Source organism: Zalophus californianus, chromosome 8, assembly GCF_009762305.2.
Source record: "Zalophus californianus isolate mZalCal1 chromosome 8, mZalCal1.pri.v2, whole genome shotgun sequence".
Taxonomy (NCBI): Eukaryota; Metazoa; Chordata; class Mammalia; order Carnivora; family Otariidae; genus Zalophus; species Zalophus californianus.
This window is the reverse complement of record NC_045602.1, coordinates 117,835,111-118,109,899: the sequence shown is the minus strand read 5'-3', so window position 1 is coordinate 118,109,899 and position 274,789 is coordinate 117,835,111. Positions and strand designations below refer to the sequence as shown.

Genomic DNA, 274,789 nt, shown 5'->3' with positions numbered 1-274,789 from the left:
CAGAGAGAGCGCCCCACCTTGTGGGACCCCAAAATACCCTCAAGCCAAAATGCCCTCCCTAACCGCCCGCAGCCCACCCACCCTATTTACCCCAAATTCACCTCTTTCTCAATTACCGATGATGATGATGATGATGATGATGATGATGATAATATCAGCACTCATGAAACCCTCACTCTTTGCCAGGCACCATACTAATGGCTCACGTAGACTTTAGGATCTATTCCTAACAACACCTAGGCTGGACAGACTGATGATTATCACCATTTTACAGATGAAGAAACTGAGGCACAGAGAAGGAAGGTCCAAGGCCTTGGACCCTGGCCTTGACCTGAGATTCCCAAAGTAAGGACTGGGGCAGGAGGAACAGTGTGGGGAGGAGCAACATTTATTTTAATAGATATGTGTTCATTTTATTTTATTTTATTTATTTTTTAGATTTTATTTATTTGAGAGAGAGAGAGCATGAGCAGGGAGAAGGGGAGGAGCAGAGGGAGAGGGACAAGCAGACTCACCGCTGAGTGGGGAGCCAGATTCGGGACTCAATCCCAGGACCCTGAGATCATGACTGGAGCCGAAGTCAAATGCTTAGCCAGCTGAGCCACCCAGGCACCCCGATATGTGTTCATTTTAATGTGCATTTAAAAAACAAAACAGTAACTAAGGCAGCTCATCAGAAGTCATTGAGTTCTAGATATTCCTGCTTATGAGGGGGCTGAAGCCAGTATTTAGTGGCAATCACACTTCCAAGTAAATAAAGAGGCAAATTACATCTGGATGCAGGGGGCAAGGAGTTTAGCAGAGACAGGGGACAATAAGGAAACGCTGCTTTATGCCACAAAGGCTCCCTCAAACACTAGGCCAACAGTGTTACCCCCACCACCTCCCAGCCCATGCTCCAGAACTGCACCCCACCTTTGGCTCTTCACTTGTCCTCCAGGGATCATGGCATAGGGAAAGGTGGGTCTAAAACCAGCTTTAAATACCACCACCTGCTTCCTCTCTCCTTCTCTGAAAGTTCTGCCATTTCACAGATGGGAAACTAAGGCCCAGCCTGGTCCAACAGCACCAGGCCTAGGCTTCTCCTCCTGAGAGGAGCTGGGAGGCGAGCCCTAGAGTATAGGAGGCAAAGGCCTCAGAGCACAAGAGAGCCTCCAGGAGACCAGGAATGAGCAAGGCCTAGAGGCACCCCGATCTGGGTTCAAGCCCACCGACTTCCCCAGCGCCTCCCCTCGCCTGTAAAACAGAAGTGAACGTGGCGACAGAGGACTCCGGAGAAGGTCAGAACGGACAAGGGTGAAGGCGGCTGTGCTCAGCTAATGGTATCAGTTAATGGTAGCTCTTATGGTCGGTAAACTGAGGCCTGAGGGGGCAGCAGTGCCCTTGAAGTCCCATAGCAAGTCAGCGGCAGAGCCAGCCGCAGAAGCCAGCCTGGGCTGGTTGAATAGCTGTGCTTATTTGCGAGGCTGACTTAAAGATTAACTGCAGCTTCCGGGGATTCTGGGCGGGCCCTTGGCTGGAGGAGCAAGTTTCTCAGTTTCTCTTACTCGCTCCTGAAGGCCTTCACTGGCCACACTCAGCCGGAATAGGATAGTCACCCAGTGGGTGCTGGAACTGACTCTTACCATTTATAGGAGCTAATTGTGCTCATCTCTTTCCAACTCCAAGGTCAATGATGTCACGTTGGTAGCTTGATATTAGCCATAGTTGGTGGGAATAGTTACACCTTGGTAATAAGGTGGAGGGGGGGTTTCCTTCCAGTGTGCTAAATATTTACAAGCTCAGCACATTCATCCCTAGGAGTTCAATGGAAAATTCTGGGTTTCTTCTGGACTTGGAAGGACAGAGGGATTTAAAATCACAGACTTTGGATCCATGGATCTGGGTTCAAGTCCCAACTCTGCCACTTCTTGTATATGTGACCATTAGCATGCTGTTTCTCTAAGCCTCAGTGTGCCATTCTGCAATATGGGCTAAAGATCGTGCTTCTCTCAGAAGGCTCTCCTGAAGATGAAACAGGTGATCTACATTTAGTATGTGTGAGGCCCCCGGATTCATACCCCTACACGCTCTCTTGAAGGAGGTGGGGGCGACTGGGACAAGTCTTGGCTCTGTAAGCACAGATGCCGCCTTCCACCTGGAGTCACTACGGGTTTTGAGGGCTGGCTCAGAGGCTGAGGTTCTCAGGAGCCCCGCCATTCAGGAGGATGTGGCCAATACGATGGCTTCATTATTGAGCGGTGGAAGTGTTTTATTTTCAAACCAACCCCCTGGGCCTTTGCTCAGGCTGTAAGCCAGCCAGGAATGCTTGCCCCATATATCTAGCTTCCCAACCCCTCCCCCCCCGCCCCGCTCATCAAGGTCCTGAATAAATGCCACCCCTTCCAGGACAGGTTTCCTGACAAACCCCTGATGGAGGCACACTGCAAGTCTGTCCCCACCCTGAGGGCAGGGACTATGGTCTGACCCATGCCCAACACAGAGTAGAAACCGCCCAGTTGGCTGGAGAGATCACACAGACTAGGGACGTCCACATACAAAAGTTCAAATTCCAACTCCTCCAGTCATTGACTATATGACCCTGCCCTCTCTGAGCCTCCATTTACTCATCAGTGGAGTGGGGGCAACAACTGTACCAGCTTCCGTGATTATACAGATGCAAGAGTCCCTGGCCTGGTGGATAAGCAACCGTTTGTGCTTTATTCTGTTTAAAGCCTTGTTAGTAAAACAGCCACTCATTGCTTAATACCCACAAATTATTCATCGTCGTTAATGGACAACAAACATTTATGGACCACCAACAGGACACAAAGCCCTGGGCCAGGCCTGGAATACTATAAGGACAATCTCCGAACCCAAAGCACCCAGCAAATGACAGATAGTACTGATGTCAACACGTTATATCTCTGGAAACTTCCTCTTCCCTCTGACGCCCAACCTGGGTCAAAGCTACATGGAGGACAGGGTGTCAGGGAGGCCTGGACCCACACAAGGGGCAGGAGTCCCCTGGGGGAGAGCTTTCCCGTGACATGGGATCTGAGGCCCCATCTGTACTTCACTCAAGGCACGGGTGGCTCTGGTTCAATGGTGGCCTAGTGGCCACGCCCATCCGGTGCCCAGCTCACCCTTGAAGCAGCGACTAGGAAGCTGACCCATCACAGACTCTCAGCGGGAAATTCCAGACCAGCCCTGTCATTCCCCCAGAAGGTGGACTGCAAGTTGTCTGTTGGAAGCCACGGGGCTCAGGTTGAAAGAACAGGGTGGAAGAGAGGGCAGGCTCCGGCTTGAGGCTGTGGAAGGGGCGTGGCCCGTTCCGGGGGACTGCTCTTTACAGGTGACACAGAGATGCCCAGTTCTTCAGTGCATCAGCCTGATCTGGCCCTTGCCAACCACTCAGGCCTCCCACACGGGCCCTGATCACCCTCCCTCCTTGTCAAGCTGGTCTCTCTGCAGTCATTCCATCATAGCAGATCATTCCACCTGGAGGCCTTACACCTGCTGGGCCCTCTGCCTGCAAGGCTAAGCCTTACTCTTCCCTCCTCTGTCACAGGCAGAAAAGACCTGCCCATGTGAAGAGAAGGGAGACACCTTCCACCCCACCCCCCCCAGGTTCATGTGAAGGCCAAGAGCCAAGAAACTCAGCCGTTCATCATCCCACCGCTCCCTTCAGGCCACAGTAGAGGCCCAGAGAAGGACAGATACTCTCCCAAGGTCACGGGTCGGAGGGGGGGGGGGTCCTCTGGCAGACAGAGCCAGCCCCCCTCCAGCCCAGGCCTCCTTCCACCATGTCTCTGAATGTGAGGAAAGATGAAAGGAGCCAGGGCCCTTGATCCGCCTGGCCTGGTGGGAGGGCAGAGGGCAGGGCGGAAATCTGCAGCCAAAGCGGTGACCCCCCCCAGATCAGAGGGGGTTAGAAACCTGCTGAGCAGACAGGAGACAGCCAGCAACAGGAGGGCTTCAAAGAACACTTGTAAAAATAATCATCACAGCCCCAGCTCACGTTCACTGTGCACACCACTTCCTGGGCAGTGCCCCGTTCTGGGGCTCTGTGTGTAGTAGCTCGTGTTTCTCACAGCACTATGAAGTAGGAGCTATTGTTATCCCCATGGTACGGATGAGGAAACTGAGGCTCAGGGAGGTGACATGACACAGTGAGGGAGTGCAGGACCTCGAATTCAAACCCAGGCAGAATTCAAGTCCCTCTGAGAGTGATACTCTGGCGGTTCTATCCTGCCCAGACCTTCTATGAGCCTCGGCCTTCATGACCTTCACCTATTTCAAGTCCAAGAGGGAGAGGCAGGACCCACAGAGCCTGACCCAACCGCTGACCCCCACCCCACATCTCTCCCTGAGCCTCCACTTCCCCCTCATGAAATGTCTCCATTTCCACTGGTTCCCAGGCTCGGTTGGAAAGACGGACTGTAGCAATGTGCTGTGGGAGGGCTTTGAAAAGTAGATACTCAAGAAGAAAAAATGCTAGTACTCTACTCTGCCCTTGAGGAGGGGAGCATAACTCCTTAGTGACTTCTTTCCTTCCAAGGAGAACAGTGTGGAAGCAGGGGCAGGGAGGTAACTTTGCAGTGGAGAAACCTGACAAACACCAACTCGGCCAGGTGGTCAAGGTCGACATCAACAGGGGTAAGTCATGGTAATAATATGTGCCCTTGATATGATGTGATGAGAGCAGCACTTCACCTCTGTGGTCTTCCTCCCCAGAACCCGTAATCCCAATGTAATCATGAGAAAAACATCAGACAAATTCCAGTAGAGTGATATTCTACAAATATTAGCTGCAGTTCTCCTTAAAACTGCCAAGGTCGGGGCAGCTGGGTGGCTCTGCCAGTTAAGCGTCTGCCTTCAGCTCAGCTCATGATCCCAGGATCGAGCCCCACAGCGGGCTCCCTGCTCGGCGGGAAGCCTGCTTCTCCCTCTCCCACTCCCCCTGCTTCTGTTGCTGCCCTTGCTCTCTCTCTAATAAATAAATAAAATCTTTAAAAAAAAAAAATCATATACCAATATTGTTTCATTAGCTGTCATGAATGTACCATACTAATGCAAGATGTTACTCAGAGGGGAAACTGATTGTGGGGTATAGGCCACGATCAAAGCCTCTTGATATCACGAGAACATATTAAATGCCTCTCGTATACAAGGCACCAGGCTATGTCCTCGTCGTGGTGAAGGCAGGTTAAGAAGTTCAAAGATTCGTCCATGGCTCAACACCTCCTTTGGGCCAGGTGTCCAAGGACACAGACGCTTGGGGGCTCTCAAGCCAGAAGGGGAAAACAGATGCTGACGCATCCCAAGCTGGAGGGCCAGAAGCCATGAACTTCCCCATCAAAAGATCCAGCCCCACCATGTGCAGCCCGTGTGACCTTGCCCAGCCTCACTCTGCTGCCAGTGACATCAAGCACCTGGCGATTGTACCAACTACCGGTGATGCTGAGAGAGGATCCAATAAGGTGTCAAGGCCAAGAGGTAGCTAGCTAGCATGGTGCCTTATGCGCTGCACATACTCCATGAACAAGGTATTCTTTCCATAGACTTTTAAGGGCAGTCTGCCGGCTGGAGAGTCGGAGGAGGTAACCACTTCTCAGCATGCCTAGGTTTCTCCAGGAGCCGCCCAGATGAGGGTCATTCAGGTTGGGTCTTGAAGGACAGGAAAGGGTTTGCCAGGCAGGGAGGAAGTGGAAACAGCAGCCTAGGCCTCCGGAGTTCACTGTCTGCTCTGGCAGAGAAAGAGGCATCAGGCCTCTCTCCCGGGGCATTTCCACGTGACAGGACTTCCCCATTTCCTGGCCTTGATGCCTCCTTCCTGGCCTCCCTGGGCTATGGGGTTCACAACGGCCTGAGCCAAGGGCAGAGGCAGCAGGGGATGGGCCAGGGTGGGGGTGGGCACTAGAGCCAGTCCAGGCCTCAGTCTGGAAATGAAACCAAGCCGTGCCTCCCAGTCACCGGCTGAGGGTTGCTTCTACAACTTCCTCCTTCGGTTCCCGGTCAGGAATTACCCGGGTGGGCTCTGCGGTGGCTAGGGGATTGCCCCAAAGGCTGGGCCAGGGGCTTCTGGGTCTTCTCTGGCCCCTGAAAGACTCCCAGACCCTTCATCTGGTCATTGTCCTTGTCCCGTGCCTGCCTCCACACATCTGGCCGTGTAGTGTGGTCCGCCGTCTCCTCTCTCTCGGTTTGTCCAAACCCTACTGAGCCCCCCACCCCGGGCCCCTCCTGGAAGCCTTCCACAGACACCCCTCACAGTCCTGGCCTTGGTAACCGTTCACAGGTCGCCTATGGCAACTCTTGTGTCAGGGTTGGGGGCTGATGCCACAGGGATGGTCCTTTGGAGCTTGGGCCTCTAACGTCTATGTCCCCCTGCATCCCACATGCTTTGTCCACCCTCAGGGGAGAGAATCGGAAACCAGGACCCCAGTCCAGTGCAGTCTCTGCACAGTGTGGCCTTAGGCAAGTCCCTTTCGCTCTCGGGTCAGCGTTGTTTCCATAGCTGCTGAGGGAAGAGCTTCAGTGACACGTCCAGGGAACCTTAAGAGAATGGGCAGGAGGGACAGTGCCAACCCCAATATAAGGCTTCCCTCCAAGAGGAACTGGTGAAATGCATACAACAGGGCTCCAGTTCATCCAAATTTCTGGGTGGAAACAAATATAGGGGCCCAAGGAGGGGGACCCACCAGGCAGCCGAACATCATTGTCAAGAGCAGCTATGGAGGGGGCGCCTGGGTGGCTCAGCCAGTTGAGCCTCCGATTCTTGGTTTTGGTTCAGGCCATGATCTCATGGGTTATGGGATGGAGCCCCGTGTGGGGCTCCTCGCTCAGTGGGGAGTCTGCTTGAAGTTTCTCTCCCTCTTCCCCTCCCCCCCCGCAACTCTCTCTCTCTAAAATAAATCTTAAAAAAAAAAAAAAAAAAAAAAAAAGAGCAGCTACAGAGACCTGGCTTTGAATCCTGCCTCGATAGCCCGGTGGCCTTAAACCAGTCACTTGACTCCTCACACCCTCACTTCTCTCATCTATAAATTGGAGATAACAAGACATACTTCACATGGCTATTCAGTGACTAGCATGACACACGCAGGCTAGGTGCTCCATCAGTGGATATATTGTTGTGGTTACTATTATTTCTAGTGCAGCCAGCTTAAGATTCCATGAATAAAGTGGACATCGATGGCAGCCTTAAAATTAACAATGTAGATCTATATATTTTGCCATGGAGAGAGCTCATGCTATATTAGTAAATTAAAATGTTGTGTAACATTTTATTTATATTATATTATATCATATGAATATATTATATTAATAATATAATCCCGGGGTGCCTGGGTGGCTCAGTCAGTGAAGAATCCAACTCTTGATTTCAGCTCAGGTCATGATCTCAGGGTCATGAGATCAAGCCCCATGTCAAGCTCCACGCTCAGTGGGGAGTCCGCTTGAGATCCTCTCTCTCCCTCTTCCTCTGCCCCTCCCCCTGCTCGTGCTCTCTCTAAATAACTAAATAAATAAAACCTTTAAAAAAATAAGAAATAATATAATCCCATCTCCGTTTTAAAAAAAAGTGGGCATAGGAAAAAGATAAACGCTAGCATGTTTTTAGCGGTCGTCCTAGGAGTCGGGGAGCATAAATGAGCTGAATTATTTTTTTCCTTTGTGCTTGTCTTTCTTTTGCAGTTTTCTACCATAAGCTCATGTTACTGGGGCAATAGGAAGTAATATAGGTTATTTGTGACTCTGATCACTGTCTTTGCTCCCCGACTGATCTGAACGCCCAATACGAGGCCTGGTCCCAGAGCTCCACAGCTCAGGGCTCCTGGGAGTCAAAGTCCTCAAGAGTGAGCTGGTCATGCACTTGACCTCTCTCTACCTGATCTGGGCTGGCCCCTGGAGGTGCATCTGCCTGGGATCCTGATGCTCATTTCACTCCTGGCCCCATCTGATGAGGAAGACTGAAACTCCCAGGGGAAGTGCCCAGTTCTCTCCCTGATGTCCCAGGACCCTGCTCTTCTCCTTCCCCTCAGCCTTGGCTCACCCTGTTTACTTCCACAAACCCTCTACAGAGGCGGAAATGGCGGGGGTGGGGGCTCTTGGGCCCTGGGCCTGGGTTTAAGGCCAAGGACACAGCCCATGCTAGCCCAAGAGGAGCCCACAGTCCCATGGCTTCAACCAGACTTTATCTTAGGCCCTCCTGAAGCCAACCCTGAGACAAGTGTTCACTTGGGAAGGGATCCAAGAAGCTGCAGAGCCAGGGAAGGAGGGAAGCCAATAGAAGTGTTATCCAGGTCACTGGTATAGGCAACAGGAGCCCCAGTCCTCTGAGACCTCCAATAGGTTTCCACATGCCTTCCAGAAACATTTCCCCCCACACTTCCTAACCAAGCCTGCTCCCTGCCTCCAAGGAGCCGGAGGGAGATCTGAGAAGGAAGGGACAACCACCCAGCTTTAACAACCCCCCCCCCCCAGCAGCCCTAGCGTCTCCACTTGCCTGCCTCCCCACAGAGCTCTGCATGCATCCATCCGTCATCCCGCAGACCCTTCCCCAGGACAGTCCCCCAGTGCCCACCCTGGGCTCCAGGATATCCCTCTTTTCCTAAGCAGAACACATCCTCTGTTCCCTGAAACTGGACCCCTCCCAGGTCCCCCACTTAGGGACAGCTGCTCCATCCTCTCAGGCCCTTCGGCCAGAAACCAGGCATTCCAGCCTCCCACCCCCAACCCCACCCCCAAGACCTACTGCCTCTACCACCCTAACCACCCCTCCTCTGGTCCCTTGCACCCAGGTGGGGCCTGGCTCATCCAGACACCATCCTGCTGTCTGATCTCCCGTCCCCGATTCGTTCTGTAACAGCCCTCGTGTTCCTCTTTCTAAACCACAGCTCTGGTCCTTCAGTGACTCCCTGTGGCCTCCAACCAGACCCCGTACTTAGGAGGCCACACGGGGCCCTGAAAGCCCCTCCAGTCCCATCTTCATCTTGGTCACCCCCTTACCCATGCCACTGTCTCCCCTCTGGGCTTTTGCTCTCGCTTTCCCTCCACTTGGGATGTCCTTCTCCCTGCCTCTCCTCCCTGGTTAATCCTGTGCATTCTTGGTGCCTCCAGCCTAGGCCAAAGCTTCACAGACCCCATCGGCACTTCTCACAGGGAAGGCTCATTTTAACCCTTGCACTCCCCACCCCCACCCATAGACCAAGAGCTCCAGGGGTTAGAGGTTGGGTCTGGGTCATGCCCAGACCAGGGCTTGACCCTGAATAGGCCCCATGCTTGTTGGGACAGGAACCTCAGGCCTGGGTTGCCCAGGTCCCCTGGAGCAGTGCCAGGCCTATTCCAGCCCCTGCCTGAGGCTAGCACATTAGCTCAGGCTTCCAGACCAGGAACTGAGCCAGCCACCCTGCCCCAAGGCACGCCCTGAGTCTGGCCTCACCTTCTCCCCATGCCCATGCCAGCTCAGTGGGGTGGGGATCTCTTGAGGAGCCAGGAAGGATCCCAGCCCCCATCTTGGCTCAGGCCTCAGCTCCCTGGGGCCACAGTCCCTGGCTGAGACCTCTCCCATCCAGATGGTTGGATGGGGGAGGCCCAGAGTTGGCAGGGAGGCTTCTCCCCACAACACGAATTTGAACCAGGCCTCTTGCCGCTTGTGGTCTGTGTTCAACTTCCCACCACAGTTACCTCCCAATAATTAAACATATTTAATCATCCAATAGTTAAATTAGCTCCCTGTGTCTTGAACTAGCTCCCCCTTCCCATTCCTAGAGATGCCGGTATAGGTGTTTCCAGGGCCTTGGGGCAGGGCTATTTGATTTGATTCAACTCCGCAAACACAGAGTGCTCTCTGTGTCAACAGGAGGAAATGTGCCCTGGGAAATACACAGCAGGTGAAAGGGCCAGGCTCAGCAGCATTCCCCCCCAACCCTGCTGCACTTTGCACCATCACCAGCCGGACCCCTCTACCTGCCAGGCATTAGAAACTCAAGGCCCAGAGAGGGTGAGTAACTTCTCCAAGGTCCCAGAGCCCAGGTCTGGAGATCTGGCTGAGGCCTTAAGAGTTCATGAAATATTTCCTGTCTGGTGGCACCCTGGTTCATAAAACCCACACAGCGCCTGCCTTCAAATCACAGGGTGAGACCTTAAGAGAAATGAGAGGTGGTCAGTAAGCCAGAGAACAAACCTACTGATGCAGAAATCCAGGCTGTGCTACATGTTAGAGCGGGAGTCAGTGGGGAGCAGGAGGGCGGGAGGACAGGGAGGGCTTCTCAAAGGAGATGAATTTTAGCTAAAGCTTGAAGGATGAAAAGAATGGCCATATAAAGATTTGGGGGGTGAGCGTTCAGGCAAAGGCCCTGGGGTGGGTCTGGGTGGAGCAGTGAGGGCGAGGAGGGCAATGGGAGATGAGGCTGGAGCCCAGAGCCTCGTGGGCTGTGGGGAGGGACAAGGAGGGGATGAGCACATCAGCATATGTTTTTGGAAGATCCCGCTAGCAGCTGCATGGAGGGGGGCCGAGGGGGGCAGAGAGAGGCGGGCAGCCCTCTGGGAGGGGCTGAGGTGGCTCAGTCCTGGTAGGGAGGTAGCCAGAAGTGCCTGACTCAAGTGCACGGGGGAAGCACCCACGGTCCTCCCTCGGATCGGGAGTGTGGGCGCACAGAGAGACCGAATCGAGACCGATCCCCAGACTTCTAGTTTGGGTGGACGGAGTTGCCATTTACTGAGATGGGGAAGCCTGGGTAGGAGCCCGCTGAGGGGAAAAAGTCAAGAGTTCAGTTTTGGCCAAATTATGTTGGAGAAGCCCTTTAGGTATCCATGGAGATTTTGAAAAATCAGTAATGCTTCAGCCGACACTTATTGAACACACTGCATCAGGCACTAACTGCCTTATTCGTGTTAACTCATTTAATCCCTTCACCAACCCCTTGGAAAAGGTGCTTTGGTTATGCCCGTTTCTCTGACAAGGAAACTGAGGCTTGGGGTAGGACGTTATGTATAGGATGAGAAGAAAGCAGGCAGCATTCCAAGGAGCCCTCGTGTCTAAAAGCCTGCAAGAGGCCTCCGAAGGGGCTCTGGGCTTCCCAGAAGGGGCTTCTCCTGGGTCAGACGTTGCCCAGAGGCCACATGAGTGAAGACAGGAACACAGGGGGACTGAGCCACAGAGCAACTGTAGCTGCCCCCAGGCCTGCAGGGGCAGGGGAGTCGGGGGTCCAGAGGGAAAGGGAGGAAGGGTGGAGAGCAAGTGGGCCTCACACTTTCCAGGGGCTCAACCTGGCAGGGGTGAGACAGAGCAGCTGACAGGACTGAGGACCCCCGGACACTGCCCTGCCCACCTGGGGTCAGGGACTCCAGCAAGTTGCCAGAGGGATGGACACTTCTGAACAATAATTTCCCTTTTGATATCATCCAGCTGCTGTGCCTCTAAGCCCTTTGTCAGCCTAGAGAGCCCTCCCCCGCCTGCCCTGCAGCAATTCTCCAGGGGCCTGAGGACAGGGCTCGGGGTCAGGGGAGGGAAGGATGACTCACTCCCACCTCTCTCAGCTCAGGCCATTCCCACACCAACTGGGATTTACTTGGCCAGAGCTGAGAGGGTGGTAGGCGCCCCTGTGCTCTCAGAGGACTATGGGCCTAGGAGCCAAGGAGCGCCAGGCCTTGAATGCCAGGGTAAAGCGTCTCCTGGCTGCTGGACCAGGCACCCTCCAAGCTCAACAAAAATCATCGACACTTTCCCCACCTGAGCAGTCCAGAGTGGGGAGACCACGGCCATCCGCTGAGTTGGCTGTCTTCCATGAGTGTATTCTAGGGAGGCTTAGGCCCCAAGTGGGGAAGGGGCTTGCCCAAGTTCTCATTCCATCCCCTCCTTTCATCAATGCCACCTGATGCTAATCCTCTGTCACTTCCCCCCGGAAGCTTTCCTGAACTCTCCTACCAACTGAGTCAGGGTCTTCCTTTGCATTCCCAAAACCCCTCAGGAATGGTATCAGCAGGCTTGCCACAGTCTATTGTAATCATCTGTGTGTCCACCTGGCCCCACAAATTTTAGGCAGGGAGCCACGGCTAATCCACTTTGGTGTCCCCGGTGCCCAGGTCAGGGTCTGGAGAGAGCTGGGCCTTGGGTGTGTTTGTTGAACCATCCACCACTGAACTAAACCAGTTGGTGCCTTGTGGGGGGCCACAGGCCTTGATCCTTCTCTGGCTTAGGAGGCAGGTGCCATATATCAGGGTCAGCACTTCCACCAAGCGCCCATGGAGTTGCGGAGGGCCCCTGGGTGATAGAAAACTAAAAGGGGTATCAGCTTTCTGCCCTCATTTTCCAGAGGAGGAAGCTGAACCTCAAAGCAATGAAGTCCATGGGCCCACCAGCAGTGGGGATGAATCATATACTCAGACAGCCGGGGCGCTGCTCTGCCACTCCCCTTCCGTAAACGTGAAAGCCCAGGGTTCCTCGACTCCAAAAGCTCAGCTTCCTTCAGTCCTGTGAGCTCACAGGCCTCAGGCCCTGCAGTGAGGGGAGGAGAGATCATTCAAGAGGCTGTTTATCATCTTGTTGTACCCCCCCCCCCCGAGCTCTTGGAGCAAAACATTCCCAAGAAACAGGGTGATTCATTCACAGCACCATTTGCCAGTTCCAGAGAAACGGCAGACCATAAATACATTCTGCAACTTTTGAAGAGGAGACAAAGAAATCTCCAGACGAAGTTTCTTTTTAGTGGACACAGGCTGGGGGAACATATATATTTTACATATTTATGTATTATAAACATTTATATATTTCTATTATATGTTTTTCCTCTCAGAGAACCAAGTTCTGGGGAAAAGAAGCTGTCATGGTTTAAGCCAAATTGCCCCAAAATACAAGGTAGTGCCTTCTAAAAACACCAAAGACTGCATTGCTTTTAGAACAACTTGATGGGGGACGCCTGGGTGGCTCAGTTGCTTAAGCGTGTGCCTTCACTTCAGGTCATGATTCCAGAGTCCTGGGATCAAGCCCCACATTGGGCTCCTTGCTCAGTGGGGAGCCTGCCTCTCCCTCTGCCTGACCCTCCCCCTGCTTGTGCTCTCTCTCTCTCTCTCTCTGACAAATAAATAAATCTTTTTTTATGTGAGGTTTTTTTTATTATGTTATGTTAATCACCATACATCACATCATTAGTTTTTCATGTAGTGTTCCATGATTCATTGTTTGCGTATAACACCCAGTGCTCCACGCAGAACGTGCCCTCTTCAATACCCATCGCCAGGCTAACCCATCCCCCCACCCTCCTCCCCTCTAGAACCCTCAGTTTGTTTTTCAGAGTCCATCGTCTCTCATGGTTCGTCTCCCCCTCCGATTTCCCCCCTTCATTCTTCCCCTCCTGCTACCTTCTTCTTTTTTTTTTTCCTTAACATATATTGCATTATTTGTTTCAGAGGTACAGATTAGTGATTCAACAGTCTTGCACAATTCACAGCACTCACCGTAGCACATACGCTCCCCTATGTCTATCACCCAGCCACCCCATCCCTCCCACCCCCCACCGCTCCAGCAACCCTCAGTTTGTTTCCTGAGATTAAGAATTCCTCATATCAGTGAGGTCATATGACACATGTCTTTCTTTCTCTGATTGACCAAATAAATAAAATCTTTAAAAAAAAAAAACCTGATGGGCTCAACCCGACAACAACCACTCCTAATGTTGACTCATTGGATGTGAGTTAAAACCAAATTAGATGGGCTGTTTTTGTTGTTCTTGATGTTAATCCCTCTAGAACTCTGTCAACGAGCGGGTGAGGAACTCATGCATGTTCCTCTTAAGTAGAGGGAAGCTTGCTGAATGTGCTGGAGGCTTTGGACATCTTGAGAAAGACATGGAGGGAAGTAACAGGTGAGTCTGGTGTGTGTGGGGGAGGGACAGCGCTTGGGGGGTAACATGGCTTAATTTCGGGGAGAGCGAATGGTGAACCGCCACAACTCACAGAAAACCTTTGGAACTACTCTAGCAGTACAAAGACAGATGGAAAATTGAGTCTCTCATTTTGAAGTCTCAGTATCTATGCTCTAGGTTTGGGTCTCTTATCATATGAATGTTATACTCAACTCTTTAAAAATTGTACTTCTAGCTCCCAACCCTGAGCTGGGCAGAAGTAGGAGTGAGCTTGACTTCTTTGCCCAAGTGAAGACGTGTGATACAGAAGGAAAACTCCAGAGATCTGGGTTCTAGTTCAAGTCTGACTTCAAAGAGCAGAGGTGGCATTGAGCATATCTCTGGTGCTATTTGAGACACAATTTCCCCATCTGTAAAATCTTAGAAAAGAAAATGGGTTAGGGAGAAGAGAGAACCTTTGAGGCATGGGCTTTGGAGTCCTACTGCCTGAGTTCTAATCTAATTTTTCTAGCTGTGTGTCCCGAGGTAAGTTGCTTAACCTTTCTGAGCTTGTTTTTTTTTATTTGTAAAGCACAGACAATATCTACCTCATGGGATTTGCTGACAAGTTAAACGACATAATGTTTACAAAGCACATAGCTTAGTGCCTGGCCCACAGGAAGATTTTGTTTTGTTTTGTTTAAAGATTTTATTTATTTATTTGACAGAGAGAGAGAGACAGCAAGAGAGGGAACACAAGCAGGGGCAGTGGGAGAGAGAGAAGCAGGCTTCTTGTGGAGCAGGGAGCCCGATGTGGGACTCGATCCCAGGACCCTGGGATCACGACCGGAGCCGAAGGCAGCTGCCTAACAACTGAGCCACCCAGGTGCCCTAGGAAGATGTTTTATTAAGGTGTAATTGATACATAATGAAATGCTCTGATCTTAAGCATTCAATTTTGGCAACTGTGTATCAAGATACAGAACATTTCCATCAACCCAGAAAATTTTTGTCGTGCCCCTTCCTAGTCAATCCTTCTGGGAACGACCAATGATCTGATTTCTATCACCACAGTTTAGTCTACTTTAGAATTCCATATGAATACAGCCAGTGTTTATTGTATTTGTGTGTTTGTGAGTATATTTGGCTTCTTTCATTCTACATAATAGAGAGTCATTCATATTATTGCATGTATAGTAGATCATTTATTTATGGTGTGTAGTATTTTGCTGTATAATATGCTACGGTTTATCCAGTCTACAGAAGATGAGCATCTGGGTTATTTCCAGTCTTTGCCTTTTAGGAATAACGCGGCTATGAATATTCTAGCTAGGATTTAGTGCAAGACTTTCATGGACAAATATTTTCTTTTCTCTTGAGTAAACACCTAGGAGTGGAGTGCTGGGTCACAGAGTAGACGTATGTTGAACTTTTTAAGACACTCTCCGATGGTCTTCTAAAGTGGTTGTACTATAGGGCGCCTGGGTGGCTCAGCTGGTTAAGCGACTGTCTTCGGCTCAGGTCATGATCCTAGAGTCCCCGGATCGAGTCCCACATCGGGCTCCCTGCTCAGCAGGGAGTCGGCTTCTCCCTCTGACCCTCTTCCCTCTCGTGCTCTCTGTCTCTCACTCTCTCTCTCTCAAATAAATAAATAAAATCTTTAAAAAATAAATAAATAAAAAATAAAAAAAAAGTGGTTGTACTATTTGACATGTCCATCCGTGAGGTATGAGAGTTCCAGTCCCTCCATGTCCCCCCCCCAACATTCGGTGTGGTCAGTCTTTTCCGTTTTAGTCATTCTGGCATCACACTGTGGTCTTAATTTGCATTCCCCTGATGACTAATGAACTCCTTCTGTGTGCTTATTTAGAATTTCCTTAAAGGTAGCTCCTCCCCCCCTTCACTGCCTGGTGGCTTTCAACTTCCATTATTTGAAAAACTGTTGAATAAATGTGCAAGGGAAATACTGATAACAAAATCTACTAGAAATATAAAGAGCTCTGCCAGTACAAAAGCAAGCATGAACTCAACCTCAGAACCCCTCCCTTAACTTTCATTTCCCAGGACTGAGCAGCTAAGGACATCCTTGTCTTCCGAAGAAGCTAAGATCACAGCTGACCTGACATCAGAACGTTTGCCAGGGAAGGGGGAAAATATTTGTCTATTTATTTAAAGTAGGCCCCATGCATGATGTGGGACTCAAACTCACAACCCTGAGATCAAGAGTCTGAGTCAGCCAGGCACTCCAAGGTCAGAATGTTTTAATGATAAATTTATCTGGTTGAATAATCGTTTTCACTGCTACCATTTATAAACTAACCCACTATGCTTCCAGCACCTCATATACACAAAGCATGTCTAATTTTTTTTTTAAGATTTTTACTTTTAGGGGCGCCTGGGTGGCTCAGTCATTAAGCGTCTGCCTTAGGCTCAGGTCATGGTCCCAGGGTCCTGGGATCGAGCCCCACATCGGGCTCCCTGCTCCGCGGGAAGCCTGCTTCTCCCTCTCCCACTGCCCCTGCTTGTGTTCCCTCTCTTGCTGTGTCTCTCTCTGTCAAATAAATAAATAAAATCTTTAAAAAAGATTTTTATTTTTAAGTAATCTCTACGTCCAATGTGGAGCTCGAACTCACAACCCCGAGATCAAGAGTTGTATGCTCCACTGAGCCAGCCAGATGCCCCCAGTATGTCTATTTTTTTTTTTTTTTGAGAGAGAGAGAGAGAGCGTGTGCGCACGTACAAATTGGGGGGAGGGGCAGAGGGAGATGCGGACTCCCCACTGAGCAGGCAGCCCAATGTGGGGCTCGATGCCAGGACCCTGAGATCATGACCTGAGCCGAAGACAGATGTTTAACCGATTGAGCCACCCAGGCGCCCGGCATGTCTAATTTTTACAATTGCCCTGCAAGGTTATTGTATGATCTCCATTTGGTGGACTCTGAAAATCAGAGATGTAAATTCCTTTGATAACACCACACAGCTACATCTCCACATGCATGCACACAATGGGATAGCATTTAGCCCTAAAGAGGATGAATGCTACACTTTGCTACAACAGGGAAGAACCTCAGAAACTCATACTAAGAGAAAGAAGCCAGACATAAAAGGTCACATACTGTGTGGTTCCATTTGTATGAAATATCCAGAATGGGTACATCTACACCTACAGACAGATAGCAGACTGGTGGTTGCCAGGGGCTGGCGGAAACGTGAATGGGAAGAAACTGTTAAACGGGTATGAGGTTTTCTTTTGGGGTGACAAAAATGATTTGGAACTAGATGGAGGTGAGCGTTGCACATCATAAATTTATTCTTTTTCATTAAATTTTTTTTAAGATTTTATTTATTCATTTGAGAGAGAGCATGCGCGCACAAGCTCGAGCCAGGGAGGGGCAGAGAGAGAAGGACTAGAGCCTGACACTGGGCTCAATCTCAGGACCCAGAGATCATGACCTGAGCCGAAATCAAGAGTCGGATGCTTAACCGACTGAGCCATCCAGGTGCCATAGTAAATTTAATCAATGCCACTGAGTTGTACATTTTAAAATGGCTAACTTTATGTTGTGTGAATTTTACCTCAGTAAGATTAAAACAGCAACAACTCCACCCTAGAGTCTCTTCCTCATTGATGAGCATAATTTTGCCATTAGTGATTTAGTCCTTTGGATAGTGAAGCCTCCAGCACCTGGGCTCAATCTTTTCTCCCCCAGAGAAACCCCCATGAGAATTCCAGGGCAGAAAGGGAGGAAACAGCAACATGGCTCAGAGGGCAGGCACTGGAGTCAGGCTGCCTGAGTTCAATTCCAGGCACCTTCATACCCTCATCTGTAAAATGGGGATGATAATGTTACCAACCTCATGGGGTTGCTCTGAGGATAGGACAAAATCATTCATGTAAACCATCTGGGCAGGTGTCATGTTTATTCACTAAGCTGTATTGTTAGGGCAGGCCACCTTCCCCTACTATACTACACAGCCAATAAAGAAATATTTATTGAGCACCTACTATGCACCCAGCACTCTTCTAGGCCCTGGGGATTCAACTAGGAGCAAGAAAAACAATAAAGTTCCTTTCTTCTTGGTGCTCCCATTCCAATTGGGGTATAAGACCATAGACGAAGTATAATACCTAGTATGTTAGCTGGTAATATATAAGCTAAGGAAAGAAAAATAAGTGATGAGGGACAGCAAGTTTCGGGGAGAATTTGAAACTGGCTGGCTGGAGAAGGCTTCTCTCTGTGATGACCCAAGGGAAGTGAGGTGTATCCATTTCCTACTGCCGTTCTAACAAACCTCGTGGCTTACACAACCCAAATGTCATTCTTTACAGTTCTTGAGGTCAGGAGTCCAAAATGGGGCTCACCAGGCTGAAATCAAGGGGTTAGCAGAGCTGGGTTCCTTCTGGAGGCTCCAGGGGAGAATCCATCCCCTTGCCTTTTCTGGCTTCTAGAGGCCCCACCTTCCTTGGTTTGTGATCCCACATTATTCTACCTTCTTCTGTCATCACATAGCCTTCTGACTTTCCTCCCTCCCTCTTCTCCTTATAAGGATGTTTGTGATGACACAGGGCCCACCTCAACCATCCAGAATAATCTTCCCGTCTCAAGATCCTTAATCACATCTACAAAGTCACTTTGCCATAAAAGGTAACATGGTCACAGGTTCTGGGTATTAGGATATGGACATCTTTGGGCAGCCCATTATTTTGTCTACCATATGAGACATGGTACCTAGAAGAAGTGGGAATACCAAGTTCAAAGGCCCTGAGGCAGAGCTCTTCTGGCATGCCTGAGGAAGCTGGAGACCAGTGAGGATGCAGTGGAGTGGGCAAAGGCAGCATGACCTCTCACAAGGGCAGAAAGGTGAAGGAGGTGGAGTGGTTCTTGCAAGCCCTTGCAAGCACGTGGGTCCCAGCGGGGACTCTGACCTTTCCATGAGTGAGATGGGAGAATGTGAGGGACATGATCCTACAGGTTTTACCAGGACCCCTTGGGCAGCTGTGTGAACCAAGGACTACCCATGAAGAGGCTGCTGCAGCATCCATGTGAGAGGCTGGGGGCTGGGCTGAGGCAACAGAGGGAAGTGGATTTTGAAGGTCGAGTCAGCAAGGAATCACTTAAGGGTCAGAAGTGGAGAGGCGCTGCAAAAGGGGAATCAGGGATGAGTCCGAGGTTTTTGGCGGGAGCAACTGGGAAGAATCAAGATGCTCTTTAAGATGGGGACCACCACAAAAAGCTCAGACTTGGGACTGCTGATGAGAAATCAGGAATTTGCTCTGAGACGTGTGTTGGGAACCCAGAGAGAGGAGCAGGAAGTCGGATATGGGAGTCTGGAATTCAGGATGGGGGCCTGGAGGGATTTGTTTGGGAGATTTCAGCAGGTTATGTAGGTAGAATTTAAAGCCTGGATGACATAGATCTCTGAGGGATGTTTGCAGAGATAAGAGGACCGAGGACGGAGACCTGGGGCCCCTCTGATGAGGAGGAGCCAGTGATGCGGAAGGAAAAGCACATGAAGGTGGGGTCCTGGCAGTCAAGGGAGCCAAAGGCTGCAAACTCTGCCCACAGTAAGCATGGCATGAGGGGTTGGTGGAGCAGAGGATGACCCTCTTGCTTCTGAGGGTTGTTCTCTGGCGAACAGCCTCCAAGGGAGACAATTTAAGGGAGTTGGACCTACTGAGGCAGCCTTGTTCCTGTGAGCCAGAAGTTGTCTCCCCTGCAGGAGGCTGGAGTACGTCCACTCCAGAGGTCGCCACCCCCCCAACTCTCCCAGCATGATTTCCCTCTGGTCTCACCTCCAGCCAGGCTTTAAGACTCCATTCAGTCACCTCCCCTCTGCCAGGTGGCTCTGCTGACCACCCAGACGGAGCTGGGTATCCTTCTGCTCAGCCCCCACAGGATCTGCTGCTCCCCCATTGCACAACTCCAAGTTGTCCAACGTTGTCACCAAGTTGTGACACCAAGTTGTCCACCCCAAGTCTCCTTCTATGCCTGAGTCTCCCACTGGGCTAGGCAAGCTTCCCCCTTTCTCCATCCTGGGCACCTAGCAGGTGCGAGTCATCTAATGGGCTCTCAATAAACATCTGGCCACGCCTGGTCCTGCTCCACCGAAGCTCCAGCCCCTAGACTTCCCAGACCTTAGTGGGGCCCCTTACACACTGCGCCTACGGACACTCCCTGAGTATTTGTTAAATACCAAGGAAAGGGCAATGGACTTGGACCCAAGCCCGACTTCTGGCACTTTCAAGTACTTTGGACTTCAGTCTCCCATCTCTAAAATGGAAGTGATACAGTCTCCTCACTGGTTGTGACGATGTTTGGGAAAGTGTTTGGCAAACTGGAAAGCAGCCCGGCAAATCAGAGTTACCAGAGCTCGAGGCTTTTCCTTGGCAGCTGATGCAGGGCACGTGACTGGACCTGCATGACCCACCCCACGCCACGTGAAGCCTTCTAGTTGGTTTTTTTCAAGCTGCTTGGAAGACAAGCAGCGTCTTCCTCTGGCAATGGGAACTGGGGAATGAGTGGGGCCCAGCCCCGGTGGAAACTCTCACACACGCATGGACGTTCACGAGTGTTTCCAATGACTAAGGGCCACATGAAGCAGTTGGCTGGACCCTTCCTGAAACCTATCCCGGAATGGCTCGGCCTGCAGCGCTGCTCTGACCACCCTCAGCCCTACTCTCCCCCTTCTCTGGGGGTGAGCCCCTTCCCCGCACCCAGGGCAGGGCCCCAGGCTCCCCTTTTCCCTCAGCAGCAGGAAGCACACAGGAGGTTCAGCATGTGAGGCAGTTTATTGACATTTACTTGCCCAGATGAACTTTTCCTCACTGTTTTAGGGCTGAAGGAACTGGTGGGGAGAGGGGAGGTGTACGGACGGAAGCCAAAAGGCTGAATGTGTCATGGTGGGCTGAAAAGTGGTCGGTCTGAGATGGAGAAGCCCCCCATTTCAGAGGCTAAGAAAGTCTGGGCCCAAGAACATGCACTCATACAGCCAAATCCCTTCTATCTGCCACGGGAGAAGCAGGCATAACCCTGGCCGGCTTTCCCGCAGGCTCTCCCGTCAGCGTCAGGCCTGGCCGTTGTGCCTGAGGGACCACCTACAGCACAGTGGCCATGGCGTCTTGCCCTAAACACACAGGGCAGGCCTGGCCTGGCTCCATCCGTACAGCAGGGACAAAGGAGGCTGAGAGCAGATCTGCGGTGCTCGTCAGCCTGAGATCACGACTCTAACATGTAGTGTGAATCATTTTTTTCTTCTTTAAAGATTGTATTTATTTATTTGACACAGAGAGAGATCACAAGTAGGCAGAGTTGTAGGCAGAGGGAGAGGGAGAAGCAGGCTCCCTACCAAGCAAGGAGCCCGATGCAGGACTCGATCCCAGGACCCTGCGACATGATCTGAGCCGAAGGCAGACGCTTAATCAACTGAGCCACTCAGGCGCCCTAAAATGTAGTGTGAATCCACAAGTGGGGGCCTGAAGGCCAGACACAATGATGAAGTATGGAAATGTCATTCTGAGCTGACCCAACTTCTGAACCAACAGACTTCTTACCCAGCCTCTGCACACAGGGTGTCTTAGTCCCCTTGGCTCCGCACGGTCCCGGAAGCAGAAGGAAGAGGAAGTGGTGGGCTGCCCAGCTGGGGCCTGGGGACTGTCATGATTGTCCAGATCTCTGTGGTCAGAGAGCGGCCCAGCCACTTCAGCCCTGACCCTGGGACGACTGAGGGAACAGGACGTTGCCCCCAAAGGCCCCCGCCCGGCCGCCTGGCTCTGCAGGCCTCTTCTACCGCTTCTTCTTGGCCTCCTTCTTGGGCCTCTTGCTGGCAGAAAGAGCAACAGCCTTGGGTTTCCTCGTCACCTCCACACTTCTGGGCTCAGAGGGCTCTGCCTCCTGCATGGCAATAGAAAGGAAAGTCCTGTTTAGACGAGTCCAGCCTGACACCAGCAAGAAAGAGATTGTTGTCTGAAGGGGGCTTTGCAAACTAAAGCCCACGGAACCACCACTGCTGGGACCCGGGAGCCTTGGGTGGGCGAGGCTGCCCCCAGGGCAGTTCTCAGTGAAGAAGAGGCCCCAAGGGAGGAGGCAACCTTTGGAGCGGGTGGGAGGATGGATGGATGGGTGGATGTAGGCCTCTCCACATGCCAGCCAAGTGACCGGTGGGCAACTCACTTCCCCTTCCCACGTTTTGGTTTACCCACCTGTGAAACGGTAACAGTGATGTGCGCCGGGGCAAGTATGGCATGGAAAGTGCCCAGCGGCTGTGGCCGCACCCCGTGGCAGGCTGCTCGCCCTGAGCAGGTACGGGGCAGAGCGCGGGCGAGGAGCCGGCTGTGGGGCAGACCCACCATGGCTCGCTCCCCCTCTGGCCCTGCTGTCTTCTTTCTCCCATTCAACCCACAGCATGCCAGGGCTGGGAGGGGTGGAGAGCGCTGGCCCGCAGCTGGGCAACCACTGCCTTGTGTTCTGTGGGGCCCGGCGGAGGTGCCCCGTGGGGGAGGGTGGAGGGCAGCCTTGGGGCAGAACTCCAGACTTTCCCTACAACCTGGGCAGCCCTGGTTTTTCTATGTGTCCTGTTCCCTGTAAGATTTGGTTTATGTAAAGGCTCTGCTGTTTTAAAAAACAGGTTTAAAACCACAGCCCCAGGCTCACGTCAGAGAAGAATCTGGAGGGGACTCAGTCCGGTGAAGTGTTCCCTGACCCCGGGGAATAAGTCCCACCGTGCCTTGGTCAGGCAGGATGTTAGTGAGGCGTGACCGGCCTGGAGAACAATGACCACGGCCCCCGAGCCTCCTCCGGCCCTCAGGTGGACTTCACTTGGCCTAAAGTGTTTATTTTTAAAAATCTGAGCTAACTGGTAGCTTTCCCATTCAATGGAGACTCCCAGCTTTTCTTGAAAATGTGAAACGCCTGGCAACGGCAGCCCCTTTATTCAGGTGCCCACACTCCCACAGCCCCAGCACTAGGGTCAGGAAATGTGTCTCGGTACCTGTGTTTTTATTAAAAATGGGAAAATAAAAAGCAGACAAAGAATACTAAGAAGGAGCATACTTCTGGAAGAGAAAAACACTTCCTCGGTTGAACTGGCCGACTCCCAGCTTCCCGCTTGCTTTGCTCTCTCTCCTTCCCTGGCCCTGCACCTCAAGCCCTCGGGCTGGCAGGAGAGCTGTGACCCTGGGTGGGGAGGGGCAGTCCACACCTATGTGGGGCCTACTCCAGTTGTCTGTCAGCTCCCTCTTATCAGCCATCCTTCCCTCCACCCCCCCTGCCAGCCCGCCTGCTGAGACATCAGTAAAGACCCAGCCCAGTCCCAGGTACCCCTGTGTGAGCTTCCTAAGATAACAAGGGGGCTGGCCCCTCCCCTAGCCAGGTCTCTGATGGCAGCACTGGACTCCCCCAGCCTGTCAACTTGGGCCGACACTGTAATGTAACTTGGCCAAAAAAAAAAAAAAAGAAAGAAAGAAAGAAAGAAAGCCCATTAGAAAGACAAACAAACAAAACAGAACCTCAGAGGAGCCAGTGTGTCAAGTGCACAGGCTGAGCAGCCCCCCAACGCCACCCCGCACCCCCCCCGACAGAGCACAGCGGGCCAGGGCGGCGGGGGAAGGCTACTGTTTAAGGCAAACCCCACAGGGCACAGTCTCTGGAGACCTTGGAAGCTGGAAACTGTCCCCAGTCAGTGCCTACGAGGCCAGTGCAAACCGCTCAGTCCCTGAGTGCCTGAGACAAACAGGCCCTGACAAGATGAATGGTTTCTGCACAGGCAACATGCCAAGCCTGCCAGGATCTCTGGAGCTCCCGACCCTCTAAACTCAAAGCTGGGTGCCCCCTCCAGTTTCAGTGGGGCCCAGGTCAGAATCCACAGGGACGGTGACACCCGCCTGCCAGCCCCAGAGCCTCCCTCATCCCACAGACCCTCTCTTAGGTGCCTTATCCATTCTGGTACCTCCCCGACCTCTCTCCTGAGCAGACGTTTTCCTGACCCAACTATCTGTGTGATGGCTGGGACCGGCGCCGCCCCGCCCCCGGGGAACGTCCAACCGCACTGTCCCAGACCCAGCACAGCCCCTTCTCTAGCAGGCCAGGTCCTCCTCCCCGCCTGAAGGCAGAGCCACCACAGCCCCAGTGACCCCACCCGTCTCTCCTCCCAACGGGCCAATCAGTCACCGCGTCCTGGGGATTCAACCCTCTTTAACTCTCGACTTGGTCACGCTCTCCAGCACCGAAGTCCCTACGTCAGTTCCTCCACTGCTAACTGACCTCCCTGCTCTACGCCACGCCTTGTGCAGATCCCCCCACCTTAAACCTTCTAGGGGCTTTCCATCTCCCACAGCTTCATGCCCCACATTCAGGAAGGCACCTAAGGAGGCCACATCTCCAGCTTCTTCTGGGCTCTTCTCCAGACCCCACACTGGGTCAGCTGCCAGGGCTTCTGCTGGTCACCCCTAACAAGAGGAGCACCCTTCTTGGCCACGCGGCAAACCCCTCCCCTGTGGTCTGGCCCAGCTAAGAATGCACTCCTACTCACTGTCTAGTCTTCCTTCTCTGCTCCTCTACCTCCAGCAAGGCACATCCCTTCCTCCACCCCTACCCCCTGGTACTGAGGAACCACATGGTGCCACATTACACGTTACCACAGTTACACATTCTCCTGTTGGTTTTCCCTACTAGCTTGTGAACTCCTTGAGACAGCTTCAATTATGAATGAATGAATGAATGAATGAATGAATATGGAAGATCAGGCAAGATCTCCCATAACCATGGAAACTTCACTCTTGTTTATCATCATGGAAACAGAACACTTAAGGGCACCTGGCTGGCACAGTCGGTGGATCGTGTACTCTGATCTCGGGGTCATGAGTTCGAGCCCCACGATGGGTGGAGAGATGACTTAAATAAATATTTACAATATATATATAACACTTAGGACCAGGTCTCCCTTTTCCCATGGGCACAGAGGACGCAAGGAGATGTCAAACCCAATACACATTCCCTAAAGTACGGCTAGGCGTAGCCTACCAGAGCCACGACGCCTGTATTTACAACATACCAGGCCCTGGGCTATGTGGTGTGGACACGCCTTATTTTAGCCTCGCAAAGTGCCATGCTGAGTCCCACCAGAAAGACGAAAGAAGAAACACTCGGAGAGATGATGTGACTTGCCTAAGGTGTCCACAGTTGGTGAGCAGCAGCGCCAGGACGGGAACTGCAGCTCTTAATGGTCACAGGGTAGAGTCTGTCCCAGGTGTCCTGGGGACCTCAGGGCTGCAGACCGAGAACCCGAGTTAACTGTGAAACCCACCCTCTACTTAGCAGCACCTGGAACCACAGGCTGCACAGGTGATAGGGGAACAAGAAGAGCCCGTTCCGGATTCTGCCGATGGGTCATTAGGACCGCTTGTTTGTAACTGCAGTTCCGACGGGAGTCAGGGGAGCGGCTTAATGCTCCCCACGCTGGGCTTTGTTTTTTACAGTTCATATTACAGTCACCGAGTCATCTGAACATACTATCTTGTCTCCTCCTTACCCCAGACCTCCTCCTCCCTTCCCCACCTCAGTTTCTGGCCCCATCATCACTCACCCAGTTACCCAAGCTCGAAACCTCCAAGTCATTTTTGAGTTCTCGCCATTCCCTCGTGCCCCCATATCCAATGTGCCCCAGGTCCTGCGCATTCTCCTCTCCAAGGGGCTCTCAACTCCGCCTGGCCCCTCTGGACACACACTGCTGCACCAGGCCAGACCCCACAGCCCCCTGCCTGCCCCCTTGCTGGGTCAGCCTCCCCCACATTCTCCTCGCCACCTGCCCCAACGCTTTCAGTCTATTCTAAAACAACAGTCTGGACCATGTCTGTCTGCTGCTTTAAATGTGTTTCTGGTCCCCCCTTCGTAGGAGACAAATTTCTAAGAGCCTCCCTGTGGCCTTCAAGGCCACTCCACTCCGGCGCTGGCCCTGCCTCCTGGCTCGCCGCCCCCCATGCAGCCTACTGTCCTGCCCGGCTACCAGCCCGCCAACTACTGCCCACACGCTCTGTTCCCTTTCCTGCTCTGCTGAGGTTCCCAGCCCTCCCACCTATCTGTGTGCATGCAGGGGATGCAGTTCTGTGCCAGGTGCCACGGGGTAATGAAGAGAAGACACACTTAGCGATGTGCACCAAACATCCACTCACTGAGCCTGCATCACCCTAACAAGCCAGCCACTGTGAGCCCAATTTACAAGCAAGGAAACTGAGGCTCACTGAGTCTCAGTGACTGGTCCAACGGGGCACAGCCGAGTTTCCAAGCTACAGGGAAGCAAAAGCAGCTCTTATGCACATGATTCAGATGCTGGGGTCCTAGCCACGAAGAGCTGTAGCTCCAAATTCTTAGCCAGCAAGAACGACTCTGAATGAATGGCTGGCTTTTAATTTCTCCTCAAATGCGTGCTGCTGGGACAAGCTAGGCAGACTCCAAGCACTACAGCCCCACCTTCAAATCTGGGAACTCCGAGCCTCCTCTGAAGCAAGTTTTAAGTTTCCTCGGCAATCACGCTGTCGGGAGTAAAAGAAAACCTCCCCCGCCAGGTGGCTGCTGGCTCTGCGGAGGCACCAGTCCTCTGTGGACACAGGCCTCATCAATAATGAAGCAGTTCCACAGCTGCTTACGAGGCCAGAAAATTGCTGCTATTCATCAGATTCAAATAATCGAATCTGTGCCACAATGCAGCAAATCCCTTCCAGCAGGGAAAGCACTCACAATTTTATGATTTCCACTATACAGTTCAGTGTGGTTTCAGTCCGATAAATCAGAACAAAGCATCACTCCACACAGACCGAAAACCATTCTTTCCTCTCAAGCGGTCCAGGGAAAGAAAACCACTGTGCTACATGCGTGTATCCTCACGCACCCGCTCTCACTTGATCCCCAGGAACTCTGGGCTGGGAATGCACGCTGTCCCTCTAACAGCTCAGGACACAGGCTTAAGGACGTGAAGGGTGGGCCACACTCAGACCAGGTGTGCCCAGTGCTGATGCTCCCGCTCGTCCTACTGCGCAATCTTGGCCCAGGCCCTGGGCAGGGTGGGGGCTGAGAAGACCTTGCAGGGGTGGAGCCAGCAGTGCCCTTGAGAGGAGGCTAGGACTAACTGGAACAGGGAGTGGGGGAGGCCGCCCACAGGGGCTCAGCGAGGCGAACGAAGACACGGTGTCCAGGATGCGCCTGGCAGGCCAGGAGAACGGTGATTACAGAGAACAGCCTTGGAGCTTATTCCAGACACAATTCAGCACAACTGCAGGCCCTTCCCACTGGCTGGTCTGTGGCTCTTTGTGTGTCCAGCTGTCCCTCCCATGAGACGGTACACATCTCAAAACCATGTTTATACCGTCACCCTGCCCACCACGCAACAATCTCTCCAGAAGGGCTCGTTAAGTAAAAAACACCCTACCGCCCAATTCAGCTGCAAACTGCTCCTAAGCTTAAAAAAATACAGGGCAGAAACTGCAAAGTTAGTTCTCCGAGGCTGTCTCCTAAGGTGTTGAGAATAGGTATAATATACACTTGCCCGAGTTAATGACTTACTCTGGCAGCCTCAGACAGAACTTTTCAACAGGGTCCTGAACTTCTAGGCCACTGCCGGGAAGACTCCATCCTTTTCAGGGCTCCAAAACTACAGAGCTTTCTAGCTGACAGTGAAGGCATCACACTGAAAGGCCACCATTCTTGCTGTCAATTCTGGTGAGTTCTCCAGTGGATCACAATGCTGCACATCAGTTGTCTCTGTCTGCCCAACCCCCCTTTCCATGGCAGCTCTGCCCTTTCTCGATCCCCTGTGGTTCTAGGGGGCACTCTCAGTCCCTGTGGCCACAGGCGTGGCCAATTAACTGTGGCCTGGCCAGAAATGGTACCCACTGCCCCTTCCCACCTATGGGGCAAGGTGCAAGCAAGTGGCCAAGCCAGAGCCAAGGACAGACCTTCCATGAGACCTGGAAAGTGAGCACAAGCAGAGAGACGGCTTCTCTCACTTGTAAATAATGAGTGGTAAGGCAGCAGACGGGGGCGGCTGTGGCCATCTCCCAGCCACGTGGCGAGGGCCTACAAATGAGGCCAACACTCGCAGGAGAGCCAGGAGATAGAGACAGAGCCCTGAAGACCTTTGAAGCCTCTGAGCCCAGCTGAGCCTTGAAATTCCCAGTTCTAAGAACCAATACAGTCTCTTTCCAGAGAAAGTGCTGGAGGTGAGTTTCTGAGAACTTTCAACAGAAAGAGTCCCCGTCCCTGCAAGAAGAGACTGTGGCGGCCCACACAGAGACAGCAGAGTGCAAGCGAAGGTGCCGGCCTAGGGGCTGGCAGCAGCCGCGGAGATGTGACATATACATGTGAAGAGATGGGGACAGTCAGCACCCGAGCTCCAGGCGAGTCTATGAGTCACTGCCAGATGAACCACTACTATCTGCTTCGTGAGTCGCTGAACTAAAAGTCAACACCCACTTGGTTAGGGTTAACTGGATCAACCTTCTGTGTAGAAACATCCAAGAGGCTGGGAGTCAGCTCCAGCGAGCTTTTGGGAGATGGGGAGAGGGGCTCCCTACCTATATTTCCTCCTTACCCACTCCTTAAACTCCTGGAATTTGGCTCCCACCTCATTAAAGCACCACACCCCACTCTCAGAACAGCTATAGCCTATCTTCCCAGAAAGTACGCCTGAGCATAAAGACCACATTTTGTTCACAGTTTCGGGGAGCTTCTGGAGCCTATCCAGGGACCCCCTAAGGATCCAGGAACTCTATGGAAGCCAAACTCTGGAGGGGAGCAGCCTTTCCTCCGTTGCTCTGTAGCTCTTGCTGCCCCATGTCTGGGGGGACCGGGATGGACAGGTGCTCTCCTCGAACGACGGCGGTCTTCTGGGAGACCGCAGGCCCCTCTGCCCACTGCTCTGCCCTGTCTTCTGAGAGAGCCACCAGAATGGAGACCCCAGCTCCGTCTGCACAGCACTCCTGCTCCTTTGGGATGTGGCCTGCCCCTCCCACCACACGGACCCTAGCTGTCCCAAGCTGGGTCAGCTACAGTTCCTTTCCTGGGGATTCTGGAACTGGAACCAAGCAAGAAGGCAGCCTCCAGACACTGCAGCTGAAAGACATAAACTCTAGAGGCTGTCAGTGGCCATGTTCATCTCACCACAGGGACAGCGAGCAGAGGAAGCAGGGCCCTGGTGAGAGAAGTGAAAGACAGGAGACAGACAGGGAGGGAAGACCGAGGGGATGCAGATGGTGAATGACAGGGTCCTGGTTCCCACCCCTTCCCGAGGCCCAGCTGCAACCCTGCTCTGGGATGGCACCTGCATCTTTTCAGTATATCCACACTGCACAGAAACTACTTCAAGCAGGTCGGGAAAGCCCGAGGTTCAGGCCTTTCCTGAATCTTAATTTCCCTGAAAAAGCTCAGCAACTCACTCTTGAAACTCTAGGGTTTCAAGTAGTAATGCCATGTGGATAAAATACCCCCCAGGTCTCTATCCCAACTTCTCACTGGCTCTTTCTTTCCCACTTGGATGCCTTGCTAGTATTTCAAACTTAACACTTAACATGTAGAACTGAACACCTCCTACCCTCCCAAGATTGGTCTGTGCTTCAGGGAAAGAGTCTAAGACTAGACCAGTGGCTGCATAACAGAATCACCTGGGCACTTCAAGTAAATACTGATGTGGGCTACAGTGAACAACAGAATCAGAATCTCCATGGGTGCAGCCCAGGCCTTTGAAACCCCCCCCGGGCAGGTGCCGCTGGAGAATGGTGGACCAGCCCAAGGACTCCCTAGGCGCTTGCTCACAGCAGACATTAATGATCACTCACTTTACCTGGAGCCTAGAGGCAGGCCCAGAATCCATCCATGATGGCCACCCCACAATCCATCAGACTTGGCATGAGAGATGACATGCATGTGCCCTCTTGGACTAGAGAGAAATGGGGTAGGATCTACTCTCTTATTTTAGAATCCAGCCTATGAGAAAATGCTTAGAGTAAGTGCAGCCCAGGCCTCAATCAGGCTCACACAAATGTTTGTTTTCTCAGGTCTTGGTTTAATGAGGTGTCGACGAGAACACGTTCTCATTTGGCTTAAGACTGGAAGGACTTTAGTTTTGATTTAGCAAACTGGCTCTTGCTCGCACTACGGAAAGAAGGGGGTGGGGTGGGAAGCATTTGTATGTGTTCCTTTTTTCTTCCCTGATTACCCCCAAAAGAGCTTTCAAATAATCTGCTAAGTATTGAAGTACTGAAGTCATAAACTAGTCGCAAAAAATCGGCTTACTGGAACAACAGGAAAGACATTCTTTTGCTTTTCAAAGGCTTTCCCATCATCTAGAGCCAAAAATATTATCTTCTGACCCAAGAAGCCACTAATAAACCTTGTTTCTATAGGCCAAGCAAGAGGGATGATTTTGCCCTAAGCCAAAGGGCAAAGAGAGCAAGACTGTTCTCTGGGTCCTCCCACCCCCACTTCTACCCTCTCCCACCTCCTGGCACCCTCCACTCCCCTCCTGCCCTCGGGCTTCCCCGGGGTCCCCACCAGCTATCCCCACAGGCACTCTTCCTCCCTAAGAGCTCCCTGGCCCCAAGTAAAATCCCCTTCTTTTCTCCAGCCCCGTCCAAATTCCAAATCCCAGCTAGCTGCAGGCTCTACCTCTGAGCACCGTCTCAGCACTCACCCGCCCTTTGTGAGGCGGTTTGTGCACAGAGCACCGTGCTCCCTTCCATCTATTTGGGAGTGTGGGGGGTAAGAGGAGGCTGCCTTCTGGGGGTACACGGAGGAAAGCCTGCAGTAGAACCCCTGCATAACTGGGGGCCATCTGTTGGCCTGATGCACAGATAAAGTTTAATTACCAGTACTGTATTTTTTGTTACTGATCCACTGAAAAGCTTAAAAAAAAAAAAAAAGGCTAAAAACAGTAAGCTTCAGTTATGAAGACAATTCACTTATGTGAGCCTTAGTCCCGTAAACTGCAAGATAAATTAAAATGAGATGGTATGTACTATATTTATATTTCAAAAGACGAGGCTGTTGTCCCAAATTAACCTCTAAATGGTAGAGCGGGAGAGTGGGGGGAGCAGGCATACAGCTAAGCCCTTTGTCAACTCCCTGCCTCAACAGGCCTCAACCCACTGTGCCACTAAGAACCTCAAAGAGGGGCGCCTGGGTGGCTCAGTCGGTTAGGCGTCTGCCTTCAGTTCCAGTCATGGCCCCGGGGTCCTGGGATCGAGCCCCGCATCCTTCTTCTCCCCTGCTCATGCTCTCTCTCCACAAAAATAAATAAAATCTTAAAAAAAAAACCAACCTCAAAGAGATGAGTAAAAGGCACCCCCTCTTCCTTGTTTGCTAAACTGACCCAAGCCTCTGTGACCAGCTAGAAGGGTTAAGAACACTACAGGAGGTGAGGAGCAGCTCTCCAAAAGGCCACACACCTCTGACTCTACATCTCTGCCTGTAAAATAAAAACATTCATCACCTCCCTCCCTCGGGACTCCTAGCAGGCTTCATCGGTGGCCAATGGCAGTAAAAATGTTTGTTATTTATAATACCCAATAGCATGCCGTGTCTGGGAGGACAGAGCCCCAGAGCACAGGGATTACGTTTTTAGAGTGTGATACAATTGTGGGTGGAAAAACTCCAATCGTGACCTCCTTCTCAAAACACCAGAGTAAGAAACGGAGATGGACAGGACCCTCAGAGGCCATGAGTCCGTCCATGTTCACCAAGGCTTCCCATGCCCTCAGTGGCTGTGCCTTCCCCCCGCCCTGACCCCTAAATGCTGGAGCTCCTCGGGGCTGCAGCCCAGGTCCTCTGCTCATCTCAGCCCACGTTCTCGCCCTGAAGACCTAGTCCTTGCCTGGCTTCAATTACATCTCACCTCCCTCATGTTGATCAGCACTCAGCCCAGACCCTCCTCTTGCTAGAGACCTGTGGATCCAACTGCTTACTTGGCAGAACCACCTGGATATCTTAAAGGCACCCGTTAAAAACTGAACTCAGCACACTTCTTCCCCAGCCCCACCCCAAGCTGGTCCTTCGCCAGGGCTCTCCATTGCATCAGTAAACGGCCATGAGCCTCCCAGCCACATGAGCAGGATCTCTGGGACATAGTCATCTCCAAGAAAAATGGATCTCCAGAATATACCATATGTTGTTAAGGGAAAAAAGAAACAATGTGAAACTGCATTTAATAGTGTGCCATCTTTTATGTATCAAAGGGGAGAATATTTATATATAGACATATGTATGTGTATCCACACCACACACACATATGCATTTGCTTATGTTTTTTTTTTTAATTTTTTAAAAAATGTATTTATTTGACACACAGAGGGAGAGAGAGAGCACAATCAGGGAGAGCAGCAGAGAGGGACAGGGAGAAGCAATGTGGGGCTCGGTCCCAGCACCCCGGGATCATGACCTGAGCTGAAGGCAGACGCTTAACCGACTGAGCCACCCAGGCGCCCCTGCTTATGTTTTCAAAAAGAAACAAAAGAAGAATAAATCAAAAAAATAAAAATTATTACCTATGGAGGAAGGAAGGGAAGAGAGTGGAGAATATTGAGGTTAAAGGAGACTTTCAATTGTATCTTGTATCATTTTGACTTTGGGAGAAATACTGTACATAAACATTTAATGTAATTTTTTAATTAAATTAAAATGGGAAAAAAAATCCCTAAAATTCCAAAAAAAGTTGAAGCAAATTAGCCTAACTGTATATCACAATGAGAGTATAACTATATGAAGACAAGAATTACTAAACCCAGTACTCTGACCATACATCCCTACTGGGATATATTCTAAAGCCAGAAAGAACCCCAAAGAAATCTTATATTTCATTCTGAGTCTTAATGTTAGTAGTAAAAAACAAGGTAGTTATTTTTAAATTATAATAAATATATTGTAAGTGTGTGCAACAGAGTCAACATAAAGAAAACCTGCTGTCTTTAGAAAGCCTGGCTGGCACCTGGGAAATTGGATTTTGGGTGGTTTCCACAATTCCCAGAACTGGTAAGAGTGACTCACTGTACCTAAATCAAACAATATGGTTTATGCCGAATACCTACGTTCCTTCTGGAAGTCTGGAATTCTGGTCCATAAGCAGAGGGTGTTTATGTGACCCGTCTCCAAGAGAAGTCCTAGGCAATGAGTCTTAAATGAACTTCCCTGGTAACAATATTTCACACAATGTGATGAGGCTCCCCTTGAAACCATTTGAGCATAAAAAAACCTAAAAACTTATCAAATATATTAAAATGTATGTTCAAGGGGCGCCTGGGTGGCGCAGTCGGTTAAGCATCGCACTCTTGGTTTCAGCTCAGGTCATTATCTCAGGGTGGTGAGATCGAGCCCTGTGTCATGCTCTGTGTTCACGGTGGATTCTGCTTAAGACTCTCTCTCCCTCTGCCCCTCCCTCCCATCTCTCTCAAATAAATAAATCTTTAAAAATATATATATATATAAATAAAAATACAAATATAATGTTCAAAATGATGTGAAAATCAAAGCTTCATTGGCCGAGATTGGAGGTTGCTAGAGTCCAAACTCACTGCTCTGAAAATTAATAAAGGGAAAGAACCAAGCATTCATCCAGCCTTTACTATGATATGAAGAGCATTTCAGAATAACCATACAGGTAATGAGGAAAAGGTCTTCTTCATCGAAGAATTCCAGCCAATAAACGCACAAGGAAATAATGGAGCTCAGCAATGGATTCTGAAAACACTTAGGTGAAAGACTGGTGGGGATTTTTCAATAGAAGGATCAGCTAACACCACCTGAACGCACTGATCAATCGGAATCTCTAAATGTGTGACAGGCAAACACCACATGCTCATCGATGACATGTAACAGGAAGTCCACAGCACCAGCTAGGAGGTGTTCTCACCAAGTAACCTGATCTGAGTTCACTCAAGCATCTAGATTGAACTTCCTACTCATAGGAAATACAGGGAAGAGAGAAACGGGTTAAATGACACTGCACAGAGGCAATCAGCTAAATCCTGGAGGTGGATACTGTAGATGACAATGACCCGCTTTCTCCAACAAAACAGTGTCATGAGAAAAGGGAGGGTGGGGGAGAGAGGGTGGTGGAAGGAGGGAGTATGCTACAGAATAAAAAGACCTATAGAATAAAGTCAATACAACAAAAAGCCAATCTGATCCTGTCAGTGTCTTACTTAAAACCCTCCGGGCCCCACCCACGCCTCTCATCATGTCCCTCTGTGCACTGGCCACGGTCATCGTCGTTCAGTGACTTGAACTAGACTAGAGTCCTTGCAAATGCAATTCCCCTGCCCCAGGGAAGACCAGATCCTCCCCCTGGATATGCACCCTCACAGTGCTCTGGGCTTCTCATGGAAACATCCACAAGTGTCCTTTCTGCCCCTCTCTCAAGGACTAGAAGCTGCATGAGGACGGACACCACAAATTGCTGCAGACTGACATGTAGCAGGCAGTAAATAAAAATCTCCTTAACACGTGTGAAGAAATAAAGTACTGGTCACATGGTTCAAAGCCACTAGGCGGGAATCTGGCAGAGTCCTAACTGATTTTCTCTGCCATGGTATCTGTTTTTAAGACCTAGAACCCAGTCTGAGGAGAAGAGGCTCACAGGGAAGGACTCACCACCTCGTGGGACTTGGGAACAGGTAGGATGATGGCCAGCACACAGATGAGCTGGAACATGGCCCCCAGGAAGAGTCCGTACCGCAGCAGGTTCTCCAGGAAAGTAGGCTCAGGCACCTCGGGAGGTGAGAAGTCCAGGTCGGAGGCCATGGCCTCGGCCACCTGCTGCCTGTGGTCTCCTCTGAGTCACCACTCTCCAGAGCCAACTTCTAAACACAAAGGTTAAGTGTCACGTTTCTACAACTGACTTTTATCCACTGGCACAAACATATGCATACTCACGAGAATATATAAAGCGGTCACGGTGAGATGTTAGCAGCGCGTAAGCCTGAGCGGAAGATACATGGACAGTCACTGGACTATTCTTTCAACTTTTTTGAATATTTGAATTTTTTCCAAATACAAAGCTAGGGAAAATAAGTAAAGGCAAAGACTTCAACAAAAATCTCTAATCGACATACATTTGAAGGTCTGATACCTTTCAGGTTTTGTTCATTTATTCATCCAGTTATTCATTCAACACATACCTGCTGAACACCAAGCACTGGAGAGAGAGCAAAAGAGACAAACCCCTGCTCTCTTGGGGCCTACATCTCAGGGCAGAGGCCGACAGCACAGCCGGACGTGCTGTCCCAGCTGGTGACAACGGCGCTGAACAAAACTTGCGAAGGGCACTGTTTTATTTTGTACGGGGTGACAGACAGGAGGGGCTCGCTGAACTGAGTGGCAGAGATATGAAGTGTGAGAGTGAGCCACTGGAACATCCGAGCGAGGCATTTCCAGGCAGAGAGAAAAGCAAGCGTAGAGGCCTTGGGGCAGGGAAATGAGGCCAAAATGGCCAGAGGAGAGCGCTCAAGGAGGGAAGACCAGGGAGAAGTGCAGGCTGACCCCACTAGGACCCTGACATTTCTGGATTGACTGAAGCCACTGAGGATTTTGAGCAGAGGAGTGACATTATCTGATTTACATTTTGATTGGTGGGGAGAGGGGCTGCAGGGTAGAAAAGGGAGGCTGGTGAGGAGGCCACTGCCAGTAACCCAAGTAAGAGATGCTGGGGGCAGTGGTAGCCAGTGGTGGCAGGTCCAGCTTCAGCCAGCCTGTCCTTTCACCAGGGCCCCCACTCCTAATACCCTGGCCAAGCTGAAAGGACTGCCTGTAGTTCTCCAAGAGCATGGGCTCTTTCAAAATCCTGGGCCTCTGCCCAGGCTGCACACTCTGCCAAGAGTGCCCTTTTCCGTTCTGACCACTTGGTGAAGCCCCCATTCTACCTCCAAGGCTGAGCTCAAGTGTCACCTCCCCAACATGCCTTCCTTATTGCTGTCTCCTACCCTGGTATGACTGAACGACCTCCCTTCTACCACGGCACCCACAAGGGGCTTCCTTCCGCCCACCGCAGCAAGAACGGGGCAAACTGACTTTGGAATCAGGCCCACCTGACTCCAAAGCCCTCTGTGTTTTCAGAGATCTGCTCCACAATGCAATTTCTGGCTAAATCTGAGCTGTCCAATATGGTGGCCATGAGCCACTTGCGGTTCTCGAGAGGTTAAATACAGCTGGTCCAAACTGAGATGGCTGTTAAGTCAAATACACACTCAAGTTAGGACATAGCAGGAACATAAACATGTAAAGTATCCCATTAATGATGTTTTTATATCGATTACATGTTGAAATGATATGCTGGATTAAATTGTGTTATTAATTTCACCTGATCTTAAAAAAAAATTGGAGGATTTACTTTCTGATTTCAAAATTTACTAGAAAGCTACAGTAAGCAAAACAGTGTGGTACTGGGATAAGGATACAGATGAATGGAATAGAGCGCTCAGAAATAAATCCTCACATAGGTAGTCAACTGATTTTCAAACAAGGGTGCCAGCATCATTCAATGGGGGAAGAACAGTCTTTTCAACACATGGTGCTGGGAAAACCTGCAGATCTACGTGCAAAATAATGAGGCTGGAACCTCACACCACATACAAAAATGAACTCAAAAATGAATCAAAGCTCTAAACTGGAGAGACCACACTATAAAACTCCTAGAAGAAAACATAGGAGAAAATCTTCATGAAATTGGATTTGGCAATGATTTCTTAGACGTGACACCAAAAGCAAAGGCAACAAAGTAAAAAATAAATTGGACATCATCAGAATGAATTTAAAAATTGGGACATCAAAGACACTATCAAGGGAGTAAAAACACAAACCGGAAAACTGGTTGTTTCTCAAGAAGTTAAACACAGAATTACCATATGATCCAGCAACTGCACTCCTAGGATATACCCTAAATAACTAAAAGCAGAGGCTCGAACAGATACCTGTACACCAGTGTTCAGAGGTGCATTCACAGCAGTCAAAAAATGGCACCAACCAAGAGCCCATCAACAGATGAACAGATCAACAAGATGTGGTACATACGTACAAAGGAATACTATTCAGCTATTAAAAGGAGTGAAATTCTGACACCTGCTACAACATGGATGAACCTTGAAGACATGATGCTAAGCGAAATAAGCCAGACACAAAAGGGCAAATGTTGTATGCTGCCACTTGTAAGAGGTACCTCTATTAGTCAAATTTATAGAGCCAGAAACTTGATATAGGTTAGCAGGGGCTGGGGGAGGGGACTGGGGACTTAGTGTTTAATGGGGGACTTTCAGTTTGGGATGCTGAAAGACTTCTAGAAATAGACAGTAATGGTGGTTAGACACCACTGTGAACGCCACTGAACGACACACTTAAAAAATGGTTAAAATGAGGGCGCCCAGGGGTGCCTGGGTGGCTCAGTTGGTTGAGCGACTGCCTTCGGCTCAGGTCATGATCTCAGGGTCCTGGGATCGAACCCCGCATCGGGCTCCCTGCTCGGCGGGAAGGCTGCTTCTCCCTCTCCTACTCCCCCTGCTTGTGTTCCCTCTCTCGCTCTCTCTCTGTCAAATAGGTAAAATCTTTAAAAAAAAAAAAATAGTAACGTGATGAATAATTAAAAAAAAAAAAAAATGAGGGCGCCTGGGTGGCTCAGATGGTTAAGCGTCTGCCTTCAGCTCAGGTCATGATCCTGGAGTCCTGGGATGGAGTCCCGCATCAGGCTCCCTGCTCCTTGGGAGCCTGCTTCTCCCTCTGCTTCTCTCTCTCTCTCTCTCTCTTCCTGTCTCTCATGAATAAATACATAAAACCTTTAAAAAAAAATTGTTAAAATGAAAGGAAAAAAATGGTTAAAATGGTAAATTTTATGTTATGTATATTTTACAATTTAAAAAATTTCCCTTTTTCTTTTTACTTTTTATTTTTTTAAAGATTTTATTTATTTATTTGAGAGAGAGAGAGAGAGAGAGAGAGCACATGAGAGGGGGGAGGGTCAGAGGGAGAAGCAGATTCCCCGCTGAGCAGGGAGCCCGACGCAGGACTCGATCCAGGGACTCCAGGATCATGACCTGAGCCGAAGGCAGTCGCTCAACCAACTGAGCCACCCAGGCATCCTTCTTTTTACTTTTTAAATGTGGCTACTAGAGAATGTAAAATTACACACTTGGCCTGCATTGTATTCCTATGGCACAGGCTTGGGCCAAAGAGAATGTTCTAAGACCTTCCTCCACGGTGGCACTGCAGTTTCGTTGCTTTGCACCATCATCAGAAGAGGGACTAAAGGGTAGCAAAACAACCTTCTCAGTAAACAGAGTGGGACTTATGCAAAGGTGTACTGTGTCCCTTTTGACCTGGGCACTTGGGAAGGTCACACCCCTGTGCCAGCAGGGTGTCCACTTTCACATAGCTTCTGCTTTCTCTGGGAGCCACCTTCAAAGCCTGGGCCCCCTTTTGGAAAAAAAAAAAAAAAAAAAAAAAACCTCAGAGCTGGCAGATCTTCATCCTCCCAGGAAGGATTTGACTTCTGGAAAGAACCCAACATCCTCTGAATCCAAGTGTGGTGGATCAGGTGGGGCCACGAGCTCAGGAATACCATTTTTGGTCAAATACAAGGTATGACGACACTCAGGCACAGGCAGATTGTTTGGGGTGGCTCATGAACTGGCCCCGAAGTGAATTCCAGGACGGCCACGGGAACAGCTTTTCTGGAAGAAACGTGCCGTCCTGCCAGGGCACCAGCATGTGAACACCAAGGTGGAAGCAAGCGTTCTCAGTTCTTCACAGTGGCAGCTAACAAAGTATACATTTTTATTTATTTATTTATTTGCAGATTTTATTTGAGAGAGAGCATGAGCAGGCGAAGGAGCAGAGGGAGAGGCAGACTCCGCACCGAGTGCAGAGCCCAAGGTGGGGCTTGATCCCACGGCCCCAAGATCACTACCTGAGCCCAAATCAAGAGTCAGAGGCTTAACCGACTGAGCCACGCAGTCGCCCCTAAAGTCTACATTTTTAAAAATGCCCTTGGTCCCAAGCTTTATGCTTAAGACTGTAACAAGCCTACTGAACTTATCAATACTTAGATTAACTAGTGTTACCAATAGCAACACTGTTATGAATACTTGGAATACAATAAAAAGATGGGGCCTGAGGGTGGGGGGCAAAAAGCCTGACTCAGCAATTAGCTATACTTTGGGCCCATCTCTTGACCTCCTGGAGACTTGATGTTCTCATGAACCAAACAACAATAATATTTATTCAAAGCTATAATGCATTTAGGCTTTTTTTTTTAATGGCAATAAGGCCATATATAACAAGAGCCATAAAAGTGATTATATCCTTTGACTGAATAACTCACTTCCTAGAATTTACAGTAAGGAAACAATTCAAAACAAAAAAGGCTTCAGGTACAAAAAAGTTCACAGCAGCGCTATTCATGATACTGAAAAACAGGAAGCAACTAAAGTATCCAACAATAAAGAAGCAGTTGACCCAATTACGGCACATCGTGGCATATTCCCCCTTCACTAAAATGGCAAATATAAACAACGCATATCAGGTCAGTGGAAAGTCTTTGCAAAGTAACGTTCACTGAAAAGAGACAACAATTTGTATGAACACTGTGACTGCAACCATGTATAAACTTGATTTCATTGGCCGAAGAGCCAAACAGGCTAGGAAGATGTGAATTGTCACCGTAATCGTCACCGTTCAAGCGAGGACTCCCATACTGGACAGCACAGGTGTTACAGGGGAGTGGTTGGGAAAAGGTTCTGGAAAACACAAAATGCCCTACAAAGATTGCGTATGCTTTACGACTCTTACCTAGTTTTCTCTGCACCCCTGCGCTTGACTTCCCAGCCTTCCTGCCAGTGTTTCTGGGTCTTCAATTCCTGAGTACAGAAGTCACATGAGTCCTACTCATCCTTCAGATCTCAAGTAGGAGGCAGTTGCCCTCAGACTCCCTGTGCGAGGCTGCACCCCCCCACCCCCCACCATGGCTGCAGCAGCAGCAAGGAACAAATCATTTGCCAGATGTGCACCACACCTCACAGTGAGTATCTCATTCACTTCGCAACAACCTGGGGAGGCAGGTATTACTAATGAGGAGGAAGAAACTGAGGCTTGGAGAGGTTACGCGGCCTGCTCAGGGACTACATGGCTGATGAGAGGAAAAGACAGGCTTCAAACTGGCTGGCTCCTCCATAGCCTGAGCTCTTTCCCACTAGGTCAATGGTTTTCAAAGTGCAGGGCTGTGACCCATCAGTGAGCCATGGAAACCACTTAGGGGGCTGCAAGCAGCAGTTTTTCCTTTTAACTTCATTAGCCAACACTTGATTTAACTAAATAAATGACAATAGAAAATATTACATTAGTGGGGCACCTGGATGGCTCAGTCGGTTAAGCATCCGACTTTTGATTTCAGTTCAGGTCATGAGCTCAGGGAAGTGAGATGGAGCCCCACATCGGGCTCTGGGCTCTGAACGCAGAGCCTGCTTAAGGATTTTCTCTCCCCCTCTCTCTGCCCCTGCCCTCCCCCCCACCCACTTGCTCACAAGCTCACTCTCTCTCTTAAAAAAGAAAGAGAGGGAGGGAGGGAAGGAAAAGAAGGAAAGGAAGGAAGGAAAAATAATCACATTAGTAAGGGTCAGTATTGTATCCTGAAGCTTTTTTTCAGTTACATCCATTTACATCCAAGTATGTGTGTTCTGGGCCAAAATTCAAAACATATTTCTTATTATTTTGAGAAATAAGGAGTCTGGAGTCTAATGTTTTTTACTTGCTCCAATATAAGGCCCTGGACAGCAGGGGCCCTGGGCCCACCCTGAGTTTGTTCCAGGGCCTGACTCAAATATTTGGTGAATGATGAAGCCTATGCCTGTTTCCCACCTGGAAAGCAAGAGCAGATGCCTCAACCAACTGCCTCATTTAACAATGAGGGGGTAGGAGTGGAGAAGCACGGGGCTTGCTTAGGCTTTCCCAGTGAGTCAGGGCAGAGCTGACTGTCCTGCGGTGTCTCTAGCCCTGCGGTGCGCCAGACTTGCTTTAAGAACAGGAGCAGAGGGCGCCTGGGTGGCTCAGATGGTTAAGCGTCTGCCTTCGGCTCAGGTCATGATCCCAGGGTCCTGGGATCGAGTCCCGCATCGGGCTCCCTGCTCAGTGCAGAGCCTGCTTCTCCCTCTCCCTCTGCCATTCCCTCTGCTGTGCTCTTCTCTCTAACTCTCTTGTCAAATAAATAAATAAAACCTTTAAAAAAAAAAAAAAAGAACAGGAGCAGAGGTTTTTATATGTTGGGGAAATCTCATACCCCTACCAGAATTTAATAAAAACCACTTACTCATCTATTACCAAACATGACAAATAATTTCATAAGGTTACTAAAACCCCTGAGGCTCATCCCTGAATGCCAGACACTAGTGGTCTGAGACATTCATTCATGGGGCACATATTGAGCACCTACTGTGCGTCAAGTATTATTCTAACTCCCACCATGGAGTTTTCATTCAAATGGAGGCACTCACACATATACAAATGGAATATAATGTCAGAGCTGAGTATTATGAGAAAATATAAAGAGGGAGTACAATTTTATATGAGGTGGTGAGGGGAGGGCCTCTCTGAGAAGGTGACGTTTCAGCAGAGGCAAAACGAAAGGACAGGAACATCATTTAAATATAGGCTGGAGTACCCCAGGTTGGAGGAACGGCGGGGGTAAGGTCCTGAGGCAGGAATGAGCTTTATGATCAAGGAGAACAGGAGAGTGAGCAAGCTGTGTAGGGCCAGACTGGCCATTATAAGGCCTTTGGCTTCTCCCCTAAGTAAAAGGGGAGCCACTTAAAGGTACTTAGCAAAGATGGCAAGGTCTGACTCATTTTACAATGGTTCCTCTGGGGCGCCTGGGTGGCTCAGTCGTTAAGTGTCTGCCTTCCGCTCAGGTCATGGTCCCAGGGTCCTGGGATCGAGCCCCGCATCGGGCTCCCCGCTCAGCGGGAAGCCTGCTTCTCCCTCTGCCTGCCACTCCCCTTGCTTGTGCTCCCGCTCTCTCTTAAATAAATGAATAAAATCTTTAAAAAATAAAAATAAAATAGTCCCTCTGGCTGCCACTGTGTTGAGAACAGACTGCAGGGGGACAAGAGTGGGAACGCTGAGACCAGTCAGGAGGCTGCTGTGAAACAGTCCAGAAGACGTGCCTCCACTGGGGCAGCAGCAGTGGGGGTGATAAGCTCTGGGGTTATGGATATAGTTTGCAGAGAGAGCCAATGGCATTGCTGAGGTAAAATCTGAAAGAACTAAGTTAAAAATAATCCCTGAAGGGTGCCTGGGTGGCTCAGTTGGTTAAGCGACTGCCTTCGGCTCAGGTCATGATCCTGGAGTCCCGGGATCGAGTCCCGCATCGGGCTCCCTGCTCAGCGGGGAGTCTGCTTCTCCCTCTGACCCTCTTCCCTCTCATGCTCTCTATCTCTCATTCTCTCTCTCTCAAATAAATAAATAAAATCTTTAAAAAAAATAATAATAATCCCTGAAGGTGAAACTATTCTGTATGATACTGGAATGGTGAGTAACAAGACATTAAGGATTTGTTAAAACCCACAGAACTTCCCAGCACAAAGAGTAAACTTTAATGTATGCAAATGTTTTAAAAAAATCATTTAGGAGGTCAGGGTATCCCAGAATGGAACACAGAATGTGACATTCTGAATCTAAACGTATTACAAATGTATTAAAACAACTTTACTGCAAGGGTAGGGGGAATCAGGTGCAGACCTCAGTAACTTTGGAAATGAGTAGTCTGTAGGACTTAAGGTAAAAGGAACTGCATATGTACAGTATTCTCTAGTTGATAAAGTTACTTCCCACAGGCGGCAGACGTTAACAATTCTGAAACCACTATATACATATCCTGAAATTGAACAGCTGAGTAAATTGATGGTAGATGGTGGGAGCTAGATTAGTCACAGATGGAGTGGGAGGTTACAGATAAGCCAGAGGAGACTAGAAAGATCCATGTGGAACTGATGAGAGTTGCAGACACGAACTCAGATTTAGCTTAATATAGATACACGTAGCTACACAAAGAAATATTTATAGATATGTATGTATATATATAGATTAGTATACACACTTCTGTCTCTTACACTGAGGGTCTAGAAACATGGGCATCCCCGTAGCAATGATCACACCTAACAACCAGGTCTTGGCATTTAGTACATTCTCCAATAAAAGGAAGCAAGTCTCCATGGAGAAATGTTTAATTCTAGGACTGAGGCATGAAATATACAGGATGAGCCTGGAACAGAAAGTGTTAACACACACACACTCGCTGGGGCATGTCAAAGGGATAGAGGAGAGCCCAATGACCTAAGCTGGAGCACTTTTTTTTTTTTTTAAGATTTTTATTTATTTGACAGAGAGAGAGACAGCTAGAGAGGGAACACAAGCAGGGGGAGTGGGAGAGGGAGAAGCAGGCTTCCCGCTGAGCAGGGAGCCCGTTGTGGGGCTCGATCCCAGGACCCTGGGATCATGACCCGAGCTGAAGGCAGACGCTTAACCAACTGAGCCACCCAGGCGCCCCTAATCTGCAGCACTTTGAGCAATAAAATATAGAATTACTGGATTAAAACCCAAAGTATGAAAATAAAGATCTGAGCCCCTACTGATATAAATAATTGAATAGGTAAATAAATGGGGGAGAGTTAACAAATTTCCCATGGAGAATTCCACATAATTTATGCAGATACTCCGCCTTTAAATGTGAATGAAGCATGATTCCACACTCTTAAGTGTGGGCTGTATGTAATGACTTTATTCCAAGACTACAGTATGGAAAAGGGGAGGAAGGGAAGTAAGTTTACAGTGGAAAAGCTGGACTACTTCAAGCTAGTGATCCAAGTTAACATCAAGTGACAACTTATATTGATAGTATGTGCCCTTGATGTGATGTGATGTGATGTGATGTGATGGCACTTTACCTCTGTGGTTTTCCTCCCCCAAACCCCTAACTCCCATCTAATCATGCGAAAAAAAACATCAGACAAATCTCAGTTGAGGATCATTTTACAAAATATTGGACCAGTAATACTCAAAACTGTCAAGTTGATCTAACAAGGAAAGTCTGGGAAACTAGCAGACCCCAAAGCAACCTAAGGAGACATGACGACTAAATGTAATACAGTACCCTGGACAGGATCCTGGAACAGAAAAAGGGCACTGGGGGAAACTGAGCCAAATGCGAATAAAGCATGGACTTTGGCTAATATTATCGATATTGGTTCATTACGTAAAACACGCACGGTGCACTTAACTAAGCGCTTTGCATACACCATCTCATTTCATCCTTAGATCAAGCCTATGTACCCATTTTACAGAGGAGGAAACTGAGAACCAGGGAGGTAACCAGAGAAGGCCTACCCACGATTACACAGTACTATGGGCCCCACTCAGGAGTCGAACTCCGGCCGGAATGACCCCGGAGGCCGGGCTCCTCCTAACACTCCGCCGGTGGCAGGAAAAGGCCAGATCCCGACAGCGAGCGCAGGGTTCAGGCCCGGGCTCCGAGCGAACACACTGGACGACACCGGGGCGAGGCCCTCCACCTCCCAGGGACTCAAATTCCCCTCTGCAAGTAACTTCCTGACGAGCGCCTCGGGAAGTTATTCTCGTCCCGCGCAGGGCGTCCCCGGGGCCGGCCGAGCAGCGCCGCCCGGAGCAGCCGGGCCGCGGCGTCCGGGCCCAACCCCCTCTCCGTTCCCATCGCCCGGGCCACTCCGCCCCGCCCCGAAGCCCGAGCCTGGCCGCCGCGCCGCCGCACTCACCTCCCGCACCGCCCGGCCGCTCCCCCGGAAGTGGTTCCGCGTGGCGGGTCCCGGAAGTGACGCCCCGTGCAACCAGCGGGCTCCGCTCCGCCCACCTTGCTAGGGTTCCGGCCTTTGTCCCAACTCTGGGAGTTTGAGCCGGAGGAGGATCCCTGGGGAAGCGAGATCCAGACCTCCCCGGTTCCTCTAAGCCCCTTTGTCCCTCAGCTCATTTCAGCAGGCATTTATAGACGTCTATAGGCGCTTTAATTCTATGCTAGACCCTGAGCTAGGAACCTGCAAAGAGGGGAGAGGAACAAGAATTCTTAGCAAACAGAAGCACGTTATTAGAATTCTTTCAAAACTTTGACCGAGGGCCACCTGGCTGGCTCAGTCGGTAGAGCATGGGGCTCTTGATCTCGGGGTCATGAGTTGGAGCCCCACGTTGGGCATAGAATCTACTTGGAAAAAAAGAAAAAATTCACTGAGTACATCTTCTATCCCCTGTGCTGGTTACTGGAGATACAGTGAAATTGTGAAATAATAAATGTTACTGCTTTCAGCCCCTACTTTCAGTGTCATTTGTTATATAGCATAGATAACTATACATATACGATCAGGACCTAATCTTACCCTCAAGGAGCTCACTCTTAGAGGACACTAATTATAACTGAGGAGCACCTGGGTGGTTCAGTGGGTTCAGTGTTGGCCTTTGGCTCGGGTGGTGGTCCCGGGGTCCTGGGATCAGCCCCTCCTTGGGGTCCTAGGTTCCCTGCTCAGTGGGGAGTCTGTTTCTCCCTCTCCCTCTCCCTCTGCTCCTGCTCGTGATCTCTCTCTCTCTCAAATAAATAAAATCATTTTTAAAAATTAATTAAGTTTAATAATAGAATTCAGACAACATCCACTAACTCCATACTATGTGAGGTGGAATGGAGGATACAAGAATGTAGCATTCCTGTATTCCTTCAACAGATACTTATGGAGTTTCTGCCCTGGATTTCCATGTACTATGGAACTGGGAGGACAACAGCAGGTAGATGGGTCCCTACCCTCACTGTGCTCCCAGAGTAGGGGTTAATGTCTGGGGCCTCCATTAATCAATCACACAGAGAATGTATATGAACCCGGAGATGTGTTGGGAAGAAGGGGAAACCATGAGAGAATAAATAACATGGGAGATACAATCAAGACAGGGTGATCAGGGAAGGCCTCTCTGTGGAGGTAACACTTAAGCTAACAAATGAAGAATGAGTAGGATTTTGCAGGCAAAGAAAGGGAGGAAAGAGCATGGTGGGAGGTGGAAAGGCTGTGGGAAAGGTTTGGAGCATAAGAAGGGGGCAGAAGCTGAAGCCTGAAGGGCACAGGTATGTAGGACAAGAGTTGGTACTTGCCCTTAAAGGGGCTCACTGTGGGGTGTGGATGAGGAGGGTCATAGGAAACAGAGTTTGTTTGTTTTTTTTTAAGCTATATTTATTTATTTTGAGAGAGTGAGAATGAGAGAGAAAGAGAGAGAGCACATGAGAGGGAGGAGGGCCAGAGGGAGAAGCAGGCTCCTCGCTGAGCAAGGAGCCCGATGCAGGACTCGATCCTGGGACTCCAGGATCATGACCTGAGCCGAAGGCAGTCGCCTAACCAACTGAGCCATCCCGGTGCCCGGAAACAGAGATGTTTTATGTGTTGAATTGTGTCCCCTCCCAAAAAAGCTATGTTGGAGTCACAACCCCGAGTACCTCAGAATGTAATCATATGTGGAAGTAGGGTCTTTACAGAGGTAATCACATTAAAATGAGCTGATTAAGACAGGCACTAATCTAACAAGACTGGCGTCCTTATTTAAGGGGGAAATTTGGACACAGATCTACACCCAGGGAGCTTGCCATGTGAAAATAAAGGGAGAGATCAGGATGTTGCTTCTACAAGCCAAGGAATGACAAAGTTGCCAGCAAACCACTGGAAGTTAGGGGAAAGCCACGACACTGATACTTCCTCCCAGCCCTCAGCTTTGATTTCAGATTCCTAGCCTCCAGAGCTGTGAGAAAATAAATATCTGTTGTTTAAGCCCCCCAGTTTGTGGTACTTTTTTTATGGCAGCCTTAGCAAACTAATACAGATGTGCAGGTGCCTTGAAACCTGTTACTCTGTATCCAAAGGTAAAAGATCCCCAGTGTGGCTCCTGCAGGCATAATTATTGCTCCCTCTCTGGAAGCTCCTGGAAGGCTCCAGCTGAGTCTTGCTCATCTCTGTGCCCTGCATGGCTCCATTAGCACCACAGCAAGGGAAAGAGCTCTGGGCCATGCTTGCTCCGATCCATAATATCTATGCAAGTCACACTGCTTGCACCATGAAAGAAAACGTTGAAAACGATATGGTTTCTGCTCTGAAAAAAATTTCTAAACCAAATGAACACATGACAGTGTAAACTGGTTTGTAATTATTAATTATAGCTGCCATTTATTGCGTATTCACTAAGTGCCAAGCACTTGACATATATCAGTATTCTCCTGCCAGCCACCCTATAAGGCAGCTGTAATTATTCTCATTTACAAGGGAAGAGACCTAGGGCTGGAGAAGTTAAGCAATTTCCCAAAGCCTCACAGAGACTACGTACATAACCAGTGCACTACCCAGCCAACCTGTGTGAGCCAGATGGGCACCCCAGAAAGAGAGGAAGAATCCACAGGGACTGAGGTATCTGAAAAGGCTTCATGAAGGAAGCATCCCAGATCATGGGCTGGATTGAATATGGGAAAAGGAAAGTCGAGGTGCAAGACTTGCTTTTCTACCTCTGAGCCTTTGCCTTTGTTGGTCTCTTTGCCTGGAATGCTCTCCTCTCCTGGCTTTGCACAAACCAGGCTCATTCTCATCCCTCAGGGCTCAGCCCAAATACCACCTTTTCAGAAAGGGCTCTCCTGACCACCCTTTCTAGCCGGTTGTTTTTTCTAAAGATGGTTCCAGCGGTGCCCATACCATAGGATCTTCTGCCCATGACTGCTTTGACCAAGAGCGTACTGTGGAAGGGACTGTCAGCCTCAGGCATGGCACCTACCTGGCCTGGAAGTCAGCCAAGAAAGAAGGGTGACTGGCCTGAGGGGCGCCTGGGTGGCTCAGTCGGTTAAGTGTCTGCCTTCAACTCAGGTCATGATCTCGGGGTCCTGGGATGGAGACCCATGTCGGGCTCCCTGCTCAGCGGGGAAGCCTGCTTCTCCCTCTCCCTCTCCCCCTCCCCCTCCTTGTGCTCTCTCTCTCTCTCTCTCTCTTAAATAAATAAAATCTTAAAGAAGAAGAAGAAGAAGAAGAAGAAGAAGAAGAAGAAGAAGGGTGATTAGCCTGAAATCAGTGAGCTGTGAAAAGTCTAAGCCACATGGGAGGAAGAGAATCCAAGGAGCATCAGACACCAGATCAGGGAGTGAAGAAGCCATCTGGGAGAGGTGGAGAGATGGATAGATATGAGATCAAGCAATGATGGTAAAATGTTAAGTGTACAGTCTAGGTGGTAAGTAGAGTGCTGTTCAATCCTTTTGACTTTACATATTTGAATTTTTCACTACAAAAGTTTGGCCAAAAGAGAAACCATCTTGGAGGTGGATTCTCCAGCCCCCGACACTTCAGCTGACACCAACCACATGGAGCAGAGATGAAGCTCCCAGCCCAGCGTTTTCCAAATTCCTGGCCCACAGAATCATGAGCTAAATAAATGAGTACTTTAAGCCACTAATTTTGGAGGTATAGATAACAGAAACTCTCTAAGCAGACCTCTCTTACTTTCTATCACAGCTGCCTGCGCATTTCTTGTATGGCATTACCACAGTCTGCAATTGCCTTGTTTGCTTGCTTATTCATCATCAGTCTCTCCCCCAGTAGAGTGTAACTTCTGTTTCCTTTGCTCACTTCTCCCAGCACCTAGCACACTGCCTGGTCCATGGAGGTATAAGTGAATGTTTGTTGTGTGACTAACTGAGCCCAAGAGATGGAGCCCTCCTGAAGAGTAACGGGAGAGAATACAGAATTCGTGGAGTGGGGGGGAAGCTGGCATTTGTCAGTTGGGCTGCCCAACCTCCATTTGTCAGAATTTCAAGAAACAGGAAGAGGTAGCCCCCTCTCCCACTATGGCAGATGGAAGAGGTAAACACACCCTCACCTCAGTTCCTGCTAGAGCATAGAGGCTGGATGTACTCATGACCCGTCAGAATCCACCCCCCACCCCCTGCCCCACCCAGACTGAATCTGGAGGCAGAAATTCCAGCTGTGAAGGTCAGTCAGAGGCAGTGGTGAGTCCAGAGTTGGGGGCCTTGTTCAGAGCAGGCGGTTCTAGGGGCAGGATGTTAGCCACCTGGCTTTGGGGGGTTCTTGCCTGAGCCCAGTTCTGCAGTGTTCCATCACCCCCTTCTGCCTTAGGTTCAGCTCAGGTGTGAAACCAAGAAGCTAAATAAATGAATGCTAAGTGTGGCAGATCCTGATAAATCCAGGACACGGGACCGAAACAAGGGTCCTCTTTCCTCCAGGTGATCTGGGTATCTTCTATGTGCCAGAAAGGCCTGGGACATGTTTCCCTCAGAGGCAGCAGGGCCCAAACAGCAGTGGAGACTCATCACATCCTGGACTCTTTCTCTGGGCCTCCAGGGGCCTCATAACAGGTAACCAACTTTGATTGCCAAGACCTGTTCTTCTCTTGCTTTCTACAAAGTATGAACTCAGGACTAGATTCCACTCTCAGGTGCCCGAGTCCTGTTCCTGTGCTCTAGGATCTTCCAAGAGCAGGTCTGCTACAAGGAGGAGAGGCTCATATTACAATGCTGGGCTCATTAGAGAGGTCAGCAAAGAGAATTTCCATCAGAAGATAGATGACATGTCAACACCAACCTGGCCTTCCCAGGAAAATCCAAACACTCTCACCTGTTCTTGAGACCCAAGATCTCCCACAGTCTTGAAACCTGAAAAGTTTTATTCAGTAGACATTCATTGAGTGCCAAGTGTATGTCAGGTAGACACTGGGGACAAGATCTTAGGCTCCAGTGGGGGAGAGACATAGAAACAAACTAATACAATAGGATATTTTGAGTTCTACAAAAGAAGAACTAACCCAGGAGAAGCATCGGACTCCGCCTTTGGCATTCATGGAAGGCATCCCAGAGTAGGTGACATTCACTCTCCAGAAGGAGATTACAGCAGAAGCAAAGGTCCAGGCACTTCCAGTTCCCCCCAAGGAGGGAGTCCAGAACTTCTCATCTCTCTGAAATGCCTCAGTCATACAAGCAGCACAAACTTCACATGCATCTAGCATCTGCATGATATTAATTGCCTCCATGTTTATTAAGAGCCCCATTAAACTTGACTCTAACCAACAGCACAGTTGGCTCCCTGGGTTAAATCCACACTAAATATTCAATTACACACAGCACAAGCAGAATTGTATTTGGCAGGGATTAGTTCACTTGTCCTGTAAAGGCACTTTTTCCAGCTGAATAATGATGGTGTCTTTTAATTGTGTGGTATCTTCCTCTTGAGAGACTTTAAGCCAGAACATCTCCTCAGAGAGAGACAGAAACTGGGTGTCATCATCTCCATTTTGTAGTTGGATGAACTCAGTAAAGAGATCTGGCGCTCGCCACAGAAGCTGGAATCCTACTTCTATTTCAGGGCCCAGCTCAAATGCCCCCCTCTCTGAAGATTTTTCAGTTCCCACCTCACAATTTCCCCACAGGACATGACAGTGAAAGAAGGTGAGAGAAATGACAGAGTGCTCTCTATACACAGAGAACCCTGTGAGGGATGCTTGGCCTGTATTCACTCACTCGCTCTCCCCCAGCACACCCAAGGGAGTGTTTCCATTTCACAGCCGAGAAAACTGAGACGGAGAGAAGTTGAGGGATGGGTCTTGGATTGCGCAACTAATAAGTATCAGGGGCAGGATTCAAACCCAGGCCTCTGAGCCCATTGTCTTAACCACACACAATCCTGGCCCATTTGATCTTTCGTTCAACAAGTATTTATTGAGCACCTACTCTATACCCATGGCTTGCTAGGAATATAGTACTTGCTAGGGATGCAGTAGTGAGGAAAACATCGTCTGTCCCTGTATAGCAGGGAAGACAATTTTAAAATCCTTCCACAAACAATTAATTGATTACACATCAGTCATCAGGCAATGTTAGCAGAACGTAACTCAACTGGATAAGACACTTTGCAGGGTGAGAAAAGAAATCCGGTGCCTGCATGGCTCCTTCTTTTCTGTAATTCAGGGATCAATCAACTCTTCCTTTTTTTTTTTTTTCTTTTCAGATTCTGTAGCTGAGCGATGCCTACAGACGCCCACAGTTGCTTTGGGAATATCCACAAATCACTTCCCTTTCCGAATCACAGCTTTCCCAGCTGTAAAATGGGAATGAAAAGTAACAAACGACTGGAAGCAACCCAAATACCCATCAACAGGGGACTGTTTACATAAATGATGGGACATTTACACCATGAAATATACAGCTATTAAGAAGCATGAGACAACTGGAAATGCTAGAGATGGATCACTAAGACATCACTGAGTGAAAGAACAAGGTACAGGATGGTGGATTTGGAATGCTGCCAATTGTGTAAATAAAAAAGGAGATGAAGGAACATGCTTATTTGTGCATGGGCTATCCCAGCAAAGATGCACAAGAAACAGGTAATGGGACGCGCTCCCCCCTCTACCCGCCGGGCAGGGGACCTGGACACCACGGGTCATGGGGAGACTTCCTCTTAATGTGCACCATTTTTATCTTTTGAATTCTGCACTCTGCATGTAACTTCTCGAAAGCTAAATTAATCAATTTAAAAAAAATCAATACAACATTTCTTAAAAGATTTTATTTATTCATTTGAGACACAGAGATACAGAGAGAGAGAGAGAGCATGAGCAGGGGGAGAGGCAGTGAGAGAGGGAGAAGCAGGCTCCCCACTGAGCAGGGAGCCCGATGTGGGGCTCGATCTCAGGACCCTGGGATCATGACCTGAGCTGAAGGCAGACGCTTAACCATCTGAGCCACCCAGGCGCCCCTCAATACAACATTTTGATGGGAACGCAAACGCAGTCAAATAGCCCTGCTCACATCCGCCCACCTTGCGGTGCTATTGTCAGTGTCAAAGCCAAGGTCAGATTTGGCAGCCCTTGAAAGATCTAAAACAATTAGAACACATGTTGCTCCTAATGAGACCAGGTAGGAATAAGGGCCAAACAGAGAAGCAAAGAGGAGAATGAAGGAGGAAAAGAGGAGAGAAACAAAGAGGCCATGCCTAAAGAGAATGACCCCAGCAGAGAGAAACTCACAATTACTCTAGTGCCACTGAGACCCCAAGGCAGTCGTGCTACCTGCTTCTTTCTAGCTAGCTGCCAGGTTGCCATGGTAATGTAATAGCCTGTGAAAAGCTTATTTATGATTCTGAAAACATTAAAAAAAAAAACCACACACACAGCAGGCTGCAGATAGGCAGCAAGGCGCAGCGAAGGGTCCTGTGTGAAAGGAGGCATCAGGGTGACCTTCCCGGGGCTTGAGGTCCCCCCTTGAAAACTGGCGGGGTTGGCCTAGAGCTGAGGGTTGCAAACTGGAGCATGCATCCAAATCACCTGGAGGGCTAGTTAAAACACAGATTGCTGTGCCCATCCCCAGAGATTCTAATTCAATAGGTCTGGGGTAGGGCATTTCTAACAAGTTCCCAGGACGTGTGAATACTGTGGTTTGGGGACCATACTTACAGAATGACTGTCCTAAAAGATCTCTGAAGACCTTTCCAGGGGCGCCTGGGTGGCTCAGTTGGTTAAGCGTCTGCCTTCAGCTCAGGTCATGATCCCAGGGTCCTGGGATCGAGCCCCACATTGGGCTCCCTGCTCAGTGGGGAGTCTGCTTCTCCCTCTGCTCCTACCCCTGCTTGTGCTTTCTCTATATATATCAAATAATTAAAATAAAATCTTAAAAAAAAAAGACCTCTCCACCTCAGGATTCCAGGAGCTATGGGCTCCAGCTCCTGCTTACCCTGAGCACATCCGTCCCCTCCATCGGCTCCTCGGTTAACTAAGCGGCTACAACATCCCAAAGGATGGCCCAACACAGGTTGCAAGGTAGCTCAAAGCACCTAGTGGGCAAGAGCTTACAGGGCAGATTCCAAGGCAGAGGCCAACACCTCATACAAACAATTGCATGGAAAGATTGGCTGGCATTCCAGCTGTCTTTGCCAGAATTCTCTCGTGGGGCTAATTAACTGGGTGCGATAGCCAACAGGTGCTGCTGGGCCAGAGGAAAGGTGGCTGCCACTCAAGACAGAGGCTGAGTAAGGGCCAGGGCTGGTTGGAGAGGATTTGAAAATGACAGTAGCCAAATCTCCAGGGCACTATAATTTACCACAGTGGGATTCTGATTCCCCACAGAAATGGAGACAGGAAGACAAATCCAAACACCCAACCCCATCCAATACCCAGAGCATGCTGAGCAAGAAAGCTCATGGCTAGGAAAGAAGGCAGCATTGACAAGTCCTTCCCACTTCAGGATTTCTTATACATTCAACAAATATTTGTAGAGCACCAACAATGCGCCAGACACTATGCTAGGTGACCCACACACGGGCGGTGAGCCAGAGTAGCCCCTGACCTCATGGAGTCTACAGGTAAGTGAAAAGAGACAGACATTACTCAAAGAATCATCTGATTTAATTGTGCTGTGGTTGTGTAAGTGAATGATCTTGTTCTTAGGAAATAATCCTTAAATATTTAGCGGTAAAGGGCAAGATGTCTCAGCTTTTCCTCAAGTTGTTAAAAAATAACAATCATATATATAATATATGAGCTATACATGTAGTTTGTATATATAACCTGTATAATCTATCATACGCACAGAGAAAGAGAGAAAATAATAAAGCAAATGTGACAAAATGTTAACAATTGTTGACTCTGGACCAAGAGTATATGGGAGTTCTTTGTATTACTCCTGCAACTTTTCTGAAAGCATGAAGTTATTTCAAGAAATTTTAGAAAGGATCACAAAACTATTTGGAAATTGTACCAGTGATGAGTGCTATTGTTTTTTGTTTTTTTTTTTTTTAAGTACATAATGGTGGGGGCGCCTGAGTGGCTCAGTCTTTTGGGCATCTAGATGCCTTCGGCTCCGGTCATGATCTCGGGGTCCTGGGATCAAGCCCTGATTCAGGCTCCCTGCTCAGCAGGGAGCGCGCTTCTTCCTCTCCCTCTGAGGTCTTTCTTGCTCTCACTCTCTCAAATAAATCAATCTTAAAAAAAACAAATCTCTCAAAAATCTTTAAAATATATATATAAAGTACATAATCATGTAAGGACCTAAAAATGGAGTGGTTTGTCTTAGGTAGGGAGGTCAAGGAGGGCTTCATGAAAGCGTCAGGTTTGAGCTGCAGTCTGAGCAGAAGTTGACCAGGAGAAGAGAGCCGCCTTCCAGGCAGAGGACAGTGCTCCAGCAGGAAGCCTGTCATGGGAAAGAGAGAGCACCCTGGAGGAACGGAGAAAATGGGACGCAGCCCGCTGGAGCGGAGCGCTGCCGCACCCTCTCCTTCCCAGCACTGGCTCACGCTGGTGAGGAGCTGGGGCGGGAGGAAGGGGACAGCCTTTCAGAAAAGGGGCTGCTCTTCTGGCCCAGGGAGGACCCCTCCCCTACCCATTTGGTTTATGTTCCTGTGTGAGTCTTCCTCTGGCTCCCCTCCAACCCCGGCTCCCCAGGCCAAGGCCCAGAATGCCAGTAACATGTGGCTCCATGATCTGACAGCTTCTCACCACCGCTTGCCTTCAGCGCCATCTCGGCCCCCAATCCCTGGTTGCCATTCATCAGCCCCTTTACCTACCATAGAAAGAACACTGGGCTGTCCCTTAAACTTATTTCTACCATTTGCTTCTTGGGCCTCAGGCACCTGGCTCCATCTGCGGATGGCTCTGTATGGTTTCCATCTGTGCTTCACCCACCACTGGTTTCTGGAGAGCGCCCATGGAGCCACCTCTAGGATTTCCTTCCGGGGGGGGGTCAACCAATTGCAGCCCTGGGTGACTGGGAAGCACAGACCTGCATAATAAACGCGGGATGTCTCCATGGCATTGTTCAACTAAGTCATCCAAGCGTTTTGCTGCTACCGGGTAACATCACCCCAAATCCCAAACCCCAGGAGATGAGGGACATTTCATTAGGAGTTCGTTGGGTCAGAGAATTCAGAACTTGAAGGGAATGTTGAGATCTTGTGGTCTCACACCCTCACGTTCGGTGCAGAGCAGCTCAGAGAAGTGAAATAACTTGTCCAAGGTCACAGAGCAACTTTGTAGAGGAGCTAAACCCGGAATCCAGGTTTCCTGATGCCAAGCAGAAGGGCAGAGTCCAGTTAGTAAGCCAGTTAATAAACAATCTACAGGGCCTCCCAGGAGGCTAGCATTCTGAACCCAGCCGAGGAGTGGTCCTTAGCTCCGAAGCAAGTAGTCAGGAGAGCCTTGGTGGGAAGCGAACCCCAGAACTCTGTCTTGTTGCATTTAGCAACTACTCGTTGTGTTATTTTTAATCTGTTTGGTTTCACTTTAGACCCAGTTCCTATTTCACATTTATGACTAAAGGCCTTTGGGCGAGGAAAGGGGAAGTCAGAAAGAAGATTCTTTTCTTTTGTACTCTGCAAATCTTTCCAGACTTCCCCCCCCCCCCTTTATAACATTTCCTTCCCAGGGCCCTGACAAGCTTCTCAAATCTGCATTTCCAATCCCTTGTTCGCCTTCTCTGTAATTATCTTGGGAAAATTTAAATTCCTTATCATGGCTTTGTGACAATACCAGCTCAAGATAAGCAAGCCAGGCTTCTGTTCTGAGGTCTTGTCAAATTGCCCTCAGTAGGTTCACTTAATAGGAATTATTGTTAGTTTTTTTTTAAGTGTGATAATGGTATTGTGACTATGTTCAAGAAAGAGCCCTTATCTTTTTGAGATTACATACTTAAATATTTATGGGGGCAATGATAAGAGGTCTAGGATTTGCTTCAAAATATGCTAGTGGGGAAAGGTAAAGAAAAATACAGCGCCCTTAATATACTGTTTCCTACCACCTTTCTCTTGCAAGTTCTTTTTGCTGCGTCTTTCCCACCCTCCCACCCCCAATCTATGAATCCATTTATTTTGTCTCCAGGGATGTGCTTTTCTTCCTGGAGTCTCAGCAGAGAATACAGTATGGATGCTGGAGCCAAAGAGCCTTAGGTTCAAGGGCGCCTGGGTGGCTCAGTCGGTTAAGCGTCTGCCTTCGGCTCAGGTCATGGTCCTGGGATCGAGCCCCGCACTGGGCTCCTTGCTCAGCGGGGAGACTGCTTCTCCCTCTGCCCCTCCCCCCCAACTCGTGGTCTCTCTCTTTCTCGCTCTCAAAAATAAATAAAACCTTAAAAAAAAAAAAAACCAAAGAGGTTCAGGTTCAAAGTCCTGAGGCTCCACCCTGATGAGCACAGTGACCAAAGACAAGACATTTATGGGTCTCAGTCCTGGTTTCCCCATCCACAACACGGAAGTCGTAAATTGCCAACAGTGTCGTTTTCTCTTTTTTTAGAATTCTTATTTATTTGACAGAGAGAGACACAGCGAGAGAGGGAACACAAGCAGGGGGAGTGGGAGAGGGAGAAGCAGGCTTCCCGCTGAGCAGGGAGCCCGATGCAGGGCTCGATCCCAGGACCCTGAGATCATGACCTGAGCCGAAGGCAGACGCTTAACAACTGAGCCACCCAGGCGCCCCAACAGTGTCGTTTTCTAATTATTTTCTTGACCCCTGTTTCTGCTTCTGCGGCCACCTGCCCTGAAGCGTGCATCTCTCTAAGATCCCACCCATGCTCCACAACTTTGACTACCTCCTCTTCACTGGCCCCTGGCCCAGCTCCAAGCTCCAGCCTGTCACCTGCTTCCTTCTGGAGGTCCCTGGAGTCCTAAAACCTCACCGCATATAAATCAGAGCTCATTGCTCCTCCCCACAACCAGCTCCCCCAGAGTAGCCAGCCACCCCTCAGGCCCGCAGCGAGAAACAGCAGCTCATTCTCAACATCTCCCCCTCCTTCACCTCCTTTGTCCTTTCTGCCCCAGGCCCAGTGGTTCCATCTTCCAGAGCCCTCTCAAATCCAGCCCCATGAGCTCCCCACCACCTCCTTGGTGGGTCTTGGCTCAGGCCCTCAGAACTACAGGCCTGGACAGCTGTAAAAGCTTCCTAGCCAGGCTCCCTCCCTGTGGTCACTCAGCTTTTCAGTACCCCCTCCGGGCTGCTGGCTTGAAAGCCTCCCATGGGGCTCTCTCCACTGAGAAGAGAAAAGGCCCACATTCCTAAGCATGGCATTTGACACCCTGCGCAGCTGGGCCTTCACACATGGTTCCAGAATCATTTTCTGTATTTCCTGCCAATGAAGCTGTAGCCTGGGTTTCTCAGACTGTGGTCTGTCACACCTGCATCAGAATCACCTGGCGCCTTGGCTAAACATGCAGAATCCGTGGGGCCCCTGGGTGGCTCAGTCACTTAAGTGTCCTACTCTTGATCTCGGCTCAGGTCTTGAGCTCATGGTCGTGAATTCGAGCCCCGCGTTGGGCTCCGTGCTGGGTGTGCGTGGAGCCTACTTTAAAAAAAAAAAGCAGAACCCTGAGCCCTACCCCCAGACAACTGAATGTGGGGGTCCAAGTCCAATGTACGCAAAGGCCCGATGACCCTCCCTCTAGCCACACCAGACAACTTGTCACGCACTGATCATGCCTCCCGGCCTCCACTCATGCTGTGGTAAGGTTTCCTTCCCTTTGCTTCAAGGCCCAGCCTCAATGTCATCTCCTCTGCAGCCTTTGCTGTGCCCTAGCAGAGCCGATCCCCCACCCACTCTGCTCCTTTTGCACGTGGCACACCCCTCTGTTACAGACCGTAGGTACCTGCCTTCCTAGCTAGAATGAAATCTCCACCAGAGTGAGTCCACAGAACGCCTGGAGCCCCCAACGTGGTGAATGGCCCACAGCAAGCACTGGAGAAAATACCTATTGATTTGAATTGTATCTTACCTTTTCTTGGTTCCTGGCTACCAAACGTAATGCTTAGCACCCAGCGGGCATAATTGCATTGATGTCTGATGGATGAATTATCAAAGGATGGATGAAAGCCTGAATGAATGATGAAATATGCAAATAAGTTAATGATGGATTTTCCATCACTGATTAATATTCTGAAACGCTCGTGGCATGCCTGAGCCTATTTCTAACCTGAAGGATGTGTGAATTGGGTAAGATGTGAGTGAGCCTGTGACTTTTGGTTCCAAGCTCACTGGTGAAACCACCAAAGCTCTGATGTTAGTAAGAAATGTCACTATCCCCACGACAAGTGCGTGGGAAAAGTGCAATGCCACCTTTGTCATGGGCCATGGGAAATCCTCACTTATTACATTTATCACTCTCCCGCACAGGGTCCACAGAGACCCTACCGATACTGCTCAAAGGGAAATCTGATACCTGTTGTGAGGGGCTGGAAGAGATCAGCCTTAAGATGCTGAGGCTGAGGTGGGGGTAGCACTGCTCCAGCGCATGAGGGCCCCCGTCCCCCCCCCCCCATTTACTAGCTGAGTGAGATCGGAGAGTTACCCAATGTCTCCAACACTCAGCTTCTTCTACCATGAAATGCGGCCACTTCGTGCTCCTAACCCTTAAGGTTATCGAATGAGATCATGTATGTTACATGACTAGCACATGGTAAGCATCGAGAGCTATTACGGCTATACTGTCACAATCCAGGACAGCTGGATTCCTATAAGGGATCCGGTGGGGGTGAATGGGGCTGACCCGGGAGCTGGAGTGACAGGAGTTAGGCAGGAAGGCAGGCGTCGGCCATGGATTAGGGGTAGATTCTGGGGTTTAGAGGAGAGTTCCAGCTCCAAGGGTGGGGTTGGGTGTGGAAACTGATCCACATTCCGCCCCGTGGCCTCGGTGTTTAGGGACCAGATGACATGGGGTGGGGAAAGGTCAGGCGGACGTGGCCAGACTGGAAACTTCAACCCTGGAGAGAAACCAGTGGCTCTGCTCCCGATCTTTGGCCCTAACTCTGGAGCCCAGGTTTGCTGCATCCACAGCTCATGGAGCTCCGTTAGCTGCCCTATAACCACGGAGGCGGAGTGAGGCCATAACCTGGCCCTGACACTGGGCACCCAGTTCAGATAGGAAACTGGAAACTGGAGTCCCAGACAGGCTGTGGGTTTTTTCCTGTAGACAGTCAAATAATGGCAACAACCTCTGCTGTGTCTGCAGGCCGTATTGTCACTAAGATCCTCCAACTCTGATTCCAAAGGAGAAGGGCCCTCCCACCAGAGAGATGCCCCCTCCTCTGCCAGACCATGTTGTTGCCTGATGAGCCAGGCTGGAAGAAGCCTCCATATGGTGGGTTTTCTCCTCTGGGCTTTCTCCCGGGGATCCTGGGGCAGGGGCTGAGCTTGGCGGAACACACAGCCTCCCCTAACTGGAAACAATAGCTGAGAACCCAGGGCAGGAACTGGGCAGAGAAAGACTGGCGGCCCGGGTGGCTGAGGAGGGGATGGCCTGACAGACATAACTGACCCGGACCCCTCGGTGCTCCGGGATTTCACAGCAAACAAAACCCGGCATGGGGCGGGGGAGGGAGGGGGGCCTCTGGTGTTTGTTGGGAAACCTGACATCCCCAATGACTGGGGAACAGCGACACCTCCTGGCTGCCTGCGATCATGGCCCTCCTCCCTGTTCAGAGAACCACAGGGCCTTCAGAGACCATCTTAGGAGCCTGACGCCTTTAAAAGCCTGGAACAAAGAGGAGGATTTGGCCTCTGATTCAGTCAGTCTGGGGTGGAGCCCGAGTTTCTGCATCTCTAACAAGCTCCCGGGAGAGACTGATACTGCTGGTCTTAGGAACCGCACCTTGATGAGAAAGCTTTATATATTTCAGTTATATCTCAATAAAGCTGGGAAAAGAAAGCTTTAGGGGGCCCAAAAATTCATCAGGTCTGGTTGCAGACATCCAAGTGTCTCAGGAAAGGAGACACTTCCACGTATAAAATCCGTCGACCACAAGGCAAGGCTAGAAGGGAGGAGCAGGGTGTGGGAATGCTTCTTGGAGAGCTGGGATCCAATGAGGCCTTTAAAGGCTGGTCAGGGAGTGCCTGGGTGGCTCAGTTAATCGTCTGCTATCGGCTCAGGTCATGATTCTGGGGTCCTGGGATGGAGCCCCCACCATACTCTCCCAGATTGGGCTCCCTGCTCAGCGGGGAATCTGCTTCTCCCTCTCCCACTGCCCCTCCCCCTGCTTGTGCTCTCTCAAATAGATAAATAAAATCTTTAAAAAATAAAATAAAATAAAATAAAGGCTGGCCAGATCTCCACCAGGGAGAGCTTGCCTCCAGGATCAGCTGGGGACAGCCTTCCTGTGCCATCGTGCCTGACACCCACACCACATCTAGCAACCCAGAAAACCAACCTGGTTAACATTCATAACTGCCTTGGGGCAGGCCCAAAAATTCCAAGCAAGGTGAACATTGAAAATACTTAAGGGAGTGACATTTCCAAGCAACCCAGAATTGCTTAATTGATTTGCTAAATACAATCCACTTCACCTCTCTAAAAAAGCTCTCCTAATGACCTTCCCAAATGCAGACTTTTCTAGAAAGAGATGAACTTCTGATGGTTATTGGATCCCCAACCAATCACAGGCACTTCTGCTTGGGTAAGCTATGAAGCGGGAGAAAGGACCCCACTAGCCCCATTTTACAGAAGAGGAGACTGAGGCTCAGGGAAGTGAGGAGGCTTTGCCTGAGGCCACCCAACAAGGCCAGCCACTTGAACCCTGGTCTTTCACCCTGACATAGCACTCATAAACGCTCCTGTGACATCTGCTCTGCTGATTCCATAAAAACAGGCCTAGAAGGCACACTGGGTGGGGAGTGTCAAGGGAATCTGGGAGTCTGGGGTCCAGGCCTCCCCTTCCCTTCACACTGGCCTCAGGCTGGGAACACTGCCATCATCCAGGGAGGGCGATGAAAGCAGCTTTTACAAAGCAGGGCCTGAGGCCCTCAGACAGGCCCCCTTTGTCGACTTCCTCTGCCCTTCCGCCCCCAAGACGCCCCCCCTTCGCCCCCCCCTCCTGGGGCCCACTGCCTTTAGCATCACCCTCCTTGAATGGCTGGCTCCAACACACTGGAAATTTGCAACACAAATGCACGGCTTGTCTCTCTCCCGGTGGAGCCCCTCTGCCCTAGCCTTTTGGGGCCTTTTAGAGCCTGCCTTTCTCTGGGGCGCTTTCTTTCCACAGCTCAAGTCCCCAGCCCCTAGAACAGGCACGATCACTAATTAACTCTGGGTTAAATCCCGTCCTGGGAAGAAAGCCGGGCTGCGAGCAAGGCGTTCCCACCGCCTCTCAGGGGATAAGGACAAGGTGGCTGGCTGCAGGAGTTGGGGAGGGGGCTGGGCTCTCACTCTCAAGGCTCTTTCTGGCTTCCTCCCTCATCCTCTGCCTCAAGGGGCTTGAGAATACACTGCAAATGAAGCCCACCTCCCAGATGGCTCCCAGCTCTCCTCGCCACCACCCTGCGCAGCTTTCGGGGCTCTGATCCTTAAGAACTCCCGTAACAGCTTCCTCTTGCCACGTGCATCCAACACTTTACAAGCCTATTTCTGGATCCTCACAACAAGCTGTCCAGGTAGTTAGTGTCACCCCCATTGTACAGATGCGATAACCGAGGCCCAGAGAGATTAAACCCCTCGCCCAGAATCACACAATTTGCAAGTGGCAGAGCTGAGTTTCCAAGCCAAATCCATTTGCCTCCCAGGCTCATGCTTGTCTCTGCTTTAGGCTCTAGGCTTCTCTCTGCTCCCGTGTGATGCTCAGCCAGCTTTGCCGTGACTTTTCCCTTCTCTCCATTCTGGGAACATTTAACGGTGTGTCTGTCTCCGATCTCCCTGCCCGACGTAATTACTCAGCCCCTCACACGCCTGCCCCCTGCAGCTCTCGGAAGACCAGCGCACACCACTTTGCTCTGAGCATCCAAAAACAGGTCGTGCAGGGGGAAAGGCCCATCCCACTCCCCTGAGGTTACAAATAGGACCAGACCTCCAGAGATGGATGAACACCAAGCCCAGAGAGCTCTGTGGGGGCCTAATTCCGGTGCCTCAGAGGTGTTTGTGGGATAAAGAAATGCTCCTTTCAGAACCACCTGGGGAGCCCTCCATCGAAGGGTGCAGGAATATAAATGGCATGGCCACTTTGGGAAAGAGTTTGGCAGTTTCTTGAGCTAACCATTCACTTACCACATCACCCAGCAGTTCCACTCCTGGATAACCACCCAAGAGCAACAAAAGCACACGTTCGTACAAAGTCTTGCACCCGAGTGTTCATAGCGGCATTTTTTCATAATAGCCCCTGAATAAACGGAAATTGACCTAAACATCCATCACGGTGGATTCATAAACAAGCTGTCAGACTTCCGTACAACGGAATGCTACTCAGCCATAAAGTGGAACGGGCCGTGGACACTTGGATCAACACCAACAAATCTCAAAAACAAGAGGGTGAGTGGAAGAAGCCTGACACCAAAGAGTACATATTATGTGACACCACAATTCAGATGAACTTTCTAGCAAAGGAAAAACCTACAGAGGCAAAAAGCAGATCAGTGGTTGTCTGAGACTGGGGTTGGAGTCAGAACTGATAGCAAACAGGCTGAAGGGAACTTGTGGGGTGACAGAGGTATTCTAAACAGGGTTGTGTGATAGTGACATCATTTTACAAACTTACGAAAACTTGTCGAACCATAGATGTCAAACAAGTACCTTTCATGGTGTGTGAATTATACTTCAATAAAACTGTTAAAGTTCTTTTTTTAAAGAAAAGATTTTATTTATTTATTTGACAGAGAGAGACACAGCGAGAGAGGGAACACAAGCAGGGGGAGTGGGAGAGGGAGAAGCAGGCTTCCCGCGGAGCAGGGAGCCCGATGCGGGGCTCGATCCCAGGACCCTGGGATCATGACCTGAGCCGAAGGCAGACGCTTAATGACTGAGCCACCCAGGTGCCCCAAAACTGTTAAAGTTCTTTAAAAAAGAGTAGAAGAAGAAGTGGTAGGCCAAGGAAGGGCCTTAGGGGAACATTCGTCTGGTGCAGGGCACTGAATTTGGAAGTGAGAAACCTCTGTTCACATCCTGGCTCTCCCTCTGTCCAGTTGTGTGACCGTGGATAAGTGGGTCACCTCTCTGTGTCTCTGTTTTCTCACTTTGTTACCACTACAATAATAACAATGGTAAGAGCTCATTCTTGAGGCTTACTCTAGAGCAGGCCCCATACCTGATGCACCGGCACATTTAATCCTCACCCAAAAGCCTTATCAGTTGAGCCCTATCATTCTCCTGTTACAGATGAGAAAACTGAGAAAAGGCCTGCCTCCCTTAGCACAAAGCCTGGCAAGCAGAAGAGCTCCAGCTAAGGTTGAATTCTGATCCCCATGGCTTCTCCAGCCTACTCCCTGTGCCCAACATCTGCTCTCTGGCCTGGCGTCTATTCTAGGTACGTGCCACTCAGTCCCTGCTTCTATGGGAAATATCCTATGTGTGCTCTGTGCCAAGAACACGGCTCAGTGCAGGCTAAGAAGGATCACAAAAATCCTGCTAGGAGACTCCTTCAGAAACTACAGATTTCCCCCCAAGGGGCAGCCAAAAGTAGTCTTCACTTCCCCCTCTTCAACCAGAGCAGTCTCATGTTTTAAATCTGCTTTATATACTGCACTTCCACAGAGGATTTCCGAAAAGGGGCACCTGGGTGGCTCAGTGGGTCAAGCATCCGACTCTGGATTTCCGGTCAGGTCATGATCTCACGGTCCTGACTGTCTCCTTCTCCCTCTGCGCCTCCCCCCACTCGCATGCTGGAGCGCACACACTCACACACTCTCTCTCTCTCAAATAAATAAATCTTTTTTTTAAAGATTTTATTTATTTATTTATTTGACAGAGAGAGACACAGCGAGAGAGGGAACACAAGCAGGGGGAGTGGGAGGGGGAGAAGCAGGCTTCCCGCGGAGCAGGGAGCCCGATGCGGGCCTCGATCCCAGGACCCTGGGATCATTACCTGAGCCGAAGACAGACGCTTAATGACTAAGCCACCCAGGCGCCCCAATAAATAAATCTTTTTTAAAAAAGAAGAAGAGGGGCACCTGGGTGGCTCAGACTTGCCTTCGGCTCAGGTCATGATCCCAGGGTCCTGGGATCGAGTCCCGCATTGGGCTCCCTGCTCAGCGGGGAGCCTGCTTCTCCCTCTGCCTCTCTCTCTCTCTCTCTCTCTCTCTCTCTCTCTGTCTCTTATGAATAAATAAATAAAATATTAAAAAAAAGAAGAAGAAGATTTCTGAAGAAAGGTCTATGCCACTTTTTTTTTTTTTAAGTTTGAAAGCCGCTCTTCTCTAGCAGTCCTCGCGGTTCGGAGGCCTGGAGGGCAGAAGTAACTTGCTGCGGGTCAGAGAGGTCATGACTGACAGACCCAGGAGGAGCAGCGGGTGAAGCTTAGAGCTCCTTCCACTCAACAGTCGCGTGGGAGACCCGTGCCTCTGCCTTACGCTTTTATGCCATTCTTGAGGATTCTTTAGCTCCGGGCTCACAAAATCTGGAAACACAAGAACCCTCCCAAGGTTTGCCAACTCTTTCCTTCACACATTCTGAGGCAACTACCCATGATCAGCTGCCTTGACACATGACAACGGGTAGTCCCCGGGCTAGCTGCCTCTGCTGGGCAGTGGCCGCAGCAGGTGTAAATCGAATAGGGGGAAATCGTGCTCACTGGAAGAGAGAGAGCAAACAACGCTCCTCGCTAAGGAGAGAAAAACGCTTATCTGTAACGTTGACCACCCTAAAGTGAAATAAAGTTGCACGCAGACAAACAAAATTGTATCAACTTTTTTAAAAGGCACATTTAACTCAGAGAGTAAATGAACCCTTGGTGTTTCCCTGTTATGATTACTCCAATTACTAGAGAAGCAGTATTAAACTCTCCATTCACCTCAGAATAATATCATAACTTTGTGCTCTGTCCATTCCCTCCATGATAAAGGGAAAGTTCCATCCAAGCCTTCATTTGCAATGGGGAAAACCTCTTTCCCCTATTAGGGTTTGTCAGTGTGATGCTAAAAACGGTCCTTTGGTTGACTTGTGGGTAATTGATTCTCTGACGCTGACGTCGCTTAGGAAAATGAAGGTATAAATGATGGGAGCGCCACTCAGCCACCGAGCAAACGCCGATCCCGAGGTCCGGAGAGCTGGAGCAGCGCCTCATAGCGGAGGGACACCTGCCCCATCGGAGGTGAGAGAGGGTGGCCCTGGGGGCTGGGCTGGATGGGGCGAGAAGGTTGACCGTCTCACCAACTCAGAGACACCAAGTCAAAGAGGGCCACCACCATCCTCTTTGCCTGTGGACTAGTGAGCACCTTCAGCCCCATGGTTAGGGGCTCTGGAACATGCTTTTGATGAGAGGCGCCATGTTGAGGTTGTCTCGGATCCATGGCATCTCAACCATGGAGAAGTGGCTGGCAGGCAGACAGACAAGCTCCAGGTGTCTGTCAGGGGCGGATGAGGTCTCGGCTCCCCTTCACGGGTGTGCAGGCAGGCGTCTGGGGCAAGACATGAGCTGGCTAGAGTCGCCCGTCAACAATGGGGCTCTGCCATGGATCGGAAAGAAGCCAAGTGGCTGTGCAAATCAATACCGCCCATCTATCGCTCAAAACCCATTCAACATAATTGCCTGGAAATTGATAACATTTTGCTTTCTTGCTCAACTGCAGCTACGCTCCTTACTCAAGGTTTCAGATGCAATTACCTGCCCTTGGAGCGCTCCGTTACCCCCACACTTGTCTCTTGATCCATGCTTTGACCGTCCGATGTATTTGCGTCTTTCACCTAAAGCCGCTTCAAACCCTTTCTGGAAGGAGGTGGGGTGTCCCTCTTTTGAATGACAATTCAAGATGCTTCCTCATTAAAAACTTAGATCTCCTTCCGTTTGGAACACTATTGCTGAAACACTTTATAAACTGGATCAGGAGGTCAGTGCTTCAGCGTTCTTAAATTACAAAGCAGAATGTTTAGGAAAGGGAAAAGATTTTCTTCCTCAGTGTTCAAAAGTGGGCACTTGAGACCTGACCTCTGTCGTTGGCTGAAGATACATCTGCAGGATTCTCGTGGCATTCTTGGCATAGAGGCTGGCAAGAGGTGCCAACAAATGTAGGTCAAGTGCCCATTTATCCCGAATCCAGATGACCTCAAATAGATCTAACCACAGAATTCATTTGTAAACACTGTGGAAAGCTGATACTCATAATGATAGATGATAAACCTTAAAATGCCTTTGGAGCCATCAAGGAGTCATTGATCCTCTTGGATTTGTGCTACACTTAATTCCCTGGAATTCTATCTCTGTGGACTGCTTGTGTGGAATATGTCTGCCAATAGTTATTTTATCCTTGGTGATACAAGCTCTATTCTTATGGACCTATAAGAGAGGTAATTCTTGTTGTTTCCCAACTTTATCCAGTGGAATTTTGCAATGCTGTGGATTAGGTTCTCCTAGCCCCGAGGTTGCAATGGTGTCCTGACCCATCCCCTGGGGCATGCGGTTTGTAGCAAATGTTGTGCCTCTTGATTGTCCAGACTTTACGGTTGCTCAGCCGCATTCCGAATAAGCTGGGGGTTACAGAATTTACTATGACTTGCCCCCCAAAGTCTGCCTTCCTATCAGGTTATTTTCAACTCACTGAAACCCCTGGATGTGCATAGGAAAGGCATTGACCAAGCAGGTGTTCCTGTTTGTCTCCCTTTTTTCTTCCCTAGAGACCCAATGACAAAGAGCAAAAGCTTTCAGGTTTTGTTTTGTTTTTTTTCAGAACCACTTCCCATGTGCAGGTGATGAATTCTGAAGCGCCCGTGAATACGGAGCGCTGTGAATAGGGTATTGTATCTGGGAGGCTGCCTCCAGGAGCAGGAGGAAGCCTGCTGGCCTGGGAACTGTGAGGCCCATTCTGAAGTGCCCACTCTGAAACTAATTTGATGGAGGACCTTGGAAAAAGGCCCTTTTCCTCTCTGGGCTTGTTTCCTCGGCTGTAAAATGAAGATCGTGATACCTGCTCCAGAGGGCAAGTGTGAGGGTGAACCGTGTGGGCCAGGGGGCCCCTGGGGCTGGGGAGCACAGGAAAAGGTGCAGGAGGTGGGGAGGCCAAGGGAGAGCTTAGGCCAAGAGCGGAGGTTTGGTCTTTGCTCTGGAGGAAGTGGACAACCAAGGGCTTCTGAGCAGGGCAATGAAGTGATTAGGGGCCTGGATATGCCCAGGTCTTTAAAAGATCAGCAGCAAAGAAGTCAAGAAAGTCCAGGCTACAGCCGGGAGACAGAAAAAGTAGAGCTCTGGTCCTCCTCACCTCCAAAGATCTCCATGCTTAGGAAGAAAGTTCATTGCTAGAGAGGCAACCTGGACTAGGCCAGGAGAAGGGGGCCAAACGTGATATGGAATGATGAGGAGGACAGAAGACTGAGATCCTTCACCTGGGGAGCAAAGGCCTAAGTCAGATGCAAAACTCATCTAAAGGGCTCTGTCATGTGGATGAAGGTGCAGAAGCTGTGGGTGGCCCAGCAGGTGGATGTGGGCAAGGGGTGGGGGGCAGATGCCATGTTCTCATCCTTTCTCTAGCCCCAGTCCTTACCAGAAGAGTAGAAGCTTAACTCGTCTTTGCAAGACAAGGGGGTTTGCACTTGACACGATGAGAAAAACTTCCTAACAAGAAGAGCTGGCTGGGAATAGCACATCCTGGTTTGGAGGTAGTGAGCTCCCTGTCACTCACTAGCAGAGAGCATTTGAGCAGGAACTGGAGGATTGCTGGTGGCAGTAGGGAGTGGAGGGGGTGCCCACCCAGGAGATGCTGCTCCCTCCAGTTCTGGGTCTCAAGGCATGCCTGGGTTAGTCAAGACCCTGGTGTCTGGTAGAAGGGAGATGACGCTCTAGGAGGGCAGGCGAGCCCAGAAAAGGAAAGGTAATCCCGCCAGTACTGGCCCTGCTGGAAATCACTCTTCAACAGGACAGGAGAGAAAATGAAAGGCATGGGGTGATGTTGGGAAAGGAGGGGTTCCTGCCCCTCTCTGGGCTGGCTGGGCCCTTCCATGGGCCTGTGGATATCCTGCTGAGGAGGGGGCATGGTGAGTGGGGAGACCCAATTCCTAGGTAGCTGAGTCACCCCAACTTCCCTGCGGGCAGGGCTGAGTTGCCAGGGGAGCCTCGGTCCCCCACTGAGGCGGGTGCCTTCCCACGCTGCCTGTTCTCCCCCCAATTGCAAAGCACGGTGTCAGCAGGCCCCAATTAAGGGTAATTACATGATCTATTAGATGACTCTGCTGCACTGGTCCCCAGGCTCCTTGGTCTCTTCCAAGGCTAAATCCCCTTGGCGGAATCGAAACGTCTGGAGCAAGATGTATTGCTTTGCCTTCCCTCTGACTTCACACATAACAAAACAGGACAGGAGCCTGCCCCCTGAGTGGGTCTGATATGAGGTCATGGCTTCAAGTGTTTCAGAGAATTCCTTATGTGCCAGGCTACTCTCATCTCATCGAACCCTGACAAGGACCCTATGTAGTCAGTATTACAGACTCCATTTTATGGATAGGGCAACTGAGGCCCAAGGAGGAGAAGCCACTTGTCCTGGGACACACAGCTAGTGATGGTGGAACCCAGATATGAACTGATTTGTCGGACTCAGAGCCTGAGCTGTGGGCCCTGCTCACTGCTGTCAGCGCCACCGTGGGTGGGGATGGCTTAGGCGACCAGGGGAAGGTACCCCCTATCCCTTGCTGAGGCCTGAATTCCACATATAATGCCTTACAGCAAGGGGCAGTTTCCCTAATATCATTACTTTTCCATTCAACCCTATGGGGTCAGCAGGGTAACTTAACATGCCCATTTTACAGATGCAGAAAATGAGGTCAGAGCTTGTGACTGACAAAAACAGGACTTGAACCCAGGCCTGTCTGACTTCCAGAGTCTGGGTTCTTTTTCCTACCTCACAGCCTCTAAAGGACAAGGACTCGGGTTTGCATAGTGCCAAGCCCAGGGCTGGGCCCCACCAGCAAAGGGCATCCCTGTGGGCTATGGCTACACTTGATCTTCTCCTTCTGTCATTTTCCAGGAGCCGCCACAGGGGTGAAGGATGCTGCTCTGGGTGTTCTTCCTGGTGATCCTCACCCTCAGCAGTGGCTCTCACTCTTTCCCACCATCCCTGCCCCTCCGGTAAGTAGTCCTGCCACCAGGGCCTAGTTTCCCAATGTCCCCAAACCATCCCTGCAACCCAGTGGGGGATGAATTTGGGGGGGGTGCAGAAGAGAGCCCTAAGCTGGCCCCAGCCATCTCCTCAGCAACCCCCACTGCTCATTTCTGGGAGAGGGGTGGACTCTGAGCTCCAGAGAAGCCTCCCGGACTGGGTCCTACCGTCTCTGGGGATGAACAGGGCAACGGGCAGAAGGACCTTACAGGGACTTGAGTACAGCTCCCCATTTCCTCGCCTGACCCTGCCACCCCACCCTTTGACCTCTGACTCCTTCCATATAGAATCCCTCGGTATGCAGATGCCATCTTCACCAACAGCTACCGGAAGGTGCTGGGCCAGCTGTCTGCCCGCAAGCTACTGCAGGACATCATGAGCCGCCAGCAGGGGTAAGCTGAAGTCCTAGTGATTTTTTCCCACATTTCGATGCATCAGAGTGTGGAGGGACTTTTGGTCCCTCCCCTTGGACAGCATCTGTCACTTCCCGATTTGCCATAGTGGAAGGGCCCTAATGTGAAGACTTACCTCTAACTACGAAATGATCATTGAACACCAACTCTGTGCTTCTCCCCATGCGAGGCTCCAATAGTCATAATACCGATGGTAGTTACCATTAGATCATAATTCTGTGCTGGAAACAAAGGCTCTGCACTGGGATATTTCCATGCATGCAGGACAGTGCTGGACACACAAGTATTAGCCATTACTCTTAGTTTCCTACCTGTAACAATCCTATGAAGTAGGTGCTGTTTACTCTCATCTTGTAGCAAAGTTAATAGCTTCCAAAGGACACACACCAAATAGTGGCAGGGCTAGGATCCAAAGAGCCCGACATCACAGCCTGCACATTTTTTTATTTTGAAGAAGTTCCACACTTACAGAAAAGTTGCAGCAATAATACAGTGGACTTCCACATCCCCTCCCCCATCTTCAACAATTACTACTGTTTTATCATATTTGCTGCCACGCACACGCACACACACACAAACACGTGTGCACGTTGTTATTATTTTGCTGAACCATTTGAGAGTAAACTGCAGTCATCACAACCCTTTACCCTTAAATACTCCTGCATGGTGCCTCCTAACAGCTAACAAAAGGACATTCTCAGACATAATCACAGAATAATTAGCACTTAAGTGTGCATATACACATTTCACCAATTTTCCCAAAATGTACTTTGTAGAAATTTTTAATGTTCCTGGTCCAGGATCATGGGTTGCACATAATTGTCATGTCTCTTTAGTTTCTTTTACTCTGGACAGTTCTTCAGTCTTTCATGACATTGACATTTTTTTTATTAGTAAAGGCCAATTATTCTTTATAGAATAGAAGGTCCCTCGTGTTGAATTTGCCTGATGTTTCATCATGATTAGATTCAGGTTATGCATTCACAGCAGTGATATTGTGTCCTTCTTGGTGCCCCATATCAGGAGGCACATGATGTCCCATTATTGGTGATGGTACCTTTAGTGGCTTGGTTAACATGATGTCCGCCAGGTTTCTCCTCTGTAAAGTTAATATTTCCCCTTTATAATTAGTAAGAAATCTGTGGGGAGATGTTTTGCAAATATGTATTTCACAGCCTGTATTCTTCACTACCAAATGCCTTCCTCAGTGTTGCTGAATCTAATTCCATTGGGTGGAACAGTCCACACCAGACTTTGGAAAAGGTATAGGGACCCACCTGTGTTGCTTACTTTGCCCTGGCCTTTCCCAGGCTTCTCCACATCCTACCCGAATAGCAACCTCAACTGTTGCTCTTTTTCTAATGTACTAGAGTGAGAAACCGGGAGCAAGGAGCAGAGGTACGGCTTGGCCGTCAGGTGGACAGTATGTGGGCAGGCCAAAAGCAGACGGCACTGGAGAGCGTCCTGGCAGCCCTGTTGCAGAAGCACGGGTAGGAGTATGTGTGTGCTCACACGTGTATGTGGTTAGGGACCTCAGAGGCTTCCTTCCCCATGGGTTGCCAGGAAAAGGAAAGAATCTCCACCTCTCTAAAGGTCTGGGGCTCTGCCAAGCAAACTGGGAACAAGGTCTCTCCTTACATACGTCAAGTCCTGGAGGAAGGGAAGAAAATGCGTGCTGGAGACAGGATCTTATCTATTGCTGTATCTCCAGTGTGAAGCAAGAGGCCAGGCTCAGCGTCTGTGTGTGTTAGTTACTCAGTAGTTCTGGGATAGGACCCAGGAACCTGAATTTTAACAAATGACCCAGGGGATTCTGATGCCGATGATCTGAGAGGCACACCCTGGATCCCTTGGCAAGTTCCCAAAACTATAAAGCCAAGGAAAGGCCAGCCCCTTCCAATACCCTCAGGCAGACTAGCATGGGCAGCACTCAGGAGAGGGAAAGATGAAGATGGCGGACGACGGTCATTCCTCCTGTCACTGACCCTCATGTTCCCACTGGGTGTCAGGGAAGATCAGGAATGAGAGCTCTTGTTTTACAGAGGAGGGAAACTGAGGCAAAGAAGGGGCAGCAGCTGGCCCCAAGTCCCAAGACCCGTTTGCTTCCCTTCTTCACACGGAGCTCTACTTCACAAAGTTTCCCAGGTTTGACGTGACCATTTGTGGGGAAACTCTGGTATATTTTTGAGCCTGATTTTATTATTATTTTTTTTAAGATTTTTATTTATTTATTTAACAGAGAGAGAGAGACAGCGAGAGAGGGAACACAAGCAGGGGGAGTGGGAGAGGGAGAAGCAGGCTTCCCGCGGAGCAGGGAGCCCGATGCGGGGCTCGATCCCAGGACCCTGGGACCATGACCTGAGCCGAAGGCAGATGCTTAACGACTGAGCCACCCAGGCGCCCCGAGCCTGATTTTAAACTATGAGCACAAACATGTCCCAGCATGGCTCTGCCAGTCACTTCTGCACCAACCTATTAAGCAAATCCCGTTCCCAGCAGAGCTCTCCACGTGCTCCCTCACCTTCTTCCCAACCTAATTAGACACCAAGAGCCCAGAGATCTCACCAACTACAGTCCTGTGGAGATACAAGCAGCAGACAGATGGGCAGGCTGCAGGAGGGGCGAGAACCAGCCTGGGAGGCACACAGCAAGCCAGCTTCCTTGTTTCCCCCTTTGTGGAGGGACGAGGAGCTCGAATCACCTCTAAGGTCCCTAAGACTAGAATTCTAAGAATAACGCCTCCCCCCAGGCGCTCACGCTGGGATTAAGGTCATCATTCACCTGCTTTATGGCTCCTGCCAGGCCCCAGTGGGGTAGGGTGGGGTGGCCCCAGGGAGGACCAGGTTCTAAGAATGCAGGTTTTGTTCCTGCAGGTTAAAAGCCAGAGACTTCACAGAGCAGGCAGGAAGGGGCCCGGAGGCTGCTCCAGCCATTGTTCCCCCTCTAGCGTAAGGGCTGCAAATCCCAGGATCTCCTGGGGGGCCTAAGGAAACAATGGAAGAATGAGTTCTTATACCTTGATAGTCAGAGGAGAGTGATCTGGAAGATGGCACATTTGTACCCCCACCACACTTTGTGTCCACCTAATGGCCCTGTGAGGAAACTGAGCTTCAGAATGATCTGTCCTCCCCTCCCTGGAAAAGTCGGCCGATGGCTACTGCATGCCAGGCTCTTGGCTGAGGGTACGGCAGTGGCTAGGGGTCCCTGCTCTCATGGAATTCATTGCTGCACCACCACACTGAAGCAGGCAGAAATTAAGCAAGTACCTGAACAGTGGATTATTTAATCTGTGATAAATGGTAAAAGATGTGAGGGGTGTGGTTGAACGTATGTGCGGGAAGGAATAACCTAATCCAACCCTGGCTGGGGATCAGAGGTGGCCCAGACTGCTCGTCCTGACCCTGGAGTACCTATCACCCCAGTTCCAGGTGTCCTGGCCAAACGCACCCAGAGCGTCAGTCTCTCCAATTGAGTTTTATCTTTCTTTCTGCAGCAGGTATTCCCAAGGATGAAGACACCACCTGTGTTTTTTGCTACCTGCAGCCAAAACACAACCGGATCCAGTTAATCCTATTGAATCTCTGACCTACTTTTTCCATCATAAATACAATAAAATTCCCCCATACTGGTCTGCATCTCAATTTCCTTTTCTCTCCAGCCTAATTTTTTTTTTTTTATGTGTTTTACACAGAGTTACATTTCCCAAAGAGCTATTACAAGGTATACTACAAAACTAACTAACATTTACCAAATAAGTACTTGGAGTGGTGGCAGCTTGATGCATAGAATCTCAGAGGCTCCTCACACGGCCTGATGGGAGGTACTGGTATATTCACTTCACAGACAAAGCAATGAGGCACAGGAAATGTAACTGAAGTGCCAAGGTCACTGCTGACAAGTGAGAGAACTGGGCTTCAAACCCAGGCAGGCCAGCTCAGAACCAGGCTCTTTACCATATCCGTCTGCTCTGGGCCAAAGTCATCCTTCCTCCACTGGTGACTTGCTCATCTATGAGTGATATCATTTATTCATTCCGCAAATATTTATAGAGTACCCCCTACGTGCCAGGCACTGTTCTAGGCACTGGGAATACAACTGTGAGCAAAGAGGCAAAGCCCCTGATCTCATAGACCTTATATTCTAATGAGGGGGAAGAAAAATAAAAACAAGTAAGTATAGAATATGTTAGATGGTGGCGGTTGCCCAGGAGAGACATTTAAGGGACTGGAGCATGCCGGAGGGCAGTTTTGTAGCTATCATCCACACATGTGGTGTGCTGTGGTCAGGGAAAGCCTCAACGAGAGGGGGACATTTGACTAAAGGCCTGAAGGAAGAGAGGGGGTTGGCTATGTATCTGGGTAAAAAACATTCCAAGCAGAGTGAAAACCCAACATAAAGGCCCTGAGGCAAAAACACAAAAGGAGCAAGAGCAAGGAGGCCAATGTGGCTAGCTAGAACATTGTGAGGGTACAAGCAGAAGCTGGCTGAGGGGGAGCTGGAGGCCAGCTCGTGGGGATCCTCAGAGGCCATGGGTGAGGACTCGGGATCTTGCTCTTGGCAGGGCAGGAGCCGTCAGAGTTTTTTTTTTTTTAAAGATTTTATTTATTTATTAGAATGAGAGAGAGAGAGAGAGAGAGAGAGAGAGAGAGCACATGAGAGGGGGGATGGTCAGAGGGAGAAGCAGACTCCCCACCAAGCAGGGAGCCCGATGCGGGACTCGATCCCAGGACTCCAGGATCATGATGACCTGAGCCGAAGGCAATCGCTTAACCAACTGAGCCACCCAGGCGCCCCCGTCACAGAGTTTAAGTGGAAGAATGACATGAACTGATTTGCATTTTAAGTCACTCTTAGAAAGGGTCGAATTCTGGATACTTTCGTAGAGGAGAACTAATTTGCTGATGGATAGTATGTGGGGATTGGAGTGAAGTCAAGAATGATTCCAAAGTTTTTAGCCTGAGCAACTGGAAGGATGGAGTAGCCATTTAGGAGCTTTGGGGGAGGATAATTAGGAGTTGAGCGCAGAATTAGGGGTTTGGGTGTGGACCTATTGAGTCTGAGATGCCACTTAAGTGTCCAAGTGAGGATATTGTGGAGGCACCTGCGTATGTAAGTCTGGAGTCCGGAGGGAGATCCCGGCAGCCAGTTTGGCTCGGGAGCCACCAACCCTGAAAGTTGGGAGAGTAGGTTAGATCACCAAAGAAGAGAGGACATAGAGAAGCGGTCCAAGGACTTACCCCAGGGAATCCCTATATTTAAAGTTTTGCAGAAAGATGAGGAACCAGTGAGAGAGACTAAGAATGAGCAGGCAGTGAGATGACAGGGAAACTACAAAAGAGAGGAATTCCAGAAGCCAGCCGAAGACAGTGTTTCAAGAAGGAAGTGACCCAGTGTATCAAATGCTGCTGATTGGTCAAGACAGTTGAGAACTGACCAATGAAGTGACCATGGGAGCCCTGATGACCTGGCAAGAACAAACTGGGTACAGTGGTGGAGGCATAAGTCTGACTACAGTGGATTCAAGAGCAGATGATAGGAGAGGAACCAGAACTGGTAGGTATAGACCGGGCTGTCCAATATGGTGGCCACTAGCCACATGCAGCTATTGAACACTTGAAATATGTCTAGTACAAGCTGGCATGTGCTTTAAGTACAAAACAGACACTGATTTCAAAGACAGTATGAAAAAAGAATACAAAATACCGGTGTTTTTTATATTGATTATATATTAAAATAGATTTATTAGGTTAAATAAAAGACATGAAAATTAATTTCACCTTTTTATTTTTTTCTAAATGTCTTTCCTTTTTTAAATTTTTATTATTATTATTTTTAAGATTTTATTTATTTACTTGTCAGAGAGATAGAGCGAGCACAAGCAGGGGGAACGGCAGGCAGAGGGAGAAGCAGGCTCCCTGCTGAGCAAGGAGCCAGACATGGGACTCTATCCCAGGACCCTGGGATCATGACCTGAGCCGAAGACAGACACTTACCCAAGCGAGCCACCTAGGCGTCCCAAATATCTTTCTTTTTATTAAAAAAACAAAATTCAATAAACTATTTTCAAATTTTATTTAAGTAATCTCTACACCCAACATAGGGCTTGAACTCACAACCCTGAGATCAAGAGTCACATGCTCCACTGACTGAGTCAGGTGCCCCTCTTTTTTTTTACTTTTTTATGGTGGTTACTAGAAATTTTTTTATTTATCTTGAGAGAGAAAGAGAGCAGGGGGAGGGGCAGAGGCAGAGGGAGAGAGACTCCTTAAGCAGGCTCTGCACTCAGAGTGTGGAGCCCCACGTGGGGCTCCACCTCACTTTCCTGAGATCATGACCTAAGCTGAAATCAAGAGTCAGATGCTTAACAGACTGAGCCACCCAGGCGCCCCTGGTTACTAGAAAATTTAAAATCATCTGTGTGGCTTGCATTATATCTCTATGAGATAGTGCCGGTAGAGAATTCTTTTGAAGTTTCGCTGTAACGGGAAGCAGAGACCGGGAAGCCACTGACCACAAGATGCCTATGTCAGTGATTACTCAGCTTTTTCTATTCATGGACCATTTCACCTGGGCCAGATACCTCCGCACATCACCTACCCTACACACGCCTCTTAGAATCCATGAATGTTCGTGGGGGGGTGGGGTGGGGGGGAGATCAAATTGTTCTGTATTTTGCTTCGAGTAATAGTTACACCAGTGTCATGAGATATAAAAATTCATTGAGCCGTACACTTAAGATCTGTGCATTTTGCTATAACTAAATTAAAAAAACTAGGAAAAGTCTGGATGATGAGATGTCTGTTTTGATAAAAAGTACAGGATGAATCGCAGCATTCTAGAGTTGCTGAGGACTCGGAGACAGCAACCCCACCCCGGTCCTTCTGCAGCCAGGGACATTCGGCGCTGACCTCGGGCCTGGCAGGCAGGTCTCCCGTCTCCCTGCACCAGAGCTGTGAAGCCAGTTTGATTCTTCACAGGCCGTAGACCACCTGCTCTCTCTGGGAGCCCCCAGTGTACCCTCCAAGAAAGAATGTCAAGCGTGGGAAAGGCTCTACAGGGGACCATTGTGGCTGGCTCTGGCGAGGAGGCCATACCAACAATGGGGGACAAAAGCCCCCTCCAGAGGAGAAGGCTGGCCTTTGAGGGCTGGCAGTCCACTTCAACCAAGAGAGGCAGGCAGGCCGAGAACCTGCCGAGGAAGGAGCACAAAGGAGGAAGCTGCTGGATGGTGGACGGGCCACGGCCAGCCTCCCTCCCCCAGACCCACCTGCTCATCTCTTTCCTCCACTCCAACAAAAGCAAAAACTGAGGCCTCTCTCAATTTCCAATTAATTTTTCAAATGAAATAATGAACACTGGGCCCTACAGCTACATATGCTTTTCGAAGGGAATGCAATTATAAAGGAAAAAAACCACAGTGGCAACAATTCCTGCTCTTTATCACTGTTAACTACAACACCAATGGCGTCGTGAAAGACTTCACCCCTCCCCGTGGAGGGGCTGGGAGCTTCTTATTCCCGTGGGGGTTCTACTTAAGATCGAGTGCCATTTTTTTCCCCTAAAGAAATGCTCTAGTCAATGGGGGACTTGTCGCTTTTAATGATAATCCCTTATGTTTGTATTAACTTCAAGTTCACAAAGAGGCTTCCCATCCATTGCTTCATTTGCTCCCTCCCACAGCCCCCTGGAGAAAGGCAGGGGTGGGAGGTCAGGTACCCCGTGGAGTCCCACTGCCCGGAGGGAGCAAACCTGGGAACTGATTCCTGATTCCAGGGCAGTGCTCCGGCGTGGTTTCAAGACTCCAGGTCCCTCAGGAAATGCGAGCTGGGGAATCAGGTGAATTAAACAATCAAACAAACACATGGACTTGATGCAGACTGCTTACTTTGCTCCAACACACAGGAAAGAACAGTGATGGCCATATCTACGCTGATCAAACACTGAGTCAATGAGGAGGGTCGGGCACTTTGGTTTAAGTGTTTTGGGCATAACCTCATTTAATCCTTACAAAGCCCTTAGACATATTATTGCCATTTTACTGATGGGAAACCAAGGCCCTGAGGGACCAAGGAGGGGCACAGCGGCTAATCAAGCAGGTCAGCTGGGACTCTAAACCACCATGGTTAATAGTCCTTAGAGAAAGCCAGGCCCAGCACTCACTGTGGCGTCAAAGAAAAACCAGAGTCAAATGGTAGTTAAAGCAGTAAAAACAGGTTTCATTCAGGACTGCAATACGGGGAAAGAGACCTCAGCACAGAACCGGGCTCAATTCAGAACACAGCATGGGCAAGTGGGAATTTATAGCCAAGGGGCAGGGTGGGGATCAGTGGATGGAAGAAGGAGCTTCCGGCTGAATGGACCTAACAGGGTCCTTGCTGAAGACCGGCCAGGGTGATCAGACATCACCTGAGGGGCAGTAGAGGATGTCCAGCTAAGCTGGAAAGCAATCTGATTAAAATCATTTCCACCCCCCAATTCAGGAAATACTGTTAGAATTACCTGTATTTCAAAGGTTATCTGAATGTATTTATGTTTCAACTAATAGAATTAGAGGCGATGAGCGGGAGTAGGTGTACACAACGAGGGGCTAATTAGGGAAGGTGCCAAGCACTGCGCCAAGCACTTCAGATGCACGAAGCTCCTTTACTTATACGAAGTGGGCACAGTTATTATCTCTCTTCCACAGAACAGGAGGCTTAGAGAACTGCAGCCCCCGGCCCCATGTCCCTCGGCCTCAACCAACCTAACAAGCGGTGACAGTAGGCTTGCCTGACACCTGATCTATCCACTGGACCATACTATTCACTACAACTTTTCTACAAATATTATACACCCTCTGGGTGATGGTCGTTCCGGCACAACTTCAAAAGGCGCATCCCCGACATAGGTGTGAATGAGCCTAAGGATACTCATGTGGTCAGCCTCCTTTTAAGACAATCCCTCCCCTCCCCCACTACACACCAAGCCCAAACTGTCAAGGCAAAAGCAGAGGGGGCTTCAGATACCAACAGGGCTCCTTTGCAGACAGAAGGTGCCCACTGCTGGAGAAGAAAGGATGCTTGCTTTTCTAGGCAATTCTCAGTTCCGTTAGGCAAGAGGCAAGAAGGAGCAATGGAAAAAGGCCTGGAGAAAGACCATGGCCACTGTGTCAACAGTACTTCCCAATTAAGTCCTCCTGTTATGTGCCCTGGGGATCCCAGAAGCCTGAACAAACTTTCAGTCAGGCCTCTGTTCCTGTTATTCTCTTTATTCCAAAACAGATTAATTACAAATTTCAACTTTTCAAATGCAACACCTGGCAGCTAAGTTAGGAATATTCACAGCAGCTGGCTAGGGCACCGTGCCAAAGAAACGGAGTATCGGGGCTCACAGATATCCACTCTGTGTTGGGGAAACAGAAAAACAACAAGCAAAAGTATAACCACAATTTTGACTTTTTTCTGTTTAAATAAAGTTTCTTCATTCCTCTTTACAAACTGTGAATTGTTCTTGACTCCTTTTCTTGATACTCATTTCGGCTTTCTTCTTCCTTCTTCTGGCACTAGTGTGCTGTTCTGAAAGAAAATGGGGACAAACATAGAATTACTGAGGTTTCAATTCACTGTTACAGTTCCTAACTGGTGACAACGGAGGGACCAAGGTCCTCTGCCATTGATAAGATCCCACTGTATTTATTTATGGCCCATCTCATTTCACAAGAGGTTGTGAGACAGCTAGTTCTAACTATAGCTGATGACGATGTAAATAAAAAACAATGACACAAACCTGACAACTAAGAAAGCGGCATATGGAGCTCTGAGGTGAGGGAATTCCAGGCACACCTCTCACAGTGCAAGGCCAAAAAGACAGTGTAAATTTCAACTAGGGGGAAGAAAAAGGAAAGCTTGAAGAGTGTTCGTCTTCAATCTCCCAGACTCCGGATCTGCCAAGCAGCCCGGGGCCCTTAGGGAGCCTGGAAGACAATACTCTGGCCATTCAGTACAGAAACCTGCACCATAGTCCTGCCATGCAGGACTCCTGTCATGTTCCTGCCAATGGTCAGCCTCAGCATCTGAACCTAAGAATGAGTCTCAAAAATGGGACTCAGCTCACAGAAAAATTTTAAGAGGGGATAAAAACCTTTCAATCTCTTTATTCCTTCTTTCCACATGGCTGTCCTTCCCTAGACTCAAAGAACTGATGGGGAAACACAGGAATGAAAATGACAATCCAGATGGCCACTGTGCAACCAGGAGGGTGAAGCAGCAAATGAGTGTTTCAGCAGCTCCAGCAAGCAGAGAGCCGACACGCACGCCGTCCCGAGCGGGCGGTTATACCCAGTGGTGAGGGCTGACATGACGGAGCCGCAGTCTTATAGGATGGCAGGCCCCAAGCCAATTAATCAGTAGTTCTGGGGGACATACACAGGCACAGAACTAATCCTGAGGGCCGAAGGGAGTGCTCCTAATTCCCTGCCAACACCCAGGTACACTAAAATGTGTGTGCTCTGAAACGTCCGTGCAGAGAGGAGAGCATGAGTACGAAGGAAGGAGCGGAAAGGCTAGTGGCTCATAAGCCACCATCTTGGCTAAGAAGTTATACCCTCTATGAAGCCTCATCAAATCAATGTACGTCCTCAGATCAAAAGCACTTAGCTACCAGAGACTTTCCTTTAAAATACTAGGTCCCAACCTCTGGAAGTCCCAAATGTCCACATGATCAAGCATTTTTCCTTTCTCTCAAGCAGTGTGATTTGGGGGTAGCAGCAGCGTGAGGGTAGACTATCTACATAGCAAGAAAAAAAAATCAATCCAGAGTTATTTCAAAGAATTAAAGAGCTCAATAGTTAGCAGAAAGGACTAGTTCAAAAGTGAAATCCCAGAGCAACTCTAATTCAGGACAAAACCAATTGGGTATGTGAGGGAATGGGGGTGGGGACAAGGGACTGACTACACAGGGGAGCTTTCTCAAGTGTAGAAATAGTCTGTCTTGACTGAGGTGGTATTTACATGATCGGGTAAATCTGCCAAGATTCACAGATTGTACACAAAAATGGTGAATTTTACCAGATATAAATGATACCTCGATTAAACCCGAAAAAACCAAAACCAAGACAAATGCAGTCTTTCTGTTGAGGGTTAGAGGTACCAGCTTCTGCTTACACGTCAGTGAAAAGGTTCCACAGTCTATGCTTTTGACGACCTCTCTGATTTGCAGAGGATTAAACATTAGATGGCTCCGTTGCTTTGGCAGGGATCAGGGAACACAAATAAAAACTCAGATACCTCCCTCTTCTCTCTGTTGGCCTAGTACAGGTGTCAGCAAATGCCAAATCCAGCCCACCACCTGTTTTTGTAAATTAAAGTTGTAATGGGGGGGCGCCTGGGTGGCTCAGTCAGGTAAGCGTCGGACTCTTGGTTTCGGCTCAGGTCACGATCTCAGGGTCGTGGGATCGAGCCCCGCATCAGGCTCCCCACTCATCTTGGGGTTGCGTGTCCCTCTCCCTCCGCTTTTGCCCCTCTCCCAGCTTGTGTGCACGCACTCTCTCAAATAAAATCGTTTTAAAAAATAAAGTTTTATTGGAACACAGCCACGGTCATTTGTTTACAGTCTACTTCTGCTTTCACATAGCAGTGGCAGAGTTGAGCAGCTGCGACAGAGGCCATTCGGTCTGCAAAGCCTAAAATACTATCTTTCCGGAATACTTTTGCTGATCCCTAGTCTAGAGGAGTTGAATAATGAAGCAGACACTCCCTCTCCTTCCTTCCCTTCACCTTGCCTCCACTTCTGTCCTCATCCCAGGATTAATACCTAGAGAATGGGTGATCTTTCACGTGACATTTTAGCCACACAGGGAGCAGCCCTGAACTACACCCTTTGTTTTAGGAACCAGGGTTCTGATGCTGACTTTGAGCTATGGCCAATAGTCCTTCATAATTGCGTTTCACCAAACCATACTGCTTGACCCAAAGATTAGTGTTATAAAAAGGCCTAGAAACAGTGACAAGGTGTGCCAGGATTTGCCATGGGACCGTTTTGTGAATTTAGATGTTCTGAATGGGGTCCCCATTCAAGAAGTCCAAGGTTGCCTCTGTCTTCTCAACTCCACTCTCCTATAAACACAGAGAAAGGGGCTGCTATCTATAAAGTACCCCATGGACATAAGGGAGGATGGAGTCTAATGTAGTCAAAGCCAGATCAGAGTTACCCCATCAGTTGGGCTAACTCAGGGAGCTTTGATTTTTGCCCTGGTCCAGGAAGTGGGAACATGGCCCCAGAATTCAGCTTTGGCTTGGGGAAGGTGGGGAGGAATGAGTGGGCTGAAAATCAGATAAACAACTGACATGCACGAGGTGGGCAAGATGGGAAAGGGGCCCTGCTTCTGGGATGAGTCCACCCTTCATCTTTACCGTAGTGTCCTATATTTTGCCAATCTACTGCTCTGCTCTGCAGCGATCCTGCCAAAGGAAAGAGGGTTTGAGAATCAAGAAAGGACAGTGGGAAGAGAAATAAGCTTGAGAAAAGAAATGGCAGCAAACACCCAACCAGAGCTTCCGTTAGGGTCAATGATTTCCCCAGTGGCAGTTTGTTCTAGGACTCACAAAGACAGCAACAGAAGAGTGGGCTTTAACTTTCTGTATAAGGGGTGTGTGTGTGTATGTGTGTGCGTGCATGTGCAAGTGTGCGTGCGTGTGCTGGAGAGGGGATGAGAACCATGGTCTCTCTCCTCAGAAAATGTACACAGTTTTAGGATTCCAGATTAGGACCTCCTGCTAAGCAGGATCTAAATCTACCTCACCTTCCCCTTGATTTTGTTCATCTTGTGTGGGCAACTTCCAGAAAAGAGAGAACTCCACAGAGTGCAGCCCTTTGGCTCCCTGGGGCCTGGACTGGCTGCTGCCAGGGAACAGGGCCCTGCTTAGAAAAAACAGCTGAATCCCTGGCTCTTTCTCAGATGCAATGCACAGCTGCGAAGTGAAGGCTGCTGGAGGGGCAGAGAAATGAAGCAGCTGCTGCGGCCGGCGCTCAGAGACGCTCTGGCGGAACGTGGATTACTAAAGCGAAGTGAGGGAGCACGTCGGGACCAGTCTCCAAGGCGAGGCTCTCAGAAAGCTCACGATGGAGACTCGAGCAGGCTGAGACACGTAGCTCTCGCGCCTACCAACGGTCTCTGAGAAAGCCTCTGATCTGACCCAGTGAACTGGAGCCGTGCTGGAGGGCACACTCTTTAGTTCGATTCTTACAGCAAACGTCTTAGAGGAGAAAGCAGGGCACATCTGAAACTGTTAACTTAAGCAGGGCACATCTGAAACTGTTAACTTCCAAAGGTGAAAGCAACTCTGACCTTTTCTTATTGACCTTTACGCAGCTGAAATCACCCAAGTTCTCATAAAGTCAAATCAATGAGAAACACCTATGTGACATTTAAATGTGCCTCTCATCCAGGTTCGGAAGTCAAGCTGCCGCCGCCGCGCTGACATCTGACCACTTGTGCGAACCTAAGGTGGTCTGGTTGTCAGGGCCGTGGTGGAGGCTACTGAGCAGGGCTCCCTGTTGGGGGCCTCCTATAACCTGCAGCAATTTCGGAGTGGGGGAGGGGCTGGGAAGCGCACGGCCCTCAGGCTGAGGAGGAAAAGCTCCAGTGGGTCTGTCAGGGGTTACAGAGGAGGAATTCTCTGGGGCCCGGGTAGAGGGCAGCATAGGGTTCTCTGTGGCAGTAGTGAACATTTTTATACCAGCCAGCACATTACCAACAATCTTCGGCCACACGTATTCTAATCCATTTTAATCTTCATAAAGAAATTTTCTTCTCTTATTCTAATGTGTCAGGGCATAAATCACTGTGGTTTTAATACATTTAAAGCTGATCACCAAGGCCCTTTTCTGACTTAAAAGACTGGATTAAGGTGTCACACTTGCCCCCAAGGATCCGAATCATCCTACCACAAATTTGTTCAAAGAGCTGGGTGAGCAGAGCTGACAAAAATATTTCTAATCCCACGGTGAGTCCCTGGCCCATCCCCAAGCCTTACCTCTTGATTGCCTGCTGGGCCAGCATCCGATTGCCAGCCAGAAACGTCACACTGCCCAAGATGGCCAGGTACTTCAAGGTCTGGAACATGTTGAGCTGAGTCCAATAGACATACATGAGCCCCAGCATCGCTGCAGGAACAGATGTCATGACAGCCAATTAAGTGAAATAGTGACAATTGCCTCGGGCAGAGGACAGTTAGGAACAGTAACTGCTGGATTCTGAAGAAGTGTCTATTTCTACACCAGCTGGTTTTATTCCTTTTATCCGATGCCAGAAAATAAATAACTCAATATACCTACTTTGGCTACCAAAAAATCCAGAGGTAAAAATCAGACCTCAGCACCTCAGCTACTTTAACTATCTTGTTCCATGTTCCAGCTCACATCTGTTTTATTGTAGGTTTTATTTTTATTTTTTATTTTGTTGTTGTTTTTTAAACATGATTGTCCTATTATATTCAGGATTCATTTTTCAAATTCTGAACAAAAGCATGCAGATTAAATAAATGAATAATTTCCTTTCCATTACAAAAAATGATTAAGGGTATTTTGCCAGTGTGACTAGGAAGGAAGCAAGGAGCACTAGGGAGGAAGGGTTTGTGAAAAGGGCTCAGGTCTGGGCACTGGGAGCCCTGGGTTCTGGTCCAGGCTCTGCCCTTCCCAGCTACTTCCATTTCTCTGAGCCGCCATTCTCTCACTTGTCAAACAGGGATCATAATTCCTGCCCTGGGCACCCCCATCAGGGTTGTGATGAAAATCAAATGAGGGAATGTGCACAAAAAGCACTCTGGCAAGGAAAGTCATGGCTCTAAACAAATTTATATTCAGGTTTTGTTCTCAGCCTGACTCAGGAGGGCTATCACTCAAATCCAGTAACTGGGCTGGAGAGAAAGGTCATCTTGTCAATTTTGCCCAGAAGGATGACGGATGAACTACAGCAGGGGTTCTTAACCATTTCTGAGGTCATGGACCACTGTGAGAATCTGATCAAAGTTATGGACTCCCTCTTTCCCCAGAAAAACACAGACACACATTTGCCTAGAATTTCAAGTGATTCATCTGTGGAACCCCCCAGACTCCGCACACTATGGACACACAGAGGGTTACTCCTGAAAGAGTCAATGAAATCAGAAAAGACTACTGAAGTCTCACGGCACCGGGGTGGCTCAGTCGGTTAAGCTCTGCCTTTGGCTCAGGTCGTGATCCCAGGGTCCTGGGATCGAGCCCTGCGGTGGGCTCCCTGCTCAGCGGGAGAGTCTGCTGCTCCCTGTGCCCACTGCTCGTGTGCATTCTCTCTTTCTCTCACTCACTGTCTCTCTCAAATAAATAAATAAAATCTAAATAAATAAAATCTTAAAAAGAAAAAAAGAATACTGAAGTCTCAGTAAAATGCAAGGCACCACAGATCCAACAGGGTCAAACATCTCTGAAATGCTTAGCTGATTTGTGAATTTACTGTCTTGTTATGTTTAGGTACAGAGTTCTCAAGGGAACAATGCAGAACAGTGTGTCCAATTGTGGAAGAAACTGTTTTCTATTACTGTCCAGACACAGCCGCCAGCAAACGTGAAGATCGATAGACAGTGGGGAAAGATAACCTTTGGAAACTGCATTAACGCTCTTCATCCAGGAAGATGGCTCAGTGTAAAAATACGATAAGTGAGTAATCTCTGGAAATGAACAGGGCTTATTGAGTAGGGGTAAATGGCCAGCCACCAGGAGCCTAGCACACTGAAACGCAAAATAATGACAGCTGTTCTAAGCTGATGGACCAAACAGGTTTATCATCATATTCACTGTCCTAAAAGGCCGGGAGGAAGCGGGAAATGTTATGCTATTAAGTCATTATATAGTTAATAGGTTGTGGGTCTACTTAACAGGGCTTTTGCGTGGGCGGGCAAAATGTCAGAGGAGGTTAAATGGAATTAGCGGCCTGGGGTGCTTACCAGCATGTCCCAGGTGAAAGATGATCGTGCTTGGAGCAAAAGTGAAGTTGGAGACATTGGCACCAATCCGGATCCACTGAATGATGGGGAGAAATAAATTAAAAAGACATTAGAACTTGAAAGGGAAGACAACACATGCCACGTCGATGCTAATCCAATGAACAGCCCCAAGGGCTTAAAAGTTCATGCATACTTGAAGGACAGGAAATTTTTCCAAGTGACAACCACCCTATTATAAGTCCTCGGGGAAAAAAAATTGTTCCCTTTCCTCTTTAGAAAGGCATTCGGACATGTGCTTTCGAATGTGCTTGGGTAACTCAAACCTGAACATCCTTTTTAATGACAGCAAACTTTTCTATTTTAACGCAGGTGAAACCACGAAGCCGAAAGGTCAGAGACCGCAATTATGATGAAGTCACCGGCACTCAGCCTAATTCCTCTAAGTACGGGTAAGGTAAGCCCCCTGGCAGCCGGCAGGGTGCGCACTTTTGCTCCGGGTTCCGTGCCATTTGGAATTCTGATCACTCAAATATGAGAACAGGTGCACCTACTCAACACTGGGTTGCTGAAAGATCATGTCGTGCCTCCCAGATTTAGAATGACCAATAATTACTTCACTGAAATTAATGAACGAATTAGGAACACAGGCAACTAACCTCCCAAAAGTAAGAGCTACTGAGTTTTCCATGCAGTTCTCAAAATTCTCTGAACTTTGAGGATATGCATCTCATAATTTTTAAAGAGAGACAAAGAAAAAAATTGGTTAAAAAAATTCAAACAGTACATTAAAGTATAAAAATTTCCTTCCTTTGTATTGCCTAAAAGGTCCTCTCCTGGGAGGTGACCGACACTAACCAATAATGCCTTTTTAACGTTTTTACACAAGGAGGATCATACAAACTACTATCCTACCCCTGACCTGCTTCACTCAGTAAGACATCATGTTAATCTTGTCATATCAGCATATAAATCCATCCATTCTTTTCTTTTTTTTTTAAAGATTTTATTTATTTGACAGAGAGACACAGCAAGAGAGGGAACACAAGCAGGGGGAGTGGGAGAGGGAGAAGCAGGCTTCCCGCAAAGCAGGGAGCCCGATGCGGGGCTCAATCCCAGGACCCCGGGATCACGACCTGAGCCAAAGGCAGATGTTTAACGACTGAGCCACCCAGGCACCCCTATCCATTCTTTTAATAAACTTGCATATTATCCCATTATATGACGTACCATAATTTATTTAACACTAGCTTTTATGAGGACTTTGGGTTGTTTATAGTTTTAGGTTCCAAATGCTGAAATGCACTGCCTCTGTACCCTGCTTTTATAGAGCTATCAGCATTGGGCTTTGCTTTTTCCACACTTGACCTCATCTGAACACTCTTAGAGAGCATCCAAATCCATGTACTTTTATCATTTTTAGTGGCTGTTAGGGACTTTCTCATGCCCTTCATTAATGGATCAGTTTACTTGGCTGCTCCCTCGGAGTGGGGAATTTTAGTTATTCTAAAATTTTTTGACCATCGGTTAGGTCACAGCTGCTGGACCTCTTTGGAGCTGTGCTGAGGCTAGAGCACAAAGCCTCCTTTAGAACAGCTACATCTGCTGAGTCTGGTGCCAGACACACGCTGCCCATGCTAATTACAGCTACTCACCAGAGCAAAGAGCAGGAGCAAGGGCGAGAGGATCAGGGCAGTGAAGGTATTGGACACCACTGTGGGGGGTCTCTTCTCAGGCTCTCGGAACAGGTGCTGCCGAAAGAAGACATACCAACAGTGTTGAAGAATGTGCCCTTTCCAGCAGGGGCTGCCATGTATACCAGGGACCAAAATGCCAATGACAGTCAAGAAGAAATGCTTCCCAGAGGCTACACCCCCCTGGCAGAGAGTGGACACTTGGCCTTTTGCCTCCTCTCAATGCTGGCTTCTACTCGCAGAGGTCTTCTTCCGAAGACACCAGTGCCGGCTCACTACTTGGTCAACCCTCTTTTTCCCTCAAAGACTCACTGCCATTTAGAAGTTAGAAAATACAACCCATCCAATGGCATTTGCCTACTGTCAAAGAGGGTGTCTGTGGGGGACGGGGGTGGGGGGGGCCTGGGTGGCTCAGTTAAGCATTTGACTTCGGCTTAGGTCCTGATCGCAGGGTCCTGGGATCTAGCCCTGCACTGGGCTCCCCACTCAGCAGGGAGTCTGCTTGTCCCTCTGCCCTTCGCCGTACTCATCATCTCTCTCTCTTTCTCAAATAAATAAATAAAAATCTTAAAACAAAAAGAGGGTGTTCAAGTACATGGATGGTTTAGGTGACAGACATCCAAGGCAGGACTCTGAATTTCATAATGCTTCTGGGCTCCTAGGGTGGCACTATCATATGCTGCTGCCCGACTTAAGTTAGCTAACTGGGGTAACCTCACTCTCCTTTACAACTTAAAAAAGGCTCACTATGGATGGTTCCAACCATAACTTACCTCTTCTGCATCCAGCCCATGGCTCTAAGGAAGCCCTAAATAAACTTTCTCCCTTCCTTGTTCTGCCCAATTTCTGGAATTGAACCAGAAAGCTGGGCAAGCATTGCTTTGGTATTTCTTTGTTTTATTTGTTTTACTTTTTTTTCTGAGAAACTCTACATGAAGATCTTTGGGAAGCTCATCTAGATAGTGTCATCCAGGAAAAGCAGGGATGGATTGGGAGTCCAGAGACTTCTATCTGGGCCCAAGTAAAGGGGCAAGTTGCTTTACCAATCTTTGCCTCAATTTCTAGCTGGAAAGTTGGGGGTGGGAGGGCGATGACCATCCTATTAGACTTGTAAGGAGGCTGTAAGACCAAATGTGATAGGGCATCTGACTATGCTTTGTAAGCTCTGACACAAGCAAATTTAACTTTTTTTCAGACTTTCTTCCAATGCATAAACTTGTATCTGTCTTTCCTTGCCAATGTCCAGCCAACCCAGCTCCATGATGAGGCAGCCCCACCTGGGAGTCCTGTTCCCAAATTTTCGCCTCAGCTCGTCTTTGCTGCCGCTGCCATTAAGGGATCTCTAACACTGTCCCTGGCAGTTGCTGCCGCCTAGTCCACCCTACAACTCAGGCTGCACCCTTCATCACCACGGTCATACGTTCTACAATTTCACTGCATTTGACAATCTTAAACAATGCTATATCAACATTAAGAGGATTTCAAAAAGAATCCTACTACGACACCCTTTGGGCCCTTGTCTTTTTTTTTTTAGTGAAAAAGGAGTAAGTAGTCTGCCTGAAACATTTCAACATTAATTCATATGTGGTCTGAATAGTTTCCATGTTACTACAGTATGATTATTTCTCATGACTGCAAAATAGCCCCCTGAGTGCGTCCACCTCCATTTCCTTAACCAGTGGCTCAAACTGCTTAACGATTACTAGCTTTATTTCGTTTTGTTTATGTTTATTTTGTAAAATGTTTTAGAAACTTTTCAAAGTCTTTCTTTCCTTTTTGGTTACCTACTTTTTTTTCTTTTTTTCAAGATTTTATTTATTTATTTGACAGACACAGCGAGAGAGGGAACACAAGCAGGGGGAGTGGGAGAGGGAGAAGCAGGCTTTCCACAGGGCAGGGAGCCCGATGCGGGGCTCAATCCCAACCTGAGCCGAAGGCAGACACTTAACAACTGAGCCACCCAGACACCCGTGGTTACCTATTTTGATGCTCACTACAGTCTCATGAGCTGAGCTGGGCAGAGACTGCTAACTGTGTGCACAGAAGGTGAGTCTTTGGAGAGAGAATTGCCTGGGGGAGGAAAGCCCTGTCCTCCTGCCCAGGTGAGTTTTCCACCTAGAGGTCCCAACAGCCCTGATTTCTGCAGGAGCAGTGAGGAAGAAAGCCAAACCCACCCGTGCTGTAGCTCTCAAGCAGCCAGCTTAAGGCTGAATCTTCTGGATGCTTAGGAAAAATAGCCTCTTATTTTATGTCCAACTATCTACTTTCAGGAAGCTGAACACTGGGCTCTGAATCTGTTTCTTCAAGCTCTAGGATGGGACTGATATTTGTCCTAATTCACAGGGTGGCGAAGCCCACACTATGAACGGGCTGAAGAAGCAGCCAGAACTGCAGCCCAGGCGTTTACTGCCTGTTTCATGTTTCCCCTCCATGTTTAGTGCAGGAGCCCCTAGGCTTCTGATACCTGAATTTCCTGTTTGGGGGTGAAAAGGTTCTTGGACAGGACAGTCGAAGGAGCATCTTCTTCAGGGAACTTGATGACCACATCAGCCTAAAAAAATAAGGGCAGTTTTTAAAGGCAAGGGCAGAGAAGGGGTTGAAACTCGTCAGCAGGGTAGCCTCCTCTAACTCACATCCAGGACCATAACTGAAAATAGCTCCAAGCAGTCCAATCACTTCTGATCCATTAGCTGACAAACTGGGGCAGTAAAAATTTCAAGAACAAAACAAGTATTTGTTGAAAATGCTTTTTAAAGCAAGAGTTCCAATTTTCTACTGGCCTGGTGAGCCCCACAGAGCTGCTTAATACAAAAATCCCAGCTGGTATTCAGGCTGTTACAGCTGCAATCAGAAACTGCTTGGTGTCCCTGTGAAGTGTGATTTAGTCACAGAAAAAAAAAAAGAAAGAAAGAAAGGAAGGAAGAAAAGAAAATGTGCTCTTGTACAAAAAACAGCCCAAAGTCCAGGAGAAGAAAAAAAGCTTTGCCTACAACGCAAAGAAATACAGCTGCCCCTTTGTCTTGCAGAGGGAGCAACCACCGTTCAGGGCCTGCGCTTTGGCCTCTACTACCTTTCCAACCACCTCCTGCTCTGGACCAGTCTCAGGTACTCCAGCAAAATGGACCCATTTAGGTCTCACCAAAAGCACCTTCTGCAGGCTCTTCCCTAACGATCATTCCACAGCCCCCAGATATATACTCTGATAAACCTTGCAATTCTTCAACCCCTAGCTCGAATGTGATCTTTCAAGTTTGTCTTTCATCACACCAATCAAAGGTGAGATATGTAGGTGAGAAGCACTATGTAAACTATAACACAGTAGGCAAATGTTGGTTAATAGTTTATGAGCATCTTGCATTAGATTCTACAACTAACTATCCCAAACCATCCCGAATTATCACAATTCAACTCTTACCCTCTCCCACCCCACCCTGAGGCTGTACTGCATCTCAAAGACCGGGGCCTTTATCTCTTACATCTATGGATTCCCTATAGCATTTTGCTATAAAATGAAAACCTCCTTCAAGTGTAACTTTTCTAGAAATTCACTAGGAACCACGAGGGCAAATTTAGCCTCCATTCACTCATTCAATTACTACTGATCAAGCACTAGGTGCCAGGCCATGTGCATACTCCTAAGACTTCTAGTGGAAAAGAGCACAAGCCCTCACCTCACCAGGCCTATTTACTGCCCTGCACAGGCGAGGCTAGGGGGAAAAAAAAGCTGTCTCTGTGGGTGGCACAGCCACTCTTGCCTTGGTCAAGGCGCATCTGGGCACATACCACATTCCAAAGGATTGGGTTCTTCAAAGTAGCATCTCCGATGATCAGATAGAGAGTGTAGGTGCCGGATGCAGAGTCAAATTCGATCTTTCTCTCAGAGGTATCCAGTTCAAACTTGTACACATTCTTGCTGTCTGGCTCAGCAACAAACACCACTTCCTGGCCCGTCTTCTGGTTATGGAGTCGGACAAATGTCTGGATGGAACAGTACTACAATCTTTAATCTGATCATTTCAAAACTCCCTCTATGCCCAACACCAAATCAACAAGGCAACAGACTGTTGGCTCTTTTGTCAAGGAGTGGCCGTCCCACTCTCGGCACCAGCTCCGAGAGCAGGGCTCACTTTTTGTTAGTATAAGAAATTTAACTTAGGGGTCCAGCCAATTCTCAACTACTTGGAGGCTGAATGCCCAGTTTGGAGATGATTTAAGCTCTTTGCTGCCGCTGCAATTTCTTCTTCCTGCCAGCCTTTTGGCCACTTTGCTGCCCAATTAACTTCTTCACCAGAGGGTGGAAAGAAGGGAAATGAGGTGGAACTGTAAGAGGCCCATTTTCAATTTCCTAGTGCCTCCAGCTAAAGATTTAGTGGAAGAGGCTTGGGGATTGATAGCAAGGCAGAGTTCTAACTGAGCAGAGCAGCCTAGTGTCACAGAGAGAGCCTAGGCTCTGAAGACAGGCAGATTTGCATGTTACGTAACCTCCTCAGGCCTTGAGCCCTTCATCTTTACGAGAGAAAGATGGTGGTACATCTGTGTCCAGATTCACAATGATGAATGCAAAGCATTTAGTGCCGGGCCTGGTATAATGCTAGCCAGTCAACAAACAGTAGCTGAGATTCTCGTCAGCGCGATGGTCCAAGTCTAATCACTTTATCCTGGCCAGTGGCATGAGAAACTAAGGCTTCTGCATATTAGAATTGCAGCAAAATTTAACATCCATGCAGAGCTTTTCTCTCAGCTGTTTCGAAATAAAGGATTGAACAAGACAGGTAGACTGGTTCCATTTAACAGATCATAAGGCATGAGGATTAAATGAGTTGCCATGGTCACACAATTCAGCGCTGGATCCATGGGAAAAAATGTAAATCTCATTTGTTACTTTACACCTGGGCAACAAAGAACAACCATCAAAGTATTTAGGGAAAGGGCCCAAAGATGTGAAGCATCCTGCCTACGGCAGTCTTGGCCAAAAATGGGATTTAAGAGCCCGGATGCTGCCTGATCTTCCTCCTGCCATACCCAAGGGCAGGTGGCAGCCAGGCTCACCTGCAAAATGCAGGCCCTACCTGGGAGGTCTCTATGCCATGGTTCTGAAGCATAATCTTGGGTGAGACAAGTATTCAGTTAAAGTCACACTTCCTCACTAACTCTCCCTGTCCTAGCCCTAATCCCACCAATTTAGTCTCGTGATTTCTTCTCTTCACATTCTTTCCTCCCTTGTGCTGTTTTGCTGGCAAATGTCATTCTGAAAAGGAGGTGGGAAATGCTAACAGGTTGAAGTGCTTTGAGTCAGTGAGCCATGGCTAAGTGCCCTGACTGAGCTCTCTGGAGCTCTCTGGAGCTGGGGGTGGAGGGGAGAGCAGAGAAGTGCGAGGGTGGTGGTTCTGGGAGCAGCCACTCTGGGGCCTGGGCACATGTATAGCAGTTGGAGCTAGAAGAGACAGAAAGCAAAAGGTTTCCAAGTGAATCCACTCACCTCAGTCATCTGCTCTGAAGCTATCTCTCGGCACGAACTCAAGTCTGCTATAGCTCTTGCTCAAGTATCCCTACAAAGCACCTAAACCAAGGCCACCAGGTCCCATGCTCTTTCCCATCTTCCAGCAAAGTATTTACTTGAATTTCCCTTTATAGTACTGCCATGGATGGGGAAGGGCTGAAAGCAGTTATTCTCAGTCAAGGGGGATGACAGAGGTGTCTTCTGAGAAGACAAGGGGCCATATCAGATTCTCTGGGGAAAGGGTATGATTTGAAGATCTTTTAAATAATAATTATCATTATTTTATATATGGAAAACAAAAGTGAAAGCTGTTTCTTTTATAATACAAAGTAGGCACAAGTTAAAAAGGGCTATTCTTTCGATTCCCACAAACTCTGCTGTGGTCAGAACTAAACATTTTGGGCCTACTGCCTAAGTTTTCCTTTTTCAAATTATTTCAATCTGTTTTGTTTTTGTTTTTTTCCTCAGAAAGCAAAAAGCCTCAATTAAGTGCTAATCTGCCTTAAATATATCTTCTCCGTACCAGCTGATCTTTTAAAAAGAACTGTGTCTTCCACGTTCAGGGTTACCACCAGTACACGAGGGGACAGTGTCATGTGGGAGAATGTGATGGACCATCAGGGTCCAGAGTGAAGACCCAGAAGCAGGAATTAGGACTGTATACACCACACCAACAACCCTGGCGTGCGTTAATGTTGCAGACGAAGAGAAGCACCTGGGCTTTTTCCTGACCTGGTGAGGGGTGAGTTCAGCACCAGTGTTCACGTCTACCAGCTGGAAGAACAAAGCAAAGTTCTGGTGGCTGTCTGCGACGAATGTGCCCTTGGCTTTCGCTGGGTAGGTCACCCTGAAAGAGACATGTATACAGCAAGACTTCAGAGAGGATCTGCAGATCTCTGAGAACGGAATAAAAAAGACAAACGGCACTTCACTGCCTAATCCTCCCTCTCCCACTGGAACACTTTCCTGCTGTGGACAGACAGGAGGAGAGAAACTGTGGCCAGAGGGCAAACTGCACTGAGGGAGCCACGATGAGAAAAGTACAGAATAAACTCCTTGGGGTCTGGGGAAATGCTTCGTACAAACGCTCCAGGCTTTGGCTTTCGCTTCAAGGACCTAAGGGTAAGGATGTCAGCTCCACCAGGTCAGGCACCAGTGGGGTGCACGCACGCAGGTGGAGTGGAGAGCCGGGCGGGTGAGACCGCCAGGGGACATCATCATGGCGTTGATGTTGGCAGTTACGTGTGAGCGAGGGTGGGAGATGAGGGGGTAGGAGACACAAAGCAAAGAAGGGCACTCATCCCTTTTTCTTTTTTTTATGCTGTATTTTTTTTCCTGGACACAGTTTCAATGTATTTTTCTGCCTGAAATTGGGTTTTAAAGAGTCATTTTCTCAAAAGGCAGACTTGATGAAAAAACTGTTCTTTCCATAGCCATCTCCTGGGATGGAAGGGTGAGATGGCCAGGGGAAAAACCAAGCCAAATGGCTCTAGAGCCCACACCTGGCTATATTTTATACTTAGGCTTTATATTTACTTGTGAGTAATACCAACTCTTCATTTGTATAGAGGATTAAACTTTGCTAAGCATCCTCACAGACATTATTTCCGTGGATTCTCAACAGTGCTCTCATCTCCAATGTCAGTGAAGGTAACTAAGCCAGAGGCAGAAAGCCCAGCCCTTTCAGAGGACTTAAAAGGAGTGAATGCTTAGCTTCTCGGCTCTGGCTAACATCTTCTGTCTTTCATAATGGCCTTGAGCGTTCACCTTCCTTCTCTGGCAGCTAGAGCCACCTAGGTGAGTAAAGCTGGGGTCCGAACTATACCAGGGGTCTAGATGGGCTCCCCAAAAACAAGGATCTGGGAGAGGGCTGACAAATAGGCTTCACACAGTGCTCTGGCCCCCCTCTAATCAACTGCCAACAGTTATCTAGAAGTTGGTGTTAAAAAAAGATTTTGGTACAGCAGGAGCAAATGCTATGACTGACAAACCTGAGAAAGGAATTCACAGCCCCGGTACTAGGTATCTGCCATCTCAACTCTTAAGGACCTCTGAGGCCTCCAACCAATTTCAGACCCACTGTGGGCCAAAGAGAGTTGTCATGAGGCCACTAAAAGCAGATTCAGGACTATGAAGATAAAGAGATTATACCAAATATAAACACACTGCTTCCTTCATTGACAAAGTCTTGTCTTAAAAAAAAAAAAGAAAAAAGTCATCAGAACTAAATAATGTGCTTGGTAGCATAGCTGACTTGGACTCAGATGTTGCCTATTCCATTGTGGATGGACCGCCCGTATAGACAACCCCCAAACCTGCCGGGATGCTGCTTGGCGCGGTACCAGCAAAACTGGAACCTCTTTAATTGCGGGCGCAAGCTGGGTCGCTGCTGACACAGAAACGGGGCTCAGTGCCTGGGCGTGCTCCTCTCAGCGCAAGCCTGGGCTCACCCTGTGCCGAGAAACCAACCTACCGGGTGGTTTTGGGTGCAATGCTCTGATCCTTATCCACGGTGGAGAGATCAACATTCGTGATGCCAACTTCAGTGGAGATCTTGACTCGGAGCTAAAGTGAGACATACGAGAAAATCACCAGGGTCTGCCCATGGACGCTGCCGAGTACTAATCGTTAAAGTCTCCCCTCCCACCGCCGTCATGTCTAAGTCAGAGTCTCCCAAAGAGCCTGAACAGCTGCGGAAGCTCTTCATCGGAGGTTTGAGCTTTGAAACAACTGATGAGAGTCCGAGGAACTATTCTGAGCAATGGGGAATGCTTACGGACTGTGTGGTAATGAGAGATTCAAACACCAAGTGCTCCAGAGGCTTTGGGTTTGTCACGTATGCCACTGTGGAGGAGGTGGATGCAGCCAATGCAAGGCCACACAAGGTGGATGAAGAGCTGTGGAACCAGAGGGCTGTCTCAAGAGAAGATTCTCAAAGACCTGGTGCCCACTTAACTGTGAAAAAGATTTTTGTTGGTGGCATTAAAGAAGACACTGAAGAACATCACCTAAGAGATTATTTTGAACAGTATGGGAAAACTGAAGTGATCGAGATCATGACTGACCGAGGCAGTGGCAAAAAGAGAGGTTTTGCTTTTGTAACATTTGATGACCATGACTCTGTAGACAAATTGTCATTCAAAAGATACCATACTGTGAATGGCCACAAGTGTGAAGTAAGGAAAGCCCTATCTAAGCAAGAGATGGCTAGTGCTTCATCCAGCCAGAGAGGTCGAAGTGGTTCTGGAAACTTTGGTGGTGGTCGTGGAGGTGGTTTTGGTGGGAATGACAACTTTGGTCGTGGAGGGAACTTCGGTGGTGGAGGTGGCTTTGGTGGCGGTCGAGGTGGTGGTGGCTATGGTGGCAGTGGGGATGGCCATAACGGACTTGGTAATGACGGAAGCAACTCTGGAGGTGGCGGAAGCTATAATGACTTTGGCAATTACAACAACCAAACCTCAAATTTTTAGACCCATGAAAGAAGGAAATTTTGGAGGAAGAAGCTCTGGCCTCTATGGTGGTGAAGGCCAATACTTTGCCAAACCACGAAACCAAGGTGGCCATGGCGGTTCCAGCAGCAGCAGTAGCTACGGCAGCGGCAGAAGGTTCTAATTACTGCCAGGAAACAAGGCTTAGCAGGAGAGGAGAGCCAGAGAAGTGACAGGGAAGCTACAGGTTACAACAGATTTGTGAACTCGGCCAAGCACAGTGGTGGCAGGGCCGAGCTGCTACAGAGAAGACATGTTTTAGACAATACTCATGTGTATGGGCAAAAAACTCGAGGACTGTATTTGTGACTAATTGTATAACAGGTTATTTTAGTTTCTCTTCTGTGGAAAGTGTAAAGCATTCCAACAAAGGGTTTTAATGTAGATTTTTTTTTTTTGCACCCATGCTGTTGATTGCTAAATGTAATAATTTGATCATGACACTGAATAAATGTGTCTTTAAAAAAAAAAAAAAGAAAAGAAAATCACCAGGAATTAACAGGCATATCCAAATTTTCCTCACAAAGATGATCCCAGGATGGGAGTCTTCAATGATTTTTAGTAAAACTGACTCAGCCAGATAGGATGTCCACCTCTCCTATGAACAAGGCTTAAAAGCAACTCCTTGATTCTTATCCCTTCTTTGGCTTTGGTTGATGGTATATACTAAAAGAGGAAAACAAAATAGATGTTTTTCACGTGCCCTTTAAAATAAATAAGGGGGAAAGCCTGTGAGCAGTAACCTTCAAATAATTCAAATCAACAAGTACTCAATTCTAAGGACGGCTATTGTTTGCCACGTGAAAGACTTTACACAATGGACTTTATAACAACGATTTCATTTAATCCTCACAACTCTCTAAATTAATGCTAATTCAGATGAGGAAATTAAAGATTAAAAAGATAAAGCCAGGGGCGCCTGGGTGGCTCAGTCGGTTAAGCGACTGCCTTCGGCTCAGGTCATGATCCTGGAGTCCCGGGATCGAGTCCCACATCGGGCTCCCTGCTCTGCGGGGAGTCTGCTTCTCCCTCTGACCCTCTTCCCTCTCGTGCTCTCTGTCTCTCATTCTCTCTCTCTCAGATAAATAAATAAAATCTTAAAAAAAAAAAAAAAGATAAAGCCACTCGCTCAAGTTTAGCTGGCTAGTAAGCAACAGTGCCAGTATTCAAGCTCAGGTACTTTGACTCAGTGTCCATGCTCTCAGGCACCTTGCTATCCAGCTTCCCAGCAACACTTAACTCTATGCCAGGCAGTACTAGTACTGTAGGTCTGCCCTCGAAGACATGATGCCACGGCTATCATTTGCACCATTCACCAGGTACTTCTGGTTTTCCCTCTGAGCACAGTAGAGTTGTACTTCCAGGACCCCTGGAGTCAGGTGTGGCCACGTGACTTGCTTTGGCCAATGAAATGTGAGCCCCCTCAATGGAAGCTTTAAGAGTCAGTGTGTGATTCTCTCCTTTCCTCTGACATGGACATAAACAATGTGCAGAGAGAGGTTTGCTCCTTCAGTCTGGGTCCTGGAGTAAGGACAGCACGAAGCCGAGCCTCCAGCTGACACACTGAGATACCTAGCATGGGTAAAAAAGAAATTTCTGCTGTTCTAAGCTACTGAGACTTGGGGTTTGATAGAAGCACAGACCAGTCCATCCTGACTCTTAGTGTTTGAATTCTATGCGTGCCTTATAAATATTTTCACAAAGAGGAGCTAGCCAACACAATAAACAAGAACTTTTTAAAAATTAGATTAAAGTAAGTATAAAATTCCAAGAAGCAGAAAACATTCTGAAAGTCTATTCATGGGAAATTTTTAATCTAAAATCTAAGTTTTAATGTGCAAATTATTAAAACCCAACGCACTTCTTATGTGCAAACATATCCATAAGACTTCCAAATATTTGATAAGCTTGAATGTAATGCTTAAGGAAATCCTTGCCAAATCCACTGGTTTATAGTCTAAGTCAGGATCAAGGAATAGAGGGAAAGGGCTGGGCAAATAATTGAAGGACGGCTTTGGCATTTTGCTAAAATGCACTATCAAGGTGTGACAGCCTCAAATCAAGGGCAAAGAAGAAAAATTAAAAAGGGATAAAAATAGCTATCAAGTAATTTCTTTTAACAGCCTTCTCTCCCACCTCCATAATAACTATTTTGTGATAACGGCCTCAATTATCAGATTGAATTATTAGATTATATCTCAATATAATCTAATAATTACCTCAATTATTTATATATAATTATATATTATATATATAATTATATATATATATAATATAATATATAAATCTCAATTATATTAAGATAATATATAATCATCTCAATTATTTAGATTGAATAGGGGTATTCTGTTTTACTTAAAAAAACAACAACAAAAAACCTACAATGTAAAAATTTATTACCAGAGGCTGTAAGGATATTATTAGCCCCTACTTTTGAATATACAGCCACCTATTGGCAGAATTATGTTCAGCAGCACTGCCTGTCACCGAGTCTAGGCAACCAGGTGAATCATGGTGGTAGGGAAGGGAAATAGATGGTCTTCAAGTTGAATAGATCCCCAAGGAAAGAGCTGGGGGGGGGGCCCCTCTCCTTTGGCTCTTTGGGCTCTGTGCTGAGCAAACAGCTTCACAACTCATAGAAGGCTCAGAACCAGAGCAAACTCTGCTATATAAAACCCAATGTGGAGAGGCACTGACACCATTTGAAGAAAAACTAGAGTGGAAGGCTCAAGCAAAGAAGCAGTTGTGATTAAACTACTGATGTTTAGCAAGACACCCACTAAGATCACTTTCTCTATATCCCCCTTGAGCATCTGGAACACCCAGGTGTGCAGGGGATATACAGAGATGGTAAGATGTACTTCTCGTCCTACAGGGAAGCACAGGTGCAAAGCTAAATTTTAACAAACCAGGCTGCTGCTTTAATGGAGGGATGTTCCAAGTGCTACAAAAGCACAGGAGAAGGAACTGTGACCTAAGTCGGCCTGGGGGTAGCCCTTGGTCAGGGAATGAGAAATTTGTAGCAGGAAGGTTCAGCAGTCCTTCAGTCTGGGGAGAGGTAGGAGTTTAGCAATGTTCCATGCTATCGAAACAATCTGTCTTCACAGTAACTACTCTGCAATCTTCATCAACATTAACCAGATAATTCCTTCTTCACTTCTTTGACTCATTCTCTTAATGGCTCCCTCATTTAATTTGTAAATGTGATCTTAAAATCACTGCCTGCCTAAATGTCCATAAACAGGACACTAGTTACATGAATACGCTATGAATTACCATGGAATAATTTAAAAAGACAAGGTAGATGTCTATGGACAGATACAGAGATATTATCACCTACTTTTGAATATACAGCCACCCATGGACAGAATTATATTTAACAGCACTGTCATGGAGTCTAGGCGACTGGGTGAATTATGGCAGGGGAGTGGCAGAGGGTTGAGGTGGGGAGGCCATCAAGTTGAAAAGACCCCAGAGGGGAACGCTGGGAGCCTCTACTTTGTGACAAGAGCAAAGAATACAGCTGTTTATAGAATAATACCTTTTGTGTAAACAAGAAAGGATATGCATACATTCATTAATATACACATCCTTCTTTTTCTTAAAATGAACACAGTTAACTGTTAGATTCTTCTGAGGAGAGGAGCGGGACTGAAGGGACGAGAGAAGGTTCTTACATTTTATTACATACCTTTTTGCACTTTGAATTTTTTTAAACTACATGCATATTTTACTCCTTTTTTGAAAAAATAGGGATCATCTGAGCAATGAGACTGCATGCCATATACTTTCTTCTTTATAAACATTTTGTATTAAAAAGTACCACCCAGTAAATATGATTTGAAAAATAATACTCTTCCTTTCTGTAGATGGGTATATACAGACAGATGTTTAAAGATTTGTGTAAGGCTCCACAAGGTATCCTCATTATAATGACAGAAAAGCCATCAACTTTCTGGGTTTTTACTTAGAATCCTGAGTATAAACTTTCAACAATAACATAGTTGCGAAGGTCTGCTAATCAAGATTCAACTGTGTGTTTGTTCTAAAGACATCATAAGCATTCCCAGACAATACACGCACGGATGACAAAAGGGCAAACTGCAGTGAACTCAAGTCATTCTGGGCTTGCTCTCAGCACTAATTCTAAAAGGCTCCCTAAAGGTTTCTTTGCTGCGGAGAAACACTGTAGGGCTGTTCTTGAACAGCGAACAGTTTAAAAACAAGTCTTTCTGCTCCTAAAATCTTACTACAAATGGGTCTCTAGAAACACTGAAAAGAAAAGCATTTTTATGCTACTCTTTTAAAGCAAAGTGAGAAATAAAAATTATAGTAACTTTTTTCAAAGCCGCATTGTAAAGAATTCAGAGTAGGATCCCTGTGGGTTAGCTGCTTCTTCCTTCACACTAACACTTCAGGATTAGTTTTTATAATAGGAAAGGGACTTACTTAGCCACTTTAAATGCAGCTAAGCCTGCTTTATGCTGAATCATACTAGTCCTTTCTTTGCCTCTGCTGCATACCACATATACCTCAAAAAATGTTTTAACACCAGGAAATGCAGTCTTTCTGCTGAGAGTAATAACTGCCCTTGTTTAGCTCATTACTGTCAAAAATAATGGTGCATTAGGGGCAATTAATGCTAATGACAGCTTCAAAAACCCGTTTCCCCTGACAGCAAGTCCAATGTCAATGAGTGCTATTACAGGCCTTCCACACCAAACCACCGTTAATGCACTCTGACCAATGTCAAGCATCTCTCAGGAGAGTAAACAGGACCTGCTGACCCACTCTGAGGCTCTGAGTGTGACTATTACTGAAATTACAAAGTAAAGCTGCATATGTGACAGAGGTCAGAACACACACACGCGCGCGCATAAAGCCATAACACAATGAAGGAGAGATTTTGTAATGCTTACTTCATCACTGGGAAGAAGGACAGCAATGGCCTCAGTTGGGGCTTATTATCATTGCATGAATAACAGTTATTAGCCATTTCTGCTATTTGGCACTTAGATAATTTTTCCAACAATCACAGAAACACTTGAACAAACACCAGATTTGAAGTTACAAAAAGCCAAGCTGTTACAGTAACCAAGACAGCATAGCATTGGTATAAGGAAAAAATACAGACTAATGGAATAAAACTGCAAGCCTAGAAATTAACCCTTGCCTTTATGGTCAACTGATTTTTGATGCCAAGACAATTCAATAGGGAAAGAATGGTCTTCAACAAAAGGTGCTGGGATTTCCACATGCAACAACTGGATTTCCACATGCATAAGAAGGAAGTTGGACCCCTCCCTTACACCACATATAAAAACTAACTCAAAATGAATCAGAAACCTAAATGTTAGAGCTAAAGCTGTAAGAGGAGTAAATCTTCATAACCTTGGATTAGACAATGGTTTCTTAGACATGGCACTTAAAGCAGAAGCAATGAAAGAAAAATAAAGAAACTGAACCTCATCAAAATTAAACCCTTTGTGCTTCAAAAACCAACATCAACAAAGGGAAAAGACAATCTACAGACTGTGAAAAAATATATGCAAATCATGTATCTGGTAAGAGACTTGTATCCAGAATATATTAAGAACTTGTAAAACTCAATAACATAAAAAGACAAATAGCATAACAAAAAAAGGAAATAAGAGATAGACAGATTGGAAAGGAAGAAATAAAAAAATTTTAATGGGCAAAGGATCATCTGTATGGACATTTCTCCAAAGATAAACAAATAAGCACATGAAAAGATGCTCAATATCATTAGCCATCAGGGAAACGCAAATCAGAATCTCAGTGAGAGACCACTTCACACCCACTTAGGATGGCCAGAATGAAAAGACAGATAACAAGTGTTGGTTAGGATGTAGAGAAATTGGGCCCTTACATATTACTAGTAGAAATGTAAAATGGTGCAACTTCTTTGCAAAACAGTTTGTCAGTTCCTCAAAAAGTTTATAAATATAGAGTTTATCATATGACCCAGCATTCCATTCCTAGACATACACCTCATATAACCGAAAACAGATGTTCAAACAAAAATGTGTACATGAATGCTCACAGCATTATGTGTAATAGCCAAAAAAAGTGGAAAAACTCCAAATGTCCATCAACTGATGAACTGATAAACAAAATGTGGTATGTCCACACAATGGAATATTACTCAGCCATAAAAGGAATAAAGTACTCATACATGCTACAACATGAATTAACCTGAAAAATATGCTAATTAAAAAGGCCAGACACAAAATGCTACATATTATATAACCCCATTTTTATGAAATATCCCAAGTAGGCAAACCATAACAATAAAAAGTAGATTAGTAATTGTCAGTACTGGAAAGAGGATATATTCCTACAGAATAAAGGATGTTTACTACAGACACGGGACTGTTTTTCTGGGGTGATAGAAGTGTTCTGGAATTTGATAGCAGTGATGGTTGCAAAACTCTGTAAATATACTAAAAAAACACTAGGGCCCTGGTTGCTCAGTCATTTAAGTGGCCGACTCTTGGTTTCAGCTCAGGTCATGATCTCAGGGTGGTGGGATCAAGCTGCGCTTCGGGCTTGGCATTCAGCCGGGAGTCTGCTTGAGATTCTCTCTCCCATAACTTCTGCCCCTTATCTCGCGCGCATGCATGTACTCCTCTCCCTCTCTCTAAAATAAATAAATAAACCTTTAAAAAAATATATACTAAAAACACTGAATTATATATACTTTAATGGGTTTGTGAATTATATCCTCAATAAAGCTGTTATTTAAAAAAAAAAAAAAAGCCAAGATACTTTGTGTAGGATAAAAAGCTCACCCTTCAAAGATGAGTTACCATAGTTCTAACAGCCCAGGAATGTAGGGTAACATCTTTACACACTCCATCCTTTTCTTCTAAAATGGTCTGAGATGGAGACTAAGCACTGAAAAAATAAGGTTTGGTCTCTACTCACAGGGAGTTCCCAGTCCAATGAAAAAGCAACACATATAAGCAAACAATGGTAATACAATACAGTAAGAACAACTATCAACAGGATATAAAATACTATAGCAACAAAAGTAAACTTTAAGTATATTGAAGCCCTAAACATAAATATAGGGGGAAAAAAACCTTAAAAACCGTTAGAAGAAAATATTGGAGATTATCTTTATCACTCTGGAGTAGCATAGGACTTTTTAAAAACACAAAAAGCAAAAACAATCTAGGCAAAGACACTTTTTTGTGTGTGTATAAAGATTTTATTTATTTATTTAACAGAGAGAGACAGGGAGAGAGTGAACACAAGCAGGAGGAGTGGGAGAGGGAGAAGCAGGCTTCCTGAGCAAGAAGCCTGATGTGGGGCTTGATCCCAGGACCCTGGGATCATGACCTGAGCCGAAGGCAGACGCTTAACGACTGAGCCACCCAGGCACCCCAAGGCAAAGACACTTTTAAATTAGGCTTCACTGAAAATAACTTTTGTGCAACAAAAGATGCCATAAAGCAACACTGGGGGAAGATATCTGATGCTTATAACTAAGGGTTAGTTTCCAGAACATAAACAGCTCCTAAAATTCAATAATAAAAAGACTAACAAGCCAAAAGAAAAACAGACAAAAGAGACAACAATTCACAGAAAAGGAAAACTAAAAGGCCAATAAACAAGAAAAAATGCTCAATCTCACTAGGAAAAACATTAAAACAAGACATCATTTTGGAGCGCCCAGCTGGTTCAGTTTGTGGAATGTTGGACTCTTGATCACAGGGTCATGAGTTCAAGTCCCATACTGGGGGCAGACATTACTAAAAAAAATAAAACTTAAAAAGAAAAAATAGACACCACTTCATATCTGTCAAATTACCAAAAATTCTTAATACCACATACTGGTAAGAATATGAAGAGAAGAGCAATTTGGCAATACCTAATAAAGCTGGAAGCTAAGTGCAACCAATGATCTCACAACTTCACTCTAGATAAACAAGCAAAATATACACAAGGAAACATGTGCTAAGATGTTCACAGCTGCATTGTTTGTAATAGTGGAAATCAATGTCCACCAACAGGAAAACGAATTAATAAAAATCTGATTCATTCATAAAAGGAAGACAATTTCATGACAATTACCCATGGAATGCATATAGTTCTAGTTCTACAGACATAAATGGGACTGTCATAAAATTAATATTGAATGAGAACAAGCAAATTGCAAAAGGATGCATACAATATACAAATTTTAAGAAGATGCAAATCAATGCACTATATTGTTTAAAAATACGTGTATGTATAACAGAAATACAGAAATATCTTACCAAAAAAGGTGGGGTGGGGGTAGAACAAATACATCAAAATATTAGGGTATGAAGGAGTTGAATGGCTGGTAGGTACATGAGGATTCATTAAATTATTAAGTTCTTTTCTGTATATTTGAAATAGTCCATACTAAAAAAATAAAATAAAAATAAAGTTCTATGGGAGCACAGATGAAGGAGAAACATTTGAACTAGACCTTCCAGCATGAGTAGTTGAGTGTATGAGAAAGGGAGGGGAAGAGCCTTTCTTATGGAGGGAAGCAAGAGTTGAGATCCAAAGACATGTGCACATAAAGCGTATCTGAGAACCAGTATGCAGTCAAGAGCAGCTAGCACTGAGGGGATGGGGACAGACCCACACTGAAGCATGTGCACATGCCCTGTGGAGGACCTTCTAAACCATTCTCAGGCATGTAGACCTCACTCACAGGCAAAAGGAAACCAAAGAAATGTTTAACCTGGGGAACAATGTGATTTTATCACTCTAGCGGCACTTAGGGAAAATTAAATGGAAGGGGAAGAAATTGAAGACAATGGAGGGTGGGGAGTGCCGACTCCCACCCTGTGCAGCTGAAAATCCATGTATAACTTTTGACTCCCCCAAACCTTAACTACTAATAGCCTACTGTTGACCAGAAGCCTTACTGATAATGTAGTCGATAAACACTTATTTTGTACATTATACAGATCGTATACTATATTCTTACAATAAAGCTAGAGATAAGAAAATGTCATTAAGAAAACCATAAGAGGGGCGTCTGGGTGGCTTAGCTGGTTAAGCATCTGCCTTCGGCTCAGGTCATGATTCCAGGGTCCTGGGATGGAGCCCCGCATTGGACTCCCTGCTCAGCAGGGAGCCTGCTTCTCCCTCTCCCTCTGCTTGCGTGTGCTTTCTCTCTGTCAAATAAATAAATAAAATCTTAAAAAAAAAAAAGAAAGAAAACCATAAGGAAGAGAAAATACATTTACAGTACTCTACTGTATTTGTCAAAAAAAATCCGCATGTAAGTGGACCTATGCAGTTCAAACCCTTGTTGTTCAAGGGCCAGCTGTAGCTAGAAACTCCCTTACCAATCTTGATAGAGAATATAGGGCTCTCCCCAACCAGGAACACAGGGACTGAAGAATAAAGGGCTCATGCAAAAGCCATTCAAATGTGGAATCAACAGGACCTGGTGACTGACTGGGAGTCAGAAATGGAAAGAAAGAAGAGGTTAAGAACAACTGTGTCCTGGGGCGCCTGGGTGGCTCACTAGGTTAAGCGTCTGCCTTCAGCTCAGGTCACGATCCCAGTGTCCTGGGATGGAGCCCCGCATCAGGCACCTCGCTCACTGGGGAGCCTGCCTTTCTGTCTCCCTCTGCCCCAATCCCCCCACCCCCTGCTCATGCTCTAATAAATAAATAAAACCTTAAAAAAAAAAAAAAAACAACTGTGTCCTATGGGTATGGCACTTCAACTGGGTATGTTGTTATTCAGACTGTGAAGATAGAAGGAAGAAAAGGTTTCAGGCAAAAAAAAATTTTTTTTTTAAAGAGAGAAGGAAAGAAAGAAAAGTCTGCCTTTTACCGTGTTCGGTTGCAAATGAGGACCCTTAATGAGAGAAGCTAAACTTCAAAGGATCTAGATTTTAAAGGTTCAAGGTGCACACTACAATAGTTTCTATCCAAATTTTGTGTTAGTGAATGGACTAGGATCAGATGTCTCATGCCCAAAAAGGTCAGACATGAGGTAGAGAAAAGAGATGAGAGTTCCAGAAAATATCTGCCTTTCTGACAAACTTTAAATATAAGTGTTTAATCTACCTACGTTAAGTAATGCCCCACTTTTGAAAAGGTCAAACTTTCCAGCTGCCTTGTCCTTTCATTAAAAAAAAGTGAGTGTCATAGAAGCCAACTTGAGGAGCTTTCTAAAGGTCAAATCTGGGATGATGTGAGCAACAATATAAATGATGATAGGAAAGGATCATAACCTACAGAGTAAAATAAATTTCCATGAGCCCAAAGTGTTATAAATTGAGTAAATAAATAAATGAAGACAGGGTCGGGAGAGGGATAGCTTTTTCTTACAGTAGAATTCTATTATTCTAGTAGAATTCTAGTATCGCAAACAGTGTAAATTTCCTGGGTCTGATAATTATATAACAGTTATAAGACATTAACATTTGGGGAAGCTGGGTAAGGGGCATTCTTTATACTACTATACTTGTTAAGTCCATTCCCACAAAGCATCAGATAATGAGGTACAGTTTTCCATCTTAAAACCTAAAAACTTGGGGCGCCTTGTGGCTCAGTTGGTTAAGCCTCTGCCTTCGGCTCAGGTCATGGTCTCAGGGTCCTGGGATTGAGCCCCGTGTCGTGCTCTCTGCTCAGTGGGGAGTCTGCTTCTCCCTCTCCCTCTGTATGCTTGCTCTCTCTCTCTCTCTCTCTCAAAAATAAATAAATGAAAAATCTTAAAAAAAATTAAAAACATAAAAAAACTAAAAATTTCATTACTTTACATGGAAATTCTTCATACCATTTTTGCAACTTAAGATCAAAATTATTTCTAAATGAAAAAAATGAAACATTTTATTAAAAAAAGAAAAATGATGGTGCCTGGGTGGCTCAGTTGGTTAAGCATCTGCCTTCAGCTCAGGTCATGATCTCAGGGTCCTGGGATCGAGCCTCGCATCGGGCTCCCTGCTCAGTGGGAAGCCTGCTTCTCCCTCTCCCACTCCCCCTGCTTGTGTTCCCTCTCTCGCTGTGTCTCTGTCAAATAAATCAAATCTTATAAAAAAAAAAAAGAAAAACAATGGGCACCTGGCTGACTCAGTCGGTGGAGCATGTGACTCGATCTCAGGGTCATGAGTTTGAGTCCCATGTTGGGCATAGTTTGAGCCCCAGGTTGAGCACAGGATTTACTTAAAAAAATAAAGATTAAAATAAATTTTTAAAAAAGAAAAAAAGTGAGCGGAAAATGACACCTGAAAAGTGAAGAAAAGAGTTCCAGAAAATATTTTCCTCTGACAAACTTTAAATATTAGTGTTTAATCTACCTATGTTAAGTAATGCCCCACTTTTGAAACAGCATATTTTTATCTATTCAGGAAAGGCGCAGGACCACTCCAAGTCCCCCTCAACCAAGAGAAGGCACAATAATTAATTAAGTAGATACAGCCAAGACACGGTGGCAAAAGCACTGAGAAATGACAGCTGAAGGGAAGGCCAGCTAGTGCAGCTGCACACAGCTCTGCAGCCACTATGCAGGCTGTAAACTCTCCAGGGCACGCTGACTAAACTGATACTGGGCAGGGAATCCACCCAAGCACAGGCTGGATGACCTTGGACAAGTTACTCTACCCCTTTGAGCCTCTTCTGTGCAATGATCTGTGTGTGTCTTAGGGTTGTTGTAAGACAAAAATAATGTAAGCAAAAGCACACAGAACTAGGCTTCTTATGTCATAGGCCTTCAATAAAGGGTTCATACTGATGATGCTAATTCAGAATAAGAAGTGGTTAAACCATATCCATATCTTTTAACCAAACCATAAGTTTAAGAAAGTAGGAAAACATGTAATTCATCTTAAATAAACTTCTATGAAAAAGGTTAAAATGAAAGCCACGGTGACTGAAGGGGTATACTCCAATTAGCTGGGAAAACTAGCACTAATGTGTAATACTTCACTCCTCAAGCATCAGATAAATGAAGCATAGTTTGCCATCCTTAAAACCACTTTGGATCTTCAACACAACTAGAGTTAGCTAAACATGAAACAATTCATTATGAAACTTACTGATTTTCGGGTAACCCTCTCGGGTCCCCTCCCTCCTCGGGAGCTTTGTACTAGAACTCTGCTATCTCTCAATAAACTTTGCTTTGCTGCCCTCACCCCCGACACACAAAAAAAGAAAAGAAACTTACTGATTTTCTTTTGTACTTTACCCAGAGAGCCTCACTACGGTATGTCACTGGATGCTTTTCGTCACCTACTTAGTATCAGGCATTTTTCTAAATCTATCAAGACCTACCACACAAAACATCATAATAAGAATACTTATGTCTCAGTGAAATTATAGGTGATTTTTATTTTTTCTACTTCATAATTTTATATGAGATACTAATACTAAATCATAATAGAAAATGAATAATTTATAAATAAAACTCACTATGATCAAGTTCTTGGCGAAGCGTAGTTTAAACCTACGCTTCTCTTGGGTGCCTGGGTGGCTCAGTTGGTTAAGCAACTGCCTTTGGCTCAGGTCATGATCCTGGAGTCCCGGGATCAAGTCCCGGGAGGGAAGTCCCGCGTCGGGCTCCCTGCTCAGCAGGGAGTCTGCTTCTCCCTCTGACCCTCTCCCCTCTCATGCTCTCTCTATCTCATTCTCTCTCTCAAATAAATAAATAAAAATCTTTAAAAAAAAAAAAGCCTACGCTTCTCTTAACATATTTACATTAACTTGGTTGTAAAATGAAGGCAATATACCAGACGATTAATGCCATGTGCCTACTTGGTCATTTCTGTGGATTTAATGAGGATGACAAGAAAAGCACTTACCTCGACACTATTTGCAATATAACGGTTGTCACCTTCAACTTTGACAGAGAAGTCATAATAACCACTGGAAAATTTGACATTCATGAAGTTTAGTTCAAAAACATCCCTGTTAAGAATGACAGCAGGGTTAGCAAGAACTTACATAGCTAAGTCATGAATGTAACAAATGGGCTGTGTGTGGCCCTCCTTGAGACAAGCCAGGGCTACACCACATCTTCACCTTCCAGTTGGGCAACCTCCTGCTCAATCACAGATTATGGTGTGGGCAAAACTTCAGAGAGAGATCTAAAATGACCTCCTCTTTCAAGTCTCTAAAGTCTTCTTTCCTTTTGTTTTCTCCTCTCAGCCCCTAAAATCCCACCCCCCTTGGGTAGACTTCCACAATTAAATGCAAAACAGTCTACAGTATGATCCCTATTATGTTTTAAAAAAGAGAGAGAGTAGAAATGTTCAAAAAGGTTGGTGTAGGGCAGCATAATTGCAGGCAATTTTTTGTATTATTTCTACTTTCCTGTGTTTTGTGAATTTCCTAAAAATGACATATCTTACTTTTATGAAAGTATCAATAACTTATTTTAAAGGGGGGAAAAGGTAGAAAATTAACTCTAACTACATAGCAAAATCCCAAATGTCTTTTACCATTCCACTCAGCATTCCTAAAAATGATTGTGCTTTTCAATTTGACATATCATCTGTGTATCTTCATCATCGTCTAAGAAATGCATATTCTTGGTGGACCTGGCTGGCTCGGCCAGTAGAGCAGTAGAGCATGCGACACTTTTTTTTTTTTTAGCATGCGACTCTTGATCTCATGGTCTAGAGTTCAAGCCCCATGTTGCACCTAGAGCTTACTTTAAAAGAAAAAAAAAAAAGCATATTCTCTCTAAAATTCAGAGTTCCCAGTCTCATTAGCTTACCAATTTAACACTTACCAAAGTCTCATATAAAAACTGATCCTTAATTCTTTTAAAATTTCCATAACAACATATAACCATTAAAAATAAGACTGAAGGGGCACCTGGGTGGCTCAGTTGGTTAAGCGACTGCCTTCGGCTCAGGTCATGATCCTGGAGTCCCGGGACTGAGTCCCACATTGGGCTCCCTGCTCAGCAGGGAGTCATCTACTTCTCCCTCTGACGCTCTTCCCTCTTGTGCTTTCTATCTCTCATTCTCTCTCTCTCTCAAATAAATAAATAAAATCTTTAATAAAAAAAAATAAGACTGAAGGGGCATCTGGGTGGCTCAGTTGGTTAAGTGTCTGCCTTTTGCTCAGGTCATGATCCTGGGATCCTAAGATCAAGCCCCACGTCGGGCTCCCTCTTTGCCACCACCCCCCCACAACTCCCCCCTGCCCCGTCCCCGCCCGTTCTGGTCTCTCTCTCTCCCGTGTTCTCTCTCTCAAATAAATAAATAAAAATCTTAAAAAAAAAAAATAAGACTGAAGAAGATTTAATCCTATGGGGGAAATATGACACATTGTTATAGACAAAGCGTAATGTTATAAACAAAGCATAATCCTAATGCAATTAAAAATATATTTATTTGCATAGAAAAGGGGCTGACAAAAAAGGACAACAAAATGTGAACAGGAGTTATCTCCAGGTGGTAGAACTATGGGTGATCAGTATTTTATCTTTTGTGTTTTTCTGTATTTCTTCTACAATAAACATGTATTACTCATACATCAGAAAAAAACACTATTAAATTTAAAACTGGCTACTTACATCACAATGACAGAGACAACTAGAAATAGGGAAGGAAAGAGTAAAACTAAAACAAAATTCTTCTAGCTTAATTTTTTTAAGTTTATTTATTTTTTTTAGTAATCTCTACACCCAACATGGGCTTGAACTCACAACCCCGAAATTAAGATTCCCATGCTCTACCAACTACATCAGCCAGATGCCCCTCTTTTAGCTTTAAAAATCCTTTTCTTATATAACCATAGAATTTTGATATTAGTAAGTCAAATATATCTAACCAAAGTTTAGGTAAATTTGGTTTGGGGGTATTTCATAATATCCATATTAATTCAGGTTATATTGGCTACAGGCAAAACAAGTCTATTGGTACCCTTCAAAAATAAGCTCAAGACTTACCCTACAGGGGTAAAAGATGTCTTCTGGAGGACAATGGCTCTGGAAGCAACAGATTTAGCATGTTCTAGTTTAACAGTGGCCTGAGTCAGAGGCTGAGACAGAACATTGGTGACCTGCAACTAGAAATAAATTTTAAAATAATCTGTAGCAACAAAGGCCGAAGGAGTACAAAATTTTGTTTCTGGGGTGCTTTATCCACAGGGAGCCAGCTCTGCAGGGGAAGAAACACCTTATTTCAAGACTTCTTCACTGACTTTGGTCTACGTTCTATCAGAAATCAGACACAGAATACAAGGAAATTGGTAATGGGATAGATTAGAGAATGTTAGAGGTAGGGAGGATCTTAGAGATGATCTTGTCCAACACTCTCATTCTTCAGACAAGGATAGGCACGTTACACATGTGCTCCTTTATCAATCATCTGAGATAGATGAAGAAACTGAGGCTACGTGGCCAGTTTAGTTGGTCTAGGACTCGAACCCCAGCCTACCTAGCTACAAAGCCAATACTTCTACTTTGCTCTCTTGGCTGCCCCCTCCTGACTCATGGTGAACTATGTTAATCAGGTGATTTCTCACCCCAGCCTTTGCTGAGGGGGTGTGAGCGTAAGCAGGGAGAGGAGAGGCAATTTTGAAGGACAGGGCGCACTTCTTCAAGAGAACATGTGAAGAGGCCACCAAAGTAGAACAGATGGAACTCTCCTGTGTGGAACCCCAATGTTTAGACATAAATGAAATGCTAATTTCTTATGAAGATGTTAGCTTATCACTGATTTCCAAACAACAGCAACAAATGCCTCATTTGAGATGAAAACTCCAAGCGTATTCAAGATCTATGCATTTTCTCTGTTCAGAGAGTCGCCATAAAAAAGCAGTCTCTGCGGGGTGCCTGGGTGGCTCCGTTGTTAAGCCGCTGCCTTCCACTCAGGTCATGATCCCAGGGTCCTGGGATGGAGCCCCCATATCGGGCTCTCTGCTCCACGGGAAGCTGGCTTCTCCCTCTCCCACTCCCCCTGCTTGTGTTCCCTCTCTCGCTGTGTCTCTGTCAAATAAATAAATAAAATCTTTAAAAAAAAAAATTAAAAAAAAAAAGCAGTCTCTGCCTCCTACTGAGTGAGAGGGAGGGACAAGCTATGAAGAGGTAGAAAGACAAACTGCCAACAGCAGGAGGAAGAGACCTGGTGTTAACAACTGTAAGCACCAGAATTACCAGGGAGTTTAAAAAGCGGCCTTTAAATACCGTATTTAGAAAGTTCTGGTACTGGAAAATGTCTTTTAGAAGCAAGACTTCTCTATACATTTAGTGTTACGACACCGGAAATACAATTCTCTTGCATTTAATTTCTCGAAAGCCTGACTATAAAAAATCTTCCAGAAAAAAAAAAAAAAACCTTTTCTGGATTGATCTGAAGGGTTCTGTGACTAGTTCACCCAGGGGCCATATCCCCAATTCCAAGCTAAGGGAAATGAGCCTTGCTCTACATTTAATGGGTATGTCCTCGGTGGTGGTCGGGGAGGGGGTTTACAATCAGGTTTCCACCAGTCCTTAGATTTCTGAGAGCCTTCCACTGGAAACAGCTGTCAGGGCCACACAGTGTGGACACGGAAGTCATACCCGAAGGCTAGCCTGTTCGTGGGTGTCGGAAGGAGAGCCCTCGGGCACAACCACAACTGGCACGTGATAGCGATTCTGAGAGAGCGCAGAGGCCGCAGAGGCCACGCTGAAGGCTTCTGAGAGTGACTCAAAGTTCTTCTTGCTGAAGATGGCATTCATGAGTTGGATGACCTGATCCTGAAAGAAAAGGGAAACGCAGCTTGAGATCCTCCTCTGGCAGGAAGGCGGGAGAGCCACCCCTGGCTCCCCAATGGCTCAAGTCACTCCTTATCTGTTTCTAGGTGTTCGCATGGAGGATCTTTCCGCCATTAATCCAAATTGGTAGAGGGGGGTGGTAAGCAAATATTCTGCATTTAAGATTAAAACCTGGATCTGGTTGTTTTCTCCATTCTCTGGTTCAAACTGAAATTCACGCATTTATCTGTCAACTGTTTACTGAATGCTTCCTGTACAAATACAAGGTACCTCTGGAGAACTAAGGAGATATGAAAGAATATTCCAAAATATATATAACAGTAACTTGTGTTCCAGATTACTATATGTGCCACGTACCATGACAGGTGCTTTACATGCATGAACTCAAATCTTGACAAAAACCCTGAAAAGACTGATATTACCAATGTTTTCCAAATGAGGAAACTGAGGTTAAAAGGTTAACTCCTACAAGTTATAACAGGAAAAGAAAAAAAAAAAAGGCAAGATCAAAATTCACATGTAAGTCTATTTGTCTCCTTCCAGAATAAAATATATTCTTTCCTAATTCCTCTCACCCTCCCACCTAAGCTAACTTCCCTCCCAACACTCCTCTGAGCAGTACACTGGAGTTAAGTTTGAATTCACAAGACGAAACCTTATAGCCAAAATGTACATTATAAAGAAACTAAAATAACTTTCCATTAAGAACTAAGGGGCTGTTTAGAGAAGAAAACTAAAAGCAGTTTTTTGGTTTGTTTTTTTTTTTAAATGGAACCTAAAAGGCATTATTAAAATTCTGGAGGTTGTTTGCTTAAGAGGAAACATTTTCCACTTCAATCAGTTTTGTTTTTTAAAACCTCCAATCTAACAAAAGAGCTCCCTTGTTCCCGACAGTGTTATTCAGTCGACATGAAATAATTTTCTTTAATTGTACCAATTACATTTTTCCATCACTAGGCTGTTGACATGTTAAAATGGGTGACTGTTCACCAGAATGGTTATGTCAAAAGCAGTGACAGCAAAATTACTCCAGCCAAATACCTAGTTAGTAGAAGCTTGGGAATAAAGCAAGAAAAAGTTTAAGTTGTGTATGTAGAATATCACCAATTCATCTACTGTGCCGTGTATAGGCGATTTCCTAAATGATTTGTACTGTAAGACCCACATTCCTGCACTTCACCCATCATAGAAATTAAGAGAATATGGTATCTCCAGACCTTCTACACTTAGGATGAACCAAAGACAACAGAAGAATGCTAATACATGAATAAATTATTAGGTCATATCCTCCAGAGAAAATATAAAATCAATTCAAATTACCCAAGACAGATCATTAATTACTATTTACTTGAAGAAACTCAGCACAGAACTCAAAATGCGTAAAAGAAATCAAAGTTCTAACTTGGAACCCAAATCTCTCCTCCTAAAATTAAAACAACAGCAGCTTGTATTTTAAATCCTTTAGCTCAAGGGTTGGTAACCTTCTCACGCACAAGGGATACAAAGAGGGTCCAACTCAAAGAGACTTCCCACACACATTTCAACCAAAGGTTCTTTCAGGTTAACAAGCTCCTCTTGAGGGGGAAAAAAAAACACAAAGGAGAAAAGAAAAAAAGAATTAACTCTTGATAGATGTCTGGTAGACACACATGCCTCTCAGAGAACTATGTCAATCAGCGAAGAATTAAGATTTAGCCATTGCCAAGGATGAGGTGGAAGGGAGAACAGGGTACTTCTCAAGAGGAGGAGGGTTTGCCTGAGCCACCAACGTGGAAATCACTCGAGACAAGCGGTAAGGAGTACTAGGAAGAAGAGAGAGGTGACACTAGTGTAATACATGTGGCCTTCTTGTCACCACCTCATGACGTACCCTCCCCCATTTAAAGCAAATGTAACAAGGCTGGAGGTCTACTACACGCAAGAAGGAGAGAGCCTGCAGCATGGGGAGAACTGGTTTAGGGACATTGCTACCACCTATTATCTGTGTGTCCCCCAACACGTGTCGCACTGCCACTCTACAGAGCGACCAAGTCTGACTGAGCATATTACTCAGATTTCCTATGGCGATCAAATAAGCCACACAAAAGAATGCTTTATAAACTTTCAAGTGTTGTAAGACAAAAATGATAAAACACTAAAATAATGCAAATGTGACACTTTGTTTACCTGTCCATTCCACAGACAACCAGTTTCTTAAGGATAGGCATTACATCTGTTTCTCATTTTCAATGCCTAACCCAAGACACTGCGTGACTACACCCCAAGCCTAACTCAACACCCCCTTTGAAAAAAAGCTGTTCTTAGCAGATAAAGTCAACAACCCCTTTGGGGTTTCACGCCTGAGAATGGTTAGGTACCTCCTTAATGGATGGCTCAGTCCCCACGTGGTCCATGAGCTTGTAGGTGGCAGCCACAAATAAGGCTGTTGTTTCCAGTCCTTCTTCAAACTGGAGATATACACCTCCCAGTTCATCGAGGCGAGCAACAAGATCCTGTCACAACAAAATGGAAGCATGTTGGAAGTCAAGCGATAACAGAATGAGATACGCAAATCACCGTCACCCCATGCAGTTTTGAGAAATCTCACTCTAAATCTGGAGAACCCCTCAGACATTTAGTACTTTGTCAAATAAGATGCTGAGGCAGAAATAAAGTATACTTCAAAGGCATCCGAAGACAACAGTGTCTTCCGCAGCCCTGGGAGCACTCCTTCCCTGACCCCTGGTACTCAAGCCCAAGCGCCGGAGTCAGGGCACTGAAGACACCAGGCTGCAGGGCACCCAGGAAGCATCCGGACACAGATGGATTCCACGGCCATCCATCTGGATACAACCTACAGAGCAGAGCATTTCTCTTTCTTGTTCAATGCTCTAAAGGATGGAGAGAGACATGCTCCTCCCCTGGGCAACATGATAAGGCAGTGAACGTGCCTGTGGGGCACCCAGTGAGGACACTTGGGTGGACTGCCTGACATCACGGACTATGTAGTCCATGAGAGCAGTCTCTGAGCAGCAGGAGGTCCCAGGCAAAGGAAAGGATCAAGTCATAATAAAAACACAGTGACCACTTGCTGAGCACTTATTATGTACCAGGTACTTTAAAACCTCACTTGTTCCTACAACACCATTTAAGGAATTGAGGCTCAGACATTAAATAATTTGTCTTGAGATTACAAAGAAATAAGTAGCAAGAAAAAAATACCTGAATTTCAGGTTTGTTAGGCTCTAAAATCTGTGGACTATGAACCTATACCTACAAAAGGCTAGAAAAGTAATTTGTCGCCTGATAGTGTAACTATCCTACCCTAACGAATATCCCCCAGGACATACTGCTCTGATACAAAGAATGTAAGTGTGCTATGGATATGAAAAGAAATGTAACTGGGCAAAATAAGCCATGCATGTCTATCTGCAAGACTCTTCTAAAGGGTTTCAAAGACAGGAGCTGGGAAATTAATTTGGTGAAATAAATTCACACCTCAATCTCCTCCACGATGCTCCTCAAGTCAGCCTGCTGGGACAGGTGGGATGCCGTTTGCAGAGCCTGGACCGTTCTGGAAGATAAAGGGTAGAACCCCAGTGAATGTCAAGTCTCATCTCCTTTCATCTGCTCACTCCTTCCTATATTGGGACGCTTTTAGGAATATCCCTCTCCTGTTCTTTAGAAGTATGAGACAGCCTCAGCCATTAAAGAGCTTGATTACAATCCAGTTGGGAAAGGACGTTACAAAGATCCTAACACCAGGAGAAGGCAATCCAGGTAACATGACCTGAAGTAAGTACTGTGGGCACAGAGAAGGGACGGAGCACAACTTCACCCTCCTCTAGAAATCTGTTTTGTTCTTAGTGGCATCACATACAGAACACTGAGTAAGACTCACCTAGGTTTAGAAGAAAAAAGCTCTTCAGGAGAACAGAATGCGATTCAGCCCAGGGTATTTGGCATCCCCGTGTTGCACAATGCACCGTGCTAGGCAGAACTTAGCTGCCTATGAACTTTCTACTAGAGTGAGAAACTCTAGGACCAAAGAAGTATTACGGAATCTACATTTGTAGACTGTTGGGTAGAATTTGGAGCAACTTTTCTGAAACCAGATCCATGTGCTATGAACAGGAAGCTTTCAGTAAACACATGCTCACTGTTCAATACTCGTGCAATCCTCACGCTGCTGGGAGACCTGAAAGTCACTCACCCTTCAGACATTAAATAAGATAAAAAGAATTTGGTTCTGAAACCAGAATTTATTCTCCTTTTCTTTCCCTACCATTTATTTCTAATTATAAAAGCACATATTTGTCAAAAATTCAAGCAATACATTTTTTTTTATGATTTTATTTATTTGACAGCAAGAGAGGGAATACAAGCAGGGGGAGTGGGAGAGGGAGAAGCAGGCTTCCCATGGAGCAGGGAGCCTGACGCGGGGCTCGATCCCAAGACCCTGGGATCATGACCTGAGGTGAAGGCAGACGCTTAACGACTGAGCCACCCAGGCGCCCCTAAGCAATACATAATTAAAGAAGAAGGTTAAAATTCCTTTAACACCTACCCCTAAAAGATAATTGTTTTCTAACTTCCTAACTTAATAGCATAATGTATATGTCTTTCTGTATGAGTACATATAAACGTACTTCATGCTTAAGAACCATGACATAGTACTGTACTGCTTGGATGCACCACAATTTACTCACTGACTCTCCAGTTGATACACCTTTACGTTCTACTAGGTCATACAGTTCTGTTAACAGGCCTCATTCATAGCTCTATTTTTAAATTGAAATTTACATAAGAAAATTAACAATTTGAGAAATGAACAATTCAGTGATATGTAGTATATTATCTCACCACCTCTATGTAGTTCCAAAATGTTCCCATCAGTCCAAAAGAAAACCCTGTGGCCATTGAGTAACTTCTTCCCAGCTTAATGGGCACAGTCCCTGGAATCCCCAATCTGCATTTGTGTCTATGGATTTATCTACTCTGGATATCTCCTATAAATGGGATCATACACTATGCAACTTGTGTCTGGCTCCTTTCATTTTGCATCACGTTTTCAAGGCTCACTTATGTTGCAGTGTGTGTCAGTACCTCATTCTTTTTATGACTTGTTCATGTAGTTGCATCCACTGATGAATATTCTATAAGATAAACTTTGAGGGTAGAATGTGGTAGGTATGCGCACATATGATTTTTTTTATTAGATTCTATTCTCTTAGTTCAGATAACTTGGAAAATAGAAATGGTGTTTTTTCTGGATGGAATGGAGAAAGCAGAGGACCCCTGGTGGTTAAGCAACGGCTGCTCAACCCCAGAATGGTCCCCTATTTCCCAAGAGGTGACGGGGCCTTTGTGTAAAACGCACCACTTGTCCATCAAGTCAACATGTTGGGGAGTGCAGAGAGAATCTGTCTGCTTCCGTTGAGATCATAACCATTTAGATTCCCTCTGTGGAAAACTAATCCCATTAAGATGACAAGCTAGAAAACAGAGCAGTTACAGTTCATGGGCAGGGAAGCCCCAAGCATTCAAAGACTCCTAGGGGATGCTTGTTGTTAGAATGCACTAGAGAAAATGAAACCTGAACTTCCAAACAAGATAAAAATCCCACATCTGCCCGTGATAAATGCTGAGCCCAGAAAAGGCTGCTAAGATGGCCGAGAAAGAACTTTTCAATTAAGATATCATTTTTCTCTTTAGAACGAGTGAATGTCATGCTGGTAACAACTTCAGAAGTTTTTAAGAATGAAATTAATCCACTTAGCTTTTGAAAAGTTTTGTCACTGGCTTTAATTACTTACTCTCCAGTTGGCAGTTTCTTTCCCTCTGGAGTACTTTATTCAAACACTAAAAAGCTGATCTTGTCTCGCTAACATACAGCAGAGGCTTTAAAGAAATTGGGTTATGAGGGACCACAATGGCATCTTTTCAGATGGTTCATTCAAACCTAGAAATTTTTTTCTCCATTCTAGACAAGTTTATGAACATTCATATCCTAGAATGAATCCACTTAAATGTAGAAGGCCCATTTAGAAGTCCTAATTTATATCAGATTTCCTTAAACAGGGCAAGGGCAAGTTGGTAGTAATGTTATACAAGGCATCCTGCTAGTTTGATCTTCACAATAATCCTATGAGACAAATACCACTGTACCCGTTTTACACATGAATACACTGAGGTATAGAGGGATTAAATAGCTTGCTCGTGATCACAGAGGTATTAAGTAGAAGGGTCTGGATTTGAATACAGTTCTTTCTGATACCAAGCATGTGCTCTTTCTACTGGCAAGCTTTCTTCAAGAGAATAGAAACATCAAAGTATAGTTTCAGCCTTTATTAACTCTTTGTGGGGCACCTACCATGCATCAAACTGTGTGACCACCACAAACAAAGAAGCTTACAATCTAATATAGAAATGACTACAGTACAACCAAGGAAGTAACCAGCTTCCTAAGAAAGGGACCTAGGAAGGAAGTGCTCTAGAGGAGGAGGAGCTTTTGTTGCATGCCCACTAAGACCCAGACACTGCATTAGATTCTTCTCATGCACTATCTCATTTAATCCTGACATTTGTTCTATGATGTAAGGATTATCGGTCTCCTTTTATAGATGAGGCTCGGGGAGGTCAGTAATGACCCCAAAGTCACACAGCAAGAAAGGAATAAGGCTGGTGTTCAAACCCAAGTCTAACTCCAAAATGGATATGGATATACTTTCTTTGCACTCTTTCTTGTTCTGGGATTTTGAGGAAGGAGACTTTTTTTTTTTTTTTTTTTGCTTGGAGGGAAATGGAAAGATTCTGTTGTAGAAGGTGGCATCAGATTGAGGCACTGACAGTGATATCATGACATGAGACTAGGGATCTCACTGGGGATCCTTGGAGATCTCCCCCAAGAGATTATGAGAGGAGATCAAAATAATGTGATCTAAAACTGAAGGACAGCAGTACTTGACTAGGCAAAGTATATACAAAACATCAGCCCCAGGAAAGATAGCCCCAAAGTCACTGATGACTGACCATGTGAAAATGAGTAGGGTGTAAGTGACAGAGAGAATGTAACTGACTATGAGCCCTGCCCTTAACAAAGCTTCCAGTTTAGAAACATTTTGATCTTACTTAGCCAAAACAAAACAACACCCCCCCCAAAAAACAACTCTGGGAAACTGAACTATTCTGCAACAGGGAATTGGTGTCACCAACCTATTGCTAAACAATTAACAGGAGGCTAGGCACTCTACCCTCTTTCAGGGGTTGTAACTGAATGGGGGGGACACAAACAAAAAATATATATACCATTTTAAATGAGTTCCAGTGCTACAGAAAAAAAAACTACATATACTATCACTTTTAGTCAACGTCAAGTCAATTACAACATTTAAATTTATAACAAAGAGGAAAATTGCTCAGAGTTCCTTTCCTATAAGGTGCTTCTCCTTCACCTAAGCCTTTTGCAGAGTAGTAGAGTCCGATTGCTAGAATGCTCTCCCCTCTGAGCTTGCATTTCTCCTACCAGATGCCGTCTCTCACAACCTCAAGGGATGCCGTAAGCCCTCCTCCAGTGCAGAGCCCCCACCACCAACAGCTCACTGTGCCCTGGCCAATGCTCAACAAATGCACGCGGCTCGCTGGCCTCACTTTCCCTCGGTTATCTCCCAACCCTTGCTGCAGCCTCTCACCTCAAAAGCAATTCTGTCTTTATGGGGCAGTGTGTTTATGTTCGGACTTAGTGTCGTGAGGAACACGGTGTCCAAGTGAGCCCATCAGGACAGGGACCTTGCCTGCCTCGGTTGAATACTGCGGCTGCAGCGCCCAGAAAAGCACACAGCACAGAGCAGGTGCCCAGAAAAGATTTGCTGAACCAGTGGATGAACCCTCTTCAGGACAGTCTCTGCCACCGAAGAAGCCAGAGAAGCACTCGACACAATGACTTACGCTAACACAGTCTCCTCCTTGCTGAGGCGAGCGCTAAGGGCACCGAGTGCTTCTTGGGAAGCCAAGGGAAGGCCAAAGCCACTGAGGGCGGCCACGGCGTGGTAGATCTGGGTTACAGATGAGTCTTCGCTGACAGCTGCCAGGAGCAGATCTTTGGTCTCATTTGAAACAGAAATCTAAGAAAGGATTGGCAGACACAGAGTCTTAGAACAGGTGCTGGCAGTGGGTGGCCAACAACATGCAGAGCAACCGCCAAAGTCACACCACCCAGCGGCGCACCATCGTTGCCACTCAGCTCCTCAGACACCAGAATTCAGTGTCTGTAGGAACGCAGCACAACGCTTTTGAAAAGATTCTGGCAAGTCACGTGTCTGCTTATATGGCTCCCCTATGTTCAATAAAATGGATTTCCAGCAATCTGGTATGAGAGGCATTCTTCCTTTACTTTGAACACTTTTAAACGTTAAAGGGAGATGGAAAGAAAAAATCAAGGCTTCCCAGAAGAGAGGCAACTATAGGAAAAAGTTATTTAAAAGCCACGAAAAGTGAAAACTCGGGGGGAAAAATAAACTCCATTTTCTTAAGAAAAATAAAATCCTAAGAATGGAATTTCCACCCACACTAATGGATTCTCATTGTTTAAAAAAAAAAAATTAATCTGACACAACCCTCCCTCTTTAAAAAAAACACATTTTATAGTTCAAAAGTAAATATAAATGTAGAAGTTAGACTCACCTCACACCCTGAGAGGGCCTGGCTGGACTGGGCAGCATAGAAAAGGGAGTCCACATTGCCCGGATCAAGGTTTGACTTAATGAAGGTGCACGCTTTCTAAATAGGGGTGGAAAGTCAGTGATAAGTGGTGATATACACAGAGACTGGGAAAGTATACATGCTTTTTGATGACAAAATTCTAAGCAATCTATGATGGCTTAAAGTATGAGCTATACAAGATTTCACATTTTAAGCAGGTATTTTCCTTAGAACACCGTATTACACAAAATTGCTGAGTTCATGCCAAGAGCAACAAATCTCAAGTACTTTAGTCCTTCTGAACCCTAGAAAAAAAGGAAAGAAACCGCTTCCATTGACCACCTGCTCTGGCCATAACCTGTGCTGTTTATGATGCTCTTCCTCTTAATGAACATCTAAGGACCCTGTGGTAGATAATTATCATTCCCATTTAACAGAAAAAGAAACTGAGGCTTGGAGTCGTAAGTTACCTGGTAAAAGTGACAAAGCTAAGTGTCTCCTCTGATTCTAACTGTACTGGAGTCTCCACTTAGATGTCTCCAAAGCTAAGTCAGGTTCAGCACATCTAAAATGAACTTGAAACCTCCTGTTCCTTCACCTGGACTTTCTAGCTCGTGTATATGCATCACCACATACCCAACTACCTGAAGCAGAAACCTAGGAATCATTCTTGACTTTTCCCTTACCCTACAGGACTAGTGAACTTATCTCCCTTCTCGTTTTCCAAACCCAATCGCCATCCTCTGGCTTCTCTCACTGCCTTATTTCAGGCACTTGCCATTTCTCACCTAGATTGTTATAATCATCTCCTAACTGGTCTCAAGCCACGTAGTCCATTCTGCATACTGACTGCTCAAGGTGATCTTTAGAAAATACAAATGCAACCACGTATCAGAACCCTTGGGTAGTTCCTTACTATCCTCAGAACAAGATTCCAAGTTTCTGATACAGCACAAAATGCCCTCATGACTGACATTCACTTTCAGTGCCAGCTTCATCACCACACCACCTCCAACTCCCAAATCTTACCCTCCATCATACTCTGGCGACCCAAAGACACTCTGATCTCGCCTTGGTATGTATGTGACCCTGCTATTCCCGCCGCTGGGAGCACCTGTCCTTTGTTCCTCCTGTCTGCCAAACCAGATCCTAGCTTCAGCTCTGCTCAGGTGTCACCTCTTCCAAAAAACCTTCACTGACATTCATCCCAAGTTAGGCCAGGTGCCTTCCCCCCAGAGTGCTCCCCTAAAGCACTTACCATATGGTACTAACTACCTCCCTCCGTGACCAGTTACCTAAGAGCAAAGACTTGGGATGAACCCCAATCACAGGGCCTGCCACAAAGCAGGCACATTATAAAATCCATACTATTCTTATTGTATCAAACTCCAAGAAATATTATTTAATAGTTCTAGCACTAAATGTTTTGATTGAGGTAACATAAAAGTCACCTATTCATAATTAAATGGCAATCAAATAGTTAAAAGTGGGTGCTTCTGAGGAGCAGGACAGAGTGTAGGGCAAGGTGGGCCACATAACAGGTTGCTGCTTTCCACTAACAGCTGTGCTGTATTATCTGATGCTTTACCGTGTGCATGTGCTACTTTAACCAAAAATCTATTTTTTAATTTTATGAATAAAATTTAAATAGTCTCAAAACAAATGAGTTTCAACCAGAAGTTTGAAAGAAACCAAAGAAATACTTCACACTGCACAAATTAGGGATCTGAAGAGAACAATCTAGTTAAGGAATCCTTCAGCAGAGTGTAGGCAAGCTTAAGACACGTGCTTTGTCGCCATCTGGTGCTTTAACGGTAGAACAACAGCATCTGAGACCCCTAAACAAGGATGATGGTCATTGCTGCCATGATGTGTCAACACTGTTCTAAGTGCTTGATGTGCATTTCTCACTATGCATTAGGTTCTCCTATTATCTTACGTTTACAGACAAGAAAACTGAGGCATCAGAGAGGCAAAGTTACTTATCCAAGGTCACTCAGCTCTTAATGGAGAAGCTAGAATTCACACCCAGGCAGCCTGAGCTGTACCACCTCTGATTTGTCCTGGAAGAAAACCAGCAACATGCCAATTCTAATTCTTTGCCCAGACAAATCAAGGTAAACAGTATGAGCAGTCAGTGGCCTCAAAGCTCCCAGTGTCAACTAGGTTTTAACAGCAGCAGCAGAAGTGAGAGAAAAACCCAGGAGACACACCCTGGATGCTCAGTAAGCCCACCCACTGCTGACGCCTCAGCTGGCTACTTCCAGCAGTTTCTAACTCTGACTTCAGCTGTCCTTATTCCAGACTCATCTTCCCAACTGAAGCCTGCAAATCACCCCCTAAATGTCCATTCCCTATCTGCTCCTCTCCAACTTTCTGAGCCCTCTATTAATGCTCCAATTATCTAAACATCCTCCTGAGCGAAGAACATCAGTGCTTTTCTCAACCCATTCTTCCCTACAGTTCCCCGAACAGAATCAGGAGTCAAGAAAAGACAGCTAAATCTCTTTCATCTGCCCTTACCTCTCCCTTATTTCGTCCATCAACGTCTCCCAACTACTCTTAACCCCTCTCACACCACGCTCTGTAATCTCGCCAGACTTTTGTTGCCTTGTTGTGCTATGGAGGCATACCCAGGCAAGAGCCCCCGCACCAGATCCTTTGTAACCAGGCCCACCTTTCTCGTATGCATGTCTTACCACACTTCCCCCCATGCCTCTGCTCCAGCTGCCCTGGACAACCCACCCACTGCCCCCAACACCCAACAAGCACCTTTAAGCCTCCAGGCTTCGTACAGGCTCTTCTCTCCGTCGGGAAGCCCATCCACCTTGTCAGTTCAACTTCTCCCTCTCAACTGGTAACTCCTGACATATTAACAAAACTCAAGACTTCTTTAAAATTTTTATTTATTTATTTGACAGAAAGAAAGAGAGTGAGAAAGAGAGAACAAGCAGGGGGAGCGGCAGGCAGAGGGAGAAGCAGGCCCCCGGCTGAGCAGGGAGCCTGACATGGGACTCAATCCCAGGACCCCGGGATCATGACTGGAGCTGAAGGCAGACACTCAACCGATTGAGCTACCCAGACGTCCCTTCAAGACTTCTTTTAAAATAAACTTTCCTTGATCCTTCTACCTACACCCCCCCCCCCCCCGATCTGCTACCTTCTTTCTCTTTCTACCAGCAAATCTCCAATCAGAAAAGCCAAAGCATACTTCCCAGTACTCCCTCCCTCAACACTGGACAGAACTGGTCACTTCCCCATTCTGAAATATTCCCTCCCTCCCCTTCGAGGATTCCCCTGCACTCTCCTGGCTCTTCTACTCTCAGCTGCTCCTTAGTTTCATCCTCTTCTACCTGATCATTCAACAGTGGAGTTTTTCAACTCCTTGGCCCACTTCTCATCCATCCTTTCTCTCCCTAGGCAATCTCATTCATGCCCACAGCTTCATCCAGAACCTCTATGCAGACAGTCTCAGATTTGTACCCCCAGCCCAGACTTCTCTCAATGGTCACTTACATGACTCAAAGGCACTTCAAGCTCAACATGTTTAAGACCAAATTCATGGTCTTGCCCACACAAACCTAATTCTCTTTCCGTGTTCCCGTCTTACAAAATGGCCCAACCATCCACCTGTGCAGCAGAAGTTGGAAGTCTGGGTGTTATCTTTTGCACCCTTTCTGCATTCAGTCCTGCCCCATATTCCCCTGCCAAAGTCTGTCCTCTACAGAACAGGAGAGAAGCCTTTCCAAAATGAAAATGGATCCTGATACTTGCTGCTTAAAATCAACGGCTCTTTAGAGAAAAAGCAAACATTTTCCTGTGGCTACCAAGGCACTGAGACTTAGCCACTACCTTCCCCTCAGGCTCCACTCCTCTCTCTCCCATTATCCGGAGCTCCACATGTGGCCTCCTCTCAGTCTCTCAAATGTAACCTACTCCCTGCCTGCACAGGACTCTTGCATCTGCCATTCCCCCTGCCTGAAGTTCCTTCCCTCCCCAGTCTTCCAGTTAACTTCTACTTTCCCTTTAGAATTCAGATCAATCATCCCTTCCTTCACTTAGTAAACAGCGACTGAGTGCCTACCATATGCCAAGTGCTACTCTAGGCACTGGAGATGCACAACAAATAAAATGAACAAAGTCCCTGCGCTCAAGGAGCTGTAATTTAGGGGGCTACAGAGTGAGATTTAAGCTCAGAGATTTCCTTGGGAAAGCCTTCCCTGACCAAGTCAAAGTCCCCTATTTATAACAGCATATATCTCACCGTCATAAAACTTACCATTGTTACAAATATTCATATATCTACTTGATTATATGACCAATGCCTATCTCCACTATTAGAGTATACATTCCAAGAAGGCAGAGGCTCTCTCTCACTGTTCAATACTGAATCCCCAGAGCCTAGCACATAGCAGAAACTCACTAAGTAGCTGCTGAATGACTAAATTGTGCAGCAGCCCGTACAGATAGCAACCCCCCTGTACAAGGTCGGGGCTTATAGTAAGCTTTCCCAGCAGACAGGGTGAGCAAGCTGCTCCCTCTACTGGACTCTCACACTACCTGTGTCTGGGACCTTCCATACACTAGGAGTCCCTTTGCACTCAGCACCTGGTCTCGCTATCATGGTTCCTGTCTTTGACTAGATAATGAGCTGTTGTCTTCTCTGCACTTAGCATAATGCCTGGCACATAGCAGATGATGCGTAAATAAATTACTGCCCGTAGGAATGTCTGACTGCTCTCCCCAGCAATCAGCTGAGTATCTGGCCCTCAGCAAGTGCTCAGTACTTGTTGAACGGTACAAATATACCAACCTTCATAAGTGCTCACCATGTACCAGACAGTGAACTAAGCACTTTATACTTTATCATCTCATTTAATCCCCATAACAACCCTGTAAGATAGTTATCACCATCCCCTTTTACAGATAGGGAAAGTGTATGATTCACAACCTGTATACACTGCCTAATGTTCACTGATTTCAGTCACTCGAATACTACATCACAATTTTTGCCATAGTATATATCCTATTTACTTCATATTTTCAGTATAATGAATACAAAACTCCCACCACTGTTCTTAAATCTTATAGAAAGCTAAGCAATAATATCCATAAAATCATCATTCTCAGGTGCTTATGGTTTTTAAATATACATGTACTGCACCTATTAAAATGAAAGATGTTCACTCTTCATAACACCTAAAATCAACTCATTCCACACTCTGCTGTTCTAGAACTGCTTTCTATTCTCAACTTCTTAGTAAGCCCCATTCCTCTTGGTTTTGCTGCTAAAATCCCTTGTGACAAAATAACCAAAATCTCCCCTAAGGATCTATCTCTGAGAGCAATCAGTTCAATGCATCTAGCAGGACCGAAGGAGTTCTCTCTGCTCAGCCGAAAGCAACAATAATGGAGCAGGACACGTATCACCACATGGAAGTAGCAGTAATGGAGACTGTCCTCAATGGATTTATTTAGTGTGCACAACCAATAAGGCAATTCAATAGCCTGAAACTTGCATTCAACTCCCTTCCTTCCATTGTTGATAACGCACACATTACACAATCACCACAGCATCCTCCATAAGCGACTCGAAGAGTGAAGTATGTGAATAACCCATTTGTTTTCTGATCAACAGGCACATTTGAGAGCTTCCATTTCTAATAAGCTAACGTTTACAATTCATTCAACATTATTTGTTGCACAACCTGTGTGTATTAGACATCAAGCAATGGGGATGACAGTGGAGAAAAAATGTCGATCAATGTACATGAACACAACTACTATATAATAGAGCTAAGAGCTAATACTTAGTATGTACTCACCACATGCCAGCACCATGCTAACTTCCCTCACATCACCTGCAAGCTATTATTATTATTATTATCTCCATCTTACAGATGAGAAAACAGATTCTGAAAGGTTCAGTAAAGCTGCACGGGTCACTCGGCTGTAGAGCTCTGAAGTCAAGATCTTGAAACCAAGGAGTCTGACTTTAGAGTCTATTTTATAAACATAAAGCCATAGCTGGCCCAACCATGCAATTACCCCCAATCACACTGCACTGCAGCTGTCTGGAGAGCTTCAGCCTGTATCTTCAGCCCTGACCAACGTCCCTTCAAACTCAGGACATCAGCAGGGAACACCTCAAGGAGTATGTGTTCAACCTAAATCCAGGGAACACCTCAAGGAGTATGTGTTCAACCTAAATCCAGGAAACACCTCAAGAAGTATGTGTGCAGGACATCAGCAGGGAACACCTCAAGGAGTATGTGTTCAACCTAAATCCAGTATGTGGAACTCCCAATCATGAGACAGAGAAAAAGGCACTGCTCTAGCTAACGTGAGAGTGGCTCACTCCTCCATGATCCCCCCTAGACTGAATCCCAGAGTTCCACAGAAGTTTGAAAATGACCAGTAGAAACTGCTCTCCTGCATTCAAATCCACCAAAATTCAACCTTAACCTAATATTCCAATTTTATCTCCTATACCTCACAATACAAAACCTCTACGAGTCAAGACTGCTCCACTCTGTCTCCCAGTTTGCTCTCTCTCATCCCCAGGCGTCCCCCCTCTACAGACAGTGCAGCCTTCTGTACACTGAAGTATCTGCGCCAGGCATTGTCTGAACTCACCTGAATAGATTATAAATAGAAGCAAAACTTTTTAAATATTGATGATGATAATAATAATTACCACTTGAAGGGCCTTTTGTGGACCAATCACTTACTTGGCATAATATGATTTCACTTTATCTTTACAATGATCCAGTGAGGAAGGCATCATAACTCCCCTTTTATAGAGAGGTGGAACCAGAATCAAAAACTTGGGCAAGGGGCACCTGGGTGGTTCAGTTGGTTAAGCGTCTGCCTTCTGCTCAGGTCATGATTCCAGGGACCTGGGATCAAGCCCCATATCAGGCTCCCCGCTAAGCAGGGAGTCTGCTTCTCCCTCTCCCTATGACCCTCCCCCCGACTCGTGCTCTCTCTCTCTAGCTAGCTCACTCGCTCTGCACTCTCTCTCCCCAATAAATAAATAAAATATTAAAAAAAAACAAAAACAAAAAAAACCTGGGCTAACTAGCGCTGATGCCTGCACTCTTTCTTTGGAGAAAAACTAATTTGACTAAGGAGGTACATTCACCTACAGGATTTATAACAGGGCAAACACAAGGAAAAGTCTGTTTCCTTAAAACAGTCATGAATAGGAAAGAAATGCTAGGAAGAAACAAGAGACAGCTGTCAGGAAGAAACCTGAGTAAGTATGGACCTCATACAGCAGGGATTAACAAACTTTTTGCAAAGGACCACAGAGTAAATATTTTAGGCTTTTTGGGCCAGTCTCTTTAGTAACTACTCAACTCTATTGCTAAAGTGCAAAAGCAGCCACAGTCAATATATAAATGAGTGGGTGTGGCTGTGTTCCAATAAAACTTTATTTACAAAAAACAGGCTTCAAGCTGGATTTGACTCTGGGGGCCATAGTTCGTCAACAGTTCTGCCATATGGTATTAAGATGATGGCTGGCAGACATCGGCCAAATTACTTAACCTCTCTGAGCTTCCATTTCCTTCTCTATTACAGGATAATATTTCTGACCACTTAGAATTAAGACAATTAACTCAAGATAATATATCCACTGTACCCAGCATATACAAGGCATTCAATAAATCAATTACAATTACTGATGCTAGTCTGGAGCAGGAAATGTAAAAATAAGCCTAAGACATCAGAAACTGTCAGACTGCTGGATCACATAAAAACGAACAAAAAACACACAAAGACATTCTGAGCATCAAAAAGAATAACAACTATTATTGCATGTCAACTATACTTCAAAAAAGAAAAAGAAAAAAAAAAAAAAAGAATAACAACCGCCATGGATTGCAAAACATTAACTGGGACTACCAGTTCTGGCCATGGCAGAATTAAAGGTATTGAACTTACCCTCCTGCCATAAATAACTGTAGAACTGAAAAAATATATGAAGTTGAGACACTGGACAACAGGCAGTATAAGGCTGTGATACTTAAAAGAAAGTAAAAAGTGTGAAAATGATACCACAAATGATGGGAGTTTAAATAGAAATATGTTGTTATAAAGTTCTTTCACTATTCGTGACATAGCAAAATAATAATTCAAAGTAGACTGTGATAAGTTCAAATGCATATTACAATCTCTAGAGCAACTACTAAAAAAAATAAGTAGAGCTAAAAAACCAACAGAAGAGATCAAATGGAATAATCAAAATTTTATTCAATCTAAGACAGGAAAGAAGGAAGGAAAAAATAGCTAGACAAGTAAAAAACAAATATACAAGATGGTAAACTTAAACCCAACAGTATAGTTACATTAAATATAAACTGACTAAACTCCCCAACTAAAAGACAGAGATTGTCAGACTGGATTAAAACAACAACAACAGGGCGCCTGGGTGGCTCAGTTGGTTGAGCGACTGCCTTCGGCTCAGGTCATGATCCTGGAGTCCCGGGATCAAGTCCCATGTCGGGCTCCCTGCTCGGCGGGGAGTCTGCTTCTCCCTCTGACCCTCTCAGAGGGGAGAGGGCACCTGGGTGTATCTCATTCTCTCTCTCAAATAAATAAATAAAATCTTAAAAACAAAAACAAAAACAACAACAACAACAAAAAAGTCCCTACCATATACTGTTTACAAGAGATAGGTTAATCTGACAATACCCAAATCCACTGATGCAACTTTATCATAACTAAAAGTGAAACAACCAGATATTATGCACGAATGACAGGAAGTACATAGCACCACCTATGAAATATTTCTGCCAAGAAAACTGACCTGAATATAATTAAGCCTCAAGAGCTAACTATCTGCTTATAGGAATAAAAAATAGAGGAAGTAGGGCACCTGGGTGTGTCTCAGTTGTTAACCGTCTGCCTTCGGCTCAGGTCATGATCCCAGGGTCCTGGGATCGAGCCCCACATTGGGCTCCCTGCTCAGCAGGAAGCCTGCTTCTCCCTCTCCCACTGCCCCCGCTGTGTTCCCTCTCTCGCTGTGTTTCTCTCTGTCAAATAAATAAATAAAATCTTTAAAAAAAGATAGGAATTATGTTCAAAAACAGCATGAGGGAGCGCCTGGGTGGCTCAGTTGGCTAAGTGTCTGTCTTCAGCTCAGGTCATGATCCCAGGGTCCTGGGATGAGCGCCACATTGGGCTCCCTGCTCAGCGGGGAGTCTGCTTCTCCCTCTCCCTCTGCCCCTCCCCCCAGCTGATGCTCTTTCTCTCTCGCTCTTTCAAATAAATTTTTAAAAACCTTAAAAAAAAAAAAACACAAACAAACAGCATGAAGATGCTATTAATCAAAGGCAAAGTGTGGAAACTTCTCCAGGATAAGTGATCTGGCTTGTTCTACAAATAAAAGGTACTGGGGGAGGGGAAGACGGAAACTGTTATAGATGAAAAGGATCTTTAAAAGCAGAGTTCTCCGACTGGTAGCAGAAGAGGTCAGAGATTTGAAGAGTAAGAACTTAACATGTCATTACTGATTTAAATGGGGAGGGGATAACATAAGAAAAAACGTGGGTGGCCTTGAGGAACAGAGCGCAGCCTTTGGCTGATAGCCCACAGGAAAATGGAGATCTCAGACTTACAACCACAAGGAACTACATGCATTCTGTTAACCATCTGGAGGAGAGACTGAGCAGATTCTTCCCCAGAACCTGCAGATAAGAGCCCAGCCTGGCCAACACCATCATTTTGACCTTCTGAGATACTAACTAGAGAGCCCTGCCAAGCCTGCCTGGACTTCTGACCACAGAACTGTCAGCTAATAAATGAGTGCTATTTTAAATAACTAAATGTGTGGTCATTTGTTATGCAGCCATAGAAAACTAATACACAGGGGCACCTGGGTGGCTCAGTCAGTTAAGTGGCCAACTCCTGATTTTGGCTCAGGTTGTGATCTCAGGGTCGTGAGACTGAGCCATGCGACAGGCTCTGCGCTTAGTGGGAGTCTACTTGAGATTCTCTCCCTCTGCCCCTTCCCCAACTCGAGTTCTCTTTCTCTAAAATAAATAAATAAATCTTTAAAAAAAAGAAAACTAATACACAAGGCTTATATGACAAACGTGGTCTTAACCTCTTTGCCCTAGCTGTCCATGCTGCTGTAATGAATAAAATGTAAATTTACGGGGCGCCTGGGTGGCTCAGTCGTTAAGCGTCTGCCTTCGGCTCAGGTCATGGTCCCAGGGTCCTGGGATCGAGCCCCGCATCGGGGCGCCTGCTCCGTGGGAAGCCTGCTTCTCCCTCTCCCACTCCCCCTGCTTGTGTTCCCTCTCTCGTTATGTCTCTCTCTGTCAAATAAATAAATAAAATCTTCAAAATAAATAAAATAAAATAAAATGTAAACTCACTTAAGACTGAACATTTTCCCGGGCAGCACCTGGGTGGCTTAGTCGGTTAAAGTGTCTGCCTTCAGCTCAGGTCATGATCCTACGGTCCTGGGATCGAGCCCCACATCCCAGGGAGCCTGCTTCTCCCTCCCCCTCTGCCCCTCCTCCCTGCTTTTGTGTGCTCACACTCTTTCTCTCTCAAATAAATAGATAAAATCGCTAAAAAAAAAAAAAAAAGAAGAAAAGACTGAACCTCTTCCTAAATCCAGGAAGTTTTAGTTGTGATGCATTTTCCTCATCAAAGGTCCAAAAAGTATATCAAAAGTGCCTGATGCGGTGACTGGCAGTGTTTAATAAAAATGAATGCCCCCATCTTAAACTCCTTTATTTGTCACACATATAGGGCACTTAAGAAGTACATGTGGTACTATACAGTCTCACTCAGAACTAGAGCAATAGTTTCTAGAGGCAAAATTTAAGCTTAAAAATAAAAAGTAAAGTTTCTAAAACTTGCTCTTCTTTATATTCTACTAAAACACCTGGCATGGTCCTAAACATACATTAGGCATTAAAAGAAAAAAAATCTGTCAGATTGAAGTAAGTATTTATTATATTGGATTAGCCTTGGTCATCCTCAAAGGAGCAAGAGTTCTGAAGTACACACGAGGAACACAGTTAAGGGATGAGGCCAAGACAAAAGTAGCCTTACCTTTACATCTGGCACCTGGGCACCAAGGCTGCTGAGTCCCACGATGGAGTAGAAAGCAGATTCCAAACTTGTGAAAGGGCGGTCCAGTGAGGCTTTCAGTCTCTCAACATCCGGCTTGGTGAGGTAGTGAGTGGGCGTCAGAGCCTGGGTGCTGGCTATGATTGTCAGGGCCAACAGGAAGACAGTGCTTGAACCTTGGGGGGAAATGACTATTAAATACGATTCAAACAATTCCCAAGTTCTATATACAGTGCCAACGATGGTGTGCACCAAGGTCTGGGAACCAAATCATGTAAGGGGGAGGGAACTGGGAGAAGTCCTAGGAAAGTGGTGGGCACTGTCTTCATCCATCTGAAAGACTGTCCTCCCAGTAGCCTCTGTGTCGCTAAAGCACAGGACCCATCATGCCATTCGCATTTCAAGTACGTTTGTAACTCCTATGCCTCTAACACAGGCCCAATCCTGAATCCTCACCATGGCCTCGCCTGCCTCTCACCAGATCTCTTCCCTCATTCTTCTTTCCATCTGTGGCTCTCTGGACCCCTCTCTGTTCCTTTAACAAGTCATGTTCTACCCTACCCAGTACTTTTTCATGCTTTCCCTTACTTCAACTTTTTTTTATTCTCCGATTTCAGTTCAAGTATCTCTTCCTCAAGAAGTCTCCCCAACTGCCCTTCCTCAGGTTAGGTCCCCAGTACTATAAAACACTGAAGAATGTGACCTCTGAGGCCAGGTTTAAATCCTAGATTTGCCCATGTGCCCAGGTGGCTCAGTCAGTCAGTGAAGTGTCGACTCTTGGTTTTGAATCAGGTCATGATCTCAAGGCTGTGAGACTGAGCCCCCCCGTCACATTCTGCACTGGATATGGAACCTGCTTGGGATTCTCTCTCTCCCTCTCCCTCTGCCCCTCCCCTGCTTGTGCACTCTCTAATAAATACATACATACATACTTTGAAAATAAGTAAATAAATAAATCCTAGTTCTGCCATTTATTAGCAATATGGTTGTGGCACTTACAATGTAGCCAGTCCGTCCTCAGTTTCCTCAAGCGTAAAGTGGGATAATAACAGTACTGACATCAGGAGTGTAATGAGGATTACATGAGCTAACATAGAAAGATCTTATAACAGTGGCTTATAACACGAGCTACATAAATCTTCGCTACTTCTATTACCATCACTATTGTTATTGCTGTGTCCATGCATATAGCAACCTGCACTTCTTCTACGTAGTCTCTTTCACAATTAATAGGGTAATGTCTGATTCCTCTGCTAAACTATAAACTCCATGAGGATAGACAGTTTCTTCTGTACATCCCAGTATTTCCAAGTACTAAACACTGCTTGGCAGGTATTAGTACTGAATTAATATCTGCTAAATAAATGAAAAATTAATCCTTGTCTATTATGCTCCAGGAGACAGGAAGCAGTTATGAGTGGTCCATTCTATGGGCTGCTTCATGAATCGACTGCCATATAATTAACAGAACAGTATCCATCACCCCCCGCCCCACCACCAGCTAATCCATACTCTTCACCGTTTCAGTTACCCATGTTCAACCATGGTCCAGTATTGTCGGGTCAGTAGTAGCCTAATGCTACATCACAATGCCTATGTCAGTCACCTTCATCTCATCATGCAGACATTTTATCACGTAAGCATCTGTATCAAGAAGGGTGAGTACAGTACAAGATATTTTGAGAGACCATATTCACATGACTTTTGTTACAGTATATTGTTAATAATTGTTTTTATTGTTATCATTGTTAATCTTTCTGTGCCTAATTTATAAATTAAATTTTATCATAGGTATGCATGTATAGAAAAAAACACAGTATATATAAGGGTTCAGTACTATCTGCAGTTTTAGGCATCCACTGGGGATCTTGGATAGTAAGCCCTGCAGATAAGGGAGCTCTACTGTAATCACAAGGCTAATGGTAGTAGTCCTAAATCCTCTGCCCATAGTGTCAAATTTAGTTTGAACTAGAATCCCTTAAGAAAGGCATTATTAGGGGGCTCCTGGCTGGCTCAGTCAGTGGAGCCTGCGACTCTTCATCTTGGGGTGTGAATTCAAGCCCCACAAGGGGCAGAGAGATTACTTTAAAAAAAAAAAAAAGCATCATTATATCTATTTTACAAGTAAGAAAAGTGAGAATGAGAGTACCTTGCAGACGATCTTGGATTCACTCAAATCTAACAGTTTACACTCCGCTATTTTTGGGGGATTGTTGTAGAAACAATGCCTACATTAGCGGTAACTCAGAATTGTTCTTCTATGAGTGCTAGTTCTATTTAAATCCTTCTTTGTGTGTTAAATAATCTAAAGAATGTGGAAGTTCTTTTTAAAACACTAGAAAGGGGGGCACCTGGGTGGCTCAGTCGGTTGAGTGTCTGCCTTCAGGTCAGGTCATGATCCCAGGGTCCTGGGATCGAGCCCTGCATTGGGCTCCCTGCTCAGCGGGAAGCCTGCTTCTCCCTCTCCCACTCCCCCTGCTTGTGTTCCCTCTCTCGCTGTGTCTCTGTCAAATAAATAAAGAAAATCTTTTAAAAATAAATAAATAAATAAACAAAACACTATAGTGTTTATAGGGATCTATAGTGTGGAGTATTCAATTATAAAATATTTATTGAATGCTTACCAAGCACTATTTTTGGTATTAAAAATAAAGCAGGAAACAGAATTAAAAAAAAACCAAAAACCCAAACCTCATAAAGCCTACATTCTAGTCGGAAAAGAAAGATATCACACAACACAATTAAGAAACATTATTTATGGGGCGTCTGGGTGGCTCGGTCAGTTAGGCATCTGCCTTCAGCTCAGGTCATGATCTTGAGGTCCTGGGATCAAGCCCTGCATCGGGCTCCCTGTTCAGCAGGGGCCTGCTTCTCCCCTCTCCCTCTGCCCCTCATCCTCCTCATGCTATCTCTCTCGTGCTCTCAAATAAATAAAATCTTAAAAAAGAAAGAAAGAAAGAAAGAAAGAAAGAAAGAAAGAAAGAAAGAAAGAGAAAGAAAGAAAGAAAGAAAGAAAGAAAGAAAGAAAGAGAAAGAAAGAAAGAAAGAAAGAAAGAAAGAAAAGAAAAAATCACATTAGGTGAAAAGTGCTATGGAGAAAAATGAAGCACGGAAGAGATATCCGAGAAGAATTACAATTTTATTTTTATTTTTTTTAAGATTTTATTTATTTGACAGAGAGAACACACACAAGCAGGGGGAGCAGCAGAGGCAGAGGGAGAAGCAGGCTCTCCACCGAGCAGGGAGCCCAACATGGGGCTCAATCCCAGCACCCTGGGATCATGACCTAAGCAGAAGGCAGATGCCTAACCAACTGAGCCACCCAGGTGCCCCAGAGTTACGATTTTAAATATGGTAGTCTATGAAGATCTAACTAAGAAATAAAGCTATGTGTACAGACCTGAAGGAAAAGAAGGAGCATCACAAAGATATTTTGGGGTAAAATATCCCAAGAAGAAAAGCACGTGCAAAGACCCTGTATATGTGGTATTCGTTGACATTAAGAGAGGAAAGTATAGTTAGAGTGGCATAAGCAAAAGGTGAAAAGTATGGAAGATGTGAAAGAGGTAGCAGAGGCCAAACCTGAAGGACCTTTTAAACCTTTGTAGGGACTCTGGCTTATACTGAGAGATGGGAGCCACTAGAAAGTTTTGAGAAGAGGAATGATTTGACTTACAATTTAATAGGATCATTGTGTTGAGAATAAACAAAACTGTGTTGAGACTAGGTAGGAGAAAGAATCTAAAGAGGACACCAGTTAGTAATAATCCAAGTAAAAAGATGATGGTGGTCACAGCCAGGGTGACAGCAGTAGAGGTGAGAAGTGGTCAGAGTCCAGCTAGAATTCAAGGTCAAAGCCAGAACTGCTAAAGGATAGAAAAATGTAAGAAAAAGAGTCAAAAAGATACTGATGCTGAATCCCCAGTGCCTTATGTACATGCAATATATTCCATGCTTAATATAGCACTTAATATATTAAGATCTAGTAAATGACAACTGGCATTTTCCCAGCTAGACTATAAATTCCCCTAACACAGCATCTATGTCAGAATTCTAACCTTCCCACCTCGAATTAATAGTGACAACATTTTTGGCTAAAATTTGAGCACTTAACACGTGTGGGGTATGCCCATACTATGCTAAGTACTTGGCATGCATTGAGTCATTAAATCTTCACAACATCCAAGTGAGTGCGGTTTACAGATGAAGAAATTGAGACTCACTAGGCGTTACCTGCCCTAAGACACATAACTGAGAATCAAAATGCAGGCAGTTTGAATCCAAAGTTTGTTTTTTAACCACTCTAGTACCCTCAACTTTTCAAAAAATGGAGCAATGACCCACTGTCTTATTCACTGTTATCTTGGGCAAGTTACTTTTCTTCTCTGAAATTTTGTCTTCCTATCTGTCAAACGTACATAATAGTACACATTCCCCACGCCACCGTGAGACTACATGCTCTCATCGTGCACAGTGCCCGCCCAATAACTAGCAATGCAGTTAACTTTATTGATGCTTGCTGAGTGCCATGCACTATTCTAAACTATGCACGGGGCTCAGCTCACTTAATACAGCAATTTATGCGGCGGATAACGTGACTAACCTAGTTTACAGATCAGAAACTGAGGTGCAGAGGGGTTAAGGAACTTGGACTGGGTCACGTTAACGAATACTTGACAAACTACAAGTTTGCACCAGGAGAATCTAACTTCAGAATATACTCTAAGCTCCCAGAGAGATGAGTGATTTCCTTGCTCCTTTTTACTACAAAGGAAGCCACGGTCCAAAGGACGACTTGGCCAAAAGCTCACTCTTAGGCCGTCCGGCTCGGGAGCCGCCGCGAATCAAATGAATGAAGTCAGACCTAGGGTTAACCGCGGCCCCCGGCTGGGCCTCGGGGGCACCCGTAGCTCCGCGCCGCACCGGCACCCACCCCACCTCCATTCGCCCGCAGTCCACCAGCTCGCCAGCCCTTCGTCACACGCTCGACCCCAAAAGAGCCCGAGCCCGAGCCCGAGCCCATGCCCCTGACCCTGCCCCATAGGGGAAGAAGCTCCCGCGTGGCCGACTCCCGAGTGGCGAGCACTAGCCTCCCGCGGGCTACGGCCCACTCGCCAAGGCGTGCCGGCCGCGGGGCCCCGTCGTCGAGACATGCACAACACCTCACCCGGCGACGCCATTCCTCCGAGCAGGTCCCACCAGGGCCCGAGCCGGAGGCTGACTTCCGCTCGGGAAAGTGGCTCCAAGAGCGCGCCGGAGGGGACACCAGGGACTCGCGGCAGGCTGCGCGTGCCGGGATGGGATCTAGGCACAGGTCAGTCCCCGCCGTCCCGCTGGGTCGGCCCGGTCCCAGCAACCGCGGCCCAAATTCCAGTTGCCGCGCGCAAAGGGCGGCGCCGTCCTCGTGTACGGGCCGGCATCCCCCCCCGCGACCTGGGCCACTTGGAACCGGCCGCCTCGCAACGGTCCTAATCCGGGTGCTACCAGTACGCGGTTGGACGAAGCTTCGGGGTGGGCCCGAAACGGGGCCTCCGCTGATTGGCCGATCGCGTTGATTGGCCGATCGCGCCGTCACTCAGTCGTCTCTCTGCAGCCCGGCCGATTTTAAAGGAATGGGAAGGGTCCCGTGAGGAAGGGCAATTAGTGTTCCAGGGCTTGGGCTTTCCTTTTCTTTCGTTCTTTTTTTTTTTTCTTCTCTTTAGGAAATTATGGCAATTTCCTCCAAAGATTGTTTCGCTTGTCAATAACTGACCTAATGAGTGAGGTTTTCTTTGATTTGCAAAGTATTTCTGTGGACTTAGTACTCCTCGCAATAACTCTGAGGAGCATATTAGCCCAATTTTACAGAAGTAGCAGGTCTCTCTCAAATAAATAAATCTTAAAAAAAAAAAAACCTCAAACAACTCAATAATAAGACAACCACCGATGTGCTGAAGCCATTTCATACTGGCTTGCAAGAGTCACTTAAGAAATTTAGCAAGGGGGGACGCCTGGGTGGCTCAGTCGGTTGAGCATCTTGTTGTTGGCTCAGGTCATGATTTTGGGGTCGTGGTATCGATCCCCATGTAGGGCTCCAGGCTCAGAGTGGAGCCTGCTTGGGATTCTTTCCCCCTTCCTCTCGCTCCCCCTCTGCTCCTCCCCCTGCTCACACTCTCCCTCTCTAAAAATAAATAAAATTTTTAAATTTAGCAAGAATTTTGCAAATTGGTTGTTAAATACAGCTATTTAAAAAATTAAATTATACAAACTTAAATGAAATAAAGTCTATTGAAAACCACTCATCATTTCGTTATTACTACATTTTCCCATTTTGTATGCTTTTGTGGTTCCTTATTTCTATTGCATCTATATGGTGGAAATATTATATGGTGATGTGCACATCTTTTTCCAAAGTAACATCAGTAGCTTGATTTTGGCCACAATGGGAATATTTACACCATAGAATCAGCAAATGCTACACACCAGGGCGTGATTTTCTGCTTTGTTATGTCTGAACTTAATGATGGAGAAATGTTAATAGAGATTAAATTTAGAAGTGTGTCATGTCTATAGGCTTTACATTGCGAATAGCTCAAAAACTTGAGGGAGTATCATTCTAGTGTTTGAAAACTATTATCCAACTCAGAGAAGTCACTTCTGAAGTTTCAGTTACATTGTACTCATTAATGTAAATGAAAATATCAACCAGCATTCACTTAAAAACTACACTTAGAAAGTCTGTTTTAAACATTTACCAGCATACTACTGCAAGCAACCCGGTAAAAAACACAGGCAAAAGATTTGAATAGGCACTTCATTAAGATATACATAGAGCAGAGGGGCGTCTGGGTGGCTCAGTCGTTAAGCGTCTGCCTTGGGTTCAGGTGGTGATCCCAGGGTGCTGGGATGGGGCTCCCTGCTCAGCAGGAAGCCTGCTTCTCCCTCTCCCACTCCTCTTGCTTGTGTTCCTGCTCTCGCTATCTCTGTCAAATAAATAAATAAAATCTTAGGAAAAAAACGATATACATAGAGCAGATAAACAGATGAAAAGATAATCAGCATCATTACACATTGATTGCACCGTATATTAAGTCACCAGGAGATATTGCTATATATTTGTCGAAATAGTTAATATAAAAAAGACCAATAATACCAAATGCTGGCAAGGATGTGGAACAACTGGAACTTGCATATACTGCTGGTGGAAATGGAAAATGGTGCTATCATATTAGAAAACAGATTTGTAGCTTTTTAAAAAGCCAGTTATATGACCTACTGCATAACCCAGCCATTCTACTCTTAGAGGGTTTGTTTGTTATAAAGATTTTATTTATTTATTTATTTATTTGAGAGGCAGAGAGAGCATGAGCATGAGCGCGGGAGGGGCAGAGGGAGAAGCAGACTCCCTGCTGAACATGGAGCCTGATGCAAGGCCCCATCCCACACTCTGGGATCATGACCTGAGCTGAAGGCAGACGCTTAGTTGACTGAACCACCCAGGTGCCCTGGTTTGTTTGTTTTTAATTAACTGGTTTTTTTTAAATTATTAAATATAAGTACACAGGGAGAGGCTCAAACTTTATTGGTTTGGGTTTTTTCCCCAAAATTGTTTTATTTACGATTGACTAAATGAAAAAACAATATTTGTAAACATACATAAAGAAAAAAGAATGATACAGTGAAATTGTGTACTTGCCATCCCATTAAAAAACAGGGGCGCCTGGGTGGCTCAGTCAGTTAAGCATCCGACTTTTGATTTCAGCTCAGATCTTGCTCTCAGGATCGTGAGTTCAAGCCTCACGTTGGGCTCCACTCTGGGAGTAGAGCCTACTTAAAACAAATAAATAAATGACCATAACTTTTACACTTGATCTTAGCCAAAAGGCCGAGAAGTGATATAACCATAACTTTTAAGTTCTCTTTCTAGTCTTACCCATTCCATCCCCTTTCTCTCTGCTCAGAGATTCCCCTCCTGCAGGTTATAGGTTATATTGTTTCCTTGCTTTTCTTCACAGTTTTACTGTATATGTTTATAACTCCAAACAGTATTTGTTTACTTTTGCATATTTCTTAATTTTATACAAATGGAATTTACTATGTATTTTTTCTGTGACTTTCTTTTTTTTCTCAGTGTGGTAAGATTTATCTGCATTGCTGTGCATAGATAGAATTCATTCTAGTATATAGTACTTTATTGGATGAATTACCATAGTTTTTCTACTGTTGGTAGGCCATTGGGTGTCTCTAGTTTTTTGCTATGATGACTACTGCTGTGCAGATTCTTGCATGTATTCCTAATGCACATGGGTAAGAGTTTCATTGGAATACATTCCTAGGAGTGAAATAGTTTCATGGTATAGGCACATTTGCGACTTTACTAGATGATGCCAAATTATTTCCAAAATGGTTGTACCAATTTACACTGTAACTGTGACTTATGAGTTCTGTGCTCCACATCTTTGTCAATATATGCTATACATGCCAATGTAAAAAAAATTCAGGCAGTATAAAAGTTTAAAAACTAAATTTTTCTCTCAAAAATTCCACTCCACAGATGTTGGATTTGAATACCAAAAGTTTTTCTACACGTATCCCAACATTTGTGTGTGTCTAAGTGTCTGTATGTACACACACAGTTTACACAGATTGCTTGACAACTTGCTTTTTCATTCATTAATATATGCTAAACATCGGCAAATAGAGATTCACTCACTCGACCAATATTTATCGAGCATTACCATGTGCCAGGCATTTTAGTCTCTTAGAATACATTCATAAACAAAGTAGCCACAGATCTTTGCCTTCATGGAGCTTACATTTTAGCAGGAGGAAATAGATGATAAACAATTTCATAAATAGGTGAATGATATATTAGAAGGGATTGTGTGCTATAGGAACAGAAAAAGTAGGAAAAGGTAAGGGGAATTGGGGGAATTTGCCTTCATGGAGCTTACATTTTAGCAGGAAAAAATAGATGATAATATCATAAATAGATGAATAATATGTTAGGAGGGATTGTGTGCTATAAGAACAAGAAAAAGTAGGAAAGGGTATGGGGAATTGGGGGGTGTTCTAGTTTCTTTTAACAGCCGCATAGTATTTCTTACCTATCCATTCATGCCCCATGAGGCTGACAATATGCTAGGTGCTGGCAATTCAACCATGACCATGTAGACAAGGTTTCTCCCTTCATGGAGCCTATAGTCTGATGGGAGACAGTCAACAAACCCAAATGAACTTGATAATTGTAGGTAATGGTTAAATACTATGGGAAAAAATAAGAAAAGAACTGTGGGACTGGGGTGGGGAGAAGCTACCTAACCTAGACTGTGATCAGTAAATGCTTCTCTGAGAATGTGACATTTAAGCTTTCTCTCAAGTGATGAGACAGAAGCGATCCTAAAATACTAATATTTCTTGACAAACCATAAGAGACTCTTAACTATAGGAAACAAACTGAAGTTCGACAGAGGGGAGGTGGGTGGGGAGAAGCGGTAACTGGGTAATGGGCATTAAGGAGGGCACTTGACGTAATGAACACTGGGTGTTATATGCATCTGATGAATCACTAAATTCTACTTCTGAAACTAATAATATACTATATGTTAATTGATTTTAAATAAAATTAAATAAATAAATAAATAAATAAAATACTAATATTTCTGATCCCCTCTTCATTCCTAGGATCTGTAGTTGGGAAGAAGTAGTGATCCCCTGTGCTTCTGACAATGATTCAGGGAGTGTGGATTTGCAGCTGAGCAACTTAGAGAATATTAAAAAAGATCCAAGTAGCCTTGAACTTACAGGTAAAAGGGGGAAAAGTTTTTTTTTTTTTTTTTTGAAGGAAGGGAGGTGGAGAAAAGGGTTTCTCTGTTTGAGTCAAGCTGCTGGATGAGAGTCCTCAACTAGACTTTGACAATGAATTTGGTCCCTGAATTTAAGACCTTGGAAAATGGTTGGCACAATGAGATAAAATATATTAGTCTAGACATACAGGAAACTGAGATAGTTAATCCTACAGACTTGCACAGAGTCTAAGTGCTAGAAGGATTCTGAGAAGGGAAAGGTGGTTGGTTGTGGGTGGACCCTTGATTGGGCTATAAAATATATCTTTTCATTTATTCTACAAGCATTTACTGAGTACCGGTTGTTGAATATACAGCAATGAACAAGACCGACATGGTCCCTGCCCTCACAGAATTTGCTGAAAAGTACCAAAATAAGTAAACAGATATTAAATAAAGTAATTACAAATTGTAGTTAATACTATGAAAGAATTATACATGGGGCTGAGACAAAAAATAAGGGAGATGGGAACCTATTTTAAGCCATGGTTGTCAGAGAACACCTATCTAAGATGGTGCTGTTTAAACCTAAAGGAGGCCTCAAGGATATCAAAGAGCAACCCATGTGAGAAGTAGAGGAAAGAACATTCCAGATGGATATAATAGCATGTGTATGAGACAGGAAAGACTATTTGAGGAACACATTTCTCCATTTCTACACTCATTCAGCAAGCATTTATTGAAGTCCTACTATGCCGTAAACACAGATCTAGCTGCTGGAAATTTAGTAATGAACGGAGTAGACACAGTGTACTTGTAGATAAATGATTGGAACTCAGTTTAATATGGGTGATTGGGAGTGGGGGTAGGAAGCAAATATAAAGAGGTTTTTTAGCAGTTAGGTGGATACTTGGTCAAAATGAGCAAAGAGGAGATTCAAGAAAGGCATCCTGGAGCAGAGCCCTGAAGGATGAGTGGCAGTTAGTAGGCAAAGGAGGTAGGAGTAGGGAAGGTAGGGAAGAAGAAGGAGAATCATGTAGGGAGAAGCATGAGAGCTGAATGAGATAGGGCTTCTATTGCTTGAGAAGAATGTGACAGTGGGTGGCAGGAATTTGCAGAGGTTATAATTCAGGAGAGCAAAAAGTATACAGAAGTGGAGGGGTAGAAACCCTGATGATGGGTGTAAGAGGGATATAGTAAGACTGTTTCCCCAGTAGGAATAAAGAACTTGGTTTTGGAAAACAGAGGAGGTAAGGATGTAAAGCTATATGAAAGGGGAAATGATACCACCATAATCACTGTGACCAGCAAAGGAATAATATTTGCCACCACCTCCTTGGTGCTAGCTCTGTATCAACCAAACGAGGTAGGTTCTATTATCATCCCCATTTTGGAAATGAAGAAACAGACCCAGAAAAAGTAAGATCACACACAGTCACAATGCTAGAAAGAGGCAGAGCAAGGATCCAAGCCTAGGCAGACCAACTCCAGAGCCTATGCTCTTTTTTTTTTTTTTTTAAAGATTTATTTATTTGACAGTGAGAGACACAGCGAGGGAGGGGAACACAAGCAGGGGGGTTGGGAGAGGGAGAAGCAGGCCTCCCCGCGGAGCCGGGAGCCCAATGCAGGGCTTGATCCCAGGACCCTGGGATCATGACCTGAGCCGAAGGCAGACGCTTAACGACTGAGCCACCCAGGCGCCCCCAGAGCCTGTGCTCTTAATCAAAGTATATCCCAGGTCTGGAAGGAGGTCCCTCAAGCACCTACTGCAGCCTGGTCCAGTAGGAAGAGACCAGCAAGGGGCTTCTACTGTATTTTAAGCTCTTGTCACCACAGAGTCATAGTCATTTTGAATTTAATAATAATATCTACCATTAGGGCTTACTATGGATCACATACTTAGATAAGTCTTTTGTATTCATTACCTCACTTAATCCTTGTGATAACCCTGTTTTACAGGTGAAGAAACTAAGGTTCCAAGAGGCAAACTAACTTGATAAAGGTCATAAAACTTAATAAGGGGTAGAGCCAGGATTCAGATTAGTCTCAGACTGAGATGTAAAGTCCATGATCTTAACCACTCTGCTATAGCTCACTCTTAAAGGTTTTTGTAGCTTAGGAGGCCCGTAGAGAACACTGAATTTGTAATTGGGAAGACAGACTTGGAGAGTGGAAGAGACTTGGTCAAGGTTGCAGAGCAGATAGTAAGGGTGAGACCAGGTCACGTCTATCCTGACATCCAGTGGATCTCCCTGTTATGACTGTATAACTCTACGTAATACAGATATGTAATCTGCTGTGTTTCTTTCAGTATTAGACTCCAACATCTCTGACATCGCTGGACTCTCTCAGGAACCACTCACAGATAGCTTCAGATGCCTGACCCAAAAGGGCCCCCTCAGTGAGGCCATTGTTGAGAGGCTGATCCAATCTATCCAGGAGGTTTTTGATGGTGAGCTGCAGGTATGCACAAGCAATCATACTGAGTCATCCAACTTATTCCTCCATTTTAACAAATATTTTAAACATTTATGATTTCTTTATCATACAAATAATTGATATTATAGACTATAAAATATGTTTATATTTGTGTTTTTATAATAAACATTTATAAATTGTACTTATATTTATGCTTCTGTTTACAAAACTATAAAATCCCAATGAAAAGAAAGAAAAGGAGAAAAATGAGTCTTCCCTAATCCACTCTCCCAAGATAACTAATGTTAACATTTTTGTATATATATTTTCAGACTTTTTCTTCTGTACATACAAATGCATGTAATTATAGAAAAATAAACATCAGAGATGGTGGGAGGAAAGAAGTTTTCTAGGTAAATAGCTATGGATCTATATTACCCTGCTTAATACAGTATTCTGTTGTTTAGCAGAACATTCATTCATTCATTTATTCTGTGAGAGCACATGACAGAAGAATTTGTCTTAACCTGGGGGCAAGGGAAGGCATTTCTGAGGAAGGAACCCTGGAGATCAGATCTGAGAAATGAATAGGAGAAACTAAGAGAAGTTAGAATTGGAGGAAGTATTCCAGAAATAGGGCATCGTATGTGTAACAACCTTGAGGCAGAAAGGAGCAGAGCATGTTTGATGAACTCACAGAAGGCTGGTATGTTTAAATGATAGTGATGAAGGTGTTTGTCAACAGACACTTAGGTTATTTCCATATCTCCACTATTGTGAATAATGTTGCATTGAACTTGGGAGCGCAGAGATCTCTTTCAGATCCAGATTTCACTTCCTTTGACTATATATATATATATACACAGATGTTTCTAGTTTGGGAAAATTCATCAAACTTTACATTTTCTCTATGTATAATGCTAATAAAAAGTTTTTGGAAAAAAAGCACTTAAAGCCAGAATGTTGGTCTTCACTTTTGACTCAGACTTTTCTTTACACTTCATGTTAGCAGGGCTTTATAAAGCATTTCTTTGTAATTAATAAAGGGCTGGGATTGCTGCAGTGAATTGAAAGAAAAGAAAATCCATTCCCTGCCTTGACCTGAATCCACAACCAGGCGGGAAAATAGATGAATAAGACAAAATAAGTTTTGTCAGAGTATCACAAATGCCATGATAGCAATATATACATGAGTTTTATGGATACTCTTAGGAAGGGCACCCAATGCTGCTTCAGGAGAAAATGCATTTTTCTAGTCTTAAAGGATATACAGATTTTAGTAAGCAAAATAAGTGTAGAGAATTCAGAAGGCTCAAAGGCCCAGAACCAGAAAAGTGCAGCATAAAAGTTAATCTGTCTAAAGTTCAGAATGCTGCAGGGCAAGGAGGAGATGAATTTGAAGAGGTTAGCTGGGTTCACATTGGGAGGGCCTTGACCTCCATGGGTACTATTGAAAGATATTTTGATAGGGAGCTACCTGATCAAGTTTGCACTTAGTGAAGATGAATCTGGTGATAGCTAGGGGAATAGATTGGAGGGGAGCAAAACTGAAGCAGGGAAATTCAATGTTGATTGTTACACTAATGTAGATGAGAAAGAATTAGGCCATGAAGTCAGCTTCTGGCTGTATATATTGCTACTTGCTATCCAGAGAGCTTATACCAGTTTATACTATCTATAGGTTGTGAGGGAAAGATGAGAAGAAATTTTCCCAAGATTGTGGAATTATTGATGTCTTTTATTGTCTTCATACTTTTTTTTCAAAGTTTCTATGATAAATAGATAACTGCTTTTATAATGAGAAAAAGAATAATACAAAAGATTTTATTCTTCAAATAAGAACTTGCGTTTTAATAGGGAATCTTAAAGACTCAAAATAATCTTTAATGACATCAAGAGAGCTAGAAGTAACAGTCAAAGATAACCTTTAGGAAGTTTAATCAGACAGTAGTATATAGACAGGATGGGTAGGTGGGGAAGATAAAAGACTAAAGGTGGGGAGCACCATCATGGAGCAGTTAGTAATCTAGCATTTAATCTAGCTGAGAGGGAAAACAAAGTCCCAAACCCAGACAGAGCAAGTCGACAAGGAATTCCACATCTCTGTAATTTATTCATTCCTTATAATAAAAGACCTGAGACTAGATCGAATGAGATGTCAGATGTTTAGAACATTACAAGAAACTTCTCAAAAGCCCTCTACAATCATCAAATGAGATTATAATATATAGTTGTGCATTTATCATTTTTCTACAAATTCAGAGTGAACTTGAGAAGCTGACATTCCTACGATCTTTGTCTTCTCTCAGCCGAACTTTACCCTATGATGACACCACAGAATCATTCATTCACAGCCACATAGCAGATATTGTGTGTATCCTAAATGTAAGTATGGTGATCTTATCACAAATTATCAGGACCACACAAATTCAGTGACTTGACTAACAAATGTTTTAGTGGCTTCATATATATTACCAATTTCCTTGACCTCTTCTCATACCAGTATCTTTGCATGGAGGAGAAATACTCAGGAGTACTCCACAAATATAATTACCCTTGAAAACCAACTAAAAGATGAGTAGAGGGGTGCCTGGGTGGCTTAGCTGTTAAGCGTCTGCCTTTGGCTCCAGTCATGATCCCAGTGTGCTGGGATCGAGCCCCCGCGTCGGGCTCCCTGCTCGGTGGAAAGCCTGCTTCTCCCTCTCCCACTCCCCCTGCTGGTGTTCCCTTTCTCGCTGTGTCTCTCTCTGTCAAATAAATAAAAATCTTTAAAAAAATAAAAAAGATTATTAGAAATGAGACAGCATTTAAATTTCCCAGTAAGGACAATGCTGCATTCTCATTAATGAAGTCATAGTTATGAGGCAAACTCTATAATATTCAGTGCCCAGGTTCAGGTGCCAGTTCTGCCTCTTTTCAGCTGTTTGACTTTGGGAAGCTGTATAACTTAGTGCCGCAGCTTCCTCATCTACAGAATAAAAATAGCTGTATCTTTCACAGAGCTATTGAGAGTATTAAATAAGAAATAAACATAAGCCGGGGCGCCTGGGTGGCTCAGTCGGTTGAGTGACTGCCTTCGGCTCGGGTCGTGATCCTGGAGTCCCGGGATCGAGCCCCGCATCTGGCTTCCTGCTCAGCGGGGAGTCTGCTTCTCCCTCTGACCCTACCCCCTCTCATGTGCTCTCTCTCTCTCTCTCAAATGAATAAACAAATAAATCTTTAAAAAAAAAAAAGAAATAAACATAAGCCATGTAGTGTGATACCTAACACATAGTTTACATTTGATAAACATGGTTATATTCTTTTTATTGTATTTATACCCAACTCCAGCCGCAGTTTGCCGCTGTCTGATTCATTTATTGCCTTATTAGTGCCTGACCATTCCAGGCAGTGTCTGGGCTGCAAATTGAGGTTACAAAGATAAGACAGGATCCCTGTTCCTGAAGCCAAGCAAGGTGTAATCAAGTGTCACAGGGACTGTGACAAAAGTTTAAACAGTTATAGTAAGGGTACAGAGGAGTGAGTGAGAGGTTGATTCCATGTCAAAAGATCAGAAGGGCTTTACAAAGGAAGTGATGCACTTAAGCAAGTGTTTAACTTTTTGATGCTTTATTTTTCTTATCTGTGAAATGTCCCCTTCAGTTTCTCTGAAGCTTTAGAATTCTGAATCTGAGATTTCTTACACACCCCAGGAAAATGAGCAGTTTTTTTCCAACCCACAGATCTATAAGGCTGATTAGACCGATGATTAGTTTTCAGAATTGAAGGCTAACCAGCCAACAGGTTTGTTAAACAATAGACAATTATCAAGGATCTTCTATATCTAGAACACTGTGGTGCTTCAATAAAGAATGCAAATTTCCTGGAAGTGTTAATCCTTGCCCTCCAAGAGTTTACAGTCCATTTGGAAATGACCACCTCATAAATAGGTTGAAAACTATTCCAAATAATACATCAAAAAGAACAGAATGAGGGGTGCCTGGTTGGCTCAATCGGCTAAGCATCTGACTCTTGGTCTTGGCTCAGGTCATGATCTCAGGGTTGTGAGATCGAGCCCTGCGTCAGGCTCCGCTCTCAGTGAGGAGTCTGCTTGGGATTGTCTCTCTCCCTCTCCCTCTGACTCTCTCTCTCAAATAAGTCTTTAAAAAAAAATAACACTGCTTAAATCTAGCAAAAATTTTTTAAAAAGAAGAACAGAATGATATTTTGCCGATTTAAGGATGAATACAGCTCTCTACTTGGCTACACTCCACGGGAAGAAGGTTATAGGCAGCCATAGGAGCCGACCAAATGTCATGATTCCAAAATCTCACTTCCATAAGGATTGGCAGCAGTGAGCTGACACCTGGCTCAACCAGCCAGCTCAGAAGATCCACAAATGCAAGTCCCAAACAGCAAAAGTAAACTGAATTTCTCCATACTCTCCATCTAGATCTGCCCAACCATTAGTAAAATACCCACTTCAGGTATCAACCAAAATCTGAGCTAGCAGGTACAGCCTAGAGGTGTTAAAGTAGTTGGTGTCCGTGAGAGAATTGCATGGGTCATTGCATCGTTGGACAAGTCTACAAAGTCCCTGCAAGGTCATGTGCAGGGACTAAAAGAGTACAGCTTCCAACAGCCAGGAGGAGAGGCACTTCTGCTGAGTAATTGACAAGGAGTGGAAAGCCAGGGCCATTATAAAGAAGAATGGTAAGGCATTTGCCCGTCTTCTCATGACCCATGCCAATGCATGCCTCCTCAGTATCCAAATAAAAAAACCCAAAGAAGCTATGAACAGAATATGGAAAGGAAGGGGAAAAGATGTGTTATGACACTCCACCAAAGAAGATTTATAAATAAGCATATGCGAAGATGCTCCATCATTGTGATTAGGGAAAAGCAAATTAAAACCACAATGAGATCAAACTATACACCCACTAGAACACTTTCCATATGACCCTGCAATTCTACTCCTAGGTAAAATGAAGCATATGTAAAAAAAAAACATGTACACAAATGTCCATAGAAGCTCTATATGTAATAGCTAAACACTAGAAACAACCCAAATGTCCATCAACAGATGAATGGATAAATAAATTGTGGTATATCCTTATAATGGAATACTACCAAGCAGTAAAAAGGAATGAACACGGGTGCTTGGGTGGCTCAGTTGGTTAAGTGTCTGACTTGTTTCAGCTCAGGTCATGATCTCAGGGTCATGAGATCAAACCCTGCTGGGCTCTGCACTGATTGTGGAGCTTGCTTAAGATTCTCTCTCTCCCTCCGCCCCTCCACACTCCGACACTGCTTGCATGTACATACGCGCACCTGCACACTCTCTCTTTCTCTTAAAAAACAAACAAGGAATGAGCTATTGATACGTGCTACAACTTGAATGAATCTTAACATAATCATGCTGTGTGAAAGAAGCCAGACAAAGAAGATATAGATCATATGATTCTATTTAAATAAAATTACAGAAAATACAAACTTGTGTAAAGTGACATCAGATCAGTAGTTACCTGAAAATAGGAGTAGAATGGGGAGGAACAAGAATGAGAAATTACAAAATTTACACAAACAAACTTTTTGAAGTGATCCATATGTTTATTATCTTGTGGTGAATGCATACCTAAGTCAAAAATCTTCAAACTATACACTTTAAATATGTACGGTTTGTTGTGTGTCTTACCTCAAAGTCAAAAAAGCTATAAAAATTCTGTTGAGAACTTCAATAGAAAAGAAGAAATGCAATGGCAACTAGGATATGGAGTAAAGATGACAAGATTGGCATGAAATTAATCCAGATAGATCTCCTGATGTAAGCCTGGAAGGATGTGCTGGATTGGGTAGACAGAAGGGACCAGGGGGTAGGGGTTTGACTGGCAAATGACTACCTGGCTATGTCAAGGCAGAATGGCAGAGGAGGTGCTTTTTAGATGCTGTTGGTGCTCCACAGCAGACATGGGCACTAAGACCTGTGATTCTAGAATCTTAATGATGTCAGACTTGAGCTTGGGAGTCCACCCTAATTCTGCACCTGGGGTCCTCCACAAAATCCTACTACTACTGTGTTGTTTGGTAAATAAAGTTACACTCAGCATTGACCAGGCACTGGATCAGCTGAGCCATGAGGCAGGCAGTGGATGAGAATGACGTTTCAGGAAGACTCTTCAGTGTTATGGATAATAAATGCTGAAGGATTTCGGAGGATGGATAGTTCACAGTAGACTGAACTAACATGAGAAGACTGCCCATTTGTGTTGGTGAGAGTCTGAGCTCCCTGAAGCAGAACGGTGAGGAAGAAAGGGACTTATTTTAGGAATTAGAAGACACAGTTTCTAATTCCAGCGCTGTCAAGCACAACCTGTGTGATCTGAGACAAATCACTTAGCTTCTCTGAACCTCTAGCTCCACCTGGAAAATGGAGATAGTAATATCTGTCTGGCTTTCATTAAGGCCTTTGAGACAAAGTGTCTCATTTTGTTAAGATTGGTTAAGATTCAGAAGATGTGGTATATATACACAATGGAATATTATGCAGCCATCAAAAGGAATGAGATCTTGCCATTTGCAACGATGTGGATGGAACTGGAGAGTGTTATGCTGAGTGAAATAAGTCAATCAGAGAAAGACATGTATCATATGACCTCACTGATATGAGGAATTCTTAATCTCAGGAAAACAAACAGGGTTGCTGGAGTGGTAGGGAGGTGGGAGGGATGGGGTGGCTGGGTGATAGACATTAGGGAGGGTATGTGCTATGGTGAGCGCTGTGAATTGTGCAAGACTGTTGAATCACAGTTCTGTACCTCTGAAACAAATGCAATATATGTTAAGAAAAAAAAAGAAGATAGCAGGAGGGGAAGAATGAAGGGGAGTAAATCGGAGGGGGAGACGAACCATGAGAGACGATGGACTCTGAAAAACAAACTGAGGGTTCTAGAGGGGAGGGGGGTGGGGGGATGGGTTAGCCTGGTGATGGGTATTAAAGAGGGCACGTTCTGCGTGGAGCACTGGGTGTTATGCACAAACAATGAATCATGGAACACTACATCAAAAACTAATGGTGTAATGTATGGTGATTAACATAACAATAAAAAATTTAAAGATTAGTTAAGATTCTTCTTGGAGAGAGCAATAACAATCAACTCTGGCTCACTTAGTTAAAAAAAAAGAAAAAGCATGCTGGGATATCTCCCTTAGAATCTAAGCCTTTTAACAATCAAGCCTCCAGAAGAGTATATTCCAGGACAACTCCTGGGGTCTCAAAGGCGGGGTTGTTCTCCTATCACGATGACTCAGACCTTTAGCCGCTCCCAATCTGTGTCTGTTCCTCAAAAATTCTAGATTCTGGGAGAAAGAATCTGATTGGCCCAGACTGGGTCTCTTCTCCACTCCTTCATCAACTAGGCATGTTTGGGGGCAGCATCATATAGTAAGGGCGTGACTTCTGGGCATCCCTCTCTGTGTATTGGAAGCCATTCCCAAAGAAGGATGATTGCTGTAATCTGGATAGTCACCCCAAGAGGTTCCTACTACACAAATACTTGACAAACAAAAAATAGCCTCTCACTTCTGAATCTCCCATTGCAGTTAGCATAATTGTGATTAAATAATAAGCCTTTCATACCTAACTGATTGAAAAAAGGAATTGCAGGCCTGGTGGCTTAGCTAAGAGACACTGCCTTCATCCACATATGAGGTGAGTGGCTGTAGGGATGGAGAGTCCAGAACTGTGCAGCACAGACAGTGGCCATCATCATGATTGACTGGATGCGGGAAATGAATAAAGGAGAAAAGGAAATTGTAAGTCACCTCTTTTATGAGCCCTGGGAAAGAGCACCACTGACAGCAATTGAAGGCTGGGAAGGTGTGTCCTTTGGAGGAGGAAGATAATGAACTCACTTTTTAACACCAAATTGCCAGGATGTAGCCATGCTCTTAGTGGTGATGCCCGTGAGACAGCTAGATTTGGGGGAGTGGAGCCCTGAGAGGCTGAAGGCAGAGTCCTGTGCTTTGTCCCTTCCAGACTATAAAGCCACAAAATTAAGTGAGTTCCTTGAGGAAACAAGAAAGAGCATCAGGCCACCAGCAAGATCTGAGCAGAGTTGGAAAGTGAGAAAGAAAAGAGAAAAGTCAGGAAGGGGCAAGAGAGAGAACACAGTAATATTTATTGAGTGCCACCTCCTGGACACTAAGTTCCTGGTGAGTCTTTTTGGTAGCAGGAAAGAGGAAGCCACAAGAGGCTGCTGAAACACCAAAGGGGAGATTTGTTCTTAGGATAACTGAGCGTTCCCAGAATCTTGTAACCGGAAGAGCAACATGCTCCAAGAAGAGAATGAAGCCAGAAAAAAAAGCAAAAAACAAAAAAATCTGTCACATACTCAGAACTTTCTCTCCATCTCTCATCTTTGCTCCTTTGTATATACTTTGATTTCTCTCTCTCTCCCTCACCTCTCTTCCCAAAATTGGCTCTCTCTGTTACCTCGTCCACAGGGCACAGTGCTCCCAAATTTTAAATTTTCTCTTTTTAGTAGGCCAGCCGGAATAAGATCGAGGCTCTTGGTCTCAATTCCAGAGTGCTGAGAAAAAGAATCTACTCCTGTCTGGATAAGGTGTGGTTAGTGGGACAGAATGACTTAGCGGAAGCATGGCTGTGAGGTGCCCATTCTGTGACCCAGGGAATTATCCAGAGAGGCTGGGTAGACAGCCCAGGAAGGCTTCCACAACAACCATTTACATTTGCTCTTTATATTAACTCCCCGAGATTTATCTCTTTTCCCCCATACAGATCAGGAAACTCGGGCCCAGGGAAGTTAAATGCTACGTTCTGGGTCACAAGGGGAGAGAGAGGCACAGCCAGTGCCCAAACCCAGGTGCTGTCTAGCTCCAGAGCCTCTTTTTTCCTCTCTGTCACTCTACAGATTTTTCCAACAAAGCAAGGCAGCTTTCCAAACTCTGCCAATTTGGAATTTGGAAAGCTATTCCTTTTCTTGGACAAGTCACATACTAATATTAGACACTATAGTAGAGATTGCTGTTTGGTAGAAAGAGGAGTTAGGATGCCTAAACTGGAAATAATCACAAGTAGTAAAAATAATGAGTAACAGATGCTAAGAGTTCTCAAGGGCTACTAGGAATTATGAATTAGTTCATTAGTGTTCACAACCACCTTGGGATGGTAAACAGTACAGTTGCCTCACTTTACAAAGAGGAAACTGAGGTGCGGGGAGAGGGGCAGGGTAAATCACTTGTGTCTGCTCAAACAGCTAATAAGAGGCAGCGCCAGGCCTCAGGCTCTGGCTCCAGAGCATAAACTCCTGGCCTGACCACTGTTCTACTGTTGGTCCTGTGGAGCCAAGAGCAGGACCTAATGAAGTCCCTGCTGTGGTTCTTGCAGGCCATCTACATCTTTGATCGTCTAGCCCAAGGACTTGACACGTTCTCGACTCTGTTTTAAAGTTCTTGACCTCCGGGTGCCTGGGTGGCTCAGTCGTTGAAGCGTCTGCCTTCAGCTCAGGTCATGATCCCAGAGTCCTGGGATCGAGCCCCGCATCAGGCTCCCTGTTCCACGGGAAGCCTGCTTCTCCCTCTCCCACACCCCCTGCTGTGTTCCTTCTCTCACTGTGTCTCTCTCTGTCAAATAAATAAATAAAATCTTTAAAAATAATAATAAAGTTTTTGCCCCCTCATTGCAGATGCTGGTAGAAGAGGAGCCTGTGCATTCTCTCCTGAGCTCTGTGCGCCAGGAGGTCTTTGTTACCATCTCTGACCTCAGGTGACACCCACCTGCCCCCTGCCCCTTACACATGTCCTGCTTTCTCAGTCAGGGCCAAGACCAGAGCCAACTGACACGTTCCATACTTTTAACTTTTGCAAACTATATAGGGAAGGGGAAGCCAAATGCATATTTTCTGTGTAAGAAATTTGATTTCATATATGCCATCATCATATCTGAAAGACCTTATTGGAACCTCTTTGGAGTTCAGTTTTGTCCAAAGTATATTCAGTGGAAAGTTACTCTCGTGTGTGCTTCATGACAGTAGAGTTCCACAGTCCAAGAAATTTGGAAGGGCTGCCTGCTGTTTATCTTTCTTGGAGATTTGTATGGCACACTAACTTATTAAAGGCTCCAAGAAATCCTATTTAAAAGGATTTTTAACTTGGTTCCATCCACCATTCCTCTAACAAACATTCAGCAGAACATCCTTTGGAAAATCATGGTTTACATGTTAGACTATGGCAGGCTTTCCTCCGTGGTTAAACTGGAGGAAAGCCTGGAAGGATATCATTCCAGTACCCTCTTGGGAAGACAGGGAGGGACAGGGAACAAGGATGGAGGCTCTGAGCCGTGAAATTCTTCCTCCAGCCTTTTGTGAGATTTGTCTAAACAGGCTAACAAGCATGCCCTTTGTCTCTTCCACCAGAATTATACACCAACTAGTCCACTCATTCCCCCTGGGTTACTTCGACCCCTGCTTACCACTGTCAAATCAAAGTCTTCCCAGCTTACTATTCCTAAACTGTCTTTTCTTAGCTACCAAGGTGTCCACTTGCTATTTGGCTCTGAAGATCGAGCTGATTTATTCTGTCTTATTACAAAAAGTATAATCACTCTGCCCTCCGTAACGACTCTTATCCAGCTGCAGGAAATCATGCCAAGTGGGTCCTACAACACAGAGGTAACTCCTGCTTTGGTTTAATAACTTGCCATCCATAGGTCAGCTGATCATGGCCCTTTGAGAGTGCATTTGATTTTTTGGAACTAGCCAAGAATCATTTCAGCCAAGTCTGGTGAATAAAATAAGCAGTTAAATTAAATAGCTTTTCCCCCCTCTTTATTTTTTATTTTATTTTCTTCTTTTCTTTCCTTCTTTCCTTCCTTCCTTCCTTCCTTCCTTCCTTCCTTTCTTTTAGAGAGAGAGAGCACAAGAGGGAGAGGGAGAGAGAATCTCAAGCCGACTCTGCACTGAGCATGGAACCCAGTGTGGGGCTCAATCTCATGACCATGAGATCACAACCTGAGCTGAAACCAAGAGTCAGATGTCTAACCAACTGCACCACCCAGGCACCCCTCTCTCTTTATTTTTTTTTAAAGATTTTTACCTATTTGAGAGAGAGAACATGCACGCACAAAAGCGGGGGGAGGGGCAGAAGAAGAGGGACAAGCAGACTGTATACTGAGCCCAACATGGGGCTCCATCCCATGACCCTGTGATCATGACCTGAGCCCAAATCAAGAGTCAGATGCCTAACCGACTGAGCCACCCCCAGGTACCCCCTCTCTTTATTTTGTCTTCTTTCTTGTTCCCTTCATTCCTTCTTTCCTTGCTTTTGGCTTTAAAATAAGATGAGTGTTCATATACTAGGAGATTTTAGAGTTACCATATGCTAAGCATGATGAGAGGCAACAGAAATACAGCAGTATACTCTCTCATCTGGGGAGCTTATATCCTAGTGTAGAGATAAAACTGCTGATAAATATATCAGGTGGTAATAAGTGCTATGAAAAAAATAGAACAGGGGCGCCTGGGTGGCTCAGTTGATTAAGCATCTGACTCTTGATTTTGGCTCAGATCATGATCTCAGGGTCCTGGGATCCAGCCCTGTGTCAGGCTTCTGCTCATCATGGATATTCTCTCTCTCTGCCTCCCTCTGCCCCTCCCTCTGCTCACACGCACACTTTCTCTTTCTCTCTCAAAAAAATATTTAAAAAAATATTGAACAGGGAAAGAGGAGGATAAAGAGTACTGTGGTTGGGAGGCACAGGGGGGTTTACATAGGGTGGTCAGGGAAAGTCTTCCTGATGAGGTGACAGTTGCAAAGAGGAGCTGGATATCTCTGGAGGAGAAGCTTTCAAGCAGAAAGAAGGAAATGCAAGGGCCTTGATTTTCTTCTGCGGCTCGTAAGCTGGTTGGTAAAGCAGTTTCCAAAGGGGACTTTATTCCCTTCTGTTTCAAGATGTCAGAAAGAGTCACAAGTCAAATTTTAAACCTATCTTGATGACCCTAACTAATTTCCCAAATGTAGTTAGAATCAGTTAACTGAGTTCCCAGTAATGCTGAGATGTCCATTTAAAATGAATGTATTGTGGGGCACCTGGCTGGCTCAGTGGGTGGCACATGTGACTCTTGATCTATGGGTTGTAAGTTTGAGCCCCACGGTGGGTGTAGAGATTACTTAAAAATAAAATCTGAAAGAAAAGAAAAAGAAAATGAATATTTTGTTTCACCCCAGCTCACAAACTGCCTACCAGTACTTTTACACTGGTTCTGTGCCTTTGAGTAAAATCTCAAGATAAGAGCCTTAAAAGTGTGTATTGTACTTGGTGGAAATGCAAACTAGTGCAGCCACTCTGGAAAACAGTATGGAGGTTCCTCAAAAAGTTAAAAATAGGGCGCCTGGGTGGCTCAGTTGGTTAAGCGACTGCCTTCGGCTCAGGTCATGATCCTGGAGTCCCAGGATCGAGTCCCACATTGGACTCCCTGCTCAGCAGGGAGTCTGCTTCTCCCTCTGAACCTCCCCCCTCTTGTGCTCTCTCTCTCTCTCATTCTCTCTCGCTCAAATAAATAAATAAAATCTTTAAAAAAAGAACTACCCTATGATCCAGGAATTGTACTACTAGGTATTTACCCAAAGGAAACAAAAATACTAAATCAAAGGGATACATGCAACCTGATGTTTATAGCCGCACTATCATCAATGGCCAAATTATGGGAAGAGCCCACATGTTCGTTGACTGATGAATAGATAAAGAAGATGTGGTGTGGGGCGCCTGGGTGGCTCAGTCGTTAAGCAGCTAAGGTCATGATCCCAGAGTCCTGGGATCGAGCCCCACTTCAGGCTCCTTGCTCAGCAGGGAACCTGCTTTTCCCTCTCCCTCTGCCTGCTCCCCCTGCTTGTTTTCTCTCTCTGTCAAATAAATAAATAAATTCTTAAATAAAAAAAAGAAGATGGGGTGCATATATATATATATATATATATATATATATACACAATGAAATATTATTCAGCCATAAAAAAGGATGACATCTTCCCATTTACAAAGATGTGGATAGAGCTAGAGAGATATTATGCTAAGTGAAATAAGCCAGGCAGAGAAAGACAAATACCATATGATTTCACTCTTATGTGGAATTTAAGAAACAAAACAAATGAACATGGTGGGGAGAGAGAGGAAAACCAAGAAACAGATGCTTAACTATAGAGCCCCAGGTGTTGTATGTAAGTGATAAATCACTAAATTCTACACCTGGAAGTAATTTTACACTCTTAACTAACAGGAATTTATTTTTTAAACACCTTATTTTTGTTTTTAATTGTTTTAAAGATTTTACTTATTTATTTGACAGAAAGAGAGAGAGAGCACAAGCAGGGGAGCAGCAGAGGGAGAGGGAGAAGCAGGCTCTCTGCTGAGCAGGGAGCCTGATAATGGGGCTCAATCCCAGGACCCTGAGATCATGACCTGAGCCAAAGGCAGACGCTTAACTGACTGAGCCACCCAGGCGCCCCTAACTAACAGGAATTTAAATAAAAACTTGGAAAGAAGAAAAACTTCTGTGTAGAAGCAAAAAAAAAGTGTACAGTGTTAGGGAACTTCATGGTGGGGGTGGGGGCATCACTGATCCTGTGCCTTTTCAGTGTCTCTACAGGCAAACGTTTCAAGCATTCTCTGAGATGCTCCAGAGTTTGGTAGTAAAAGACCCACATTTGGAAAATCTTGACACCATTTTTAAGGTAAATAGGATATCAGAGAGAAGGGGAAACTATTTCTATTAACTGGTGAAAGTGGAAGAAGAAAATGTGGAAGGATTAAGTTTTAAGAGATAGCATAGGGGCACCTGGGTGGCAGAGTTGGTGAAGTGTCCGACTCTTGATTTCAGCTCGGGTCATGATCTTGGGGTTGTGAGATCAAGCCCTGTGTTGGGCTCCGCACTCAGTGGGGAGTCTGCTTAAGAGTCTCTCCCTCTCTCTCTGCCCCTCCCCCCACTTGCACACACTTCTCTCTCTCTAAAATAAATAAATATATCTTTAAAAAAAGAATAGCAAAGTAGTTGAGAGTATCAGCTATCAATTTTGCATCAGACTTGGCTTCAAATTCTGACTCTGTGCCATTCATGGGTTATAAATTCAGCAAAGAATATAATCTCTGAGAGTCTTATTTCTTCACTTTTAAATTGAGGTAATAATTATGGTGAATATTGAATAAATGGCCTTCAGTTAGTGGTTTAATGGTTACTATTATTATTCCTTAAATTCCTATTGCTTACTACCATAGAATGGTTTCAATCAGTGACCAGAGAATAGAGGCACCTCATGAGTGAGTGAATAGGCAGGTGCCTACCAGGCAGGATTCAAGGTCATTAATAACCGCCTGTCCCCACCTGTACCCATTCCAGCGTATGCCATTCTATCATTAGGGATTTGTTCATTGGAGCGCATTCACTGCAGTTCAAGCGTCTTACTCTCTTGTCCCTTTTTAAGATGCAGATATTCCAGAAAGGAATAACCCTTTAAACTATTATTAATCATCTGTGCCTAAGTGTAGATGGACATTTATCTTTGCCACAACTGACCTTAACATTATTTCTCATTCCTCTTCTATTTGTACATCAACACTCCAGCCAGATTGGGTTTCTCCCCTTTATCCAGTTGTACCTTGTACTTTCCTGTGTTGGCAGCTTAATTCAAGTTGTTTTTTCTACTGAAAATCCCACCTCTTTTTTTTTTCCTTTGGCCACATGGGGCCATAAAATGTCACCTTTTTTATGAAGCTCCTACTGGTGAATGTTATCGTCTCCAGGAATCCCTCCCTGACTGTTACAGGCAGATGCAATTTCTCCATCCTCAGAGTTTTTTAATAGCATGACATTAATTTTCTTTCCTTCCAAAGGAAGAGAATAGGATAAATAATTGAAGAAAGTGGGATGAAGGGAAAATAAATCTAGAAAGTAAGCGTCTTTGGAAGCCAGCCCACCTGATCCCAAATCTTTATACCTTATTTGCCTTCCCACCACTTTCATTTCCAACCCAAACTGGCTTATCATTTAGGAAGACGTTTTCGATATAGTAGTGACCTGTGAACCTTCTCTCTCCACATTTTGTTCAAAACAGAATAAAGGTGTTATCCCAAATCTTCCTGGTAAACCATTTAGGCTTCCTTTATTTTTCACAGCAAATGGACCCCTGGTTACAATCAACCAAAGACCATGAGCGGGAACGGGCCACAGCCAGCATGGCTCAAGTTCTAAAGTGCTTATCCAGACATCTCAGCCTGAAGGTAAGCAGCCCTTCAGTCACACAAGAAGAAGGATCCAAAGCCATCCTATTACTGCCTATTTCCCTCCAGTGTATGACCCTGAACTGGTGATTCAGTTGGTGCGCCATGTAATACCAAAGCACTTGGCATTATTCACATATCTGCCCCTCTAAAATTTGAGCAGTTTGAGGCTAGGTACTATGTTTATTAATCTTGCATCCCTGTTGCTTAACACAAGAGCTGGAACATAACAATATAGTAAATATTTCTGAATGAAGGAAGGAATAAATGTGACCTGAAAATATCTGAGGGTCCACAGTGACTTAGACTCTGTGCAGTGTTATATTTAAAGTAATAAAGCCCAGCAGCAAATGTAAATAAATCAATTTAAATATCTCCCAGCGGGTGCCTGGGTGGCTCAGTTGGTTAAGCGACTGCCTTCGGCTCAGGTCATGATCCTGGAGTCCCAGGATTGAGTCCCGCATCGGGCTCCCTGCTCAGCGGGGAGTCTGCTTCTCCCTCTGACCCTCCCCCCTCTCATGTGCTCTCTCGCTCTCTCTCTCTCATTCTGTGTCTCAAATAAATAAATAAAATCTTTAAAAATAAATAAATAAATAAATAAATAAATAAATATCTCCTAGCATCTCACAGAGAAAGGTTCTGTGGCTTCTCTTTTAAATCCTCTCATTTGGGGGCACCTGGGTGGCTCAGTCGTTAAGCATCTGCCTTCAGCTCAGGTCATGATCCCTGGGTCCTGGGATCGAGCCCCAAATCGGGTTCCCTGCTCCGCGGGAAGCCTGCTTCTCCCTCTCCCACTCCCCCTGCTCGTGTTCCCTCTCTCGCTGTGTCTTTCTCTGTCAAATAAATAAATAAAATCTTTAAAAAAAATCAATCAATCCTCTCATTTGTCTCTTTCACTCTCTCGCTTCTCAGTTCTTCTGAATGCTCCCCCATACCTTCTGAAAGGAGTTCCTCAAAAGTAAGATCCTCCTTCCTCTATCTACTCCTTTCTTCATCTGTGAATCTCTTTCCTCTTTCCTAGTAGATCTTCCAAGCACTAGAGCTTCTCCTGTTCTCCAGCCATCATTTCTCCAGTCTGCATAATAAGGCCTGGGAATTGGAAGAAAAGTTGGTGGGGTAGGAATTCTAGGTCCTAATGCTAATTTTCCTTAGGAGAATTTGTCCTTGATATGAATATTCTGACAGTCATGCTTATTAAAAGGATGGCATCCCACTAACTTTCTTGTTTCTCCCATTGGAAGTACATCCAAAGTTTTTTAAAAATTTTTTATTGTTATGTTAATCACCATACATTACATGATTAGTTTTGGATGTAGTGTTCCCTGATTCATTGTTTGTGCATAACACCCAGTGCTCCACGCAGAACATGCCCTCTTTAATACCCATCACCAGGCTAACCCATCCCCCCACCCCCCTCCCCTCTAGAACCCTCAGTTTGTTTTTCAGAGTCCATCATCTCTCATGGTTCGTCTCCCCCTCCGACTTACTCCCCTTCATTCTTCCCCTCCTGCTATCTTCTTCTTTTTTTTTTCTTAACATATATTGCATTATTTGTTTCAGAGGTACAGAACTGTGATTCAACAGTCTTGCACAATTCACAGCACTCGCCATAGCACATACCCTCCCCAATGTCCATCACCCAGCCACCCCATCCCTCCCACCCTCCACCACTCCAGCAACCCTCAGTTTGTTTCCTGAGATTAAGAATTCCTCATATCAGTGAGATCAAATGATACATGTCTTTCTCTGATTGACTTATTTCACTCAGCATAACACCCTCCAGTTCTATCCACGTCGTTGCAAATGGCAAGATCTCATTCCTTTTTTTTTTAAAGATTTTATTTATTTCTTTATTTGAGAGAGAGAATGAGGGAGAGAGAGAGCATGAGAGGGGGGAGGGTCAGAGGGAGAAGCAGACTCCCCGCTGAGCAGGGAGCCCGATGTGGGACTCGATCCCGGGACTCCAGGATCATGACCTGAGCCGAAGGCAGCCGCTCAACCAACTGAGCCACCCAGTCACCCAGGATCTCATTCCTTTTGATGGCTGCATAATATTCCATTGTGTATATATACCACATCTTCTTTATCCATTCATCTGTCGATGGACATCTTGGCTCTTTCCACAGTTTGGCTATTGTGGACATTGCTGCTATAAACATCGGGGTGCACATACCCCTTTAGATCCCTACATTTGGGAAGTACATCCAAACTTTACACTTCCTTACAGAAGTCAATTCAGTCCCTCAAACAATGCTACTTCCTTTTTTCTCTCTTTAGTCAATGAAAACAAGTAACTTCTAGCCATCACTGACTACCCTATTATTCCATCATCACATTGTTTTTCCTTCTACATTCTTCCACCTCTAATGATGGCTGTAGACTAAAGAGTTTCACATGACTCCCTCTTACACACAATCTCTCTCTAGGCCCCGAAGATCTTCCTTAGAGTTTTCTTCCTAGGGAGAACTGATAATATAAGGGTGCTAAACCTAGGTGCCATTGGAGTCTGTGAACATCTGGAAAGCAGTAGGAAGAATTTTGTGTGATGTAGTCTTCTGGAGCTTTCTGGGAGGCCCATAGCTTTTCTTAAATCAACTTAATTGAGTTGTTGTTATCATCCAGAGATAGTATTCACAATTTTATTTATTTCTTCTGAGAACATTTGTGCATGAGTGTGCACTTTAGTTCCTTTTAGTTCTCCACGTGGCCAGAGTTATCATCTTGAAACCCATGTCACTCTTTTGCTCCAGTGATTTCCAGCGGTTCCTAGAATACAAGGTCTTGTATGATCTAGTTCCTGCCTTCCTCCTTGCACTCCCTGATGTACTCCAGCGACACTGGCCTCCTTTCTATTCCTTACCATATAAATCTCTTCCTGCCTCATGGCCTTTGCACTTACTACTTCCTCTGCTTGGAATGACCTTCCCCAACTCTTCACATAGCTAACTCCTCCTCATTCTTTAGTGCTTAGTTCAAATGCTTCCACCTCAAAAAGGCCTTTGCTTACAAATAGATCTATGCTTACACTCTGTCTCATCACTCTCTTTCCTTCCTAGGGCTTCTAGGATGAGGTTTTCTTGTTTGATTGTTTCTTTATTGACTTATTGTCTGTTTTTCTCTTAGAGATTGTAAATTCCATGGGTGGTTATGCTTGTCTTGTTCACTGTAACATCCCCAGTGCCTAGCACAGAATATGTCACACAGTAGATTCAATAAATGTGAGTCAGCTCATGTCCCTTCTCTGTTCAGAACTCTCCAATGGCTTCCCATTTCACACAGAAAAAATCTAAAATTACAATATTCTCTTAAGTTGCCATACCATCTACCTCATCTACCTCCTATTTCTTTTGCTTGTTTGCTATCTCTCTGCCTGGAATGCTTATCTCCCAGATCTCTACGTGGCTCCATCCCTCATTTCAACATTAGTGAGGTCTTCCCTCATCATTCTAAAACAGCAATTCCTGTCTTTTTTCTGTGCATTCTTTTCTCACCACAGCGTTTTTGACCATTTAATACATAATACATTTTATTCCTTTGCTATTTTGTCTTGCTCAAACTAGAATATCACCTCCATGACCAGGGATGTTGTCTTTCGTCCACAGCTTGTATCCCCCGTGCCAGTCACAGTGCTGTGGCCAGAAGTGTCGTTCTCATAACCATTCCCGGTTCATAAGTGACGCTCAGTCCTCTTGACAGGATGAATGGTTATGTCAGTGAATGGAAGACATGGCACAGCTTTGTGCAGGTGTTGCTGTGTTGACTGTAAAGAGGTGAAACAAGCTGCTCTTCACAATATCTCAGTCCATTTTTCTAAAGAGCCACAGAAGAAATTTCTCTTTGCGTCAGTGAATCCCAGGAACAGTTGTGCTTCCTCTGCATGGGTATTTGCTGCTGATCTTATGGGCAGTGTGAATCATATTATATGGGACATAGTGTGTACCTCCACATTAGCCCTGGGAAAGTTCCGAGCCTAGCTCTGTGGCCTACCTTGAGCAAATGATTATGCATTCTACATGCTAACCAAATTCATAACATTTATCTTTGCTACTTTCATTTTCTAACTTGTCTTTGTTGATTTACTTTTTACTTTTTTAATTTACTTTTTTCATTATTTTAAATTATATTTTTTCATAATAAGGCAAAATATAAATAAACTTTTTTTTAAGATTTATTTGACAGAGAGAGAGAGAGAGACAGTGAGAGAGGGAGTACAAGCAAGGGGAGTGGGAGAGGGAGAAGCAGGCTTTCCACTGAGCAGGGAGCCGGATGCGGGGCTTGATCCCAGGACCCTGGGATCATGACCTGAGCCAAAGGCAGACACGTAACGACTGAGCCACCTAGGTGCCCCAATAAACAAATTTTTTTAATTATATTAAATGGTGCACCTCAACTTTGCATCCAGCTCTTTCACTTAGCAGACTAGCACATTTTCCCACCTTTTTATAAATTCCTAGGATACTTGATTCCTAATGGTTATATTCATAGAGTTGGTTGTACCATAGTTCTCTTTACTATTGGGCAATTATTTCCAATATGTGGTCTTTAAAAACAGTACTAGAAAGAACATCTTTTTTTTTTTCATTTTTTACAAGATTTTATTTACTTATTTGACAGAGAGGCAGAGCACAAGCAGGGGGAGCAGCACAGAGGGAGAGGGAGAAGCAGGCTCCCTGCTACACAGGGTGTCCTATGTGGAGCTTGATCCCAGGACACTGGGATCATGACCTGAGTGGAAGGCAGACACTTAACTGACTGAGCCACCCAGGTGCCCCTATTTATTTTTCATTTTTATAAAAATGTGTTTTATTTTAAAACACGCCTATAAAAGTAGAAATCACATATAAAAATACAGATCACTCTGGCACGTTAGCAAAATAGTTTCTGGCTGGACTTGAGTTTAGAAGTACTCTATGTTTGAGGGCATCTAGAAATCACGGCCCAACTGGATCCTATCATCTGCCCTTGTCACTAATCTGTAAACAATAATTTCATGTAGTTAAATTTAGCACTTTTTAACTAGTACAAAATCGAAACATAATCGTTTCCTATATAACACCACTTTAAAATGTTCTTCCTTAGGTCTGAGCAGATAAGGGCACTGTTGTTTCTAACATTTGAAAAACCTGATTTAAAAACAATTAATGTTAATAGAAATAACAGGTTTTAGCTTTTTTGTTCCATTTGGAACATATGGGAAGGTCATCAATTTATTTTTATTTTTTTTATTTTTTTAAAGATTTTATGTATTTATTTATTTGACAGAGAGAGAGAGACAGTGAGAACAGGAACACAAGCAGGGGGAGTGGGAGAGGGAGAAGCAGGCTTCCCACGGATCAGGGAGCCCGATGCGGGGCTCAATCCCAGGACCCTGGGATCATGACCTGAGCCGAAGGCAGACTCTTAATGACTGAGCCACCCAGGCACCCCGGAAGGTCATCAATTTAAACAAGAAATTAGTGTTTTGTGTTTTTTTTTTAAAGTAGAATTTAATCCTTTTAGAATGAACGTCTTTTTCATTTTTCAGATTGCTGATTTAGGTTAGACTTTGTCCTATTTAATACCATCTGATGGACATAGTGTATCTACACATGTTAAATGTTTACCCTAAAGAGATCCAAGGGCTAAATGTGACTCTTGCACTTTCCTGAGTAGGGGGTAGAAATGGAGTTAGTTCTCAAGAATTCAAATCTAAGGCATAAAATGTACCTGTATGCTAATGGCATTTTTTCTTTTTCTTCCTAACTAGCTTCCACTGCGATTCCAAAGGCTTGGGCACCTGGTGGCTCTGATGGCACTACTGTGTGGGGACCCAGTGAAGGAGGTAGCAGAGAAGGCTGCAGAGGGCATGCACTACCTGCTGCGTATCACCCTAAGGCTGAAGTGTAAGGCACTCCTGAAGGCAGCGAGGCCCTGAGTCAATCCACTAGCACAGTGCAGGCACCAGCCCTCTTTGTGCTCTCATTACCCCCCTTCTAGAAATATTTCTTACAGTAGTTTATAAAAAGAAAGGTACATAGTCCACAGGCAGAGATGAAGGAACACTGACTTAATAATCAAAATCAGAACACTGGATCACACCCATCAGTGTCGGCCATCTGCATGGCCATGGAGTTGGAGCAGCTAAACATGTGGCCCTGTGGACAAACTGGAGTGATTAGTTTGGTCAGAAGTGGAAGAAGTTCTTGCCATCATTTGGGCCTTAATTTATTTATTTATCCCATAAATGTTTTCTGAGTGCTTACTCAGGATCTAACAGTAACCAGAACACAAGTGGTCCAATCCTTACATAACATGTAGTCTAGTGGGGGAATCAAACAATCAAAGAATCAGCAAATAACTGTTATTATAAACAAAGATAAGTGCTAAAGGGGAATTGCAGGGGCCACGAGGAAGAATCCCATCTAGTTGTGGGGTTCAGAAAAAGCCTCTCTGAAGATAACCTGAAAAATAAACATTAGCCAGGTAAAGATGTAAGAAGAGCATATTGAGCAGAGGGAGAAGGAGGTATGAACTTGAGTTTGAAAAATAGAAAGAGGGCCACTGTGGTCAAAGAATGAACCATTGCCCCCCCCCCCGCCCCACATAAGAGAGACTTTTTTTTTTTTAAGATTTTTATTTATTTATTCATGAGAGACAGAGAGGCAGAGAGAGAGAAAGGCAGAGGCAGAAGCAGGCTCCCAAGGAGCAGGGAGCCTGATGTGGGACTCGATCCCAGGACTCCAGGATCATGACCTGAGCCGAAGGCAGACGCCCAACCATCTGAGCCACCCAGGCGCCCGTAAGAGAGACTTTAGAAGATATCTAGCCCAGTGTCCCGCCAGCGTTTGCGTCTCCGTCTAATCTAGCCCCACCAAGTAGTTGCCCTGCCTGGGCTTCTTCATCCCAAGGAAGCACTGTGCTTCCCAAAATGGCCATCACATCTCTGGGTAACTCTGAGTATGAGGACTGTCTACCAAGACATATAGCCAAGGAAATACAACTGATGATTCATTCAACAAATATTTATGAAGCACTTACTGTCCTAGGGGTATCTTGGTGAACAAGAAAGACGAAGTCCCTTCCCCCAGGTTTATTTTCCAGTTGGAGAGACAGTATCCTCAACGAAGCACTCAAAGACTTCCCATAAATAAATTTCCAACAAACATAAGTCACAACGCAACATGAAAACAAAGCACTGTGAGGGAGTATTGGCAGACTCATTAATCAGCAAAACTAGACATAGAAAGAGTTCTGACATCGGAATTATCAGACACTGCAAAACTACGATTTAATGGGGACCTAAGCTTCATAACGAAACCCCTCAAAAGTCCTCACCAGTGGCAGAATGGTTTGGCATGGTTATACTTCCAAATCACTCAAAAGTTCTGTTCTTACAAAAAGCGCTTTTCTTTTTCTTTCAGCCTTTTTAATATGTTGTCCGACAACAGAGGGGGAAAAAATCAGCCTTCGCATTAACACACACTCCATCCCCCAGGCATTTTTATCCAAGTAAGAAAGATAAGAGGAATGAGATCTTAGGATTCACTTCAACGTTGGGATTGACCAGACTTGCAAAATCAAGAAAAAAGAAATAAGCCAGAAAGTAATAATATTTCATGTTTTCTTCTCAGATACCAGCTATGACAAGAAAAATCACCCAAGCTTGAGAAGAGCAATGAAAAAGTGTCAAGAACTCCTAGAACTCTACAGTATTAAACAGTTCTACAGTTGTCCCTTCAAAATTGCCCAGGTAATCAGAACGACTAAAATAAAGACAACTTGAAATGCTGGAGAGGATGGGAAAATCACTGGAAGTCTCATACGTTTTGTCATGAGAATGTAAATTGGTAAAACCGCTTTGGGAAAAGTTCTTGTAATTTCTTACAAAACTAAACATATAAGATTGCCCAGAGAATTTGCTCCCTAAACATTCTATAGTTTGGAGACAAGGCACCATGGTTGTGACTCTTGTACACCTTGCTCTAGTAGTGTAATGGTTTAGATCAATCTGTCAGTGGGCCCAGTATCACTGTTTGAGTATTTCTTCAGACAAGCTCTGCTCCCATTGATTGCTCTCCTAACCTTAGCTAGCCTCTTGCAAGTATAAACTCTTGTCCAAAAAGGAACTGCTAAAACACAAACAAAAAAACAAGCAAAACAAAAAAAGCTTTTAGAGGCTGGTAGTTGATCCAACAAACCATACACTTTTTTTTATTTTTTTATTGTTATGTTAATCACCATATATTACATCATTAGTTTTTGGTGCAGTGTTCCATGATTCATTGTTTGTTCATAACACCCAGTGCTCCATGCAGAACGTGCCCTCCTCAATACCCATCACCAGGCTAACCCATCCCCCTACCCCCCTCCCCTCTAGAACCCTCAGTTTGTTTTTCAGAGTCCATCATCTCTCATGGTTCGTCTCCCCCTCTGACATACTCCCCTTTTCTTCCTCTCCTGTTATCTTCTTCTTTTTCTTTTTCTTAAAATATGTTGCGTTATTTGTTTCAGAAGTACAGGTCTGTGATTCAACAGTCTTGCACAATTCACAGTGCTCACCGTAGCACAAACCCTCCCCAGTGTCTATCACCCAGCCACCCCATCCCTCCCACCCCCAACCACTCCAGTAACACTCAGTTTGTTTCCTGAGATTAAGAATTCCTCATATCAGTGAGGTCATGTGATACATGTCTTTCTCTGATTGACTTATTTCACTCAGCATAACACCCTCCAGTTCCATCCACGTCATTGCAAATGGCAAGATCTCATTCCTTTTGATGGCTGCATAATATTCCATTGTGTATATATACCACTTCTTCTTTATCCATTCGTCTGTCGATGGGCATCTTGGCTCTTTCCACAGTTTGGCTATTGTGGACATTGCTGCTATAAACATTGGGGTACACGTACCCCTTCGGGTCCCTACATTTGTATCTTTGTGGTAAATACCCAGTAGTGCAATTGCTGGATCGAACGGTAGCTCTAATTTCAACTGTTTGAGGAACCTCCATACTTGTTTTCCAGAGTGGTTGCACCAGCTTGCATTCCCACCAACAGTGTAGGAGGGTTCCCCTTTCTCCACATCCCCGCCAACATCTGTCGTTCCCTGACTTGTTAATTTTAGCCATTCTGACGGGTGTGAGGTGGTATCTCATTGAGGTTTTGATTTGGATTTCCCTGATGCCGAGCGATGTTGAGCACTTTTTCATGTGCCTGTTGGCCATTTGGATGTCTTCTTTGGAGAAATGTCTGTTCATGTCTTCTGCCCATTTCTTGATTGGATTATTTGTTCTTTGGGTGTTGAGTTGGATAAGTTCTTTATAGATTTTGGATACTAGCCCTTTATCTGATATGTCATTTGCAAATATTTTCTCCCATTCTGTCGGTTGTCTTTTGGTTTTGTGGACTGTTTCTTTTGCTGTGCAAAAGCTTTTTATCTTGATGAAATCCCAATAGTTCATTTTTGCCCTGGCTTCCCGTGCCTTTGGCGATGTTTCTAGGAAGAAGTTGCTGCGGCTAAGGTCGAAAAGGTTGCTACTTGTGTTCTCCTTTAGGATTTGGATGGACTCCTGTCTCACATTTAGGTCTTTCAACCATTTGGAGTCTATTTTTGTGTGTGGTGTAAGGAAATGGTCCAGTTTCATTCTTCTGCATGTGGCTGTCCAATTTTCCCAACACCATTTGTTGAAGAGACTGTCTTTTTGCCATTGGACGTTCTTTCCTGCTTTGTCAAAAATAAGTTGACCATAGAGTTGAGGGTCCATTTCTGGGCTCTCGATTCTGTTCCATTGATCTATGTGTCTGTTTTTGTGCCAGTACCATACTGTCTTGATGATGACAGCTTTGTAATAGAGCTGGAAGTCCGGAATTGTGATGCTGCCAGCTTTGCTTTTCTTTTTCAAGATTCCTCTGGCTATTCTGGGTCTCTTCTGGTTCCATACAAATTTTAGGATTATTTGTTCCATTTCTTTGAAAAAAGTGGATGGTATTTTGATGGGGATTGCATTGAATGTGTAGATTGCTCTAGGTAGCATTGACATCTTCACAATGTTGATTCTCCCAATCCATGAGCATGGAACATTTTTCCATTTCTTTGTGTCTTCTTCAATTTCTTTCATGAGTATTTTATAGTTTTCTGAGTACAGATCCTTCGCCTCTTTGGTTAGATTTATTCCTAGGTATCTAATGGTTTTGGGTGCAATTGTAAATGGGATAGACTCCTTGATTTGTCTCTCTTCTGTCTTGTTGTTGGTGTATAGGAATGCCACTGATTTCTGTGCATTGATTTTATATCCTGCTACTTTACTGAATTCCTGTATGAGTTCTAGCAGTTTTGGGGTGGAGTCTTTTGGGTTTTCCACATACAGTATCATATCATCTGCAAAGAGTGAGAGTTTGACTTCCTCTTTGCCGATTTGGATGCCTTTGATTTCTTTTTGTTGTCTGATTGCTGTGGCTAGGACTTCTAATACTATGTTGAATAGCAGTGGTGAGAGTGGACATCCCTGCCGCGTTCCTGACCTTAGGGGAAAAGCTCTCAGCCTTTCCCCATTGAGAATGATATTCGCTGTAGGTTTTTCATAGATGGCTTTTATGATATTGAGGTATGTACCCTCTATCCCTATACTCTGAAGAGTTTTGATCAAGAAAGGATGTTGTACTTTGTCAAATGCTTTTTCTGCATCTATTGAGAGGATCATATGATTCCTGCTCTTTCTTTTGTTAATGTATTGTATCACATTGATTGATTTGCGGATGTTGAACCAGCCTTGCAGCCCAGGAATAAATCCCACTTGGTCATGGTGAATAATCCTTTTAATGTACTGTTGGATCCTATTGGCTAGTATTTTGGTGAGAATTTTTGCATCCATGTTCATCAAGGATATTGGTCTGTAATTCTCTTTTTTGATGGGGTCTTTGTCTGGTTTGGGGATCAAGGTAATGCTGGCCTCATAAAATGAGTTTGGAAGTTTCCCTTCCATTTCTATTTTTTGGAACAGTTTCAGGAGAATAGGTATTAATTCTTCTTGAAATGTCTGATAGAATTCCCCTGGGAAGCCATCTGGCCCTGGGCTTTTGTTTCTTGGGAGGTTTTTGATGACTGTTTCAATTTCCTTAGTGGTTATAGGTCTGTTCAGGTTTTCTATTTCTTCCTGGTTCAATTTTGGTAGTTGATACATCTCTAGGAATGCACCCATTTCTTCCAGGTTATCTAATTTGCTGGCATAGAGTTGCTCATAATATGTTCTTATAATTGTTTGTATTTCTTTGGTGTTGGTTGTGATCTCTCCTCTTTCATTCATGATTTTGTTGATTTGGGTCATTTCTCTTTTCTTTTTGATCAGTCTGGCCAGGGGTTTATCAATCTTGTTAATTCTTTCAAAGAACCAGCTCCTAGTTTCATTGATCTGTTCTACTGTTCTTTTGGTTTCTAGTTCATTGATTTCTGCTCTGATCTTTATGATTTCTCTTCTCCTGCTCAAACCATACACTTTTTAATTAATATATGTATTCATTATTCAACAAATATTTAAGCATCTACTAGATACCCAGCATTCTGTTAGGGGATGGGGGAAAAAAGAAAACCTACAAATTTTACTCAGTTAGGGTCTAAAGTTTCAGGCAGTTTAAATTCTCTGTGCATCTGTTTCTTTATCTGTACAGAGGATCTGTAAAAATTGGGTTGTAAGGGTTAAACGAGATATTGTATGGAAAATGCTTTGCTTAGTGCCTGTCATACAGTAAGTGCCCAGCATATTATACCTGTTACAATCATGTGAAGGACCTTATACACTGCCAAGTACAGTGAGAAGCAGAATGAAACATTCTTTTAATATATTTTCTCCAGCCAAGGTATGTTAGCTATGGCTGGGACCCTTTGAGCTATATAGCACTAAGGCCTTTCCTTTAGTTCTGTTCCTATAAAAGTGTGATTCTTTCTGAGGATCTCAGTAGTGAAACCTCTTTCTAAAAATCAGAACTGTAAAAAGCCATGCACAGACCCTAGTTGGCATTTGGGTTGCTTCTAGTTCTTTACTTTTGTAAACAAGACAGAAATAATAGCCTTGTACATATTTGTATGCCTCTCTGATTAACATAACAAAATTAAGATAATATCCCTTATTCAGGGTTCTATCATACTAAGTCTTTTGAAAATTCATATTCGGGGCACCTGGGTGGCTCAGTTGTTAAGTGTCTGCCTCCAGCTCAGGTCAGGATCCCAGGGTCCTGGGATCGAGCCCCGCATCGGGCTCCCTGCTCAGCCAGGAGCCTGCTTCTCCCTCTCGCACTCCCCCTGCTTGTGTTCCCTCTCTAGCTGTCTCTCTCTCTGTGTCAAATAAATAAATAAAATCTTAAAAAAAAAAAAATTCATCTTCTCTGAATTATTTCAGATCTTCGAAGTTTTTCTCAATTCAAATGAGCTCTGCCAGTTTGTAATGACTATATTGGATAGCCTGGAAAATCTGAAACATCCCTGCACCCAGCAATCAGCAGGAGAATTGCTGCTAACATTGGTGAAAAATGCAGAGTCCCGATTTGAGAAGGTAAAAAGCTCAGTAGCCGTTTGCTGGGTTTGAAATATTGGCAAAACCTCTCCCCTCCTGCAGCTGCTGAGGTCTCTTCAGCTGCTCCTGTTTAGCAGAGAGTAACAACTGAATGGGCCCAGGATCCATGGGTTAGTCAACTTCCGGAAGTTATTCAACAAGCATGTAATAAACAGCCACTGTGTGTGCAACTAGGGATGAATAGTTTTAAAATCCAAGGTGTGCCCCATATTTTCCAGAACGGTACAGTTTTGGGGGAAGATATAATTAGCACTTGGGAGAAGGTAACTTCAAATTTAGATCCTCATCCAGGCTAATTAAAGGATTCAAACTTTAAAAAATCAAGCCATAATCAATCCTAGGAGGAGGCCAACTTAGTAAGCTAAAATCAACAGATTTTATTTAAATATATCTGAAGTTGACACAGCAAGAAATAACAATATAATTATATCATTTAGAAATGTGAGAGGAGGGGCACCTGGGTGCTCATTTGGTTAAGTGTCTGCCTTCAGCTCAGGTCATGATCCCAGGGTCCTGGGATCAAGCCCAGCATTGGGCTCCCTGCTCAGCAAGGAGCATGCTTCTCCCTCTCCTGCTCCCCCTGCTTGTGTACTCACGTGCACTCTGTCAAATAAATAAATAAAATCTTAAAAAAAAAAATATGAGAGGATATACTGAAAGAGATAAAAAGGATAAAAATAATAGTCCCTAGAAAGCATACCTGGGGAATAGGCAGGAGAGAGCCTTGCAGTACCACTGGACTTTTTAAATTGATATACGTTGCACTTTGATAAAAATAAAAATTAATTTTAAAATGATGAAAAGCTACTTTTTAACCTATTAAAATAGTAAATATGCAAAAAGAATAATGTGATGAGAACATGGTGAGATGGGCCATTGTATCAGTTGTGTGCTTTCAGCTGTAAAAAAGACGAACTGAGAAGCTTACACACAATTTAAGTTTAAAGGGTTTATCTTTGGGGCGCCTGGATGGCACAGTAGGTTAAGCGTCTGACTCTTGGTTTTAGCTCAGGTCATGATCTCAGGGTCATGAGATGGAGCCCCACATCAGACCCTGCACTCAGCGGGGAGTCTGCTTGCGACTCTCTCCCCCTCCACCTCTGCCCCTACCCCAGCCCCGTGCATGCGCCTCTTTCTTTCTCTTTCTCTCAAATAAATAAATAAATCTTTAAAAATAAATAAAGGGTTTATTTTCTTCTATAATAAGAAGTCTGGAAGTATTTTCTAGGCTTGGTTCAGCAACTCAGCAGTGTTATCAAAGAGGCAGGGGCTTTTCCATCTGCCATGTTGCCCGTTCATGTAGTCATAAGGTGATCACAGCAGTTTCAGACTTTATGAGCAAATAAGGCTGTATCCAGCAAAGAAGAGAGATGTTGCCTTCCTTTCGTCCCTTTAATCAGGGAGAAATGTGTTTCCCAAAAGCCACTAATACATTTTTTCCCTTATTTCATTGGCCAAAATTGCATCGCATGCCAGCTTAAACCAGCTTCTGGCAACTGGGCATAAGGAGGGCCATTTTATTATAAGGGTGTTGAGGGCTGCCTCTCTGAGAGGCTGACATTTCCACAGAGACTTGAAGCCATGAGTCTGGGAGTGGGCAGAGTAGGTCAAGCAGAAAAATGGACAAAGCCCAATGGCTCCTGTTTCCTGAGTATGGTAGACATCTCTGGGTAAAAGGCAAGTATGGTTTCCTCTGGCATTCTCAGAGCAGAGTGGAAAAAAATCCCAACTTCCTTGCAACACTTTTACTAGTTTGGTTTATTATAAAATCAATATATAGTCATCAAGGAGAAATTAAAAAATATGTAAGCAAAAAAATAAATATCCCATCATTCAAAGTCGCATTATTAATATCCTTGTAAGTTCTTCTAAATCATTTTATATATGTATACATACATACAGATCTATTTTAAGTAGTTTTTTTTTTAAAGATTTATTGGGGCACCTGGGTGGCTCAGGCGGTTAAATGTCTGCCTTAGCTCAGGTCATGATCCCAGAGTCCTGCGATTGAGCCCCATGTTAGGATCCCTGCTCAATGGGGAACTGGCTTCTCCCTCTGCCCCCTCCCCCTTGCTTGTGCGCTCTCTTGCTCTCTCTCTCTCAAATAAATAGATAAAATATTTTTTTAAAAAGATTTATTTATTTGAGGAGGGAGAGAGAGTGGGGGAAGAGGGGCAAAGGGAGAATCTTTAGCAGACTCTGGCCGACCACGGAACCTGATGTGGGGTTCATTCTTACAACCCATGAGATCAGGACCCACGAGATCACAACCACAGCCGAAACCAAGAGTGGGACGCTCAACTGACTGCCCACCCAGGTGCCCCTGAAGTATTTTTGATAATACTCTTTTAAATACTAAAAATTCTTGACACCCCCAGGACCTTTCAGAAATAGCTACAGTATCGTCGGTAACCGTCATTGTCCCACAGGATTAAGGTCTTAGTGATTTGTTTTCCTTCTTCAGGTGCCAGAAATTATGCGAGTTGTCTGTGCCCGGCTATCCATAATCAGCCAGCCTAGAGTCCGACGACAAATCATAAATACTGTGAGTTTGTTTATCTCCAGGCCCAAGTACACAGATACAGTGATCAGCCACCTTCTGTGTCATCCAGTACCATATGACAGGTAACAGAACCTGGTACAGCCTCTGAATTAAACTGGGGTGTGTGACACAGCCCCCGGTATTGTGGAACGTGGCTGCTCTCAAAAATCTAATGATATTCTTGTAGAAGAGATAAGATATAGACAGATGCCTGCAATGTAAGTCAGAATATAATGCATAAATATAAGGAAACAATCCAACAAATCCAGAATGAAGAACATTTTATAAGACAGCTGGACTGAACTCTTCAAAAAAGTTAATGACATGAAATAAAAAATGTGCTGATGCACTATTCTAAATAAAAAGACACTAAAGAGACATAACCAAATACAATATGTGAACTTGATTGGATCCTGGATGAAAATAAAAGTTATAAAAAGAAAATCCAGGGAAAATTAAATATAGACTCTATAATAGATTACTGAATTAATGTAACTTTCTTAGGTATGAAATGGTAATGTGGTTATACAGAAAAATGTTCTTATTCCTAGGAGATCAATTTACTGAAGTGATTTAGAGGTAAAGATCATGATGTCTGCGATGTACTTGAGAGAGATTTAGCCAAAAACATAAACACAAAAAAGAAAATAAAAATGTACCCATAAATAAGAATAAATCATATAGAGGAACAAACAAGATGCTTTTTTTAAGACTTGTGGCTTTCAGAGTTGGAGATACCCTGGAAGTTCCAGGAGATCCTTTCTAGGGAAGGCAATGAGGCCTTAGGAAAAGGTTCTGGGCTCCCACCCCCTTCAAAGAGAGCGTCATCTGTCTCTTATTTTTCTTTTTTTTAATGTAAGCTCTATGCCCAACGTGGGGTTCAAACTCATGACCCCAAGATTGAGTTGCATGCTCTACCGACGGAGCCAACCAGATGCCCCAGAGTGGCATCTCTTTTTGTCTGCCTTATATATTGTGATTCTGGGTAGTTATTGTATTTGAAGAAAAGATTTCTTAGCTTTAAACTGTTTGAAAACCACTCTCAGTGACTGGTTCTCACAGTGTCTTGGTGTAGTGCTGATTTTTTTTAGTGATTTTTTTTTTTGCTGATTTTGATTGGTTTAAGCTGAACTTAAGACGCTCTACCACTAAATCAAATAAAGGAAGATTTTTACCCATCCAAAGAGAAAAATGAATTAATATATATCTATTTTTTAAATATTCTTTTGGGGCACCTGGCTGACTTGGTAGAGCATGTGACTCTTTATCTCAGGGCGATAAGTTCAAGCCCCACGTTGGGTGCAGAGATTACCTAAAAATAAAATCTTCAAAATAAATTAATTAAAATAAAATAGAATATTCTTTTATATATTTCTCTAATATGTTATTGTTAAATCTTTACTACTTGCTTCAGCATATCTACACTAGATCCTTTCACGAAACATATGATTTAGTACAAAATATTAAATATACTTAGTTTTTTTAAAGTGTAACTTCAGCATTATTTTATTGTTTGTATTTGTTCTAGCTCTTGGATGAATTTGAGAACCTACTGCTTTAGATCATATGAGAATTGTGGAATCTGCTAGAAATGAAAATGGCATAGTCCGGGAACTTCATTCTTATTATGTTTTTGATCATTTACCTAAAGTCTGTTAGTTGGTTTACATGCAGATTGGGATGATTGTTTTTAGGAGTCTGTTCAAAGCATCTGCTATGTGCAAAGTACCGTTTGGCCTGGAGAGGTAAGGGACAGGACCGGGACCCTGCCCTCAGGCAGCACACGGTCTGGGAGTAGACACAGACTAATAACAGGATCCCAAAGCAAAATAAGAGAGTTGTGTGGAAGCTCATAGGAGGTGACTTAACTAGATGAAAGATTGGGGAAGAATTTCTAAAAGAAGGGCTGCCCCAAGCTGAGTGTTTATGTAAATTAGCCAAGTAGAAGATGGAACAGGGCAGTGGAAAAGGCATTTCAGACAGAAGGAATGGCAAAACGAAACACAAGGAAGGTATGAAACAGCTTAATGAATGCCCATGCCCAAAGGGATGATGGGCAAACAAAAACCATGTCACATCTACGGGATCAGTATCACTGGAGGCAAAACCTGTCCCATATTTTTAGCAAACTCTCCGGATGATTTTTTTCACACTAAAATATCTAAACCATTGCCTTATAGGCTAATGTGTGTTTTCCTAATTCAGATGCATTCCCAGCACACTTACAACTATGCAGCAGACCAAAAGTATTTTTGAAACACTTCTTTTACAATAAATAGCTTTTCAAATTACTTCATTTACTCCCTCAGGAATTCAGAGAGGAAAATAAACAAGGATAAGTAAGTATAGGAATTTCTTAATTTCATCCCAAGAATGAATGTTCATTTTCTATTGTCCACTTCACCAGCTATGAGACTTTTCAGCCTTTCACATTGCCTTAATGACCTTCTCTTTAGGAACTTCTTACTTCGTTTTATTCACAGATTAGAATTATCAGAGTAGGGAGTGAAATGTTGGAATAGTTCTTAAGCCTCTCAGTTTTTAGAGTGATTCTGATACATAGACAACTGGAAGACCACACTTGCTCTAGCACACAAAGATACCTAGGTAGATTCCGAAAATAAGACAATGGAGTAAAACCATGAGTAACTCCCAATCTTCCCCCCGCCCCCATAATGCTCCTTTACAGTGTTTATATACTCTTTGTGTGTGTGTGTGTGTGTGTGTGTGTGTGTGTGTGTGTGTGTGTGTGTGACATATATATATATATATATATATGACTCAGGCCCTACCTTTGAGTCAACAATAGAAAAAAGTTATTACACACTGTCTTTCTTCAAGAAGAGATCTCTTCTGGGCACCTGAGTGGCTCATTTGGTTAAGCATCTACCTTTGGCTCAGGTCATGATCCCAGAGTCCTGGGATCGAGCCCCACATCGGGCTTTCTGCTCAGCAGAGAGTCTGCTTCTCCCTCTCCCTCTGCAGCTTCCCCTTCTGTGTGCCCACTGTCTGTCTCTCTGTCTCTCTGTCAAATAAAATCTTAAAAAAGAGAGAGAGAGAAAGAAGAGATCTTTTCTAAAGTGAATCAAAGCTTTATTTCTGGGCCTGGACTTGTCCAAAATTTGAGGACCACACACTGGGTTGAATAAATCTACCTTGAATGCCTTCTGTGGGCCTGGCATTGTGCTAGACCTTGAGGGATTCATGGAAGAAAAGCCAGGCATAACCCCTGCCTTCAGAGGGAACAGATAAGACACATTCAGAGAACTGAAAATAGCACATGTAAGATTGAGGCAACCTCTATACAGGAGAAATTTTGAAAAAAATAAAATTAAAAAAAATTTTTGAAAGTGTTCTGAGAACCCTCATGTGAGACATGGTAAAGAAGCCACAAAAGCTTCACAGAAGAGATGACATTGGAGTTGGACCTGGAAGGTTTTGATGGACAGGGGAGAGTTTTGGAAAGGGCCTTCCAGTTTAAGGAAATGAGATGAGCAGAGGTAGCGCTGTCAAAGTCCATTGTTAGTTTGTGAAGGTGAATGGTCTGGGGTAGCCAGAGCACAGGTATGTATGTGACAGGGAAGTTGGGAGACTGAAAAGTTAAATTAGGACCAGTTTGTCCTGAAGTCCATGATTGAGGCATAGGAACTTGAGATTATAAAACCCTGAGAGTGGGATGCCTCGGGCAGCCTCAGTCAGCCACTCAGTGGCTCAGTTGGTTAAGTGTCTTTAGCTCAGATCATGATCCCAGGGTCCTGGGATTGAGTCCCACATCAGGCTCCTTGCTCAGCAGGGAGCCTGCTTCTCCCTCTGCCTGCCGTTCCCCATGGTTGTTCTCTCTCTCTCTCTCTCTCTTTTAAGATTTTATTTATTCATTCATTCATTCATTCATTTATTTGAGAGAGAGGGAAAGAGAGAGAGAGTGAGAGAGCACAAGCAGGGCCAGGGCAGACGGAGACGCAGACTCCCCACTGAGTGGGGAGCCAGACATGAGGCTCGATCCCAGGACACTGGGATCATAACCCGAGCCAAAGGCAGACGCTCAACTGCTGAGCCACCCAGGTGCCCCCACCCCCGACAAATAAATAAAATCTTAAAAAAACAAAAGACAACCCTAAGAGTAACTGTAATGAAGTCAGATAGTCTTTTGATAACCTGAAGAACTGAGCGGAAAGGAAAACCACTTCTAGATTGGATTCCAGATTCTAGGAAGGTTGTGGTCGTGGTGGGCTTAGGATTCTCCTGAACCCTCCTGTTCTTCGGGATTTCTAGGCATCTGGCTGAGTTGTGGAGAACTCTGGAGGTAGAACTGCCCAGCACCACCTGGATTCTGTGGAGACTTCTGAGGAAGCTGCAGAAATGCCATAATGCACCCACCCAAGAGAAGATGGCCTATGTGGCTGTTGCTGTAAGCCATTGAGCTTTGCCCCTCCCAACTTCAGCACAACATGCTCCATCTCTTGGGATGACTGGTCCAACACTCCATCTGGAGAGTGTCTCTCTTCATCCCTCTCAAAGTTTGCTTCTGTCATCCATTTATAAATCTATAATGTCTCTACCAAGGGATTGACATGGACGGGGCTCGGGAGAGTGAAGGTATCAGTAGTTTAATGAAGTTTGGTTTAATCAATGTGGTTAAATATTCCCTTATCATAACTTTTTTTTAAATTTTATTTATTTATTTGACAGAGAGAGACACAGCGAGAGAGGGAACATAAGCAAGGGAGTGGGAGAGGGAGAAGCAGGCTTCCCATGGAGCAGGGAGCCCAATGTGGGGCTCGATCCCAGGACCCTGGGACCATGACCTGAGCCGAAGGCAGATGCTTAATGACTGAGCCACCTAGGCGCCCCAAATATTCCCTTATCCTTTAAAATATATGTATCATCTGGGATACCTGGGTGGCTCAGTTGGTTAACCGTCTGGCTCTTGATCTCAGGGTTGTGAGTTCAAGCCCCACACTGGGTTCCACCTCGGGCATGGAGCCTACTTTAAAATAAAATAAAATAAAATAAAATAAAAGATTCATCATAGTTAAAGAGTAATACACAACTCATAAAGAGAAAAGTCAAATAATACAGAAGAATATAACACAGAAAGAAAAGGTCCTCCTTGAGCAGAGGTTGGCAAACTTTTTCTGTAAAGCACCAGAAGGCAAATATTTTAGGTTTTCAGGCCCCATATAGTCTCCATAACATATTCTTTGGATTTTTTTTTTAAAAAAACAATCTTCCAAAAATCTAAAGACCATTCTTAGCCTAGCTGTATCATCTCCCTAAAAATGAACCTTCTAGAAGGGTTTATACATATATAAATTTTTTGTGTATGTATTTATTTGGTATACTTTTTTTCCCCATTTTTTCCTTTTAAGTAGACTTTTTTAGAGCAGTTTTAGGTTTACAAGAAAATTGAGCAGAAAGTACAAAGTTTCTACTCTCTGTCCCCTACATGCACAGCCTCCCCCACTATTAATATATACTTTTTATTTTATTTTCTTCCCTACCAGCTTATGGTTCAGCTTTCCCTGACCTAAGTTATTATATAGGTTTTCTTTAGCTTCTGAAATTATTCTGACATCTCTAATCTGCCATTGTATCCTCTCCTATTCTCTCTGTTCTTGTGGATTTATACCTTTTTTTTTTAAATCCCTATAATGTTATCTTAGTTTTAGGAGTTAGGTCAGATAAAGGTATATATTTAATCATGTTAGCCTATAAAATTGTATGTATATATTAGTAGAATCAAATTACACATACTGCCTGATGACCTGCTTTTTTAACAATATATGAACTACTTTCCATGTCAAAATATGACTATCTGTTATCCTTTTCATGGCTGCATAGTAATTTATTTTTTATTACCTTCTTAAAAATAGATAATATGTAACATGGTACAGAACCTTTTATTTCATTTCCAAGTTTCCTTAGTGAACATTTTGACAATTTCCGAACTTTCGCCATTAAAACAGTGCTACAGTAAACTTAATCATGCATATGTAAATGTTGTTATACATACCCAATTATTATTACTTTTTTAATTAGTCTCCACATGCAGTGTGGGGCCTAATGTTGGCCTTGAGCTCACAACCCTGAGATCAAGACCTGATCTGAGATCAAGAGTTGGCTGCTTGGAGCGCCTGGGTGGCACAGTCAGTTAAGCACCTGACTCTTGGTTTCAACTCAGGTTGTAAGATTGAGCCCTACCCTGGGCTCCCCACTCAGTGTGGCGTCTCCTTAAGACTCTCCCTTCCTTGTCCCTCTGCCCCCCCTGCCATGCTCTCTCTCTCTAAAATAAATAAATAAATCTTTTTTTAAAAAAAGAGTTGGACGCTTAACCAAATGAGCCACCCAGTCACCCCCTAATTATTTTCTTAGGATAAAGGCCATTGTAGGGGAATTTCTAGCTCAAGGGGTAGGCTTATTTAAACTTCTGAGAATTCCCAGGTGGTCCTCTAAAACATTGCCTTCTCCCAGTCATATATGAGAATGCCCATTTACCTACCGCCTTACCACATTGAGCATTCCTAGCCTTTTCATTGCTGCCTAGCTGATAGGTGAAAAAGGAATATTATTTTAATTGTATTATTGTTATTGGTGAGATTGAACACTTGTATATGTTTTTTAATTGGCCATTATATTTTGTGACTTGTCTGCTCATGTTCTGTACACCAGAGCTTCTCATATTTAATATGCACACAAGCCACAGTCATTACCTTACTGAAATGCAGATTCTGATCCAGCAGGTCTGGGGTGGGGCTTGAGTTTCTCCATTTCTAACCCGCTCTCAGATGATGCAGTGCTGCTGGTGTGTGGCCCCCACTTTGAGTAGCCTTTACATTTTTTTCTTGCTGATACATAAAAAGAGTTTATATATTAAAAAATATCACATCAGGGCACCTGGGTGGCTCAGTCAGTTAACGCTCAGGCACAAGAGGAAGTAAAGCAAAAGTAAGGAGTTGTGCTAGCCAGAGTTCAGCTCTATGGTGTGCCTTTTCTCCCGCAGGCAACAGACGCCCTTTATGAGGTGTTTGTGGGAAACAGGCTCCAAGCAGCTACATTCAGACTCTTTCCTCAGCTTCTCATGACACTGCTCATCCAGATACACCACAGCATCGGTCTCACCATGTCTGATGTCGCCATCCCAAGTGGCCTGTACACAGAACAGGAAATGTCTTCAGAGGTCACCCCTTTGTGGTAATACCTGTTGTGATTTCATTGACCTTAACTAACACTAAGCTCTAGGCGCTGTGGTAGACACACGGATAGCCAAGATGTGGTTCCAGCCATGGGAGAGCTTACAGTCTGCTATCATGGGACGTTAGGATGAAATGCCCAGGAATCATTCTGGGCGCTCACTGGTTGGTTGTCTGGTTGTTTTATTGGTGCCAAGATAAACTCATTAGAAATTTATTAGTGTCACAGTGGCACATGACTTTCTTTCAGAAAGAAAGAATGTGGATTATTTAAGAACACCTGAGTAGGGGTGCCTGGGTGGCTCAGTCGTTGAGTGTCTGCCTTCGGCTCAGGTCCTGATCCCAGGATCCTGGGATCAAGCCCTGCATTGGGCTCCCTGCTCAGCGGGAAGCCTGCTTCTCCCTCTCCCACTCCCCCGCTTGTGTTCCTGCTCTCGCTATGTCTCTCTCTCTATCAAATAAATAAAATCTTAAAAAAAAAAAAAAAGAACACCTGACTAAAAGTCAGGAGAACTGAGTTCTAATTCTCATTCATTTAACAAGTTACATACCTTGGGCAAATCTTCCTGTTGTTCTGTGCCTTGGTTTCCCTATCTGTAAATTAGGTCAGGCTATGTATTCTCCAAGGACCCTCTAGTTCTAGGATTCTTTAGTGTTATATCAAGCATACTAGTTCGGCAAGTAATAGAGATAGTTTATTTTATTTTTTAAGTAATCTCTCTACCCAATGTGGGGTTCGAACTCCTGAACTGGAGATCAAGAGTCACATGCTCTACTGGCCCCAGTTGTGGGGGTAATTTAAAAAACAATGTGGGGGACACCTGCGTGGCTCAGTCAATTAAGCATCTGACTCTTGATCTCAGGTCATGAGTTCAAGCCCCTCATTGAACTCATGATGGCGTGGAGCCCACTTTAAAAAAAAATAAAATAGAAAAAAGTAAAAAGCAGTGTGGGTAAATTTTTTGAGGAGGTATAAATTGTATCTAAATAATGCTTTTTTTAAAAAGTGGTATGGGTTTAGCATCCCATATCATTTGTTTTATCATAGATTTCTTTTCACACTCCCAGGGAAACAAAATCTAGTTAGATTTCTTTACGCTAAAAATTTGTGTGAAAGGCCTTTCAAGTTATTAGAACATTAAGAGTCTTTGGGGAAATCTAGAAAGAAGAGAAGTACCATCCAGAGCTATTAATGCATGCCTTCCTCAGTGAGAGAGCAGGGTGATTGTGTGCTGATAAGTTGAAGGGACCTGTTCTATTCACTTGTACTGGTTTGGTTTGATTTAGCTTCGCCATACAGTCTACAAAGACTCTCCTCCTCAGAACATTGTGCTGGCAGGAATTCAACATCATGGAAAAGAATAAAGGATGGACCCTCCTGGAAGGAAAAGAGTGCCATCTTCAGGGAGTATCTCTCCTTGCCAAGTAAGACTTCCTTGCCATGCTCTAAATCAGCAGTGCTTTAGGTATTTTTCTCCCTTCTAGTTAAAACAGCAACCAACGTTGGATAACATCACAGGTTAGGGAAATACCCATAATGCCAGGCAGATTTTCAGAGGTCCTGCCACCGCCATACCATCCTATGCACCTAAAGCTGGGCAAAATCCGTGGAGGGCCCCCAGCCCTGGGAAGAATGCAGTCTGGATAGGAGCATTTCTAAGAGGTGTCCTGTTGGGTGTTGTGTTTTGCAGTGCGTTGCTGGAAAGAAATCACCTCCTTGCACATAAAGTCATGTACTTGTTGGTCCCTCTTCTTAACCGAGGGAATGATAAACATAAACTCACATCTGCAGGATTTTTCGTGGAGGTAAGATTCGTTAGAAGCTGGATTCAGGAAGCCTGTAAAGCTGCAGTACCTGCCTTCCTGGGCCCTGTCCAACTTCATGGCAGGCCAGGATCCACTTCAGATGTGGGACAGAAATAGTTTCAGATTCAAGCCTACTGACATTCTTCTTGCCATATATTCATTATTCGGCATTCCTTAGATACCTACTGTGTAAGCATCACCCTGTAACCTAGTAGAGGTTTCAAAGGAAAAATACACATTTTGGAGTTGGTGGGAAGGTGGCTCCCCTCATGAAAAAGGGCTTAAAGGTAACTTCTTTGGCTGATTTCTGGGTTCTTTCAGCTTCTCCAGAGTCCAGTGGCTAGGAGACTGCCCAGCATATACTCTGTTGTCCGCTTGAAAGACTGGCTACATCATGGAAATAGTGTCTTCAAATTTCTTGCCCTAAAGGGACTGCACTATCTTATCAAACACCAGGAGATGGTAGGAGGGGCCCCCAGACCACTGATTCGTAAGTCACAAATCAAACATACCCCAGAAAGATACCCAAGAAACTGGTTAACAGCCAACAAGGAAATTGGGTAGCCTGGGAATGGGAGCAAGTAGGAATACATCCCTTTGTACCTTTTAAATTTTATGCCTAGGAAATATGTAAGTACTGACTTAAGTATTTCATGAAATCATAAGAAATAAGTCCAAGTCACATATATTCATAATATTTGAAACCTATAATTTCTGTAAGGAGGTACCCTCCCATCACAGCCTGGGTGACATTTGGGTGTCCTTTTATGTCTTGTACCATGTTGCCCTAAGGAGTACATTGGATAGACCATGATATCTGCTCCCAAGATGTGTATCATCTAAACAAGGATTACTGACATTCATGTTGAAAGAGAGCTCATTTTCTGTAGGCCTAGCTAGAAACTAGGCCTGGGTCAGAAGGAAAGATCAATCCCTGGGCCTTCAATTTTATCACTTGAGTTCTATTTTTTTAAATATTTAAATATGTATATATATCTGAAACAAAGATGACAGATGCTAGCATGTTAATTCTGGTTGTTTGGATACACGAATACTTGTTGCCTTATTCTATTTACTTTTTACATGTATGTTTTAAACTTTAAAACTCTGAGATTGCTTCCTTTTGGGAGTTTCAGAAGAATAGAATCCTAATTCAGAATGGGAAGGACACTTAAGTGTCCTCAGCCCATTTCTGCTTGAATTCCTGCAAGGAATCTTACTGCCTCTGGATACATTCCATGTTGGAGAACTCACTATGACCTGAGCTAGCCATTCCACTTTCTCTCATTGTAAGCAATTTCTTACATTAATCTTAAGTCTCTGTTACTGGACCGTCCCACCTGGTCCCACTTCTGCCCTTATGAGGCAACTTACAACACCCCTGCCCCCCTATCTACGTATCAGCCCTGCCAATACTGAGAGGGCAGTCATGCCCTCTTTACTTCTCTGTTCTCAACTGGCCAGCGCTACCAAACATTCAACAAGCACCAGGTACTGAGTAAAGTTGGGAAGCCCTACTTTGGTACCAGATGAAGTGCTGTCAGGAGGGTGATGGTGCACTCCCTTTGCGCACACAGAGGGAAGGCATCAGGAGCCTGTTGCCGTGCATCTTAGACCTCTTACGTGAAACCGACGAGAAGATTGTTTTGTTGGCCATCCAGATACTCTTGCAACTCGTTGGGACAATGGATTTCACCACCCTGACAGCCATGATGAAGACCCTGCTCTCCCTGTTTGGTGATGTAAGACAATGAGAGAGGAGAGACTTTCCTAGGGGAGGGCAACTGGCATAACAGCAAATAGAAATTGGGATAGTAATAAATATACTCTATTTTATATAGTTCTTTTTATGTTCACAGCACTTTGAAATCTCCTCTCTTAAGACCCTTCAAGGTAACTTGTGATGTTAGTAGGACTGGTGTTACTGTTTTTCAGATTAAAAAAAAAAAAAACTGAGATGTAGAGACTTGCCAGGGTACCACCCTGATCATGGGTTGGGGAAGGAGTTTGTATAAGAAAAGATGTCTTTCAAGGCACAATCAGGACTGGGTCAAGGTGGTGGACTATACATATGTCCCCATTCCAAATCCCAAAGGTTAAAAAAAAAATACGTGGAGCACAATGAACCATGTCCTCAGAAGAGTCAAGCATGGCAAGGCTGGGATTCTGAATTTCAGCAAAACAGCTTATGTAAATAGTTAATACTAGTATCAGGCACAAGCTATTCTGACTACATTTCTCATTTGCAGAGTGAGAGAACAACCAGTACTACAAAGCAGCAGGTCATGCTATCTTTATATATATTTGGCTTCTTGCCCTCAGCTACCTATAGCTAAATAGCCTCATGTTAGGACTGGCGTTTCAACCAATCTAGCCCTTATAAGTTAAGCATGAACACTTTCAGTGACTTGCTACCCTTTGGATACTCCCTTTGTAGGTGAGACCTGATGTTCATCGTTTCTCCATGACCCTCTTTGGAGCCTCCATAAAGTCTGTGAAATACATAGATAAGAAGAGTGTAGAGAATCAAGTCCTGGACAGCCTGGTCCCACTACTTCTGTATTCTCAGGATGAAAATGATGCAGTAGCTGAGGTAATGCCCGTTAACGGCTTTCATGCCCGAATAACTTCTAATCCAGAGCCAAATCTGCAAATAAGCATTCCATCTTTGAGGGCAGGGACTGTATTCACCATTTCCTACAGCACAGGCTACATTTCAATTATTTTGCCTAAGTGAATTGTGTGAAAAATCTTACTCCTTATTTCTTTTTGTAGCCCAATATTTAGCCTAGCACAGAGCCTAAATACAGTGCCAAATTCAACAAACTCTTTTTTTGTTGACAATGACAATATTCCATTATCTTTTTCTTTCATTCGAGAACTGCCTTCTGGCCTTTAGACAAACAGACTTGTTTTGAGGCTAAGTCAGAAATAGTAGCTTCTCTGACAATCTAGAGAAGCTTCTACATCTCCTTAATCTTCCAAAAGTTTCTGCCATAGAGTTGTGGGTAGGATGTCATCATCTTAGTACTGTCTCATACCTCAGGAGCCTGTCCATTCCAATGTGCTAACTATGACCACCAGTTACAACAGTCCAGAGGTGTATTTAGGCTGCAAGAATTCTGGGAAAATGCTGGAGCTTTCCCCTACCCATGCTCCCCATTACAGAAATAAAAGCAGGATCAAAAACAAGACTTAAGATTATGGTGGGCCCTGGTACCTTAATCTGGGGGAAATATTATGGTCTTGTAACCAGAAATATGGAATATTTCAGGGTTGCCTGGGTGCCTCAGTCAGTTGGGCATCTGTCTTTGGCTCAGGTCATGATCCCGGAGTCCTGGGATCAAGCCCCGTGTCAGGCTCCCTGCTCAGCAGGGAGTCTGCTCCTCCCTCTCCCTCTGCTCCTCCCTTGCTCATGCTCTCTCTCTCTCTCTCTCTCGCTTGATCACTCTCTCAAATAAATAAATAAAAATATTTTTTAAAAAAAGAAATATGAACTATTTCAGACCCCAATAAAGTATAGAGTAGAGCTTTCCAGCCAACTGATGGAAAAGTTTGCCCTGTAGGAGTCACGGATATGTGGATGCCTTGATCCCCATCTCACCTCCCGCCGCCCCCCCCCCACCAAGCCAACCCCTCTCAGCCCTTGGTAATCAGGCAAGACATAGAGCAGGCAAGGCTCTGGGCTTACTTTCTTTCAAACCTTGAACGATCCCTAGCCTTGTCTTCAAGGCTCTTCAGAGGGTAGCCTAAGCAGAGAGGTGAAATCCAATATCAAACAGGTTAGGAATCACTAACACAGAGAACATAGTCTACCACCCATTGTAAGAAATAAAACAGGAATAAATCATGCACCTATCCCCAGTTGAATTCCCCCAAGAACTATCATCCTGAATTTTATTGTTATCATTTCTGTGGTAATATTTTTTTCATGTTCTAAAATGTTACATGTAGAAAAAAACTTTGTATGTTGTATCATTTATAAATCTCTTAGCAACTTGCTCTTTTTCGCTTATTTAGTGTTGTAAGATTTGCCCACATTGTGGGCTCCAGTTCATTTATTCTCACTGCTATATAGAATTCCATCTTGAGGATATCCTCACATTTCTCCAGTGCTCCTATTCTTGGACATTTAGATTGTCTCCAGTTTTTCATTATTACAGTGCTGCAGTGAGCATTCTTTTACGTATTTCTTTGTGTACCTGTGTGAGTTTCTTGAGGGCGTAAACCCAGAAGTAGAATATCTGGGTATCTTTAACTTTACTAGATATTTACAAATAATAAAAGTAACTGAACTAGCTTGTATTCCCATCAGTCCCCAAAGGAATTTTAATGGCCCAAATCTAGTGGACCTGGGACAAGAAACTTGCTTGAAAATACTCATAAGAGGTGGTGTGTGGTACATGGGAGGCATTCTGAGAGCTGTGAATAGAGAAGAAGCCCACTTGCTAAATTTTGCTCAAGCATCTGGATCAGGAGGGGATCAGTACTGTCCAGAATTCCTTCCAAGCCAGAGATTGCACAAGGACTGTGAGAAAAGGAGCTACGCTTCCCTGTGTACAGTGACAGAAGAATGACACGGAGCAGCAAGCGGGCAGAGGAGCCCTATCTCTCGCGCATGGGGTAGCAGGAACCCAGTGCCAATCCCTGCTCTGGTATTACACCAGAGAGCTCTTGCTTTTGTCTTAGAGCAGAGGCTTCTACATCCTCCCCACAACTCTGTAGGGTTCATGGCCCCCGCTAGGGGGACTGTTTGAGGAAATTGAAGGAGGGTAGGTCTCTGGTTCCTTTCCATCCCTGCCCTCACTTTAGCCAGTTTTATTTGAAGAAAGGTTACCTCAGCTAAAAAATGTTTGAAGATGCTGATCTTTGATAATCCTTTTCACAGGAGAGCAGGCAAGTCCTAACCATATGTGCCCAGTTCCTGAAGTGGAAGCTGCCCCAAGAAGTGTACTGCAAAGATCCCTGGTACATCAGCCCTCGCGAAGCTGGAGCAGTCTGCAAATTCTTTGTATGTGAGCAATAATGGCTTGTTCACTCCTTTATATGCTAGCAGACTTATTTTTTCTGATGTAGTTTTTAATGGAGGAAAACGACATAAAGGAAACATTTCCCATCCCTTTCCACATCAGCAGCTGATATCCATGAACTGTCTTGTATTGGGAATCTATTTCTCTAGTTTCCTCCCAACTGAGTCACAGAGTGCACTTTCTATTACCACCTTTCCTCATACAAAAGACTCTCTTTTGAATTCTTGGGAGCCCCCCTAACCTGGGTCAGAGGCTATGGGGTCAGGCTGATAATTGTATGTGCTCAAAAAACTATTCATGGAGTGAATTAAACTGGAGTTGTGTATTGCCTTTACAATGATCTCTCATCCTTTTCTTGGATATAGTGGATTGTTTTACCCTCCATTAGAGCATGTTTAGGGAGCCCCAAGCAAGGGTTGCCATGCTGTTGTAGGCCATGGAGCATGATGACAGCATGCCACTGGCTCTGCTAGGACCCAGATGACATCCTTCTTGTCACAAACTTGACAAAGACTACTGGGGCTGATCTCAGGGGCAGGCTGGAGCCAGGGCATCTTCAGGGGGCCCATCCATGGTTTTCTGGACATCTGACTCTAGGACTGCTGGGATCCTACTACAAAGACACGAGGGCTGACTATTCCCAGGAGTCTTCCATTTGTGAAACCTGTTTAGGATCCAGTGCAGGCTCCTCTGATCAGACTCACGGGCTTAGGAACCTGCACAGTACCATTGTGTCAGGTTTGCCACTAAGGATTATCTCTCTGACCTATGCCCGAACCTATATCCAAGGCACTGATGACAGTATTTACAGCAGAAATGCAGTGCTCTCAATGCATAAGATTAGAGATTATCCATGTGACATTATAAGATCTATGGGAATAGAGTCTGATGGTCCTCTTCCTATCCCTGAGCTGCCTATCTTTGTAACAGAGCCACTGAGAGGTACATTTATTTGTCCAGTAAGCGTCCAATATGCAACAGGCCGTGGAGAACCCAGAAACATGGCAAAGATATAAACTTCCTAAGGGAGCTTGCTAGCCAGTAAGGGCAATAAAACCTCTGGAAAATTAAATAGAAACTCAAGATGGAAAATGATATGTGAAGAGAGGGGTACCTGCAGAAATGCTCAGAGCAGAGTGAGGTCAGGAAGGCAAGAGCGATCTGGGAAGAGCCGATAGGGAGGCAGAGCTCAAGGCAGAGCTGAGGGGACAGAGAAGACTTAGATACAGAGAAGTAGAGGTGGACTTAGAGGCATCATAGGCACAATCTGGGGCATGAGGGGGTGTGAGCACAGTGTATCCAGAGGGTGTAACTTTGTCTAGGGACTTGTTACTGTGGCATAACATTCATTAAGCAACTGCAGTTATTATTTCAAGTGCCATATTCTATGTGTCTAATGTCTGGCGGTCCCTGGCTCTGGAAACTACAGTGAGGCTGACAAAAACAGTGGTGTACTTCACTCCTTTCTACTCTTTTTTCCCCACTTAGGGAAAAAAATGCCAGGGGAAAGTTAACCTCCTCGCCCAAACATTGATGTTCTCCAAGAAGGCAAAGCTTCCTATCAGAAGAGCAGCAGTCTTATTTGTAGGTATAAACACTCCTTTCATTTCTACAGTCACTTTATCCTATATTTTCCCAAACTGTGTTGTTGAGTATCCCCGTTCTTTATGAAGATGACCTTGAAAACACTTCTTTGGAGAAAAGGGCTGTTATCTCTAGCTAACTATAAGGCACTTGAAAGTCAAGTTTTTAGAATCTGTCTAATTATCAAAAGGCCAATTCTGCCAACTGCTTAGAGCCAAAGCCAGACTACAGCCTCACTGACTTTATCCTGCATTTAGGACTCTTATTAAAGTACGTGGATCACAGTGAGCTCAGGATGAAGGGCACTGACTGGATAGAGAACGGTGAGTGATCACACACTTGGGTTTGGTTTGGGGTGCCTCACATTTCAAAAGGGATCTGAGGTGGTGACTATGGGCAGGCTCTCTGACAGAGCTGAGACCCTGGGAACCAGAGAGCCTGACTTTGGCAGTAATAAGGACCTTGGAGATCTCAAGTGAATGACAGTTTCATCCCAGTCCAATTCCGCCCCCCCCCCCATTAGGAAAGGACACGACCGTATTTGTCTGGAAACCAGCTTTGATGAGTGTCTCAGGAACAATTCCTGATTCCACCTAAAAATACCATCTTACTAAATTATAGCAATAGCTCACAAGTATCCACAGAGATGACTGCAACCCTATTTTCTATAAGCAGTTGTCCTGTGAAGTGGCAGGACTTAGTAATACAGAGGTTTATAGTCATATAAGGCAACCATCCTGTAAATGGTTTCCTGAATTGTCAGTGAGTGGAAATTTTCAATAACTGTACAGCTTTGAGGATTTAGCACTCAAAGAATTATTTATTCCCACTTAAGTAGTAGTCCTACAATTAGAAAATGCCATGAAATGCCAAGCCTCATGACCCAAAAGTATAGAACCAAATTAAAATCCTGGGGGCGTCTGGCTGGCTCAGTCGATAGAGCATGATACTCTTGAACTCGGATGGTGAGTTCAAGCCCCACGTTCGGTGTAAAGATTACTTTTTTTTTTTAAGATTTTATTTATTTGTCAGAGAGATAGAGAAAGAATAAGCACAAGCAGGGGGAGCAGCAGGCAGAGGGAGAGGGAGAAGCAGGCTCCCCACTGAGCTGGGAGCCCAATGCAGGACTCAATCCCAGGACCCTGAGATCATGACCTGAGCCAAAGGCGGACACTTAACCATCTGAGCCACCCAGGCGTCCCGGGTGTAAAGATTATTTAAAAATAAAATCTTTCAGAGACGCCTGGGTGGCTGAGTTGGTTAAGTGTCCGACTCTTCATTTCAGCTCAGGTTGTGATCTCATGGTCATGGGATTGAGTCCCACTTCAGGGTCCACGCTCAGCGGGGAGTCAGCTTCCCTTCTCCCTCTGCCCCTCCCCTCCAAATAAATAAATAAATCTTGAGGGGAAAAAATCTTAAAAAAATAAAATCCTGAACAATTCACTACTTTTAAAATAAAAATATGTAACTGGTAAAATAGGCAGAAGCTGGACCTTATTTAAGAAAGATTATGAGAGGGGCACCTGGGTGGCTCAGTCGTTAAGCGCCTGCCTTCGGCTCAGGTCATGATCCCAGAGTCCTGGGATCGAGCCCTGCATCAGGCTCCCTGCTCAGCGGGAAGCCTGCTTCTCCCTCTCCCACTCCCAGTGCTTGTGTTCCCTCTCTTACTATGTCTCTCTCTGTCAAATAAATAAATAAAATCTTAAAAAAAAAAAAAAAAGCAAGATTATGAGAGGGGCACCTGGGTGGCTCAGTTGATTAAGCATCTGCCTTTGGCTCAGGTCACGATCCCAAGGTCCTGGGATCGAGCCCTGCATGGAGCTCCCTGCTCAGTGGAAAGCCAGCTTCTCCCTCTCCCTCCCCATCTGCTCCTCCCCCAAATTGTGCACGCACATGAGCGCTCTCTCGCTCAAATAAATAAATAGAATCTTAAAAAAAAGTTTGGGTGTGTCTGGGTGGCTCAGTCAGTTAAGCATCTGCCTTCGGCTCAGGTCATGATCCCAGGGTCCTAGGATCGAGTTCCGCATTGGTCTCCCTGCTCAGTAGGGAAGTCCACTTCTCCCTCTGCTCCTCCTCCTGCTCACATTCTCTCTTGCTCTCAAATAAATAAATAAATAAATAAAATCTTTTAAAAATAAAATAAAAATAATTTTTAAAAAGTTTATAAAACAAAGCAATGATGAGATACCAGTATGACTTTTTCTGTCAAAATGGCAAAGACTTCTAATTAATACTCAACATAAATATGTTAAGGGAAAGCTGACATTATCTTTTTTTTAAGTTTATTTATTATTAAAAAATAAGAAATAAAGATTTATTTATTTATTTGACAGAGAGAGACACAGCGAGAGAGGGAACATAAGCAGGGGGAGTGGGAGAGGGAGAAGCAGGCCTCCCGCCGAGCCGGGAGCCCTATGCGGGGCTCAATGCCAGGACCCTGGGACCATGTTGGGCTTGAACTCACAACCCTGAAATCAAGAGTCACATGCTCTTCTGACTGAGCCAGCCGGGCACCTGGAAACTGACATTATCATACATTGTGCTGGTATGAGCCCAGATTGATACACCATTTTTATAGGGAAGTTTGGCAGTATGTATCAAACCCTTTAAGTAAATATATACTTTGACTTATCAATCTCACTACTAAGAATTTATCCTATGAAAATAAGCAGAAATAGATACAGGAATGTTCATTCCAGTGTTATTTAAAATAGCAAAAATGGAAAACATCCAAGATTAGAAATACTAAGCAATTAGTTTCATAAAGTATTGCATATCCATATTATAGAATCATATGAAGCCATGAAAAATATTTTTTTAAAGTATATTCTCGGGGCGCCTGGGTGCCTCAGTTGGTTAAGCGACTGCCTTTGGCTCAGGTCATGATCTCAGGGTCCTGGGATTGAGCCCCGCGTCAGGCTCCTTGCTCCACGGAAAGCCTGCTTCTCCCTCTCCCACTCCCCCTGCTTGTGTTCCCTCTCTCGCTGTCTCTCTCTCTCTCCCTGTCAATTAAATAAATAAATAAAATCTTTAAAAAAAATAAAAGTATAATCTCTATGCCCAACGTGGGGCTCGAACTCACAACCCCAAGATGAAGAGTTGCATGCTCTACTGACTAAGCCAGCCAAGCACCCAAAGCTATGAAATATATTACAGAAAAAAATTTTAATGACTTGGATAAGTGATGATGCAGTATTAAATAAAAAATTATTAGATAATATGTATAATGTGGTTCCACTTGAACAAAAAGGCACACATGTGTAACTGAATATAAAAAAGAAACAGAGGGGCGCCTGGGTGGCTCAGTTGGTTAAGCGACTGCCTTCGGCTCGGGTCATGATCCTGGAGTCCCGGGATCGAGTCTCGCATCGGGCTCCCTGCTCGGCAGGGAGTCTGCTTCTCCCTCTGACCCTCTTCCCTCTCGTGCTCTCTATCTCCCATTCTCTCTCTCTCTCTCAGATAAATAAATAAATAAATAATAATCTTAAAAAAAAAAAAACAACTTCATTTAAAAAAAAAGAAACAGAAACGTAACTGGTTTTCTCTGGTGGTTGAATTATGGGTAACTGATTTTCTTCTAGTGCTTATATGTTATCTAAACTTTCTACACAATGAACGTGTATTTATTTTGCACTAAGAAACATAAAAACTAAAAAAATTTAAGAAAAAGCTTAAAAGGAATAACAACTTAAGAGTAGCCTCTAGGACCAACACAGGAACTTAGAAATCAGCAATCTTAGCCATGGTTTGACAGGTACAGATAATTTGACTTTAGGTGGACTACTTGGCAGTGTGGTTATTATAAAGGAGTAAACTATTTGGCAATTCAAAAATGAGTAAGTTTCATAGGTCAAAATTGGAATTGATCTACAAATGTATAACTTTCAGATGAGTCTTAGAAAAAGTTAGTCCTTCATCTCGGCTGCTGTAGGCTTGTTGGCTGTTTGGTGTCTGGACCAGTGATCATTTTCATAGACCTTCACCTCCAACCTGGGTTTTCTGGCCATTTAGATCTGAGAGATCTGCTGGGTGATCCTGAGCCCTCTCTGCGCATCATCGCCTCTCGGGCTCTCTTCCGAGTGCAAAAGGTGGGGGCTGAACCAGATCCCAGGCAGTCTGTTTGCGGGCTGAGGAAGCTCATGAGCTGTCTTCCTACTTAGAAATGCAAGGCAAGTAACATCGGGTAAAAACTAATTCTTTCAGAAACCACAAAAACAATAGTGCCCCATTTTTTTTTCAGACTTAAAGCAATGCCAGCCTGAAGCTAACTCCACCCATTTAATTACCTCAGAACATAATTTTTGCTGTCAAAACCTTTAAGGAATTAGAATATAGGGGAACCAGGGAGGCTCGGTTGGTTAAGTGTCTGACTTCGCCTCAGGTCATGATCCCAGTGTTCTGGGATCAAGTCCCGCGTCCGGCTCCCTGCTTAGTAGAGAGTCTGCTTTTCCTTCTGCCTGGTGCTCCCCCTGCTTGTTCTCTCCCTCTCTCTCTCTCTCTCTCTGACAAATAAATAAAATCTTTTAAAAAAAAGGAATTAGAATATATAAGGGAGGGCAGCTCTTTAAATTTGCGGAAATAGTAAAATTCTGCTGAGTTTTTGAGGCGTGCCAGAACTTCCATGAAGTTACAGTTTTGATAAACAGGTCTGGCACAGCTTCAAAAGAGATTCTAAATAAATGTTAATATTGCAGTGTTAGTACTGTTGGGTCTTTCGTCAAAGCCCCATCTACTTGGCAACAGTCTTAGGAATAAAGTAACAACCAGTTCTTACAGTTTGATATTACCGGTGTATTTTTATAAAATCCTGTGACCTTTCTCCTCCTTTCTCTTTCCCTTAAAAACCTTCAAGCAAGAAAAAATTTCTGAAGTAATTTTTTAAAATTAATTAAAATTTAAATTAAAAATTAAAAAAAACACTGAATCTACCCCAGTTATGCAAGATCTCCACTCCTTCCTTCCCCTTTTCATTTTCCTGATAGTCTCTCCTACAACTACTGTCAGATGCTCAAGTGGCTCCAGGATGGGAGCTATTGTTTGTTGAGCACCCACCGTCTGCTTTAAGCTTAGATGGAAAAAATTTTCAAGAAGAAGTGTCCCAAAAAAGAGATTAATTTGTGTTGGGTGAATAATTTGATAAGCTGCATGTAGAAGGGTGGGAACCCCCAAGAGGCATACCAGATTAATTAGAAATGGTCACTATTGGTCTACTTCCCAGGCTCTTGTTTGTTTGAGGAACGTAAGTGGAGAACCACAGCTGAACTGTCTAGGGCAATGGAGAGGCCTCTGGGAGGTGGTATGAGAAAAGAGAGGAAATGAGTCAACTGGCATGTGAAAAATAGACACATCCCATGGTGAATTGCGTGAAGTTTTTGTTGTAAAGTGAGCAACATGAATCCTCACCACCGTGTCCCCCAGATTTTCACCTTATACCCCCAGCTCTCTGCCAAGACATCTTTACAAATTTCTTTATGATTAATGGTGAGTTGGGTTTGTTTTAGGAGTTGTCACAGCATGCTATATGTGACCTCAAGAGGATCCCTGACCAAGAGAGGTGTTCATATTTGAGGCTAGCAGTCAGGAGTTTTGAGCTAATTGCAGCCTGACTTAAATCCTCACCCTTGAGTAGAGCCAAAAGGACACCTGGAGGATGGCTGCTGGATGCTAAACTTCAGTGCTCTGAGCACATTTGAGTTACACACAGCGCTTGCTTCTCCTTGGTCTCGGTGCATTAAACCACCTTCACTCTCCACTTTTGAACTATCCAGTTTGTGGATTATTCAGTAAGAATGACCAACACTTACTGAATGTTTACAATGAGCCAGACTCTAAGTACATTATATGATTAATTCTTTTAATCCTCAACCACTCCATGTATGATTCTCTCCATTTTACACATGGGAAAGCTGAGGAACAGAAGATGAAAGTGATTTGCCCAAAGTCAGTAACTAGTAAATGCCAGGATTCAATCTCGAGAGTCTGGCTGCAAAGTCCACACCCTTGGCTTGTCTGCTCTGCCCTTTTTTCATCTGCTCTGTCCCTCTACTGTCAATAAATGCAGAACTACTCTACCATGAATCCCAGTTGCTGAACTCATACCCCAAATTCATGTAACCAAAAAAAAATGGTGTGAAGTGATATTGAGCCTCAAATAATAAACACAAAGTTAGCATACCTCATTTTTCAAAAGGTTAGAATGTGCATCAAACACTGTAGAGGAGTGGACTTAGGACAAAAGCTGGTGGCTATTCTTGAGGAATATTGTTTGAATCCTGGGTTTGATCTCATGTACTACCCTGTCTCACAGCAGTGAACAGACCTCTAGGTTTAGGATGTGGTTTAGATCGCCAGAGACATGTAAGAGTTTGAAAGAATCCTTTCTCTTCACTCATATTTATGCCAGAGTCCCTTTCCTGCCAGGCAGATTTTTATTTTCTGAGTAATACCACCAACAGGGAGGGGCAAGTACAATACTTATTTTATTTATGTTTCATTGTGTTAAAATTCACAGAGAGAAGCATCCATTAAGAAGCAGAGGTCTGGGGCGCCTGGCTGGGCCAGTTGGTGGAACATGCAGTTCGATCTCGGAGTCATGAGTTCAAGCCCAATGTTGGACAGAGATTACTTAAAAAAAAGAAGAAGAAGAAGAAGAAGAAGAAGAAGAAGAAGAAGAAGAAGAAGAAGCAGCAGAGGTCTGCTTTTTAATACCTCAGCAGTTTGGGAAAGGCTGAAGAAGTACTTAACTGATTACATTAACAAGTCCTTTAATTCCGAATATCTCCATTATTTTCTTACAAGGCTCTCCTCAGACATAAGTTTGTGTTTTTATAGAATTTTTTAAATATACACAACAAAAATTTCTGGACTTAATTTGTGTTATAACATGTTAAAAGTTCAATATAATTGAATATGATTTCAGTTTTATTTTCATCACATACTATTAAAAGGTATTACTCATTATCAATTACTGGCCCAGCCATGTCTTAAAGATTATTTATTTATTTATTTATTTATTTGACAGAGAGAGCACAAGCAGGGGCAGAGGAAGAGGGAGAAGCAGGCTCCCTGCTGAGCAGAGAGCCCGATGCAGGACTCGATGCCAGGATCCTGGGATCATGGCCTGAGATGAAGGCAGACGCTTAACTGACTGAGCCACCCAGGTGCCCCCAGCCATGTCTTTATTATTTTAAATTCTTACTTTTTTTACTCTGAATATTGCTTTACTTCCTTATACTGAAATACATACTTGTAAGAAATTACTTTTTTTTCTGGGGCGCCTGGGTGGCTCAGTCGTTAAGCATCTGCCTTCGGTTCAGGTCATGATCCCAGGGTCCTCGTTAAGCGTCTGCCTTCGGCTCAGGTCATGATCCCAGGGTCCTGGGATTGAGCCCTGCATTGGGCTCCCTGCTCAGCGGGGAGTCTGCTTCTCCTTCTCTCACTCCCCCTGCTTGTGTTCCCTCTCTCGTTGTGTCTCTCTCTGTCAAATAAATTAAAAAATCTTACAAAAAATAAATTACTTTTTTTTCTTATTGAAAGATTAAACTATCATGTAAGTAAAAGGTGGGATTGGGGGAAGGGCAGGATCTCCTAGACATCAACCCCGGCAAGTAAACTTGCACTAGATAAAACTGTAAAATCTCTCTTCCCTCACAGCTTCCCCCTCCTTCCTGTCTTCAAGCTCCTTTTCTATCCTTTTTCTGTCCCTCTTAGGAAAGGATCTAATGAACTGGTTGTTATGGTAGAAATGATTAATAATGCAAGTTTTAATGATCTTAACTCTTCCAGGGATGTTTGCTTTTTAACAAGGTAGAGCTCTCTCTCTTTTTTTAAGATTTTATTTTATTTTTAAAGATTTTATTTATTTATCAGAGAGAGAGAGCATGCAAGCAGGGGGAGCAGTAGGCAGAGGGAGAAGCATGCTCCCCGCTGAGCAAGGAGCCCGATTTGGGACTGGATCCCAGGACCCTGGGATCATGACCTGAGCTGAAGGCAGATGCTTAACCCACTGAGCCACCCAGGCATCCCAAGATTTATTTATTTATTTGAGAGAGAGAGAGCAAGACACTACAAGCAGGGGGAGGGATAAAGGGAGAGGGAGAAGGAGACTCCCCACTGAGCAGGGAGCCCAACATAGGACCCAATCCCAGGACCCCAAGATCACGACCTGAGCCAAAGGCAGGCGCTTAACCAACCAAGCCACCCAAGCACCCAAAAAGGTAGAGCTCTTAAGCCAAAGGCATGAATCTCTAATTGCGAAATGTTAGGCATTACTGAGCAGAATGGAGAGAGGAGATATTTGGAAATGAGGTTGGAGGTGATGGTGGGGAACAGAGACTTTTCTGTCATCCCAGAAACCATATCATATCAATTGCTTTCCCTACGTCTTCCCAAACCATTGTCAGAAAACAGCAGAGGAAAAGGATTAGAAAGGGCAATTAACAACTGCCTTCTGTTATACAAAACACAGAGGAAGTGATGGATTCTATTCTTCCTGAACAATGGTGATGACTTCCCACCACAGAACATGACTGAGTGCCAGTTACTGATTTAGTGATGTCTTCTATACTTTCTCTCACCCTGTAGAGTTTATAGTCTGATGTCCAAGGAAGATGTCACTGGTTTAAAATGGTTCCTATGGATACCAAAGAATCTTTATGAGGGAGCTCTCACTCACTCCCTCCCCCCTTTTCTTTTAACAGAGATGGTGGTGTGAATATAGCAAGGGACATTTTTAAAGGGAGTAGGGATATGGGAGGAGGTTACAAAGGAGATGGAACTGAGAATCTAGAAAGGATGCCGAACTGTGAATGAGATAAAAGGTAGAAAGTTGAGACGGTATAGAAGATATATCAAACATGGAGTCCAGCCTTATTGGCCCCTCAGACACTGGTTTTCAGTGGAATCTTGCCCCAGACCACTTCAGAAGACCACAGCCAAAGAATCTGTCTCTCCAGTCACTCAAGTATATACAAGAGGTCACAGTTCTACTTACTCCGTACAAGAGTGATCTCCCAAACTTTTGTCTTTCAACCACCCACCAACCAAATCAAACCTACTAAATCCTGCTGACTTAAACTCTGGGTTGTGTATCAGATGATCTTAGGAAATCATTTTGTGGCAAAAAGGGCAGGACACTCAAAAGGAAAAGAATTTGTAGGCAGTTCAAGTATTCTGACCTTAAAGAAATTTATTTTTCTAGGAAAGACAAGCTTTTCCTCTGCAATAAGCCTTGGTGATTTAAAAAAAAAAAAATGTTGTGTTCTATTACTGCCCGGATTATCATTTCAGTTTAAGAGCCCACAGAATTATAAAGTCTGGCTAACCAATCCCACTGCATTAAAAAAATTTTTTTTTCTCAAATAGGCATTGAGCCAAACACATTTCTACAACTTCCTTTGTGGTACCCTGTTTTAGAGCTTTAAATAATCTTGTTAGAATTTTTTTCTTTTTTCAGATTTCTAAGCTAAAAGTCCTTTGCAAAACTATTTTCATCAACTGAATTATTAAAATAATTGAAAATGGCATTTTAAAAAGTTATAAAGGGGTCTTTTAATTCAGAACTTCAGAACTTTTTGCTACTTAACAATTAATGAAATTGTTATAGCGTTCTGGTTGTTGAAAGAACCTCTTAAGATGTTTGAAATATTAATATCATAATACCGCCCAGGCCTTGTCACCACCAAAAGTGAAATAAAAACATGAAATAGATTGGGGTCCCTGGCTGGCTCAGTCTGTAGAGCATCTGACTCTTGATCTGAGGGTTGTGAGTTCAAGCCCCATGTTGGGTGGTGGAGCCTACTTAAAACACACACACACACAAAGGGGCACCTAAGCTCAGTTGGTTGAGTCCCTGCCTTCGGCTCAGGTCATGATCCGGGGTCCTAGGATCAAGCCCTGCTTTGGGCTCCCTGCTCAGCGGGGAACCTGCTCCTCCCTCTCCCTCTGCCCCTCCCCCGCTTGTGCTCTCTCGCTCACACACTCTCTCAAATAAATAAATAAAATTTTTAAAACACACACACACACGAAATAGACATGTTAAGTGGTTTTGCCTTGAAACAAAATCAGTAAGTGACCACATCTGAAAATAATCTCAAGATACTTACTTCTGCATGATTCCTTATGTGAAAACCCTGTACCTCAACACTTTAATCAGAATATTAAATCAGGATTTATTTGAAATTAAAATAGTGTGTACAAAGAGAGACATTCAGAAAACATTTTGTGGGGCGCCTGGGTGGCTCAGTCGTTAAGCGTCTGCCTTCAGCTTAGGTTGTGATCCCAGGGCCCTGGGATCGAGCCCCACATCGGGCTCCCTGCTCCGCGGGAAGCCTGCTTCTCCCTCTCCCACTCCCCCTGCTTGTGTTCCTCTCTCGCTGTTTCTCTCTCTGTCAAATAAATAAATAAAATCTTAAAAAAAAGAAAACATTTTTGTTTTTCTTGTTTTATTATAGATTTATTAAAGTGGTAATGCATATGTGTTCAAAATTCAAAAGTTACAAAATATTCCCAGCCATCCACTGCACCTCCCTGAAGGTACCATGCTACCAGTTTCTTTTATTTCCAAGATATAATTATGCATTTATGAGTAAATATGTGTATTCTCTTCCCTGCTTTTTTCACAAATTATAGTATTCTATACACCTTGCACTTTCTACACCTTGTACTTTCTCTCCTTAATATCTTTGAGATTTTTCTATATTACTCCAAAAAGTGTTTCCTCATTCTTTATTCCTGCCCAGTATTTCATTGTATTTTTATAATAAAGGACACTTAGGTAATTTCCAATCTTTGGCACAAACAATTCTACAGTAACTACAAACATATGTATTTCACACACAGTCAAGTGTGTCTTTAGAAGAAAATCCTAAAAGTGGAATTGCCAGGTTGAAGGATATGTCATTTGTCACTTCAAATTAAAATATTGCCAAATGACTTCCATGGAGGTAGTAACAGTTACCCCCCAGTGATGTAAGAGCATGCTTTTCTCCCTACACCCTTGCCAGCACAATATGATATTCACTCTACAAATATTTATTGGATTCTTGCTATGGGTTCAGGCACTGTTCTAGGTGATTAGGACACATCAATGAATAAAATAAACCAAAATCCCTGCCCTAGTGGAGTTTATATTCTAGTAGAGGGGAAAAACAATATAATGTATAATAATAAATAGTATAAATAAACATAAAATCATATAGTATGTTAGAAGCTGGAATATGTTCTGGAAAAATGATCAGGGTCTTAAGGAATCAGGAGTGTGGTGGCTCTAGGTTTCATTGGGGTGATATTTGAGCAGACTTGAAGGAAGTGAGGGAGTTAACTCTGCAGACCTGGGGAAAAATTATTGGCAAAGAGAATAGGCATTTCAAAAGTCATAAGGCACTAGGGTTGCCTAGGGTATTCCAGGAAAGCACAAGGCCAGGATGACCACGGAGGGATGAAAAAGCAAATGAAGGCAGAGGGAAATGAAGTTATATAAGGGACCAGATCCAAATTCCCTGTGACTTATAGGCCATGACAAAGAGTTTGGCTTACCTCTGAAATGGGGAGTCGCTAAAGCATTTTTAAACTTCTAGATTTTTGACAACTGGATAGGTTAAAAAAATGTTTTTTTCAGTGGTTTAAGTTTGTATTTTTTTTTTATTAGAAGGGGTGAGCACCTTTTCCTGTCTTAAATGCTATGTTATTTTGTTTTCTAAGTATTCAAATCCTTTCCTCATTCTGAGGATATTTGTTAGTCTTTCTCATGTTGATTCATAGGAACTTTTATATATTGAGGAAATTAGCCTTTGCTTTGTTACTTTAGTCACAAATTCAGTTAACATCTGAAATGGTCTACCTACATGGATTTTTGCTTTTGCCTGTTGCATTTCAAACTTCAGGGCCATAGCAATAATAGTGTGATTGTATATGGAAATTAATTCATGATTCTCTATTCCTGCATCTTACTTATTTTTTGAAATCAAATAGAGAAAAATCATTTCTGAAATGACAAAAAGCCTAGAAGTTCTCAGGTGCAATTTTTAATTAAAAGCTAATCAATAAAAACAGGTAATAAAAAATATCTTAAGTATCATAGCATACATACATGACAGTCTGTTTATTTTATAGCATACATTTATTAGGTTGATCTTTGGAGTAAGTACAAAGTTCAAAATATACCAAAGATACACAGAAAAAGGTAAGTTTCCTTGTTCCTATCTCACCACTATTGAATTCCTCTTCCATTAAGTAACTAAGTTTCCAGTATCTTATGTGTCCTTCCAGAGATATTATATATGGCTGCATGTGTATATGTAATCTTTAGTCTGTTTGCTCTAAATGGACGCATTCCTAATCTCAATTATTCAATATAAATTCATGCATTTAAGAATCAGCTATACTGGAAAAAAAAAAAAGAATCAGCTATACCGGGGCACCTGGGTGGCTCAGTCATTTAAGCACCTTTGGCTCAGGTCATGATCCCCAAGTCCCAGGGATTGAGCCCCACAGCAGGCTCCCCACTCAGCAAGGAGTAGGCTTTTCCCTCTGATCCTCCCCCCTCTTGTGCTCTCTCTCTCTCTCTCTCTCTCAAATAAATAAATAAAATCTTTAAAAAAAAAGAATCAGCTACACTGATGAGGATAACATGTTTTAAGATGTGGAAATAAAGATTAGAGTCGGTTGTTTCTGGTGCAGTAGGAAAACAGTGAAGAAATAAGTTATAATCGTTATTTGTATGGAAGTGTCACACAATTTTTTCCCTCATATTAGTTGTGTAATTTAGACATTATTGTTACTGCCATTTTACAGATGAGGAAACAGGCTCAGAAAGGTTAAAGAACTTGCCAGAGGGCATAAAATTAGCTAGGACTTAAACTCATGTCTCTTAATTCTAATTCTCTACTTTCTTTACTAGCTCCGTAGGAACAGCTTTAGCTATTTCAAAGAAGGAAAATACAGTCTTTCTAAACTGAATGAGGAAATTGAAATGAGGAAAAAAGCAACAGAAATAATCTCACCAAGACTGTTTGCTATTGCTATCTTTTAGTGTTACATACATCCTTCTTATACAGGTTTGACTTTTCCACCAGAATCTTCTGCTTAGGGCTAATATCTGGGGTGATTTTTAGCTAACAATGTTCAGTTCTCCATCCTTCCTGGGATTAAGGGGGAGCAGAGACTTTTTTTCCAGAGGTGGATGACAACTTTATTTAAGAATGTCATTCATAGACCATTTTCTTTTTTCTTTAATTTAAATTTTGTTAGTTAACATATAGTGCAATATTGGTTTCTGGAGTAGAATTCAGTGATTCATCACTTACATACAACACCCAGTGCTCATCACAACAGGTGTCCTCTTTAATATGCATCACCTATCTAGCCCATCTCCCACCCACCTCCTTCCATCAACCCTCAGTTTGTTCTCTATTGTTAAGAGTCACTTATGGCTTGTTTCCCTCTCTCCCTTTTAAAAGCGGGAGCAGGATTAATCCAGGTATGTATGGATTCAGGAAACAAAAATGATCATAAGTTTTGGTCCTAGGTAGAATTATGTCTGTGTCAGTACAATCTCTTAAAGGAAAACTTAAAAGAAAATGCTATCCTGAAATATCTTCCTGTGACCAAATTGAGTGCCACAGGTATAGATTTTTATGAATGAAGTCCTTAGAATTACATTTTTAAGTTAAAATGGGCTTTTCAGGGCCTGATTTCCCCAAAGCATAAAGGAAGAGGAGCAAAAATCACTTAATTGTCCTTGTGAGTAGGACTGGCACTACTTTCCTGGTAGGGACCCCGCTCAAGGACCACCACTTTAGTGTTTCTTTTGAGGACCAAGAACAGTAAGAATGATGAGGTCAGGTCTAGCCCCTCCCCCACAACTATCAACTGCTTTTTTTGACAGTTAGAAGGTTAGGTGAGTAGTTTTTCATTAGAGGAACATGTGCACACCAAGTACCTGCTTAGGCATAGCAAAGATGAGGGATAAAAAAAAAAAATGTTTTTGAAAGAATTTCAAAATGAAATAGCCATGCTGGGAAAAACAATCAGAACTTTGTTGCACTTTCTTACACTTACTCTGTGGTTTAGAATTGTTTATATTTTTAATTACATTTGGGAGGGTGTGCACTATAATCTTTTTATTTTTGGAGCTTCTAAAGGCCTTAATCAGGCTCTGGACGCATGCTCTGGGAAACTCCGAAATATTAAACCACAACAGGGAGGCTAATTAAAGAGCCTATCACACAATGGAATTAAAATAGAAACAACCTTTAGGATGTAACTGGATCAGAAAGGAAAGGCAGAGAATATGTTTCACTACCCATACTTTTCTATTCAAAATTCAGTTTAGTGTTAAATGGGCATACCACTGGATAATAAGAAAAAATAAAAACCAACATGAACCCTGATAAAAAAGTAGGGATAGCATATTGATGAAAGAAAAAAAAAGCATGCAGTTGAAGCTGGATCTGACAGACGTGTCCTCGATGCTGAGATGCCTAAATCTGATTCAGTTGTAACAGTGTGAACCCCTGAAGGTTTCTGAGAAAGAAAGTGACATGATATAAATGCTGTTTGAGAAAAACTAATCTAGTAACTAAATGTTAGATGGATTGGAAGAGAAAAAATAAAATGTTGAAAGATAACTAGAAACCTGGTGGAGGAGGAATCCACAAGATTTAGTGACTAGCTGTAGAGGATGAAGGAGCTGAGGAGTCAGTGATTAAGAGAAAACCATGGGCTGGTTTGGGGGCGGGTGGTGAGGGGAGGTTGGTGACTATGGCAGTATTTATTGAAAACCAAAGACATAGTTTAGTTACACTCCAAAAGGGGGGCGATAATACTGCTTAAATAATGCTTTATTTCATAAGGGAAATAAGGGAACATAAGAGTATTTTCCTTTTATCTTGGCCTCAATGCCAAGCCTGTACTTCCTAATACTTCAATTCAGGAGACTCTGAGAATTACAACATGGCAAAAGGAAAAGTCATAAAAGTAAGTCACTGATTTGATGTAAAAGGTTGCAGATCAGGTGAATCAAAAGTTAGGAAATGAAAGTAGAAGGTCTTATACAGACAGGATATGACTTACTGAAAGTCCAAAGTTAGAGCCTAGATCCAGTCCTGAAGAGAAGGAAAACTGTATAATGTTTCTCAGTTTTTGTTTGCTGGATGACATTTGAGAGGGGCTTCTTTTGTTCTTGGATCATTTTTAAGCCAGCAATACCCCTCAGTTCAAGTCTGGATGATCTGAAAGTCACAGCAAAGGAAGAATCAGTATCTTGCACATAGCAGGCATTCAGTAAACATTTGTGGAATGAAGAAATGAAGGATTTTCAGGATTCAGTATGTATGAAGTGTGAAAAGAATCAGGAAAATCAAATCCAGTAGCAAAGAAGAAATGGGCTAGAGTCCATACACTGCAACTCACTGAAAGCCAAACCACTATAGAAATGAAAAATGGCGCAGTGAGTCTCTGGTTTGGTTTGGTTTATAATTCCTGAGAGCTCTTTCCTTTTATCTTCGTTTCTTTTTTTTTTTTTTAAGATTTTATTTATTTATGTGACAGAGAGAGACACAGCGAGAGAGGGAACACAAGCAGGAGGTTTGGGAGGGGGAGAAGCAGACTTCCTGCAGAGCAGGGAGCCCGATGCGGGGCTCGATCCCAAGGACCCTGGGAACATGACCTGAGCCGAAGGCAGCCGCTTAACCGACTGAGCCACCCAGGCGCCCTATCTTGGTTTCTTTTCAAGGTCAGAATCACCCTCTGCAGTTCAGTATCTGGATAAAAAAAAGAAATTGGTTAGTTATGGCAGAGGCAAAAAATTTGAGGCTTCTCAACTCTTGTGATCTTGTCCAGTTCCAGCTATGAAAGCTAGGATCTCATGGGGCAGACTTAGTTTTACTCTATTTCTCCTCAAAAAATTCCGACCATAACGTTTGCAGTTGACAGACCAAGTGATATTTCTCAACAGTTGTTCTAAATCTTTACCACTCTCAACACCCTACTGCATGTTGCTCTATTTTGCACTCAGCAGAACACCTAGCAGTTCTGCTTAATCTAGATGTAAGGTGATAACCTTCCAGACAGGAGATACCAAGAGGAAGGCCAGGCTCTGGATTCCTGGCTTGGCCACCTTTTCCAGGGCCTGGCTAAATCAATAATCTCTTTATCTTCAGTCTCTCTCTGCCTGCTCCTGTCCCTGATTATTCACATACTTGTGTTTCCCCTATGTTAGAAAATTCCTTTTTCCTCTCCACCACTAAACTTCTTAGAAGCTTTTACTTCTTAATTCCAACTTTCTGACCTTCCTCCCATTAGCCCCTCAGCCACAGTAATCTGGCTTTTGTTCCCACCATGCTACAGAAAACTGCTCTGGCAAATGTCACTAACAACATATGAATGTTAATATATGAGGTCTTGTTTGAATTCTATTTGAATTCTCTGCAGTGTTGGGCTCCATGGAGTACTTCTTTCCCAGCCTCTGAGATACCACTCCTTTATTTTTATACCTGTGTGGACAGTTTGACTCATTCATTCCTCAAATTCTGCCCATCTCTGAAATGTAGGTGTTTCTAAAGGTTCTCCCCTTGAGTCTCTTCTTGTGCCAACACGCTCCCTACCTGCTCCCTTAGCATCAGGTATTGCCTGAATATTCCCAAATCCTCATGTCCAGACTGTCCCTACTCCTCTCAGATAAGCACAGGTTAATTAGAAAACACATGAGCCACTACAAGAGGGACTTCGCCCATGTTATCTCCACTAATCCTGACATTTCTTTGCTGACAGGGAGAAAAGGAGGAAGGATAAACCCTGTTACAGACCCCTTGGCATGGGAGATAGACTTCCCCTCAACTACCCATACCAATCCTCTAAGTAAATAAAAACTAATGGGAGGAGAGTCTCTGTGCAGACACTATGTGCCAACATCTCCCCAGAGAATAATGAGATGGTCCTAAAGTCAACTGCAGTAGTAGCTTCTAGAAGGAAGAAGAGTTGGAAGTGCCACATGAGTGTTTCAGTTTGATTTTGAGTTTGGAGGGTGAGAGGAGTTTGAGTCTTTACTCATTTGAGACCCAGCTTGCACCTGGTTCCCAAGTCCCACCCCTCTCCAAGTGTGGACAGTGTAGAAGATTGGGAAATTGCCAGGAGAGGAGAGAGGGGCTACCTTCCAGGATCCAACAGCCTCCTCTTAAACTTCCTGCAGGCATCCCAAACACAACTGCTCTGGAACTGATCTCATCCTTCTGCTTCTACTCCCATTCTAGTTAACAGCATCACCTTTCACCCTCTTGACCTAGAAGAAAACTAGGTTGTTGGGGACTCTACCCTCCCTAGCAGTGCCCCATTCAGTTCTAAGAGACCTCCCTCCAGACTGGCTCCTTTCAATGCTGGAGCAGCCCCTACCATCTCCATACCTCTAGTCTCTACCCCATCCAATCTATGTGTCCCACTGTAGCCAGAGGGATCGTCCCAGAACATTACTGGTCATTCATCACTTCCTTTCATTAAAACCCCCACTGATAATGTCTAGGCTTTTAGTGAAGTATATGAAGTCCTTTGTAACCTACTTTGACCTGTCTTCCAGCTTCATCTCTGGTGACTCCTTCCCTCATCCAAGCATCAGTGGGCTCTTTGTAACTTTTCAAACATACTTTAAGTACTGAGTGACAACTATGAGCCAGGCACTAATCTAAACTTTTAATACAGTGAACAGGAAAAAAAGGCCCCTGCTCTCTTGCAACTCACATTTTAGTAGAAAGAGCCAGTGAATAAACAAGGTAATTTCAGATAGTGATATGGGGTTATGAAGACAATGAAATGAGGTGCTGGGCAGGGGTCAGCTACTTTAGTGCTCAGGAAGGGCCTGAGAAGGTAACACTTAGTTGAACTTGAATGACAAGGAGAAGCCAGACAAGCAAAGACCTGGTATAGAGTATTTGGGTCCGTTTGATCAGCATGTGAGAAAGGCCTTGAAGCAAGAACTAGCTTGGCAGCTTGGCATTTTCAAGGTTCCAAAACAAAGCAGTGAAGCTGCACCTTATTATACACTTGGGTGGGGGCAATGAGGTGAGGCCAGATCACAGGGGCCCTGTGGGCCATCAAAAGGAGTTTGGATACTATTTTAAAGGCAAGAGGAATCTACTGAAAGATTTTGAGTGAAGGAGTGACATGCTCTGGATCACTCTGGCTGTTCCTGGAGAAGGGGTTTCGGTGGAGCAGAAGGGTAGGCTTGGGAGACCCATTCCATGTCTTCAAGCTTATGCTCAGGCCATTCCCAAGCCTGGAATGACGGGCGGTCTTTCCCAGGACGGTTCCCAGGCTCCTGGGAGCTGATTACTGCAGAGCTTTCAGCCCAGGTCAAGCCTGGTTTGCCTCACCTGCCCTACAATCATTAAACAGACCACCCACTGGGCGCAGGGGACAGAGTCCTGAGGCCTCCCGCTGTCACAGAACAACTTTTCTCTGTTCCTGCCTCCGTCTCCTAACTCAAAGGGCAAGTCTCAGTCAGACTATGTTTGGCGGGGCAGTGACAAACCCAGTCCCATGGGTTAGTGGTACAAAGGAGGCTTCTCCCTAAGATGACCGAGGACATCTCGCAATTGGCAGCCGGACCCAAACCAAAGACCTGGCGAGACCAGGGCGGCGCCGCGGGCGTCAAGGCAGGATATGGACTACAATTCCCAGCAGACTCTGCGCGCGGCTGCCGATCCTTCCGCACCAACTTACTCCGCTGGCTGTGCCCACCGCTGCCCGCCAAGGACCAAGCCCAGGTTTTTTTCTGGAACCGAGGCCCACCTTCTTATCACAGTTCCAGAGAGAGATCACTGAGTGCCCTGGAGGAGAAACGGACTTTTTTGAGAAGCGCGGATGCAGACCATCGGGGAGACGTCGTTCTGAAGCCATCGACTTTCGCGCGCTTTGGCGCGGGTGGTTGTGGGTAGCGCGCCCAGGAGGGAGAAAGGAGCCTCGGGGCTGTGACCGCGGCCTGAGGGATGTTCGAGGACGAGCCGCACACTGAGGGGGCAGCGGTGGTCGCCGCGGCTGGGGAGGCCCTGCAGGCCTTGTGCCAGGAGCTGAACCTGGACGAGGGGAGCGCGGCCGAAGCCCTGGACGACTTCACCGCCATCCGGGGCAACTACAGCCTAGAGGTGAGCGGCGGCAGGTGGGGCGGCCGGACCCGACCCCCGCCAGGCCCCACCCCTGCCCCGCCCCTACCCCACCCTGTGGGGCGGTGGGAGTTTCCCCACCGGGAAGGGTCGCTGCCCCGCCGGGCGCCGCCGAGTGCGGAGCTGGAAGGGCGGGTGTAGACCCGTCTTTCCATTTTCTTTCTGAGGCGGGAAACCGAAGTCCGGAAGAGGAGCGGCTTGTCTGCGGTCGCACGCCCCTCGGGGGTCCCCTAGACTCCAGACCCGCTTCCCGCCGAGCGCCGCAGACATCATGATAGCGCCCGTAAATCTGTTAAAAAACCAAATGCCGGAATGGTAAAAGCTGAAGTGAATTGTAGTGCCGACACCACCGCCCAGCCCTTTAAATATGTCATCTCACTCCGTTCTCGCCACAACCCTGGGAACTCGAGCTGTGATCGCCGTTCCATGGGAGCGCCTAAGCAGCGTGCCCAAGCGCGCGTGGTTAGTGGTGGAACGGGGCCGAGGAGTCCGAGCCTTCGAACCGCGTCACCCCGGCGGCGGAGGTGTGGGCTGCTCGCTGTGATGAAAGCCATCATCGGCAAGGGCGGCTCAGCCCCTGACTCCTCCCGTCTCAGTATCTTGATGCTTAGCGCAGCGCCTGGCTCTGAATAAAATAAGCGTAGGCCGTCATTATTGGATTTTTTCCCCAACCATTCTCGTATGGAGTCCTCCCATTAGCCCTGTGAACGTGGCAGGGCAGTATTATACCTGCTTTCCGGGTAGTAATGTCAAGGCCCAGAGGACTGTGCTGCCCAGGGTCATTCTGCTAATTATAGGAATCCATTGTAGAGGTAGCATTGCGATGGGATGTATTTCAGCATACTACCCCAGTAGCCTTAAATTCAGAGGCTTTCCTGCATAATCCAAGGGCCTGGACGCACTGACTCACCACCCTGTGAAATAATTAATTGCTGGGTTCAGAGGCATGTAGTTGGGTATTTGGAGTTGAGTGTTGAGGGGGAAAATACCTGAGAGACGCTCTTACTTTTTTTTTTAATAAAGATTTTATTTATTCATTTGAGACACAGAGATAGCATGAGCAGGGGGAGAGGCAGAGGCAGAGGTAGTGTTGCGGGGCTCGATCCCAGGACCCTGGGATCATGACCTGAGCTGAAGGCAGACGCTTAACCATCTGAGCCACTCAGGCACCCCTGAGACACTCATATGTCTCTGGGGTAGGACTGGGTAGACTGGATAAAGGACAGCGACCTGCACCCGTGGGTGGCATGACTGGGCTGAACGAAGAATAGGAAAGTGAGGGAGATTATGAATTATGGCCACTCAATGAAAACAAACTAATTTTTAAAAGCCTGAGAAGGCATTTCTGACTTCCCAAGACCTCTTTCGATCTGTCATTGAATAAACATTTACTCAGTGCAAAGTGTAGTCAAGGCATTAAACTAGGCACCTCTTTCAAAAAAATTTTAAAGATTTGTCTGTTTAGAGAGAAAAAAGAGAGCACGCGGGGGGGAGGGGCAGAGAGAAAGTCTCAAGCTGACTGTGTTATTAGCCGGGTACAGGACTTGATCCCAGGACCCTGAGATCATGATCTGAGGGGAAACCAAGAGTCAGATGCTCAACCAACTGCCCCACCCAGGCGCGCATCAAATTCTTGAATATGTCAAGTTTCTTCCCACTTGAGTGTTTTCTCCATGACATTCCCTCTGTCTGGAAACTTTTCCCTCACTCCCTACAACCGGTAGATTGAAGAACTAAGTCAACTAGGTGGAGTTGATCAGGACATCTTAAATGTTTGATTTAGAAAGCACAGATGTGTGAATTAAGATTTGGTGACTTTATTCTGTCCCAAGTCTTATTTTCCTCTTTTTTTTTTTCCTTCTGTTTGTTTTTGGTGAAAGGCTCTTGGAGTAGGTATTTTCATATATCTACTATTTCTTAAGCCTTCTCCCCAGCTCCTACCCCTGTCAGTATACCAGACAGGCTTCCACTTATATTTCCCCTTGCCTTTCCCTCTCCCCTCTTACATTTTGGTGATTTGCCATTTAACCAATTTTAAGTCTCCCTCTGTGAATCCTCTGACCTCTACTCAAAATCGGTTACTCTCCTATATTCTCTCACATTTTATCTTCAATTCTTATAGCATATATCTCAACAATTAAAGATAACCATTATTTGTTCCTTTTCTTCACTCTAGATTTGGAATTACTTGAGGTCAGAAACTATCTTTGTACTTCTAAGGTCTAGCATCAAAGAATTTAAATAATACAGTTACTTTTTGGGGGGGGAGCAAAAATACCAGTACTTGGGGCGCCTGGGTGGCACAGTTGGTTAAGCGACTGCCTTCGGCTCAGGTCATGATCTTGGAGTCCCGGGATCGAGCCCCACATCGGGCTCCCTGCTCAGCAGGGAGTCTGCTTCTCCCTCTGACCCTCTTCCCTCTCGTGCTATCTCATTCTCTCTCTCTCAAATAAATAAATAAAATCTTTAAAAAAAAAAACCAGTACTTAAATTTTCTCTATCTTAATGGTGTTTTCATCTAGTAAACTGTATCCAATGGCTCTCTAATACTTGGATGCTATTCCCCAAAATTTGTTAATCAAAGCTTCTAGGGCACCTGGGTGGCTCAGTTGGTTAAGCGACTGCCTTCGGCTCAGGTCATGATCCTGGAGTCCCGGGATCGAGTCCCACATTGGGCTCCCTGCTCAGCAGGGAGTCTGCTTCTCCCTCTGACCCTCTTCCCTCTCGTGCTCTCTATCTCTCCTTCTCTCTCTCTCAAATAAATAAATAAAATCTTTAAAAAAAAGAAAAAAAAGCTTCTAAAAATATCAAACCACAAGCTTATATGCCTCATTTAATACCTTGAGCAAATAAGACTTCTCCCTGCATTAGGGTAGTAACACTGGGTTTTAATTCTATTGGTGGTCACCCATTTCTGTCCTTCCCTTTTCGATTATTACAAGAAATCTTTCAATGCTTTTATTCTTTTAGAGACAGGTCTTAAAGAGGCTCTGCAGAACTGTGCTGTAAGATTTGTGTCTAATTCTGAATCCTTAAATTACATAAGTAGTTCAGTGGTAAAGTCATGAAGTGATTCTAGCTTGACGATATCTCAAGTCTAAGGCAGACAAGTGTTGAATTCCCAAATGTCATGCTTTTTATATCATTGTAAATTGAGATATCTGCTGAAATAGGCTTACTTACTATTTTAAGATTGGATAAATCCCCAAATTTTTACCTCACAAAGATGGTGGTCTTCTTTATGTTGTACAAGATAGATACGAACTTTTTATGTGTGACTCCCTTGCCAACTTTCTACTCTCTTCTTTGCTTTCTCTGTCAAACTGGTTAAAAAAGAAACATGAAACTGGAATGGTGGAAAGGAACTTAAGCATCATCAAGGCCAAGACTAGTGTTTCAAATCAAGAAAGCTAATGCTGAGAAATTTTAAGAGAGCTCTTTCAATAATATTGGATTTGGGGTGTAGGTGAGAGATCTATTTTTAGATTAGTGCTGATTTAGCATCTTACACAGGACTGAGAATAAGAGTTTTATACTCATTACTGCAAAACTAAGCTTTGTGACCTTAGCAAATAACCTTCACTGCTCTGGACTGTTATATACATAATGAAAGTAAGACCAGATAGTTCTAAGATCTTTTCTGGTTCTAGAACTCAAGCATTTTAACATAATATATTCACTTTGCTGTTTGTCTTTTGCCTGCCAGGGAGAAGTTATACACTGGTTGGCATGTTCATTATATGTTGCATGCCGCAAAAGCATTATTCCCACTGTTGGGAAGGGTATCATGGAAGGAAATTGTGTTTCACTTACCAGAATACTGCGTTCGGCTAAACTAAGGTAAAGCACTTTGATTTTTCAAACACTCTTTTATAAGTACTAAATTTACTTTTGGAATTTAATTTTTGCGTAACTCTATTCCATTTTAAGTTTGTTGTCCTATAGGTATTCCTTTCCAATTCTCATATTCTTCCATTGCCTTTCTTCCTCAAATTCTGACTTCAGCCAGAGACCTCTATACTAATCTTTTTAATCTATAATTTTTTCATTATTTTTTTAAAATTTGGAAAAATTTCAAGCTTTTAGAAAAGTTGCAAAAATAAGGAAAGCACAAAGAACACCCATATACCCTTGACCCAAATTCACTTATTATTGACACTTTATTCCATATGCTTTGTCATTTGATCTTTCTCAAATATTTTTTCCTCAACCATTTCGAAGTAAGTAGCATGCATTACAGCCCTTTACCCCTAAATACTTCATTGTATATTTAGGTAACTACCACCGTTATCAACTTCAGTAAAGTTAACATTGATATAATAATTTAATCTATCATCTCTTCTAGTTTTATTAGTTGATTCAATAATGTTCTTTATAGCAATTTTTTAAAAGAATATTCCAATCTAGGATTAGGTACTACCTTCACTTATCATATCTGTTTAGTTTCCTTTAATTAGGAATATTTCCACAGCAAGAATATAGTCCACGAACACCCCCCAAACCCCTTTTTAATAGATTACTCCTCATTTTGGATTTGTCTCATGTTTTCTAATGATTAGAGTCAGGTTATACATGCCCATATAGAAAACTACATAAATAATTTTGTGTCCTCACTGTATCACATCTGGAGGCATGATATCCATGTGCTTTGCTTGTGTTAATTTTTATTATCTGCTCAACGTGCTGTCCTGTTTTTCTGCTGTATAGTTAATATTTTTTACTGGGCAACAAATAATCAGTGTGTCTTAGTTACAGCTTTTACTTGCTCTAATATTAATCATATGGAACTATTTGCCTGGATACAAAACAAAAGAAATGGAGTGACCCAGATTTGGGTAGGTGGTAATGTTCTCTGTTTCTGGGTTTTTCACCCATGACAGAACTATTTGAGGTGGTTGTCTATTTGCTGTCCTGGGTTTCCAATATGGAAGACAAACTTTAAAAGACCTATCAAGGGAGAGCAAGTAAGTTTCAGTTCATGCTAAATTAAAAAAAAAGTCTCTCAGAACAATTTTAGTTTGCATAAGTGGAAAAATAATACATTCAAGACAATGTTTAAAACTTTAATAAATATCAGTTTTTGTCATTGATGATAAAAATAAAATGAAAGTGTAATTAAGATTGGTGGAGTTCAGGTAATTTTTTTAATTGAGCAAAACCTCCCTATACTTTATAATATTAGGTTGTTGGGGAAACTGAACAAAAAAAGAATAACTTAAAATTTGGAGCAGTATAAGCACATAAAAATTTCAGATAATGAAACATTCTGGAAATGGTGGTTTGATTGCACAGTGGGAATGTACTTAATACCACTTAATTTACACTTAAAAATGGTTAAAATAGTAAATTTTATGTTATATATACTTTTACCATAATTTTTAAAAAGGTTCACAAACTTTCAAATAATACAGAATGTTTGAGAGTATAAAGATGTCCCTTTCTTTTCTCTCCCCAGAATTAACCACTTAAACAATTTACTGTCAAAATATATATATATATTTTTTTAAGTAGGCTCCACACCCAATGTAGGGCTTAAACTCACGACCCTGAGATCAAGAGTCGCAGGCTCCACCGACTAAGTCAGCTAGGCACCCCAATAAATTGTTAAGCAGAAAAAAATCTGTTTTTCAGTATTTTAGTTGTTTTTTTAAAACATAAATGAGATCATCCTATATGTATTGTTTTGAGTTGCTTTTCTTTATATTTTGGTAATTCTTTTTTTTTTTTAAGATTTTATTTATTTATTCATGAGAGACAGGGAGAGAGACAGAGGGAGAGAGAGAGAGAAGCAGAGGGAGAAGCAGGCTCCCAAGGAGCAGGGAGCCCGATGCAGGACTCGATCCCAGGACCCTGAGATCCCTTGGCTCATGACCTGAGCCGAAGGCAGACGCTTAACCATCTGAGCCACCCAGGCGCCCTATATTTTGGTAATTCTTACATATCACCATAAGTAGCTCTTCCGCACTCTAGGACTTAAGATAAGGATGTTTCATATATTTACCCAACCCCTTGTTGATGACCATTTATCCAATTCTTTGTGATTACAGACAGATCATTGTGAAATGTATTTCAGATGAAATACATACATTGCTCAGCAGGGAGCCTGTTTCTTTCTTTTTTTTTTTTTGGTAGAAATGTACCATTTTATTATTACAAAGATTCTCACGAAAATGAAAATAGTATCTCAAAAAGGATACTAGACTACCAGTCTCCACCTGCAGAATTGGGCGAGGATAGAGGGCAGGCTGTGGGAGTTCTTGACTCACATGGGGCAGTGGGAAGGCATGATAACAGAACCAATCTAAAAATGGCTGATGTTACCTTAAGGAGCCTGATGGGGGGCGGGGTGGTCCCTGAAGACCCAGCCACTCCTTCTAGAAGGGAGCCTGTTTCTCCCTCTGCCTGCTCTGCCTGCCGCTCTCCCTGCTTGTGCTCTCTCTCTCTAACAAATAAATAAATAAAATCTTTAAAAAAAAGTTTCAACTAAAAAATTCTTTTGCTATTAAGTATAATATTAAAAAGTAGTATCTGTTGTGCAATTTGAATTTTTAATAAAGTTGTCTGCATCTCATTGTTTTAAGTATTGAGAAGTAATTTTTCCACATTTTCCATGAGTTTTTCAGTAACTTATGATTTAAATCAAGGTGACATTCATTCATTCATTATTTTCATATTATAATAGAACCTAATGAATATTTCATTCATGAAAAATTATTTTTTACACATTTTAATTGGAACATTGAGGATACTAAATTTTTACAAAGTGATTTTCTTTTTTATCTTTTGAGTGCCATTAAAATTCAGTAGTATGCTGCTTTTGGGACATACACCCCATATTTACCATCCCTACTCTAGTGTGTGGTAAAATATACATAACATAGGGGCACCTGGGTGGCACAGTCAGTTGGGCATCTGACTGTTGATTTCAGTTCAGTCATGATCTCGAGGTTGTGGGATCTGGCCCCGTGTCAGGCTCCCAGCTCAGCAGTAAGTGTGCTTCTCTCCTTCTGTCCCTCCCCCCACCTGCGCGTGAGCACGCAAGTGTTCTCTCTCTATATATAAATGAATAAATGAATCTTTAAACAATATATATATACGTAAAATTTATCGTCTGATTTCAGTGGCATTAAATACATTTACATTGCCATGCAACCATCACCACCATCCATCTCCAGAATTTTTTCAGCTTCCCAAATTGAAACTTCATAACAAACAATAGCTCCTTCTCCCTCCTAGCCCTTGGCATTTATCTGTACTTCATTCCTTTTTATGGCTGAATAATACTCCATTTTATGGATATACCACATTTTTTTATCCACTTATTAGTCGATGGATACTTGAGTTGTTTCCACCTTTTGGCTATTATGAATAATGCTGCTGTGAACATTTGTGTGCAAGTTTTTGTGTAGACATATATTTTCATTTCTCTTGGGTATATATGTATGAATGGAATTGTTGGGTCATAGGGGAACTCTATGTTTAATCTTTTGAGGAACTGTCAGATTGTTTTCCAAAGTGACTACACGAGTTTACATTCACACCAGCAGAGTTTGAGGCTTCCATTTTACCCATATCCTTGCCAATACGTGTTATTTTCTTTTTTATTCTGGCCATTCTAGTGGGCATGAAATGGTATCTTCTATTTCCCCAGTGGCCAATGATGTGGAGCTTCTTTTCATGTGCTTATTGGAGTATTGTATTCTCTTTTTTTTTTTTTTTAAGATTTTATTTATTTGCGATAGCAAGAGAGCACGAGTGGGGTGGGGGATGGGGGGGAGCAGTGGCAGAAGGAGAGGGAGGAGCAGGCTCTCCACCGAGCAGGGAACCCGACTTGGGGCTCGATCCCAGGACCCTGGGATCAGGACCTGAGTGGAAGGCAGACGCTTAACCAATGAGCCACCCAGGCACCCTGGAATAATGTATTCTTTACGACAGAATTCCAATGAACAGAATTGTTTTGAAAGCTAGGAAGTTTACTTTGCTGCTTATTTTACTTTAAAAAAAAAAATCATACTCACAGGTGAAGTAATAATAATGCTATAATTTTTTTTGTTTCCAAACATTCTGATGTACTTTGTTCCAGGTTAGAACAGCAATCTAGAAATAGCAATAAATACAGTGGATTTACATGAGGATGTATTAGTCAAGCATCTTGTTTATAAAAAACAGATGCCAACTACTGACTTTGGCTAACTTAAAGAGAAAAGAAATTTACTGAAAGGATATTGAATACCTGACAAAGTCTTTTTTTTTTTTAAAGATTTTATTTATTTATTTGACAGAGATGCAGCAAGAGAGGGAACACAAGCAGGGGGAGTGGGAGAGGGAGAAGCAGGCTTCCCGCCAAGCAGGGAGCCAATGCAGGGCTTGATTCCAGGACCCTGGGATCGTGACCTGAGCCGAAGGCAGATGCCCAATGACTGAGCCACCCAGGCGCCCCGAATACCTGACAAAGTCTTTACGATGACTTGAGAAAATAGACTTGGAAAACGTCCAGGAACAAAATGAGTCTGGCTAAAGCCAAAAAGCATATCACAAGAATTCATCTAACAAGGACAGGACTTAACATGGCCAGCAGTGCCATCCCTGGGCATTGCCACTGTATTTGTCCCTAATAGCTGAATGTTGCTGTTGATCCTGCTATAAGAATTTATCACTTGTTCAGTTTTCTGCAACAGCAGCTCCAGATTCAAAATCCCAAATATGTATCAAGGACCTCAGGTTTTATTCCTTACCCTAACTTGAGTGAAGCTGATCTGTCTATTAGCAAGATTCAAAACTGGGGAATTCCTCAAAAAAAGGAAAGAATTTGACATGCTCAGCATCCCTGCCTCCAAAACAAAGTCTCCTATAAGGAGTCCCTATAAGGGACTCTAACTTGTTAGCCAAAATAAGTATTTAGTAATCTGGCAAAAAAATTCTTGTTGCTGTTATTGATAAGAATCTTTTAAAGAGGGCGCCTGGGTGGCTCAGTCGTTAAGCGTCTGCCTTCGGCTCAGGTCATGATCCCAGGGTTCTGGGATCGAGCCCCGCATCGGGCTCCCTGCTCTGCGGGAGGCCTGCTTCTTCCTCTCCCACTCCCCCTGCTTGTGTTCCCTCTCTCGCTGTGTCTCTCTCTGTCAAATAAATAAATAAAATCTTTAAAAAAAAAAAAAGAATCTTTTAAAGGACTTAGATTCTCAGATTTCAGTCAGCATATCTGGAGTTTGAATACCTATGGATAATTAGCTGACGATGTCTTCCATCACCTTTTTAAAAAAAAGTATCATTCTGGGGTACGTGGCCGGTTCAGTCAGTATAAAGCCTGCGATTCTTGATCTCAGGTTTGCAGTTCGAGCCTCAGGTTAGATATAGACATTACTTAAAAATGAAATCCTAAAAAAAAAATTCTGTATATAACGCTAGACACTTAAATGAACTTTAACACTACAAATTTTCAGTCTAAGACCATACTAACATGGGGACATAAAAAATGTACCCATAATTGAATAAGCCAGAAAGGTGGAATAATAATCTATTAAGTGATTTTCTGGTTATGTACTACCTTCTTCATTTATATTTGATGGTGGAACCACATATTGGAACATAAACACTTGAATTGTATTCCTAAACTAGAACTATCTGGTGCTTTGTGATCAACTTCCACAATGCACTATTTGGGAGATTCTATCTGTCCTCAAACTAATTTTGTGAACTCAGTCTGTTGACATTTACTTTGTAATATATATACAAATTAATGTCTAGGTGCTGTAGGGAATAAAAGAAGTAGATAGGTACCATCACTTCATGCATAGGAGCAGACATTTATGTAATGACTACTAATTCAAAATCTATATTCCCATAGTGATTCTGGGAGCTGGAGTAATTTCATAGCACTTGGGAGTGAGGTTTTTCAGTTGCCTTTTTTTTTTTTAAATAAATTTAGGCTTTTAAGTAAAGATTCTTTCTTTTAAAAAAATAAGATTCTTAAGATTCATAGGCATAAATAAAATGTTAATTTGTCCATTATATGGACTCACTTTAAAGTTGCTTTTTTAAAATAAGTAAATAAATAAATATAGTTGCTTTTTTTTGTTTAGTTTAATACAGTTTTTTAGTAAAATGAAGAAGTGGATGGACATGTCAAACCTGCCACAAGAATTTCGTGAACGTATAGAAAGGCTAGAAAGAAATTTTGAGGTGTCTACTGTAATTTTCAAAAAATTTGAGCCAATTTTTTTAGATATATTTCAAAATCCATATGAAGAGCCACCAAAGTTACCACGAAGCAGGAAGCAGAGGTAAGACCCTTAATTAAATAATTGACATAAAAATAATACAAATTATGCTATAAACTTTGGAAATTTGCATTTTTTAAAGTCTGCTTTTTATCAGAAGTATCCACTTGCAAAAAAATTTAAATTTTTTAAAAATCCATTTATAATTACCATATCTGGAAATTCAGGGTAATATTTTCACTTATTTTTTATGGTCTTTTTATTTTATGCAGATTAGAAAGATTTATTTATTTAAGTCCATTTAATGAACCATAAATTGTCCTTTGTGAATGGAATTTTACATGTAATTTGACTTGTTATTTATATTTGCTGTTTCAATTTAAATGACAATGTGGAGTGATATTTAGCAAGTTAGTTAAGAAGTACATTTTTTCCTTTCTAGGAGGATTCCTTGCAGTGTTAAGGATCTCTTTAATTTCTGTTGGACACTCTTTGTTTATACTAAGGGTAAGGTGATACTTTCAATAGTTTTACATTTCTGCTGTGGGAATTTGGTGTTATTTGACATGAGAGGTTTCTGGTCTTTGTGTCTTTTTTTTCTTATAAAGGTAATTTTCGTATGATTGGAGATGATTTGGTAAATTCTTACCATTTACTTCTGTGCTGCTTGGATCTCATTTTTGCCAATGCCATTATATGCCCAAATAGACGTGACTTGCTGAATCCATCATTTAAAGGTAAGACATTATTTACTTTTGAAAACTGGTCATCAGTATTTTAAAAAGTTTTAAAAGTTGACCATATTCTTCTAACCATTTCCTTTTGCTCTTAATACCTTATCAAACTAGGTTTACCATCTGATTTCCATACTGCTGACTTTAGGGCTTCTGAAGAGCCTCCCTGCATCATTGCTGTACTGTGTGAACTGCATGATGGACTTCTAGTAGAAGCAAAAGGAATAAAGGAGCACTACTTTAAGCCATATATTTCAAAACTCTTTGACAGAAAGGTACTGTACTTATAAGTGAATGGCTAAGATTTTTAAGGGTCAGCAGCAGAAGCCTCAAAGGAAAAAACAATGTTTTAAGCAAGTTCTCAGCATTATAGGACTCGGGGTCGAGATTTCCAGGTTTCAGTCTCTGCCATGATGCAAAATGCTGTAATGCAGAATCGCGCTATGATCTTTTGTGATGTGCAAAACTGAGCTGTTAAAGATTGTGACCGACTATATGTACTGTCAATTAAATGCACTGGCAGAGATAGCTGTAAGAGATTTTGATAAAAGAATTATAAAGAACAGAACATTGGAGTAAGCCTGATAAAGAATTATGAAAAGCAGGTCGGGGTAAATTAATTTACTGCCACAATTTGAATAACTTCTGACTACTTACTAAAGATGGGATGATATATAACAACCATAGCTTCCATATAAATAGAGCTGAAAATCTTTTATAGTTTTGTAGCCACTTGCAGGCTTCCTGCATGCATTCTGGATTTTTTTCTCAGTAATTTATTTAGCTATATCTATGTTTATGAAATGGCTTGTTCCTCTTGGTCTCATTTCTTACCTCCCCAACATTGAGCCATTTAATCCAGCTAGTACTTGAGTTTTCTCTTTGGTAAAAGAAAAAAAAAAAAGGGATTGGATTAGGTCATCACTGTGGTTCCCCTCTTTGTAGATAATATGAGATGTTTCTTCAAGCATAAAGTCTTACCTAACTGGGTGGTTCTTCTGTTACACAAATTTTTGTATCTAGTTTTACCTTCCTGTGTGTGTGTGTGTGTGTGTGTGTGTGTGTGTGTGTGTGTGTGTGTGTATCATGGCTCCTTATCTGTATGTTAAATATCTCCAGCATAGTAAATTTTGAAGGGAACTCAAGGATTATCTTTTGTGCTGTGCAAAAGCAGCACACTAGTGGCCCTGGGGTATAATGACCATACAGCTTGGTTTGCTTGGATTATCTAGGTTTTGGTTGTTGTCTTAGCATAATTATTATAGCACCTCCTTTCACTCCAAAACTATTCTAGTTTGGACAGTCGTCCTCCTACTCATGGGCCGCAGATGTTTTGTTTGGCCTATGTAGAGTGTTCTTTATTTTTATTTTATTCAATTTTAATTTTACATATAAAAACTTTTAATATGAAGATCTCTCTCAAGGGGTGCCTGGTTGGCTCAGTCGGTTAAGTGTCCGACTCTTGATCTCAGCTCAGGTCTTGATCTCAGGGTCATGAGTTTAAGCCCCATGTTGGGCTCCACGCTAGGTGTCAAGCCTACTTAAAAAAAAAAAAAGGGAAGGGTGCCTGGGTGGCTCAGTTGGTTAAGCGACTGCCTTCGGCTCAGGTCATGATCCTGGAGTCCCTGGATCGAGTCCTGCATTGGGCTCCCTGCTCGGCAGGGAGTCTGCTTCTCCCTCTGACCCTCTTCCCTCTCATGCTCTCTATCTCTCATTCTCTATCTCTCAAATAAATAAATAAATAAATAATCTAAAAAAAAAGGGAAAAAATCTCTTTCAAAAGTCAGAAGCTATGGAAATACAGGGTTGGAATTTCTACATGAAATTTCTGCATGGGTAACTATTGTCAGACTAAATGATGGCCACCTCTTTTAGGATGGGAAGTATGCTTTCTATCCTCTTAATTTATATATGTTGAACCCTGACCCCTGAAGGCATTTGAGTTTGCAACCCTGATGGTAGTAACCTAAGAATAGTGTGGGTGCACAGAAAATATTATAAACAGGGGCACCTGTTTCATGCTCCACCTCCATCAGTTGGTCGAGCATCCAAGTCTTGATCTCAGGTCTTGATCTCAGGGTTGTGAGTTCAGGCCCCATATTGTATGTGGAGCCTACTTAAAAAAAAAAAAAAGAAAGAAAGAAAATATTATATAAGCAGTGTAGTTTTCTTCTCTCACCAGCAACAGTACCTATATTCCCTTTGAATCTTTCCTTACCTGACACATATTATAATTCAATGTTAGTTTCCCTTCTCCATAGACCAATGTTTAAAATTGGACAGCTTTTTTCAGAATCACTTGGGGAACTTATATAAAATGCTGCCTTGGCTCAGGATTTGAGGTCCATCAATCTGCATTTTTTTAAAGTCCCCCTAAGTGAGTGCCTGGGTGGCTCAGTTGGTTGAGCGTCCAACTCGGTTTCGGCTCAGGTCACGATCTCAGGGTCATGAGATTGAGCCCCGGGTTGGGCTTCAAGCTCAGCCTGCTTGAGATTCTCTCTTCCTCTGCCCCTCCCACCTGTTTGCATGCTTTCTTTCTCTCAAATAAATAGATAAATCTTTAAAAAAAAAAAAGCATCTCTAACTGATTCTTATGTCACTAGAATTTAGAAACCACTGCCATAGGCTAACTTAAAAATATTTTCAAAAATTGACTGTAAATTTTTAAAGTATTTTATTTGCATGCTAAATAGGTTTTACTGGTTTAAAAGAAATATTCAGTAATTCTGTTTTGTGTGTATATTATTTATAACAACTGCCAATGTGAAAATTTAGATAAATGTCATGTTTTTGTATCTATGTTATTTTGCTTAATTACATGTCAAAAAATGACTTTTTCTTCCCAGATTTTAAAAGGAGAATGCCTCCTGGACCTTTCCAGTTTTACTGATAATAGGTAAGTATTTAGTACTAATGGTATCTGCCATATTATAGGCTGTCAATGATGATTTATTGCAATTTGTCAAGTGGAACATTATATCAAGGTAACTCCTCCAAACTCAAGTTCCTTCTGCATTAGTGGCATTTACTGAAGTTGTCACTAATCCTTGTTGTCTTTGAGTAGACATATTTTACGATACCTTTGGCACTTAAAAAAAAAAGAAAAGAAACTTTGGCACTTAAAAGAGCTACTTCCAGAGAAACTTATAAAGAGACCCAATGATTTCTGTATTTGAGTGTATGTTCTTTTATTAATCAAATATTGGCAAATTCAGAATATATTTCAAAACCATTATCGTCCCCTCAGTGATCCCATCTTAATTAGATTCAGCTAATTTTCAGATTAAGTTTATGCTCTCAAAGTAAGTTATTATTGCTGTGTATGTGAATGCAAAGCATGTCCATAATCAGATAGGAACGTCTGATATTGTTAGGTGGGTAGAGTTAAAAACTGGAAAGTCATCAGCTTTTGCAGGCCTTGGAGTCTTAACTCTTCCTTCAAGTCAAAGTAAATCCATTGTGAAGGTACCTGGCTGGCTCAGTTGGTAGAGCATGCAACTCTCAATTTTGGGGTCGTGAGTTTGAGCCCCATGTTGGATGTAGAGGTTACTTAAATAAATATTTTAAAAAGAATCAATTGTGTAACTTAGTTTTATTCTAGCAGCTTAACATAATTCTTGGGGTATCTGACTGGCTCAGAAGAGCACACAACTCTTGATCTTGGGCTTGTGAGTTCGAGTTGGGTGTAGAGATTACTTAAAAATAAAATCTTTAGACCCACAACTACATGGTCAAGTAATCTTCGACAAAGCAGGAAAGAATATCCAGTGGAATAAAGGCAGTCTCTTCAACAAATGGTGCTGGGAAAATTGGACGGCAACATGCAAAAGAATCAAACTGGAGTGCTTTCTTACACCATACACAAAAATAAATTAAAAATGGATAAAAGACCTAAATGTGAGACAGAAAACCATCAAAATCCTAGAGGAGAGCACAGGCAGCAACCTCTTTGACCTCAGCTGCAGCAACTTCTTGGCTAGACACGTTGCCAGAGGCAAGGGAAACAAAAGCAAAAATGAACTATTGGAACTTCATCAAGATGAAAAGCTTCTGCACAGCAAAGGAAACAATCAACAAAACTAAAAGGCAGTCTACAGAATGGGAGAAGATATTTGCAAATGATACATCTGATAAAGGGTTAGTATCCAAAATCTATAAAGAACTTAACCAAACTGAACAGCCAAAAAGCAAGTAATCCAGTTAAGAAGTAAGCAGAAGATATGAATAGACACTTTTCCAAAGACTTCCAGATAGCTAACAAACACATGAAAAGATGCTCAACATCACTCATCAACAGGGAAATATAAATCAAAACCACGATGAGGTATCACCTCACACCTGTTGGAATGGCTAAAATGAACAACACGGGAAACAACAGATGTTGGTGTGGATGCAGAGAAAGGGGAACCCTCTTGCACTGTTGGTGGGACTACAAACTAGTGCAACCACTCTAGAAAACAGTATGGAATTTCCTCAAAAAGTTAAAAATAGAACTACCCTACAATCCTGCAATTACACTACTAGGTATTTCCCAAAGCATACAAAAATACAGATTTGAAGGGGTACATGCACCGCAATGTTCATAACAGCATGATCAGTAATAGCCAAACTATGTAGAGAGCCCAAATATCCATTGACTGATGAATGGATAAAGAAGATGTGGTATATATACACAATGGAATATTACTTAGCCAAAAGAATGAAATCTTGCCTTTCACAATGACATGGATGGAGCTAGTGTGTATTATGCTAAGTGAAATAAGTCAGGCAGAGAAAGACAAATATCCTATGATTTCACTCACGTAGAATTTAAGAAACAAAACGAACATACGGAAGGGGAGAAAAAGAGGGAAACCATAAGAGTCTCTTAAGAGAACAAACAGAGGCAATGCAGGGAGGTGGGTGGGAGATGGGCTAGATGGATGGTGGGTATTAAGGAGGGCACTTGATATGATGAGCACTGGGTGTTGTAAGTCATGAATCACTGAATTCTCCTTAAACCAACATAGCACTGTATATTAACTAGAATTTAAATAAAAATTTGAAAAATAAAAATAAAATATTTTTAAAATAAAATCTCTTTTCAGCAAAGCAGTGAACAAGGAGTATGAAGAATATGTTTTAACTGTTGGTGATTTTGATGAGAGGATCTTTTTGGGAGCAGATGCAGAAGAAGAAATTGGAACTCCTCGAAAGTTCACTGGTGACACCCCATTAGGGAAACTGACAACACAAGCTAATGTGGACTGTAATCTTCAACAACACTTTGAAAAAGTAATATAACTTAGCCTGGCCTCAGTCTTGAATGATCTTTTTCTCTCTGTGTGTGATTCTACTAACAACAGAAGCATCTTTCAAGTTAAATCTTGAGTTTCTTCTACTAATTTGTATTTCCCATGAAAGCCTTAAAAGGTAATTTTTAAAACTATGGCATTTAGTATTTTTACCTCATTTCTTGATGTTTTTCATATTTTTGATATATTTTCCCAGAATGTCTGGGCTTTTCAGTAGGGTATGTGTCTTTTGACATAAAACAGGATTTATGTGGGGCGCCTGGGTGACTCAGTCAATTAAGCATCTGACTTCAACCCAGGTCATGATCTCAAAGGTCCTGGGATCAAGCCTCATGTCGGGCTCCCTGCTCAGCAAGGAGTCTGCTTGTCTTTCTCCCTCTCCCTCTGCCCCTACCCCCCTGCACACGAGTGAGCTCTCTCGCTCTCAATAAATAAAATCTTTTTTAAAAAAAGGGATTTATGCTTTCCTATCATTCTTTCTTTGTATCACCTTAGCCACTATTCTGTTGCTTTAAAATTTAGTTTATTCTCCTACCCATGATAAATTATGTGCTTTCCCTGAACTTCAGCCATAGAACGCTGGACTTGACTGTTAATAGTGAAGGTTTAATTCTGCATTTCTGTGTAAAATGGGTTGGAGGATGAGGTCTAATGGAAAGTTCACTGGTCTAGAAGGTAGAAAACCTAAGTTTCAGTTCAAGCTCTGCCATTAACTTTGTGAGCTTAAACAATTTTTTTACCTTCTTTGTGCCTGTCTCATATGTAAAGTGAAAATGTGTATATTTCAAATGAATATTAGGATAAAATGAGATTATAGGTAGTAGGTACTTTGAAAAATTTTTGCTTAAATGTAAGGATGTTATTAGCATAATATTGGTAAAAATTTGGTAGTTAACCAGAGGAGGGAGGAAAAAAGTCCTACTAAATATGAATAGAGAAGATGTTATATATATACTGAATAAAACACGTAATGAGGGCAAGGTAACTTTTTAATCTCACAGATTTTTCTTTATTGACAGAAAACATCATTTGCACCTTCTACCCCACTGACAGGACGGCGATATTTACGAGAAAAAGAAGCAGTCATTACTCCTGTTGCTTCAGCCACTCAAAGTGTGAGCAGGTTACAGAGTATTGTGACTGGACTGAAAAATGCACCAAGTGAACAACTTATAAATATTTTTGAGTAAGTATAATATTATTTTTCTAAATAAATTATTTTAAAGATTTTATTTATTTGAGAGAGAGAGCACAAGCAGGAGAGAGGGGCCGAGGGAAAGGGAGAAGCAGACTCCCTGCCCAGCAGGGAGCCCAATGCAGGGCTTAATCCTAGGACCTCGAGATCATGACCTAAGCTGAAGGCAGACACTTAATGGATTGAGCCACCCAAGCGCCCCTTTAAATAAAATTTTTTTAAAGATTTTTATTTATTTATTGAGAGAGATAATGATAGAAACCATGAGAGGGGGGAGAGTCAGAGGGAGAAGCTGACTCCCTGCTGAGCAGAGAGCCCGATGCAGGACTCGATCCCAGGACTCCAGGATCATGACCTGAGCCGAAGGCAGTCACTTAAACAACTGAGCCACCCAGGTACCCTAAATAAATTTTAATCACAAAGTATGTTGACCTAAAATCAGATGAAAGTACCTATTAAAATTATATAGAGGGGTGCTTGGGTGGCTTAGTTGGTTAAGCAACTGCCTTCAGCTCAGGTCATGATCACAGGGTCCTGGGATTGAGCCCCACATCGGGCTCCCTGCTCTGCGGGGGAGCCTGCTTCTCCCTCTCCTTCTGCCTGCCTCTCCCCCTGCTTGTGTGCTCTCTCTCTCTGTCAAATAAATAAAATCTTAAAAAAAAAAAATTCTATAGAGATATTATTTCATACTATTAAAGACTTTAAAGGCAAAATAAATACTTCTTAAAGTTAGTTAGCCCTAATATTCCACTCTTGTAACTACCCCTAAGTTATGCATTATTGTTTTTCTTTTTACATTGACTTTAAATGGTTTCAATCTAAATGTCCATCAAGGGGGAGACTGATTACATATTGATGGTGCAGCCATAAATGGAATTTTATGCAGTTGTTTAAGATAAAGAGGCATGTGTCCTAGCAAAGATGGTAGAATAAATCCAGATCAGAGAACCTAATTTCCTAATACTTAGTGAAATAAGAGAATAGTAAAAAACCAGCAAACTACTTACCAGCAGCAATCAAATGAAGAGAGGGATATGATTTCATGCTATAAATTTCCAAAATGATGGTCAAGAAAGGAACGATTGATTCTGATATGCCCATCTCTAAGAAGTATTACTAGAGAAGGAGAGGATATGTTGATAGATATTGAGTATGCTCATTAATAACCCAGATACAGAGAGACATGGGTGAGTAGACAAATGAGTAAAAAGTCATAGATCGGGCGCCTGGGTGGCTCAGATGGTTAAGCGTCTGCCTTCGGCTCAGGTCATGATCCCAGGGTCTTGGGATCGAGTCCCGCATCGGGCTCCCTGCTCCTTGGGAGCCTGCTTCTCCCTCTGCCTCTCTCTCTCTCTTTCTCTCTCTGTCTCTCATGAATAAATGGATAAAATCTAAAAAAAAAAAAAATCCATATGAAATCAAATTTAAAAAAAATATTAAAAAAAAAAAAGTCATAGATCACCCCAAGTGAAAGTCCCTATATTCCACCACTAAGATAACTGCAGAAATAGGACGAACTCCCAGGGCCTGTCATTTTCCAAGGTTCCATACTAATTTGAGGGGATATCCTGATGCTAATAGAACTAGAAGATATCCCTGACTAGATATAGCATAACCTGGAATAGGGACATTTAACTAATCTTGGAAGAGTAAGCAAAGCCCTGGTCTTCTAATAAAAGGTGAACATAGCACTAGCCGAGCTCTCCTCTACTCCCCAAACCTTCAGTCTACAGAAAAGTGGACAGAACAATCCTAGCCTCAAACACAGCTCAAAAGATATGCAAATTGCAAGTAAGGTAGAAAGAGTGTCATGAAGATCTTCCCTCATAGCATTTGAATAAATAGATATGGACTGGACTGTTCATTTAAGCATGAACAAGTTGAAAAGAAGTGTCAAGGCAATGATGCAAACATTTTATGGCAACAAGAAAAGGAAGGAAGGAAGGAAGGTATGCAAAACACAAAGAATCTAGAAACAAATGGGAAGACATTCCATGATCATAATTGGGAAGATTTAATATTGTTAAAATGTCCTTATTACCCAAAGCAATCTGTAGATTCAGTGCAATCCCTATCAAAATGCCAGTGGCATTTTTTACAGAAATGAAAAAAAATTCCTAAAATTGACATAGAATTTCAAAGTACCTTTAACAGCCAAAACAGTCTTGAGACAGAACAACAAAACTGAAGGCCTCACACTTCCTGATTTCAAAACACATTACAAAGCTACCATAATCAAAACAGTATGGGATTGGCATAAAGACAGGCATGTAGACCAGTGGAACAGACTAGAGAATGCCAAAATAAATCTTCATGTATTTGGTGAAATGATCTTTGACAAGGGTGCCAAGACTACACTATAGGGAAAGGATAGTCTCTTCAACAAACGGTGCTGGGGAAAGTGGATGTCTATATAAAAGAAGGAAGATGAACTTTTATCTTACACCATATCCAAAAGTTAACTCAAAATAGATTGAAAACCTAAACATGAGACCTGAAACTCTACAACTAGAAGAAGGCATAAAGGAAAAGCCTTATGACATTGGAATGGGCAATGATTTCTTGGATATGACATGAAAATTACAGGTAACAAGAGGACAAATAGACAAATGGGACTACATCAAACTTAAATACTTAAGTGCAGCAAAGGAAAAAAAAGTAATCAGACTGATAGAAACAAATTAGAATGGTTGCCAGGGTTGGAAGGAGGGGAAATAAGTTGTTCAATGGGTATAGAGTTGCAGTCATACAAGATGAAAAAGTTCTAGAGATCTATTGCACAACAGTATGCATGTGGTGAAAAATACTATACTGTACTCTTAAAAATTAAGGTCAATTTGTTATGTGGTTTTTGTTTTTGTTGTTATATGTTTTTAATACATAATTTAAAAAAAAAACCTAAAAAGAAGAAACATAACTCAAGAGGCACAGCTTGCATTAGAAGAACTTGATAAGAACATATTTTTGCCATATGTGCTGCCTACCTCTCTCTATACATGATTCTGGTCTGTTTGAACATGGAGTTGGGAGTCCTGAACCCTGCACTAATTATCTGGCTTTGGGCAAATCACTTTCTTTCTCATAGTCTTGAATTTGTCATTCCTGAATTAAGATTCTGTGTTTGAATGACAGAAAAGTAGCAGTTAATATAAACGTAACAGGGGTATTTCTTACCAAGTGCTTTCCTTTTTAGTGCTATATTTTTCTATTTGTTATTCTTTAGGCTTTGATAAGAATTACATGCAGTTTATTGTTCCAGCACTATAAATATATATAGTTGACCCTTGAACAGTATGGGAGTTAGGGTCGCCAACCCCCCACACAGTTGAAAATCTGTATATAACTTGCTTTTTTTAAAGTAATCTCTCTACCCAACGTGGGGCTGGAACTCATGACCTCTCTCTCTCTCAAATAAATACATCTTAAAAAAAAAAAAAAGATTTTATTTTTAAGTAATCTCTATACCTAATGTGGGGCTCAAACTTATGACCCTGAGATTGAGAGTTGCATGCTGTACTGACAGAGCCAGCCAGGCACCCCATATATAACTTTTGACTCCTCAAAAACTTAACTAGTAACAGTCTTCCATTCATCAGAAGAAGGCTTTATTTTAAGATTTTATTCATTTATTTGACGGGGGGGGGGAACACAAGCAGGGGGAGTGGGAGAGGGAGAAGCAGGCTTCCCGCTGAGCAGGGAGCCCAATACGGGGTTCGATCCCAGGACCCTGGGATCATAACCTGAGCCAAAGGCAGACGCTTAATGACTGAGCTACCCAGGTGCTCCTGATCAGCAGAAGCCTTACCAATAACATAAACAGTTGATAGACACGTGTTTTGTACATTACATGTATTATATACTGTATTCTTAGAATAAATCAAGCTAGTGAAAGGAAAATATGAAGAGAATCATAAAGGAAAGAAAATACATTTACAATACTGTATTTATCAAAAAATCCACTTATAAATGGACCTGCACAATTCAAACCCATCTTGTTCAAGGGTCAACTGTATCTATTTTATATATACCCGAATACTACCACATCATCTTTTTTTTTTTTTTTTTTAAGTAGGCTCCACACCCAACATGGAGTCCAACTCAGGGCTTGAACTCAAAACCCTGAGATCAAGAGTCAGACACTTAACCAGCTGAACCACCCAGGCACCCCTCTATTTTTCTTAAATCAGGTTTATTAAATTATAATTTATATCAATATGAGTCATCCTCTTAACTGTATAAGGGTATGAGATTTGACAAATGCATGCAGTTATATAACCACAATTAAGACTTAGAACAATTCCATTAGCCCCCAAAATTTATGCCCCTTTTTAGTCAACCCCTATGTCATCCCCAGCCTCTGGCAACATGAGATATATTTTCTATCCTTATAGTTTGCCTTTTCTAAAATGTCATATAAATAGAAGCATAAAAGAGATAATATTGACTCTGCTAATGTTGAAATTCCAAAACAGTATGCCAAATGACTTTGTTTAAATGCTTTCGATTTATTTGAAATATGCTGTTTATGTATCGAGGTTTACAACTGGGATCAGAACTGGAATAAATGTTGGTAGTCTGAGGGTTTTTCCTGGTAATTAGGTTCCTCTTGTATTTCATAGATCTTGTATGCGTAATCCTATGGAAAACATTATGAAAATAGTGAAAGGAATAGGAGAGACTTTCTGCCAACACTATACTCAATCAACAGATGAACAGCCTGGATCACACATAGGTAAGAAGACAAAACTAAAGTTGACATAGCATTGAAAGTAGACAGATTGGCCCTAAAAAGTAGAAATTAAATTTTTTTCTTTCCCAGCTATTCTTAATGTATGAGATTTAAGTTTATATAAAAGTTTTGTTCTTCAGTCCTTAACAGCTACATTTCATTAACACATATTTTCCCTTTTATTCCCCTCCCTAGACTTTGCTGTAAACAGACTAAAGCTTGCAGAAATTTTGTATTATAAAATATTAGAGACTGTAATGGTTCAGGAAACACGAAGACTTCATGGAATGGACATGTCAGTAAGTAAATCCACTCTACCAGCCACTGGCAAGGTCTAAAACTTCCTAAGCCTGAAAGCAGTGTGTTGAGAGGCTGCGTAGTGTCTTGGGAATCAGCAGTTAATAGCAGACTTATCCAGTATGATTTGCTAGTTGGCCTTATTTGTCTTTTGCACATCCAGAGCTAGCCATCTCTAGGTAGAAATGTAAAATACATGAAATTCATCTCTGGTACACCATCAGTATCCTTTCCCTTCAGGTCCTTTTTTTGTCCTTGCTGCTAATAATGAGATGCCCCTCCCCAACTGTTAACCCAACTGATAATTAAGATATTTGCCCATACCTCCCAGGGATTTTGGAGGAATAAAATGCTTGTTAAAAAATTGCTTTGTGGGGTGCCTGGGTGGCTCAGTCGGTTAAGTGTCAGACTCTTTTTTTCTTTTTTTTTTAAAGATTTTATTTTATTTTATTTGACAGAGAGAGACACAGTGAGAGAGGGAACACAAGCAGTGGGAGTAGGAGAGGGAGAAGCAGGCTTCCCACTGAGCGGGGAGCCCGATGCAGGGCTCGATTCCAGGACCCTGGGACCATGACCCGAGCCGAAGGCAGACGCTTAACGACTAAGCCACCCAGGCGCCCTAAGTGTGTCAGACTCTTGATTTCAGCTCACATCATGATCTCAGGGTCTGAGATAGAGCCCTGCATCAGGCTCCTTGCTGAGCATGGAGCCTGCTTGGGATTCTCTTTCCTTTTTCCACCCCTCCCTGCTCGCACTCTCTCTCTCTCTCTCTCAAAAATAAAAAAAATTGCTTTGTTTTCTTTGAACATTGATAACACTGGCCGCTCTCTCCAATAGCTATGTAAAGGAATGTTTCTAAAAAGTCAATGCTGGGGTGCCTGGCTGGCTCATTTGGTAGAGCATGCGACTCTTGATCTCAGGGTTGTGAGTTTGAGCCCCACATTTGGTGTAGAGATTATTTAAAAAATAAAATATTTATAAATAGGGGTGCCTGGGTGGCTCAGTTGGTTAAGCGACTGCCTTCAGCTCAGGTCATGATCCTGGAGTCCTGGGATCGAGCCCCACATCGGGCTCCCTGCTCAGCAGGGAGTCTGCTTCTCCCTCTGACCCTCCCCCCTCTCATGTTCTCTCTCTCATTCTCTCTCTCTCTCTCAAATAAATAAATAAAATCTTTAAAAAATATATTTATAAATAAATAAATAGTCAAAGCTGTTGGGGTGCCTAGCTGGCTCAGTTGGTAGAGCATGTGACTCTTGATCTTGGGGTCATGAGTTCAAGCCTGCTGGGCGTAGAGCTTACTATAAATAAGTAAGTAAATACATGCATACATATATACATACATACAGTTTATAAAAACTCAAAGCTCTTATATGATCTTTTGGTTTCCTCCTCCTCCTTGTCACTCTTGGAGTCCTCTGACTTTCACTTCCAATAGGAACAGGTTGATGTTGAGGGGTGCTTCATAACTAATGTAATACAATTTCTCTGTTTTCATTCTGGAAATTTTTATCTCTCTTCTGTGTTGGTTCCCCTTTTTCCTGGATTCCGTGGCTTTCTCTTTTGTGAGAATCCTAATATTTGACAAAGCATATGTTTCCGTAACTTCCTGAGAAGTAAATTTTCAGCTTTTTATTTTGAAATAATTACAAATTCATAGAAAATTACAAAAGGTACAGAGAGGTCCTATGTAGTCAATTGCCCCCAGTGGCTACATTTTACATGATATAATATCAAAACCAGGAAATGAACACTGGAACAATATATGTGTCTTCCTCTTCACCATTGCATCACTTGTAGGTTAATGCACCCGCCACCAAAATCAAGATACTGAGTTGTTCTGTTATCACAGTGATCTCCCCTCATGCTACCCTTTTGTAGTCACACTCATTCCACTCACACTCTATATGAGTTCAGTTGTTTTAAATTTGTTGAGTTTATTTTATGACCCCCAGTGTGTATTCTGTTGTTGTTGTGTGGAGTGTTCTGTAAATGTCAGTTCTCTAGTGTTGCTTGATGGTGGTGTTGACCTCTGTATCCTTGCTGATTTTCTGTCTAGTTCTATCAAGTGTTGAGAGAATGATATTGAAGTCTCCAAATGTAATTGTAGATTTATCTGTTTCTCCTTTCAGTTTTTGTTTTTCTTTAAGATTTTATTCATTTGACAGAAAGGCATAGCGAGAGAGGGAATACAAGCAGGGGGAGTGGGAGAGGGAGAAGCAGGCCTCCCACTGAGCAGGGAGCCTGACACGGGGCTCGATCCCAGGACCCTGGTATCATGACCTGAGCTGAAGGTAGACGCTTAACAACTGAGCCACCCAGGTGCCCCTCTTTTTTTTTTTTTTTTAAGATTTTATTTATTTATTTGACAGAGACACAGCGAGAGAGGGAACACAAGCAGGGGAGTGGGAGAAGCAGGCTCCCCGCTGAGCATGGAGCCCGACGCGGGGCTCGATCCCAGGACCCTGGGATCATGACCCGAGCCCAAGGCAGACGCTTAACGACTGAGCCACCCAGGTGCCCCTCTTTTTTTTTTTTTTTTTAAGATTTTATTTTTAAGTAATCACTCCACCCAGTGCAAGGCTCGAACTCACAACCCCAAGATCAAGGTTTGCACGCTTTACCAATGAAGCCAGCTAGGCGCCCCTCTCCTTTCAGCTGTATTAGACTTCTTAAAATCCATATATTTTGATGCTCTGCTGTTTGATACATACACATTGAGGATTGCTATGTCTTCTTGGTAATTGATCCTTTTATCATGAGATAATGTCCTCTCTGAAGCTTATAACTCTCTTTGTTCCAAAATCTTTTGTTTACTTATAGCCACTTCTGCTTTCTTTTGATTAATGTTTACATGGTCTATCTTGTATTTTCAGCCTACATGTATCATTACCTTTGAGGTGAGTTTCTTGTAGGTAGCATATAACGGAATCACATTTTTTAATCTCTCTTAGTCTCTTTAAATCGGTAAACTTAGGGGCGCCTGAGTGGCTCAGTCGTTAACCATCTGCCTTCAGCTCAGGTCATGATCCCAGGGTCCGGGGATGGAGCCCCGCAGGAAGCCTGCTTCTCCCTCTCCCTCTCCCCCTGCTTGTATTCCCTCTCTCAGTGTGTCTTTCTCTGTCAAATAAATAAAATCTTTGAAAATAAATAAATCGGGGCATGTGGGTGGCTGAGTCATTGGGCGTCTGCCTTCGGCTCAGATCATGATTCCAGGTCCTGGGATCGAGCCCTGCGGCGGGCTCCCTGCTCCACAGGGAGGCCTGCTTCTCCCTCTCCTGCTCCCCCTGCTTGTGTTCCCTCTCTCGCTGTGTCTCTCTCTATCAAATAAATAAAGAAAGAAAGAAATCTTTAAATAAATAAATAAATCGGTAAATTTAGACAACTTAAATTTAATTATTGATATGTTAGGGCATAAGTCTGCCATTTTATTTCTTGTTTCTGATTGTTCTCTTTGCTTTTTGTTTTCTTTTTCCCACTTCCCTGTTGATTACTTGAACATTATTTATTTAGTAAGGTCTGTGCCCAATGTGGGTCTTGAACTCATGACCCTGAGATCAAGAGTCACACACTCTACTGACTGAGCAAGCCCGGTGCCCCTACTTGAATATTTTTTAGACTCTGTACAGATTTGTTTAGTTGTTGCTGTAGGTATTACATTATATATGCATAATTTCACAGTCCACTGGTATAGAGATTTTGTAGTTCAGTAAAATGTGGAAGCCTTAAGTCCCTTTTTAAAAACTCTGCATAAAGGGGGCACCTGGGTGGTGCAGTCGGTTAAGCATCCACTCTTGGTTTCAGCTCAGGTTGTGATCTCAGGGTCATGAGATTGAGCCCCATGTTGGGCTCTGCAGTCAGCACAGAGTCTGCTTAAGACTCTCCCTCTCCCTCTCCCGCTCCCCCTGCCTCTAAAAATAAATAAATAAATAAATCTTTAAAAACCCTGCATAAAGTCTTTAGATTCACACTTGATTGATAGTTGTCTGTGTATAGAATTTTAGACTGACAGTCATTTTCCTTTATGATCTTGAAGGCATTGCTCCATTATCTTCTACATTCCAGTGTTGCTAATTAGAAGTCCAATGGCATTCTAATTTTCAGTACTGGTATGTGACCTGTTTTTATTTTCTGGAATCTTAGTATCTTCCTTTTATTTCTTATGTTCTGAAATTTACAATAAAGTCTTATTGTGGTCTTTTCATTTATGTGTTGAGCATTCCTACAGAGTTGCCCTATTAGTCCAGAAATTTATGTCTTGCAGTTCTGGATCATTTTATTGCATTATTTCTTAGATAATGTATTGCCCACTGATTTATCTTTCTGGAGCTCTTATTATTCAGATGAGGAACTTTGTGGATTGATCCTTTTCTCTAATTTTCCATTTCTTTGTTATTTTATTCTACTTCTAAGGATATTTACTCAACTTCTAGTGAATTTCTAGTGAATTTTTTTGTTAGCTGTATTTTCATTTCTAAGATATCTTGTTATGTGAGGTTAAATTTAGATTTCTTTTGAAGTTTTATGTTGACTGCATTGTCTCTGTTTCTTCTGAGTTTTTTTGTTTTATTTTTTTAAGAAATTTTTTTTTTAATTTTAAGTAGGCTCCATGCCCAGTGTGCTCCATACCCAAGAGGGCACGAACTCACAACCCTGAAATCAAGAATCACTTGCACTACCAACTGAGCCCGTCAAGTGCCCCTTTAAGATTTTATTTTTAAGTAATCTCTACACCTAGCATGGGGCTCAAACTTACAACCCTAGAATCAAGAGTCGCATGCTCCGCCAGCTGAGCCAGCCAGGCGCCCTTTTAATCTGTTTTAATCTTTGTTTTTCTGGAAGATTTCCTCATATGTTAGATTATTCTTGGATATCCACATATATTTGAATAAGGCAGTAAAAATGAAACATTAATAAACCCTTAGGGTGACTGAGCAGTTTGCTTCAAAGCTTTGTATGCAAGAGTGGGAATGTAAGTTCAACAGTCTCATGTGAACATGTAGTATTAGGGACCCTCAGCTGTTGGTGTCTTTTTTTTTTAAGATTTATTTGAGAGAGAGACAGATCTCATGAGCAGGGGGGAGGGGTAGAGTGAGAAGCAGACTCCCTGCTGAGCAGGGAGCCCGTTGTGGGACTCGATCCTAGACCCTGGGATCATGACCTGAGCTGAAGGCAAATGCTTAACCAACTGAGCCACCCAGGTGCCCAACTGTTGGTGTCTTTAAGATTCTTCTGAAATATTTCGGTGTCTGTGGAGAAGTGTCTGCTGATCTCTTACCTGAATGTTGGTGTTGTGGAGCAAAACAAGGAAGGGAAACTTGTTCTCATAGTGTGCAGACTTTCACCTAAAACCACAGTCTCTTCTATGCCTGGTGTTCTCAAGCTCCAAGTCTCCCTAGTTCAGTCTTAGAATAAAATTCTCCAAATCCCTGTTGGGATAGACTAGAAGCCTATCGTCTGACTCATTAGAGTGGGGGTTGAGTGGGGACCTGAAGAGTTCTAACTACACAGACTTTCATATCATCCATTCACGTTAGCCTCTGCCTAATCCCTACTTTCCATTCTACCTGTGCCCTCAGTTACTGTGTTTTTCCTAGGTTGCATGGAACAAATTCATTAATTCTAAGTGTCTCTCTTTCAGGCCCTTGTTTGACCATCTTACTTGCTACTAAGTAATTTGTCACGTATTATAGTTTGCAGTTATAGCTGACTTCTAGTTTTATCCAAGGTAGTTTCTGTTTCTTATTCTTTTTGTTGATTTGGTGTGATATTTGAAAAAAGGATATCTTTCAAAAAAGAAAAACACTTTTTAAAACTGAAAACGTGGGATGCCTGGGTGGCTCAGTTGGTTAAGCATCTGCCTTCAGCTTAGGTCATGATCCCAGGGTCCTGGGATAGAGTCTCACATCGGGCTTGCTCACCAGGGAGTCTGCTTCTCCCTCTGCCTGCTCTGCCTGTTCCCCCTGCTTGTGCTCTCTCTCTGACAAATAAATAAAATCTTTAAAACTGAAAACTTATGTTAAATCTTTTATTTTTTTTAAGATTTAGTAACTTATTTTTAGAGTGTGCCCATGAGCAAGGGGGTGGTTGAGGAGGCAGGGGTATAGGGAGAGAGAGAGAATCTTAAGCACATCCCCACTGAGCGTGGAGCCCAACTTGGGGCTTGATCTCAGGACTCTGAGATCATGACCTGAGCCGAAGCCAAGAGTAGGATGCTTAACCTGCTGAGCCATCCAGGTGCCCTAGCTTATGTTAAATCTTAAACTCAGTGGTGAGCAGGACTTTTATCTTCTTAGTAAACTTCTCTGAACTTTTTTAAAGTCTTAGCTGTGACAGAATAATACCTTTGATTTTAGTGTTTTGATTAACCAGTCTTTATGTTGACAAAACAGTTGTCATAAAACTGGTATTTAAACAAATGGAAAAAAAATTGAAATAATCCTAATGCTTCCTCTTGGTGGGAATATTGACTATTTTCTTATTTCAAAGCAGATTGTTGTTTATGCCTCATTAAATATAAGATCTACCATTGAGCAAGATTATATTTTATAAGAAAACTATCAGTTTGAGAACTCAAATTTTTATCTTTGATAATTTGGTATAATATAATGTACAGAGATTGTTTTATCTTGTTTCTGTAGTCATCTTTATAGAATGGCAAAGGCTGAGATTGCTGAGAAATATTGAACTGTGGTTTTTCTGTTCTCCAAGGTTCTTTTAGAGCAGGATATATTTCATCGTTCCTTGATGGCCTGTTGTTTGGAAATTGTGCTCTTTGCCTATAGCTCACCTCGTACTTTCCCCTGGATTATTGAAGTTCTCAATTTACGACCATTTTATTTTTATAAGGTGAGATCAGAGCTACAATAACATTTAATGTTACCTTGTGTCCTAATTTAAGACTGATGCCACTATTACACTTATTGGCATGATTTAGTTAATATTTTGTCATCTGTGCTACTTTCAAAGTATTGATAGAAAAGTTGGTTTGAAGAGTTAAATTTTTTACCTAAAATATGCCTAAAGTTATGGAAAATACAGATAATTGGAAAGCTTATCCATTTGAATTGCTGACTGAGTGGGGTTTAAATATTATTTTAGTGATTTAAGGAAAATTGCTTCTGTATATTTACTTCGATGTTGATGTGTGTTTTCAGATTTTCCCTTAGGAAATAAAGGTAATTTTATTCAAGGACAATGTTGGTTTTGGCCTTATCTGATAACAATTCATATTTATTTGTAACATCCATTTTTCATTCAAGAAGTTAAACACCTTTGTTATCTAAGCACATAAATAATGTATTCTCCTTGAAGAAAAACAAATACATATAAACATAAATATTAAAATCATACATTATAATCCTAAGTATAAATAATAATCAATACTTTTGTGTATATACTTACAGACTTTGTTCTAGAATTTACTCTTATTAAAATGGAATTATTTAAGCAAAATTCCTTTTAAGTACGTTATTCATTTTGTTCTTTTGAGCTATTGGGAAAAATAGTCTGAGAAGGAACAGTAAATTCAAAATAGCACTAGAGTTGGAACCCAAGACCTGAGTTCTTCTGCTGTTGGGCTCTTGACCAGTTTCCACCTATTACTGCCTCATTTTTCCATGTATACAAAAAAACATAAAAAGTAGAAATGTATGTGAAAGCATTTTGAAGATCTTAAAAACTCCTTTATAAATTAAAATATATTAATAAGCCACTGAGTCACAGTTCAACGATATCATTGGTTCTGTATCATCATAAGACCAAAGCTAGTCATACATGCAAACCTGGTATAGAAATGACTATTTGAGACTACGTTACCTTTGCAATTTTTTCTTTACCAGGTTATTGAGGTGGTGATCCGCTCAGAGGAGGGACTTTCCAGGGATATGGTGAAACACCTGAACAGCATCGAAGAACAGATTTTAGAGAGTTTAGCATGGAGTCACGATTCTGCACTGTGGGAGGCTCTCCAGGCTTCAGCAAACAAAGTTCCTACCTGTGAAGAAGTGAGTCACAGCAAGGGTGATAATCATTTAAAAGATAACAGCTTGTAGGGGCGCCTGGGTGGCTCATTCGTTGAGCATCATTCATCTGCCTTTGGCTCGGGTCGTAATCCCAGGGTCCTGGGATTGAGCCCCGCGTCAGGCTCCCTGCTCCATGGGAAGTCTGCTTCTCCCTCTCCCACTACCCCTGCTTGTGTTCCCTCTCTTGCTGTGTCTCTCTCTGTCAAATAAATAAATAAAATCTTTAAAAAATAAAAATAAAAACAGCTGTATTGAGATATAAATCACATACCACACAATTCATCCATTTAAAGTATACAGTTTAGGGGCATCTGGCTGGCATAGTCAGTAGAGCATGCAACTCTTGATCTTGAGGTAGTGAGTTTGAGCCCCACACTGGGTGTGGACACTATTTAAAAATTAAAATAAAAAACCCAAACAAGGGGTGTCTGGGTGGCTCATCAGTTAAGCATCCGACTCTTGATTTCAGCTTAAGTCATGATCTCAGGATCGTGCTCAGGAATCTGCTTGAGATTCTCTCCCTCTCCCCCCACTTGCATGCACTCTCTCTCTCTTTCAAATAAATAATTTAAAAAAATACAATTTAGTGTTTAGTACATTCATATATAGGTGCAGCCATCACCTCAACAAGTAACTGTACCCTTTAGCTGTCACTTCCTTTCCCCCCCTTCCTCTCCCTAGCCCTAACCAACCAGTAATCTACTTTCTGTCTTTATTGATTTGTCTATTCTGGACATTACATATATGTGGAATCATATAATATGTGGTCCTTTGTGACTCGCTTCTTTCACTTAGCATAATGTTTTCAAGAATCATCCATGTTATAGGGTATATTAGCACTTCATTCCTTTTCATGGCTTAATAATATTCCATTGCATAGATATATCATTTTGTTCCTCCATTTATTAACTGATAGACATTTGGGTTGTTTCAGCCTTTTATTTCTGTGATAGTGCTGCTATGAACATTCAGGCACAAGTTTTGTGTGGACCTACGTTCTCATTTTTCTTGGGTATATATCTAGGAATGGAATTGCTGGGTCATGTAGTAACTCTGTTTAACTCCAGTTTGGGGGCACTGTCAGACTCTTCTCAAAGTGGCTGAACCATTTAACATTCCCACCATCAGTGTATGAAGATTCCAGTTTCTTCACATCTTCTCTAACACTTACCTTCCCCCCCACAACACTTACCTTTTTTATTCTAGCCATTAGTGGGCATGAAGTAATATCTCGTGGTTTCTATTTGCATTTCCCTGATGGGTAATGGTGTTCAGTGTCTTTTCATGTGCTCATTGGCCATTTATATATTTTCTTTGGAGTAATATCTATTCAAATCTATTGCCCATTTTTTAATTGGGTTTTTTTTATTATTGAATTATAGGAGTCCTTTATATATTGTAGATACAACTCCCTTATCTGATATGATTTGCAAAACTTTCCTTTGTTGTCTTTTTTACTTTTTTTTTTAAAGATTTTATTTTTAAGTAATCGCTACACCCAACATGGGGCTCGAACTTACAACCCTGAGATCAAGAGCCATATGCTCCATCAACTGAGCCAGCTAAGCACCCCTTTGATAAAGTCTTTTGGAAAACAGAGCTTTTAATTTTGATGATCTCCTGTTTATCTGTTTTTTTCTTTTATATTGTTGGTGCTTTTGAAGTCATATCTAAGAAGCCCATTAATTTTATCAGGTTTTTCAAATGTCTATGTAAAAAATTAAACATTTTTCATTAGTAGTAGTTAAAATTGAAAAAATCAGAAGTTTGTACCTAATACAAGTGACACATTTCAGTTTAGTGTCAGGTGAGAAATGGAGTTTTTTCCCCTTTACCTCTATGTTGCTCTTTTGTAACTCCTGTCTTTTCATCCTTATTTGCTTTTCTGTGTCTCCTTATACTTCATGAAACCTGATGAATTTTTCTCTAATTCCAAATTACTGGAAGGACTATCCAAGACCAGAAAGAACTAAAAAGAAGACGATTTCTTAAAAATCTTGAAATCTCTCTTCCATGCATTTTGGACTTTTGCAGCAAACTGGGCAATCTTTTGTGTTCATCAATATTTCCATTGTAGAATCCCTTGAGAAAGTGAAAAAAAGCTCTGAACTTGAAGAAAGAGGATTTGGGTTGAAGCTCTTGCTCTGTTACTTAATAGTAGTGTATCCTTGAGCAGATTTCATATTTTGAGCCTCTATTTTCTCATCCTTAAGTGGAAATAGTGCCTACCTAATTGGTTTGCTTTTAGAAGTAATCGATAAACTTAAGTAGATAAATTATAAGATTAAGTGAGATATATTTAACAATTATTAACTATTGAGCACTTTATGCAAATTGTTCTATTTTGTGAAAAAGAAGAGAAATAAAACATTTAAAGTAGTTAAAAAGACTTTTTTCTCAGGGCACCTGGATGGCTCAGTCGGTTAAGCGTCTGCCTTCAGCTCAGGTCATGATCCCAGGGTCCTGGGATCGAGCCCCGTGTCGGGCTCTTGCTCAGCTTGCCTGCCACTCCCCCTGCTTGTGCTCTCTCTCTCTCTCTCTCTCTCTCTCACTCTGTGTCAAATAAAATCTTTAGAAAAAAAGACTTTTTTCTCATTTTCCTGTTACAGGTTTTCATTAGTGGGTCTATCTATATGTAAAGCAAAATATTTTTGTTTTTTACAGGTTATATTCCCAAATAACTTTGAAACAGGAAATGGGGGAAATGTACAGGGACATCTTCCCATGATGCCAATGTCTCCTCTAATGCATCCAAGGGTCAAAGAAGTTCGGACTGACAGTGGGAGTCTTCGAAGGGGTAGGTTCAACATGGGGAAAACAATGAACAAAATAACAAAGATAATTTTCTTGAAGAAAATACCAAGTCTTGATAATATATTATTATGAAATTAATTTACTTGTCAGGATTTAAAAGGGGGCTTATAAAAAATAATAAAAATTAAAGGGGCACCTGGGTGACTCAGTCAATTGAGTGGCCGACTCGGTCTTGGCTCAGGTCATGATCTTGGGGTCCTAGGAGTGAGCCCCTCATTGGGCTCCACGCTCAGCACAGAGTCTGCTGGTCCCTCTCCCTCTGCTCCTCCCCCCACTCATGCTCTCACTCTCTCTCTAATAAATAAATAAATAAAATCTTTAAAAAAGATTTTTTTTTTAATAAAAGGGACTTCTGCCAACACCCTTGTATGGCCCATTGTATAGTTTCTCATATCAATGTAATAAGATTTTCTTTTTTTAAGATTTTATTTATTTATTTGACAGAGAGAGACAGTGAGAGAGGGAACACAAGCAGGGGGAGTGGGAGAAGGAGAAGCAGACTTCCCACTGAGCAGGGAGCCCAATGCAGGGCTCAATCCCAGGACCCTGGGATCATGACCTGAGCCGAAGGCAGACGCTTAACGACTGAGCCACCCAGGTGCCCCAAAAGTTTTTAAAACTATCAGTCATTAGGGGCACGTGATAGAGCATCCTACTCTTCATCTCAGGGTCATGAGTTCAAGCCCCCCATTGGGTGTAGAGATAGCTTTTTTTTTAATTATTACTTTTTTTTTTAAGATTTTATTTATTTGACAGAGAGAGAGCGAGAGCAGGAACACAAGCAGGGGGAGTGGGAGAGGGAGAAGCAGGCTTCCTGCTGAGCAGGGAGCCTGATGTGGGACTCGATCACAGGACCCTGGGATCGTGACCTGAGCCAAAGGCAGACGCTTAACGACTGAGCCACCCAGGTGCCCGTTTTACTTTTTTTTTTTTAAAGATTTTATTTATTTATTTATTTGAGAGAGAGAATGAGAGAGCATGAGAGGGAAGAGGGTCAGAGGGAGAAGCAGACCCCTCGCTGAGCAGGGAGCCCGATGTGGGACTTGATCCCGGGACTCCAGGATCATGACCTGAGCTGAAGGCAGTCACTTAACCAACTGAGCCACCCAGGCGCCCTGAATTATTACTTTTTTAAAGTAATCAGTCATTCATGTTTAGAGCAATGAAAAAATAGTAAAAAATACTTAGTACAGTAAAATTTAAAGCACTGGAAACGTTGAGAATGAAAGTGGTTTGTTTTTTAAAAACTTACAAAAAATAGTTTAAACAGTGGTTGTGACCTCCTCCTATAGGAGAAGTATTATAAATTACGATAAATTATAATTTATGATACTGAATGAGCATCTTTTCTGTGCCTTGGTGAACTGTCACATTCCTTTCTTTTTTTTAAAGTCTTATTTATTTATTTGACAGAGCAAGAGAGGGAACACAAGCAGGGGGAGTGGGAGAGGGAGAAGCAGGCTTCCTGTGGAGCGGGGAGCCCGATGCAGGGCTTAGTCCCAGGATCCCGGGATCAAGACCTGAGCCGAAGGCAGACGCTTAATGACTGAGCCACCCAGGCTCCCCTAAATGTATTAGTTGTTCACTAGCTTTTCCACTACTGTGCTAGGAAAGGATAATTTGAAGGAGTTTGCAGCTAATTTCATGGCTGTAATGTGAATCCTGTATTAAAATGCCAGCTTTGAACATTCCTAGTCAGATTCAAGGGCTGCCTTGGATTTCTTGTGTGTAAGAGATCTAGGTAGGCTCCTGTTAAGGGATAATGGGAGCTACAATAGAACTTTATACTTTCTACTGAGGCTGGGAAATCAGAGCTGCTTTCATAAGCCCCAGAATTACGGAGATTTTTATTAAACCATGACTATTTCTCCGCTCACCTCATTAAGACAGAGAGCTGTCAAATCATTGTCAGAAGTAATCTTTATAACTTGTAAGCATGTTTTGTAAATAGATGATATGGCTAATTATCTAATGAGTGTAAAAATAGTGAAGTGCTTTTACTTTATTTTTTTAAAGATTTTATTTATTTGACAGAGACACAGCAAGAGAGGAAACACAAGCAGGGGGAGTGGGAGAGGGAGAAGCAGGCTTCCTGCTGAGCAGGGAGCCCGATGTCAGGCTCGATCCCAGGATGCTGGGATCATGACCTGAGCTGAAGGCAGATGCTTAACGACTGAGCCACCCAGGCGTGCCACTTTATTTTTTTTTTTTTAATATTTATTTACTTAAGTGATCTCTACACCCAATGTGGGGCTCGAACTCATGACCCTGAGATCAAGAGTCCCATGCACCATCGACTGAGCCAGCCAGGTGCCCTTAAATGCTTTCACTTTATTTTTTTTTTTAAGATTTTATTATTTTTTTAAAGATTTTATTCATTTATTTGACAGAGACACAGCGAGAGAGGGAATACAAGCAGGGGGAGTGGGAGAGGGAGAAGCAGGCTTCCCGCTGAGCAGGGAGCCTGATGCAGGGCTCGATCCCAGGACCCTGGGATCATGACCTGAGCTGAAGGCAGATGCTTAACGACTGAGCCACCCAGGCACCCCAGATGCTTTCACTTTAAAAACGTAATATACGTGGGACACCTGGGTGGCTCCGTTGGTTAAGCATCTGCCTTCGGCTCAGATCATGGTCTGAGGGTCCTAGGATTGAGTCCTGCATCGGGCTCCTTGCTCAGCAAGAAGCTTACTTCTCCCTCTGCCTGCTGCTCCCCTTGCTTGTGCTCTCTTTCTCTCTGGCATATAAACAAATAAAATCTTTAAAAAAGGGGGGGGCAGAAAGCATCGTATATGTGTGCCTGGCTGGCTCATTTGGTGGCGTGTGAGTTCGAGCCCCATGTTGGGTGTAGAGATTACCTTTAACAAATAAAAAATAAAGAACCACCTGGGTGGCTCAGTTGGTTAAGTGTCCAACTCTTGATTTTGGCTCAGGTCATGATCTCAGGGTCATGAGATCGAGCCCTGCTTCTGCTCTGCGTTGGGCATGGAGCCTGCTTATGATTCTCCCTTTCCCTCTGCTCTTCCCCCTGCCCCCGCTGCTACATGCACATGCTTGCTCGCTGGCTTTCTCACGTGTGTGTGTGCTCTCTCTCTCAAAAAAATAAAAATAAAAATAAAATAAAAGCATATCATATACCTGTAAAGAAACAATGGGTTGGGGAAAGTGAGGAAGGATTATGGAAAAAGATGTAGGGTTATAAGGGTCTAGGAGAACCTTTGCACTTGGTAGAAAGTGAAGGCTGCTCCTTTGGAAGGATAGCACTGAAAATAGGTAGAATCCATAACTTTACTTTCTTTTTGATCAACATACTACTGCCAACCCTCAGATTAAGGCAAGTTAAACAGAATCGTATCACCTTTACTCATCTTTATCCTCTAGTGAGCTTATAAAAGATGATTCTGTATCTACTAAATTAGAAAGCCATAGTACCTTAAACTGCTTAAGTGTGGGCATGTGGGAGGAGGCGAACTGTGAACCAAATCACTGATTTACCTTCTTCTCAGATGTTATTTACTACATAAAATTAGAGGACAGAAGCTAATTGGACTACTTCAATTTAGTGGTCACCTCATTCTACCTCTCAATTTCTACCTTACCCTTAATGTTTTGCTCCTTGAATAGTAGGAAGGGGTTCAAGAAACCAAGAAGATGAGCTATCATAATTTTCACATGTAATGACTTTTTCCATGCCTCTTTCACTAGACTTTATATTCCATGAAGACAGAAGCCATGTTATTTACTGCTAAATCCCTACTTCTTAACATAGTAACTCAATGTCTATTTTTTGAATGAATGACCTGATTTATTATTTTGGAATATGTATCAAACTATTTTAAATTTATTTTTCTCTCTATTAGATATGCAACCATTGTCTCCAATTTCTGTCCATGAACGCTACAGTTCTCCTACTGCAGGGAGTGCTAAGAGAAGACTTTTTGGGGAAGACCCCCCAAAGGAAATACTTATGGACAGGATCATAACAGAAGGAACAAAATTGAAAATTGCCCCTTCTTCCAGCGTTACTGCTGAAAATATATCAATTTCCCCTGGGCAGAGTCTTCTAACTATGGCCACAACCATAGTCACAGGAACAACGGGACATAAAGTTACAATCCCATTGCATGGTAACATTTTAATGCATTTATTTGATATTTTTTCTGAATTAGTTAATAATTTAAGATTTGTCTTGCTGGATTGGATCACATGGCCTTTTTATTCCAGTTTCTTTTGAACCTATACTATTTTTTTAAATTTATTATCTTGAGAGCACTTCTGGGTTCAAAGCAAAATTGAGTAGAAGGTACAGAGATTTCCCATACACCCACTGACACACACACACACACACACACACACACACACACACACACACACACACACACACACACACACACACACACACACACACACACACACACACACACACACACACACACACACACACACACACACACACACACACACACACACACCTTTCATCACCGTAGTCATCCTGCACCAGAATGGTACATTTGTTACAATTGATGAACCTACATTGACACATCATTATCACCTCAAGTCCATAGTTTACATTAGGATTTACTCTCACTATTGTACATTCTATAGATTTTGACAAATGTTTAATGACACATATCCACCATTACAGTATCATACAGAATAGTTTCACTGCCATAAAAATCCTCTGTGCTCCACCCTTTGTTTTGTTTTGAACTTACACTGTTTTTTGAATTTTCACATTTTATAAATTTACCACCCTTTTTGTTAGGACTTATTTTATTTTCTTATGTGAGCTTTACAAATGAGTTACAAGAGTTTTGTTTCTTGATTAAAAACATCTCCTTAAGAGCTCAAAAGAAAGCAATATTGTTTCAGAGCAGAAATAGAAAACAAGAGTGCTATAACCTAGAATTACTATTTTTGTGGCTTTCTTCTCCTTTTCTAACCTATTCCTATGTTTATACACATAGATAGATAGAATTGACAACCTTTTTGGAACACATGCTGCTTATTTCTAAAATTGAAAACTCTTGCTTATTCATTTAGGTATCGCAAATGATGCTGGAGAGATCACACTGATACCAATTTCCATGAATACAGCTCAGGAGTCCAAAGTCGAGAGTCCTATATCACTTACTGCTCAGTCATTAATTGGTGCTTCTCCGAAACAGACCCATCTGACTAAAGCACAAGAGTCACATCCAACTGGAATAAACAAACCAAAGAGAACTGGGTCTTTAGCACTGTTTTATAGAAAGGTATGTGATTTTATGGCATCCAAAAGATCTCATTTGGGGTGCCTGGATGGCTCAGTCAGTAGAGCATGTGACTCTTGATCATAGGGTTGTAAGTTCAAGCCCCATATTGGGTGTACAGATTACTTAAAAATAAAATATTTTAAGGGGCGCCTGGGTGGCTCAGTCGGTTAAGTGTCTGCCTTCAGCTCAGGTCATGATTCCAGGGTCCTGGGATCAAGCTCCACATCTGGCTCCTTGCTCAGCGGGGAGCCTGCTTCTCCTGTTGCCTCTGCCGCTCCCCCTGCTTGTGCTCTCTCTCTCTGTCAAATAAATAAATAAAATATTTTAAATAAAACTAAAATTACCTCATTTAATCAGTGCAAGAAAGATTAACAGAGCAGCTTTAGCCTTTTGTGTGTGTGTAGTAAAATATACATAAAATTTATCATTTTAACCATTTTTAGTGTACAGTGAAGTGTCATTATACATTCACATTGTCGTGCAGCTTTCATCATCATCCATCTCCAGAACTTTTTCATCTTCCTAAACTGAGACTCTGTTCCACTTAAAATAATTCCCCATTCCTCTTCCCACCACCAGTTCCTGGTAACCACCATTCTGCTTTCTGTCTCTAGGAATTTGACTACTCTTGGTACCTCATATAAGTGGAATCAAACAATATTTATGTTAATATTATATTAAATTAATATCATTATTAATATAATTAATATTATATTAAAACAGGTTTATTCCACTTAGCATAAGTCTTCAAGATTCATCCATGTTGTAGCATGGTTCAGAATTTCCTTTCTTTTGGGCTTCTGGGTGGCTCAGTTGGTTAAGCTACTGCCTTCAGCTCAGGTCATGATCCTGGAGTACTAGGATCGAGTACCACGTTGGGCTTCCCTGCTCAGTGGAGAGCCTGTTTCTCCTCTGACCGCCCCACAGCGGGCCTCCCCCCCCCACTCTCTCTTTCTCACTCTCAAATAAATCTTTAAAAAAAGAATTTCCTTCCTTTTTAAGGCTGAGTAATACCCATTGTATGTATATAATACCCCATTGTATGTACATTTTATTTATCCATTCATCTGTAGGATGAACATTTGCAGTGTTTCTACCTTTTGGTTATTGTGAATAATGCTGCTATGAACATTAATGTACAAATACCTATTCAAGTCTCTGCTTTCAATTCTCTTGGGTTTATACCCAGAAGTGGAAAAGTAATCCTGAATTTAATTTTTTGAGGAACTATCATACCATTTTTCACAGTGCCTGCCCCATTTTATATTCCTGCTACAATACATGGGGTTCCAAGTTCTCCACATCCTTGTCAACACTGTTTTCTGTTATTTTTGATAGTAGTCATCCTAACGAGAATAAAGTGGTATCTCATAGTTTTGATTTGCATTTCCCTAATTATTAGTGATGTTGAGCATCTTTTCATGTGCTTATTGGCCATCTGTCTGTCTTCCTTGGAGAAAGATTTATTTTAAGTCCTTTGCCCATTTTTTATTTGAGTTTTGCTGCTGTTGTATTGAGCTGTAGTTCTTCCTTTATATATTCTGGATAAGAATCCCTTATCAGATTTATGACTTGGAAATGTTTTCTCCCATTCCAGGGGTTGCCTTTTAACCATGTTGATAGTATCCTTTGATGCACAGAGGTTTCTAACTTTGATGAAGTTCAATTTATCTATGTTTTGTTTTACTGTCTTTTGCTTTTTGTGTCATATCCAAGAAATCACTGACGGTTCCAAAGTCATGAAGCTTTTCCCCTGTTTTCTTCTAAGAGTCTTATAGTTTTAGCGTTTGTGTTTAATTCCTTGATCCATTTTGAGTTAATTTTGTATATGGTCTGACGTGAGGTTCTAGCTTCATTCTTCCGCATCCATTCTGTCAACACCATTTGTTGAAAACACTGCCGTTTCTCCCTTGAATGGTCTTGGCACCATTTTCATAAGCCATTCAACCATGTATGTGAGGGCTTATTTCTGGGCTCTTTTCTAAGCATTGTCCTCTTTATGTCTGTCTTTATGCCAGTACTATACTGTTTTGATTATTGTAACTTTGTAGTAAGTTTTGAAATTAGGAAATATGAGCCCTCCAACTTTGTTGTTCTTTTTCAAGATTATTTTGGCTGTTCAGAGTCCCTTGAGAATTCCATGAGTTAAGGATGGATTTTTCTTTCTTTTTTTTTTAGGATGGATTTTTCTATTTCTGCAAAAAACATCTTGGGGATTTTGATAGGGATTGCACTGAATCTGTAGATTCCTTTGACTAGTGTTGACATCTTATTACCATTACTAAGTCTTCCAGTCCATGAATATGGGATGTCTTTCCATTTATTTGTGTTTTGGGTTTTTTATTTTGTTTTTTGTTTTTTAGTTAACATACAGTGTTTTATTTTTTTTTTTAAGATTTTATTTATTTGTCCGAGAGAGACACAGCAAGAGAGGGAACACAAGCAGGGGGAGTGGGAGAGGGAGAAGCAGGCTTCCTGCTGAGCAGGGAGCCCGATGTCGGGCTCGATCCCAGGACCCTGGAATCATGACCTGAGCTGAAGGCAGATGCTTAACAACTGAGCCACCCAGGTGGCCCAGGTGTTTTATTATTTATCTTTAATTTCTTTCAGCAGCATTTTGCAGTTTTCAGTATATACTTTTACCTCCTTGGTTAAGTTGATTACTAAGTATTTTATTCTTTTTCATGATACTGTAAATGCATTCATTTTCTTAATTTTATTTTTGGATTATTCATTGTTTTTGGTATAGGAATGAAAGAGATTTTTGTGTGATTTTTTTTTTCTAAGATTTTATTTATTTATTTGAGATAGCATGAGCATGGGGAGGAGGGAGAGAAGCAGACTCCTTGCTGAGCAGGGAGCCTGATGGAGGCTTCTACCCCAGGACCCTGAGATCAGGACCTAAGCCGAAGGCAGATGCTCAACCAACTGAGCCACTCAGGTGCCCCATGTGAATTTTTTTTTCAATTTTTTTTATTTTTTAAGTAATCCCTACACCCAACACCGCTTGAATTTATAACCCCAAGATCAGGAGTCACACATTACACTGACTGAGCCAGCCAGGTGCCCCTGTGTGATTTTGTATCCTCCAACTTTGCTGAATTCGTTTATTACTTATAACATTTTTTAGGGACTCTTTACGTTTTCTACACCATAAAATCATGTAATCTGCAAACATGATTTTACTTATTTTCCTATTTGGATGCCTTTTATTTTTTTTTCCTTCCTAATTGCTCTGGCTAGAATTTCCAGTACTGTGTTGAAAGGAAGTGCTGAAATTGGGCATTCTTGTCTCGTTCCTGATCTTAAAGGAAAAGTTTTCTTTGTTTTACTTTGAGTATGATGTTAGCTATGGATTTTTCATATATGGCATTTATTATGTTGAGGTAGTTTTCTTCTATTCCTGATTTGTTGAGTGTTTTATGAAAAAAAGTGTTTTGAATTTTGTCAGACCTCAATTGAGGTAATCTTTCAATTGAGGTGATCTTTTTTTTTTTTAAGATTTTATTTATTTATTTTAGAGAAAGAGAGAGCTCATGTGGGGGGCAGGGGTCGGTGGAAGGAGAAGAGGGAGAGGGAGAAAGAGTCATAAGCAGATTCCACACTGAGCACAGAGGCCCACATGGGGCTCAATCCCATAACCCTGAGATCATGACCTGAGCTGAAACAAGGAGGCGGACGCTTAACCTACTGTACCACCCAGGCGCCTCTGTCCTACCTATTTTTATTTTTTTATTTTTTTTTAAAGATTTTATTTATTTATTAGAGAGCATGGTGGGGGAGGGTCAGAGGGAGAAGCTGACTCCCCGCTGAGCAGGGAGCCCAATGTGGGATTCGATCCTGGGACTCCGGGATCATGACCTGAGCCAAAAGCAGTCGCTTAACCAACTGAACCACCCAGGCGCCCATGTCCTACCTATTTTTAAAGCACTATCAGCTTCTGATAAGACAGGCAAGTTAATCAGATATTTATAACCAAACGTGACTCTTCTGTAAAATAAATTCCAGAACTGGAAGATATCTCTCTAGTCTACCCCACAACTACATGGCTAGCTAGTCCATTCTTAAGAATTGTAAAGGGAAAAGAAGGCACTGTTTTTCAGGGGGGTTTAGCATTGTGATTAGGGTTTAGGACTTAAAAATTTTTTTAATTAATATTTTTTCTAAATTATCTTTGATGCCAATTTTAAGTTTATTTCCTCTAGTCTTTTTTATCATAATTCTTGAAAGACTTGCCCTTTTCTCTCCTTCCCACTGCCTCCTCTACTCTACCTTCCCAAATCCTACTTCCCCCTTGTGCCTTTCTAAAGCCTGTTTTAAAAACAGAGTTTCAAAATGCAGCTTTCCCCCCATTTATTCCATATTTTTAATTTTCAGAATGACAAATTTTGATAATCTAAGTGACAAAAATAAAGCTTTAGTTCTGAATTTTTTATTCTGAATCTACTTCAGAATCTTTTTTTCTTCTTTCTGTTTAAATGCAGCTTACTTGATGGGGCACCTGGGTGGCTCAATTAAGCATCTGCCTTCCACTCAGGTCATGATCCCAGGGTCCTGGAATTGAGTCCCACATTAAGCTCCTTGCTTAGCCGGGAACTTGCTTCTCCCTCTGCCTGCCGCTCCCCCTGCTTGAGCGTGTGAGCGTGCGTGAGTCCTCTCTCTCTCTCAAATAAATAAAACCTTTATAAATAAATAAATAAATAAAACCTACTTGCTATAGATTAGAAGCTAGAAAAATTTTATCCTAAAAGAGAATAGGATGTCTATATCTATAAAGAGCATAAGTGTCCGTGTCTATAATGAATTCAAAATAACCATTCCCTGAGTAAACTGCAGCTATTATCTATGCTGAATTCACTGTGCCTGAATAGAATTTTCTGTGAATTTTTTGTTAGAATCAGAAGACTTCAAGAGTATGTTTCTTTAACGCATTGGATCAACTCTGTAAAAGATACTTAACTATTATTTAATTACATATTATTTTTAATCTTTTTAACTAGGACTGTATCTTTCATTTTCTATCACAAATATAAAGTTCTAGCCTCTTTCCCACTACTCTGACCTGAATGGATTCTGTTTATCTCTTGGCCAGCTGGACCAGAAATAAAGGGATAGGATACAGAAAATGAGTTTGCTATAAAATGAATGACTTGTGGCTTTGGAGTCAACCACTCGTCTTTCTATCAGATTAGTGTATTGGATAGCTTACATTTGTTTTTAAACTCTAATTTGTGGATTATTTTCCTGCCAAAGATATTTTTGTATAAGGGGGATGCCTGACTCTTTTTCATTATTTTTCTTAAAGACAGTTCAAACAGAATAGTGTGATTTAGGAATACTACAGCAGGGTACCAGTTTTGTTTGTTTTTTTTAAGATTTTATTTATTTATTTGAGAGAGAGAATGAGAGAGAGAGAGAGAGCACATGAGAGGGGGGAGGGTCAGAGGGAGAAACAGACTCCCTGCTGAGCAGGGAGCCCAATGCAGGACTCGATCCCGGGACTCCAGGATCATGACCTGAGCTGAAGGCAGTCCCTTAACCAACTGAGCCACCCAGGTGCCCAGGAGGGTACCAGTTTTTTGGGGTTTTTTTGTTTGTTTTTTTAAGATTTTATTTATTTGAGACAGAGAGAATGAGAGAGAGAGAGAGAGCACATGAGAGGGGGGAGGGTCAGAGGGAGAAGCAGACTCCCTGCCGAGCAGGGAGCCCGATGAGGGACTTGATCCAGGGACTCCAGGATCGTGACCTGAGCCAAAGGCAGTCACCCAACCAACTGAGCCACCCAGGCGCCCAGGGTACCCGTTTTTAAACAGTAAAACATAATGCTTCTTGGATGATTGGAAACCATTTTAGAATCTTGCAGGACCTTCAGGTCATTTGCTTTAGTATCAGTTCATATAACGATTGTAAAAATGAAAGGTTCATGGCATTGAACTGAATTTACCCTGATGTACTTAGAAACAACAAAAACAAAAAACCTGGTATCTCATTTACTTCAGTGTTCCATTTATGAGCTTGTGAAAACAATGTAGAATATAGGGGAAGTGTTGTTTTGGGGGAGGGTAAAGATTATTTATTTATTTATTTGACAGAGACACAGTGGGAGAGGGAACAGAAGCAGGGGGAGTGGGAGAGGGAGAAGCAGGCTTCCCGCTGAGCAGGGAGTCCAATGCAGGGCTCAATCCCAGGACCCTGGGATCATGACCTGAGCCAAAGGTAGACACTTAATGACTGAGCTACCCAGGGGCCCCATATAGGTGAAGTTTTTTAAATGGTTTGCTTTCTTTTTTTTTTAAGATTTTACTTATTTATTTGACAGAGCAAGCACACAAGCAGGGTGATCAGAAGAGGAAGAGGGAGAAGTAGGCTCCCTGCTGAGCAGGGAGCCCTGTGTGATGCAGGGCTCAGTCCCAGGACCCTGGGATCATGACCTGAGCCAAAGACAGATGCTTAACTGAGTGAGCCACTCAGGTTTCCCATGGTTTTGCTTTCTGACTCATTCTTGAAATCAAACATTTTAGCTCTTGATTATCTGACTTTTTTTATTTTTTAAGATTTTATTTTAGGGTGCCTGGGTGGCTCAGTTGGTTAAGCAACTGCCTTCGGCTCAGGTCATGATCCCGAAGTCCTGGGATCGAGTCCCACATCGGGCTCCTGGCTCGGCAGGGAGCCTGCTTCTCCCTCTGACCTTCTCCCCTCTCATGCTGTTTCTCTCTCTCTCTCTCTCAAATAAATAAATAAAATATTTTTAAAAAAAAGATTTTATTTTAAGTAATCTCTACACCCAACTTAGGGCTTAAACCCACAACACCGAGATCAAGAGTTGCATGCTCCACCAACTGAGCCAGCCAGGCACCCCTATTATCTGACATTTTAGACTTTCTAGCAATTTATCTGAACAAAAAAAGGTGGGGGGGATTTCTGAACACTTGGAAAATTATATGTTCATATTGGTCATGATGCAAGTAAATCCTGCATTTTAATGTTTCTTACTTTACAAAGATGACAGCATAGAAGACATCTTTTCCAAAAGAATTTTTAAGATGGTTTTCTAAAGAGAATTTTGTTTTAACCTACAGTTTTCTGGGATGCCTGGGTGGCTTAGTCGGTTAAGTGCCTGCCCTCAGCTCAGATCATGATCTCAGGGTCCTGGGATCAAGTCCCACATCAGGCTCCTTGCTCAGCGGGGAGCCTGCTTCTCCCTCTCCCTCTGCCTGCTGCTCCCCCTGCTTGTGCTCACTCTTTCTCTCTCTCTCTGACAAAATAAATAAAATCTTTAAAAAATTATTAAAAAAAAATAATAATATACAGTCTTCTGCCATAGCAGTGAACTAGTACTATAGAACAGAAATTTTATGTAATTTTACATAACATTTATCAACAGCCTAAGTATTTGTTAATCTTGGCCTGAAAGCCCATGTTCATGGTAAGAGATAAATTAGAGAAATTATTTACTATTTTTTTTTGCATCAATATACTACCTTCCATCTTAGGTCTATCACTTGGCAAGTGTACGCTTACGTGATTTATGTTTAAAACTGGATGTTTCAAATGAGTTACGAAGGAAGATATGGACATGTTTTGAATTCACTTTAGTTCACTGCCCTGATCTAATGAAAGACAGACATTTGGATCAGCTGCTCCTTTGTGCCTTTTACATCATGGCAAAGGTAATGTATAAGCTGGGGGAAGCTCTTTGTCCTGGTTACCCATTTTTGAAGCATGAAGTGAAAATCTTTTGTGCTTGATTGTTATTTTGCCTTAAATGCTATACACCAACACTGCCCACCATTGTTAATTAGTAAACTCCAGCTACTACATCTATTCTCTGAACTCTCCATTTCATTTTGTAATAATCAGCTTTCCCACATCATAAAAATACATTGGTTATAAAGAAAAGGTCTTAGAGACCATTTGTAATATGTGGCTCTCCATATTATTCCTGTGAACAATACCATTTCCATCCCCATCCCTGTGATAACTCTCATCCAGTACTTTACAATAAAATGATCATTATGTTGTAGGCTGGTAACCTAAGCCTAGAGCTGAAAGTAATTTGTTGAAATTATACAATTAATAAATGGCAACCTAGGATTTCCTATTTCATAATTGAATGAATTTATAATTCAAAAAATAGCTTCTATAACATATTGCTCTCTAGTGATTTGTTGCACCACCTCAGAAGAGCATTTTACATTCTAGTTGCTACAACATTGTATGTTTTCAATCACAAAATAACATATCTTACTTGTTTTTTAAAATTCTGATATATCTGAAACAATCACTTATAACTTTGGTCTGGACCATATTGGCCACACTGGCAATCCTAGTAGGTGTACATAGTTAAGACCTAATTTTTAAGGTTTTTGAGGCAGAGAACATGTTTTCAAACTCCTTTTTGACTCCCCTCTCACAATGCCTTTTTAAATCTCTATACAAAATAGATATCAATAAATGTTATTAACTAATCATTTGTGTTTTCCAGAGAACTATCAGAGTTCAAGCTTTGCCATTTCTAGCCCATCATTATAGAGAACAGGTTTAGTGCTAATGGACTTTAGTGAAGCAGAGGGAAGGAATAAACTTAGTATCCTTTCTGGCCTATTTGTTATTATAAAGTTTACCTTTGTGGATCACTAATCCATTTTCTTCCGTTTGGCCACCACTGTAACTTTTCTGTCTAAGCATTAGAAACCTTGTAATCTGTCCTAAAATGTTAAAACCTCAACCTATAATAACTGCTCAGTTTTCTTGCGAAGCACCACAAGACATTTTCTGTCCTTTAGTGTATAGTTAACTTACTTTTAAATAAGTACTTTAAAAGCTAATAACATCAGAGACTGCAGGGTATGCAACAGATCTGAGTTTTCTTGTATCATTCTTTTTATAAAAAGAAGTGCATTTTCAGTAGAGTTATACCATAGCAATATCAGTGCTTTTGATTAATGAAACTATTAGCTGAGTCCCCACAGGCCATAAAGCCTGAACTTTAAAGCTAGTAAAAATCATAAATGGTAGTGGTTTTTAGTCATGGACTGGCCTGGGGTTAATGGCTTTCTGCAAGGCTGCTCTCAGTGCCAACCTATAATTGAAGTTTTTGTTCAGAGCCATTTTTCTTTTAAGAGCAATTGATAAATGCAGTTTTTATTTTCCTTAGGTAACAAAAGAAGAAAGAACTTTTCAAGAAATAATGAAAAGTTACAGGAATCAGCCCCAGGCTAATAGTCATGTGAGTTACGTTATTTTTCCTCCTGTCCAAAAATAGATTTGTACTGTTTCTCTGTTGACAAGTCATACAAATGGTAAACTTCTTTTATAGCTTTACTGTACTTCAGATTTTTTGGTTTAATGCATACCATTAAACTCTAAAGACAGTTCAGTAAAAGCCAGGAAATTGGCTGTTTCTGACTCATCCATATATTTGCATATACTTCTCACATGTTCTCCTATTCCATTTGTTCATTTGTTAAATGCGGACATTTGTCACAAAAAATCTGATGAGGGGCACCTGGCTGGTTCAGTCAGTAGAGCATGTGACTCTTGATCTCAGGGTTGTGAGTTCAAGCCCCACATAGGGCATGGAGCTTACTTTTATTAAAAATATATATAATAATAATATTCTCTAATTGTATGAGACTTGATTCCCTAATGATGTTTAAATCCAATGAAACTTAAGGATTTATTAAGTCCAGCTTCTTTTGCCATCTACTAAGAACCTTAACGTTTTCATCTTTAAATAGATATCAAGCATTTTTAATAATGTTGTTTTATAATAGCCCTGGTGAGAATCCTATACAACCTTTGAGTCATGGAAATATAAAATATTAGTCTATTGGCCTGGCACATAGTAAGTATTTAATGACTGTTCTGTCCGTGTTATTATTACTGTAGCTGAAGAACCAAGATTAGGCTATCTTAAGGCTTTGGCCACTAAAGAGCCTGGTTGCTATGCTCTAGGGAGCATAATGGCTTCTTTTCTGGCCTTGGTGATCTGCCATCTTAGGAAGAGAGATGTGGCTGCTCAGATATCTCATGCTCAAGTACTGGTAGTCATACCCCCTTCTAACAGAGCCCCACATATAGTTTCACTTCTTTACCTGAGCCCCAAAATACAGTGACTAATACAGACGTTAGAAGAGCCAGGTACAGGCATTTATTATATCCTCTGACAGGCTAAGAGTTTCTGGACCCTTCAGAAAAATCCCTCAGCAACAGAGCCTAGAGAGGTCCAGATTATCCCCAAAGATCATTAAGGTGAAGTTAGTGTGGGTCCAAAATGGACCAAGCCAGAGCTTCCTAAATATCTTTTCAATACCAGTACACATAGGATGACCGGGAATGCATCATACCTTTCAGCTATATTGGAGGTAGGAAGGAATTTAGGGGAAGGAATGGAAACATTTCCCTGTAGCCCTCTGAAAGGAGATGGAAATGAGATGGGAGCAGGAAAACAAGCCTTAATGAGATCAAATGATTCTCATGTAAGGAATTAAAAAGGAAGAACAAGCTCAGATATTTGAAGTTGCTTTTATTTGGCAAAACCTGCTCATCAGTGTTTATTTAGTTGCTACTTACTCAAATCTTGTATTTTGTAAACCCCTACAATGGCATGGTTTAAGTAATAGGCTCTGCTTCCATATCCTCTCTACTAAGACGTTTGTTGTAATCTGCATTTACCAGGCTAATAACATTTTGTCCTTGATTATCACCCATACAGACAAATCGTTTTTCACTAGCATCCTGTTTTGTTCTTCTTATTTTGGTTTTGCTTAACCTGTGCCTCTTTGTGACTTAGCAGTCCTTTTTTCCCAATCTGATGTATAGGTCTATAGAAGTGTACTGTTGAAAAGTATTCCAAGAGAAGTTGTGGCATACAGTAAAAATGTAAATGGCGATTTTGAAATGACAGATTGTGGTAAGTTGCCCAATTTAATATTCTATATGTAATATACCATTTCTTTAAGATTTTATTTATTTAAATATCAGAGAGAGAGAGAAAGAGAGCACAAAAGCAGGGGGAGCTGCAGGCTCCCTGCTGAGTAGAGCCCAACATGGGACTCAATCCCAGGACCTTGGGATCATGACCTGAGCCAAAGGTAGACGCTTAATAGACTGAGCCTCCCAGACATCCCTGTAATATACCTTTGATTACATTGTACATAATGCAGTGGGTGTCAGACAACATGGAGTCAATGATGCAGGTGGGATGGATAATGCATATGTGAATGCATTAGGGAAGAAACAAGTTTGGGATAAATATGGGTCAGGTGCCTCCCTCCAAAGAGGTTGTAAATTAAAATCATTAATTTGTCACCTGTTAGTTGTGTTTTAGAAGAACTTTTGTGTTTTAGAAGAACTGAAGTTGTGTTTTAGAAGAACTAAAACACAAGTTAGTTGTGTTTTAGTCTACTTAAATACATCAGTAAGACACATAAAAGGCTCTTAATAAATTTTTAAAATAAATCTGTATTACAGGGAAAGTAATCAGTGATCAGTGTCAGTGATCTGCCTGGGGTGACAATTAAAGAAATATCTTGTTCATTAATACGTATTTTTCCACCACCAGCAAAGCTGCCACCCTGTTGTTACCACCATGAGGCACTTGAGGTACCCTGTTGTTACCACCATGCTGAGATTTGAGGCCCTGTCGTGCTCTCTATCTCTCATTCTCTCCCTCTCAAATAAATAAATAAAACTAAAATGTTTTTCAAAGAAAGGAAAATCTGGGCACCTGGGTGGCTCAGATGGTTGGGCGTCTGCCTTCGGCTCAGGTCATGATCCCAGGGTCCTGGGATCGAGTCCCACATCGGGCTCCTTGCTCAGCAGGGAGCCTGCTTCTCCCTCTCCCTCTGCCTCTCCCCCTCCTCCTCCCCCTGCTTGTTCTCTCTCTCACAAATGAATAAATAAAATCTTTATTAAAAAAAAAAAACAAAGAAAGGAAAATCAAATGATTATTCATGTTGATAAGTTGTGAAAATGCCTCTTCTGCCCTTCTTTTCCTTGTCTCATCTTTCCATTACTTATTGTATACCTATGTGTACATGAGTATTACCATGATTTATTGAATTCCACAATGTGAGACATTTTTTTTTTAAGCGAGAGAGCGGGGGCGCCTGGGTGGCTCAGTTGGTTAAGCGACTGCCTTCTGCTCAGGTCATGATCCCAGGGTCCTGGGATCAAGCCCCGCATCGGGCTCCCTGCTCGGCGGGAAGCCTGCTTCTCCCTCTCACTCCCCCTGCTTGTGTTCCCTCTCTCGCTGTCTCTCTCTCTCTATATTAAATAAATAAAATCTTAAAAAAAATAAGTGAGAGAGCGAAGGGAGGAGCAGAGGGAGAGGGACAAGCGGACTCCGCACTGAACATGGAACCTGATCCATGTAGTAAGAATAATCCACAACTGGGCGCCTGGGTGGCTCAGTTGGTTAAGCAACTGCCTTCGGCTCAGGTCATAGATCCTGGAGTCCCGGGATTGAGTCCCGCATCAGGCTCCCTGCTTGGCAGGGAGTCTGCTTCTCTCTCTGACCCTCTTCCCTCTTGTGCTCTCTCATTCTCTCCCTCTCAAATAAAAAAAATAAAATCTTAAAAAAAAAAAAGAATAATCTACAACTGGGGCACCTGGGTGGCTCAGTCATTAAGTGTCTGCCTTCGGCTCAGTCATGATCCCGGGGTCCTGGGATCGAGCCCCGCATCAGGCTCCCTGCTCCCTGGGAGGCCCGCTTCTCCCTCTCCCACTCCCCCTGCTTGTGTTCCCTCTCTCCCTGTGTCACTCTCTTTGTCAAAAAATAAAAAAAACATTTTTTTTTTAAGATTTTATTTATTTGACAGAGAGAGACACAGCGAGAGAGGGAACACAAGCAGGGGGAGTGGGAGTGGGAGAGGGAGAAGCGGGCCTCCCAAGGAGCAGGGAGCCCGATGCGGGGCTCGATCCCAGGACCCCGGGATCATGACCTGAGCTGAAGGCAAACGCTTAACGACTGGGCCACGCAGGCGCCCCAATAAATAAAATCTTTAAAAAAAAAAAAGAATAATCTACAACTGCTGTTACCAAGCCAATGTGCCTTGGAATAGTGTTAATTTAGGATGGTAGTAGGTGTTATAGGGAAGGGGGACTATGCATAAAAAATTTGAGAAGTATGGAATTAAAATGAATATGTGTTTTTTTCCAACTGCAAAACTTTTCAGAGCCTTTTTTTTTTAAGATTTTATTTATTTATTTGAGAAAGAGACAGACAGAGATAGCAAGAGAGAGCACGAGCAGGGAGGAGAGGGAAAAGCAGGCTCCCTGCTGAGCAGGGAGCCTGACGTGGGGCTTGATCCCAGGACCCTGGGTCATGACCTGCACTGAAGGTGACGCTTAACTGACTGAGCCACCCAGGCGTCCCTTCTCAGAGCCTTTAATGTACTAACATGGATTCTGAATTTCTAAGAGGAGGGTATAATATGTAGCATTTCCTTAACTTACTTGACCGCATAGCTTTTTCCCACCTATTGAGATCCTTCAAAATAGCAAGAGAGGCAACTGGCTGGCTCAGTTGGTAGAACATGTGACTCGATCTTGGGGTCATGAGCTCAAGCCATATGTTGGGCATAGAGCTTACTTAAAAAAAAATAATAATTGGGCGCCTGGTGATGATCCCTGGGTCCTGGGATCGAGTCCTGCTTTGGGCTTCCTGCTTGGCGGGGAGCCTGCTTCTCTCTCTGCCTCTCCGCCCCGCTGCTTGTGCTCTCTCTCTCTCTCACACACACATGCTCTGTCTCATGCGCTCCCTTTCTCTCACTTAAATAAATAAAATATTTAAATAATTTTTTTAAAAATTCCAAGGGGGTGCCTGGCTGGCTCAGTAGAAAGAGCATGAGAGTCTTGATCTCAGGATTGTGAGTTCCAGCCCCACACTGGGTGTAGAGATTGCTAAAAATAAATAAATTAAAAAAAAAAAAAAAACAAGTGATGCCTGAGTGTTTCGATCTATTAAGGGTCCAACTCCTGATTTCGGCTCGGGTCGTGGGATCAAGCCCCACATCAGGCTCCTCACTCAGTGGGGAGTCTGCTTGAGATTCTCTCCCTCTCCCCCTCCTGCCACTCATATGCACATATGCTCCCTCTAAAATAAATAAATCTTTAAAAACATAAATAAAAATAAAAATAAAAACGAGTGAAAAAGACATCCAAATTGTGACTAAGACCCCTGTAGTTCCCTGGGGCTGCTTGGCCCTTGGACCGTGTTTGAGTTTTCTGGTTTTCCTTGGATGAAAGGATGCTTTTATCCTTTGTCTGCAGTGTTTGCAGGCCAGTATATTCAGAATGAGAACTTTTTTTCATATGTTGAATTATTTTTACTTATTTTTTTAAGATTTTATTTATTTGAGAGCGAGATCATGGGGAGGGGAATGGGCAGAGGTAGAAGTCAACTCCCCACTGAGCAGGGAGCCTGATGCAGGGCTCAATCCTGGGACCCCAGGATCATGACCTGAGCATAGGTAGACACTCAACCAACTGAGCCACCCACCCCTATACTGAATTATTTTTAATTGCCAGTGGTTTCCTTAGCTCCTATAAGCAGATGATTCTTACATGTTCAAGCAGACAATGGTTTGTAATACTCTTCCCAAAGAAAGAGTGGGTTAAAGTTCTGCGTGGTGCGACAAGCTCTCCCAGAGTTACACAATAAATATGAAAGCACCTCAAGGCAAGCTATCATTTTATAACTGAGGACACTAACTATAAACTGAGCACCAAGTTTCCTGTTGTGCTTGTGGAAAATAAGGGTCTTAGAACACTTGTCACCTGCCTTGTATTTGCAGAAAAATAAAACAAGCGATTTATCGTGCTTCTTCCTTCACCTATGAGGGTATGCTTTACCTTTTTAGAGTCTTTCCATCTTTCTCAAAGAGCCATTATGAATATCTGCAGGCCTTTTGTTACCCAAAGCTCATGATTTGCCACTACCACCCATACTCTGGAGCTCAGTTTAGCTAAATCCCAACCCAGGGCTAGTGCCCCTCTGGCCACCAGTGACAGTGAGCTCAAAAAGGTATGACTGTGTTGGGGCGCCTGGGTGGCTCAGTCATTAAATGTCTGCCTTCAGCTCAGTTCATGATCTCAGGGTCCTGGGATCGAGCCCCACATCGGGCTCCCTGCTCAGCGGGAGGCCTGCTTTTCCCTCTCCCACTCCCCCTGCTTGTGTTCCCTTTCTCGCTGTGTCTCTCTCTGTCAAAGAAATAAATTAAAAATCTTTAAAAAAAAAAGTATGATTGTGAAAACATTCTTGCTGAAGTAATATCTAGAGAAAAAGAGTAGTAGCCTAAGTTTACATATTTGCATTTCTCAAGATTCCAATTTAATTTATACATAATATAGATGGATTTCTGAACCTTTTCTAAAAACATTAGTTGCTGGGGCGCCTGGGTGACTCAGTCGTTAAGTGTCTGCCTTTGGCTCAGGTAATGATCCTGGGGTCCTGGGATTGAGCCCCACAATCAGGCTCTCTGCTCGGTGGGAAGCCTGCTTCTCCCTCTCCCACTCCCCCTGCTTATTTTCCGTCTCTCACTGTCTCTCTGTCAAATAAAATCTTTTAAAAAGTAAAATAAAATAAAACAAAAATAAAAACATTAATTGCTTTACATAAAGATTTGTGTTAACTTGATTTTTTTTATGTTGTAGAGAGAGTTGTAGTTCAAATCACCACTTTATATATTAAAATGCATCTATCATAACACTGAATTCTTTTAACAGACTTGGAAGATGCTACAAAAACACCTGACTGTTCCAGTGGACCAGTGAAAGAGGAAAGAGGTGATCTCATCAAATTTTATAATACAATATATGTAGGAAGAGTGAAGTCGTTTGCACTGAAATACGACTTGTCAAATCAGGACCATGTGGTATGTTTCATATTTTACTATAGGAATATTTATAGTCATAGTTGGAGTACTGTGAGTTTACTTGATAAGCGTTTCAGTGGCAAAATGCCACTGATAACCTTATATAGGAGAAAAAAATGCTGGTAATTAGAGAGTGAATAAGGCATTGATACAACACAGATCAGAGGAAATCATGGAAATTTTATCCATACTGTGATTATGTTGCTGGAAATTATGTTAACATATGGGCAAGTACTAGATGAGAATATGGAAAAATGAAATCAATTCTGGTAATTTTTTCTGTTTTTGATTTCTTTTGTTATATTTATATATGAGATAACTGTTTTTCTCAAGATAAAGAGAAAAGGAAATAAATAGACCTGAATAATTAATAGAGGCAACACTAAGACATTTTTGTGCAGATTCAGAAGTACCAGAAAGCCTGTGAAAGTATTACCAGTGTATAAGCTGAGGTTGGTTCCCACGAGAGCAGACATTAGTTGTAGAGGGACCTAGCAGAAACTGCATCTAACTGGTAGCCATATATGTGTATTTCTTTCTCTCTCTACATTTCCATCCTTGTCCCTTTCAAGAAATGTGGTCTGTGACTATTCACAAAGGCCATGACTGCTCATTCAATTCCATCGGTTCCACCTCCCCCTATCATGAGTATGTCTGTCATTAGCAAAATTGGAACTAGTTTTATTAGGGGTGCCTAGGTGACTCAGTTAAAGTGTCTCTTGATTTCAGCTCATGTCTTGATCTCAGGGTTGTGAGTTCAAGTTCCACATTGGGCTCCACGCTGGGCATGGAGCCTACTTAAAAAAAAATGAGGGCGCCTGGGTGGCTCAGTTGTTAAGCAACTGCCTTCAGCTCAGGTCATGATCCTGGAGTCTCAGGATCGAGTCCCACATTGGGCTCCCTGCTCGGCGGGGAGTCTGCTTCTCCCTCTGACCCTCCCTGCTCTCATGCTCTCTCTCTCTCTCTCATTCTCTCTAATAAATACAGTCTTTGAAAAAAAAATGAGTTTTATTAGCTTCAAGTGAAGATGATGAATGAAATTATTAATTAAGGAGCCATCTCCATTTATTCCTAGAATGGAAACATTGTACAGAATATTAAAGGAAAGTGTAATACCTGCTCCCCTAACTCTATTTCTAAATCATTTGCATTTCAATATAAAGTCTTAACCCTTTCATTAATAGATTTGTTCCATGTTGGACTCATCCTCCTGGCTCATAGAGTTGTCTCTCTTTTTTTCCTTCTGCTACTGCTTGGTTATAGTGTGTGCGTATGTGTGTATAGAGAGAGATTATTATTGTGTTAGGACATTGATTACTTTGCCTCTGCTTTGTGTGCATGAACAAGAGGTTCCTGTGCTGCTAGCTTACCACTTCTGGGTGTCTCAGAATTCTTCAGGAGTTCCTAAAAGATGCAGGGAAATAAATTTTAGTTTATCTGTTAGTAATTGTTGAAAAACAAGGAGGTAATGGACCTGTCTTTGCCTTTTTCAGCCATAAATAAACTCTTAAAGTATAGCTGACACCTAAGAAATGCCAGTAAGAATAAAAATATGGAGGGCACCTGGGTAGCTCAGTCGGTTAAGCGTCTGCCTTCTCAGGTCATGATCTGGGAGTCCCAGGATCGAGCCCCGCATCAGGCTCCCTGCTCAGTGGGGCGTCTGCTTCTCCCTCTGCCCTCCACCCCACTCATGCTCTCTCTCATTCAAATAAATAAAGTCTTTTTAAAAAAGTAACACATACCATTTTTAAAAAAAAAAGAATAAAAATATGGGGGTGCCTGGCTGGCTCATTTGGTAGAGGATGCAACTCTTGATTTTGGGTTTGGAAGTTCAAGCTCCATGTTGGGCATGGAGCCTACTTAAAAAAAAAAATAAAAATATGGTGGGATTCAAAAAAAGAAACTTAGGGCGCCTGGGTGGCTCAGATGGTTGAGTGTCTGCCTTCGGCTCAGGTCATGATCCCAGGGTCCCGGGATCGAGTCCCGCATCGGGCTCCCTGCTCCTTGGGAGCCTGCTTCTCCCTCTGCTTCTCTCTCTCTCTCTCTGTCTGTCATGAATAAATAAATAAAATCTTAAAAAAAAAGAAAAAAGAAACTTACCTTACAAAAATTTACTTTTGGTTATTTCAGATGGAAGCTCCACCTCTCTCTCCTTTTCCACATATTAAGCAACAACCAGGCTCACCACGCCGTATTTCCCAGCAACACTCTATTTATGTTTCCCCACATAAGAATGGGTCAGGCCTTACACCCAGGAGTGCTCTGCTATATAAGTTCAATGGCAGCCCTTCTAAGGTAAGGTACATACAGACTTACTCCAAGACAACCTATGTACATGTGTTAAAAATTGGATTTCAGATTACCAGTTAGTAATCTTTAATCTTGCTCTTTGTCTGCAGAGTTACTACTAATAAATATGAACTGTTACTGTGGCAAGTCTCCAGTGATCAAGAGCAGTGTGTTCAGTTGATATAGTTTAATCCATTACTATTGTTATGATATTAGGGAAGTTCACTGCAAGAGTTCAATGTGTCTCCCACTTAAGCATGATCTTGAGAAGGGACAAATAAGGCAGCACCTGTAAGTGGTTAGACACAAGGGATATTAACTTTAAAGAAAGGCCTTCAAAGTGAAAGTTCATTTGGTGAATGGGATAGTGAAAAGCCTGAAAATAGAGGCCTTCTCTTATTTACACAAACTGTTCTGTGGTTATCCCCATCTTAATTTCCATACAGTGATAAAGATGTGACAGTTACATGATTGTTGTTTTCAGATATTTGAAGAGCTATCAAGCAGATATGTTCAGTATGTCTCCAGAAGCTGACCCTAAGATATAATACCTCACAGACTTTCATTTCTTCTTCATAGAAGTTGATTTCCTGGAAGGATGTTTAGAAGAGATTCTTTTTTTTTTTCTTTTTTTTTTTTTTATTCATGAGAGACAGAGAGAGAGATAGAGAAGCAGAGGGAGAAGCAGGCTCCCAAGGAGCAAGGGAGCCTGATGTCACTTCCATACAGTGATAAAGATGTGACAGTTACATGATTGTTGTTTTCAGATATTTGAAGAGCTATCAAGCAGATATGTTCAGTATGTCTCCAGAAGCTGACCCTAAGATATAATACCTCACAGACTTTCATTTCTTCTTCATAGAAGTTGATTTCCTGGAAGGATGTTTAGAAGAGATTCTTTTTTTTTTTTTTTTTTTTTATTCATGAGAGACAGAGAGAGAGATAGAGAAGCAGAGGGAGAAGCAGGCTCCCAAGGAGCAAGGGACTCGATCCCAGGACCCTGGGATCATGACCTGAGCTGAAGGCAGACGCTTAACGACTGAGCCACCCAGGCGCCCTAGAAGAGATTCTTGCGTGAAATCGAAGAGGAGACCAATTGATTTCTCAGGCAGTGATTTCAAAATCATAGATCAGAATCACCTGGGGTGCTTGTTGAACACAGATAACTGTCCAAGAGACCTACTGAATCCCAAAGCTCTGGCAGTCAGGTTCACTAGACCATTGTGATCCACAGCTTTCAGGAACCACTTCTCTAAGGCCTTGCTATTCAGAATGTAGTTTATAGACCAGCAACATCTGCGTCACCTGGGAGCATGTTAAAAATGCAGGATTTCAAGCCTCATGTCAGCCCTACTGAATCTGCATTTTAACAAGATCCACAGATAATTAATAAGAACATTAAAGCTTAAAAAGCATGCTCTAGGAGGAGGATCTCAAACCTTAAGGAAGCTTAGAATCATCTGGAGGGCTTGACTAAACATAGATTGCTCTACCCTGTCCCCAGAGTATCTGATTCAGTAGGTGTGAGGGTGAGGCTTGAGAGTTTGCATTCCTAATAAGTTCCTAGAAACTTCTGCGTCTGGTCCAATGTCTGTACTTTGAGAACTGCTATAGGGTAAATCAGTTTTTAAAGCCATGAGAAGATGAGTTCTAATCATCCTTATTAGGCTGGCCTAGATTCAAAAAATAATCTCTAGGGCACCTGGCTAGCTCAGTCAGTGGAGCATGTGACTCTTGATCTCGGGTTGTGAGTTCGAGTCCCATGTTGGGTGTAGAGATTACTTAAAAAATTTTTTTTAAATCTTTAAACAATCTCTACCCTAGTGTTGAGCTTTGGGTAGGGTACAGGAAAAAGCAGTTAGCTTAGTTCTTTGCTATTGTTTCCTCTTCTGTCCCCTTTTACTCACACGTGTCCTCTATTTTTGCAGAGTTTGAAAGATATCAACAATATGATAAGGCAGGGTGAACAGAGAACCAAGAAGCGAGCAATAGCCATAGATGGTGATGCAGAATCCCCTGCCAAACGCCTCTGTCAAGAAAATGATGATGTTTTGCTTAAACGACTACAGGATGTTGTCAGTGAGAGAGCAAATCATTAATGCCCTTCCTATTTCTATGATAAAAGCACTTTCAGGTGGCAGAAAGTTGGGGGTTTTATCCTTTAAAACTTTCAGCCCTGTAGATGGAAAGTATCATTGAGTTACATGAAAAATTGCACCAAAATTATATGGGTTTTTTTTTTTTTTATATTTATCCAAAATGTAGTTGACTGTATTTTGAGTTGGATTGGAAAGCAATATTTCAAGTGCCTTTTAAACATTTTAATAGTTATAGAATCTTTTAAATGACTATTCCTTGGTTTAGTTTTTAAGATGAAGTAAGGAGATATCTCATAATTTTTTAGCTCACTTTTAAAAATCAAATGTCTCCTCCTTCTGCGCTTTGTAATATGAAGGTAAATAATCTGTTTTTGGTAAGCATGCTTTGAGATATCTTTGTTATTAATTTAATATTGAGTAGAGGGGCACCTGGCTGGTAGAACATGAGACTCTTGATCTCAGGGTCATGAGTTCAAGCCCCATGTTGGGCATAGAGATTACTTAAAAAATTATATATGTATATTGAGTAGGGTTTGGTTCCCATAGCACCTGGGCCAAAGGATGACACACTAGCCCATCTCCGACCCACTGTGGCAACTCCACATCCAGGTGCCACCACCATTCTGGGTTGTCTAGCTCCCTTCTCATGCCCTTTCTCTCCTTGAGCATAAGCAGATTTGTACCTGAGCCCATGCATTACTATGCTCCTTGCCTTCCAACCCTAAGCCTTCTTAGCTGATGTCACAACCTAATAAAAGGGGTACTTGGGTGCAGCTTTCCAAAGAATCAGCTGTTCAATATTCACTTTTTCTAATGTGTTTCCAGAATCTGGAAGGACAGGAATAAACCATTCTTAATTAATTTTGAGAAAGTTATGAAATGTATGTTTTTTAAACTGCAAACGTTATTTTTTTAAATACAAAATGTTTAACTTATATCTAACCCTGGCTAATTTGAGTTAGTCTAAGATTTGGCTGTAAATTTGTAATTGCTATTGTCAGGAATTTTATTTTTAAATTTTAAGAAAAGTGATTTTGGTCACATTTTACTTTTCTGAAAATTACATCCTCATTTTTTGTGTAGTATCTACACATGTTGTAAGCCAAATAACATCAAATTTGTCTGAAGTCCTTGTATATATTTTTATGTAGCTGTAACTATTGTGTCATTTTCATCTTCATTATTAATGTGGAAAATATACATGAGCATTTGTACATTGACTAAGAAGCTCTGGATATGTTTTTATCAATTTTTAAGATATCAGTGTACATAAAATAGCTAATAAAACATTGGCGTTTTTGAGATATTGAAAGACACTGTGTGACTAGAAACAATTCTGCAGCCATCTACAACCTATACCTTCTTAAATAACCTGTTTTATGTCTTTTAAATATCAGTGTAACTTAAAAGTTAATGTTCTGCAGTGGACATGGATGTATGAGTCTGGCATACAGGGCAAACAGGTCTTAGCTAGAAGTATAAATTTGGAATTAGCATATTGATAGTAAATGGAGATCATATTATTAAATTGTGTGAAATGGGAGGATGCTATCTTGTGAACCAGTTTTAATAATGCACTAAATGTTTTTATATGTTTATATGTTCATTCTTCTAAAGAGTGAGCACATGGCTTTTTTTCACATTCATAAAGGCATCAGTGACAAGCAAACAAAGTTGCAAAGAGGACCTGGGACAAGGGGCACCTGGGTGGCTCAGTTGGTTAAGCAGTCCTGGGATCGAGCCCCGCATCAGGCTCCCTGCTTGGCGGGAAGCCTGTTTCTCCTCCCACTCCTCCTGCTTGTGTTCTTTCTCTAGCTGTCTCTCTCTCTCTGTCAGTTAAATAAATAAATAAAATTAAATAAAAAAAAAAAGAGGACCTGGGACCAAACACTGCAACACACATTTTGAAGAAATAGTCTTCACAGGATATTTTAAAGGAGTGGCCAAATAGGTGAAAGAAAAGCTAGAATCCTGTAAGTTGAGGGGCAACAGTGTTTCAAGAATATGGGTGCTGCCATTGATGTCAAATAGTGCAAAAAGCTCAAATAAAAAGAGGATGGAAAGGGTCCACCGGGCTTATCTTCAAGGTACCTTGTCCAGAGTGATTTGTAATGAACTGGTGGGAGCAGAAATCTTTGTGTTGAGGGGTAAATGAGAAGTGAGAAAGGGAACCTCCCTTCTCAAGAGTCTAAACTTAAGTCATTCTGAAACTAGTTATTATAATTACTGACTAGATGGTTTGAGTAGATCATCCTGATAAACCAAAGAATTCGTTGTTTAAAGTTTTATTTTTCAAAGGATTGGTTTGGCATCATAAAGGCAAAATGTTGCTAGAGATAGCTTTTTAAAAAATAAAACTATTCAATAAAAGGATGAGGACTATGCTGAAAAAAAAAAAGTTAATGTTCTGGTGGTTTCCAGGGGCTAGGAAGAGATTGGAGAGTGACTGCTTGAATACAGGGTTTTCTTTTGAGGGGATGAAAACATTTTAGAACTTGATGTAGATGGTGGTTGTATAATGTGAATTTACTAAATGACACTTTAAAATGATTATTTTAAAAAATAAAATGAGGGGCTAGCCCTGCTTAGGATTTTCAGGAACCATGGAAGCGGCGGCAACAGTTGGAGTTTAAGCACTTTTGTGACAGCCTCCGGGTTCCCTGTGAGAGGAAAGGGGAGGATGCCACTAGAATCATCTTCCTCTTTGATGCCACTATCCTCCCTTCTCCCTTACCCTCAGTACCAGACAGTATTACTAACTCTTCCCCTCCCCCAATGTCTTACATCACTTCCCAGGAGATGAAGTGTATTCTTCACTGGTTCCCTACAGGACCTGGTAGCTAAGGCAGTGCCAGGAAAATTACAGCCACTGCTGGAAGGGCTGGAGCAGCTTAGTGTGTCTGGAACAAACCGACCACCCTGTATCTTTGAGTGCCAGCTACGTCTTTGGGATCAGTGGTTTTGAGGCTGGGCTGAGCAGGAGCACAATGATTTTGTCAGGTAGCTGGAGGTCAGTGAGCCAGACTTTGTGGCAAAGCTTTACCAGGCAATGGCTGCTATGGCTGGTAAAGACGGATGGGCATTAAAATCAAAGAAGATAATCACAGCTGATGGAGCCGCAACTTTATGAGAACTTCAAATGTGTCACTTAAAGGTCTAGGGATGGTATCCTGATCGGCTGACTGAACTTGTTGACCAGTACTGGCTTGATTATTTCTTTGGGGGTGGGGAGGGGCAGAAGGAGAGAGAAAGAATCCATGCCCAGCACTGAGCCCGACGTGGGGGCTCCCTGCTCAGTGAGGAGCCTGCTTCTCCCTCTAATCCTCCCCCCTCTCATGTACTCTCTCTCTCATTCTCACTCTCTCAAAATAAATAAATCTTAAAAAAAAAGTTGGACGCTTAGCGGGGGAAATCGGAGGGGGAGACAAACCGTGAGAGACTATGGACTCTGAGAAACAAACTGAGGGTTCTAGAGGGGAGGGGGGTGGGGGGATGGGTTAGCCTGGTGATGGGTATTAAAGAGGGCACGTTCTGGGACACCTGGGTGGCTCAGTCGGTTAAATGTCTGCCTTCAGCTCAAGTCGTGATCCCAGGGTCCTGGGATCGAGTCCCACATCGGGCTCCGTACTTAGCGGGGAGCCTGCTTCTCCCTCTGCCTGCCGCTTCCCCTGCTTGTGCTCTCTCTTGCTCTCTCGCTCTGAAAAATAAAATATTTTTTAAAAAAATAAAGAGGGCACGTTCTGCATGGAGCACTGGGTGTTACAAGCAATCAATCATGGAACACTACATCAAAAACTAATGATGTAATGTATGGTGATTAACAATAAAAATTAAAAAAAAAAATATATATATATATATATAACAACAACAAAAAAAGAGTTGGACGCTTGGCCGACTGAGCCACCCAGGCGCCCAAGCCTTGATTATTTCAATGTTAACAGCCTATCAACTGGACTGCTCACATGTTTTCCATCTAAGTAAATCCAGGTCAGCAGTCTGCCTCCTAGCTTGCTCCTTTCTACATGTCAGACCGTCCCAAGAATTCCGTGGCTTCTTTTACAAGTATGACCAGAAGGAACCTACACATTATAACTGAGGCGTATTGCTGGCCCATGGGGCTATAAAGTAGAGCCTTCCTACTCCAGAAACAGGAGAGAAGGACAATAAAAGGTCATGCAACTGGATTCACATGGCTGGTTTCACTGCTCTTACCAGATTCTGGCCTAATTATGTGACATCCCAACTATTAGCTTTCCTAGTGATGATTTTGTAAAATTATAGAAAAATCAGGAGAGGGAGATAATTAGTTACTCCTTCCACACTGATGTTTGTTTGAATCCAAATAGCAATGACTTTTCCTAAAGCATTTGTGATATTCTTGGAGCTGGTAACAGATTCCTATTCTGTAAGTTTGCTCTGTGATAGGAAAACAAGTGACACTTTTTATAGGTTAAAGGTTTATTTTTTGTATCAAAATAATCTTTAAAATAAAATGATTATGTTTGGAGACTTTCACCTCAATTCAAAAAATGCCTTAGACACATAAAGAAACAGGATGACTTCAAGTCCTTGGAATGAATTTGTGAAACAAATTATGATACTGAATTAAGAAAAGCAATCAGGAGTGTTTTCAGGCATATTTCTCCAGATGAGACTCACAACTTAAAGTTCTTTCCTAATTTTTTTATGTAGTTAGATTACATTAAATCAGATTTTTTAAAGAAGGTAATATTCCTGGGGCGCCTGGGTGGCTCAGTCGGTTGAGTGTCTGTCTTCAGCTCAGGTCATGATCTCAGGGTCCTGGGATCAAGTCCCACATCGGGCTCCTTGCTCAGCAGGAAGCCTGCTTCTCCCTCTGCCTGCCACTCCCCCCTGCTTGTGCTCTCTCTCTCTCTTTATCTCTCTGATAAATAAATAAATTAATTAATTAATTAAAATCTTTAAAATATATATATATAATATTCCCGCTTGTTTTTCTTTTTTTTTCTTCTTTTATGGTATTTTCACTAAGTCAAAACTGGTAATAAGCTGTCTACCATATTCCTGGCCCTTAACTACATGCTAGGGATATAAAAATAAACCAACCATAGTTCCTGTGCTCAAGATAAAATAATTGTAACCCATTACTACAGTTCCTTGAACAACACCAGGGATTAGGGACACTGGCATCTCCACACGCACACCTCACAGCTCGCTGTCAAAGATCCATGTATAATTTTTGACTCCCTTTCAAATATTTAATTACTAATAGCCTGTAAGACTGGAAGCCCTACCAATATCCTAAACAGTTAATTAACACATATTTTGTATGCTATATGTATTGTATACCGTATTCTTACAATTCAGTTAAAAATATTTTTAAATGTTAAAATCATAAGGAAAATACATTTACAGTACTATACTATTATCAGAAAGAATCTGCATGATAAGTGGACCCACACAGTTCAAACCCATGGTGTTCAAGAGTCAACTGTAAAATAAGTATAGTAATAGAGCTCTACACAAAGAGGGATGGTGTTGGGGCGCCTGGGTGGCTCAGGGGGTTGAGTATGCCTGACTCTTGGTTTCTGTTCAGGTCATGATCTCCGGGTCATGAGATACATCCCCATGTCGGGCTCTGCGCTTAGCAGGGAATCTGCTTGAGATTCTCCCTCCCCCGCTCCGTGTCTCTCTCTCTCTCTCTCTCAAATAAATCTTCAAAGAGGGATAGTGTTAGCATACAGAAGGGAATGATTTACTCTGCCTGGGCAAGTGTCAGGGAAATCTAAAATCACTCTAAAGGGGAAGCTAAGTGGTAATTTAGTCCTTAGGGATGAATAACTGTTTGCCATTCAGAGAGCACAACCTGTAGAGAGGCCCAGAGGCATGAAAGTAACACAGATTTGGGAATTACAGGCAGTTGAGTGAGGCTGGAGTATAGTGTACATATGCAAAAATATGATCCAAAGTAGGGCTAGGAAGGCAGGCAGGGGCCTTCATAGTTGGGTTTTGTAATCCAGGTTAAGGAGCTCAGGCTTGATCATTCCCAGTGGTTCTCAACATTGGCTATAACTGGGGAGTTTTGAAAAACCCTAATGGATGTGTCCCTCCCCTAGAGTTTTTAATGGGTTTGGGGAACAGCCTAGCATCAGGATTTCTAAATACTCCCTAGTTAAGCACCTAAGGTTGAGAATCACTACTGTAGACCATTGCAAGTCACTAAAGAGATTTTAATTTTAGGTGGATAATG

At 43.6% G+C, this 274,789-nt stretch overlaps 5 protein-coding genes and 3 pseudogenes across 18 annotated transcripts; 5 read left to right on the top strand and 3 right to left on the bottom strand.

The window, feature by feature from the left end:
• Nucleotides 1-20,599: 20,599 nt before the first annotated feature.
• MANBAL (mannosidase beta like) lies at nucleotides 20,600-44,656 on the bottom strand. 2 transcript variants are annotated; one of them, XM_027624269.1, is made up of 4 exons: nucleotides 44,617-44,656; nucleotides 39,629-39,696; nucleotides 34,448-34,656; nucleotides 20,600-21,712 (listed from the first exon to the last, which is right to left on the bottom strand). In XM_027624269.1, exons 3-4 carry the CDS (start codon nucleotides 34,595-34,597, stop codon nucleotides 21,605-21,607), a joined length of 258 nt encoding a protein of 85 aa, XP_027480070.1. In that variant the 5' UTR covers nucleotides 34,598-34,656; nucleotides 39,629-39,696; nucleotides 44,617-44,656; the 3' UTR covers nucleotides 20,600-21,604. The 2 variants fall into 2 exon arrangements, with proteins under 2 accessions (XP_027480070.1, XP_027480071.1); XM_027624270.1 differs by lacking the exon at nucleotides 44,617-44,656 and adding an exon at nucleotides 44,213-44,231.
• Nucleotides 44,657-64,848: 20,192 nt separating this feature from the next.
• Nucleotides 64,849-72,933, top strand: GHRH (growth hormone releasing hormone). Of its 2 annotated transcripts, none has more exons than XM_027624252.1 (5): nucleotides 64,849-64,903; nucleotides 68,760-68,860; nucleotides 69,179-69,283; nucleotides 70,675-70,794; nucleotides 72,798-72,933. In XM_027624252.1, the coding sequence occupies exons 2-5, from the start codon at nucleotides 68,781-68,783 to the stop codon at nucleotides 72,814-72,816; spliced, it is 324 nt and encodes a 107-aa protein (XP_027480053.1). In that variant the 5' UTR covers nucleotides 64,849-64,903; nucleotides 68,760-68,780; the 3' UTR covers nucleotides 72,817-72,933. The 2 variants fall into 2 exon arrangements, with proteins under 2 accessions (XP_027480053.1, XP_027480054.1); XM_027624253.1 differs by having other exon boundaries at nucleotides 72,801-72,909.
• Nucleotides 72,934-78,535: 5,602 nt separating this feature from the next.
• On the bottom strand, nucleotides 78,536-137,911 carry RPN2 (ribophorin II). Of its 3 annotated transcripts, XM_027621106.2 has the most exons (18): nucleotides 137,608-137,911; nucleotides 132,423-132,616; nucleotides 121,332-121,427; nucleotides 120,597-120,772; nucleotides 116,148-116,223; nucleotides 115,028-115,162; nucleotides 112,476-112,652; nucleotides 110,862-110,980; nucleotides 108,763-108,868; nucleotides 94,928-95,019; nucleotides 93,187-93,301; nucleotides 90,738-90,932; nucleotides 89,419-89,505; nucleotides 86,916-87,011; nucleotides 85,264-85,339; nucleotides 83,317-83,446; nucleotides 81,694-81,741; nucleotides 78,536-78,858 (listed from the first exon to the last, which is right to left on the bottom strand). In XM_027621106.2, exons 1-18 carry the CDS (start codon nucleotides 137,618-137,620, stop codon nucleotides 78,846-78,848), a joined length of 1,944 nt encoding a protein of 647 aa, XP_027476907.1. In that variant the 5' UTR covers nucleotides 137,621-137,911; the 3' UTR covers nucleotides 78,536-78,845. The 3 variants fall into 3 exon arrangements, with proteins under 3 accessions (XP_027476907.1, XP_027476908.1, XP_027476909.1); XM_027621107.2 differs by lacking the exon at nucleotides 81,694-81,741; XM_027621108.2 differs by lacking the exon at nucleotides 86,916-87,011.
• LOC113937206 lies at nucleotides 95,030-96,149 on the top strand (annotated as a pseudogene).
• On the top strand, nucleotides 135,683-197,508 carry MROH8 (maestro heat like repeat family member 8). Of its 8 annotated transcripts, XM_027621099.2 has the most exons (25): nucleotides 135,683-137,754; nucleotides 142,104-142,225; nucleotides 144,522-144,667; nucleotides 146,885-147,007; nucleotides 154,306-154,385; nucleotides 155,145-155,289; nucleotides 158,249-158,344; nucleotides 159,783-159,887; nucleotides 165,634-165,769; nucleotides 167,498-167,616; nucleotides 172,259-172,411; nucleotides 174,897-175,057; nucleotides 179,247-179,382; nucleotides 181,975-182,165; nucleotides 183,452-183,589; nucleotides 183,856-183,970; nucleotides 184,292-184,432; nucleotides 185,435-185,461; nucleotides 185,548-185,712; nucleotides 186,408-186,563; nucleotides 188,859-188,981; nucleotides 190,489-190,588; nucleotides 190,842-190,907; nucleotides 194,596-194,753; nucleotides 197,096-197,508. In XM_027621099.2, exons 1-24 carry the CDS (start codon nucleotides 137,462-137,464, stop codon nucleotides 194,742-194,744), a joined length of 3,186 nt encoding a protein of 1,061 aa, XP_027476900.1. In that variant the 5' UTR covers nucleotides 135,683-137,461; the 3' UTR covers nucleotides 194,745-194,753; nucleotides 197,096-197,508. The 8 variants fall into 8 exon arrangements, 5 of the variants coding, with proteins under 5 accessions (XP_027476900.1, XP_027476901.1, XP_027476902.1 ...); XR_003524539.2 differs by lacking the exon at nucleotides 197,096-197,508 and having other exon boundaries at nucleotides 190,489-190,584; nucleotides 194,596-194,654; XM_027621100.2 differs by lacking the exon at nucleotides 185,435-185,461.
• Nucleotides 140,196-140,316, bottom strand: LOC113938855 (annotated as a pseudogene).
• Nucleotides 197,509-209,408: 11,900 nt separating the features above from the next.
• RBL1 (RB transcriptional corepressor like 1) lies at nucleotides 209,409-269,872 on the top strand. Of its 3 annotated transcripts, XM_027623727.1 has the most exons (22): nucleotides 209,462-209,717; nucleotides 213,442-213,575; nucleotides 219,815-220,015; nucleotides 220,395-220,459; nucleotides 220,561-220,689; nucleotides 220,801-220,961; nucleotides 223,533-223,582; nucleotides 225,774-225,960; nucleotides 227,000-227,166; nucleotides 231,795-231,907; nucleotides 232,100-232,203; nucleotides 238,910-239,047; nucleotides 240,040-240,204; nucleotides 242,887-243,019; nucleotides 246,897-247,163; nucleotides 248,080-248,291; nucleotides 255,785-255,961; nucleotides 257,449-257,520; nucleotides 259,116-259,206; nucleotides 264,024-264,172; nucleotides 266,303-266,467; nucleotides 268,390-269,872. In XM_027623727.1, exons 1-22 carry the CDS (start codon nucleotides 209,562-209,564, stop codon nucleotides 268,558-268,560), a joined length of 3,207 nt encoding a protein of 1,068 aa, XP_027479528.1. In that variant the 5' UTR covers nucleotides 209,462-209,561; the 3' UTR covers nucleotides 268,561-269,872. The 3 variants fall into 3 exon arrangements, with proteins under 3 accessions (XP_027479529.1, XP_027479530.1, XP_027479528.1); XM_027623728.1 differs by lacking the exon at nucleotides 266,303-266,467 and having other exon boundaries at nucleotides 209,409-209,717; XM_027623729.1 differs by lacking the exon at nucleotides 219,815-220,015 and having other exon boundaries at nucleotides 209,409-209,717; nucleotides 268,390-268,560.
• An 850-nt stretch (nucleotides 269,873-270,722) lies between these two features.
• On the top strand, nucleotides 270,723-271,753 carry LOC113938321 (annotated as a pseudogene).
• Nucleotides 271,754-274,789: the final 3,036 nt, after the last annotated feature.

What these genes read in the sequence shown, in the direction of transcription:
- RPN2 (XM_027621106.2), bottom strand. An exon ending in ATTGCACCCAAAACCACCCG is followed by an intron (nt 93,302 to 94,927) that starts GTAGGTTGGTTT and finishes TGTCTCTTTCAG; the next exon opens with GGTGACCTACCCAGCGAAAG. An exon ending in CTGAACTCACCCCTCACCAG is followed by an intron (nt 90,933 to 93,186) that starts GTCAGGAAAAAG and finishes TGTTCCATCCAG; the next exon opens with ACATTTGTCCGACTCCATAA.
- RBL1 (XM_027623727.1), top strand. Translation starts at nt 209,562, where the DNA reads ATGTTCGAGGACGAGCCGCACACTGAGGGGGCAGCGGTGGTCGCCGCG. An exon ending in CTGCGTTCGGCTAAACTAAG is followed by an intron (nt 213,576 to 219,814) that starts GTAAAGCACTTT and finishes TTTTTTGTTTAG; the next exon opens with TTTAATACAGTTTTTTAGTA. An exon ending in AGCCCCAGGCTAATAGTCAT is followed by an intron (nt 257,521 to 259,115) that starts GTGAGTTACGTT and finishes TCTGATGTATAG; the next exon opens with GTCTATAGAAGTGTACTGTT.
- MANBAL (XM_027624269.1), bottom strand. Translation starts at nt 34,597, where the DNA reads ATGGCCTCCGACCTGGACTTCTCACCTCCCGAGGTGCCTGAGCCTACT. An exon ending in TTCCCAAGTCCCACGAGGTG is followed by an intron (nt 21,713 to 34,447) that starts GTGAGTCCTTCC and finishes ATTGCCATGCAG; the next exon opens with GAGGCAGAGCCCTCTGAGCC.
- MROH8 (XM_027621099.2), top strand. Translation starts at nt 137,462, where the DNA reads ATGCCCCTGACCCTGCCCCATAGGGGAAGAAGCTCCCGCGTGGCCGAC. An exon ending in CCAGACATCTCAGCCTGAAG is followed by an intron (nt 159,888 to 165,633) that starts GTAAGCAGCCCT and finishes CTTCCTAACTAG; the next exon opens with CTTCCACTGCGATTCCAAAG. An exon ending in TGCTCTCCCTGTTTGGTGAT is followed by an intron (nt 185,713 to 186,407) that starts GTAAGACAATGA and finishes CTCCCTTTGTAG; the next exon opens with GTGAGACCTGATGTTCATCG.
- GHRH (XM_027624252.1), top strand. Translation starts at nt 68,781, where the DNA reads ATGCTGCTCTGGGTGTTCTTCCTGGTGATCCTCACCCTCAGCAGTGGC. An exon ending in CCACCATCCCTGCCCCTCCG is followed by an intron (nt 68,861 to 69,178) that starts GTAAGTAGTCCT and finishes CCTTCCATATAG; the next exon opens with AATCCCTCGGTATGCAGATG. An exon ending in ATCATGAGCCGCCAGCAGGG is followed by an intron (nt 69,284 to 70,674) that starts GTAAGCTGAAGT and finishes CTAATGTACTAG; the next exon opens with AGTGAGAAACCGGGAGCAAG.